The following is a 250,200-nucleotide window of genomic DNA, read 5'->3' on the forward strand; positions in this document are numbered from 1 at the left end:
CACACAGAGGTACAGACAGTGAAGGTAATGTTGCTATAGACTAAATGAAAAATGGTACAGATATTTATAATAGTGTTAATGGTAACCATCGTAATGTTAATGATTATAATAACAATAATAACAATAGGACTAGTAACAATAGTCGTTGCAGCAGAGGGTGTCGAGCAGGAACACGGGGGCAGCAGGTGACCCGCAACCACAGATCCAGACTCCACAGCTCCAGAGCCAGAAAACCTGCAGGAAGTGATAGGAGGAGAGAGGAGAGAGACGAGAAAGCACAAGACTACCAGAAAGGGGAGAAGTTGTGTTAGTAACATGCAATAATGGGATGAGGTTGCATACAGAGGGAGAGAAAGTAGAGGAGAGAGGAGCTCAGTGCATCATGGGAAATCCCCCGGCAGTCTAGGCCTATAGCAGCATAACTAAGGGATGGTTCAGGACTACCTGAGCCAGCCCTAACTATAAGCTTTATCAAAGAGGAAAGTCTTAAGCCTACTCTTAAATGTGGAGATGGTGTCTGCCTCCTGAACCCAAACTGGAACCTGGTTCCACAGGAGAGGAGCTTGATAGCTGAACGCTCTGGCTCCTAGTCTACTTTTGGAGACTCTAGGAACCACAAGTAACCCTGCATTCTGGGAGCGCAGTGCTCTGGTGGGGTAGTAAGGTGCTATGAGCTCTTTAAGATAAGATGGTGCCTGACCATTAAGAGCTTTGTAGGTAAGAAGAATGATTTTAAATTCTATTCTGGATTTTACTGGAAGCCAATGCAAAGAAGCTAAAACAGGAGAAATGTGATCTCTTTTCCTGGTTCCTGTCAGAACACGTGCTGTTATACACCTGTGCAAAACGAAACGAACTGAAAATACTTCACCACAAATCCTCACACGTTAACTTCAGCAGCTCTGTGCAGCTCACATTCCCAACAGAGCAGGCTGTGCTTCAGATTATACATTTTTATTTGGCAAACCCGTAACAGCGACGTTACCCGATCACAATCTGTCCGCCACTCACTGCGCGAGAGCGGGTTCGCTTGATTCCTGTCACAGCGTCCGCCGGTGTCGCATCAGCTGGGTGGAGTGTAATTGTGCCGAGTCGACGCTATCAGTTGGGCTACATCAGTTTTTCCAGTGCGTGAGAAAATTAATGTATGTGAAGGCGTGTCAAAAGTGTCAATTGAATGCGTGAGAGTTGGCAGCTCTGTAATTAGTCTGTAATTTTGGTGATTTGAGTTATTAGCTTTGATTTGAGAGGTTGGACATGAGGATATGTTGTGATTAGAGACAACTGGATGCTTATAACTGCAGCCATGTACAGAGCGATTTATGTTGTGATATAAGCTCATTTAGATGCTTGGTGTTTCATGTGTGTTTGGTGTGGATAAAAATGGTTGGTTTGAAGTTCTAGCTGAGTTTCCATGCTTCACAAAGGTGTGTAGCATGGATAGGGTGATGCAATGCTAGTTTCCTTTTGCATTTAGCATCATTTTACATCATTTTATATTTTATGTAATTATTAGCCAACCCCGGTGTTTAGGCATGAGCAGTGAAATTGAGGATTAGTTATTTTGACAGCAATATAGAGTTTTTATTTCATTTTAAGTATTTTGTAAGTCTTTCTACAATAAGCATGTTTTCACTGTGGAATTTAGGAGGTTTACCTGGCTAGTTAAATCATAATAATAATAATAATAATAATAATAATAATAATCTTTATTTGTACAGCACTTTTCAAAAACAAGTTACAAACAAGTGTAAAACCAAGAAAACAATTAAGAGACTAAAATACAATAATTAAAATAAATATGAAATATATAAAATAGAATAAAATAGGATAAAATAAAGTCAAATAAAATGGGGAAAGGCTCTCCTATAAAAGTATGTTTTAAGAGTTCACTGACTCAGCCGCTCTGATTTCCTCGGTCAGGCTGTTCCAGAGCCTCGGGGCCCCGACTGCAAACTGTCCCCTTTAGTTTTCAGTCGAGACTCTGGAGCAGTCAAAAGACCTCTGCCCGAGGATCTCAAGGTACATGGTGGTGCATATGGGACTAAAAGTTCAGAGATATAACGGGGCGAGAGGCCATGAAGTGATCGATAAAATCAATCAATCAAATTAATTCTAAAACATACTGGGAGCCAGTGTAATGAAGCTAAAATAGGAGTAATGTGGTCATATTTCTTTGTTCTGGTTAAAAGCCTGGCAGCTGAGTTCTGGACAGTCTGAAGTCGATCAATAGATTTTTGGGTTAAACAAGTACAAAGGCTGTTGCGATAATCCAGGCGTGATGAAATAAAGGCGTGTAAAATTTTCTCATTGTCCTTAAAAGTTAACATAGATCGAATTTTTGATATATTTTTAAGCTGATAAAAACATGATTGAACAAGCTTTGTGGTGTGCTGCTCAAACCTTAAATTACTATCAAACCAAACACCAAGATTGTTTGCAACAGGCTTAATGTGATTCACTAGGGAACCAGCAGATGGCAGTATTTGTTTTGCCATCTGCTGAGACCCGATGACCAGGATTTCTCATTTGTCTGAGTTCAGCTGGAAATTATTTGACATCCATTTTTTAACTTCACAGAGGCAGGTGAAAAGTGAACTCAGCATTCCAGGGTCTGTGGATCTGACGGGCAAGTATATTTGTGTGTCATCAGCGTAAAGAAATAAATGTTAAAATCTAGGTTTGTTATTTCAAATGATTCAGTTTTATTTATATAGCTCCAATTCATCTCATTGCACTTTTTATATAGAGCAGGTCAAGATAGTACTCTGTTTGATATTATTTACAGAGACCCAAAAAATCCCAATTCCGAAACAGTGGATGACAACTGTTTTATTGAACACTGATTACATTTCATTCACGGTCAACATGAGCAAGAGGAAAGGAGATATTTGCTAAAAAATGTTAAAACTTGAAATGATAAGAATTAGGATTTACCCTGTGTACACCTGCTCTATACTAAAAGTGCAATGACATATCTTCTGCTAAGAGTCGGCGCAATATAAATAACATTGAAGTGAACGTTGTTCCTGAAGTGTTTTGGCACTACAGTATGTAAAAAACAGCACTAATGAAGCTGGTGGAGCAGGTCAGTAAGCTGCTCCCTCTGATCTTAATAAAGTGAAAGGTTGTAAAACAGGGAAGGACGACTGCTCTCCAATAAACCGACAACACTGTTGTCTGCTCGGCTACGTTTCTGAGGAAATGTGTCTGGTGCATGAGCTATTTTAAATGTCACCAGTTCAGCTTAGGAAAGAACAGAATAACGGTTGTAAACAGTGTTTGGTTTGGTGTTGGGGAGGGGGGCTGGGCTGGTTTACGGCTACAGACGCTGGTTAACTGCTCCCAGATGGTCTGGTGTCCTGGCCTGAGGAGACTTCCAGTGGGAGTCAGGACAGTGTTAAAGGGATTTTCCACTGCACACATACTGTATATACTTACACTTAAATCTCTCACACTAGCAGCGCTGCCCGCTTCATTTCTGCCGCAGTGTTCATCGAAGGCACAATCACAGTAAATCCGCATGTTGAGCACATTGTAACAGGACACGGTGTGGTTAAAAACAGATCTGTGTTTATTACTGGCTGCAGATTTTATTTACATCTACTAGTTCATCTTGTAGTAACTTCTAAATATTTCACGAGCTGAGATGTCCACTATATTGTGTAAAAATGGCTGAAATTATGCTGTTACTTAAAACTTCTGAGAACACTGATGTGATTCAAAATAGTGATTAAAATACGTTTAGACTACTTTTTTCAGTCCGTCCTCACCAGAAAACCAGCCGTGAAGGTGGGGGTGACGATGGCGCAGTGGATAAAACAGGTGTATTTGGTGTGAGAGACTTAGGTTCAGTTCCCACAGCGACACACTTAACCCCTAGTTGCTCCAGAGACGTGCGACCTCTGACACACACTTGTAAGTCGTTGAGATTTAGGAAGTTAAAAACTGTTTTGTAGATGTAACGTTATTTAAGCCCCAACCAAGTCATTTTGCTGCCTAAACCTAAACAAATTACCAGCTTTTTACAACATGTTAAAAGTCATGTGACCCGCATAAATTACTGAAGGTCCTGTCTGCCTTTTTGTCATTTAGGACACATGACAATCCACCTATTTTGTCATTTACGTACGAGGATGTGTTGACAAAAATACCCTATAATTTTCCAACAAAAAAACCTTGAATCACCTCGTTAAAATGTTTAAACTTTCTGGACTCAAGACGTCTCCTGCTTCACTGTAAAGCTTATTCTCAGTGTTTGTGACCTGGAGGCTTCAAGTTTCCATGTTACACTTGAAGTGAAGTTTTATGCTGGGCCCTGATTGGCTCCAAACTCTTAGACTTTAGTGTCCCTGGAGGGAAATTAGTTTTTTATTTATTTATTTAAAAGGGACAGAGCATATTAATGAACATAACAACTTTTCAGCAATGTAAATATGCCAGAATTAGCCCCAAGGCTATTTTCCATCTGTAGTCCCCGACAGGTCGTCTCAAGGTACAAAAATAACAACACGATTGAACAGTAAATGAAATATACAAAACAACATTATATAAAAGACAGTGTTTTTAGTGCAGTAAAGTGCTGCGTCTAGTGTGGGACCACACAACAGGGTGAGACTCTGTATAATCCCATAAGAAGGGGCCAGACAATTTGTTTTTTACTATCTGTACACACACACACACACACGTATGAGTACATGCACACACACTCACAAAATTACATAAAGATTTTCCTCACATGTCACTGACAACAAACGTTCGCCGTAAACACCAGACAGGACAGTTGTAAAAAAGGCTCCTGGTGTCCTCATCGAGACACCTTGTTCAGCCTTGTTCTATGGCTGCTTCTGCACCTCAGGGACCTGGACCTGCTCCCAGATGGAAGTAGTGTAGTAGTGTGATGTACTGTGGGATTGTACTTGCAATGCATGTGATGGCCGTACAGTTAAATTCTAAGAGGTTGGGAGTGGGCAGGTCTTTTATCCAGGCGCCAGTGTCGGTTTGTTACAGAAAGCATGTTGAAGAAACAGGTAGAGCAATAGAGCAGGATACCTGGAACAAGTTTTGTTCTACAAATGGTGAAAATGTCTGCAAGTACTTCCATCCATGCTCATCGCTGACCGGATGTGCCATTTAATTCTGTCTAATGTCACATTTTATAGGTTTTGTTTGTGAGTTAATGGTCGCAGCCTTTTCAAGACACCGAACCTTGATACCAGCTGTATCAAACTTTCAAACTGAGCTTCATCTGAATGTGAAGCAGGTTAAAGCTGGAAAAGAGCACACTGGTAATGAGAAGGTCACCGAGCTCCAACTAAATATCATTTTATTGATTAAACGCTTGGCCTTTAAAATGATCATATTACTTTCCTTAAGCCCAAGGTAAAAATGACTCGTCTGGCCCGACAGCCCTAAATCCAAAGATATTCAATTCAAATTCATATTATTTGCTTCAAAAATCTCTTAATTACATAGTTATATCCGATACATCATATATCAAAATGTTATTAAGTCAAAATGTGTCACTTTATCAGCAAATCTCTTCCTAGTTTTAACCCATTAAACTAATAATGATATTATATTTTTGCAGCTCATATATTGACTGAATGATTAATGCATATGTTAAATTATACAGAATATATGTTGTGAATGAGACATGACAGCATGTGAAGCCATGTTGTTGTGTCTCTGCAGAACATCCAGCACATGTTCGACCTCTGTGTTTAATCAGATTCTGATAATAGGAACCAAATGAGCTGCGGGATGAAGCTCGTCTCATTTAACTCTTTTCTCTCCTTTTAAGAGCAGTCATTAATCTTCTCGCTGCCTTCGTCTCTGCTCTAATTACACAGAAGACGCCACAAAGACATGTATTTACTGCCACCTAGTGAGGGAGACAGCACGAGGCTCATATGTTGAGGTCTACTAAATGCAAATAGATATTCAGTAGGTTTGAAATGATCTGTGCTCTCTGAAGTGGGCTGCACAAAAGTAATATGAGAACTCTATTTATCACTCTCACAGATGCTGCAGGTGGTTCGGTCTGAGTCTTAGACAACATCCAATGTTCCTCTCCAAACACGACTTCACCAGATTCAATAAGGGAAATAAGAAGTGACTCCAAATATCAGGATACGATAGAAGTTTTATTCATAGTCAGTAAACCAGAAGCTTTTTGTTGCATTTAAATAAGCATACACCACAAAAACACCTCCAACATTTTAAAATCTACAGACAAACACTGACGGCTGCAGGACACAAGGCGCTACAGCATGCTGCAACTGTTGGAAAGATAACACACTGCAAGATGTCTTTTCTATGCTTAAAACCTTTAGTTCTAAAAGATCACTTTATGAATACCAATAGGAGATATGTTTTTACAGTCACATAACTCAAAACAGGACTAGTAACTATTTGCTCGTTGGCAGTAAATACAAAGTACAGCAGGGACTGTGGGTATGTCAGGAAAGAAGGGTGACCGGATGATGATGATCACGAGAAATTATTACAGTTCATCCTGAAGGGAACATGAACCACATCACAATCCATCCTGAAGAGATGTTTCAGTCTGGACAAAGGTGGTAAAATACAATAAAGCATTAAGACGTTAGCATCTTCACATACTAATGTTCAGACATGAAGTTAGTTTACCACAGTGGTTCTCAAACTGGGAGCTACTTCAGTGGGAGGGGGGGCGTGGATGATGAGCAGATCTAAATTTGCATGAATATGATTCATGTGGTGAAACAGAAAAGCAAAGCGAAATTATTTATAAAGCACAATTCGTACATGGAAGCAATTCACTGTGCTTTACATCAGGTCTGACCCCGAATGGTCAAAGATTCGATGCTTCGATGGGCGGAGCCTGATTCGACTGTCAATCTCACAGCTGAAGCTTCGCAGTGAAACAAGGATCACGCCATTTTGGCGATATGGGGGTGCTCAACGTCTGATTTTACACAGAACTGCCAGTTTTCTCCCAATAAGTTAATATACAGCCTGTTACAACACACATTTAAATGTTTAATGCTGTAAATAAACATGTAAAAAGAATAAAACTTTCTATAAATGTTTTTTTATAAAAGTGCGTAAATAAATCCATAATTGTAACCTAACCCTGGGTCGGGCGTAGCGTGTATGTGTGCTGTGGCAGAAGAGGAACACTTGCTGAAGAGACGGAGCTCCAGCTTCACCAGTGTTGTGCCGAGTTGTTCGCAACTCGCAGGACTTTTTGGATCATTTATCACCATTGATGAACTACACAAAGAATATTTTATCGTTTTGAAACAGCCGGCTACTTGAAATGAACCCGTGGGGAACCGCGACGTGCACGCATTTGTGCAGTACGGCAAAAACTCTGCACAAGACCGGAGAATGGTAGGCGAGAGAGAGAGAAAAAATGGTCAACAATATGCCTCAGTTTAGCTTCGGCTCACAATCTCCGTGTACAAAAACACACGATTCGACGACTACAGGCAGGACTTGACTATTCTGATTCGAGTGTAAATCCTTAGCCCCCGTGTCCACCAAAGCCAGCATCTTTTTTTCAATTCATTGCAATGGGAGCGCCGCGTTTTTCCAAGTTGGTCAGGACACTGAGCGTCTTTTCCGCTCTGGACGATGTGCCTACTCGCCGGCAAAATCTCATGAACCCACGTACGGACAGTCTGCGCTCTCATGTGTTCAGCCTCCTCTTCATGCAGAGCAAAGGCCAGAGCCAGCAGGCGTACATACTTTGTGGTGTCATTTTTACTTTCAGTAAAATTAAGTAGGCTACCCTAGTTGCAGCACATCGTCTCCACGGAAATTAGGTTCATAGGGTTCATAGGTAGCTTTATTGTCACACATGCACAAGTACACAGTGAAATGTATCATAGCAACCACAGGGTCTCGAAAAAAAAACACTGCTCCTCCAAAACGCACCCTAGCGCTCCCTGCTGGCCGTTTTCAGAACAGCAGGTGGCCTTTTCAGCTGGCAAAAAACGCTTTGGAGGACACGGGCCCTTAGTCGGGGACAGCACTACTTTACACACATAAAGCTACATACAAGCAAGAATAAGAAAAAAATATCAAATAAAAAGTAGGTACATACAATAGAATAAAAACAAATGCTTAAAAGAAAGTGGTATAATTAAAATTATATCATTTAAAGAATAATAAATAATTTTTAAGAATAAAAAAAAACCTAGTTGAAGTTATTAGCATAAAACAAAAGTGTCCTGATGCTAGCAATGCTATTTAGCCAAAATGAATCTTATTTATTTCAATCGCCTGTATTGTTGTTGATTGCTAAAAAACACTTTGGTGGGGGGGCATGAACTTATTTTGGCTTCTGAAGGAGGGTGGGGGCGTGACAGAAAATGTTTGAGAACCACTAGTGTGCAACATTGAACCATGTCAGCATTTTAACATGTGTACAGTTTCAATGCTGACATGTGCTAACTGATGCTCTACTTCAGAGATGGCCGACCACATGTCGCGGGGAGCCGGCAGACTACAGGTTCACCCTCTGACCCTCAAACCTTTGGCTCTCCATGGTCCAATCTGCATAGATATGAGCCGTATTCAGGGTCATTTTTTATTAAAGCTGTTAGCTGAGGAAAGTTTGTCTAATTTGCTGTGCTTGTTTGTGTCAGTCCCGTCTGTGTCGGCCGGTCCCGTCTGTGTCGACTGGTCGCCGTCCTCCACGGCTGCAAACTTCACCTTCTTGTGCGACTTCTGCAAACACACAACACTGATGACAACACATCCTCTGCTTCGGGGTTCAACCAGCTCCATGTGCATTATTACTGACACACAACAGCCCGGCCGGACAAGCGGTGCTGTGGTTGTTGAAGATCGATCCACAGGCTCTTTATGAGTCTGTGAGAGCCACTTTCATTCAGTCCACCCGGCATCTTGTATCTCGCTTTAATCCTCTAAGTGGTTCTCGCTGCTGTCTGACTCACTCTGTGGTGTGTGTGAAGAAAACTGAATAGGAGGTTAATCAATTCTCAAAGCTGAACTCTTAATGTAAAAATGTTGTTCAGTGGATTATCTCCAGAGTGTTTTGGTGGATCTTCCTAAAGATTCTGTAAAAGTTTTACCCATAATGCACCTCTACACTTGTTGCACGATGTCAGTCTGATATTATGAATTTTACCACCTTACAGATTCAAAGCTGGAAGGAAATCATAATGTCGTCACATATATAAACACTCACCTGTTTATCTGCGAGCCCGCGGGAGTATCGGGAAATGTCGTCCCGCCGACGCTCCGCCCTCTCCCAGTCATCCAGCCACAGCTGGCGGCGGTACTCTGACTGCCGAGACGTGATTCGCTGGTAGATAGCCTGATTCTGACGGCTGACCAGCAGAAGCTCCTCCCTCCTCTTGTCAGCGTTCAGACTGAGGAGGAAACACAGCAGAAGAGGAGTGAAAGGCGGAAGATCAACGGACGGGCAGAGGCGTATGGACACAGCATACATTTATGTGAAATACACTTTGATGGCAAACCGCTTCCATTTGTCGTCTGTTGGAAAAGTCAACACCAAAGATAAAGAGATGAGAAACCTGAGGACTAAAGAACATAAAGCTCCATTTCTTTTATAATGAGAAAAAGGAAAAGCGAGGTGGAGCTTCTTCAGTTCTGACTGACAGGCAGGGAGTCCCAGCTGTTTCATCTCTGTGGGGTCGTTAGCAAGGTGATGGATATCGTTGACGGACTGGGAGTAAAAAATGGTCCTGGACTTTGATCTGGACCGGCACCACCAGAACGGTCCACCGTAGACTCCACCACGGCCGCCCTGCTAATGAACGCACATACTAACATGACACACTATGAACTTCTAAAAGGACTAATAAATATATCTATTGGTCAGTGACCAGTTTTGCTGCTGTCCGGCAATCTTACGGGACATAATGACTTATCTTGTTTCAGTTTGTTTTTCTTACTGACCATGAAAAATACAACGCAATGGAACAAAACGTTCATATGCTCTCCACAAAGGAGCGAGAGAAGAGGACCATTATACCTCTGGTCTCTCCAATTGGGTGTAAATGGCCTCCTTGACTCCTCTTTCAAACCATCTGTTGTCCCTGTCTTAAATAAGTACATTGTTGTCCTCAAAAGAGAGTCCCTTATCCTTCAGGTGTAAGGAAACTGCTGAGTCTTGACCTGAGGCGACCACAACGACTGTCATCCCAACAGCCAGAAGCACTAACGAACTAAACGATATCGATCATCTTGATAACGACCCACAGAGGTTAAACAGTTTGGACTCACAGTCAGAACTGGAGAAGCCTCCTGGATGAGAGGCGAAACGTCTTCTAGTATCTTCAGCCGAGTTTTTGTTTCTCCTGAAAACAAGCGACCAAAAAGTTGCAGCAGGTTTAAGTTTGATGATAGTAATGTTGATAGGTCAGCTGACTCAGCACAAGAGAGTATATTTGTAATAACAAATAACACTTAACACTACAATAACTAATACTAACAATAACACTTTCTTTTCCCAATCATTTTATAGGTGTCACTGTTTCTGGTTGTCAAAGTGGATTTATTGCTGCTTTCAGGTAGCCTGAGTCACAGAATAACAGATTTCAGAGACACTTCACAGCTGCTGTCAAGATGAAAGATTTTACAGCCCCGAATGAGGGCAGAGAAATACCAGAGACTGTCACCACCATCACACATCACACGTCCAGATCAATAATTCAGCACCGTAACAGAGCAGGGCTTCTCACATCAATTATTTAAAGGTCCAACAAGGCGCACTGGCTTCATCATTGCAATGTTAAAAACCTCGGGGGGGGGTGTCATGGAAGAAAATGCAGCTTTGATAAATATATATACATATATATATATATATACATACACACACACTGAACAAAATTAGAAAGGCAACACTTTTGCTTTTGCCTTCATTCATCATGAGCTGAACTCAAAGATCTAAGACTTTCTCTATGTACACAAAAGGCCTATTTCTCTCATATTATTCACAAATCTGTCAAAATCTGTGTTTGTGAGCACTTCTCCTTTGCCGAGATAATCCATCCACCTCACAGGTGTGGCATATCAAGATGCTGATCAGACAGCATGGGGATTGCACAGGTGTGCCTTAGGCTGGCCACAGTAAAAGGCCTTAGGCTGGCCACAATAAAAGGCCACTCCAAAATGTGCAGTTCCATCACACAGCACAACACCACAGATGTCGCAAGTTTTGAGGGAGCGTGCAGTCGGCATGTTGACTGCAGGAATGTCCACCAGAGCTGTTGCCCGTGAATTGAATGTTCATTTCTCCACCATAAGCCGTCTCCAAAGGTGTTTCAGAGAATTTGGCAGTACATCCAACCGGCCTCACAACCGCAGACCACGTGTAACCACACCAGCCCAGGACCTCCACATCCAGCATCTTCACCTCCAAGATGGTCTGAGACCAGCCACCCGGACAGCTGCTGCAACAATCGGTTTGCATAACCAAAGAATTTGTGCACAAACTGTCAGGAACCGTCTCAGGGAAGCTCATCTGCATGCTCGTCGTCCTCATCAGGGTCTCGACCTGACCGCAACTTCGCACAGCCATTGAAGAGGAGTGGACCAACACTCCACAGGCCACAATCAACAACCTGATCAACTCTATGTGAAGGAGATGTGTTGCACTGCGTGAGGCAAATGGTGGTCGCACCACCCAATACAGTGAAACCGCAAATTTTGGAGTGGCCTTTTATTGTGGCCACCCTTAGGCCTTTTATTGTGGCCAGCCTAAGGCCCACCTGTGCAATCCCCATGCTGTCTGATCAGCATCTTGATATGCCACACCTGTGAGGTGGATGGATTATCTCGGCAAAGGAGAAGTGCTCACTAACACAGATTTTGACAGATTTGTGAATAATATTTGAGAGAAATAGTCCTTTTGTGTACATAGAGAAAGTCTTAGATCTTTGAGTTCAGCTCAGGATGAATGGGGGCAAAAACTTTTTTCAGTCACAGAGTACTTTTTTTTTGTACTTTGAGTACTTTTAGTTTTATACTAAATGCAAATTTTCCTGATTATACTTTTTACTTAAGTAACATTTTCATTGCAGTACTTTTACTTGTAACATAGTATTTTTACAAAGAGGTAGTAGTACTTTACAACCACAGGTTGAGGGTAGTGGCCACTAACAGACTCAACAAACTGATCTGCAAGGCCAGTGTTGTTATGAGGGTGGAGCTGGACTCTGTTGGTGGTTCTGTCCAAGCTACACGTCATCTTGGACTTCCACCCGCTCCATAAAGCGCTGGTCAAACACAGGAGTGCTTTCGGTGCAAGACTCATCCCTCCAAAATGCACCAGAGCACCACAACTATTTAACTCCTCCCTCGGAGTGTCGGACATTCAGACTCAGTCATAAAACTGGTTGTGCACTACTTCACATAGTGTGCAATATTATCTGTTTTAATACTTTGGTTACCCTGTCCGAATACTGATGTTTTTATGGATCTGTAATCCATTCCACGTCAACTCTAGTAGTACTATTCCTATTTATTCACTACTACTTTTTATTATTACACTTCTGTTAATATTTTAAAATACTGTCTCCACACTCCTTTTGTATTTTTAGATTTGGATATTTCTTTATATTTTGTACTTGCCAACTTCCATTATTACATCCATTCCTTTACTACCTTGATGTGCAAAGTTAGCAAATGTAACTATTTCCCCTCGGGGATCAATAAAGTCGGATTATGATAGTGTGACAGGACATGTTAAACCCTAACAGGGCACCAGGTTTTTACCTCCTCAGGTGGTACTGGTTCTGATGGTCCACCAGGCCTTGAGAGCAAACGATGTCGGCCAGTTTGGAGGCCAAGAGGCGGTTGTCTCTGTTGATGACGGACAGCCGCTCATCCTGCAGCTGAATCATAGACGGCCACGAGTTAAAACAGAGGACATGTTGGACTCCACAAAGATCGGGGCTGAACCCTCCTCTGTCTGTCACATCTGCAGGGTCAGCTTTGAAAGGCTTCAACTTCCAAACCATCAGGGCGGATTTAACTCACTGATCAGTTTAATGAAGTCACCGTAAACATATGTATATATCGTGTATTATTTTAGAGGAGATGATGAATGTGATGATGGTACTGTGCTCTCGCATGTAAAAACATCAGCTAAAATGTGTGTGTGTCCACTGACCTGTAGTTTTTTCAGTTTGAGCTGCACGTGAGCTGGTGTCCTCATGCCCTTGTTGTCCACTACCGGCAGGGCCAAGCTCACCTGGACAGGTAAACACAGGTAAGTGTGGATGTGGATGCAGCCAAATCTACAGATAAGCTATCCTCTGTTCCACTGCCCTCTGCTATTGAATGTAAAATATGTTGAAAATTTGCGAGGTATTCAAATAGTATCCTTTTATTTTACTTTCAATACGCACTAAAGCTGCTCTTAAAAAATACACACTGTTGTGTGCAGTATTCATACAATTGGGACTACTCTGTCATCACATTGCCTTGATCATACTCATGCTGCGCAGAGGATTGTGGGTCAACCAGAAAAGCATACTGGCTTCCAGACTGCAAAATGCGACGGACGCAGTGTGAACCCCTGGTATTTTTTTGTCAAACTGTATTTGACCTTCCCATGACGTTTAAAACATGGTAAACAATGTGAAATGGTGGTATCTTGGTTCGGTTTAGGCAACAAATGTACTTGGTTAGGTTTAGGAAAATGGGTTTGAGTAAAATAAGTACATTATGTAAGTCACGTGACACGAGTCATCTGCAAAACGTCAACTTAAAACATGTCACCTTTGACTTTCTTTCCAACGGCACTCAAACCTCGGTCTCCTGAGTGAAAGTACTGAGTTAGTTGACTCGTCCATCCACCCCACAAACTCCTTATGTGGACTTTGTCGGACTTTATCCTACGTCACCTGACTTCTTCTGCCACTAGAGGTTGCAGCCTAACAAAAAACATAGATATGGGTCGTAGTAAACTGCTGCATCATCGACCTGTACGGCTGTTTTTTCTGGTGAGGACAGGCGGGGCATATTAAATGGTATGCTAGTTTTGTATTGGGATGCACCCAGACACTTTTCTCAGGAGTTGGTGGAGACCAAAAACTGAGCTTTAAGGAGAATGAATATTGGACACAATAGCGCCTTTTCCACCTCACGGTAGCAGCTCCTGCTACCTGGTACAATCTCTGGGCACTATCTGCAATGAAAAACAGAGGATGGCGGGCCAAAACCAAGTCGAGGAGGGTCGAGTTGAGGCAAGTTGAGCTGGTACCAGCGACGAAAAAAAGGCTAAACACAGCTCCGTAACAGCCGGATGTGTAAACAAACACCTGTTTGCAACAAGTTCACCGCAACAACCTTCTAAAGTAAGAGTTTATCAAATATTGTGTTTAGTTTTTTTGTTTTGATGTAGCTTTAAGCAACTGAGAAGGGGTTTCTGTTCTTTTATTCTGTGCTTAGTGTGAATTATTCTAATTACACAGATGTAGCGCAGCGAGGATTAGACATGGGATCATCCCGTACATGATGTGGATATGTTTAATCCTTCAAACCTTTAATTCTCCATCAGCTCTCCTTCTCCAATTTAATATAACATCGAATCTATTTCGACCCACCATCACGATATCCACTCCAGCTCACACCACCAAAAATCTAACACCATAACAAATCCAACACTCTGCTCCTCCATCAGCCCTCCAAACCCAGACTCCTTCTCTAATGGAAGCCAATCGTTCAGCAACCCTCCATCAGGAGGACTGCTGGTCCTACCTGATGGAGGGTTGCTGAATGAACGTTTGCTGTGCTACATCCTCCTACCTTCCTGCGGTGGTTTTCGTAGTTGTTCTGGTCCCATCGCTGCTGCAGGTAGCGGTTGGTGACGGGCTTTAACGGCTGGTAGGACCTGTGCATGCTGCACCTCTGATACTAACCTCACTCATTCACACACTCTCAGCCTAACCCAGCAGGAGGTCTGTGTTTTGTGTGTTTTCCGGCCTTTGTCGCCATGGAGATGCATCCCTCTTTATCTCATTGCAGCCAGATAAGGTTCCTATTAATTATTACTGACCTGACGAGGCATGCACACACACTGATACACACCTGAGATTCATTTCAGCTCGTCCTCAGACCTGAACCCGCAAAATAGGTCGATTGTTAAAGTGTCCCAAAACGACATGTAAGACCATTTTCCAAAACATCGTACGTCCAGTTTGTGTCTGTTGGAAAGCCCCAACAGCACATATGAGTGTTCCCCATAACGACACATATGAGTGTTCCCCATAACGACACATATGAGTGTTCCCCATAACGACACAAATGAGTGTTCCCCATAACGACACATATGACTGTTCCCCATAACGACACATATGAGTGTTCCCCATAACGACACATATGAGTGTTCCCCATAACGACACATATGAGTGTTCCCCATAACGACACATATGACTGTTCCCCATAACGAGACATATGACTGTTCCCCATAATGAGACATATGACTGTTCCCCATAATGACACAAATGAGTGTTCCCCATAACGACACATATGACTGTTCCCCATAACGACACAAATGAGTGTTCCCCATAACGACACATATGACTGTTCCCCATAATGAGACATATGACTGTTCCCCATAATGACACAAATGAGTGTTCCCCATAACGACACATATGACTGTTCCCCATAATGACACATATGAGTGTTCCCCATAACGACACATATGAGTGTTCCCCATAATGACACAAATGAGTGTTCCCCATAACGACACAAATGAGTGTTCCCCATAACGACACATATGACTGTTCCCCATAACGACACATATGAGTGTTCCCCATAATGACACAAATGAGTGTTCCCCATAACGACACAAATGACTGTTCCCCATAACGACACATATGACTGTTCCCCATAATGACACAAATGACTGTTCCCCATAACGACACAAATGACTGTTCCCCATAACGACACAAATGACTGTTCCCCATAACGACACATATGAGTGTTCCCCATAATGACACAAATGACTGTTCCCCATAACGACACAAATGACTGTTCCCCATAACGACACAAATGACTGTTCCCCATAACGACACATATGACTGTTCCCCATAACGACACATATGACTGTTCCCCATAACGACACATATGAGTGTTCCCCATAACGACACAAATGAGTGTTCCCCATAACGACACAAATGAGTGTTCCCCATAACGGCACATATGACTGTTCCCCATAACGACACATATGACTGTTCCCCATAACGACACATATGAGTGTTCCCCATAACGACACAAATGAGTGTTCCCCATAACGACACATATGACTGTTCCCCATAACGACACATATGACTGTTCCCCATAACGACACAAATGAGTGTTCCCCATAACGACACAAATGAGTGTTCCCCATAACGGCACATATGAGTGTTCCCCATAACGACACAAATGAGTGTTCCCCATAACGACACAAATGAGTGTTCCCCATAACGGCACATATGACTGTTCCCCATAACGACACATATGACTGTTCCCCATAACGACACACATGAGTGTTCCCCATAACGACACATATGACTGTTCCCCATAACGACACATATGACTGTTCCCCGTATCAGTCCAGGCGTACCGACGTTTACTAAGTCCCGTGTCAAAAGTCACATGAGGTTTAACTCGTAGAAAATGTTGTAAAAAAGATGCTAGTTTGTTTAGGCAACAAAACAGTTGGTTATGTTTAGGAAACGATGGTGGTTTTTGTACAGTAAGTACATTAACTTAAAACATGTCAAATTTAACTTACTTTCACACGGGTCTTGAACCTCAAGTCTTGAGTTTATTTGACTGATTCATTCACCCCTCCTCCTTACACAGACTCTGTTGTTCTTTACGTCACCTGACTTCTTCTGACGGCAGGTCATAATGAGCTGCTGCATCATCGACCTATAAGGACGTTTCTCCGGTGACGACAGGATGATTAAAACATTCATCTTTATCGTTTCCATCATCTTATTTTTTAAACATCTGGATATTTGGATAAGAATATTATTAAACCTTTTTTTAGTTTAATTAAAAATTTTAACTAAATGCGCTCAACGTTTTGATAATACTGGACACTGATTGGTGGACAGCAGCAGTTCCTCTGATTAAAAATTACCTGCTAAATGAAGACCTTCCTGGTAAAAGTCTGCAGACTGAGCTGTCCAATCAGTGACCAACTGTTAAGGATTCCTGAAGTTAGTGACAAACTGAAATGAAAGTACTATCCTGAAATGTAAGGATATAAAGTAGTTCATGAACTCTAATAAACTCCTAACGTGAGCCTGTTCAGCGGAGGGCAAAATAAAGCCAAATCTGGATGGGAGTGCGTTTTGATTGTGAGTGCTTGTATCACTGCCTGTATGTCTGGGGAAAGGTCGGAGCCAGATCTGGGCCGTCTCCATCCATGATGATGAATCTTTTATTGACGTGTGTCACTCCTTGTTTTTGTTTTGCACAGGGACTTTGTTAGCACTTCTGGCCTGGAAATAAATGGCAAACAGAACAGCCAAAAAGAAGTGGAACAACCTGAAGGACAAATACAAGGTTAGCTGTTTCTCTGCTTCACTTTGTTAGGCCATATATGAAACCCAACTCAGACAACAACACAGATGTAGAAGTCCTTGAAATAACGTGTACTTTGAGACTGAATACATTTAAACAATCAGATTTACACAGTGGCGGTCTGGCCAACAGGAGTACTGGGACAAATCCCGGTAGGGCCGGCCAACCTCAGGGCCCGTGGGCCTCCGGACATTGTCTCTGTATGACCCTGGACTGTGTGTGAGATCGATCTTATTTAACATTGGATCCGGATGATCCTGTCGGCCTGTCGGGAGATTTAAATATGAGGTTATGCTGCTGTGGCTCGTGCGTAAATGCGCACAGCGTCTCTTTTGACGGGGAAGTGCTTCACCCTATTTCACCCATCGGCCAAAACTATTCTCTGTCGATGAACAGTTTTTCAGTCGGTGTAATCAGCTACGACCACATGGTCCTAAAGCCTTTATTTAAGTTGAGCTTGTTACCAGTGGCTTTTAAAGTCTACCTGTAAATACGGAGGTCCGGCCGTCGGTGACCCCATAGCTGGTTACGGATTGTGTGTGTGTTCTGCAGACCTTTTGGAAAGTAGCAGGCCTCCTGCCATAGTGATGGCAATGGCTGTGATGCTGCTAAGTGGTTGTGTTAGAGGCTGGCCATGCTGGAGTATGCGGTGGATCGTTCTGGTGGGCCGGTTTTACTCGCAGTCCGTCCCTGGTTTGACCGTGTAGTAAAATACCCTATTTTCAGGAGCTTAGGGACCCGCCCACAGGTAAAGGGGAGTGCTGCCTCCTGGCAGTGGAACTGTGCAATGGATCCTGACACACCGGCCTCCGCCCCTTCTGTTGCAGTTCAAGTTCAAACAACTTTCTTAATCCCTGGAGGGGCAGATAGTTAAGAGCAGCATGTTTGACACACACAACATCCACAACATGCAACCAGGCAGTGCACCCAGAACCTGAATTAATAATAAAAATGTAATGTGCAATACAATAAATAGTATGTGTACATTTAAAATCCCATAAAGGGCCCTACAGGGAGTTTGAGTCTGATTGCTGAAGGTATAAAAGATTTTGTCTCTGTTCTAGAAACGTGCTGATAAATTCTAAATTGTATTGTCTTTATTGTCAACATGGGTGGAAATTTGTCGTCAGCTTCACAGGCTGATTAAAAACCACATCTTTAAAAATCCCAGTACAGAACAATAATTAACACAACATACAAAGTACAGACAATAACGGATTCCAATAAATAGCAGTAAGTTTGAAATTCAACCCAGGCAATTTACAGTGTATTTAAAAGTTCTGTATTACATAACAAGAAAAGGAAGGAGTGCAACAAATGAACATATTAATGTTAAATATTTTAAATTCTTTTTTGCCTCTGGACCAGCATGTTGAGGATGTTTCTGGAGAGACTGAAGTCAGCTCCAGAAAAGTAGACAGTGAGGCACACTGTCATTCATTTGCTCATTCCTTTGTAAGGTGCTTTGGTCCTGTTTTTAAAAAATAAACTTTAAGGAGAATGAATATTGGACACACAAACCCCAGTGTAAATGTCTCCCAGCCAGAAAACTGTTCACGAAACTGACATTAGGTGCGTTTGAGATGACTGCGGCCGACTTTATAGTCTAACATGAGCTGCAGACGACTGCAGAGGGGGGCTATAAAAACGGCGCCATCAAGTCGGACACATTCTACCCATGTGAGCTTAAGCTTGATTTATACTTCTGCGTCGGGTTTACGTGTGTAGCTACGCCGTAGGCAGCGCACGTAGCCGTGCATTTATACTTGTGCATCGCTGCAATTACACCTCCAAACGCTAGTCGCCGGTAGCGCTACAGCGTCCACTGTGTTGACTTTTGCCGGGTGAGCAGGCTAACTTCCGGTTTAGCGCTCCGCTAACGTGAATGGGGGTAAAATTGTATCCGTGCTGCTGGTGGCCTTTTCAAATGGATCATATTCTGATAGCGAAACAAGTCATTTCGCTTGGGTTGTCGTGGTCAAATATATTGATCCACCGTATTACAGCCACTGGTTTGGCCGCTAGTAAAAGTTACTACAAAGCACGGGTCACTTCCTGTCAGCGGGGAGGCATTGCGAGACGTCGGACTCGGCGCCTGCAGCCGCCTTGCTCCCGTGAGGTTTTAATGTCATGTGACATGGTGACGTTTTGCTGCGCCGGCGAAAGTCGGACACAATTTCTAACCAGCATGCATCACCATAAGTCAAACGCACCTAATGACGAGCTACATTCAGCACACGGCTGCTTGAAAGGCACCTGAGCTTCTCTTCTCCCTCGTCTGTCTCCGCCGACAGAGTTCAGCAGGCTGGCGAGAACGGGAACAGGTGAGCGTAATGTAGCGCCCAGAGAACCTGATATGGAGAGGGCAGAGGTGGATCTAGGTGAACTGTAAACATACAAAGACAGAACAAAAAACCGTCTTGATTAGACAAACAGTTAGAGGGATGCTGTAATATGGCACATCTCCCCTCCATCCTCCACCACATCCTGGGCCTCGTTTGACAGATTACCCTCCTCAGGTGGGCTCTACTGGAGTGGAGTAGAAGTATTAAGTAGCATAAAATGAAAATCTTCAAGTATTTGAGTACAGTACTTGAGTAAATGTAATCTTACACTTTCATATTACATAGTTTATACTTTATGTACTGTTGTTGTTGCTACTTAGCTTCTGTGTAGAGTTTCTGATCCTAAATACGATGCAAATTCAAACTAAACTTCATCCTATCTTTAATTTATCATAATATAATAAACAGCCATGTTATGTCGTCTATATTAAAATATCTGGATGAGAGATTAAATGTAACCAGAGTTAAACTTCCCAGCTCTGCTGAGAGAAAGAGTATGGAGGGATTCCCCATGAAGACTGCAGCCCAGAGACGGAAATAATGACGAAAGACAAACTGCTTTGTCCTTTTATTAAGCCGTCAGCTCCGGTTAAACTGAGGGAGAAAACTGAGCTGCGAGCCAAGCCTCTCGCTCTGAAGAGGACTGTGTTTCTTGGCAGGTGTGGCTGGTGTGAAACCAAAAACTCAGTTAGTTGTAGCCTCAGTGAAGCCTCTTCAGTCCAATCTCACATCCAGGAGATCCAAACTTAAAGTTCCACCGTGTTCCCAGGTGTTTGTTTGTTAAGAGTCCTTTACTGATTTATCATCAGACTCACGATGGACAGTTAAAAAAAAATCACAATCAATGCAGCAGAACCAGAGATCTTTTTTATTCCACACATTCTTCTTCCAGGCCGAAACCTGGTGCCTGCCAGGTCCGGATTTAGAAGTCAGAGACCCCTGAGTACAATGTCTTGTAGGGCCCCCACCCGCCGACCCCCCAACACACGTGTGCACGATCAACATTTTGTATTATTTGTTGGAAACACCTCCAGTTTATACAGGACAGACTTACTGATATATTTAAATTGGTACCTGCGTTTCTAACAGCTGGTTGATGACTATTACAAAAGTAATGGAGAGACAGATCTGTGTTGCATAGTTTCACCAGAGGGCGCTCTGTAACTCCCCTGCTGATAACAGGTGCTCATTGCTGAATTAGCCACAAAGCTAATGCAATGTTTATCAGTGAAAGAGCACTAATGTCAATGACAGCGTTTAACTTATTCTAAAAATAAATGCAAGCTGCGCGTCTGCAGTTTCAGTCCAAACCAGACGGGACATGTAAATAAACGTGGGGTGAACCTAACACAGCTTCCAGCCAAGTTATCTAGCTGACATCGGGCGAAAGGCGGGGTCCACCCTGGACAGGTCGCCAGTCCATCGCAGGGCCACACAGAGACAAACAACTCTCACGCTCACACCTAAGGACAATTCTGGGTCACCAATCAACCTAGCCTGCATGTCTTTAGATGGCGGGAGGAAGCCGGAGCACCTGGAGAGAACAGCCACGCAGACACGGGGAGAACATGCAAACTCCACACAGAAAGGCCGGGGAGCTCTGCATAGATACAATTTTTAATAGGCCTAGTAAAAAAAAAGGCTGCACTATCTGTGGCTTTGTTGTGTCTCTAATCTTTCACCGTGAACAGGGCTGTGGCATCTTCCTCTTCCCAGTCTTAGCGTCTATGGCCCTGGTACTAGTGCTACTGCAGAACAAGTCGGTTACTTTTTTACATTTACTTGCATTTCAGTTGAACTCTGCTTTTTCATTTTCTGTTGTAGCTCGTTTTGTAGCTGTCAGTGTCACTGTGGTGTGTGAGTGAGACCGAAGGGGCGGGGCTAAGGGCGGCATAGACGTTCATATGGAATAGACCACCAGGCCGGGGGAGAAGGGGGGGTTGGCCCGTGATCGCTCAACCTTCTGCAAACCGGATTTGTCCCGTATCTCCAGTTGGCCAGACCGCCACTGCTCCTTATGGTCGTCACACCAGTTTAGGTTCACAGTCCCAGTGACAGATGTGCGCCGACGCAATGCTAACATAATAACCGTGCTCTGTGCTTTTCTCATGCACGATCGCAGAAAAAAATACCAACAAATACATTTTCTTAGTTGAATAAAGCATAAAGGCAAAGCTAAAAATATATTACCTGTGGGTGGTGAATAGGGAATACACTCTAAACTTTTTCCTCTGGTCTCTGGTTAGCTTGCTCGTCAACTTCCACAACTTCTTCCCCTGGATTCTCTTCCTGGCTCCGTTTGAATAGATGGCACGTCTCAGTAAAGAGCCTCCCTCTCCTCTTCCTCTGTCTCATTTGTGCTTACTACAACCACTTCTCTCACTTAGTTTGAACTACGACAAATATTCCCACAGTCCACTTGATTCCTGGCATGGACCCCAAGTACGCATGAGCGCATGGGCCCCTGTGGACCCGTGACCAGAATGCCAATTGGATAATCCGGGCCTGGTGCCTGCATTACCCACAATCAGAGCAAAAACACATAAAAATTAAGTTTAAAGTGTATCAAAATAAACTTCTCCATCCATCCATCTTCAGCCGCTTAACCAGGGTCGGGTTGCGGGTTCAGCAGCAGACCCCAAACCTCCCTTCCCCAAGCCCCATTGACCAGCTCTCACTGGGGGACCCCGAGTCGTTCTCAGGCCAGTGTGGAGGTATAGTCTCTCGTCCTAGTCCTGGGTCTTCCCCGAGGCCTCTTACCAGCTGGACGTGCCTGCAACGCCTCCCTAGGGAGGAGCCCAGAAGGCATCCTTACCAGATGCCCAAACCGCCTCAACTGGTTCCTTTTGACACAAAGGAGCGGCGTCTCGCGGATGACTGAGCTTCTCACCCTGTCTCTAATAAAGCCACCCTCCTGAGAAAACCCATTTCGGCGGCTTGTACTTGCAATCTCGTTCTTTGTGGTCATGACCCAGCATTCATGACCAGAGGCGAGGGCAGGAGCGAATGCAATAGTCCGATTCTCCGGTCAATCTCCCGATCTCACAAACAAGACCCTCAGGTACTTGAACTCCGTCATATGGGGAAAGAACTCCTTTCCATCCCGGAGAACACCTGTATTTCCAAAATACTTTACCAGAGTACCATGAAATCACTTCTCAAACCTTCTGTCTACCGGCCTGTTTGAGCTCTCCCTTCACCAGAACACCGACTCAGAAGGAGGTTAGTTTTAAGGTTTACAACTGTTTCATGTTTAAATAACGGTTCGCTCTGTTCTCAAGAATTGTTTTCATGCACGGGTGATGAACAGGCTGGAAGTAGAATGCCAACATTAACTATGCGGGCTGCTACTCGGGTCAGAAAGTTTGCAGCGACAATGAAGTCTTGCGGTGTAGGATGTAAATAACCACAAAATTCCTACTTTGGTGGTGGTGGGTAGGGTGGATGGCTAGATAATTAAGACCCCTTACTTCTACCCTACCCATCACAGACGTGTCTAAACCATTGATTGTATGCATGTCGACAAGTTAACCTTGAAGCTGCGCACATCGGCCTCAAGGCCTGTGTTATTGCTGTCCACGGGGAACTGAAAACACTCACATTGTTGTGAGCATTGTTGTTTTGGAGACATCAACCATCGACCTATTCTGTCTTTTATATTTGCGGACGTGTTGCACCAGCAGATGTCCCTCTACAGACTGTGGTCCGCTTGGAATCATGACAGTTACGCTGGTTTCGCACCAAACGTGCAAGCATGCATACTTAGCATTACCAATGCATTACTAATCCTCCAAACGTCTACAGGACGCCATGGAATAGCCTAAAGCTCTAATCTATTAGTACAAAAGCTCAGGGGAGCAGCTGAGTCCCGCTCTGTATTGGGAATGAGGAAGTGAACCACACCAACCAGTCTCATAAAGCATCCGCCTTTATGTTGTTAAGTGTGTTTTCGAGATGAACAGGCTCTTTGTTTCCACTTGCAGCAGCTGCGCTTTTCTACTGGAAATATTTGGGACTGTCGCTCATAAATCAGGAAAAAATAATCAACATGAAGTTCTGGCAACAGCCTGTTTGTCGGCTGGCTTAATCGAGGTAAACACGGTGGACCATCCCACATATTGACTTTGCCCTTTGGCACGGTACTTTTTAAATTAAAGTCGGCAGATGACTCACACAGATCTGTCATGCTGCCCTCAGATGGCTGTAGGGATTTAATAAACTAAAGAGGAAGGCTTTTATACAGCTGAGGAAGAAGCTGCTTAACAAATCAACCTTTAGTTCTGACTGCTTGAACGTCATGCGGTTAGCACTGAACTTGTATTTTGATGCTGATTTAGCTGCAGTACTATTGAGTATATTTAGTCATCAATATTCTGTTAAACAGGTCATATTATGTTCATTCATTCATTCATTCATGTTTTATCTAGGGGTTGTACCAGAACAGGTTTACATGGTTTCATTTGTCAAAAACACCATATTTTTGTCAGACTGTAAATTGCTGCAGCTCCTCTTTTCACCCTGTGTGTTGAAGCCTCTCATGTCTGTTCAATCTTTGTTGGGAGTTGCACATGTGCGGTACTTAGGTAAGGACTACTAGCCAATCAGCAGAGTAGGGCGGGTCCTGACAAGCAAGGTAGTGTGATCCAAAACAAAACTGCTTTATCCAGTAAGTGCGGATTCGGTTCAGCCGTACATGTTCGAGTCCAAATCTGAGCCTGACATTCGGGCAGAACAACCAGAACCAGCTTCACAACCAAGACTGGAGCGAGACGTGGTAAGTTATTAATTTGTGTAACTAGCTTAAACACCGGTTATATCATTACAGCTTTAGCTGGGATAGCTATAACGAACAACTCCACACTTAAAGTTACATTGCCTTGTTTATTTTAAATATAATCCACAACTAATAAAGCATACTTATAGGTTGAGGGTGTACCGCACTAGCCGCTAGGCGAGCATAATGCCACGTGTTACATAGCGACACAGAAAAGTTAGGGAAGAAAAGTCCAGCTATTTTCAAGCACTTCAGGAGCAGTGTTTTCTGTAAGGTAACTCCCTTTGGTAAGGGTGCTCCAATCGATCGCTCACCGATTGTAATCGGCCGATAATGGCTTTAACTAGTTTTATCGGTGGTCGGTAAAAAGGCAGATAAGAAAAGCCAAAAGAGATGATGCGATACGCCCCAGCAGTTTTCAAAGCTAGCTAGCACCAAAGTGCTTTTCAGACAGGATTGTTCCATCCAGTTAATCATTTACAATGAGAGTTGAGCAGCAATCAGACAAGAGGAGCAACATGCAGTAGCGATCATGTGAAACTCATCTGACACACGCCACCCATAATCGGAGTTTAATAGACACTCGTTTTCGTTTATAAAACGGAAACCTTTTGCTACATTTGCTTTATCTCCTAAATATTTTGGCTACAGCCTTTTTTGTTGCAGTTTTAATGGTTATAGTAAATTTATAATGATTCTGTTTGTTCTGTTTTTGTAGTTTATTCCACAGGAAAGCTTTGTTTGTAAAGCTATAAGATGTTCGCAGTAACCAGGCAAAGGCTGCTGTGGTTTAAGTCTCTAAGACAGATTGAGCGGAATTTGTTGCCCATGTTTCCTGGCAATAAAATAAACAGTTGTCATTTCATGATACTTTATCATTTGTTAATTTTAACACTTAATACATTGTTAGGACTGATTAATTAATTAGTATATTTATTTAATTAGGACTGTACTGTTTACTGTATAATGCTACATGATAAATAAAAGGCTTCAGATAGACCCGGTGATCGGTATCGGCCGACACTGCTTTCAGCGATCGGCCCTCTGCCCTCTGGGGTGGACAAAAAAGATACACAATAAAGATAAGAGAAAATGCCAAAAAGCAGAATATGGCCTCTTTAGGTGTCCATCTCTCAGAAACAGTTTGTTGCCTTACACCATCTCATCTTCACTGAAATCCAACTTTTGTGCACCATGTGCTCTGAAGATAGGCAAGAAAATAAAGGGACAACCAAACCACATTTCAGAGTTGGAAAGTACCCACATGTTGCACTGCCACACAAACAAAGCCCTCCGATTGTATGGAAGAGAGAAGGAAACCCCCCCGGCTTCCCTTTTTAAATATAACGTCGCCCACAAGGAGCTAAAGTTAGCGCCACACAGGCTCCGGCGGTTTTGCCCACATTACTTTTTCAGCTAATGAAGATGGCGGGAAAGTGACGAGTCCATGAGGGCAACAGTCATCGCATCAAGTTTCCGAAAAAACCTACAGTGGCATAATAAGTGAAAACTGCAAAGGTAGGTGTGATTTTTTTTAACTTTAGACTTGTAGTTAATTATTATTATTGTTAGTTATCATTAAACATTCTTCCTGTTGCTGACCGGGATGCAGCAGCCTGAGTCTCAGTGATTTGTCTGAATTAACAGGGATTTCTTGAATTTGTGTAAATAGTTGATTGCCTCTAGCCTGATTGATAGGTCGCCATGGTAGCGACTTGTCAATCAGCTTGTAGCCCCGCCCCAAAGCCTCCCCTGCTTCCTGGTCTCTGTTCCTCTAAACGGGACCATAATTTACTAAATGAACATCATGCTGTGTTGAAGAAGACTTGAAACTAGCGACTGAGACCAGAAACTCATCAGGAAAGTGTTTACTGAGGGAATAAATCAGCTGACAAGTAGAAACATTTTCTCACAGACTTCTATACAATCACACTTCTTTCTGCAGCCGCTGGAGTCGCCTCCTGCTGGCGGCTAGAGAGGACGCAGGTTTAACGGACTTGCCACCACGTGAAAGGTTTTTCCCACCGGTTTAAACTTGTCATGAACATGACATTGACAAATGAACCTTTGACCCTGCAGACTCTCAAGCTCCTCCCACTCCTCAACTGTTTTTCAGTGTAATTATAAAATAAATGTTCCTGTGACGCTCATCTAATAAACAATGCTGGAGCGGACTTCCCACCTCAAATGTTCAGACTGACTTCTCTTCCACTTGTTTAACTGTAACTGTGATTTAGAAATTGTAATGTTGGTGAGTCTGAGTGGAAGCCTCTCTGAATAAAGAACAGGTTATAAATGACTAGAATATAAAATCCACTCATTTTCATTCTCCAGCGTCTCCTCTGAATACAGATGCAACTGGACACCAGAGGCAGGTTTCAAAGAATAGTTCAGTATGCTGCTCAACACTGCATGTGCTTTGATTTCAGCTGTGTGTGTGTGTGTGTGTGTGTGTGTGTGTGTGTGTGTGTGTGTGTGTAGGATTAATTGACTATGTTTTGCTGCTGAGTGGGTGTGTGTTCTCTTGCTGTGATGAAACGCCGTGGGGAATTCCATTTATTTTGAAGTCTTGCTTGTTATGCTCTACAGTCGAGAGAGAGAGAGGATGACAGACATTGTGGGGGAGTGGAGGAGAGAGAGAGAGAGAGAGAGGAGATCTGTGTTGTCTCAATGCTCAGTGACTAGAAATGAAGACGCTAATTTTTCATTTATTTTGTGTCCGACATCTTTCCATCAATGGAGTCTGATGGTTTCTAGCAAAAGAGTTCTTGATATTAGAGTCATTTGGTCGAGTGTGTGTTTGTGCATCTCTAATCTGATCTTTCAGTGTTTATTGAGCTCCTGCAGCTAAGTCCTTGACGTCATCCTGACAAACTGCCACTCCAAATTACCACGCAAACATAATCCTGATTGATCCACTCTCTAATTTCAGGTGGCAAGTGATTCACTTCAGTCAGTCAGTTCTCTTCCCACACACTTTCCAAGCAACACCTCCTCAGGCAAAATGAAAAGTTTTGAGGGGAAAGCAGTTCATTTTCTTGCACTTTGTTTACATCAGCAGTGTGTCAGTCGAAAGAGAGCTGGGGCCTCATTTATAAACGGCGTGTACGTACAAAACTGGTCTTGAAAAGTGCGTACGCCACTTCCCACGCATAGGTAGAATGTGCATTCCTCCCCGCAAACTCTGAACCATGCGTACGCACATAAAGAGGAGAAATGAGAAGGATGAAATTGTTTGAAATGGATACTATTGTGTAAAACAAGAGTATTATAGGACAATAAAACTTAATATAATTTAATACTATATGAATTCATTTGCAAAACAGATGAAAGCCTTTCTGAGTAAAGAAACACCCGTTTGATTGATTTTCCCTAAAGTGCGCAATAAAAAACATAATTTAAGACAATTTGCACAAAAAGAACCATGATTTAAGATAATAAACACAAACGGAGAAATCTGTTTCTGCAAAAGAACGCCTCAAAAACAGTTTAATCAGGAATCACATTAATTAAAAATTCCATGCAGTGCTATTTATTCTCATAAATAAGGTGAACAGGAGGACAAATTACTTTTAAATTGATGCCATTTTCGATGCCTCAGTTGAGTAAATATAAGATCATAGGTGTGGCATATCAAGATGCTGATCAGACAGCATGGGGATTGCACAGGTGGGCCTTAGGCTGGCCACAATAAAAGGCCTCAGGCTGGCCACAATAAAAGGCCACTCCAAAATGTGCAATTTCACAGTACTGGTGGGGTCCGGAAACCAGTCAGTATCTGGTGCGACCACCATTTGCCTCACGCAGTGCAACACATCTCCTTCACATAGAGTTGATCAGGTTGCTGATTGTGGCCTGTGGAGTGTTGGTCCACTCCTCTTCAATGGCTGTGCGAAGTTGCGGTCAGGTCGAGACCCCGATGAGGACAACGAGCATGCAGATGAGCTTCCCTGAGACGGTTCCTGACAGTTTGTGCAGAAATTCTTTGGTTATGCAAACCGATTGTTGCAGCAGCTGTCCGAGTGGCTGGTCTCAGACCATCTTGGAGGTGAAGATGCTGGATGTGGAGGTCCTGGGCTGGTGTGTTTACAAATGTTCTGCGATTGTGAGGCCGGTTGGATGTATTGCCAAATTCTCTGATACGCCTTTGGAGACGGCTTATGGTGGAGAAATGAACATTCAATTCACGGGCAACAGCTCTGGTGGACATTCCTGCAGTCGGCATGCCAACTGCACGCTCCCTCAAAACCTGCAACATCTGTGGCGTTGTGCTGTGTGGTGGAACTGCACATTTTGGAGTGGCCTTTTATTATGGCCAGCCTAAGGCCTTTTATTGTGGCCAGCCTATGTCCTTTTATTGTGGCCAGCCTAAGGCCTTTTATTGTGGCCAGCCTAAGGCACACATGTGCAGTCCCCATGCTGTCTGATCAGCATCTTGATATGCCACACCTGTGAGGTGGATGGATTATCTCGGCAAAGGAGAAGTGCTCACTAACACAGATTTTGACAGATTTGTGAACAATATTTGAGAGAAATAGGCCTTTTGTGTACATAGAGAAAGTTTTAGATCTTTGAGTTCAGCTCATGATGAATGGGGGCAAAAACAAAGTGTTGCATCTATAATTTTGTTCAGTGTATATTGTCATCACATGTTTGTCACCTTAATGTGTGGATGTGATAGGGTGTTGTAAACGCAATATAAAAATACAACACTATTTATTAAGTAACTCTTTCAGTGTATCGCTTATGTCACATAAAACAAGTCCTATTTCTTTGAACTCATTGGCAGCCTCGTTAAGTGAGTTGCCTATTTGTGTAGCCTAAATAAATGTTTAAACACAAGTGGAATGCATTTGTTTTACTCTCTTTTTAAACGAGGACATTTTAATTATGTACCTGGGTCATCCTGTCTTGCATATCTGTGTCCCCCTAAACCAACGTCACTGCTCAGGAGGGAGGCAACTGATTACGTCTGGACCAACTTTGTGTTGTGATGCAAGAAAAGACAGCTGTGTCTCTTGGTCACATTTGGAGGGACCTAAAAAATGGGACAGAATCTGATCGACCAGTGAGACACTGACGCTACTGATTAGTGTTCTAATGTACAAAAGTGTACATGTGCACATGTGTCTCCATGTGACTCGAACATTTTAGCGTTAAGACCAAAGAATTGGTTCAAACCATAGAGTTTGAATGATGTGACTGCAGCATCCCTCCCCCATTACTCCCCCATCATACCTCTATTATTTCTGTCATCACTCCTCTGGCGCTCTGTGCAGCCCGTCCTTAATGAACAAAAGCAGAGAAGATTCAAATAAAAATGCAATTGCCGCTCTCTCTCCCTCTGCAGAGGATATTGATTAAAAGTGTAATCAGATGGAAAGCACACACACACACACACACACACACACACACACAATCACCTTTCTGTGTGTGTGTGTGTGTGAAGGAGGTAGGAAGGACAGAGGTAGTGATGTCATGTCAAAGCCAACATTATCCTCTCCTTGTTGCCGGGGTAACTACTCTGGGATCCCTATATTAAACTTGTGTGTGTGTGTGTTTGTTTTTATATCCCAGCGGGGACCGGGCGCCTAAATACAGACTTCTTTATGAGATTTAAAAGGTCCAGTGTGTAATATTTCTGAGGATCTATTGACAGAAATGCAATATAAGATCCATAACTTGGCCGTTAATCGGAAGGTTGGCGGTTCAATCCCTGGCTCCCCCTGGTTGCGTGTCGAAGTGTCCTTGGGCAAGATACTGAACCCCGAATTGCCCCTGGCGGCTGTTCCGCCAGTGTATGAATGTGTGTTAATGTTAGTTTCCGTTTGAGCACTTAGGCTGAGTGTATGAATGGTGAATGCAGATGTAGTGTAAAAGCGCTTTGAGTGGTCGAAAAGACTAGAAAGGCGCTATACAAGTACGGAGCATTTACATTTAACTATGTTTTCAGTGGTGTATCAAGACCTTACATAATGAACCGTTATGTTTTTATTACACTAAATGGAGACATTTCTATCTCTCACATGGACATCACCATGTTGCACCGCCATGTTTCTACAGTATCTGAAAACGTAGCAGTAGCAGTAGTCATCTGGTTTATTAGAAGCAAAAGAAGTGAAATTTGGACAAATGGAGGACCACACGTATTATTTATCACAACAGCCAACAGAGCAAGGCAGCACCGTAGCTTCTCCTGCTCGCTTGCAAAGGGAGGGGGGAGCAGTGACTGAGCTGTTGGTTGCAATTCACAAGCCTCACCACTAGATGCCACTAAAACCTACACACTGAACCTTTAAGATGTGAGTTTAGGGTCCAGATTACACTTAGGTTTAGGTCTAGGGAATGCATTATGTCAATGTGATAGAGGAACAGTGTGTGTGAGGAGAGGAAGCTCGTTGGAGAGAGGAAAGACAAACTCCAGCAGAACGTGTCGTTCCTTCCGTCTTCAACTGAGCAAAAAAAACTGTTTAGATTCTGGACCATCACTGATTAGACTCACCAGCTGAACATAAATCCAGTGACTCCAGTCAGATGAGGACGAGTTACAGCCGAGACAACGGCCCCGGGAGGGAGTGCAGGTCTCATTGGTTGCAAACTACAGAGGAGCTCATCTCCTCTTATTTCCCCCCTGTTATCCCACCCCCCTCCCCCTGTGTCCCTGGCCAAGACACTTAACCCCTTGTTGCTCCAGAGGCGTGCGACCTCTGACATGAATAGCAATTGTAAGTCGCTTTGGATAAAAGTGTTGAATAAATGTAAATGTAATCAGACTGTTCAAACACCCACCGATCCTCAGATATAACTGCGATCTGCACATCACTAGAACCCAGCTATGCAGGCACATCTTAAAAACAAAGCAAAAATAAAATGGTGGTAAAAAAAAAAAACCAATTGAACAACAAAACTTAAACTCCATAATTTCCAATAGTTAAACACCTCTATTTACATAGATACATACATTTACAGAAGTAAAACCCCTACCCCTTTATACCCTAAATGCCATAATTACACAATACTGCAACCACAGAATAATACATCTACAAAAATAATAAATCTATAATCAAAGAAAATACGTATTCAAATAAAGTTATTTTCACATATATTTATTCACACAATCAATTTTTGAAGTTATTTGTTAAAAGCCATTCTGACCTAAGTTGATCAAATTTTTTGGTCATTTAAAATAAGCTGTAATTTTTTTTTTATTGTGTTCAGTTTTTATATATCTGTATATTTACATTAAGGGGAGCCTTAACATAACTTTGTTCAGAGATAAAGCTTTTAATAGTTTTTGGTTAAAGTAGTAAAATGCTAGATTATTATTTTGGGGGTAAGACGCCCCCCCCCGGTCGCTGCTCCCCTTCATGGTTGATCTATATAAGTTAGATGTTATTTAGACTTTGGACAGCCCCGTCAGCCAACCAGCAGCTTCACTATCAGAAAGTCTGAGGTCAAATTCTGAGGTTATAAACTCACATATGCTCACATTTCTAGCTAACTAGCTGCCAAGCGAGAAATAAATTACAGGAAAGCTAATAACATCAGGCAGGTTTACTTCTACAACATAGGTCTCTAATCCCCTTGGTTTTAACCAGCTAGCTGTAGATTATTTTATCTGTAATTTGCACCACACCATTGATTAAAAACAAATTAATTTGTCAACTGTAGATATTTATTTTACTTTATATTATGTTACCCTAAGCATGGTCATCTCCAAGATACAAAGAGAATCTATAAAATATTATTTTATTTGTCAGCAAATAGACATTGATTGGGGGGGGTGGAGATATATACCCTATATCTCCACACTGGCGTGGGAATGCCTCGGGATCCCCCAGTAAGAGCTGGTAATTGGGGCTCGGGAAAGGGAGTGTTTGGGGCCCACGCAACCCGACCCCGGATAAACGTTAGAGGATGGATGGATGGAACTAATTACTCTCAAATGACAGTAACTAGTTATCTATAATGTATTACATTTTGAAAGCAACTTGCCCAAACATTTTACATATCTACATTTATTCATTTAGCTGACGCTTTAATCCAGAGCGACTTGCAATTGCTATACATGTCAGAGGTCGCACGCCTCTGGAGCAGCTGGGGGGTTAAGTGTCTTGCTCAGGGACACGTTGGTAGGCATTTATCCACTGCGCCATCGCCACCCCAATGTAGCCGAGCTTTATCCCTGATGTAATCATGAACAAGTACCTGTAATTTAATTACACATCTCCCCCCCAGTGAGTGTAAAGGGTTTCAGTAACATTTATTTTGTAATTAAATTACATGTAAGTCGTTTCTCCCAACCTCTGGTTATTGGTCAGTGAAACAAGGTGTAATGAATCCAGTCCGTAATCCGCGCGGGTCCCTGCCGTGCCCTGAACTGAGTCCGGGTCCAGTGTCTCCCCTGATCCAGGCTCCGGGGTTTGTTGCATTGTACCCAACAGCCATTTAGCCCCACGGTGCCGTTCGTCTGTCTGTGGCTGTCTGTGCGTCTGTTAACGGGGGATAACGTCGGTCTGGAAACTGGGAATATCACATCCAGTCATGGAATACCCGGGATCGGTTTTATTGTCTTCCAGGCCCGAGAACTGAGTCCAAGATGTCGGTGTTTCCCGCTGTTTTCCAGTTTTCTCCCCGGGATGTGACCGTGTGATGGCTGCGGTCCAGTGAGCTGGGAGCACGTTGACTGGTCCGCCTGCTCGATCCGCCAGTTTGGGGAGCTGGTTTTTAACTGTTTTCACTGGGATTATCGGAACCTATGGAGTGTACATGAACACTGGTCGGATAGGGATTTCTAACGGGGTAAGTGGACCCGCTGAAGCCGGCTCTCTTGGTGGTAATTTGTGATCCAGTTTATTTGAAACGCGGGATCGCCTGCTGCTAGCTATCCCGGGGGTTAGCTCGGCAGGCTAGCTGCTGTCTTTGTCTGGAGAGACCGGGGAAGCTAAGGGGCATGCGTCCATCATCGGACACGTCCCCGTCTGACCCGTTTGTTTCTTTTTTTGACACCTGAACATTTTTAACCACTACACTCGCACTCATTTTAAATATATCAAGAAATACGTGCTCTGTTTTGTGTAACTGTTAGTCACACGTTTTAATAGCTAAAGTTAACGTTAACTTACAATGCTCGTGTCATGTGTTTGTGTTTAACCAGCACTCGGATGTTTAACGTTAGCGTGTTTTCAAGCTGCTATTGTATTTTAGAAACTCCTTATCAGTCTTATTTAACTTTGTGTGGGTCCTCCCTTTATGTTGCATGACAGCAGTGGTGCTGGAAACGGGAATTAATGATATAAAGGAGGCAAAACATCGTATACTGTTAAGGGGGAAATGTTAGCCCTTGTCCGATAATGGATGTATACGTTTGACAGGGGAGGCTGAGAGCGCCGCATCGATAATTGTCCATCACACGACAAAATAGGACGTCAGGTTACCAGTTATATAATCGATCTGTACGACGTTTGTACGCAGTGGTTCAGACCTGGTTTGGCGTGTATAATGTCACACTTAAATGCTGTAACGGTTACTGTAAAAATGGTTGTTTCACTGCAAAGCGAACACCCGGGAACATTGAAATGTCACCATCGCGTCCGATAATGGATCTCGTTAGCGTCGTAGCGGGCCACGGCGGGCCTCTGACAAGCTGCACAAGTTGCGCTAAGATATCTTCATATTATTCGATGTTGGGCTCTTAAATAAATGTTGTTGCGTGACTTTGAGGCTAATTATATTAGGATAAAGCCGTTGTAAGGTGTTATTTGTGTGCATGTTAGCTGTGCGCTAAAGGGCAGTGAGATGCAGGGCCGACGAGCCAGCCGCTAGCTAGCTAGCCCTCCGATGAGCTCAGCTAACGGTAGCTTGGTCAGCTATCTTCGTGGGACTACTGACACTTTTCTGTTTCTTTACGTATGCAAATAGCTATCGTACCCCCCACAGATAATTAGCACTTAAGTATTGCTTTTGTTTGTTGTCCTCTAAACCCCCTAAACGGACACTAATCGGTAAGATAATGTAAATGCAGGCTAACTACACGTCCCCTGAACTGGGTTGCCAGGTTCAGCTTAACTTGTAACTTGCAGCACAATTAATACAAATTATCTTTCTCTCATTGAAACATGGTACTAGAATTATGGCCTATAGGCTTGTGTTTAAAGCGTGGTTAAAGTCACATAACATAAGCTGCTGATGAAAGGCATGTACCATCAGTTATAGGGCTAAACTACTAGAAGAAAGTTTAGTTTAAATGCCTTTAAAGTTACTCTATCAAAGTGTGTGATGGTCATTTAATCTAAACTAAGCTCCATTGTTGTTTTAATTCCATAAACAGGACACTTCTGAAGCAACATAAAAGATTATAGTTGTGAATGAACACAAAGGGACGTAACAGGCATTAAACAACGCATGTTTATCTTTCTGCTAAATCTACTGACACATACAGGATATCGGCTGATCGAATAGGAGGTGGATTCTGCAAGACAGACGTCTGACTTGCACTGTTGGACTACATGACTCAATCTGCTTATGCAGGATGGTACTTACTAAATGATTTGTTGCTGCCTTCTTTCAGTATTGTGCATCAGGGAACTTGTGGCCTTGAGAGATAAACCTGAACTTGGAAGTCTGATGCAGTCAGATATAGAGCCGTTAGTCTTTGTTTCATAGATATGTACTCTTCTTTATGTCAGTGGGAGGAAACATAGCTGGTAATGGGGGGAATAACAGCAGCACTGGTTGCAGACGATGAAAGGAGATTTGTTTTTTAAAGCAACTTTTTCCTGCACCAAGTACTGAAAGATGTAAACAAAAGTGGTGAGCCACAAACGAGGAAGAAAGGCTCGTCTGAGGTCTTTTCATGTGACTGTTTTCAAACCAATCACAGAGGGGTTGCCTGTGTGAGTTAGGGATGTCACGACACCAGAAACTTACTAATGCCAGCAAAAATCCACGATTCTTGATACCAACCACGGTAAAACTATAAATCCCATGTATTTCATTGTACACTCCTTTTTAAATAAAAACATCTGAACATAACAGAAAATGACTAACAGCTGTGAAAGTTGTGAGAGGATGATTTACAAACTCTCAGGCGTGAAATGTTTAAGGGTGCTCACTATGTTGGCAGTTGTCTTGAGATTTCTATGTTGGAAAAACATAAAAGATTTTGATGATTGAAATGGATCATATTGCACTTTTCAGACGGTCCCTAACTCCTCCTACAGTAACAGCTGCTTTTGTCAGACATTCAGTTCTTAGTGCTGCAAACTATATCGTCATTTTTGGTGATTTTCAGGTGACCCAAACTAGGGCTGAACGAATTAGGAAAATAATCTAATTGCGTTTTTTTTTGTCAATATTGCAATTTCAATATGCAATAATTTTTTAAGCTCTTTATCTTCTGTATTATTCAAAACAGACAAGCAAATCAGCCATGATAAGAAGGAATGAGGTTAGAAAGGGACTGAGTATAAGGAGTTGCTTTATGAGCAAAATCAAGTGACGCCTCTTGCATGTAATACATGTGAATCATTTGTAGACGTCACATAAGGGACACTTGTATGGACTGTAAAATGCTCACTGCAGCAGTGTTTCCCACAGGATTTTGTGGGACTATGGTGGGTGGACATTGACCCTCTGAGGGGTCCGGGGTGAGGCTCCACCATAAGAAAAATATGTACATTTTAAAGTGCATTAATTTGTTGCACTTTAAAAGCAAAATAAAGAGGATGGATCTATGAAAAACTGTGTAAATGGTGATGAAACGGCAAGAAAGTCAACTAATGTAAAGATTTAAAACCCTGTTCACACACACAGACACGCAAGAGGTCTAGGCTACACTTCAGGTAAACACAACGGCTTCCTCCGCCTCTCTCTGTCTCCCCCCTGCCTGTCTACTCCACTTTCTTCATCAGCAGTATGTTTTATAAAGCCGCCTAAAAGACACAGTACTCGTCTTTTTTTCCATATTTTATTCTACCTGTGATCTGTTATCACGGCAGCAGATGAGCTGCTTGATGGTTTGTTAATGTTAAAACAAATTAGACTGTGGCTGGTCGCCATAGTCTCGTTAATTAATGCGAAACACTGCTGCAGTCCAATCAGGAGCTGAAACATGCAGACGGTTACGAACCAAGAAGCAGAAACGCACAGGTTTTATCCAATCCTTGTAAATTTGGTACAACTTGGAACTTGTACAACACTGTTTAGAACCATGGCTACAATCTTTCCTGAACTTCAACCAAGTTGTTTTAGTTTCTTAAAGAGCTGGTATTCTGCTCACTTTCAGGTTCCTCATCTTATTTAGAGGTTGTACCAGAGCAGGTTTCCATGGTTATATTTTTGTCCTACTGCACATTGCTGCAGCTCCTCTTTTCAGCCTGTGTTGAAGGCTTCGTTTTAGCTGTGGAGTGATACATCTAGTCTCTAAATGATCTTTGTTGGGAGTTGCACATGTTCAGTTCCTAGTTAAGGACTACTAGCCAATCAGAAGCAGAGAAGGGCGGGTCGGCGAGAAGCCGACAAACGGCTCGGGTTCAGCCGTACGTGTTGCCGACCGGCTCGGCAACACGGACTGGAGCGAGAGTTTCAGAGCGGTGAGTTATTAATCTGTATCCATAAAGTTTTAACTGAGCTCTGTCTCTACATCACAGGAACAACTTTCTGTCCACTGACTGCCTGGAGGGTAGCTAGTGTTTGGAAGGGAGAGGAGAGCTGTGTGCTGCAGCTCGCTGTTTCTGAGGAGCCGCTTGGCGAGCGTTAAATGAGGCGCGTTTAGCTTTCATCCCTGTGACGTCACAGGGATGAAAAGGGAAGCGGCTGGACTACAAACCAGCTGTTTTCAGTTCAGAGTTTTCTGTGGGAGATGGGAACTCCCTTTGGGCTTTTTCACTTTGCAAACCTGTTACATGCACAAAAAAAGAATGTAACTCAATAAAGGAGAGGGGAAAAGCCAAAAAGCAGAATATCACCTCTTTAAACTTGTTTCTGTTCACATTCCTCACTAAAACTCACTGTGTGAATCCTCGAGTGTTCCAACTTGGAACCAGTTCTTGATACCAAACCCTGCTAACGTATTTAAACTTGCCACCGTAGGAACATTGGTTATATAACCTTCGAAATGAGCCAAAACTTAACAGTGCACACATGCCTGTAGCTGCGCTCCGATACTCAAACAAGTTATAGTTCTGGTCCTGTGTGTGAGAGAGAGAATGTCAGAATTTTCCTTGCAAGTTTAAATATTTACCGTATGAAGTTAAATAGCCTATTGCTTTAATATTGTAGATCTTGTTTTATTATTCTTCACATGCAGTTACACACTGCCGGTTCAAAGAAGGAAGTAGCTTTTGGACTTTAAAACCCAGCAGCCACAGTGGCAGGTCCAGCCCTGTGCATAGTAAAATCACATGTGTTGTGATACTATTATTATTGCAGGGAAAACATTGTGAAAGCACATCAGGGTTTCCACCACACACAAATTCCATTCCAGCAGACGTCTCAGATTTTGACGCTTTCAGTTATTTCCGTGCACCTCCTTTCAAAAGCATACAAAACACTTGTGGATGAGTTGAAATCACTTTTCACTGCACGTTAGCCTCTTTAACATATTTCCACTTTAAACAGCAGTTGCAGTCATGTGAGTCCACTTCATCGCCCTGTGCAAGACGTTTTAATACCAGTGAAGTGTGTATTAATAGCTGTGGACACACAGATCCCGGTTATTATCTGCTGCACAGTGCAGGCTTCTGTAGTGTTACGTGACGGTCGGGTTGCAAGCAGGATCTGCCCTGGAGGAGGACACCAACAGGAAGCTGACATGAGCCGATCTGTCTGCACCTCCTGGGAGGCCGGAGAGACGGGCAGAAAACTCTGCTGAGCTTCAAGAAGAGCTGAGAGCTGCGTGACCCGCCATCACCCCGACCAGCCTGCCCAGCGCTGCCACGCGGCTCTAGGGGTCCTTCAGTGACGGCTGCAGTGCTGAAGAGCTGCCTGAGCTGTGACCGCCAGCCGCTCTGCCGCCGCCTCCGGAGAACCGAAGCGGCAAGCTGACATCCAGGCAGGAGGGATTAGACTGGTCTGTACCGCCACATAGAAATAGATAAACATCAGAATCACCAGAAGACATCTCCTGAGTATTTATCGTTCGTTACGCGTTACTCTGAACGGAAGATGTCCTTTTGAAGAATGAGGAGAGGAAGCGAGCCGAGCGACTGTGTGAGGGGGAAATTAGTAGCGCATTGATATAAAAATGATTGTGGGAAATTTTAGTGTCCTGAACGCATATACTGTTATTAAAGTAGATGGAATTTGCGCAACCAAACTCTGTCAGGGGGGTCTTAAAGTCTTAAAAGGTAATAAATCAATTTTGTGAAGATTAAGGCCATTAAAAAGTCTTAATCGACATTTAACAAGGTATTCAGTTTTGTAGATATATTTGTAAATGTGAAAAACCTGTTTGCTTAAAGACTGTATGCTGAAAGTACGGGTGAATGTATTAATTTGTACTGCATAGCATAAAATCCTAGATGGGCAGTGCTTAGCGAGTGTGTGGGATTATTCTGTGTAACGTTAGGTGCAGGGATCTACCGTGCGCTCTTACACGCTCCTAAAAATAGATCCGTGCGAACCGGTAAAATGATTTACGAGTAGGCTACAACTGACGGTAATCTGCCACCACGCCGGACCCCCAGTGCTACTCGTTCAAAACATAGTTGAACTGGCGATCAGAGGGCTGTTTCACAAAACCAAGATAGCTGATTAAGCCGGGATTTTCCAGATATCCTGGCTGAATTAAGCCGTGACTCGGTTTCATGAAAGCAGTAGCGCATAAGTTACCATGGCGATTTATTCTGTGCAGCTAGCCTGGTCCGGAGCAGGCTAACAGCCAGGCTTAGTTAATCCTGGTCCCTTATCTGTTCAGTCAGCGGTCACGCTGATCAGAGTGGGGTTTATTTCCAGTTATTCCATGTTCTGATGTATTTGTTTTGCATATTTTTCATTAGCCTGTATTAAAATAGCAGTTTGTAGTTCTAATGTTTCATAATTGGAGAAGACACGTGCGACATACTTTGCACACAACGAGCATCAGCGAGTAGATTTACGTGGAATGAAAGCACATGTAAAGAAAAGTGATAAAATAAACTCAGGCACAGTAATAAGAAAGTGTGGCAGCTTATAGTGGACCGACTGAATGTGTGAGAAGCTAAAAATATTTATAAGTCATAATTGTAATGTTGTGCCTTTAAAAATGAGAACCGGACGTTATGTCACTCAAGAAATTTATGGTGCACACACAATATAGAGGATAGATAGATAGGGTTTTTTAGGTTTCATAATTGAATAAAACTCCCAAATTACAGGCCCACTTCAGTAAAGAGACTATATTTTGCCCTGTTTCTTTATGAAACAACAGGGAGGAGACACACAATGTTGTTAAACCTTTTTTTTCTCTCCCTGGGATCACTGGTCTGCTGGGAGCTCGGGAGAGAAAACAATGATTAATACATCGTGCTACAGTCATGCTACAGCGTGCTTTGCAAGGATCACCTTTGGCTTCTTTTTATCTCCATATCTAGGTCCAAGTCCTGTTTTTTTATTTTGTTAATTTTTTCAAGTGTGTGCAGTTCAGACATCTGACAGTTTGTAAAACACACATCATGTCCTTATACTTAAACTACATTGGCAGACTGGCTGTCAGACTGTAGGACTAAAGCCTCAGGGTCAAGTTAAAAATATCATACAGTATTTTCTATGAGCACCACATCACTGACTTATTATCTATTATCCATACTGACTTAACAAGTACACCATTTTCACACAAAATTGGCAGACCTCCAGCTTCTCTGCCAAGCCTACTATATATATATTTATACACAATACTATGAGGAAAAGAAATACTTCATGGTAACATTTTAATTGACAGTTTCAGTTTAGTGATACTTTAAGCTACTTATTAAGTCGGTCCTTTATTCTCTGCCACGCTTTTTCTCGCTGTTTTAATACTGCGGCTGTGTTTCTTTCTTTTTTTATTATGTGCATTTTTTTAATCGTAAACCTTTACACATGTGAGAAACAGCGAATAAAGTACGCTGCGCACGTCTTTAATGGGTTTCAACATCAATGAATCTGTGATCAACCGTGTGGTCTCTTGAAGAAAGTAGTTGACGCTCATTTATCTGAATTACTTCCACCTGGCTTGACATAGTCGCACCTTCTGAGCCTGGTTTGGCCTTTTTGAAACTGATTAAACCCAGGATGCACTGACCACACTAGGTCAAGCCTAGCTTTATCGCTTATCCTGGATTTCTAAATTCTGCTTTTGTGAAACAGCCCTCTGGAACAGCGGGATTTTCCCATTGGACCGGTTGCAGAGAGATGCACTGCCAGCAGTGGAAGCGGTAAGACAGAAGACGACAGGGAAAATATAAGCAGCGTTTGGGTTTGCTGGCTGTTAAGCTCAATCGCTGCCTTTTATTGAAACGCGTTGAACTTTTCATAAAGCCGATGCGCTCGTCAGTGTTACTTTTCGTGAGCAGATCAATCACAGCCTGGATGGAGCGGGACGTAAAAAAAAGGTTGATGTGATACAGAAAACTTTCCAAATGTTGAACTCGTCGATCTGTATAAATAGTTAGTCTCTACCTTTAATTTTAAGTAGGCTACTAACTCGTCAGTAATCCTAACTACCATGTAGAGCATTTTTCTTGCACAAAGTTCATGAATACGAAACAACCCCGAACTGAAACAGCTGTAACTGGAATTAATATAATTAATAATTAATATAAGCTGTATATTCTGTACTTTTAACTATAATTCATATATTGATATCAAACTAACAGTTTACTATTATATTAACAATATACTCTTAATTTAATGTTATAACAAAATACTAATAGTCATGTGTACTAGTTCCTCCTCCAGGTTGTGGAAGGAGCCTCTGCAGTGGACAGATGTAGGTTTAGCCAGAGCCAGGATGCAAATGTCTGTACTACACTGCACTGTTTTCCATCACTCAGTTTATTCTCTTGAGCTTTGTTCCCTTTTGGCCTCTTTAATTCTGTTGTATTGGTCAAGTGGTCGATGAAAGTTACCACAAAAAAAAGATTTAGTTTCACAGTCTCCAAATGAATTTATAGTAAATGTAAGTTAAAGCTGTGTTGTGTAGTTTTTAGTGGCTTCTAGCAGGAAGGTTTCAGATTGCAACCAAGAGTTATACCATTTCCATATTTATGCCTGACAGTAAATAACAGCTATGTCAGGTAGTTATCAACTGGTCTGTGTTTGCAGGCAAGCGAACAGTATCTAGTTTAAGCAACTAAAACACAAAATCACACTGTGTTTTACATGATTTGCAGTAATGTTGTGCACATAAACATCACAGCCTGTGTAAGACGATGGATCTTTGCAGGAAATCCAACCAGTCCTTGGCATAAAAACATTAGGCCTTTACAGGCAACTTAAGACAGTTGGTGAATGCCTCAGTTTGTAGGTGAGGTTACAACATGTTCACACACAGGCAATAAAAAGGTTATAAATATATTTAAATTTATTGAAAAAACTCCACACTGCCCCTTTTAAAGGTGTGTGGCTGACTTAACCTGTTACAGCTCAAAGTGGCGCGGCAGTCTTGAAATATATTGCAAAGGTATTGAATTTTACTTCAGGATTCCTGTGTCTGCATTGTGATTAGCTATGTTAAGAAAGCCTGCTCCCAGACCTCTTGACTCGTTGCCCATATGCAAAGTTTGCGGGCTGTGTTCCAGGTTTACCTGTGCCAGAGGCAGAAAATAACAACAGGAAAATTGACACACAAATGGCGTTGGGGAGATCAGTGCAGCTGCAGGAATAACAACCCTTACATCGCCATATTTCCTCAGTTGTCATTGTCACTACTGCAGCCTCCACGCCAACTAAACATGATGTCGATGTGTCACTTACTACTGATGGGTTAGGTCAAGATATTGCCCCCATCTCCCAAACAGAAAATGGTAATAAGAACACGATGTCAGGCTGAATGATTAAATGACAAAAATGGCAGTCTGAATATGAAGGAAAGAAAGTCTCACGCTAAAATAAATGCTGTCTGTTTCTGTGATTATGATAAATAGTAACGTTAGTGAGGACAGCGACGTAAAGCCAGACGTTCCCTCCTGAATTTGGACCTGGTACCTCCATCAGATGTGACAGCTGTGTTGCAGACACACTGCAGGAGTTCAGGAGAAGCTCCACCGCAGCGCTCAGCCAATTAAACCTGTAGTGTTGCACATTAACAACCCGAGTGTCTCAGTTCGGATACTTTCCTTACTACACTAACATGCAGTGCACTGTGAACACTATGCCAGGACTGCAGAGTGGACCCAAAAATCTTTTCTTTTTGTCGGCAGCATCTGTGTGTTTTTGGAAGAAGGTGGGAGCCAATCAAAAGCAGAGATGGGACGCTGGATTTATACAGGGGAGATGTTTGCTAAAACTTACTGCTAATATTTTTCTCCACTAACTTTCACCGTCATGTTCTGGGTGTTTGGGTGTCGCCATGCTCGCACAGTGTGTGAGTTAAAATCATCACTTGCGCATCGATATAAGGGATCGTGACATTTTAGTACGGCGGTCATTCATTCCGCAGCGGTACCCAATACCGGATGACACTGGTCTCTGTTATGTGCACGCCACAGACGGTCCGGGTGCTGCACTTTCGCCAGTTCCACCATTACGTTATCAGTTAACATTTAAATAATACATTTATGACATTTGTTAATCGATTACGAATCTTCCACGTCTGCATCGCGATGCATCTAAGAATCTATTTAGCCTCCGCTAACTTGAACGGGAGTAAAATAATTGCGCGGCTCTTCTAGACTTTCAAAATGTTCTTGATCGAATGGATGTGATAGTGAAACGTGGGGGTTGTGATGCTCAAAGTATCTACCGCTGCTTGTTTGGCCTCTAGAAAAACTGACTTCAAAACACGGAGCACTTCCTGGGAGCTCTGAGGAAATGGGATGCTAAGCCGACCAACCATAGTTCTTGTGGTCTGCGTTGCCGCCTTGTTACATTTTTCTCCAGGTGCAGTAAATTAACTGCAGGTGTTCCTGTTTACAGTAATATGCAACTATCAGTGTGTATGGGAAATGGCAGAAGGTTGAGTATACTGTGCTGTGAAAAATGTGGCTGCACCAGTGCAACCAATGCAGAAAGTTAGTCTGGAGCCTTGTATGCACCTGCGTGGTGAGTAATTTTTAAAATCAAACGCACCTTTGAGCACTAACTGGGATTGATGATGATTATTGCAAACCGCTGCAGCTTCTTCGGCCGCCATTTTCACAAGTTTAAACAGCGGTTGGTGGTCCCTCCCCCTTCCCTACAGGACTGCCTGCCAGACGTCCATGTTATTGGACATATCACAAAACATATGGTGCGTTTCTATTGCTCACCTGTCTCAAGATATCCAGCTTGTGGTAAGAAATCTTTGAAAGCAGCTTGTTTTGAGCAACATATCGCTGAGCTTGTCCATAATCTATAATCACAGTGAATCACAGCTACAGCCGCCATACTAACTAGCCTACACTACTTATCTGAACCTGGGCCTTACGTTAAGAGTGTGGTTTCTGTTTAGACGGCGGTGTTTGAGCAGTCACATTGTACATTCACATCATTAATTGAATGAAGTAATCGATTACCACTTCTGCTAAATAACGACCTGGGGGAAACCCAGAAATGATCAAAACTGCTCAGCTGTTGCTTGTGACTTAATGCTGATGTAAGGACCACATTTCTGTGCATTTTCTTGTACAAGTTGGCTGAAAGCCTCACTTGACATTTGTTTTATTTTAGCCCAGATACTGATCCGTAAGATCTCCTCGTGACATCTTTTGTTTTACAGTAAAATATCTTAAGTTTTACCTGAAAAGATGTGTAAACACTGGTCTCAGAAAGCAAATATAGCATGAAGAACCACGCTGCAGTAAGTTCACACATCTCTTTATCTTTATCTGTATCTCAACACGCTGCTATTTTGGTCCTCTGAGGCCTCTGTTTCACCCACAGCTAAACAACCAGGTGGAGAGACAGCAGTTAAACAGAAAGCACAGGGTCTGCGGGGCCGCCGCCTATAGATGCTTTGATCATTTAGGTTTCACTTAGAGACACATGTGTGAGAGAGGGAGAAGAGAAGGAGGTAAAGGTCAGGGCGGTGCAGATCTCAGGGTGGAGCTGGAGTTTAGCGGTTGCATCTCCTGGTCGCAGAGAGAGAGAGAGCTGGGTGGAGAGGTGGGTGATCACATGATCTTGCAATCAACTGACGACCATCAGTAGCATCTCTTCCTCTAATGCAGTGGCTCTCAAAGTGGGGTCCTTGAAGAGGTTCCAGGGGGTCCCCGGCAAAAAGGGGAATCATTTCTTTCACTATAATTCCATCCTTAAGGAACATAGTGACCGAATGCACGACTGTTTTGGTCATAGAGTTCACACGCTTTCTGGAATAAAATATCTAAAAGCCAAAATCCAATCAGATGGACGATCATCATGGGCCAAAATCTTATCAAACGAGCGTCCGTGGTCTAATTTGTGTCAGTTAAGGGGTCCTCGACGTGAAAGTTTGAGAACCACTGCTCTAATGAATTCACACAGCAAATCATACACAGCATGACATCCAGGAATAAAATAATCAGCAGATTCAACAGTGAAGACAATTATTGGTCGCAGCCTCGGTAGATCTGCAGTTTTCCTGATTCGAGGTTTGAATGTAAAGCGTTTAAAAACACTAGGGCTGAAACGATTCATCGTTTATGCTAAAAAAGCATCAACGCAATCCATGTCACTCTATAGCGCACTGTTTCGCACACACATTTATTACTGCCGCACTTTGCGCTTCCGCTGTGTGAACACGACAGGATTATGATGCAAAGTGGAGGAAGAGAGAGAAAATGGCGTGGGACGAAGAAGTCCAGACTGAGGGAGCAAGCATTCAGCACCAGAGTTAACAACAGTTGATACTGACTAGCGGCTGTTAACGGTGTGTGTGAACCTTGACAGCTCGGAGAGGAGGGGCCATTAGCTGTTTCTCAGTCTGCGTTCTTGTCTGAATTTGTGAAACGTCATCAGTCGCAGCCCGAGTACTGTTCCTGTCAAAAGTCTGCATCTAGCCAAGTACAGTCAAATACCGGACGTGTTCTCGCTCAGTCCGTTTTACCGAGCCTGCGTCGGGTGGTGACTTTTATGGGCTTGGGATAGCCATGCGTCCCAGAATGCATTTTGCACCAGCGGCAGCGGCACAACTGTAAGTCATATTACTGTGTCACGGCATGTAGTCTTTTATGTGGAAATACTAGTTGTTGAACTTCCAATTTGTGGTTGATTTCTCACGAATTTGCTACGACGTTTTTGGAGATGTGAGGTCCCGGCCGCTAACGGGTCCGGCCGTCATCAAGTCTGCTGCTCCTGAGCCGAACTGGGTATTCAGAAACACCCATCGTGTTTGGAAAACAGACAAAACGAGTGTGAATCAACTCACTGCACGCCGCTCTAAACCGAAATACGATTTTACCCCTTTTAAATAGTAAAATATAAATCTGAGACTGATGGTCATGGCTGGTCTGTTAGTTTCTATTAGTCGTTTTTTTCAGTTCCAGTTTTTTAAAGTCTGAAATGTAAATGAACAGACTGAAACACTGACGCTGCTCATTGAAAATGTCTTGCTGGTGTTTTCAGCTATCTAATCTACATGTTCTCTCAGCAGTAATTTGGTGTTTTATTAATGAATGAAAAAGAAACAAACTTTGGGTTCTGCTGTAGATTTCAGAGGGTGGCAGCGGGGTTCAGTTTGTCAGACGCCCTTCAGCCGCATTATTCTCTACAGTATAACTATAGATTTTTAACCCTAGCCTGTAATGCTGTTAGATTAGATCTGCTGTCATTCAGGATGACGTATATCGGCTGGTATCTGCTGATTAATCGCTAGTTTACTACTCAACATTGTTCATTATTAAAAAAAGACTAAAATAACTTGGACATGGCTAAAATTTCAGCCCATTCATTGTAAAAACAACGACTTTCTTAAGGAGGAAGTAGGGATGAAACGATTACCGTTTTAACGGTAAATCGTGGTAAAATTCCCGAAGGTTATTATTACCGTACACATTTAATTACCATGGTAACCAGGTATTATAATCTCACGGCAAACGCTGTCCAGCGTCTCCCAGAAGCAGGCGTGCATGCACAGAATGCAGCGTGGGTTTGTTTGGGTCCATGACAACACGCCGGAAGACGCTGCGGAGATTTTTACAGTCTCTCTGAAGTCCGGCCCTATTTTAGTTGTTATGAGAGTGCTGAGGGAAACTTGATTGAAGAAAATGACCTGATAGTGAACGCAGGGTGAGTTAACTTTCAGCTTTGGTTTGTCTGTCTGACCTGCTAACAGCGTGTAAACTGAAGCGCTCAGTGCTGCTGCTCTTGTAAAAACCATAGACTGTATATAAAAACGCTACACGTTGTTCTGCTGCTGTGTGCGTCGTGTGTCGGCAGTCTATTCGTCCGCTGCACATGATGTAACACGTTACGCCGTTTAGTCAACCAACCGGCACATCTAGAAACGCTACAGACTGTTGGGCTCATTGTCTAAAGACTTGTTTTCATGTAATTATCCACGGGGTCGTTGTATTACCTATATAATATAAAATCTTGATAATGCACATTTAGAAGATTTTCACATGTTCACAAAAGGTGTTTGCTGTTTTATTTTTTTATGCAAACAAAATGGCAGTTGCTTTGGCTTCAGCTCTTTCATTTATTTCACGTCCGTTTGACTCAGTCTGACTCTGACAGCCTAAATACAACCTTCAAATTTATAATGCAACTGCAAAACTGTCTGCTGCTTTCTGAGATCGCTTTTTCCAACAAATTTGACAAATTTATTTCTCCGCTGAGGCCAGTGATAAACAGCATGTGTTGCGGAGAAGAAATTTGTATTCAAAATAAATAAACGTGGAGGAGAGTGAAGTTTACTTAAAACTGGAGGACACTGAACAGGAATCAGCCCATGGAAGCAAAAATGAGGAGCTCATACCCAAGAGAGAAGTCTGTTGACCACGCAGCACTGTTCCTGCAGTTTCAGCCATGATGTGTGTGTCAGGTGACGTTTAATGACTCGCAGCTCAACCCAGTACATTGGCCAGACAGATCCTGGGCGATACACATGCCCACGGACATTCAGTTTACCTTCTAGTTCACCAGGACATGCTGCTGCTGTGATGTTCACTGTAGCAGCAGGAGAGTTGTGACTCACTGTTGGAAAACAGGAACTCACTACATTTTAAATTAAAATTAGTAGTTTTGTAAATAAAATGGATAAATCTTGGTGACTAGTCATCAGGCAACACTTAATCGTTTATATATATATATGAGAGAGAGAGAGAGAGAGATGCATCAGTGCTTACAGGTCGATTAAAAACACAAAGCAGAAATGTAACACCCGTTCACGTTTTAACCCCGCCAGCGTATTTTCAGGTTTCAGGGGTGGGACACAGACAACCGCGAAGACATTTAAATGAGGTGTTTCGGACCCTGCAGCTGTTTGCCCGAGCAGGTCGACAGTAGATCCAGACGGAGAGGACGAGACTGCACAGTTTGGTGGTTTCTTTTCCCTCGGGGCCTCTCTGTATTCGAGATCTCATTGTGTTGCTGCTGCAGTTTGTGGGTTGTTGAGTTACCTCTGTGCTTCCAGGGTGGAGGATCAATGTGAAGAGAACCTGGTAAGCATGTGAAACCGCTCGGCCTGAGACTTAAAAGTGTGTTTATTTTTAAACCCGTACAGCAGTGTGCATCCGGTGTCTGTCTGCTAATGTCTAAAGAAAGAAAAGAACGAAACTTTTGTGTTTTCCAGTCAAGGTTAACCTTTCGTTTATTTCTGATTTCACATGATTTGGTACGTATTCCACTTCATGTGCTGAAACCGGACAGGGTGTTTCCACTTGCTGCCGGAGACAGCTGCGTGACGAAGCCTGCAGGTGAAGGTTTTCTTATGCACAAGATGGAGGATGTCCCCTTTTATGTAGAGCGTGAGAGACCTGATTCAGAGGCTCAGGTGTTGGTGGTTTAACTTTCATTTCCTCCGCCCTCCTGGTCTCTTTAGCGAACAAATGCAGTATCGTGCGGCTGCTGGTTAGTGCGATGGTGACTGAAGGAGGCCTTTGCTGTGCCGCTGCTGCTGCTCTATACAGACTGGTGCACGAGTTTGGGATTAAGGTATTTTTAACCTGAAAGTTGCAGCACTGAGTTTGATTTACAAGCCCAGCAAAATGTGAAAAGGGAGACGCGTCCGTGCAGCCGGTGGTTTGAGCCTGCTTTCAGGGTGCTTCTCTTTATACACGGGATGTGGCAGTATTTTTCAAATTTCTATACCCAAGGAATCAGTCATGCAAAGCAGAAACACGATGCTTCTGACAGAGTTTTGGTGTTTTTATTCAAATATTTTGTACTGTGTAAATAACACTTAAACACTTACTTACTTGCTGTAATTGCTTTTCGACGGCTCCCAGTCTGTTTTCTGAGCCCACAGTGGTGGGCTGTAACGACATTTTGTAGTTTGTCCGCCACACTTTACAAGCTGTGGCCTATAAAGCATGGGAGTGCTTTTGGTCTGTTTTTATCAATATTTCAATGTTTTGGAAACTTTTTGTTATTTGGAACGTGATTGTGTGGAGAGAAATAATGTTTTGAAGATAACTCCCAATAAAAGTGAACATAAACAGTAAATATGGCCAAAACATCCGCCTGCTATATTTATGAAAGATTGTGTAATAACTGTTGTATATCAGTTTCTTTTCATCAAATTTACAGTTACAGCTGTTTTCCAGGTGGATTAGAAGATATTCAGGTGCATTATAATCTACTTTATGATGGTTTTGATGGTTTACTGCATTAAAATAGAGCTTTTTTTTCCCCAGGCGAGGATGAAAATATATTTTCTGTATTGCATCTCCATGTAGTCTGTAATGGTAAAATAAATATGTTAATGTACAATGGATTTATATTCCTTAGCTCCTGGCCTTTCAAAGGAGACCAGAATTATGCATCTAGATCAAATAATAATAACCGTTGGGAATTTTACCATGGTTTACCGTTAAACCGGTAATCGTTTCAACCATGAGTTCCTGCCTTAAAGGGAAACTATGCGATTCTGCAGAGAGTTTGTTTATCAACAGACTCATGAAGGCGCATTGCCATGGTAACCAGTCGTCTGTTTTAGCAGCACTGTAGAAGGTGTGACAACAAGCCTGACAATATTTAAATATGTACTGAAGCAAAATACTTTTCTCAATCTAAGGCGCGGAGTCTAGTTTATTTATCGAGAGGAACTTCAATAGTTACAATTAGTGAACAAACATCAACGAACAACATGTGTAAGCTCACAAACGCAGCATCAAAACACAACGGAGGAAAAAACTAGAGTTATTTGAAATAGTTTGTACAAAAACACAGACTGAAAAGAGCTGGAAGCACAGGAGCGACTGTTTATCTGCAGGGCCGAAGTCAGTGCTAACTTTGGGGCCAAACTCCTTCTCTCTTTATTCAACAGCTGGCAGCAGCACACAGGAGCTCCTCTTTAGTCCGGAGGAGCTGCAGTCTTTCTTCACCGGCCTCTGGAGCTTCTACTGTACATTTACTGCTGAACATGGAGCTGACCCGTTTCTCTCTGTTCACCGGGGCTAAGCTAACAACGCTAACCAGCCGGGATCATCACGACCACGACAACAGACGGTAACGCTGAAGCTGGCGTTTACGTGGAACAGCGAAGCTAACGTTACTCGCCTGTCCGGCAGAAACGGAGCGACCTCAGCGTCGCTTTCATTCCTTTCTAATCTCGTAGATTTATCCTGCACCGAAACCCCTCACAGATGTTAACGCAGGTCTTCCCCTCGCCCGGTCATATAACGTGTTTCACAGTTCCTCAGACTTCCCCTCTGAGGCTGTTTCTCTGTCATCGTTACAGCTAAAGTCCTGTAATGAGTCCCTTACGATCACTACTTGACGGGTTATGACTGTGACTTGACTGTTAGAGAAGGTGAAGGGTGACCTCCATGACGCTTCACATTAGAGCTGAACAATTTGGAGAAAAAGTCACTTTGCGAGCCGATTTATAATGGAACAAATGGTCCTATGAGTATACTTGCTTAATTTTCAAGGAATGTGCAAAATACTGACATTTTGAAATGTGTATTTCTCAACTTGAACAAAGTGAAACAATATTTATAACAATAACACGTGCAGTCGATATTGACTACCAGCCGCTCTGCAATCAAATACGATTTTACCAAAAACTCCATCATTATGTGGCGATGAGTGTTGATATTGTGGCGGGCAGCCAAAAATAAATTAACGTATGAGATTATAATGTTTATTTAATAGTTTACTGTTAGTATAACAATAATCATTAGAATTTCATTTTTACCACTTGTTGAGTATGAAACCCAGTTACAGCTGTTTTATTTCTGTGGGTTGTTTCTTTAAAAATGTTTGTGCAAGGCTCTACATCGGTCTCTAAACTGGTCAGTAATCATAGTGTTCAACAGTTAATAATTTGCTGTAGCACGTGATTGGTCGGTTGACGAAAAGTGATTGACAAGCACGTCGGCTCTGTGAAAAGTTGAACACTTTGAACATTAAATGGCAGCGAGCCAAACTAAAACCTTCCTTATCTGCTTCCTGTCTTCTTCCGTCTGACCGCTTCAGCTGCTGCCGTCTCTCTGTCTCTGCCACAGAGCATTTCTCTCGGTGCTCCGGTGGCGCCTTCGACTATGTTTTGAACGATTGGCGGCGGGGCGGGGGTTACGGTAGGTTGTTGTGTCTTACTTAGTTACTCGCACACTGCTCATGAAACATTTTTCTCATTGCACTGTAGGCCTGTCTGTTTTTAGGGTTACACGCGAGAGCCCAGTGTGGGCGGAGAAAATGAGAGAGGAGACGCACGCTATTATTGTTTTATTAAATCGCACACTTTTAGCGGTTATGTAATCACGTTTTTTTATTTTTAATGCCAAGCTGTGTTTCCTGGTGTTTGCATTTTTTGACTGAAGCGTTAAAATGACGGCTCTCAATAACATTCCTGGCAGGTTTTGAAGTTGCTGAGAATACTTCAGGGTTGTTTTTTATTTTAATTGCGGTTACTGAGGGCCTCGACGTCGGCGCTCTTCTCACCTCGGTTGCACTTGGAGGCGTCGCAAAGCAAATACGGCCACATGCGCAGCAGGTGTGTTATTTACACACTACTAAATATTTCAATAAACTAAAACTGTCAGTAGCACCGTGTTTCTGCTTTGCGTGACTGATGAGACCCAATCAGGAAGCCAAAATGTGAGCGTCTGCATCATCATTTTTAAAGTCCTCCGTTTTCACTTGTCTGCACTAAAACACTAATCCGGAGTGTAAAACCAAAACGGGGTCAGCAGCTTTGTGAAACTTCTCCGTTTTAGGTCTTTGGATTCGCTGTTTTAGACTGGACGAGAGGCGGAGACGTAGCAGAAGGTCTCCGTTTTAAAACGAAAACGCAGGAGCGTGGATGGAGCCTCAGACTCCCGTCTGGAAGCTGAGCAGGAAATCTAATAGTACTTATTTTGGCAGCTTTGTAGGAAGTAACGTTAACTAGTAGCCACATGTCGTCACTACCAGCTTGGTTGGACCATTACAAATACTTTGCTTTAATATTACCAAGAAGAAATCCTGTATAGGAAATAAAGATGCATCCAGAATCGTTTTATTATCCCATCGCAGCTTTCTAAATTGTAATCGAATCGTGAGGTGCCCGCCCTGCAATACTTTTGGAAGGGACTGTATCTGCATCAGCTATTGAAAAACACATATTGGCCACTAGTTTTAATGATATTTAAAATTTGAAATTGAGAATTTAACTTTGGTTTATCATTAAACCTTTTAACAGTGGTACGTGATGTAAAAGTTTGTCACCTGTTGTGTAACCTAATAATTACGACCATGCGGATCATATGTACTGACTGCACATGTGTGAACGTGTCTGCACGGTATGAACAGAACTGCATCCATTTTTGCTTTAAATCAGTGCCTCTAATTAGCTGAAGGCTGAGCGTGATATTACAAGCAACAGATTACTACGGCTTTTATTCTGAAGGCGCTGATAACTGAAGATTTCCTTACGCGTTCTGACTCCTGCTGGTAACAACGGCTAACCCTGGTGTTAGATGTGATGGCTGCTCAGAGAAAGCAAACCGTCCTGAAGGCTGTGACCGATCAGCAGTTTGATCTCAGTTCCAACCCGACACCAGTTTTTATGAATTACGCTGTTTGTTCGTTTTGCATAGTCGTACATTCAGAGGTGATTCCTTGCAGTCGCTGTGTGGCTCGTATTTTCTTTCATTTCCTGCAAATTGATGAGGGTGCTGATAGCTCATGATCTGGTCTACACGCTGATAAAATGCTTCTGTTCGTACATTCAGATAGTGAGAACAGCTTTCTGAGGTTGTTTTGTTTGTCTGTTCACGATGTGGCCTTTTATCAGACAAGAGCAGATCTGTGTAACCACAAGAGCAGCAACAGCCGGTCTGAGGCCGGATGGATGTACAGACGGAAGGACAGATCTGAGGTGGCCTCTCTCCTCCGCAGACGATCACTGATTAAATCAGAAGACTCACTTCAGCAGGCAGCTTGTTATCTAAACATCAAATTCCTTAAAAGGTGAATTTTGCAGATGAAGAATGTAAATACATATTTTATATCTGCTGTGAGTTTTAAAGCATGTTGCTGTGACGGAGCTGCCTGAACAGCTTTGGAGGCTTTTTTAACTTAAGCTTCGGCAGGGCTCCAGACTAACTTCTTGCATTGGTTGCAGTGGTGTGCCAACAATTTTTCATTTAGGTGCACCCAAATGTTTTACAGCACCTTTAGCTCTATAACATTATATTCTAACCTTCAGTCATTTCCCCAAAAACATTGATAGTTATGTAAATAATTGTAAACAGGAGCCTAAAGTTCACCTGCAGGTCAATTGGTTGGTTCACATTTTCTTCTGAGCTCCCAGGAAGTGCTCCGTGCTTTGAAGCCAGTTTTACTAGCAGCGAAACAAGCGGCTGTAAAACAGTGGATACTTTCTTTTGAGCATCACGACACGATTTGTTTCACAATCAGTTTGATCCGTTCGGTCGATAACATTTTGAAAGTCTAAAAGAGCCACACGATTATTATTTTGCCCCCATTCAAGTTAGCGGAGGGCTGACAGGAAGTTTGCCAGCTCACCTCAGCAGATGGACAGAATCCAGGCTTCTTTCCGTGTCTATTTATTTGACATTTCTGTTTAAAAGGGCGGCGCTCTGCGGTGACTCAGGCCTGCTGTGTTGCTGGCCGGACAGCAGCGGGTTCAGGGGTGAAACCAGGGCTGTGTCACCATCACCAGAGCCAGACCGATATTTCTGCCGATATGCTGTTTAATAACAACAGATATATGATCAAGAAACATTGAGACCGATCCATCATTCATGTCATGAGTGTTGCATAGTTTGCCCACCAGAGGGCGCTCTGCAGCTCCTCTGTAAACAACACTGCTGCACCAGAAAAGACAGTCAGCTGACCGGAGTCGACCGCAGCGTGTAGAAACACCGGGAGGGCTGTGTTAGCGGTGAGTCGGCCCTTTGTCACATTAATTACATGACTTAAATAATTATAATATGGAAAACGGACCCAATCACTTCTCTTCTCCTGAGAACATTCATGACTTGCTAACCCTCCCGTTTTTCCTCTCCCGGCTTCCTCCCGCCTCACCGCAGTGTGTTCAATGTTCACTTACAGTAGTTGGTTGTCAAAAGCTTCGCTGCTGACAGAAGTGATTGTGGATTTCTTTCTGAAACAGTGTGGGAGTTCTAGTGAACGGCCCTCGCAATTTAGCCCTAGTTCATTACTGCTAAATATTCTCTAAAATCAAATAACGTTACAGCAGCTCACGCTGCCCGTTGCTAAATTAGCCACAGAGCTAATGCCGTGTTATTCAGTGGAGGAGCGCTAACGTTAATGAGCCGTTAGTTTCTGATGTATTCTAAATTGATCTGCGAGCCGCCTGTCTGCAGTTATGATTAAACCAGAGCAGACATGTAAATAAACGTGAGCTGAACAAGAATCTAACACGGCTTCCTGTAAGCTCCTCTTTGTGTGACGTTGTAGATGTGAAACTGCTGTGGTTATAGTTAAATGAAATCTCAAAAGTTGCAGGTTGTAGACAGTCACGTAGTATTAGATGCATTAAACAGCAGCTCACTTTATCGCAGACGGCCTGATTTAGAGTGCCGGTACAGGATAAACTAGATGTGAATATGCTACATTGAATGTAGTTATTAGGGCAGATTTTGTGTAAGGTAAAATACACTTTCAGCCTTACTGCAGCAGTATCCAAGTCATTTTCAAAATCAAGATATTGGCTCATAAATCGGCTCCTTTTCACTTTAACATCGGCCCCAAAAACCCATGCCGGTCGGGCCATCACTCTGACTTCCTGTGTGTTTTGTTTTCGCTCAGTGTTGGTGCAGCTTTTCCTACAGGGTTGAAAGTTACTTGTCCCTCGAGTGAGTAATTATTTATACAGCGCACAGAAACGACAGGTGGTGGTTTGCTATGTTGCAGCGTTTAATGAATGTAGATGTTGACGGTATTTGTCAAGTGTTTCTGCATTTCTGATGAAAATGTTTATTTCAGTAGTAAATCTGAGAAGTGCCTCCTGCTGTGTGGGTGTGCGTCACACCAGCCTCACTTCTTTCAGCTGTTAGATTTGAGATAAAGCTACGGATAGGTCGATATTTTGGTGAAACACGTTTATTCATGGGAAGCCGTTTTACAAGAGGCCTCAGTGACCACAACCGACAGACACTTAATATAACCCGAGATGATAAAATGGCCTCAAACTAAGCAGATACTAGCTGCCTGGAGCCACTTGGCCGTGGTCTTCCTGGAATATCTTGAGTTTTCACAGGTGTATTCAACTCGAGGGGAAAAAAATCTTACTTCCTCTCTGGGAAGTCTTGAAATAACATGATTAGCTGCAGCCGATTGATTAGCTTAGCACTAAGACTGGAATCTGGGGGATGAGGTTGGGCGAGATGGCCCTGAAATAACATCATGATATCACAGGGTATTTCTGCAGTAATGATAATATAAATATGAAATATAAAAATGGTTTTGCTTTAGAGCTCACAGCAGCTGTCGAGCTCTCCCCGTGGGACTTTCGGTTCTGCTCCTACTCACCCGGGTTTGTTGTCACAGTCTTCTTGCTTGTGGTTTGTTGTACATCTTTTTGAAACCAAACCACTTCCACACTGCTGTAGACTTTGTGAAACCAGAAAGGGAATAAACTTATTTCCTGTAATGTTGAACTATAACTAGATAAATTCTGTGTAAATTGGGTCCAGATGTTTCCCCTGATACTGTTCGCCTTTAATAAAATCTCCACAGAAGTTTGAAGCCACTGTTGAATCCTCTTCTTTTCACCTCCCCAGTCCCTTTCCTTTAAACCCGTGGCTGACATTTATTACTGACTATAAACCTGTGAAGGTGGTATTTAGTGTTTATAGAGTCTTCAGCGGTTTATTATCTGTGATATCTGCACACTGTAAACCTAAAGAAGCCTCTGGCAGCCTCAGGACATTTCAAAGTTTGTTGTCCCTGCAGAACTCACTCGCTGAAAACACCTGACCGGCTGCTGAGGTGGTGAAAGGGGTTTAGTGGATTATGGGATTTACAGCCCACTGCAAACAAAAAGGTAAACGTAGTTCACCGGTTCAATATTAGGTTAAACTGAAGCCTGCGGCCCTTTTTGCTCTCAGTATCAGACGCTTACAATATGGCACCCCTCATTCTGGTCTAGACTTGATACAGCGTTTGTTAAACCCCGACCTTTGATCTCTGCTAAAACAGAGCACATCTGACCCTTAATGTGTGACCTTTGACCTCCAGGGAGAGGGCAGGGAGTGAGAGAAGCATGTGTTTTTAGGAAATTTGCGTACTCACTTTCTGGCAGAGAATTGGATGAGATTCCGCTCTGATGTCTGTGTGGTGAATATAACTACAGCCAGCAGCTGCTTAGCTTAGCATAAAGACTGGAAACGGGGGGAAACAGCTAGCCAGGCTCTAAATCCACTTACGGGCAGCTCTAAAGCTCCCTGACTAACATGTCAAATCTTGTTTAACCAGTACAAAAACCGAAGAGTAACAACAGCCGACTGTTTTGCTGGGGGTTACGGGCCGGACTATTTCCACGGTAAAAACAAAACAACAAATCCCATGTACTTCAACATACACTCTTTTAATAAACACATCTGAACATTACAAAGAACAACTAACAGCTGTGAAAGTTGTGAGAGGATGTCCAGGACAGATGACGTGGTTTGATGTCAGTATATTCAGAAAAGAGCAAACTACTGAAATTACAACCTGCACTGTGCATCAGTAATTATCTTTCTTAACTTTTCTTTACAAACAAAGGAGTGAGATGTTTAAGAGTGACTGACTATGTCTTTATGGTAGAAAGTTTCTTTAAACTGCACTACGTCATGTTGTCTTGGTGTGCGGTCTCATGTAAGTACACATAAAACATGTTAGGCATAATCTTTGTTTTGTTTCTGAAAAGAATTGTTGTAAAATTCTTACATATCATAATCAGTATTGGTCTTAAGGACACAGTACAGTAGGGAGATATCATCGCAGTTTGATAAAATTAGATTTTCTAATCGCAAAGGCTGCGATTACACTCTGGTCACATGACACGTGAGATTAAAGCAGTCTGCAGAGGATGCATAAGTTTGCACGTCACGCTGCACCTTGACTTGTTGTACAACGGCCTTCAGCTTGACAGAAGCTGACGTGACAGAAACTTTAATGGCCCACAGGGAATGAAAGTGGCACCCGCAACCCGCGGGTAACTTGGTGGGTGAAGTCGTCGGGCCATCCGTGGCTTTGACGGACAGGAAACATGCACAACAGAAAGACACGTGTACTAAGCTAAGCGTATTGTGGCGCCTGCGTCACACACACGGCCACCAGTCAGCTCAGGAAATATCTGTGAAACGGCGTTTCAGACCAAACTGAAAGACGCGCAGTCTGTCCCGAGTTACAGCCTGGTTACCGCCAGTGCGCTACTCACCAGCATTAGCGTCAGAGAATTACTGAACTTGTCTATTAAACACGAGAGGCGTCACTTGGTTTTATTATCGTTGGCCAACTTTTGAATTGAACCTGAAACTGAGTATTTTTTGAGGTTTTTGTTGAGAGACGGACTCCTGGGAGATGTGAACTGAGATGAAGACGCATTAATTGGAGGTTGAACTGTGGGTTTGTATTGAGCACTTACTGTATAACACACTGTGGTGAACTGGCTTTTTCTTGTGGTCTGTAGGCCGACCTGATGATATTATATCATATTATTTAATGCCATGACTTGACTTTCAAATTATCTTTCTCATATTTTTATAATTTTATACTTCTTCTCCTCCATTGCTCATAATAATAATTTATGCATCACCTAATTTCATCATAACACAGACCTGACCTACAAGAAACGACAGTGTTTGTTTAATCTATCTGATATTGTGATGGTCAGACTGCACACTGATTTACTGCTTGTCTGTTTTGAATAATACAGAAGGTAAAGAGCTTAAAATTTAATCGCATATTAAATCGCAGTATTGTTAAAAAAAAAAAAAATCGCAGTTAGATTATTTTCCAAAATAATTCAGCCCTACACTACAGAGTCCTTGATATACCTGCAGTAGAAAAGCCCTACAGGATTTAATATTTTTCTGTAATTAATAGGGGTGTGACGAGAGATCTCGTCAGGTAAGAAGCTGTCTGGCGAGACTCTCACGCTGTCAGTCAAGCCACACAGTAATTTTCTCACACAGTGAGATACAAATGTCTAACTGATAGACTGGCGGAGCTAATCAACTCCGCCCAGCTGACGCCGGTGTACGCCCTGATGGTAGTCAGCCGCACGCTCGCGCTGAGAGTCCACACAGCTGTGATGAGCGGTGACGTAGCTGGTGGAGTTTTGTAACACAAACATCTAAACTAAAGCACAGCCTGCTCTGTTTGGGACTGTGAGCTGCACTTTATCGGAGCTGCGGAAGTTATCGTGTGTGGATTTGTGTTTGTTCACACGCAACAGGCAGACCCAAACTGCATCGGTGAAACCGTCTGAAGGGGATAACGTTACTACCAGCAGATTAATAACGTAATGCACAGCAGAGTAAAGGGCAGGTAGACTTCTCATCAAATGATGCCGTTAGTCTGGTAACATTCTGCCTTTTCTCTGGACCTGAACACACACATGTGGGAGAAATTCTGAAAAGCTGCTGAAACACAGGAGCTATTAAAGTCCAGGAGTTAATTTATCATTGAGGTGAAAAGGAGCCACATTTAAAGAAGTTACTTCCCCAAACAAAGACACAGAAGAGGAGGGAAGACTTGACTCAGGAGGGATATGATTACATGAGAAAAGTTGAGCTACAGAAGAAACAGACCTGAAGGCAACACACGATGACCGAGAGCGGCACAGATATATAGTTTGCCACCTGAATTTTGTGTTTCTCTTTACATAAATAAAAATAAAAAAAAACATCAGAATGCAGGAGATAAACAGTTTAATGCTCAAAACTTTGATATAATTCAGCATTAAAGATTTCTTAAATAGCTTTGAAATCTCCTCTCGATCTTGTGAACTCGTCCCGTAGATCAAGTGTCTCGTCACACGCCTAGTAATTAATGACCATATTCATGATTGATGACTCTCTCCATATTTCTCTGCTGCTTTCTTCAAGGTGCTTATTTTGACCGACGGTCCAAAATGATTTAGTTTACAGTGATGTGGATTTGAGAGGCTGGGACCGGTGGATGTTTTCCTTTTCACATGATGATTGACTAAAATGGCTCATTGATTTATTGACCACTCGCTTTCAGCTGTTAATCTGCTGACTAAGAGTATCTCTAAAAGTCTGATGTGGACCCCTAAACTCAAACCACACTGGTAAATACTTCTGTATCACAATTAATTGAACATTAGACCTCGATTGCGATTAATGAACGATTATTTGTTGTTGTTTTGTTTTTTTGCTCTCAAAAGTTCACTGACCAGGTTTGTTCTGTAAACGTGCTCAGCCAGTAGAGGTGGGGTGTTTGTTTCGATTCACTAATGTCTAATATTGATCATCTAAATGTTAATTGATTGCTTAATGTTGACAGAATGCAAAAGGCTGAAGTTGGAATTGCAGCGCCAGACTGTTTGCGGCGTGGACATAACGTAACAGTGTTTCTTGGATGAATGAGCGGCGCTACATAATTTTAACGGGATCATTAATATAAAGGTGCAACTAACAATTTGGGCTCGCTCACTGTGCGAGCACAGCAACACTCGGCGCTTTGCCAGCTTCCTCTCATTCTTCAAAGGACATCTACGTGACAGGTGCTGTTATAAAAGCAGGAAGTTCGGTCTTTATGGGCAGAGCAACGTGTAGGTGAGCGAATGTGAGAGGGTGAGCGGTAGAAAGTGGCGTTGAAAGCGAGTAAGTTGTCGGTGTGACAGTAAATTCACAGTGTGGGTCACGGTTTGTCCATTAATTTACTGTAAGTCTGTTTGTTGTTTCCCCAACCGCTGGCAAGTGAAGGCGGTTAGCGGTGGATGAAATCTACCTGTTCTTCACACTCTCTGCTGGGGGTCAACCAATAATTGGTGTGGCTGATTATCGGCCCCAATATTCAGCATTTTTCCAATCAGCATCGGTCATTTTAAAAAACAGATAGCCGATATAATTCATTAATAAAAAATGCGTTCCTTTGGCTCTGATGCAGCCGCCTCTCTCTGTCTGAGCCCACAGAGTGGTGAGTACAACGTCCCGCCCACGGTACTAGCTGATTGGTTACAAGTCAGGAGTAATAGCCTATCAACACTGACTACAGTGAGGAAGTAGCCAATAGAACGAGCAAGCCACCACGCTGCAGCCCCTCCCCTCCTCTCTCAGCAGAGCTTCGCACCGAGCGGAACTGATCAGTGTAGCTGACGCAAGCTGACCGTAACTACGCCCGTTACTGGAAGTAAGTGCAGTAAAACCAGCAGCACCAGTAAAAGGCTGCTACTGCATCAGTACAACGAGCAGGAACGTGCGCAGAGCGAAGTTTTAATCTGCTCTGTCGTCCACCGCAGCTGTGTTTTGGTTTTACATGAGCATGTGTGCTAGCTCGGCTAATTGCTAGTTTGTTCTAAACAAGCTAAACTCTCTGTCTGTAGCTTGTTTAGCTGAGATGCTACAAACCTTAAAATTTAGGAACTCCTGAGTGAACTCAGCTGCTTGTTGAGAGAAAGCAGCTCCTCAGGAGGAGGAGGAGGAGGAGGAGGAGGAGGAGGAGGGCTGCTGTCTTTAATCTAAACTACACTCAGTATTTTGATGTCAGGAATATAGTTTATGTTCCATTTGTTTCCAGGCAGATACTGATTTTAGATTTTTACTTTGCTGCTGTGTAAACTTTACTTTTGTTGCTGCTCTGAAAACAGTTATAATAAAATATTAAATTTGATTACTGTTCTGAATTGATTCTTTTTTTTAAATAACATTTTTAAAAAGCAATTATTTAGTAATGAAAAACCAATAAGAGGGCAGATAAAGAACAGAACTTGTTAATAAAATCCTAACACTATAAAATAAATGGCAGCAGCTAAAGACAAAGTTTATGATAATTTATCACTCAGACTTAACAAGTCCATCTCTGGGATGGATCTACAATTCATTTAATTTACTTTTCATAAAGATTAAACATGACAATTAACTTTAATCTTGTTATTTTCAACAAAGTTTTGTGTTAAAAATGTATATCTGTTCCACATATCGGTCATCGGCTTAATTGGTTACCAATAATCGGGATCAGCCTGGGGAAAAAAACGGTCGATCCCTACTGCGTACATGAACACGCACAGTGTGGGAAATATTAATAGGATACAAAAAAAATAACGATACTGGAAGAGTTTTATTACTTTTTTAGATTATTCGTCCAGCCCTGCTTCTGAACCAGTTTGTATAGGACCAGTTTTGTCCAGAGCCAGTTCACCAGCAGTCCACACAGAGCCAGAGCCGAAGCTGGCGTTTTCCCAGCCCCGTCCTCCTCCTCCTGCGGCCTGGTGTAAATCACCAGCAGCACTGACAGCGTGTTAGTACGCGGGTGAGGATTCGCCCTGCCTGGGACATGGACTTTATAGCCCAGCAGAGTCCGAAGATGCTCGCTGGCTCGTCTGTGTTGAGTTGTGTAGACGTCCCGGCCAAGTTTCCATCAGAGCGGCCTGGATGATTTGTCCTGCTGTTGGGGAGAAACCTGCCTGTCCGGGCTCCGCGGGGCCCCAGCGTCTCAGGCTCATTTCCATATAAAGAGGCTCCTCTCCGGCTGCCAGCAGGGCAGGGTGCTCAGAGGAGCTAGACTGTGGAGGTCCTGCCACGACGCCGCCTTTAATTAAGTGTGGCATTAGGGGCAGTCGAGCAGAAAGCCTGATCTGAGAGCAGCTCTGCGGTCTGGATGCCACCAGCTAATCCACTCAGTCGTTTTAACACAAGCAGCTTAGGTGGGACTTAGTGCGCGAGTCCCAACACCAGAGGCTCAGCGTGGGACCTCTGCAGACACCACAGCTGCCAAGCACAGAGACGGCACGTTCAGCTGTGATCACTTCATGCCGCTTTACTCCGACAACATTTACGCCCTGTTAATGTTGAAATGATGATCCGTCATAGAGCTGCATGTAAATAAATCTTTGAGCAGAGAATAAGCAAACATTACAGATCTGAGGAGACATTAATCCCAATTGTCTGTAGTTTTCAGTACTGTGTGTTAGTCTGTTGTTATTATCAGAGAATTTGCTACTTATCTTTTTTTTTTTTATCCCAGTAAATTATAGATCTTCGGTTCAGACTGTTGGCCTACAAAATAGGGCTGCAACAATCCGATTAACAGGTTTCAGGTTGTTTTTTTAAGACAAATTCTCTGATTCCAGCATCTTAAGTGTGAATATTTTCTGGTTTCTTTCCTCCTCTATGACAGTAAACTCAATATCTTTGGGGTTGTGGACTTACAATATGCTGCTACCTTAACCTGCGTGACCTTTTCCAGAAAAAAGGTCTGGGAATAATATAAAACAAGTGGGCGTAGCCGCCGTGACGTCACCTGTTAGTTTGTGGACTGCAGTTTTGAAACCTCAAGTTTGACAGTTTGGCTGCTGCCATGTTTAATTTTTGTGACCATATTTGGGCAAGAATGTGGCGCTAGATAGCTTGGTTAGCAAGGTGCATCTGTAATTCACATAACTGCGATATTACAACTTGTCAATCAGCTTGTAGCCCCGCCCTAAAGCCTCCCCTGCTTCCTGGTCTCTGTTCCTCTAAACGGGACCATAATTTACTAAATGAACATCATGCTGTGTTGAAGAAGACTTGAAACTAGAGACTGAGACCATAAACTCATCAGGAAAGTGTTTACTGAGGGAATAAATCAGCTGACAAGTAGAAACATTTTCTCAGAGACTTCTATACAATCACACTTCTTTCTGCAGCCGCTGGAGTCGCCCCCTGCTGGCTGCTGGAGAGGACGCAGGTTTAAGTTACTTCCTGCATGGCTTCATTCGTGGTTGCCGCTTGGTTAACGCAGTTAAAAGGACGTAGCTTGTGGTCCGGGCCGCTCTGCTGGTGGCGTTCACGCTGTAAACAGGAACTTTATTTCCTCTGCAGCAGGGAACACTAAACACGACCTGGACGCTATAAAACTTCCACCTGAGCATCCAGTCGGTCTCACAGCCGAACTGAACGGGTCACACGTGTTTTAACAATGCGCTGCTACCAGGTGCCAGTAAAAACAAAGAAAATATATATTTTTAAGCCAAGACGATAGTCACAAACTATTCGAACCGTTCGAAAAGTCGGTACCAAAACGTGGTGCGGTTCAATACCCAGCCCTAATCCATCCTCAGAACATGAATCCACGATGTCGTTAATCAATAATCAGTAAAAGATGTTGTCAAAATTCGAGCTCTTCAAATGTAAGACTTTCCTGCTTGTTCTGTTTTAAACAATGAGCTGATTAACCAGTTAATTAATCCACAGAACGTTTTGATAATTGATGAAACGCAGTTGGAATACGTCAGACATTTTATAGACTAAATTAACAGATGATGGAAATGATCGTCATGATGCAATTAATGCTCCACGTTGTTGGTGCGTTCGCTTTGTTTTGTTGGAGCATTTGAGGTTTTCTGATTAGCAGCAGGATTAGCGCCTCTGCCCCCCCCCACCTCGTTTGACCATCTGGCATCTCGGCCACTCAGACGCAGGCGGAGCAGGCTGCGATGTCTTGATTGGCAGGGCTGAGCAGTGAGGGGTGTTGGGTAACGCTCCCGCCACACAGGGTCAAAGGTGAACCTGAGAGTCAGTAAAATCCCATCAGGTGATTGTTTTTTTAGTTTTAATATTCCAACAAGTAATCGATGTTGAAATGAACTTCTGACTTTCCGTACTGTGTTTTTATGTTGGTGGTTCAGTGTGAATGCCTTTGTGTACCTTTTTTTATTTTTACCTTTTATTATGGGAGGTATAATATGGTAATTCAGTTATAAAGCAAAGTCCTGACTAAAATCAGCTGATTAACGGCCTCTTTTTTTCACTCACATTGACTGTCAACACATCAGTAGCATCACTAAGAGTTTCAGAAATAGATTTCTTCACATTCAGAATCAGATCTTTGTCTATTTAGGCTAAAAAAATTTGCCCAACAGTGGAAATCCCAGTCAGGCCTTAATTTAATCAGCTGTTCCCTCGGATCAAAGCCTCCCTGTCAAGTGAGTTTCATGGTCATCCGGTAATATTTTCAAATGACCCTGCAGACGCGCAAACAAGCTCGGTGGTGGTTGTAAACATGCCCTCCTCAGGCAGAGTAATCATTTTGATGGAGGCTAAAACAGATAAAATAAAATGTTATTTATGCAGCCGGACCAGAATCCATCAAACACAACACGTACAAGCCCTGAAGGGAGCAGTAAAAGATTTTTCTGCAGCACGTGGAGTAAATTAAATCTCAGCCACCGGTAATTGCATCGAGTGTTGCCATCTTCAATTTCACGAGGAATCCCGACGGAAGAAGCTCTCGCATTCAGCTGCTCTGTCTCTCTCAATAGCTCTGTTTCATAAACACACCTCTTATTCTTGGTTTCAGAAAGGTTGCAAAGAAGACTGATTTGATGCTTAAACCAAAACCCCCCTGTAATATCTCCCACAAACCCAGAGTAATGCACATGCAAACATCTGCCACATAGTTCTGTTATTCTTTTATAACTTGCATCTGTTTATTCCATATTTATATATATTTTACTTTTATTTATGTCAACTGTATGTTTGTCTTCGTGTAGAACCTCGTCACGAAAGCAAATTCCTCATACGTGTAAAATACTACTTGGCAATAAATCTTTCTGGTTTTGAAAACCGGTGTTGTGTATCCAAGTCCAACACAGTTTAATAAATGGTGTTGTATGTGGAGCCCGTATCGCGTACAGGCTCTCAGACCGCAGCACTTGGCTTTGTACAAAGAGAAAATGACCCGTCCACACAGCTGCGTTTCAGAATTAAAACAGAGACCGTTTGCTACGTTTGCTCCTCCCGTCCAGACTAAAACGACGAAAACGAACCCCTAAAACGGAGAAGTTTGGAAACGCTGCCGACCCCGTTTTGCGTTTTGAAACTCCGGACGAAGTTTAGTGAAGACGGGCAAAAACAGAGGACTTTAGAAACGATGACGCAGACGCTCACGTTTAGCTCTCTGATTAAGTCCTGTAAATCATAATAAAGAGTTTCCCCTCGGGGATTAATAAAGTATATCTTAATCTTTAATAGGCTCGAGTACGTGTGCACTGGCGGGGCGAACTTGACAGTGGGGAAAAACTCAAAGCTGTTCAAACCCTTAAGGCTCCTGCAGACTACACAACTTTCAGCGTCGGCCGATGGCCGTGCCGTTCACACTACACAACTTGCCGTCTTGTGACGGGAGTCTTGAAGTCGTCGTGGCGTTCACACTACGTGACTGATCGGTGACAGCGGGTCACGCACTACCTGAGCTGACAGCGGCTGTGTCACCCGACGCTGGTCTCAAACCACGTTTTGTCAAACGTTTGTGAAACGGGAAAAGACGCAAACTTGAAACAGCTGTTTATTATAAAGACAGAGAATCTGGTTGAAAGGATTGATCAGCACATAGAGGTAGCAGGGATCATCTGAGCTACAGAGAGGTGGAGGGGAGTTAAGTGTTAAATTAGCTGCCTGCTCTCATTGGCTGGATGTGGATGTCGAGTCAGCCGACTTCTCCAGATATTTGGCGTGCCGGATATCTGGCTGGCGTCTGCGATGTGTCAAAAATGTGTCGGGGAGCCGTTTTGATGAGTCATTGAGTAGTTAAGACATAACGACTGGCGTCCGCTGATCGTCCGCTGGTCACAGCCTGATGGTCACCGAGCTCACCGACCGGCAAATAGGCTTTAAAATTGTGTAGTGTGAACTAGGCTACAGCTAACGTTACTGTAATGACCTCAAACCATGTTCTGAGTCCTCGCTGTCCAACGTTTGAGGTCTTACATGTTATGAACAATCTAAAAATATATTTGGTCCGTTTTGAAACAATTGCGGAACAAATAAAAGCCTGTGGCGAGCCGCCGTAGTCCATAATGGAACACGCCCCGGCATTAGGGAACCTTGCTTCAGATGAGAAATCTCACCGTGGACGTTGAGCGGACACAAACGGTTTGCTTCATGTTAATCACAACCTTAATTAGCATCAGCGTTGAGTTAGTCAGGTTGTGTGGCGTTAACACTACACCCCCCCGCACCCCCCATCCGATCCCACGGCTCTGCCAACAGAGGAGGTCAAGGGTCACGCCTCTGCATTCATATGATAAGTGGCCTAAAGGAGGCTTTAGAGGGCGGCTGCGTCTGCTCTCTCATGCTGCTTGTTGCAGAGCGTTGCTGGGGGAAAAAAGCCACAGTGAATGGTTGTGATCCCTCGTCAATACAGCCTTTATGTCGGGTGCAATAAACCTCCTCCACCCACTTTACCAGCCTGCCCCGAGGGAACGCACAACAGGAAGTAACAGACCTGCTCTCTGATCACAACAAACACTTTCACTCCGCTTATCTGCAGCGCCGTCAGTCTGAAGGGCTTCAAATGCACCACTGATCACTTATCCGGTATCAATAATCGCTGACAACACCATGTAACTGACGAGTAAAATAACCTTTTTTTTATATGAATACATGTGTTTTTCATCTCAAATATCAATTTACACATCTGACTTTTGAAGAACAGGACGGCAACTAAAGATTATTTTCTCAATTAGTTGTTTGGTCTATAAAATGTCAGAAAATTATCAGAAATGGAGGAAAGAGAAAATATTTAATGGAATTAGATCATTTTTCTTAAAAAAAAAAAAAAAAATCAATTATCAAAATTGTTGGCGATTAAATTTAATAATTGACAACTAATCAGTTATATGTCGCAGACCTTTTCCTTATTGGATTTAAATCTGGACTCTGGGATTGTCTCATCCTCTATGCTTCACAGCAGCAACATTAGCCACAGTTTGCTAACCCCCACCTCGGGCTACATCCACACTGCTACGTTTTCAGACTAAAACGGCGAATCCGAACACCTAAAATGGAGAAGTTAGAAAACGCTGCTGATCCTGTATTGGTTTTAAACGACAGCGTAGCCTACGCTTAGCCCCAGACCCTGCGCCGTAGCCTGACGTGCACCTCCTTAAACAATGTAACGACGCGTCAGGGCGACGTGTACCGTAAGAACTATGATTGGTCGGCTGCAGGAAGTCTCCGGTGCTTTGAAATAAATTTCGCTAGCGGGCAAACCAGCGGCTGTAACGTGGCGGAGCGTCGCAACCCGGTCAGAATGTGGTCCATTCGGTCGATAACATTTAAAAAGTTTAAAACGGCTGCACATTTATGATTTTACCCCCACGCTCAAGTTAGCGGAGCGCTAAACTGGAAGTTAGCCTGCTCTGTATCGCCACCAACTAACGTTTGGGGGGTGTAACTGCAGAACGACGGCGACACCGACGCACAAGTATAAATGCATCGCTACGTGCGCAGCTACGCAGCCTCTTTGTCCTCCACTTCCACCCCGCTGTCGCTCCGTGCAGAGAAATCTCCGCTGTGGTTCTTCACCATCGCTGCTCTTCGTTCGTGTCTAGCTGAACTTTCTTCTGCAGCTGCAGAGTAGACTATCTACTTCCTGTTTACACCGGCACGCGCATGCTCAGTGTACGTGAACGGCCGCATGATGTGCGTTTTCAAACGTGTTAATACAGACGGAGATCAGTTCTGGGCAGAAACGTAGTAATGTGGATGCAGCCTTAGCTAAAATAAGTTAATTACGTGTACTTGTACTCGCTTTATATCGTGGTGTTTGTCCTGGTTCTCCAGAAGCACGTACCCCAGTTTTTAAATCGAGCTAAAGATGCATACAATATAAAAACATTGTTTTAGCCAAATAGGACTGTAGACCTGAAGGACATGAATGAATTTGCTGTGAACAGCATGGATAGAAATTGTGATTATACTTGTAAAATTCAGTTCATCTGAAACGACTGCGAGATGGATCCATACTGAAAATGATCATCAGCCTGTTGCTGCTGCTTTCTCTTTGTCTAACCAGTTGTTGGTCCTGTGTGCAGGAGACGATGTGGGGAGCAGGGAGGAGGCGCGGGGTCCAGCCCTAAGGAGGCGTCCTGCGGCTGGGAGGAGCCCTCCTGCGGCCCTCCTGCGGCCCTCCTGCGGCGCTCCGGGACGCTCCTACTAAGATGTCCCTCAGCAGCGGCCCTGCAGGCGGGAAAGGTGTGGACTCCAACGCGGTGGACACGTACGACAGTGGTGATGAGTGGGATATCGGTGTTGGCAATCTGATCATTGACCTGGACGCCGACTTGGAGAAGGACAAACTAGAGATGTCGAGCGGTAAGGAGGGAGGGGGCATGGCGGCCCCCCCCAGCGCCGTGGCTGCTTTACCTGATAATATAAAGTTTGTTAGTCCTGTAGCCGCCGCTCCGGGCAAAGAGAGCAAATCCAAATCCAAACGTAGTAAAAACTCTAAGGAGAGCGTGAAGGCCCCGCCCTCAGACGGAGCGAAGAAGGAGGTTCATGGTCGGGCCCCTGGGGACCCACCGCTCCAGAACCCTAACTCTACCCCTAGTAAAGGAACTGACAAGTCTAGTAAACCCTCCCGTGCTGCCCCCGCTGTGAAAAAGGACAAGGACGGGGTGTCGGGAAAAAGTAAGAAGGAAAAAATGGAGGTTGTAGCTACTGGAGTGGTTAACGCTGAGAAAGAGCCCGTGGCCCCCATGCTGCCGATAGGGGCCCCTCGCGGTGGCCCATACGAGGGCCAACAAAACCCTGAGTTAGCTGCGGCCGAGCAGCTGGGGAATATGGCACTGGACTCTGCGGGGATTGGCCAGCCTGTCGCCATGGCAGCAGAGCAAGAGGAGGTGGACGGCGGCGAGTGCCGAAATCTGAAGAAAGTCGTCTGTGTGAAGGTAAGAGGACGCGCCGTTTGACTCGCTGCGCTGCGGCCGGCGCGGTGCGCTCCGCTGCTTAATGGTGGTTTTAATGTCTTGATTTTATACGCGCCCCGTTTTGTGTTTTGTCGAGAATAACTCTGCTGCCATTTTAACCAGAGCTCTCAAAAGAAGAGGGAACCAATCAGGAAAGTTGGTTAAATAAAGGCCAAATACAATGTGTAATGCTGGATTGGGGGATTTAAATCATCAAGCAGGGCGGGATCTCTCCTCATCCAACAGATATCTGATCAGTCTTCTGCTCTGTCTGATTTATGCAGTATTAATGTGACAGATTTAAAGACATCAGGTCAAACAGAGAGCTGCACAATTAACCGCGATTATGATTTTAGCTTCCCGCAATTAAATGAACATGATTGTCGGCGATATTGAAAATGCGTTTAAAGTGCTTCGCTTATGGAAAACTGCACGTGCACCGTCCTGCTGCTACAGTCCAGAGCAGACAGCAAAGTCCGCATGTTTCTGCCGGAGCTGGTCGCGGCCCTTCTGGTCAGTGCTTGGGAGTCGGTCAGACGGAGCGCGTCCCAGAAGAAGAAGCCAGATGCAGCTCTCGGCTCCGCGAAGAATACACTAGTCTTTTTTTTTTTTTTTTTTTTGACGGAAGCTGCGTCAAGCTGCACAGAGCAGATTGAACTGGGCAGGAAGTCTGGAACATGTATCTTAAGGATTCTGTTCTTTCAGTCTCTTCAGCAGTAAAGAGTCGGCATTTTCAAAATAAAACCCAAAAAACACAGTTAATGAATCCGATATGGGATTTTTTTAAGTCTGATACCGATTTCAATATTTGAGGATTTTAAAATCCGATAGCAGATATATATCGGCCGATATTCTTTTTTCCCCTTATTTTAAGAAACAAATAACATAAACAAAGATTATCCCTAACATTTGTTATTTTGAGACCTGGGACATAATGCTGTTTATAAATAAACTTTGTTAGTAGCAGTTAGTTGTTAGAAGTAGTACTTTGAACAAAAGTATAACAAAATATATTAAAGTTTTGATAAATAAGAGTCAAATGTATAAAACTACAGAAAACATTGTTTAAAATATCTGATTTGTTATAAAATACTACTTCTAATGAACATTAAATTGAATTGTGTATGTATTGTGGGGCCAGCGAAACAGAAACCAAAAAAAATTCCGATATAGTCCCTAAAAATCAAAGAATAATTGTCTATATAGATCAAAATAATTGATGATCATGTGGGCCGTAATCGTGCAGCCCTAATCAAACACGGAGAACACTGGAACCTACATTTCCCATAATGCAACCGTTGGCCTCTTTTTATTAAACCCTTTTTTTTGAGTTCGCTCCACCAGAGAGACCGAAGACACCTGAGTGGTTCTTCTGGTGACCAGTAAACTGACCTTCATGTGTAAAACCGGTGGAGTTTCCCTTTTAACCCTTTAAGACCAGACGCAACGTCTGCATGCAATTTTATTTTCTGGCCATATCGTCTTCACCTCCCGCTGAATCCCAGTCCACACCTGATACATGCAAAATGTTTCTCTCATGTTCAGTTCTGCAGAGATGGACAAGGTGAACACAAACGCACTGAGCACTTTCATATTTTACCCTCCAGCGAACAGTCCCACAAAAACAGAGGGTCAGTGAAGTTAGATTTTACATCATCGTCAGCATTTAGACTCCATTTTGCTCCACAGATGTCAGAATATTTCCTTTTATTGAAGAAAGAAAATAACAAGTGTGTCCGAACAATGGAAGCGCAAGGGAGAAGGAAATGATCCTTTCATGCAGATCTGCTGTTTTTCCTCTCTGGACTCTAAACTGTTCAGCTTGTGTCTCCCCACAGCTGCTCTTCAGCCTTCATCACCATTTTACCAAATTTAGCTTAGCGCAGAGGTTTCCAGCTCTGCCAAAGCGTCCTGCAGCTCAGAGCTGTCTGTTATCCGGCACCGTGGAGCTCTGCTGCCAAGCTTTCTTTTCCTTCATCCAGCTGGCCGACCTCCTCTGTGCGGCACGCTGATTTACTGCCGTCACCTCTGGCCTCTCAGATACAAGCAGGACTGCAGCTGGCTGTGGGTGTCGCTTCTTCTTGACCTCGTAGTGTTCTGCCGCTAAAACCTTTAAACTCTCATCTGTCTTGGTATCTGCAAGGCTGTAATAGAAAACTTCGGATAAGAAATACCTTTGCTCTGCGCCCCTGCTACAGGGACCAGCTGTGTTACTAAGAAATGCTAATAAAATTGACTTCATAAACAGTCATTTATTTTAAATTTTAAGGGAGATCCCAAAAGATTTATTTAAAACTTTTTTAAGGAAGCTTTTGTGTCGATTTAACCTGGTCAGCCTCCACACACTGCACAAATGTGTTTCTACCTAATACATCATCTGAGAACGAGCTGTTTACAAAGTAATGTAATCAAGCCCAGTTTCTGTTTTTAGATAATGCTGCCATTGATCCTTCGGCTGATCCTGGAAACAGTTTGTCATTTCAGCAGCACTGAGTCACTATTGAACCTGCTCTGATGTTTGACTGATTTAGATTCAGACAAGCTGGTGATTTATGGGTAACATGGGCTGTTGATTCAGTAACAAACAGGCTGCCAATTCACTGAAAGGTTATGCAGGTTGTTGAGTCGAGGCGTAGCAAGGCTTCCATTTTACACTTAAAATGCTTTTGATTCAAGGTTAGAAAGGCCGTGGATTCAAGGTTAGAAAGGCCGTGGATTCAAGGTTAGAAAGGCTGTGGATTCAAGGTTAGAAAGGCTGTGGATTCAAGGTTAGAAAGGCTGTGGATTCAAGGTTAGAAAGGCTGTGGATTCAAGGTTAGAAAGGCCGTGGATTCAAGGTTAGAAAGGCCGTGGATTCAAGGTTAGAAAGGCCGTGGATTCAAGGTTAGAAAGGCCGTGGATTCAAGGTTAGAAAGGCGGTGGATTCAAGGTTAGAAAGGCGGTGGATTGAAGGTTAGAAAGGCGGTGGATTGAAGGTTAGAAAGGCGGTGGATTGAAGGTTAGAAAGGCGGTGGATTGAAGGTTAGAAAGGCGGTGGATTGAAGGTTAGAAAGGCGGTGGATTCAAGGTTAGAAAGGCTGTGGATTCAAGGTTAGAAAGGCGGTGGATTCAAGGTTAGAAAGGCTGTGGATTCAAGGTTAGAAAGGCTGTGGATTCAAGGTTAGAAAGGCTGTGGATTGAAGGTTAGAAAGGCTGTGGATTCAAGGTTAGAAAGGCTGTGGATTGAAGGTTAGAAAGGCGGTGGATTGAAGGTTAGAAAGGCGGTGGATTGAAGGTTAGAAAGGCGGTGGATTGAAGGTTAGAAAGGCGGTGGATTGAAGGTTAGAAAGGCGGTGGATTGAAGGTTAGAAAGGCGGTGGATTGAAGGTTAGAAAGGCGGTGGATTGAAGGTTAGAAAGGCGGTGGATTGAAGGTTAGAAAGGCGGTGGATTGAAGGTTAGAAAGGCGGTGGATTGAAGGTTAGAAAGGCGGTGGATTGAAGGTTAGAAAGGCGGTGGATTGAAGGTTAGAAAGGCGGTGGATTGAAGGTTAGAAAGGCGGTGGATTGAAGGTTAGAAAGGCGGTGGATTGAAGGTTAGAAAGGCGGTGGATTGAAGGTTAGAAAGGCGGTGGATTGAAGGTTAGAAAGGCGGTGGATTGAAGGTTAGAAAGGCGGTGGATTGAAGGTTAGAAAGGCGGTGGATTCAAGGTTAGAAAGGCGGTGGATTCAAGGTTAGAAAGGCGGTGGATTCAAGGTTAGAAAGGCGGTGGATTCAAGGTTAGAAAGGCGGTGGATTCAAGGTTAGAAAGGCGGTGGATTGAAGGTTAGAAAGGCGGTGGATTGAAGGTTAGAAAGGCGGTGGATTGAAGGTTAGAAAGGCGGTGGATTGAAGGTTAGAAAGGCGGTGGATTCAAGGTTAGAAAGGCTGTGGATTCAAGGTTAGAAAGGCTGTGGATTCAAGGTTAGAAAGGCGGTGGATTGAAGGTTAGAAAGGCGGTGGATTGAAGGTTAGAAAGGCGGTGGATTGAAGGTTAGAAAGGCGGTGGATTGAAGGTTAGAAAGGCGGTGGATTGAAGGTTAGAAAGGCGGTGGATTGAAGGTTAGAAAGGCGGTGGATTGAAGGTTAGAAAGGCGGTGGATTGAAGGTTAGAAAGGCGGTGGATTGAAGGTTAGAAAGGCGGTGGATTGAAGGTTAGAAAGGCGGTGGATTGAAGGTTAGAAAGGCGGTGGATTGAAGGTTAGAAAGGCGGTGGATTGAAGGTTAGAAAGGCGGTGGATTGAAGGTTAGAAAGGCGGTGGATTGAAGGTTAGAAAGGCGGTGGATTGAAGGTTAGAAAGGCGGTGGATTGAAGGTTAGAAAGGCGGTGGATTGAAGGTTAGAAAGGCGGTGGATTGAAGGTTAGAAAGGCGGTGGATTGAAGGTTAGAAAGGCGGTGGATTGAAGGTTAGAAAGGCGGTGGATTGAAGGTTAGAAAGGCGGTGGATTGAAGGTTAGAAAGGCGGTGGATTGAAGGTTAGAAAGGCGGTGGATTCAAGGTTAGAAAGGCGGTGGATTCAAGGTTAGAAAGGCGGTGGATTCAAGGTTAGAAAGGCGGTGGATTCAAGGTTAGAAAGGCGGTGGATTCAAGGTTAGAAAGGCGGTGGATTCAAGGTTAGAAAGGCGGTGGATTGAAGGTTAGAAAGGCCGTGGATTGAAGGTTAGAAAGGCGGTGGATTGAAGGTTAGAAAGGCGGTGGATTGAAGGTTAGAAAGGCGGTGGATTCAAGGTTAGAAAGGCGGTGGATTCAAGGTTAGAAAGGCGGTGGATTCAAGGTTAGAAAGGCCGTGGATTCAAGGTTAAACTGTCCGTGGATTAAAAGATAAAATCGGCTGTTCATGATTAAAGCTGCAGTCGGTAACAATTGGACATCAGGTTTTCCTGTAAAACCTCATTCCATTTAGGGCTCGCTCTCAAAGTTAAACAAGTGGTTAAGCAAAGGGGCCGGGGTCCTCGCGAGAGCCTCACCAGGACCCCGGCCCCTTTGCTTCGGCGCGTTTTCTTCATGTACTGCTGTCAGGATACAGTGACCGTTTCAGCAAATATGAGAGAAATATTCCCGCTGCAGCTTTTAACAGGCTGCGAGTTCCAGGTTACTGCTTGACGTTTCCAAGAGCCACTTTCTGTTTGAAGCTCTGCGGCCAGGAGACACCTCGAGTCTATTTCAACACCACAGACAGAAACAGATGACACCGCGTGGACGAAACTCAGACTAAACACAAAGGAAAGACGGTGGAGAAGGAGGGAGCCGGTCTCTTCCTATTGGACGGTTTACAGCGAGGACAGACAGTAAAGATTACAGAGACACATGTGGAGGGGGTCTTCTTCCTGTGAATAGAAAATCTTGACGTCACTCCTGGATATTTCCAGCTGCTCAGTCATCTCTGATTGGAAAAATCTGCCGGTTATCTAAAACAGCAGTTACCGTCCAAGTCTTGGTGTTAGTTTCTCAGAATCTGACTTTTAAACTGAAGTTTAGCCGGGAGCGTCAGGAGGTCTCAGTTTGTTGTTGCTGATCCCTCCCATGTGTTTGAGGGTGGATGTGGTTATCAAATGAAACTGCTGTGTTTTAGATGATGGGGTATTGTTCATCAGTAGGAGCAGTAAACACTGAGAGATCAAATCAGATGAAAAACCAGTTGGAGCTTGGCATAAAATAACAATATCATGAGACTAGATATCATCTAAAGTTTTGTTTTTATCTTAAAGCTGCTGTTACTGCTGAGTGAAATTAACATTATTACTTAAGGATTATTTAAAATTTTCTTGCTATGCTCATGTAAATATTTCTTAAAAGCAACAATCATTTGGACTGAAATCCCCAAGTCTTTGATTAGAGCAGACGAGTCCAGCATCATATTAAAGTTTGAGTCTAAAGTAGCTGACACCCACTACCTGAGAAATGCCTCCACGTTTGTAGTTCTTCTGTAAACCTAAGTAGTTCAAGTCCAGTAAAAAAACTTAAATGGTGCAAAAGTTAAAAACAACGTTTACGTCACCAAAACAGAGTTTTGTTCATTATTTCACTGTAGGATCAACCGATGACCAGCTGCTCTGTCGTCCTTCATTAATATTATACATAATATATTGTATACATATAGTCCAAATAAAGCTTCTGAGGGTGTATTAACAGGCTATTCCAAGGTGTTTACTTTAAAACTTTGAAGGCTTGATTTCCTTCCACTGCAGAATAACCAAAGAAGGTAAAGGCAAAGTTCATGGCTGGTATTTATCAAGCTTCTCAAGTGCTGAGAATTCATGAAATTTACTCCTACTTTTAAACTTAAGAATAAAAGCAAGTTATCAAATTTCTCAAAGCTAAGAATCACTCTCACTCTCCCAGTTATTTATTTAAGACAGAGGTCTCTCAAGTGGTCAGGAGCTGCCAGCAGGGCCGAAGATGGACTGTGGAGACGTGCACAAATCTTTCAGAAGAAGAAGAATGCTTCTGAATTATCCGACGACGCGCAGTTAATAAGACGGGGTCGGGCAGCGCAGGCATAAACTTTGTCAGCGAGTTGGTGAGGGACGCCATCTCGCCACTGACTTGACACAGTGATGCGTTTTCAACTAAGCTGAAGGTGGAGATGACGCTTTGTTCCTTTGCCACAGGACAAACGCATCAATAAGCTATAGTTATAGTAGTATAGTTATAATAGTTGTGGAAATAATTTTGGCACTTGGGCGCTCATATAAAGATAAACTTTTTAATCTTTCATTTATTAACGTGTAGGCCTATATCATAATGTATTATCTTGAAAATTCTTCACTGTTGAATATAAACTCCTGAGTGATTTCACCTTTCAACGTGAATTTATCGGAGTCATTCTGAGAAGCTTGATAAATGCGGTCCCCGGTCAGTAAAACTGAGAAATAATGTAAATTTTCTGAGAGACATCATTTTCAGGGATCAATAATAAGTTAACAACTTGAAGTTATTCTGCAGCAGTGGAAGGAAATGAAACACATTTCTACAGGAAACACTTTGGAACAGCCTGTAAATTCACCCTCAGAAGCTTTATAATAGAGTTATAAAAAGCAAGTAGCGCTACTGTAAACTCCAGTCTGTCATCCACAGCAGGTCCCTCACTAGCTTAGTTTTTACAGGAAACGCATAAATCTGCAGACTACAGGAGTTCTTGGCTAATTTGTCCCTGATTCACCCCTGCTGACAGTCCCAGGAGAGACCTGGTCTGGGACCTTGGTCGGTACAGATGTTTGGCCCAGATTATCTGCTGATGTGAGGGGGTTTATAATGTGTTTTTTTGTGTGTTTGGGTCCTGAGGAGACGCCAAATTTCTCTTTTTTTTTTGAGAGTAGAGCTGAAAAGGTTTGGGAACCCTTGCTTTAAGGTAATGGATCCAGCTTCTTGAACCAAAACTCTGTGGACTTATTTTTAGACACACAGTTTCCAGTATACAAGGTCCACCTAACTAAAGCTAATGTAGTCCAATACACCAGTCCTGCAATCAGTCCTCCTTTCATGAAGGTATTATTGTTCAAACTCTAGAGACGTGTCTGTTTTTACCAAACTGAACGTTATAAGCTTCACAAAGGAGGATTCACCACAGTTGTCCTGACGTTTGATTTAGTTCAGCCTTGTTTTTACAGCTCAGCATATATTTTTGTAATGCTGACAATATCCTGAATTATTTCTTTCCACTGCAGTTTCACTTTTCTTCTGCTAAAGCGACCGTTAAATACGGGCCAAATACTGTAAACTCCAGTCTGTAAGGTACAACGGTATGAAGAAGAGGCTCCACCTGCACATAAAACCTGCAGCAAAGAGCACCACGCTCTGCTCTCTGGGGGTTCTCCAAATGTTTTCTGGGAAACAGAAGTAGAGGAAGATGGGTTGAGAGGAAATTGCCTTCACTGAAAAAGTAAATGACAGCGTCTCGAGAAGCTAACGGGGCCCCTGACAACCTCCTGGAGTTCCTGGAAGTGTGCTGAACAGAGCGGGTCACATGTCTGAACCCTGCTGCTCCTCTGAGGTGGTCACCCTGCTCAGAAAAGCTGAAACGCGTCAGAATGAGCAGATGTAAACTCAAAGCCACGATTGTATTGTTGATATTTGGGGAATGTATCCCAATACAGATCCTATTTTAATAAACGCATACATAGGAGAAATGTTTGCGGTGTTCTCTAAACGTGCACACTAGGCAGCAACACGTTCTCCTGCCGTTCACGTCGCCATGAACTAGGGCTGCAGCTAACAATTATTTTGATATAATCGTTTATTATTTGGATTACGAATTGCGAGATTACGCAGTGCCTCTCATCAGTTTTTAAATTAAATTTGAGGTTGTTTAAGGCATGTGCTAATTAACAGTAAAGACAATAAAATGAATACTGTTTTCAAAGATACATATTTTAATAAACATTTCTGCTGCAGCAGAAGAAAGTTCCGCTGAAATCAAGTCCTTTCATGGACTAAACAGGTCTATACAGTACGGAATAAGTGTCTGTGCAGCGCTGTATGCAGCACTCACATCAGTACTGCAACACACCGGGACAAACTGACACTATTTATACAAAGAAAGGAATAACATCATGCATTACATTTGCCGAATTTACAAGAGGGGACCAATAATAACGATTTTGTTGTAGACAGCGTTTCACAATGTTTATACAGTGGGGAGAACAAGTATTTGATACACTGCTGATTTTGCAGGTTTTCCTACTTACAAAGCTTGTAGAGGTCTGTAATTTATTTATCGTAGGTACACTTCAACTGTGAGAGACGGAATCTAAATCAAAAATCCAGAAAATCACATTGTATGATTTTTAAATAATTAATTTGCATAAAAATGACAGACCTCTACATGTTTTGTTAGTCGGAAAACCTGCAAAATCAGCAGTGTATCAAATACTTGTTCTCCCCACTGTATATTTCCCCCTAACTGAACAATACACAACGTTAAGGTGACGGTGACGTTACGGCCCGACGACGCCATGAAAAGGGGTGAGACAATATATCGTACATTTTTCCATGATGCTGTATCGATATTCCAGCCCATCATATCTGTACATAATATTAATGAAAAATAGCGCTTCGACAGTTAGCTCAATGCTAACATATAATGGGAATCTCCATGAACGTGCTAACAGACATTAGCATCGCGCTCGCAAAAATACAATCTTAACAAACTACACATTATGCTTCACATCCCGAGTGACATACTGTGCAAATACTTAGAGTACACATGTTTCCTGAGCTCTGTGTGAAATAAAAAAGAGCTGCTAACTTCACCGTCTTGATCTGCTGCTTCTACACTCCACCCAGACCAGCTACAGCAGCCCCAAAGGGTCAAAACTACAACCCAATAATTCCCAGTGGCCTAAAAATACAGCTACCAGTAGGAAGAGAAAGGGCAGCACGACGCTGCGTCACTGAACAGTTATTAATATAATGTAACTCAGGTGGTACACAGCCATTTGTATTGGCAGTAAAATATTCAGTGAATTTGCGTTTTATGTGCCTTTTCCTTCATTTTACGGGCATTTTGTATTAATAGACAGATCGTGAGCCGGAGCCGTGTATCGTATCGGGAGGTAGCCTGCGATTCCCACCCCTAGTCATTGATTGATTTATTGTCGATTTACATCTGTTAGTTGTTGCACCCCTTCCATCGACGATGCAGCGTTTGATTATACGGTGAAGGCACATCTGGAATGTGAACAGGACCGTTGGGTATAACTATTATTTGCTACGTCATCGATTAAGAGAAAATGTATTAAACGTCACAGCCAAAGTAACATGAAGTAACATAGCTTTGTGTTTCAAAACCGATCAGGACCACGTCGTCTACCTTATTCGTTCATGTTGGTTTTTGAATTGGTCTTAAATTCCATCCCGTCCTTTTCAAAAAGCTTTTCATAGTGAAAATGTAGCAGAGTGATTTCTTCTTTCACTGTCAGACCACGGCGTCGGTGTAGAAGTTACGGTCCTTTGCCCCCGTCCAAAGAGAGAAATGACTTTGTTCGGTGTGGGTCTCTCCCTCCCTCCAGCCCAGATGTTATTCCAGCGTCTCGACATCCCGTGGAAAAGAAACTGCTAACCTGTTGTTCATTTCTAACATTCCTCTGAGTTTGTGTGAGAGCAGCGAGAGGAGGAGGAACGTGAAGGAAAAAAGTCCTTGAGGGGTTTAAGGGTCACTGAGGGTGGGATTGTGAATGTGTTATGGAGGGAGGTCCTTGAGGAAAGTTCTGATGGGTTTTTAACGTGTGCTTTAGGGAATTTTAAAGGCCTTGAGGGGTTTTTAAGGGGATGTTGAGAGGTCTCCAGGTGTCCTCTTCATCTTCCCTCTGAAGGCCTCCTCAACACGGCCTTCAACACATTCCTGACGTGTTTCTCTGAACATGTGTCCACGATGAGTCCTGATAGGAGAAGAATGTGTTGATGGGGGGGGGGGGAGGGGGGGGGGGGGGGGGCGGCCATGTGTGGTCGCTAATCTTCAAGGTCTCTCTCTGCTGAGTCAGTTTACAGGAACACAAATAACTTGCTTACTCCAAATATCCAGATTAGATCAATAGTTCAAGGCTATCGCACGGTTTCCAGAAACCCAGCGTCCCCTGTAGTCCCCTGATGTTTGATACTCGTGTGATGCCTAGAAGGTGGGATTTAGGTACAGGGTGATGGAACGAAAGGAAGATTGAGGTTCTTTATTCGTTTAGTTCAGCTGGTGCTCATTGGACTACAGCTGATTCCAGGTTTTTCTGTGACTCTAATTGAGATGACTACAGCAACACAGCGTCTCTGCGGTACTGCTCTTAACATCGCTGTAAAATTCATGCAAAACGCCTCTTCAAGGCAGATCCAAAGTAAGTTGAATGTAGTTCTTGAACCATTTGGAGTATCTGCCTGGTTTTGGGCTTCTTTGAAAGATAACACTCTGCAGTGTCTAACCCAATAGAATCACTTTAAGTGCTACTGGAATTGATTAATATAAGTTTAAACGCATTGAAAATTCTGCTTGAAAATGCTTGTTAACAAATGCATGCAGACAACTACAGATGGGACTTATTAGCTGGGAAACACTGTAGGGCCGCAGCATAAAGCCTTACCTAGTCCAAGTTTGAATTTCAAACCAATACCATGAAAAATGGTAAATTATTTTACACAGGTTTTTCTAAGTGGATGTATTTTTTTCTAAAACAGCCCGCCCCCTGGCGGCAGGCGGCTGCGTCGCTCCGTGTCAGCCGGTAGCTTGATGCAGATGTGTTTTGTTTGCTGGTAGATCATGAACTTCCTACTTAAAGCTGGATATCGTTATTTTCAGAATGTTATTGGCTACACGAACTTCCCGTCATCGGCACAGTTGGTTGCAGTTGGCTCTGCCTGCCCAGGAAATAACTGGGGCCGGCCCTTCCTTACAGCGCGGCTCTCGTTGGCTGTTCATCTTTCTTTTTCTTACGTTGAGAGGTGATCCAAGTAAAATTTGACTGCTTTTGTGGCGTCTCTACAGGGGAGTCACGGTGTGAGCCGCTATGTTGGTCTGCTGTTTTGCCCTCCAGGTCCCCGCGCATGTCACGTGACTGAAAACTGTGAATTGAAGGCTGTGAACGGGACGCGTGAGCTCCGATTGGGTCGGATTTGGTGTCACTCGAAAGGTCAGAGTTCAGCGGTTAATTTGAATACAAGATATCATCGGAGTTATTACGGTTCTAATGACATACGAGCCGAGACCATTTTTGTTGGAATATAATCGTGTCGCGTCAGTTTTGCTTGTCCTGGCTGGTCTGACAGAGGCGCTGATTGGACCCGCTGTGGTGACTGTATCTTGAAATGGTTTGCATCGGTCGAATCACGAGGATTTCAGCTTTCATACGGTGCATCGTACGGGTATGAAGTTAACAGAGCACCTGTGCACAGACCTGACGGCAGGCTGTGGGAATGTTAAGAGGTTAAAAGTTACATCATCACAGGTGGGTTGAGGGGAAACTTGCAAGACCTTCCTCTAAATTCAGAACTTGTTGTTAATAATTGATAGTGATAAAAATGTGTATGTAGATGAAATAATTTATAAGTAGGGGTGTGACATTTCTCAAAATCCATGATTTGGTTTATACCTTTTTTTTTTTTTTCTTTTTTTTTGCTGATGTGTATGTTCCCAGGGTTTTGGGGGGGGGGTTCACAATGTCAGGGTTACTATCCATCTTGGGCTAATTAAACAAGCCTAACAGACTTTACTTGGCTGAGCTGCCAAGACACTAGGGGTGTGAGTCTGACTACCTCACGATTTGACTATGATTCAGAGGGCTGCGATGCAAAAAATGATTGCCTCATGGCGTATTTGCAGTTTTCATCTGTATAGTTAACTTATTATGTTACTCTTCTTAGTATTATACCATTTTGCACAGATGCGCTCTACAGTTTTTCTTGCGTACCAGCTGACCTCCCTCTCTGAACAGACGTCACTTGCACAAACTGGAGACTCTCTGCTGCCTTTTGTAAGTTTACAGACTCTTCATAGCATTTTGTCTTTTTGTTTGTTTGTGTGTTGGACTGCACGGCGATGCTTTATCTTGACCGGGCGCAATTGCATATGAGAATCTGTTCTCAATCGTCCTACCCGGTTAAATCAAGGTGTAATTAAATTTATTTTTAATAAATCTCAGTAATGAGAGAGAAAACTCTACAGTGATTGCGGCTTGTGGAATGTGGGACTTGTAGCTTTTGAAGGAGACACAATACACCAGCAGCACCCACGCCACCCTTTATGTAAACAAAGAGTACTGAACAATATTTGCAACAATAACTTCAGTGAAACAGAACAAGGGGAGCGTGTTGCTCTCAGGAGGCGGCGGCTAGAAGGAGCACATATTGGCACAATGGCGTCCGGGACCAATCTGTCCACTGCAGAGGCTCTCCTCACAACCTGGAGGAGGAACTAGTATAAATCACTCTACTTGTATAATATTAGAACATTAAATTATGGTAGGTTGTTTTCTTTGTGCTCGTAAATCATTTTTCTGGTTTGCACTTTTACGGGCGTATGCGAGTGAATACTCTGTAGAGCCATGAAACCATAAGTATTTCACAACAGCGTCTCATTGTTTGTCCTGGTGACTCAACAGGACTAAGTGTCAGAAATGCTTCAACAATTTCCTAAAACCTAAATAAAAACAGGACTCTTATCTCTTGAGGTCTGGCGGCCTCGTACAACCTCGCCCACTCTTCACGTCTCCACTGAGTGACACATTGAACAAGCGTCAGCTCTCCGCCCGCATGTGAGACAGAGAGGCTTTCTGAAGTGCTGATCACTATCTCTAATCTCTCTCTCTCTCTCTCTCTCTGGCTCACAGCGAGCGAGTGACCTTGAAAGGAATGTGGCTTGTTCTTGTAATGAATACCTCTCTGGCTGAATGGAGAGGAGGAGCGGGGGTGTTTCCCGGCCCGGGCAGCGTCACATCGCTGCTGCGACTGTTTGTTGGGTTGAAACTCTGCAGCCAGTAGCAGGGCTATAAAACAGACCCCCCCACCCCGAGTGAGGAGGTTAGAGGGGTGAGCGAGAGGCAGTTGATTGGTGGGTTTTCAGCTCTTCGGGGGGTTTTCCCAGCATTCCAGGCGGCCATGTTTGTTATTCTCAAAGAGGAGGAAGGATAGGGGCTGGAAGGCTGATTTTCTCTTGCAACACCCTCTTAACCAGTCGGTTAAACCAGTAAGCGTCACTCCCAGCGCCCGGCAGAGCTCATCATGCTCGCCAGAAGCTCTGCAGGGAGGAAGAAGGTGTCTCAGCCTGTAAAAACAAGGTAAAACACGCACTTACCTGAAAAAGGAAAGGAGCCGTATCACCTTTTTATTTCACCGACAGCAACTTCTTTCAGAAAGCGACAAGTGCAGATCCTTGTTCTTGGATTTTTACTAGAGAGGCACAGATTGCATTTTTCCTGTCCGATTCCGATGTTCTTTCTTTCTAAAATCGGCATACTCAAACATTTTTGTGACTTTTCTTTATTGGAAAATTCTCTTTATTAGGATCCCCATTAACTTTGTTTTTTCTGACCGGGATCCATTCATTATTTATTTAATAATCTACATTATAAAACACTGATTAATAAATAACTTCAAACTGCAGCAGGTTACAGGACCTTCGCTCACTCAAACACACCTCCAAATAAAAAGTGCTCCAGGTCTCAGGCCGCTGCGGAAAATAAACTGCTCAGTCTTTCCTACAGAAGGACTGTGTAACGGTGGTGGCCTGATTCCGGTCTCAAGCCGATCGATCGGTGCATCACAAACCGGTGCCACTAAACGCGCTGCTGTATGTTGGCAGAAAATCAAACCCCCGAGGACAGAGGATGCACAAAAAGCTACAGGCTTCACATGTGCAATCAATATATGTTGGTGTTTATTAGGGCCGGGCAATTAATCAAAAATGCAATATATCCTAATGTGTCACGAAACCAGTTAAATTAAATATTGCCATGCTGCAGTCAGCTGGCCTAGACATCAATTAAACACTGCAAAATATTACACCATAATTCATTTTAATATGTTTATATTAGTGCTGGGCAACAACTAAAATATTTAATCGCAATTGATCTCATTGTCATGTGCAAAATTGATTAATGAATACTTAAGTAGTGCATTGCGCACTTTTAGTGTAAATGTACTGCTATATACACAAGTGTAATAACACTTTAAACAAATAAGGTGCTTTTCCCCAGCAGTATTCTCTTCACACAGCAGCTTTAAATATTTGTTGTAAATCTCAACTTAAACATTAATGTAATCAAATGAAATATTAAACCAAAGCTGTTTGCCGCTGCCAGGTCTGAGCCACAGGTGAACAAATGTGTTTTCAGCTATCAGCAGAAACGGTCTGTGTTCAGCAGCAAGTGTCCCTGTTGGAGTGAGCTGAAGTGCTCGCCTCACGCCTTTCTTGAACTTTTTGAAAGTGATGCGCAGCACGAATCATTGGAAGAGAGACTGATCCTCGCTGTTTGTAGCACTGTGGTCTCACAGCAAGAAGGTGGCGAGTTCAAACCCCGGTTGTCCCGGCCTTAGGTTCTCCAGTCAGTGCCAATGACCAGACACTGATATAGATCTGGAGCTGGTCCCCGGGTGCTGCACAGGGATCTACTGTGCGCCTATTTTACTCTTAAACACCCCCAAAAAATAGATCCGGTGATGAACTGGAAAACGATAACGAGTACAACCGACCGTAATCTCCGACCCCGTCGAACCCTCAATGCTAACTGTCCAAAACGTAGTCGGAGTGGCGATCAGGAGTAACGGGCTTAACCCGGTTGGCCGGACGCTCTGCGGCCACTTGAAAAGTGACCTGAAAAACAAGAGCGAGATGACAGAAGACAACAGGGAAAATTCAAGGAGCGTGTGGTTTTGGCTAACGTTTGGCTATTTAGCTAAATCGATGCTTTTTATTGAAACACGTTGAACTTCTCATAAAGCCGACGCTCTCGTCAGCGTCACTGTTTGTGAACAGATCAATCACAGCCTGGATGGAGCGGGATTTAAAAAAAGCTTGATGTGCTGCAACAAACTTTATAAATGTTGAACTCAGTCTTCTGCATAAACTGTTCTGATTATGGACGAGTTAGCAGCCTGATCAAATTCAAGGCTGGAGACTTTCATGTAGTCTGCAGCACAAAGTTAATGACTAAAAAACAACTCCAAACTGAAGCAGCTGTAATGTGAATAAATATTATACTAGTGGTAAGTTATATTCTATTATATGAGTATAGTAACACAATGAATATATTAGTATCAAACTTAGTTATTAAATTAACAATATACTTTTAATTTAATGTTATACTATTATTCTAATCCAGTCATTTAGACCAGTTCCTCCTCCAGGTTGTGCCTGTGCTGCACCACCTACACGACTTATTTATTCATCACTCAGTTTATTCTCTTCATCTTTGTTCCCTCCTGCCCTGTTTCAATTTTGTTGTGTTGATCAGGTGGTCGATGAAAGTTATCACACACATCACTGCAGGCGAGCTCACATCATCTTGTTTAAACCAACTAAAACATAAAATGACTTCACATGATTTGCTGTAATGTTGCGTGCAGAAACATCATAGTTTATGTAAGACAGCTGCTTTTCAGTAGGCCCGTACAGGTTGTTACAGGCAACTGAGAAAGTTGGTGAATGCCTCAATTTGTAGGTGGCATGATGACATATAGGCAATAAATATTTTATAAATATATTTCAATTCCTTATAAAAACTCAAATATGTCCCTTTTTAAAGGTGTGTGGCTGATTTAAATTTGGTTATAGCTCAAAGTGGTGCGGCAGTCTTAAAATATGCTGACAAAGTCTTGAAAGGTCTTAAAAATGTATAGAAATATACTTCAGGATTCCAGGATACAGCCTGTAGATGCATTTCGCAACATGTATGTGACAGTGAAGTATCTTCTTCGTGCAGTTATCCACCTCGCTGGCGTTCGATCGCTCGTCTTGCTTTTGTTTATCTCCTTCCCCCACACATCCAGCGTGGTCTGCCGAAGCCTCCGCTGCGTGTTTGGGTGGCAGATTTGCAGGCTGATCATTGAGGGATCATTGGCTAATGTCGATTTCTGACAGTGTGATTGGTTTACATGCGTTGCGTGGCGTGATTTGCTTCCTGGTTCAGCTTTCCGCGGGTGGCTCTGACTGTGTGACTGCTCAGACATGCTGTTACTCAGATATCAGTTTGATGTGGTGTGATTTGATTAGATATTGGCGCTCTCACTCTTCAGCAGTTGCTACAGACACCAAACTTTTCCATATTGTGAAGGTTTCTACAGAAGGGTTTGTTAATATCTCCTTCACAGCCTGAATTATACAACATTTTATTCCCAAAAACATGGCGAAAATTCATTTTGTTTTGCCTGTTGACAGTGTTTTCTGATTTCTGAAATGATAAAATGAGACATTTAAAATCCCCTCTGTAAAAACGTCAGTCTAATGTGTCAACAAAATAAAACAATAATTTTGAACCTGACTTAATCCAGCGTTCAGATTTCAGTTCTTGAAATAGATGCAAATTATATACTCATTATATACTGCCTCATTTGCACGTGTAAACATACGATCTCAGAAAACCTGTAATACCAAAAAATATTGTCTTAATGTGAGTAATCAACTAGGAAAGATAGCTGTTAAAGTCTTTGCCCTGTTCACCTGCAGTGTCTCCACTTAAATCTGAATATTTTCAGGTTTCTTGACTGTAAACTGAATCTTCTTTTGTGTTGTGGACAAAACGAGATGTTTGGGGACGTCTTGGACTTTGTGTAAAGACACTTTTTATATTCCTTAGTGGTCCTAAGCTCGACAGAAACCATCAGGTGTTCATCTTGGATTTTATGCTTTTCTCTTTTAAATCAAAGAAAATTTGACCCTGTTTTGCTTTTGAGCTGAGTTTCCTGGGAATAAACATTTTCACTACTTTCTGATATTTTGTAGACTAAACTTTAAGTGGACGGTTTGGTTCACCTGAAGTGACCCTTGGCTAAGCCACGCCCCGAATATACAGCTGGCCAATCACAGCGCTGTGTAGGACTCGTTCTAATGCCGTTTTTCCAGTACAAGTACCAGCTCAACTCGCCTCGACCCGGTTTGGCCCTGCTCCGTTTTCAATGCTCCCTCAATGTAGCTGGTCGTCATAGCAACGCCACACACAACTGTGGCGACGTAATGTTCAATGCGACACACACCAGCGATCCACACGGCTTTCTCTTTTTTTTAAGTTAAAGCGTTGTAAAGTAAAGACAGATGAGCGGTATGAAAAGCTTCCAGCTGTGTTTTCCTCTGCCGTTGCTGCAGTGGTCTGTGTGACGGCGGGAGCAGAGGGCTCTGTGAGCGGGCGGCTGGCCGGCCTCACGCGCTCCCCCCCGCGGGTCACAGCAGGCTTCTCGTGGAGCTCCTCAACTCCGAAAATATTCAAACACATTTTTGTTCCGCTTCTCGTTAAACTGTCAATATTGTAAACTGTAAAATATAAAACTTTGTGTTGCTGGACTGTCTGGTGCAGCAATGATGATGCAGTGAATAGTGAATATTCTCGCCGACCAATCAGCAGTTTGTCGTGTTTTCACGTCACATTTTAGTTTCCCTCAGCTCGCTTGGAACCTCGACGGAGGTGACACGAAAAAAAGTACCTGGAAGCAGGAACAGGTGCAACTTTTCTACAATGGAAAACCAAACGAAGGCGAGTCGAGCCAAAGGGCCTCCGCTCAGACTAGCTTGGTTTGAGGGCCTGAGCCCGCCAGCCGCTTGGCGAGCTTTATGACACGTATTTACTTGTGACATCACAAGAAAGGGAAGTTAAGGCTGGACTACAAACGAGCTGTTTTCAGTTCAGAGCAGAGTTTTCTGTGGGAGATGGGAACTCCCTTTGGGCTTTTTCACTTTACAAACCTGTCACATGCACAAAAAAGATATAAACTCAATAAAGGAGAGGGGACAAGCCAAAAAGCAGAATATGACCTCTTTAACAATCACGTTCCTCTGACGCTCAGGCCGACACAGACGTGAGTGCTGCTGGCTGAATAATAATGATGCAATAATGATGCAATAATGAACATACATCAGTCAGCTGGTCAGTTTGGCTAACCTTTGCAGGTCTTTAGGCTGCAGTGGAAACACACAACAATGGGCTGAAGGAACATTTACATTTACGCATTTGGCAGACGCTTTTATCCAAAGCGACTTACATCTGAGGAACCTTTTAGTTCTTTGTTCGTGGCTGTTGTTGGCCACCGCCTGCTGACCGTGCTGAGTGGGTGAGGTTGAGCGTTACCAACTGAGCGCCCTGCATCATTATAGATAAAATATCTGTTGGTCAGAAATAAACAAAGATTTTGTCAATAAAAAAGGCTGGTTGGCTGGTAAATATGTGGTTAACAGCCATGTTTCCTTCCTGTGTGTTGCTGCAAACACAGACTCCTTTAAACTCCCAGGACGCCACAGTCACTGCCTCAGGTGTTTCTATTGGCTGTCAGCCGCTGCTCAGGTGTTGGCCAGGTAACCGCTCCTCCCGGGATCTCTTTGTCTCCCCTGCCCCGCCCTCTCGGTCATTCAGGAGGAAATGTTTGGATGTTGACACATCTGTCCAGGTGTCTCGCTTCCTGCTGGTCTGCTTGGTCAGACAGGTAAGAGATGTAGGACTGTGAAGTGAGGAGATGAGTCTTAACTGGAGTTTCATTCTAACTTCCTGGTTGGCGTTGTTAAGGTATTTCCCCACAGAATCAGGTGACGGGAGGTAGGGGTAGCTAAGCTTCTGTGGAGGGAAGGTCATCCCATGCTGCGTTCAGGGCTAATGGTTTCTGTCATTACAGTTTTTTCATGATTAGTCTAGAAAACCTTACAGAAAAAGGCTTAACGGCTTCTTTAACTTGCCTGTAGTTAGACGAGGGTTTTATGGCTGTCTTATTTATCTTTTTCCCATGATTTTATGTATTGTATTGCACTTTATTGTGAAGCACTTTGAGATTTATATCTATGAAAGATGCTATATAAATAAACTTTACTCATTTTGTTTAAACTGTTCAGCAAAAACCTACACGTTTGGCATTAAATAAACCACTTGAAAATGATAAATCACTTATGATGGAACTAATGGAACCTTGTATTAAATATTTAATTAATTTACCAATACTTTATGGATCTTTGGCCTAAGAGGTGGTAAAATCTTATTTAGAGTTTGCACCAGAGCAGGTTTCCATGGTTATATTTTTGTCCTACTGCACATTGCTGCAGCTCCTCTTTTCAGCCTGTGTTGAAGGCTTCGTTTTAGCTATGGAGTGATACATCTAGTCTCTAAATGATCTTTGTTGGGAGTTGCACATGCTCAGTTCCTAGTTAAGGACTACTAGCCAATCAGAAGCAGAGAAGGGCGGGTCGGCGAGAAGCCGGTAAACAGCTCGGGTTCAGCCGTGTTGTCGTGTTTGGAAGGGAGAGGAGAGCTGTGTGCTGCAGCTCGCTGTTTCTGAGGGCGTGTCGGAGTAGCCGCTCGGCGAGCGCTATATGAGGCGCGTTTCGCTTTCATCCCTGTGACGTCACAGGGATGAAAGCTTTATAAGAGAACTTTATAAAATAAAAGCAAATTAAAAGCAAGTACTGTAACCACAACTGTACACTAACAATGTCTATTTAGAACAATAAAGCAACAGGCACCTTTCATACTGCAGTAGTTTATTAAAAGTGCTTATAGGATTTAGGCAATAACTCAGTGGAGAATGTTCTGTAGGCGACATCACGAGCCAGATGTTCCTCGATGTACTTTAAACCTTTACTCGTTACTAATAACTTTTTTAAAGCTGGGTCTCCGACATTGGCAGCGTTGTGTTGGACAGATTTGTACTGCGGTGTTCATGAGAGAGAGAGAGACAGAGAGAGAGAGAGAAAGGGACGAGCGAGAGGATGTGCTGCGCAAATGCGCTACGGTGCTGATCTGCAATCAGAGGGCCGCCACAAATAAATGAACGTATAGGAAACGCTGCCTTTCCCCTGTTGTTGCTGCTGCAGTGGTCTGAGTAACTGGGACCAGGGCGCTCTGTGGGCGGGACTGGCCAGCCGGCCGCCACCGCTGACCTTGCGGGAGCTCATGGAGCTTCTCAACCCCGGCAAATGTTTGAGCACATTTTTGATTCACAATTAACTTTGGTAAAACTGCCAATATTCAAATTCTACACCGTTAATTTCTCCATTAGTTGTCAACTACTAAATTAATCACAAACTATTTTGATAATTAATTGGTTTGAGTCAATTTTTAATAATATATGAATATAAAATCTCTTAAAGTTTTCTCAATCTATTCGCTGCAAAGCAAAACCGTTAGAAAACAGCACACGTTTTCCAGTCTGTAAATTAAAACTACAGAGCAGCTGTGAAAGATTCTTATAAAAACATTTCTTTATAAAGGGCACGTAAAAATGCGAATATACAGAATTTGAGCGGAGCATTTTAAACGGCGAAATCGCTGCAATCATGTTCATTTAATTGTGGGAAGCTAAAATCGTAATCGCGATCAATATTCGAAGAATTGTGCAGCCCTAATATTTAGCTCCACTATGTCCAGCAGCTGTTCTCTGACTGTCTGCTGGACGGCGGCTTTATTGGAGCTCGTTTGATGAAAACAGCTGCTGCTGGAGATGATGATGAGGGCGAACCAAAGAGCCGCTACGGGTGAAAGATGCTCTGTAGAGCTGAAGGGATTCATCGCCACGAGTGACACCTTCCTCATTGCAGGCTTATTATTGATAAAAGTATTGATTATAGCAGCTTTAACATTCTTCCTGAATGTCCTCATATGAGGTGATATATCAGGGGGGAAACTCTTCTGATGTTTGACCTTTTAGTCTTGTGACTCAGGCGCCGCTCGCCCAGCTTTATTAGTCGATTCAACATCACGTAATGAAGTGTCTGTCTGTGTGGCGGGTGACCTGTGGGGTAAATGCTTTCTGAGCTTCGGGGGAGAGTCCACCGCACTTTATCTGTTTATTGATATAGTAGTGATGTAGGTGAGAGCAGAGCACCTGTGCTGGAGCCGCTTTGCATTGTGGTCTATCTGTGGGTGGACATGTTGACCTCTGACCCAGTTTATGTAACCGTGTCTCCTCTCATGTCCCCCCCCCCCTTCCAGATGGAGTCCCCCGTTTCCACCCCTGCTCCTCCTCCTCTCCACCTCCTCGCTCCTATCGCCAGCAGCGACATCTCGTCTCCCTGCGAGCAGATCATGGTCCGCACGCGCTCAGTAGCGGTGAACACAGCGGACGCCGCGCTGGCAACCGAGCCGGAGTGCCTGGGACCCTGTGAGCCGGGCACCAGCGTCAACCTGGAGGGCATCGTGTGGCAGGAGACCGAGGACGGTGAGGTTAAAACACGCACAGGTGTTGACGAGACGGCGTGGAGGTGACGGGAAGCTGTTCACACATCAGCTGCTGCCGGACACTTTGATCTGCCGCTGTTAGTGGAACGTTCTGCTAAAATACTCAGTTCCTCTCTGTGATTAGTCACTAAGCTGTTTCTGAATCACTGATGTGAGTCGCCCTCAGAAACCTGGTGGGTGCGATGTCGGTATGAAACTACTCGACGTCTGAGACTCTGCAGGGGAAAGACGTCTCATCCGAACATGTCTGACATGTTTCCTGCTGCAGAAACACGTGCGCCGGGTTTCAGTCACTGAATGTGTTTGTTCAGTAAATGCACGTGTTTAACTGCGTGTTTGTTTCCAGGCATGCTGGTCGTCAACGTCACGTGGAGGAACAAGACGTACGTTGGAACCCTGCTGGACTGCACAAGACACGACTGGGCCCCTCCAAGGTAAACACAACACATAGACTGTATGAAGGAGTGGTTATACTGCCACCTGGCCGCCTTGAAGAAGACTTGAAACTAGCGACTGAGGCCATAAACTCATCAGGAAAGTGTTTACTGAGGGAATAAGTGGGCGGTCCGATACTTTTAGTGCAGGTGACTCAGCCTTCCTGCTTCTCCTCGCTAACGCCGTCACTTTGTGTGTTTTCAGGTTCTGTGAGTCTCCCACCAGTGACGTGGAGATGCGGAGCGGTCGGGGTCGGGGAAAGAGGATGCGTCCCAGCAGCAACACGCCGTTGAATGACAACAGCAACTCCTCGGACAACAAAGGCAGCGGCAGCAGCAAGACGCGTGGCGCCGCTGCAAACAGCAAAGGCCGGAGAGGCAGCCAGACGGGCGGCGGCGCAGAGGACGCCAAGGCCAGCCCGTGCTCCGCCAAGAGGAAGCCCAAACCCGCCTCAGATATGGAGCCCACCTCCAGCTCGGAGGACACCAAGGCTTCAAAGAGAATGAGGACCAACTCCACGGGCGCCGCGCTCCCCCTCCCTGGAGGCAAATCTGACCCGCTGCCCCCTCCGCTGGTGGACCGGACCTGCCCCTCCCCTGTGCTCATCGACTGCCCTCACCCCAACTGCAACAAAAAGTACAAACACATCAACGGGCTGAAGTACCACCAGGCTCGAGCCCATAACGACCACGACGTCCGGTTGGACCAGGATGGAGACAGTGAATATGGGGATGACCCCGCCCTCCACCCTGACCCCGCCCTCCACCCTGACCCCGCCTCTTGCAATGGTGCCGCCATCTCTCCCGCCCGCTCCACGACACCCAAAGGACGGGGCTTTGACGCCCCTTCCCCCTCGCCGGGGAAGCCGACATCAAAGGGAAAGAAGAAGGCGGCTGAGGCTGAGCCTGAGGTGACGGACGGCGGCGAGGAGGCGGCGTGTTTGACGGACGAGGCCAGCAACGACGGGATGGACGACAGGAAGGCCAAGAAGGTCGCAGCCGGAGGCAAGCCTGATAAACTGACCCAGAAAGGCTTGAAGCCGGCACGCCCTGTGGCCCCCGCTGCCCCCAGCGCCCCGTCACCCTACGCCCTGCAGGCGTCCTCCCCAGCTCTGGGCTCGGTGGTACAGTCCGTCCCCAAGAGTCCCCAGCTGAAGAGCATCCAACCCAAACCGCCTCCTCTGGCTGACCCCACATCCAGCCCCACCCTCGCCAAGGACAAGAAGAAGAAGGACAAGAAGAAGAGGGAGGGAGGGAAGGAGGGGGACAGTCCGAAGGGTAAGGCGGGGAGGCCGGAGGAGGGGAAGAGCCCGTACTCGGAGGCGAATGACGCTTTGCTCAACGGCTCCTCCGAAGCTCACCAGAGCCGGCTGGCCAGCATCAAGGCGGAGGCCGACAAGGTGTACAGCTTCTCGGACAACGCGCCCAGCCCGTCCATCGGCGTGGCCAGCAGGATCGAGGCCGGCCTCGCGCCCCCCCAACACCCCAGCCAAAACGGAGCCGACAGTGCCTCCGTCAAAACCAGCAGCCCCGCCTACTCCGATATCTCTGACGCTGGGGAGGACGGCGAGGGGAGGGCGGAGGGGGTGAAGGTCAAAACTGAGCCTGACCAGGGGCCTCGTGAAGGGGCCAAGAAGGCTCTGTTCCCCCCTCAGGCTCCCAGTAAGGAATCGCCATACTACCCCAACTACGACTCCTACTACTCTCCCAGCTACGCCAACCCCAGCCCGGGAGCGCCGCCCGCAGCGCCGCCTCACGTGGAAGGAGCTCAGGTGAAGGTGAAGAAGGAGGAGGAGCAGCCGGAGGTGGCGGAGGAGGGCAAAGTGAAGGTGGAGCCTCCGGAGGAGAGGAAGGCGGAGCCGGGGCCCCAGCAGCCGTCGGTCATCCAGCAGCGCTCCAACATGTACACCCAGCCTCTGTACTACAACCAGTACTACGTCCCGCCCTACTCCTACTCACCTGACCAGGCCTACCACGCCCACCTGCTGGCCTCTAACCCCGCCTACCGCCAGCAGTACGAGGAGCGCCAGCGGCAGGTGGACAAGAAGGCTGAGGGCAAAGAGCGGGAGGCTTGTGGGAAAGAGGAGTGGAAACAGAAAGCCTCGGTGCCCCCCACCCTGTCCCGGGCCCCCAGCCTCACCGACCTGGGCGCTAAGGGGGGACAGAACCTGACCAAGCCCAAAGAGCCCCCGCCGGCTTCAGAACAAGCCAAGTCGGTCATAATGGCGAAGGGAGAGGACCAAAAGGCCCCCGCCGCCCAGCCTGAGGGTCTGAAAATGAAGCTGAGTGAAGCGGGGCATCATGGGAAAGAGGAGGCCAAGCCAGGGGTGGAGCCTGGGAGGCCGGCAGGTGTAGAGCCTGCCATGTGGTACAGACAGGTAACTGCATTTTTACCCAGAACGCCCCTGCATCCGGCGGTGTGTTGCTTTAACCTTTCAGCAGCACCTTTTATACTATAGAGACAGTAGATCAGCTGGGACTCGCTGTGCAGGTGGACCGAGGGTCCTGTAGCTCAACAGTTATGGTCCAATCCCCTCAGGCCGCTTTAACAGTTCAACTTTATGCCACAGCGCGTCATAGCTTCAGTATCGTTCAGAAAGCCGCAGCTGTTTCGAATACTCTGCTACTCGGGTATCTAAAGGTGAGACGCTTTAGCCTGTAGTTGTCATGGTGACTGGTAAACCTAACGAGGGATTTAAAAGGATTTGAAAACAAAACGGCTGCATTAAAAACCCCTGACAGTGACACAGAGAGCAAATGTAATGCTGAAATATTGATTCTGAATATTTTATAATATTATATTACAAAGGCGGGTGGATTTTCTGTTCGTCGGCCAAATGTTGGAAGTCTACCTGCCACATTGGCGGTTAAATATATTTGGCAAATAATTTTTATTTGACGGCGTTCTTGTTGTTTGTGTGTCGCGCAGCACTGAAAGAAGATCCACCTTTTATGTCGCATTTGCTTCTTCATACTGAACAAAAGTTTGCAGCTTTATCCCGTGTGAAAGGGCCTTCATCCCGCAACCATGTGCGCTTTCACATAGCGGTCCGGCTAAGCATCATGTTAGTTTCTAAAACAATTGACTTAAAATGTTAAAATTTTTGCTTCAGATTTCACTCTGGCCTCTTCTTTAAGTTTGTATTTGACTCAACACCTTATTTTCTCAGTTAAAAGGACGGAAACAAATGTTTATGTGACACAAAAGGCAATTTATTATTTTGGCCAGTAGAAAATATGTTTGGCCGGTGAGGCAAAAAGTTTATTTCCAGCCCTGGTGCAAAACCAATAAAGCAAAGCTCCTGCAGGACCTGAGGAATCTCAGACAGCAGTTTCATTTGGCAGGAAAACACGTAAATGTGAATTAACCGATGCTGTTCTGTTTAACACAAAGTTATGTGTTACGACGCTTGAGAATGCGCTTGGAAGTTGCATGTTTACTTGTGACCCGCGGCTGAGCACGCCGAGGACTGTGGGTCTCACAAACGTGTCTTTAATGCGTGATTTGTGATGCGAGACACTGGCTCCATCTGCGGCCTGTGTAAAAACCAAATCGCTCCAGTGAAAGGAGATGAAGTTCACGGATGAGTCTCTCACGGAGGCGGCGGGCCTTATTATAATAATAATAATAATAATAATAATCTTTATTTGTAGAGCACTTTTCAAAAACAAGTTACAAAGTGCTTTAACAAGTGTAAAGACAATAATACCCAAGAGACAATAATACAAAAACAATACAAGATAAAAGCATGAAAACATTGAAAAGACTAAAATACAGATAAATATAAAATTAGTAAAATACAATTAAATAAAAGGGATAAAATACAGTCAAATAAGATCGGGAAAGGCTCTCCTATAAAAGTATGTTTTAAGAAGGGACTTAAAAGAGTTCACTGACTCAGCCTCGGGGCCCTGACAGCAAACGCTCTGTCCCCTTTAGTTTTCAGTCGAGACTCTGGAACAGACAACAGACCTCTGCCCGAGGATCTCAAGGTACGTGCTGGTGCGTATGGGACTAAAAGGTCAGAAATATAACAAGGCGAGAGGCCATGAAGAGCTTTAAAAGTGATCAATAGAATTTTAAAGTCAATTCTAAAACATACTGGGAGCCAGTGTAATGAAGCTAAAATAGGAGTAATGTGGTCATATTTCTTTGTTCTGGTTAAAAGCCTGGCAGCTGAGTTCTGGACAGTCTGGAGTCCATCAATAGATTTTTGGGTTAAACAGGTGAAAAGGCTGTTGCAATAATCCAGGCGTGATGAGATGAAGGCGTGTAAAATGGTCTCGGTGTCCTTAAAAGTTAACATAGATCGAATTTTTGCTATATTTCTAAGTTAATAAAAACATGATTGAACAAGCTTTTGTGGTGTGCTGCTCGAAATTTAAATTACTATCAAACCAAACACCAAGGTTCTTTGCCACAGGCTTAATGTGATTTACTAGGGAACCAGCAGATGGCAGTATTTGATTTGCCATCTGCTGGGACCCGATGTCCAGGATTTCTGTTTTGTCTGAGTTCAGCTGGAGGAAATTATTTGACATCCATCAGCCTTACCTCAGCTGATCCAGTGGGCGCTGGCTGTTACTGTCTCACCGCTGTCAACCGTTGTTGCTAACGTTTCTTCTTCTCTGCAGGAGCCGGACTCGCGCTTGTGGCCGTACGTCTACCCCAACAAATACTCGGAAGCTCCTAAACCGCCGGAGGAGGACAGGTGGAAGGACGACCGGGAGAGAGAGCGGGACAGGAAAGGGAAGGAGGAGAGGCCGCGGCAGAAGGAGAGCCTCCAGAAGGAGGAGGTGAAAGAAGGGGCGGAGGGCAGGACTCAGCTGCCTCCTGAGGAGCACCGGGGGGGGAGTGAAGGAGACGCGCCCCCCCCACATGCATTTCTCCTCCCCCCTGGCCCAGCACCAGGGCTACATGCCCTACATGCACGGACCTTACTACAGCCATGGCTACGAGCCCAGCCACCCCGGCTACAGAGGCATGCCCTCCGTCATGTTGCAGAACTACCCTGGTAAGAAGAAGATTCAAATCAACTTCATTTCATACATCTAAAGATCTGTGTTTCAGTTCAATCCGCACATAAGCAGAGAGGATAAAAGGAGTGTTTTTAAGGGGAGTTATTTCTCTCTCGATAAACAGTATGTGTCGTCCTTCGGTGTGTCCAGATACGGTAGGTGAGCCCAGGTTTTGGTTTCTATACGGGAACGACGGGACAGAATTTGACAACCTCACTGATGACGAGGTTTCGGACACAGTGAAGAAATACTTCCTTCCTTTGCTGTAAAAATGTTTATCTTAGTGTCAAAATTTTTAATGCAAAACTTTGTTGAGAATAACAAGATTAAAGTTAATTGTCATGTTTAATCTTTATGAAAAGTAAATTAAATGAATTGGAGATCCATCCCAGAGATGGACTTGTTAACTTAATGAGTCATAAATTATCATAAACTTTGTCTTTAGCTGCTGCCATTTCTACTCTATTTATTTTATAGTGTTAGGATTTTATCTGTCCTCTTATTGCTTTTTCATTACTAAATAATTGCCTTTTAAAAATGTTAATTAAAAAAGAATAAATTCAGAACAATAATCAAATTTAATATTTTAATATAACAAACTGTTTTCAGAGCAGCAACAAAAGTAAAGTTTACAGCAGCAAAGTAAAAATATAAAATCAGTATCTGCCTGGAAACAAATGGAACATGTGAAGTTAACTAATTAATTATATCAGCTATCTGTTTTTGACCAGATTATTGGTCTCGTACAGATACTGGTAGGTGTGTTTTTTACTTTGGAAGCCGGGGGGGGGTCTGTGGAGACTTTATGCTAAGCTAGGCTAACCGCATCCTGACTCCAGCTGTGTCTTTATTTTAAAGAGACTCATTTAGCCTTCAAAACCTCTCTGAATGATCAGACCCAATTCTAAATGCATCCCAGCGAGCTTTTAGAAGAGGACGCTCAGACGGCAGTGATGTTACACGAACAAAATGTTTGTCACAGTCAGCGTGTTGCTTACAGACGCTTGGTCGGCTCTGGTTCACACGTGTCTCTGTCCTCAGGCTCGTACCTGCCGGCTGCGTACTCTTTCCCCTCGTATGGGGGGAAGATGGTGTCGGGGGAGGAGGGGGAGAAGCCCTCCAGGTCCAGTCCCACGGTGAAGCCGTCCGGCGAGGCCAAAGCTCTGGACCTGCTGCAGCAGCACGCCAGTCAGTACAAGAGCAAGTCCCCGTCCGTCCAAGACAACAAGTCCCAGCACGACCGGGAGAGGGAGCGAGACCGGGAGAGAGACAGGGAGCGAGAGGGCGACCGGCCGCGGTCCTCGCCGGCCCAGCGCATGCTGCCTTCCCATCATCACCTGGGATACCCGCTACTGTCGGGACAGTACGACCTGTCCTACGCCTCAGGTGAGACTCCTGCTGCAGCTCTATCTGTTCCTCCTGCTGGGGCCAGAGAACCAAACGCAGGTCCAGATGTTTAAAGAAGCTGCAGTTTGACTGTCTAAAACATCACAATGAAGTGTCAGTCCATCAGAATCGAAGAGCAGAAGCCTTTTTTTCATCTTCAACAGTCCTCATCGCGGAGACCAAAAAATATGTTTCTTTATTTTAAAAGGTTCCTCCAGCGATTTAAATTACTTCCATAAAGTCTGGTTGGATTTAAAAATAACAATCGAAGCAGCCGAAGACGACAGATTCTTACTTTTTAGTCCCTAATGTGGGTCAAACTCCCTCCCTCCACACACTTTACACACCTACTGGTGCATCTCAGCAAACGAGAATACCGTGGATTCATTCCACACAAAGGGAAATATTTCAAAATTTCAAAAAACTTTCGACTTTTATAATGGAGAAATGTCGACCTGGGAAGACCTTTAATCCCCCAGTCTGGTTCTGAAGCTCACTGGAACATTTCCACCATATTGTCAATTTGTTTTAGATGCACTTGATTTGCTCCATTTGGCCGTGCTGCTTGTTGTGTTGCGGTAAATGCCAGGAAACCCGGTCAAGTTGAGTGCCGGCGGCGTGTTCGGTGGCCTTTATTAAGCTGTTATCAGCTGATGATCAAACAGCAGCAGTTTCCACACGCCGCCTCCCCCGTGACGAGTAAACTGAGCTTCATGTATACAGACTTTTTTTCCCCTTAATGCGAGACACTAAAAGTGAATAGGGTAAAAACATCACTAATAGATGGATATCACCATTTAAACTTTCAAGTAAAACACAAAACGTTTTTATTACAGGTTTTCTAAAATTGTATGTTTAAATAAGCAAATGAAGCAGTGTCTAATTAAATATGCGCTAATTTGCATCTTTTTCTAGAACTGAAATGTGAAGACTGCATTAAGTCAAAATTATTAGTGATGCATCGAATGTTCGGCCACCGAAATTGATCGGCTGAAAATGAAAAAAATAAGCACTTTCTGTGTTCGGCCTAATGCTCCAAAAGGCCGATTAAATTTTACTGAACAATCATGTTGACACATCGGCAGTGTGGAAGCATTTTAAATTGTTCTGCTGAACTGTCTCCCAGCACATCTGTGGCTGACTTCTTAGAAAAGAACCTCTTTCAGTATTTCTGTCTCTCGTCTGTGAGAAGGAGATTAAACTAGCCGCACCTAAATGTGGAGTGCACAGGTATTCCAGCCTTTACGGTAAGTGAAGCGGCCCAGAGCGAGCTGACAGGCAGGTTAGAGACTTTATCCTGTCAGTTTGTCTCTTTAGTATGAAGAGAGGCTGTGAAGTCTTCATGTTACGCCAGACGAGAACCACATACAACATTATTTATCAAAGGAGGAGGAAACACATGTGACAACGTCCGGTTTTCAAAATAAGGCGTCTACACAGGATGGAAATAAGATTAATTGGATTATATTCACAGAAAGTATAAAACATATTACATGTGTCCATTAAAGTAAATGGACTCATGTCACCACATGGTGACATAAATGGAAAAAATCCTGTAAAAAAAATAAAAGTAAAAAAACAGTAAAAAATGTCGACCTGTTTTTTGGAAATAAAATCTTCTGTAATTCAGGCTATGAATGATTTATTAACAAACCCCTTTGAATAAACCTTCACAATGTAGCCAGGAAAACAACTGGAAACTTTGGCCTCTGTAAGAGCTGCTGAGGTGGAGATTTTAGGCTCAGAGGATGAGGAAAAACGGCCTTAATCACGTGCATTAAAACAATACATGTTTTGTTTTACAAGTTTTCTGAAGTGTTATGTGTAAATATGCAAATGAGGCAGTATCTCATGCTAACGTTTGGTGACTTTTGGTGAAATTTGCACACACAAACAGACAAACTGCAGTAAAATAAATACACCTAAATGTATATATTCAGGTATTTTCTTTCCACTAGTGGAAGTAAATTATCCCAAAACTGACGTGTGCCTGAAAATGTCTTCCCTTAAAATCATTTCCAGACCATTTTAAAGGGTCTGAAATCTTGTTCTCTCCACAGGTACCGTGCTCCTCCGCGGTCTCACCTTTCACATTCAGCACTTTTACACATTAACCTGACACACCTGATCAGAGTGATGCATGCTGGATCTGTCTGATGATTGGCTCTCTCTCTCTCTCTCACAGGCCTCTCCTCCTCAGCCATCGTCGCCAGTCAGCAAGCGTCCGCCCCGTCCATGTACCCGCCCGCACGGAGGTGAGAACGGTAAGACGCACTCACCTTTTTATCTTGACATGATATATTCCTCCATATGTAATAACTCAGGACCTTCTCATCGCACTAAAACAGCTCTGTGAAACGACACTTAAACATCTGGAGTCATAAAAGAGTGACTTTGTTCCACTGTGTTGGTCTGTAGCACCACCTGGTGGTCAGACACCAGCATTCTCCTCTGAAGGAGCACAAAAAATCTTTGAAAAGAAATGAGGTGCACTTTAGTCCGCACTAATGTTGAATCCTGAACCCTCGGAGGTCAAAGGTCAGTGCAACATTTGTTCTTATCGCTGCAGAGAAGCTTTTAGTGTTTAATTTGTATGTAAGGTGGCTCCGTTAATGTTTCACTGATGCATCAGCTTTCTGTTTTCCAACAACAAAATAATCCCAAGTAAAAGTTGCATGTCTTAAAGCCGGGACAGGTAACCAGCAACAGATCGTCCGTCTGCAGCCACTCCCCTAAAACACAAGTTCATGTGCAGTGAGCGCTCCAGAGAAACGCCGTCACACCCCTCGAGCTGCAAGTCCAGCCAATCAGACGGCTCAGTTCTTCCCCTCTGGAAGTTTTGTCAGCGTTGTTCCCGGCGCTCTGTGCTGACTCTGCCCCGGCGTCACAACGTCAGCATAAACAAATGACAAGTGCAACGCTTGTTAGAAAACCGTTTTCACCATGAAGACACAGTCAGAGCTGGAGGCGGGACCAAATCTCCAGGCAGGAGCCAAACGACCTGTAAGAACCTGTACGGTCTGGGTTCTACCTTCTGCCCTGCGCAGTGGAAACAGAAGCAGGTCATGTGACATCGTGTTAACTTCCTGTAGAGGAAAAAGGCCGAATCCAGCAGTTTGTTCGTGTAAAGTAGGGATGGGAATCGCATGGTACCTCACGATACGAAACACGGCTTACGATAACGATGATATCACGATACAGCAATTCTGGGATAATCCATGTATCGCTAGAAAATCCTAAAATGATCCATCACGACGTCTAACTATGAAAACAAAATGCCCGTGAAAGAGTTCACTATTTAATTGCTTTAAACTGTTAGAAACAGCACAATTCTGCAGCAAACGTTGTTCAGTCTGTAAATAAAACTGCAGAGCAGCTGTGAAAAATTATTATTAAAACCTTTTTCTTTTATAAAAACCACGTAATTCACCGATTTTACTGAATATGTGCATCAGATCATATTAATAACTGTTCAGTGACACAGCGTCGTGCTGCCCTTTCTCCACCTACTTACAGCTCTGTTTTTATTTTGGGTTTGAGTTTTGACCCTTTGGGGCTGCTGTAGCTGGTCTGTCTGCAGTGCAGAAGCAGCAGATCGAGACGGTGAAGTTAGCAGCTGATTTATTTTTTATTTCGCACAGACAGGAAACAAATGTTACGGCTGTACATAACGCTTATTTTTCAATTAGACTAATTTTGTGTATTCTAAAGAAAAAAACATGTTCTCTATTACTGATTAACACGCCAATTCATCCAAAATATAAAACACATGTCTGATCAATAAATCAGTATTTTATTCAGTCATCCGGATGAAGCACGTTAGAATAATGACAATAGCAACAGATCTTAAAATGAATCAAATTTCCACGTCAATGATGTGATGATGATAATAGGACATTAATTAGGCTACTTTACTTAAAACTGGGTTTATTTCATTATTGAGTAACGCAGTATGATAATCAAATGTGTTTCTGCATCAGCGTGGAGCAAAGAAAACAGCTGGAGCGACTCAGACTGAGCAGAACGTCACAGATCGTCTGTAATGTTAGAATCAGCTGTTTTCTCGCTCATATGTGGCCGTTAAATAAACAAAATATGAAACTGCCAAACGTCAGATGCCTCGCGGTGTAACGTTACCATGACAGCAGCGGGGCAGAAATGTGATGAAGAAATACTCAGAACATAAATTTTAACGGACTACGCGTCCTCGTGCTTTAAGTATTTGCACAGTATGTCACTCAGGATGTCCTGCTTGTGAACAAAATGTGTAGTTTATGTTGAGCTAACTGTCAGAGCGCCGTCCTGTTATTTTTTTTATGTATCAATATGACGGGCTGGAAAAATGGATACCGATATTTTGCTGTATCGATTTATTGGCACAGCCCTGTTTTAAACGTTTGATTTTCAGGCTGCTCTGTGACCAATCATGTCCTCTCACCTGTCTGCAGGTACACCTGATTGGCTGACCTCCACCCCCGCCCGGAGTCATGTGACTGGATCACATGAGGGAGCATTTTTGTTTCAACATCAGTTCAATGGTGTTTTGTACGTTTTGATTTCTCTGCCTGGACATCCAGCCAGCTGCGCCGCCCCTCGCTGCACTGATGAAACTTCAGGAGGAATCGGGGGCCCGATTCCGCCGGTTCCAGACGGTACCGTGGTGCTCGGGCGGGCGGGTGGACAGCAGAGGCTTTGGCTCACAGACTGAGGACGGAAGGGGACCTGGCGGGTGGAGACGCGTTGAGATGCTGCTGGTCGTTGCGATTTTGGAGGCGGGCGGGTCGGACAGTTCTGGGTGGCGGCAGAGGGGCGTTCAGAGTCACGTCGGCGTTCTGCTGCGATTGAGGAAGGACGGGTCAGTCACTTCCTGTCTCGCCGAGCCTTCAGTTCTGTGTCGTTTGACGGCAGTTTTTTTTTTTTTTTCCTCCTCACGTATTTCTGCGGCGTCCTCTGACCCCAGACTGTATCTGCAGCGACCTCCGACCCCTCTGAGACCCGGCGACTCAGCCCGGGACTCCACCGCACAACGTCACACTTTCGCCTGGAAGTATCTCAGCGTCACAGGACATAAAAAAAATACTGTGGACGGAGGAGGATGGACCAATGAGAGGGCAGCATTCGGACTGATGCTGCGGCCTCAGACTCCTCCTCCTCCTCGGTGTGTAGCTGTACTGTACTCTGTGTGTGTGCGTGTGTGTGTGCGTGTGTGTAAATACTGTACAGAGGAATTATTTTAAAGAGCCTGTTGGATGCTGTTAAATTTCCTACTCTTCTTTTTGTCTGGTAGCCTCTGCCTCTGTTTTTCTACTGTTGTTGATCTGATATTAAACCTGTAGCTGGTGGAACGGCGCCCGAGCTCAGTCGTCTTTTACCCCCCCCCCCCCCCCCCCCCCCCCCCCCACACACACACACAGAGAAAAGAGGTAGTATAATATCACAGCTTCACTGTCTGTCAGGGGTTCTAAGTATTCTGGCAGTCCGACGCCTTTTAAAGGTAGAAAATATTTCGCATTCGAGTGCATTCTCGCGTTTTGGCCGCCTGCTGCGCATTCCTTTTTTTAAGGAACTCTCAGAGAAGCGCCCGACATCATTTGCGTTTTTTTTCCATTGTCCAATCGAATGAATGGAGAGACGGGCCCTCAGTTGTGCTGACGGACATTTACAGTTGCTTGGATTGTCCGGAGACTGCAACTCATCCTAAAATAAGCCTTGAACCGGCCGTCATTGAGACGAAGCTCCTGGACCAGCTGGTGGTGCAACCAGCGGTGTCTCAAGTAGCCTACCCACACAGAACTGTTTCCCCGTCTCCTGTGAGTTGTGATCACGTTTCTGCTAATATGACTGTTATTAATTAGCAGCAAACCAAAGATTACAGAGTGCTGGCGCTATAATCTTTGATTAGACTGACAGGACAGCTGATTCGGTGGTTACCTAGCAACATGATAAAAACGCAGCGCTTTCTTTCTGTTAGGGGCCTTATTCTTCTTTGGCGTTAGCGGATTAGACAAAATATTCAGTGTTCACCCAAAGTGATTCTATTCACAACTGTAGTTCGTCTGGTTGTTTTTAATTTTTGTGTCTGTAGCAGCATTCTCGCGACCCCCATGGGACCAGGTTCCGACTCCCAGGTTGAGAACCATTACAACGAGAAACAACAGTCGTTATCTTGAGATCACGAGATGATTGTGCCGTTAGAACGAGAAACAACAGTCGTTATCTTGAGATCACGAGATGATTGTGTCGTTAGAACGAGAAACAACAGTCGTTATCTTGAGATCACGAGATGATTGTGCCGTAAGAACGAGAAACAACAGTCGTTATCTTGAGATCACGAGATGATTGTGCCGTAAGAACGAGAAACAACAGTCGTTATCTTGACATCACGAGATGATTGTGCCGTAAGAACGAGAAACAACAGTCGTTATCTTGACATCACGAGATGATTGTGCCGTAAGAACGAGAAACAACAGTCGTTATCTTGACATCACGAGATGATTGTGCCGTTAGAACGAGAAACAACAGTCGTTATCTTGAGATCACGAGATGATTGTGCCGTAAGAACGAGAAACAGTCGTTATCTTGAGATCACGAGATGATTGTGCCGTTAGAACGAGAAACAACAGTCGTTATCTTGAGATCACGAGATGATTGTGCCGTAAGAACGAGAAACAACAGTCGTTATCTTGAGATCACGAGATTGTGCCGTTAGAACGAGAAACAACAGTCGTTATCTTGAGATCACAAGATGATTGTGTCGTTAGAACGAGAAACGACGGTCGGTATCTTGAGATCACGAGATAATTGTGTCGTTAGAACGAGAAACGACGGTCGGTATCTTGAGATCACGAGATAATTGTGTCTTAAGAACGAGAAACGACGGTCGGTATCTTGAGATCACGAGATAATTGTGTCGTTAGAACGAGAAACGACGGTCGGTATCTTGAGATCACGAGATGATTGTGTCGTTAGAACGAGAAACGACGGTCGGTATCTTGAGATCACGAGATAATTGTGTCTTAAGAACGAGAAACGACGGTCGGTATCTTGAGATCACGAGATAATTGTGTCGTTAGAACGAGAAACGACGGTCGGTATCTTGAGATCACGAGATGATTGTGTCGTTAGAACGAGAAACGACGGTCGTTATCTTGAGATCACGAGATAATTGTGTCGTTAGAACGAGAAACGACAGTCGTTATCTTGAGATCACGAGATAATTGTGTCTTAAGAACGAGAAACGACAGTCGGTATCTTGAGATCACGAGATAATTGTGTCTTAAGAACGAGAAACGACAGTCGGTATCTTGAGATCACGAGATAATTGTGTCGTTAGAACGAGAAATGACAGTCGTTATCTTGAGATCACGAGATAATTGTGTCTTAAGAACGAGAAACGACAGTCGTTATCTTGAGATCACGAGATAATTGTGTCTTAAGAACGAGAAACGACAGTCGTTATCTTGAGATCACGAGATAATTGTGTCTTAAGAACGAGAAACGACAGTCGGTATCTTGAGATCACGAGATAATTGTGTCGTTAGAACGAGAAATGACAGTCGTTATCTTGAGATCACGAGATAATTGTGCCGTTAGAACGGCTACTCAGGGCTTCCATACCAAACAACTAGTCGAGAGATGAATTAATTGTTAGTTTCAGCACCAGTTCCGTCATACGTTGTGCTTCTGTGCAATCTTATTAGTGCTCAATTTGGGAAAAGACCGATAACAGCTGTTCCCTGTTGGAGACCGACTTCCTTCCTGCGATCTGAAGTGTTCGATAAAACAGCTTTACTTTCGTGTTCATTCGGCTCTTCTGTCGCATCAGACGTCTCCGTCAGGTGGAAGTAAAGAAGTTGTAGGAACGTTACTCCACGCAGGAGGCGACCAAAGTCTGTTGGTTTCCGTATCACCTCACAGTATTTTAACTCTTATAGACCACGTGGCCAAAATGATGTGGACACCTGAACATTACCTCAGCAAGTTCACCAAAAACATTTCATTCCATTTGATATTTATTTTTAATTTATTAGAGGCTGATTTCTGCCACTGAAACCAGGTGGTTAACAGTGTGGTTAAACTTTTCTGTATGGTCAGAACAAACAGTTCACAAATCTAAGGTAGAACATTAAAATCTTTTAAAAAACATATAGGATTAGTAACTCTTCAGTCACTTTCCCTCAACAAAATAAATCTTGATAGAAAAATTAAGTGCTAATTCGTTCTTGATTTAAATGAATGAAATCAAACATTCAATGACGATATATAGAACGCTTGGCATATTGATATTGAGGAAAGTGATATTGTGATCATGATCATTATTGTTTTATTGCCCAGGTCTACTGGTAACTGAAATCAGATTCATTAGTTACTAGTAACCATATTTAATCCCTGCGAGTGTATTAAAATGTTACTATCAACAAATTTATACACACACACTAGTAAAATGGAAATAGTTACTACTAGTAACTTTTCAAATAGTTAATAGTAACTAATGAAAGTGACATCTGAACTTCAAAGCCACATTGATTTATAACGGACAAAATGTGCAATTGGTGACTAGTAACTAAAAAATAGTTACTAGTAAGTAATGGAATAATTACTAGTAACTAAAACTTAAGTACTAGTATCGACTCAATTGTTACTAGTAAAATGTAAATACTTATTAGTAACTAATAAGTTCTAGTAGCTTTTAAATAGTGACTAGTAAGTTTTAAGCGATAAATGTTAAAAGGAGATTTTTCCCATTTTAAATCTCTGGAGCTCTGCAGAGATCACAGCCTCTTCTCTCCGGGCTTCAGACCAAATGTAAACAGAAGCTTGTGGAATATTTATGGCATTTAAGCCATTCGTCAAACAGTTAAATCAAACACTGGACCTCATGTGACCGCTCGTTCCGACGGGTTTGTTCTTAATTGTCATGAATGGACAGTGTGACTCTCCCCGGGGAGAAACACGCATTAAAGTGCCTCTTTAATATGATACAGAAACTGATTAAAATCAAATCTGTAACCAAGACAAACTTAATGCAGAATTAATATTCTTTTCGCCATATTATCGTCATCACGGCTGCTGATTTCATGTTTCTTCCCAGCAGCTTTGGCAGTTCAGAGGTGAAACACTGGTCTCTGTCGGGGATCCTCCTGCTGCGTCACCTGACCAGCTCTGCTTTAAATCACATGAACTGTTTTATAGTTTGTAGTTTGATTCAGTTTTGAAGCTGAAGCCTTGCTGCCATAATTAACTGCAGTTTAATAGACCCTCATGTGAAGCTGGTTAAACTTGTGACCTGATTTTTGTCTGAGAAATCCTGTTACATCATTTTATCAGACCAGCCAATCAGAAACAAGTCTTCTCCGTCGCTGTGGCGCCTTTTATGTCCCATAAAGTCCACGATTACCTGTTTTTATCAGAAGCACTTATGGAGCAGCAACATTTACACCTTTTCTGCTGCAGGTCTTTAAAAGGAAAAACATTTTGCAGTATCAAATATGTGAATCTTTGTCTTCAGAGTCAGCCGGTTTAAACGGAAATAAAATCACTAAAATGTTTAAAACCTGCTAAAACAGCAGGTGGTTCAGCAGCTGCAGGAGAGTTTGAATGCAGAGATCTAAAACATCAACAATTGATCGCAAGCAGGAGGGAAACGCAGGAAAATACCCAGAATGCAGCTACAAGGCAAACTTTTTTTTTTATTTTATTTTTTTTTTTTACATTCACACGAAATACCGAACACTTTCTGCAGTGTGAGGATTTACTGCGTTTCATGAACAGTAAACTGAACATCATTTACGTTAGGAGCGCTGACATTTCATAGACTAATCAATTAATTAGTTAATTTTAGAAAATATTTAGCAGGTTAAATCAGTCGTTAGTTGCAGCCCCAAACTATCGTATTCGTTCATGCAATTAACAAGTTCTTGAATTGACATTTAGGATTCCAGTTTTCCTGAACCTGCCAGATTTCTCAGTCTGTCTTCTCGCAGGGATCCAGTTAAAACTTCGTTACCTGATGGTGAGCAGGTGAAAAGGAAACGTTGACATTTCTCTCTGGAATCCGAGCAGAATTCACGTGTCGCTCCTGTCGGCTGCGTGTTTGTGTGTTCACCAACACAACTCAATCTGAACACACACACATTAAACACACACTTTCAGATTCGGTCTGACTAACACTTCCCTAGGATTTCATTAATCTGTCCATCCTGAATAAATGTCCATAAATTCACACAGAAATCCTGAAAAAGACTTTGTATTGTCTGCAGAACCTGAGAAGCTTCACATTTTTAAGTTTGAGAGCCGTCTGCACAGCCACATGTTCAGCTGCTAATTCAGCTGCTTTACTAAAGACAGACTCAGGCTCACATTGGAAATGACTCTTAATTTTTATTTATTTACGAAGAGCACAGAGGCAGATAGAGGGATATAAAGACAACATGGAGAGGACTGTGCAGGAAAGGTAAGAAACTTCAAAGGGTTTATAGTATCTATAGCATCCAGGATGCGCAGTGTACCCTACATAACAAAATAATTACTGAGTACATCCCCCAAAGCATCCTGTTATGTCGGGTTGATTTTTGTCTGAGGATGTCCCCTGCTCTAAATGATCCTCATGCAGTGTGGTTGTTTAGCCACAGAGAGGCGCTGCAGCCTGTTAAATGTCTCAGCAGCAGAATAATTAAAGGGTCAGTTTACCCAAAATCACAAACGCACAAAACAACAAATCTGTATTTTCTCCCGCCGACTTCATGCAGCCGTGCAGGTAGTTGTGGTTTATTTACAGTTTTGTTCTCTGAGACTTCGGCCTCCTCCCTAAAACTCTGAACCTCAAAACCTCAGCGCATAAAAGAGAAAGTGTTTCTTCTGTGGGGGTTTTTTGGTGGGTTGTAGCTGTTGAAAGTATTTTCAGAGCAGATCCAAGACCAGGAGTTAAAGTCTTTAAATGTGTTGTGACTTGTTCTGTTTGATCAGATAAACCAGTGATTCCCAACCAGCGGTGCTTCTGCAGTTATTAGGGGATGCATGGGGGGCAAAAAATCACTTTCCGATAAATAGAAATTATGATTTGATCAAATATATCATTTGCATATTTGTGTTTGAAAGGAAAATCATCACACAAGTTACACATTTGTGTGATGCTGATCTTTTATCGTTAGAATAATCTTGGAACCCATCAGCTGTCGCTTGACGATCGTTTAAATGCAGATGCATTTCTAAAAAGACTAGTTAGAAAGAAGACAATAAAAAGATCCTGTGAGTGATTGAAAAAAACAGTTTCTGTCTAAATGGTAGTCGTATAAATGCAAACTTGGCTGAGAAAAAAGTGCTTTACATAAAACATTACTGCTTAATAGGGAAATATAAAAAGAGACATTTGAATACAATAAATAAAACAGTGCTGTGTAAGGTATCAATCAAACACTTAGGAAATTCTAGTACTACAGGTAAAACAACACCTTTATCTGCTGTAACAGCAAACATCAGAATGATCTGTCTCTGCACAAAGACTCCTTTTGATTATTTGACATTTTGAGGTTTGGACCGACAGAACAAACATTGTGAAGGTGTTTGGAACAACAATTCTCTCTCTTTTCAGAATGTTTACGATCAATTAATGAAGAAAATAATCAGCAGATTAATCCACAATTAAAATAATCATTAATTTCAGTCTGATACAAAATAGTTCAACCTCAACAAACTCCAGTAAAATCCTGTTTTTACATTAATGCATGAGTTTTATTTATTTATGAGGGAAGGTGAAGAGTAATGGAACATATTTGCTTTTCAGCAATTTAAATATGCCAGAATTACCCCGAAGGTTGTTTTCCATCTGTGGTCACAAGGTACAAAACAACAACAACACAACAAAACACAAGACAAAGTTATGCATTCATGATGCGCCACTCTATGATGTTAAATACAAATGAATGTATTAAAGTGCCACACAACAGGCTGAGACTCACCTGATTATGTTTTTACACTAAAGTGCAAAAACATAATCAATAATCTATAAAATATAATAGTACAACACTCACACGAGACACTTTTTAATAATTTAAGAACATTTTACTGATTATACTTAAATCATTTTACCTAAGTAACATTTTGAATGCAGATCTTTACTAATGTAACAGTAGTTTTAGTATTTGGACAATAATTTAAATCCGGAGTTTTGTTTTAATCAGTCACAGGGGACGAGTACTTTTAATACTTTAGGTACATCTTATTGATTATACTCGCATTCCTATACTCAAAAAAATATTTTCAATGCAGGACTTTTACTTGTAACAGAGATTTTGTTTTGTCTTTTAGTTGCACAAAAGACAAATATATTTTTTAAAAAACACTGAATTATACAGGAGAGGTAAGAAACCCCTAAGGGCTTATAGTGAGACGTCGCCTCTGGATATTCAGTGGATATTATACAAAATGATTCTAGAAAAAAGTAATGATTAACGATTACCGTAAAACTTCAATAAACGCAGGTCTCCATTAGACGCCTGGTCTGGTTTTTATAGAAGCTCTCTCGATGTATAAAACCTCTTAAACCCCGCGGGGTCGTCGCTTTAGCTGCTTCTAAGCTGCTCAGATCGTTAATACAAATATTAATGTTTAAACGTGTGATCAGTATGTCAGTGTGGACACGCTGCACATCCTTAGATGGGTTTGATTCTCCACAATTCAATAGTTCACTTCATTTAAGGGAAACAACGAGACCCAAAGTCTGATTCTTATGGATTTATCGATCTAACCTGCCTGGTACAAGAGAGGAAGGGAAAAAAATGATGACTGCTCATAAAAATGAATCCACGTTGTGAATCCTGTCATGTGAAGTCCATCGCTCTCTGTCTGCTAACTTCAAAATAAAAGCGCATAAGCCGTCTGTCAGAGCTAGATCAAATGAACGACGTGTATTTGATATTATTTGATGATTTTTTTTTTTATTATTCTGTTTGAAATAAACTGTTTCATAGTAGTTTCAGTTCTGTGCAAAAGGAATTAAAGGCCTGTCCCAAATATAGGCGGGGTCTATTCAGTGATTTTAACAAATAAAAGCCCGGGCTATTAATCCAAGTTTTACGGTAAATAAAACATACACAACACATATACTTTATTTTTTACTTAAGGATCTGAATACTTTTTCCACTGCTGTGAAAGGTAAGTAAAGGAAAAACAATCTGCATGTTGCTGCATTATAATCACTTGTTTGAAGAAAATAAGACTAACATAACACGAGGCACAAGAAGTGAAAGGTTTTTGCACATCAGTTTGGCCCCCGAGGCCCCCCCATGTTAATCCGGCCCTGCATTAGTTTGATCTGACAGTTCACTGTTCCACTTTTTCCCCACGCTTCCGTGCGGCGTGCTTTTATTGTGAAGACCCCGCTTCCTGTCACTTCCTGTATCGTGTCTGTTAAATGGGGAGAGCTTGACTGAGCTGGTGCGGCGCAGCTCCGGTCGGTGCTGGCGGACGGACGGACTCACGGACGGACGGAGGGTCACCGGACGGACCGGGCTCCTGCTGAACGCCGGCGGACCTGATTGAAGACGGGACCGTTCACGCAGGTAAGACGCTGTCTCCACCTGCGCGCGTGTGAGGACCCGCCGCTGATGTCATCACTGAGGATGGCAGATGGCTGCTGTAGTACTGCTGGCACCTGCATGTGGTATTATTACTGTGAGAAGATGCAGTACTCGGCCTGCTCGGTAGTACTGGTCGCAGTACTGGGAGTACTCGATATTAGGCTTTTACAGTAACTGGATCAATAAACAGCAGCTCAGCGGTGACCAGTAGATGCTACTGGTGGGAAAGTAACACTGAGGTATTACTGCTAATACTTCTACTTCACCTAGTCTCAGAGAAATATTATATTTATTATTGTGTTCTTACTGCAGTACTTGTTTTAAAGCTTCATGTGATTACTACATCCTGTAATCACTGGATAAATAATTGTTATCATTGAAGAAGAGAAGTAAAGAGTACACAGTGATACTTATTAAATTGGATAAGTACATTTCTCTGATAATACGTCTGTATTTTTACTTCGTTTTGATTCCGGATGTTTACTCTACTCTGGTCCTGCTACTGAGTACTTCTTTCACCTCTGTTAAGGGAGGTATTAGTTATTAGTATATGATTGATTTATTGACTTAATTCAACTTTTACTCAAGTAGAATCTTGAATGCAGGATTTGTATTGTGTATTTCTACCTTGTGGTAAGCATGTAGCAGTATTTAAGCGTCTGAGTACTTCATGGTACTTTGCAGAGATGGAAGAAGTACTCACAGCTTTTACAACCTTTAGTAATTTTATAAACAGTTTACAAATACTTTCTTTCGATTAAAGGTCCTGCGTTCAAAACAGTTTCTCAAGTAGGAATACCTAAAAATAAGTCAAAATACACTTAAAATATCCAAAGTAAAAGTACTCATAATGCAGAACAACATATAATGATAGATAATAATCATGTGTTCAAGCTGCAGCTGGTCCTTTTAGTCACTTTATATTCTGCTGGTTAGTCTCAACTTATCCTCCAACAATAATAACGTTAAATCAGACTTTATTTGTTGATTATATTTCGTATCATTAATCTGAATCAGGCTACTTTCTTTGTTCCCGTAGGTGGATTTGTTTTGCAGTAGATGAGTCATCCTCACAGTTTAGAAACAACACAGGCAGCAGATAATAAAATTACTGAGGGCTCCAATCATCACTAAAATAAATAAACGGCGCTTCTGGATCATCTGTGCACTTTCTGAGTGACGGCCACAGGAACACGCTTTGTTCTGCACTTAAGGACTTAAAACCTTCATCTAGAAGGAAGAAGTCATCCGCTGTAGCTGTGTGGTGTTTAGGGACGCCGCGATAATCTGGGACTCGCCAAGTTTCTGTTCTTTAAGGAAACGTTTCCAAACGTGACACCAGAGACTAAAGGCTCAGGAAACCTTTGCTGGTGTTTTGAGTTAATCAGCTGATCAGAGCTCTGCTCAGGTCGACGTTTCTGTTTTATAAACTCTTTACTCTAAGACATTTTGAGATGCTGGAGTTTTGATTTCCAGAAGCTGAAATCTTCAAGATTAAAACAAAAAAAATGTTTCAGTTTAGGTGTAATGAATCTAGAAAATATTGACTTAAATTACGGGACAAAAAAATGAACCTAGTAGACGTAGAAACTCACAGAACATCTAAGTACTCGAGTAAAGTACAGCACTTGCAGCAGCAGAGTTTGTGCAGCTGATGTTCCTCTCAGAGGCGACTCTCCGGTACAGCTGCAACCATTAACCGGTTAGCTGTCAACAATTAAATGATTGGGCAACTCTTTTGATAATTAATTAATCGTTTTGAGTCATTTTATAAAAAGAAACGACGTCCAAATTCTCTGATTCCAGCTTCTTACATGTGAATATTTTCTGGTGTAATTTGTCCAGTATGAAAGTTCTTTGAGTTGTGGACGAAACAAGACGTCCTCTCTGACATTTTCTGAACCAAACTGATGGATTAATCATGAAAATGATCCAGCTACTGAATAACTTTTAAAGTTATTTTTAAGGAGATCTCGTTCCGACAGGAAGTCGGAGTCGCACTGATGGTTTGAGATGAGATTTGTTGAGAAGAAAAATAAGGAATAGCGACAGACTTGTGCAATAAAAAGTTCCATCCTTTGCTTTCTTGATGCGCAGCAGCGGTGGAAGATGCTTTTACTGAAATAAAAGTACTAATACCACACTGTACAAGTAAAAGTCCTGCACTTAAAAACCTTACTCAAGTAACAGTAAATGTGTTTTTAGCTAAATGTACTTCACAAGACTGAATTCACGACACTGTATGAAGTGTGTGGGCTCCTGGGAAAATACAGTCTCATACTGTTGGCATGTAGTGTGTTAGTAAACAAACACACAGTCAGTAATTTAGTTGGCAACAAGGATGGTAGACAAAGGATGTAATTTATTTGTAACTGCAATGAGAAAATGTGTTTTTGAAGAAAGGAAGGAAGAAATATTTCAGGATTTCAGACAGTATGTGGATGAAGTGTGTGAAACCTCAGGCCAGGCAAATCGACTAAATGGGAAAGGTGTGACGACATACCCCGCTCTCCCCTACTCAAGTTGCAGTAAATGTTCTTCTGTTACATCTGATGTTTCTGGATTGATATTCCTGCTGCATTAATGTGTGTGTTGCATTTTACTGCTGTAGATGTTTTTACTCCTTTATATCCTGCTGGGTAGTTTAATCTGCAGCAGTGCATCATGGCCTTTAAGTTTGTGGCGTAAGATCAGTGCATCTGTGAAGCTGTGACAGACGTCCTGTTGACCTGCGTCTGAGATGTCGTGACGAAGTGAGACTGAATTGTGGTTTCAGAGGGAAATTATTTCCTATGTTTTGCATATGTTTCATTGACGAGGACGCCGCTGCGGCGGACAAGGTCTCGCCCTCAGCAGCCAGACCGGCACACATGGTCAGATATCAGGTCATGTTCAGGTTTACACTGGCAAACATCTCCTCTGTTGTCATATGACTCGAGTATTTTGTAGTATTTTAAGAACATATCTTTACATGTGAATAGAGCAGCAGTGGCGTGTGGAGGCCGACATGTTAAAATAATACAGAAAGTTTGGATAGTTAGACATAAAAGGATCGCAGTTTGACAAAATCCTAACTCAAGGTCCACTTTGCTTTCAACCGCATCACATCGTCTTCGGTTGACATGCGAGTTCAGCAGCTGTACTGATCTGGTTTCATCTTTACATTAAACAGTCTGACATTTGGGAAACAGAGTCCATCTTGACTGAGTTTGAGCACCGATCATCATCATCGATGGAAACACAGTCCACTTCCTCTCATCTTGGCGGAGTCTTTGCGCTGACAGCTCAGAACATGGACCATCTTCCGAGGGCTTGCTTCCGGGATGTTGATGAGGCAGGTCTCTGCAAAGATGTGGGCACAACAGTCTCTAATTTTTGTTGCTTGACCAACATGAGTCCCATTTTGTCCAGAACGGACCTTTAGGATCAGGATTAAGTCAAATATGGCTCATATCCCGGCTCGCTTTCCTCTCCTCTGAGCGACTGCTGCACCCGCGGTGGCGCCTGGTCCTCTTGTTTGGGCCGGGCGGATCGTGGTCAGTTGTTCTTTAATCCAAAAACCCCGTCTTTTTTTCCCTCTGACACCAGTTTCTGGAATAAAGCTGCGGAAACCAGTCAGTATCTGGTGTCGCTGTCTGCCATCTGCCCTGTACAGTGAAAACCGGGATTCATCCGTGAAGAGAACGCCTCTCCAAACTGCCAGACGCCATCGGATGTGAGCATTTGCCCACTCAAGTCGATTATGACGACGAACTGCAGTCAGGATGAGACCCCGATGAGGACGACGAGCATGCAGATGAGCTTCCCTGAGATTGGATGTAGCGCCAAATTCTCTGAAACACCTTTGGAGCTTATGGTGAAGAAATGAACATTCAAGGGCAACAGCTCTGGTGGACATTCCTGCAGTCAGCATCCCTCAAAACTTGCAACTTGCAACAACAGCTTAAGGCCTTTTATTGTGGCCAGCCTACGGCCTTTTATTGTGGCCAGCCTACGGCCTTTTAATTGTGGCCAGCCTACGGCCTTTTATTGTGGCCAGCCTAAGGCCTTTTATTGTGGCCAGCCTACGGCCTTTTATTGTGGCCAGCCTACGGCCTTTTATTGTGGCCAGCCTACGGCCTTTTAATTGTGGCCAGCCTAAGGCCTTTTATTGTGGCCAGCCTAAGGCCTTTTATTGTGGCCAGCCTAAAGCACACCTGTGCAGTTCCCATGCTGTCTGATCAGCATCTTGATATGCCACACCTGTGAGGTGGATGGATTATTCTACAGAGGAGAAGTGCTCACTGACACAGATTTTGACAGATTTGTGAACAGTAATTGAGAGAAAGAGGCCTTTTGTGAACATAAAGGACGTCTTAGATCTTTGAGTTCAGCTCATGATGAATGGGGGCGAAAACAAAAGTGTTGCCTTTTGTAATTTTGTTCAGTGTAGTAAAAATACACCTTGCCCGGTGTAGAACCTGGGCTGTCATGATGAAGAAGAAGGTGACCGAAAGCACGAGAGCAGACACGATCAGACTAAATGGATGGATCATTTTTAGCCATGCTAGCACCGTTAACCTGTGGTTGGCAATCAGGTGTTCCATCACTTTGATCAAGACCGACTTCTGCAGACTTCAGGATCAGAATTTTCTCTGTGCGTCTTCACCTTCTCTCTGTTTGACGGCTTGAAAATGGATGCAGCTCCGTAACGATTCGCTTTCTCTTTGATTTAAAAGGACTGGAAACCCTAAAAAGTTGTGTTTTCATTAGCGCTGAAGCCGGCGTGTTCTCTGCTGGCTCTCTGAAGAGCTTATGGGCCGTCCATGAAGTTTAACAAGGAGTGGAATCAAAAGTGTTCCCGTTACAGCAAGCAGCCTGCGTCTCCCTGAGGCGCCGCCTGATTTAATCAGCCAGGTGGGGCTCCTTTGAGAGGGAACCAACGGCCCTCTCCACGGACACCAGGAGGAGGAGGAGTACCTGCTGTCAGATGGAGGGAGGGAGACCGGGCCTACATATGTTTTACTTTGGCAGCTGTGGTTAATTTTCCACTTTCGGTCCCTCTGTGTGTCACAGACATGTCTGCACAGGTGGAGTCGGCTACCTGCCGACATCCTCCCGATGAGGATCTGTGTGTCGCTTTGCCTCCTAAACACCGCTACGACTAAATACTTCTATAAAATGTATTTATGTGATTTGTGGTGCCCTCTGGTCTCTTCAGTCTTTGTTATGATGGGACAAACCATGAGATTTGCATGAGCTCCTGACGCTGAGCCTGCGGTGTCATAATGTGCCCGAGGTAATATTTAAATCAGTTTCGTTAGTCCCCGGCTTGCATCTCCTGAATGCAAAGGGTAAAAGAAATTGTCATGATGATGATCCTTTGCAGATTAGTTACTTGTGGTTGCTACTTTGTCTGTGCTGGACTACGGTGATTTTGTTTTTATAAGCTTACCTCTGCACAGCTTAATCTCTGACTCACCACCGTGAGTTATCCTCTCAGGTAGGATGGCCTGCTCCGTCTTTGGTACACCTTTATTTATTTATTTATATATAAAAGCAGGTCTTGGTCTACTGCCACCCTACCTATGTGTTGTTATCACGCAGAAAAGTACTGCTGAAGGACATAAAGGACTTCTTTATGCTCTCTGTGCCAAAGACCCGCACAGAAGCTGGAAAAAGGGTGTTGGTGTAATCTGCACCCTCAGCTTGGAAAACGTTGCAAAAGGACTTGAAAGCCAATGAATTAATCTTGTTAAATGCTTTTAAATCCTAAATGAAAGAATTAGAGGCAGACTCCTTAATATGTAAATGTTTTTAAATTGTTGATCCTTGTGTGTTTATCTGTCTGTGTGTTTTATTTTACATGCTGCTGCCAGCTCACCCTTGCACACGAGCTTATTAGTCTCAATGGGACTCTTCCAGCTAAATAAAGGTTATAATAATTATAAGTAATCTAAAGCGACCGTCCCCTCGTCACAGCCAGCTGCTGCTTCTCTCTCTGTGTAAATACAGCTGTAAATAAAATACCTTGCTGACCGCTGTATGTACAGATGTTGTGTATACTGTGTTTCCTGAACAGCTGTTAAACCAGTAGGAGCTGCAATAACACATAAATAAATAAATAAATAAATAAAGTAATAAACTAAAAATGCTGCTAATACAAGTAAAAACATTTACAAAATGTAAGTAATAAAGTACTGACATGTAAAAGTATGTAAGCATAATGAACATGAAGTAGTAAAAGTACTTAATGCAACACAATTCAATTTCAGTTCATCTTTATTGGCATGAATGTAAAACAACATCATTGCCAGAGCTACAAATAAACTGGCTGGCGTCGGCGGGGGGGAAACCTACGAAACCTACATTCCTAAAGTTTAAAGAGAGAGAGCTCTTTCCTCTGGACACGGATCCATTTCATAACAAAACCAGGTTTTCGGGGGGTTTTGACCTCTGACTTTGAGGAAAAACCGCCCTGAATTCAGCCGCCGAGGAGACGAGGAGCACAAACACTTGATGCGAGCAGCCTCTTTTCATGCCGTCGTCATGGCAACAGAGGAGAGAAGATCTTCGCCGCTGCCATGTGTGGCGTTCAGCACGTGTTCGATCCAAGTGTGTGGGGGGGTCTCTGCAGCTCATCGAGTCCCTTCAACCAATCAGAGCCGTCCCTCAAGTGACATCTGACTGATAGACTGTGGTACCAGTGCAGTACAAGTACTCGTCTCTGTAATGAGAGGGTTCACTGTAGTCACCGAGCGCAGGACTGATCTTAGTACTCAATCTAGTATCAACCCCACATCTAGACCTGTAGCAGCTCCACTACTACTACCAGTACAATCATAGTATTACCTGTAGAATATACTGCAGTACATCCTGGTACTAACCTTAGTGCTAAATCTATAACTCAACCCCAGTATTTACTCTGATAATGTTAACTCCACCTGTAGCACCAGTTCCAGTGTCAACTCTAATAATATTATAATAATAATAATGTAGAGATTTAAAAGCACCTTTTAATACACAAAATACAGATTAAACTGATAAAAAAAGTTTTTTATATGAGACTTTTAAAAGGAAGAAGGAGGAAAATAATAAAAGGTTAAAAAAGGTAAAATAAATACAGTAAAACAGAATATTAAGAATATAATAATAAGAATAATAATAATAATTAAATTAAATGTGAATCCAAATCTCTTTGTTTGCCAAATGGATTTTGTATCTTGGAGATACAGCACAATAAAAATAAAGTGACAGGGTAAAGTTAAAGTAAAAGAAGCCTTAACATGAAAATAATCATAAATAAGAAAATGTATACAAGTGAAGTACCTGAATAAATACGCAAGTTAAATAATAATATATACCACACTGCTGCATATTGCACAGACTCGGAGAGACGGTGGGTTCATAGTAAAGAATACTGTGTGGATGTGTGTGTTTGTTTAACTGTTTATTTTCATCCGTTAATGTCCAAAAAAAATGTGTAAAATGCTGAAGTTAACTAATCCAAACCGCTCCTTATGCCCGACCAACAATCCAAAACCTGAAGTTTTACAGGTGCAAACATTTTCCAAAAACTACGGTTTCACTAATTCGCCTGTAGTGTACGCAAATACTGTGGAAAACTAAATTTTCTTCTGTAATTTAATTCCAAAAATGAAGTCTTCATATTCATCGGTTATAATGACATACGAGCCACGTCTGCCACAAATATGAAGCCATGCGGCAGCCGTCCCTGTGGATTTACTGATGGAATAATGTGTTTTGGACTAAATATTTTCGTCTGGACCTTTGACAACATAACAGTTTTTGTTGGAACATATTTGATCGGTCGTTTAAGTTACTGTCGCGTCAGTTTTGCTTGTACTGGCTGGTCTATCTTGAAATGGTTTGCATTGGTGGAATCACAAGGATTTTAGCTTTCAAACGGTGGATCACATGAGTATGAAGTTAACAGAGCAGCTGTGCGCACAGACCGAAAGCTGCCGCCAGGACCTGACGGCCTGTGGGCGGGACACTGGAATGTTAAGAGGTTAATAAACAACAGCCACATGAAGAAATGAAGAGCTACATGATGTCTCATACTCCTGTAATACAGTATTTATATCTAGTGCATCAAGTGTGACCACTGACAGATACAACGACAATCTAAGTCTCTCTGTTTCTGCACCACAGTCCATCATAAACCACCTTAAACATGAAGTTTACAAAGGCATTGGCTGGTGAGGATCAGGGCTCCTCTCGCTTTGCTTAATTATATAAGCAATCTGCAAATATTACCAAAATGTCTTTTTGAATTTTTTGTAATACAACAGAAACACAAAGTAGAACTGACTGACTGACTGCCATAATTTCAGCTTGTGGTAAAACGGTGCAACGTTTTAATGGGCATTTAGCATGTGAAAGTATAAATTACATATTTGTGTGCACAGTGGGAAGCAATATCCAGTAAGTTTTTTTTAATGCAAATTCTTAAAGTATTCATTATTGGTCACTTAATAGACACACGGTCTTGTTATCACCATTAGCAGTAAAAAGAAATACATGTTTTCCACCAGGGCAGTAAAATGTGAAGTTTAGCTGCTGAACTGAGCTTCCCTGCTGGTTCATTACCAATAATATTCATCAGCTGTTTGTCTCAGGAAGGTAAAGGCGCATTTCTGTCCACGTAACAAAGCCATAACAGAGGCTGGAGAAGAACTACATGAAATTACAATCCAACTACATATTTTTTCTACCAGTGCAGTAAAAGTTTAGCTGCTGATCTGAGCTCCGATGCCGGAAGCTGCCTTTTATTCCCAATTAGTGATCAGCTGATTGTCTCAGGAATGTAACAAAACCAAAACAGAGCGCTGGAGAGAGAGTCACTACATGAAATTAATCCAACTTACATATTTTACACCACAAGCCAAAGCACAGCGCTGGAGAATAAACCAATCCAACCAACCTACATAATTTTTCTACCAGGGCAGTAAAAGTTTAGCTGGCTGATGCTTCCATGCTCTAAGCTAACGTTACGTCTTTATTGCCAATTAACGTTACTGATCAGCTGAATGTCTCGCTAACGTAACCGCCGAAGCCAACCGAAAGGCTGGAGAATAAGTAGGCGACATGAAATTAATGCAACTACATACTGACAGGGGAAAGACCTCACAGAGATTATAGCCAGCTTCTAGCTGAAGCTATCAGACAAGTTTTCATTTGCATCGTTAAAGTCCGACAAACTTAAGTTAATTACCTGTCAGCAGCGCTTTGAAAACATCTGTCCCACATTATAGTCTTCCATCTGGGAAAATCCACAACATACGTGATTTCTGCCGTCAGCTGTCTGCATCTGTCCCGACTCCGTCTGGCTTCATGGTAGAAAGATCCACAGACTGTCGTGCTAAATAACACGTGTTCTCCCTCATTTGTCCAAATGTCACTTCTCTTCTTACCTCTAATAAACCAGAAGACTACTCAGAGACCGTTTATAATTAATATTATTAATTCCTCTTCTTCTTTTAAGGACACATTTAATGTAGTGACGGGCGTCTACACTGCCGGAATTATACAAGTAGAAGAAGAAGCCGTGATGACGTAACGCGCCGTTTGTCCGTTGTCGGCTATTGTAAAGAAAAATGACAACAGCGACCTCCATGGAAGGGGGCGCCTGCGGTTATGTAGATATAAATGTCTCATTCTGAGGTAATAAGAACATAACGGTTCATTATGTGAGGTCTTTACACACCACTGAGAACGTAGTTATGGATCATATATTGCATTTCTGTCAATATATATCCAAATATTACACACTGGACCTTTAATGTACGCACTCTGGAAACGTTGAAGACCTAATTAAATCTCTAAATTTAAATTAATCTCTGTCTGGTTCAGTGAAGTTCAAATGAACTTTTCTAGGATATTCAAATTTTTTGAGATGCACGTGCGTCTCTGTGTTTATATGTGTGAATATACTAGGGCTGACTGTCAATCTTACAGTCGAAGCTTCGCAGCGAAACAAAGATCACGCCATTTTGGCGATATGGGGGTGCTCAACGTCTGATTTTACATAGAACTACCAGTTTTCTCTCAATAAGTTAATAAACAGCCTGTTACAATATACATTTCAACATTTAATGCTGTAAATAAACATGTAAAAAGAAAAAATCTTTCAATAAATATTTTTAAAGTGCATGAATAAATCCCAAATTGTTACCCTAACCCTGGGTCATCAGTGCTCATGTGTAGGCGGAGCCTGTGTGAGAGACGGAGCTCCAGTTTCACTGGTGTTGTGCCGAGTTGTTCGCAGCTCACAGGACGTTCAGATAATTTATCACTGTTGATGAACCACACAAAGAATATTGTATCGTGTTTTTAAACAGCCGGCTACTTGAAGTAGACCCACGAGGAACCGCGACGTGCAGGCAGCTGTCGGCAGCACAGCATGCACGCAAAACTCACAAAAAATTAAACTTTTCACTTCAATTAAATACAAGACGTCCTGAGATTTTGTTAAATAAACCAACTAAACACCTCAGAGCTGTTTGAGGAGGCACATTAACACCTTTTTAAATAAATAATTAAACAAATGAATTGTATAACAGCAACTCTAGTTTCATCTCTAACTGTAATACCAACACCAGTTTTAGTACTAATCGGTTAAGAGCCTTAGCACTAACTCTAAAGTACATTTACTCAAGTTTACACAAATTTGAGGTACTTGTACTTTACTTGAGTGTTTTCTTTTCATGCCACTTTATACTTCTACTCCACTTTTTACAGCTGGAGTTACTCATTTTATTTATATTTATATGTATGTATGAATGATTCTTCTTTGTTATAAGTTAAATATCCCAACACTTTATAAAAGTGCAGCTGAAACGATTGGTCCATTAATCAACTAATGGACTGACAGAAACATTTGATGGTTTCAGCTTCTCTCGTGTGAGGATTTGCTGCTTTTCCTCTGAATGATTGTAAAATACTGTAATGTTTGTTAATACCGTTGAGGTTTGAACTTGTTGTGATCTGTGAAAGTTTCACTTTGGTCTCCCGTCTCATCACCACGTGTTTACTTTGTTATCTCCCTGGATGTTGGTCACACCTCCTACATTTAGAGCTCGTTGTCTGATGCTGCGTCCCTCCTCCTCCCTCTCAATCCTTCGGTTCAGCCTTTCAGGACGGTGTAAATGTAACTTACCTCTGTGGACCCGGGGTGAAGAATAAATCTGTTCGGGTGATTTCAAACAGAAATATTCCAGTTGTCTTTTTAACGTTGTTGTTCTGACCTTCCAGGTCAGTCACGATGATGTCGGAGACTTTGGAGCAGAGTGACGACGTCCTGCCCCTCCACGAGGTGGAGCCCCACAAGGAGGACGACGGACACTGCCCCCTGCCTTTCAGGTCAGTAACGGCAGTTTAGCTACAAACAGAGCAACGTGACCTGAACTTTTATTTGCAGGATTATGAACATTTTCTGTCTGTGAGAAAAAGTAAAATGGCCGCCCGACAATCCTTTTCAGTTTAAAAATGTTTGATTTTTTTGTCTGTATATATCCACAGGACAGAGATCAGTAGATGAACAAGAGTGTCAGTGTTTCAGGAATATAAAAACCATTCACATTTAACCCTTACGGTATTAATGGGATAAATTCCTTGGGGAAGAAGTAAGAGGTAACGAATAGTGCAATCAGCTGTAAGGAGACAGAAGAAGAAGAGCACAGGAAGTGATGTCAGAGGTCAGAGGTGTTATCAGAGGAAGCGTTCTCTGCAGAGTTTTCAGGAGCTTCTTGAAGTCAGAGAGAGACGCCCCTGCTCTGATGGCATGTGGTAGCTCGTTCCACCATCGTGGTGTCACAGATGAGAACAGGGACTGAGGTCGCTTTGTGTGAAGGGATGGCAGAGCCAGGCGGCGTTCGTTGGAGGAGCGCTGTGGCCCAGAAGGAACTTATGGAGTTTAGATAGATGGTGCAGAGCCAGTGGTCACTCTGTATGCAGCATCAGGGACTTGGATTGGATTCTGGAGGCCCCGGGGAGCCAGTGGAGGTCACAGAGTAATGGAGGGACATGAGTCATTTTGGGCTGATCAGAAACCAGACGTGATGCTGCGTTCTGAACCATTTGTAGGGGTTTCACCGCACAAGCTGGAAGAGCTGCTAGGAAGCAGAGAGGTAACCACAGCCTGTACCAGGAGCTGGGTGGCGTACTGAGTGAGGTAGGGCCTGATTCTCCTTATGATGTATGGAGCAAAGCGGCACGACCGAGAGACAGTAGCAACGTGGTCTGAAAAGGACAGCTGGTCATCAGTCATTAAGTTTCTCACCACCCTGGTTGGAGTGATGGTTGAGGAGTCAGTGTTCAGTTTGATGTTATGGTGGATAGATTGCTTGGCTGGAATGACCAAGAGTTCAGTCTTAGAGAGGTTTAGTTGAAGGTGGCGAGACTTCATCCATGCAGATTTGTCCAATAGACAGTCCGTGATCAGGGGTCATCTGGCGGGAAGGATAGGTAGAGTTGCGTATCGTCTGCGTAGCAGTGGTAAGAGAAGCTCTGCGAGCGAATGAGTGTAAACTGAGAAGAGAAGTGGCCTGAGAACCGAGCATAGAACAAGTTTTAGTAAAATATATTGCTAAAGCAGCATGAAAAAATGAACATTAATGTTCTTGCTTCTGTTTGCGTTTTGGAGCTGCAGTTCCCATGCTGCTTTGGGGGATTTAAACAGGAATTGTAATGTTGCCATGCATCCAGTGAGGTAAGCTGTGGGCTACAAGTGAAGCCATGTTTTGTTTAGCCTATATTTGTTCACATTTAGTAAGGCTGCAACTAACGATTAATTTCATTTTCATTGACTAATCTGCCGATTATTTTCATGATTTGTCGACTAATCGTTTAGTCTATAAAATGTCAAGAAATTGTGAAAAATGCTTATTCTAATTGTCCATGGTACAAAGCTGCTTCTTTTGTCCAACCAACAGTTCACAATGCAAAGACTCTTCCTTCACTGTCATAAATGACTAAAATAGCAGCAATTTCTTACATGTAACCAGCAAATGTTTAGAGACCTATTGTGCTTTACCACATTTTATGACTTATCTTCACTGTTACTATGTTGGATGTTCATGTAAAACATGGCCAAAGCTTCAAAAAATGAGGTTAAAGTATTTAAAAGAAATCCCTGTCAGCAAAAACCTCAGATTTCCTCCTGTTCTGAACGCTCTGTTTTCAACTGCTTTTTCTACCAACGGCTCCTTAATACGTAATAAGGAGCCATTGTTCCATATATGGTCATGTGCTCAGTCTGCCTGTTCTGCCCAGCAACATAACAACAGCCTGGTAACATGCTTCAGTTCTTGGCCAATCAGAAGACAGTGGGCTTTGCCTTAAAGAGACAGGAGCATCTACAGCTTGTTTCAGACAGAGGCTGAAATGAAGGCCTACAGGAAGAATCAGTATGAGAAAATATTTTATTATTTTTTTAACTTTCAATCATGCAAAGCTGCCATACAGGAGTCACAGAACTACAAAATAGGACAGGAAAACAGTATAATAGGTCTCCTTTAACATTTTTGCTTAAAGAAATGACTGTAACGATTAATTGATTATCAAAATAGCCATCGATTCCTTTTCTTTCGATCAACTAATCGATTAATTGTTGCAGCTCTAACATTTAGTCAAACTGTCTTCATTTAAAGTAGCTGAATTAGCTATTAGCTGCTCCTGCTAGCTGTTCCTGTTAGCAGTTAGCATGAATGTACAGACAGCTATCACAAGATAACTGTGACACTGAAGAAACATTGAAGAGTCTCAGGCGTGTTCTGCAGCGTCTGTTGTCTCTTAAGTGGATTTATGAGACATTTCTTCAAAAATGAAAGTCAGCGAGGAGTCGCAGTGAATCTAAAAATATGTGTGCATCAGGTGTTATGACTCAAAGAAGTAGGAGTATGATTTCTGATCCAAAAAACTTTCAAAGCAGCTTAATCAGCTCCATGATCTGTGTGTCGCAGCCACGGCAGTCAAATCAGCTAAACTACAATAACACCTGAAAGCACCTGTCCCCGTCACCACACACAGTGTCTTTTTATTATCTGTTTGTTGTTGTTGTTGTTGGCAGCTACACTTCACTTATGTTTATGCACATGAGGACTATTCATGGCAGGAGCAAACACAGCTAAAAAACAAGCTAGACGCCGTCTGGTGTACGGCTCGCCCACAGATGTTGTGTCTAAAAGCAGACTTTGGGTTATTAAATACTTCCTGGCGCGTGTGCATGTTGTTAACATCACCGCAGAGGAGAAGCAGCGCTCAGTTCTGATCTGAGGAAGCGGGAGCGGTCAGCCGGCAGGTGGAAACCTCTTGGCAGCTGCTGGATGTGGACGCGGCGCACAGCTGGAGTACAAATGAATCCAGATGTTGTGGACAGACCACACTAAAGAAGCCGCCGGAGACGCGATTATACACGATAACAAGTGTGAACGAGCGTCGTGATTCCAGATCCCTCCTCCTCATAATCAGCCAGCTCCCTCATTAGTGCTGTGTGTATGTGTGCGTTTGGCAGGCGATGAAAGCTGAGGAGACGTGCAGGACGGACAATACACAGAGAGGGAAAGCCTCACTGTCTCTCTCGCTGCTCTGTTATTCCTGTCACGTACAAAACAAGCTGCAGAATCAGAGGCTGTGGTCATGTGTTTGCCTGCAGCACGTGCAGTCGGCTCACGTTTCCAGGCAGCAGAGCTCGGAGAGAGAGACAGAGGGGCTGATGGGAAGAAAACCCAAACAACAGCCACTAAAGGACGAAGCAAACTCCTGATAGATGACGAAAGAAGAAAATATAAACATTATGGTGCAGACATTTTAAAGTCAGTATGTACCTAAGGCTGGGCGATAAATCAATAATGATTGTCAGAGCCATTAAGAAAACGTGGTCAATCTTTTGGATTATTTCATATTCGAATTAATTTTCTTTTATGTTAATATAACATAAAATATTACCAAGTGAAACACTTGGTAATATTTTATGTTTGTGTCAGACAGATGTCATTAGTAGCTGTGCATCAGGTGTTACGACTAAATAAAACGTCGGATATTTTTCTGCCTCCTTGCCTCACTGGATTATACAGTTTTGCCCTCTTTGGAAAGCACGAGTCAGAAACTTTATGTCCTGCGATAGTGGCAAAAGAAGTTTTAAAAGTTGCCACTACAATGCTAATTATCGCAATATAATTTTCCTCTATAACAACATAACAAATCTTCAATATATTGTCACTAAAAGTTTTCAGATTTAATTCAACAGCATATTTATATTAGGATATTAGGAAGATATTAGGAAAAGGGAACGGTTGGCTGGGAACAACTTTCCCGCTTGAAACACATTTCTGAGGACCACTCTCTGTTTTTCAAAGATCATCAGGTTCATGCGACTGGTTTTGTTTCTGTTTTGAACCCAGACGTCTTGTTTATTACAGCCATGTGTAACATCAATTACTGACGTAACGACGCTCGCCGTCGCCTGGTTTATTCGCTCCAAACCAGCTGATGGAAACGTACAGATTTCACAGTTTCTTTTTTTTTCTTTTTTGCGACATTTTAGTACACTTAAAATTCGCATGATAATTAGATGGAAACATGGCTTATGTAAATCCTTAGTCGGGGACAGCCCTAGTGACTTCACGCCATCTTGAGTCCAAAACAGATGAAGCGCCGCTGCGTTGCACCGTTCACTTGAATTGAACCTGCTCCGTCAGAGTGAATGTTTGGTTTGCACACAGACGAGAGTGGTTCACATATGACTTTAGGATAAACCGTGTGAACTTATTGTCCCAGGCGCACAGCTGGAGTACAGGTGAATCCAGATGTTGTGTAGCGTCCACATGCTGAGTCGGCGTGCTTGTTGATGCAGGACGGCTGCCGGAGACTCTGTTAAACACGGAAACAAATTTGGTGAACAAGCAAAGCTAATGAGCTAAGTGGCTGTTGGAAAACGCCGGCTAACCCCCTCCCTCTAGAAAGCCAGTCATCTGCTTTTTAACAGCCAAGCCTGGAAACATATTAAGCCAATTGTGTGGCACAGCTGAGGTTAGTGACAGTTTCAGATGTTGTGGTGGCGGCGAGGAGCAGGTGTGTGAGCGGACCAGACGCTCTACATGTCCGCCAGAATACTGCGTGAAAAGGCGCCAGATGTGATCCGCAGTATGTGTTAGAAAATACTGTATACAGTAAATAAATGTGTACAGGACATGCTGACTGTGTCCATAATGTTGTTCGAAGTGGGATGAGCTCACGGCGTCACGTCACTTGCGCTCTGGATAGAGCCGTACAGGAAGACGGGGTGATGAAAGCTTGTGCATGTGTAGTAGAAGTATAACCTGCGGGGGAAAAACACATTTTACACCTTAATTTGGAGCAAAGTCATCAAACTTTTTCAGATTTTCCTGCTGATTCTATACGTGCAGGTTTTACGTCCCGGTGACCAGACGAAGTGAAGTTATGGATCTCAAAATAACTGAGTGGCGGGACTTGCCTAAATAAGGACTTTCCCGCCACTTAACATACACGCAGACCAAAACCCACAATTCAGTTTAGCAAAAGTTCAGAAACATGATTTACACCCTCACCGGTAAAGAGGTCGATGGCGTCGGACGATGCGCCTCGTTTCCTGTGAATCCCTCGTGCATTTGGACACAATTTGAATCCGTGAGAGACCAATAACAATGAAAACTACTCTAGTACAGTTTGCAAAAATATTAAGCAGCTACAGCTAAATAATTACTCAACATAAAAAACATCAGATACGGGGTTTGATAAAGTTCATCACTGTTTGACATGCAAACAACAGTTTCAGCGTGAACACGGCCTCTTTCTCTGCTCCAGTTTCCCCATTCAGGCCGGAGCTGCTTGCATAATTAGTCCTTTTTGTGTGTGTGTGTGTGTGTGTGTGTGTGTGTGTGTGTGTGTGTGTGTGTGTGTGTGTGTGTGTGTGTGTGTGTGTGTGTGTGTGTGTGTGTGTGTGTGTGTGTGTGCAAGTAAACCATGTCTGCCTCCCAGTAGACAATCACTCCTTTCACACTCTCACACTCTGAACCCTGTGCAGTGGAGCAAACTAAAACCAGCAGTGGCTGATGGGAAATTAACTTTAACATTTCCAGTTCACTTTTTTTTTTTTTTTTTCTCACATTTACACTATTAATACTAACACACATGCTGATCGCTGGTGATTGGCCGGCTGCTGTAATGTGCCGGGTGTTTGTCAGGTGTTTTTTTATCTTTGCATACTTACTTCACGTGGATTTGCTTTCATTTACATGACCATCCTCCATGAACCCTGACGCAAATAAGTGTGTGTGTGCTTCAGTGAAAAACAAGGCGTCTTAGAATTTGTTCAATCAGCCGACCTGAAAGCTGTTAGAGGAGAAGGAGGATTAACACCTTGTGTCTGCGTCACTGCATCAAAGAGGAAGCAGCCTCCAGTTTTCACAAATAAATAAATGTCAAATAAATATATAGTGGAGACAACAGTACAATATTTCTCCCTGGGTTGTAGTGAAGTAGAGCTATAAAGTAGCATAAAATGGAAATACTCAAGTAAAGTCCATCAAAACTGAACTACAAGCTGTAATGATTATGGTTTATTATTTATTTCACGAAGCTCTCGCCGACGTCCGGTGGCCTCTTTTTCCCTCCTTAGCTTCCTTCATCAGCGTCCTCTTCAGACTCCGATGAGGCTGCTGAGCCCGGTGATGTTGCCCGACTCCGGCTCAACACCAGCAGCAGCATGATGTCGTGAGGAAAACTAATAGGAAAAATTATATATATAATGACAGACAGGTGACTTCATGATCAAAAATAATAAATTTTAGCGTTGTGTTTTGATTTTCATGTGCGTTAATGTCCGTTGAATGTACCGGCAGCCACGCCCCCTCCATTCTCTTCTGGTCACCCTACCCACCATGCATATTTTTTATAAGGTGGTCCACTGGGAGGGGAGGTACTTAGGCTCTCTATTCAGATGTTACTAAATCCTTAGTGGTGCACAGAAATACACATCATCACCTTTGTCCAATGGAGCCCGTCCATTTCAAACCTGTGTGTTGGAGGACTGTTGTCTGTCTTTGTCAGACTGAAACATCTGGGTGGATTGTGATGAAACACGTTCTCCTCAGGATGACCTGTGTAATAACTCTAATAACGCCATCATCAGGTCAACATGTTAACGGGTCCAACACTTTGCCATATGACCCAAAACCTGCAGAACTGATGGCATTCCCATCAGCCTCAGCTGCACGCTGTGTTTACTGCTAATTAGCTAATGTTAGCATGCTAACACACTAAACCAAGATGGGGAACATTAAACCTGCTAAACATCAGCATGTCAGCTAACATGCTCTCAGCTCTCAGAGCTGCTGCCACAGCTGCAGACTCTTGGTCTGGTTAACCAAGTTACAGAACGAAGCTCACTGAACCGCAACGTCCTCCTGCTTCACTTTAAACCACCGAGTTAGAATGTTTTCTCACAACACACAGCAGGAAATGCTTCATGCTGACTTCCTGTCTGTATTCACATATTCTGCTGCTTCACTTCTGTCTCTCTGTGTTCTTCCATCAACACTCTTCAGGCTCCGCTGGGCCAAACTTCTCTGAGGAAGTGATGTGCAGAATTGAGAAACGTGTTTCTTAACATGTTCATGGCTCATGCTCATTAATTTTGTGTTGTTCTTACACAGACACATTTACTCTATTTTTGTAATCCACTATGTTATTTTCTCTATTAGGCAACTAAATTTACTAAAATGTTTCTGCAGAGCCACTTTAATTAAATAATGAAATTATTTTAATCTGGGTTCTTAAAAAGTGAGAACTCTCGATACTCTGATCTTCTCTGCTCTCCAGTGGTGGACAGTAACTAAGTACATTTACTCAAATACTTGACTTGTACTTTAGTACAAATTAGAGGTACTTGTACTTGAGTATTTTCTTTTCATGCTTCTGCTCCGTCTCAGAGGGAGATGTTGTACTTTTTACTTCACTACATTTATCTGACAGCTTCAGTTACTTTATTTTTACCCACAGAACACATGAAGAGTTTATAAAATGTAGAAAATGTCAGGACTAGAAAATACTCAAGTAAAGTACAAGTTCCTGAAATTTGTATTTATGTACAGTACCTGAGTAAATGTACTTAGTTACTGTGCATGAGTAATAATTATCTCTTGATATAATAAATACTAGAACAGTCACAGGGGACATTTTTCTGCATTGAGTACTTTTACTTTTAATACTTTTTCATAATTATATATACGACTTTTACTTAAGTAACATTTTTAATGCAGGACTTTTAAAGTGAGGTATTACTACGTGTACTTAAGTAAAGGATGTGAATACTTCATGCACCACTGCTGGTCTCTGCAGAAACTGCAGTTTTTGTTTGCTGTGACAGAATGTGATGTGATGTGTGTCCTGCAGGCTGCAGCTGATCGACGACCTGTCCTACGAAGACGTGAAGAAGTGTTACAGAGGATCAGTGAGTCCTTCACTCTGCAACACAAACACTGTGAACTGATCTAAAAACAACGGCGACACGTCAACACCGCTGAGCCCCCGCACGCCACACCTACAGATGCATGCGGCCGATATAAACCTCACACACAAACACACACAAACACACACAAACCGCTCTGTGCTGGTTTTCAGATGACAACAGGCCAGCAGGAGTCCTTTCAAATCTTTTTTTAAGTCTCTGCAGAAGTTTCCGGAGTCTGTCTCGTCTCCTTGGGAACGCTGGCAGGGTGTGTGTGTGTGGGATGTGTTTCAGCAGTCTACCGTCAGATAATAACATCAACCAGGCGGGAATCGCAGTTTGTGTGTCATTTATTCACAGGGAGCGTCTCTCCTCCTTATTGTGTTCGTGTGCATGTATATACATATTCAGAGGAGCTTCACTGAGAGGAAGCCTCTCTTTTGCAGGAAGACCCTGATCACATTCACACCTGGAAGATGCCCAGTACCTGCTGGCCACTAAGCAGCTTGCTTTCCACACCCAGATTTTTACCCTGCCGGTCCGGGGATTGAACTGGATTGAACCAAGCTCGCTTTTCTAACCTTTGGGCCACCACTGCCTTCTCTACCGTTCAAAAGCTATAAATTAAATTGAATGGTACCAAAGTAAGCAGCAAACTGTTAAAAACAACGTTTACGTCACCAAACAGACATTTTTCAGATATAAAATTAACAGTTAAATGAAGGAGTTTTGTTCATTATTTCACTGTATGATCAACCGATGACCAGCTGCTCTGTCTGCCTTCTTTAATACATATGATCCTTGTTGTTGATTGTAGAGAATATTTATGCAAATTTTATGACCTTTGAGCTGATTATTTGTAAATTGTTATGTCTGTGTTTTGTCTGCAACCTTGTTAATTGTGCTGCTGCCTGGCCAGGACGCTCTTAAGGCTATAAATAAATATTATATATAGATAATATTGTACAAATAAAGCTTCTGAGGGTGCATTAACAGGCTGTTCAACGGTGTTTACACTAGAAATGTGTTTCATTTCCTTCCACTGCTGCAGAATAACCAAAGAAGGGAAAGTTTAGGTCAGCAAAACTTAGTTAACAACAACATCAAGTTATTCTGCAGCAGTGGAAGGAAATGAAACAAAACCCATTTCTACAGTAAACACAGTCCAGGATCAACCAGACCATATCGGGTCCAGTTCACGTGGCAGTGAATGTACAATCTTTTAGATACTGTATCAAGCTTCTAGCCTCAGACAGTACAAGATGAGAGACTCCAGTATCAAGAGAGACAGAACGTCTTTGTGACAAAACGTCTCTACTGTCAAAGTTTCGAGTTTGACCCAAATGTTCAAACTGACCTCGGGAGCTTCAGACGGAGGCGTCGAGCTGCTGCTGCTGTTTTCTGTTGTTTCAGTCTTTGTTGTTTCAGACAGGAACAGGAAGGCAGGAAGTCGCTGGCTGACAGGTGTTGGGGGGGGTAAAAAAAAACAATACGTACACACAATATTCCAGAAAGTAGTGGTTTACTTTGTAGTCATGTATTCAGATCCTTTGCTTAAGTAAAAGTAGCAATACAACAATTTAAGTAAAAGTCAAGTACAACAAATTAAAATTTTCAGTAATCATTCCTTCTGAAATGCAGCACGTCAGACTACTCAAGCGCCGTAGTCAGCCTTATTGTGATGCACTGTATAGTGATTATAAGACAAATATTACTAATACTCAATACTCAACTTCAATTGATAGGCCAGGATTTTATTTTCTTCTATTACTGAAGTCACCCTGTCTGTATTTGGGACAGGCCTTCAATTCTTTTCTCATAAAACTCTCACTCAGCAAAGATGAATGAATAAAGAATAACACTTTGGTGCTTATTGTTTCCATAAAATGAAAAGAACAATTAAATTGTGGGTAATTCAACTGATCTAACGATGTGTCTGTTGACAAAACATTTATATTCGTATGTGTGATCTAAGCAGCTCAGAAGACACTGAAGCAGGCGACCTGGTGGACTTGAAGAGGTTTTATTCATCCTATAGAACTATAAAAACCAGACCAGACTTCTAATCTAGACCTGTGTGTATTTGTCAAAATGTGTAGTCACACCAGGCCAGGAAAAGGGACAGGCGGCCAACTGAGACTACGCTTTTAATTAAAGTTTTAGGGTATATTAACACTTATTTAATTTATTTAATCAGGTTGTGAGACCGAGATGTCTTTCTTTTCATCAGGAGAACTAGTCTGGCAACAGGAAATATTTTATCGTCAGATTTAAGTTCTTCGATACGCAGCCAGGAAAGTGCTTTTTTTGGTTGTGAAGGAAAATTAAGCTTGTTTAGTCTTCCTGAAGAAGAAAGCGCCAAACAAGACTAGATACAGTTTCTTTTTTTAGGCCAACAACTGCCTGGTAAACACGCTTTAGGGTCTTGGCCAATCAGAAGATAGTGGGCTTTTGGGTGGGGGAGAAAGAGAAGAGCAACAACAGCTTGTTTCAGACTGAGGCTGAAATGACGGCCTGCATGAATACAGAAAATTATTATTTTAATAATAATAATTTTTATTTATTTTATAACTTTGAATCAAGCAAAGCTGCCATACAGGAGTCACAGAACTACAATATAGGACTGGAAATGCAGTATAATACTTTTTTAATAAAAAAAACAATTGAGGAGTTGTGAAAGTGAATGAACGTGAAATAATAGTCTTAAAATCGCGGGAGGAAAGATTGTAATTTGAGAGTTTGCATCTCCTTCAGTTTAAAAGGTGAATGGTACCAGAAACCAGTTCTGCCAGCTCTGGTATATGCAAGGCAGAGTATTATTAGATTGTGTGGTTATGAGATTTTAATGAGAGATGTGTGGTAGTTTGGAAGCTGTGGAGAGTTGTACAGATACAAATATCATGAGTTTGATGTTTTATTTGCAAGTCGAAACTTAAATATGAACCTCGAATTAGTTTCCTCTGTCAGCGTCCTCTTCGTCTCTTTGCCTCTGCCATGTTATGTCCATATGTTTGGTTATGTTGCCCACTCGGCCGGCTCCGGCTCACACAAGCACTTACAGTAATGTTACAGATGTCCGAGTGTGTTAGCTAATAAGTTTGCTAATATGAACTCCAGATTTACTGTATAGCTAGCAGCTAAACCTGATTTCTTCGAGTCGACAACTTTGCTAACAGCCAAACAAACAAGCAAGCACAACAACACAAGACACAGTGAGCAGCTAATAAGTTATTACTCACTAGTCTAACAGAAAGAAGGCCAGCTCGCCGTCACTAAAAGCCAGTCTGATATTTACTCTTGTCCTCTCTCCTGCTCGGTCACTCTTTTTTTTTTTCTCTTCCTCAGCCTGTGCCATGATATCCATACTGAGAATACCGAGCTAGCTTCTCCCAAAGAACTTACATTGTACATATACTTTTTGCTGCTTCTTATAGCTTGCTTACTTTGTTGAAGTGTTAAAGTGCCGTAAAGCATTGCACTTCAGGTCTACACAGTGCAATAGAAGGCTTCCACACCCAGAGATGCACTGATGGTGACGTCACTCAAAGTAGCATCAAAATTATTCCAAAGCTGTTATTTTAAGATAAAATTACAACATAATGTTCCTCTTAGGAGATGAGTCAGGGTCCTCTTTGGGCCATACAAAACTGTGTCATCTGCATAAAAACGGACATTAATGGGCAGATTAGCAACAGTAATGTTATTTATACTGTAACTAATAATGAGCCAACAATAGACCCCTTTAGCACCCCATCAGTGATGGTAACAGGGCTCAACTCGTCATCATAAGCAAGTTCACCCTGTAAATATGATCATTAAATCAATTATTATATTGATTTTAAAACATATCTGCTGACTGTCTGGGATTGATTCTGTTCCTCCTGCTGCCTCCACAGACCGTCAGCAAGTACAACTCTCAGTACCACAAACTCTTCCAGACCGTCCCCACAGAGGAGATCCTGATGAAAGGTATGGACTGTCTCTTATCTGTCCTAACCTAATTTATACCGACCTGGTGCTAGCTCATATGTGCTGCATGTTGTTTCCATGGAAAGAAACTGATCTTTGTTTCCAGCTCTTGGTGGAAAAGTCTGATCAGTTAACTGTCTCTCCTCCTCTTCTTCTTCTTCTTTAGTGTATTCGTGTGCGTTGTTGAGAGACATCCTGCTGCAGGGTCGACTCTACATCTCCAGGAACTGGCTGTGTTTCTACGCAAACCTGTTTGGTAAAGACATCAAGGTGAGCGAATAAGGAACCACCTAAACCCGTGTCCACAGAAGTCTGGTGAATTTGAAAACACATTTCCTATGAGCTGTGACGGTCTTTTAAAAACTCTTTCTAAACTGGATAAAGCCAGAAACGCTGGTCCAGTTGAAGACCACTTCCTTCTACCTTCTAGCTTCCTCTATAACAACCATAAACTTAGGATAATCAGTAAAGATGTTTAATAAATAATCCAGATTAACGTTACATTAACTAGAGTAGATATGTCAAAGAAGCCACCAGTATTTGAGGAAATTAGAGAGTCATCATCACTTTTTAAGTGTGAAGTGTTTTCAGTGTAGTGAGTCCCCAAGGCCAACAGGTGGCCATTTAAAATGTGTTTTTTGTTATCATTAGCATTTTATTGATACTGCTACAGAAATTATGTTAAAAAAAGAATAAACTCAAAACAGAATCAGAATTAAATATTTTAAATAAAACTTAAAGTATAAGTTAATGTTGTTTCTGGGGCAGCAACAGTAATGTTTACAACTGCAAAGTCACTATATACTGTATACTCTTTCTACACGTTTACGTGTTTATCCTTGTTCTACACAGAGGAAGTTCTACCAGTGATTTTATCTATCTGCCTACTGAAATAGCAGTCAGAAGATGTGAGATTTGATTCCCCTGAATGAGAAGCTCAGGACTTTCCTCTACATGGAGATACTGGTGAAATGAAAATAAGCGTCCATAGTAAAAAAATATCAACAATGACACATTAATCAGTCTCTTGGTGGGTTTTACAGATAAGCAATTTTGCAAGATTAGATTTCCGCCCTTATTCTCAGAACACATATTTTCAATGCAATATGACTCTATAAAATGAAGTAATGGTTGACTGTACTTGACAGTATACAGTGACGGAAAGTGACACTTTCTTAGAAGCCTTGTTTTCTACGTCACTTCCAGTTAAAGAGGTTTAAAAAAATGCCAGGTGGAGATAAAAAGTCAGTTTTCTTATAGACAGAATTGTAAAGTTTTGTAAAAGGTCAGGACTCATCTGCACTATGGGAACATGAAGATGTGAGGAGAAATGGTAAATGACTTTATTATAAAAAATACACAAATACATCATCCCCATATTTCTCTATTGAGGCAACGTGTGTGTCTTTGTTTGACATTTGTTATCAACTTTATTTATATAGCAGACTTAAAACAACCAAGGTGCTTTACAAAGTAAAATACAGCAATAAAACAGTAATAACTAAGTAAAATACAGCAATAAAACAGTAATAACTAAGTAAAATACATCAATAAAACATACAGTAGTATACAGTATATCATAGACTGTATGATATATTGTATACTGATAATAGGATAATAACTTTCTTTACTCGAAGGAAATGCCAAAGAAAAGAGATTTATTCTGTAATTCTGTAAATCTGTCCAAAGTCCAGGTGGAAGCTCATGCACCTCACTTCTTGTCATTTAGGAGAATTACATGAAGCTCATGGAATTTGTGATTTAGTTAATGTAAAATAGCTGTTCTCCTGCTACAACCAGAATCTGAGCGCTGGGCGGTAGGTGCTCCAGCAGCAGAGGCAACATAAAGTGTTTGCTCTGACTTTCAAACCAAAATGTTGAATTTTTATTATCTCTCTTTTCTGAATCTGCATCAGGTCTGTATACCAGTGGTGTCAGTTCGGCTGGTGAAGAAACACAAGACGGCCGGCCTGGTGCCAAACGGGCTGGCCATCACAATGGACACCGGACAGAAGGTGACTCACAGGACCAGTACACACCAGAGATTCCACATTGTTATCAGTAACTGTCCAACAAGCAGTTTTATAGGGAGTATACTGACAGCCTAACAGGCCGGTTAAAGCAGAGGGGGAAAGAGTACAAAAATATTCTACTTAAGTAAAAGTACAATTACTTTGATGAACTTTTACTTAAGTACAAGTTACCGGTATAAAATATCTACATATTAATATAAAATATGTAAAATATAAATATCTATCTAGCTATAAAGTAGCTCATTTAAAATTTACTCAGAGTAAACGTTACTTTTTTAACCTAAAATAATTACCAAATTACTGTTTAATAATTTCAACTTTTGCAAAATGAACATTTATTAGCTTATATAAGTGTGAACAGACTCACATGGTAAAATCCATAATGTTAAATCTATACAGGCCATCTTAACTAGAAAATGCTCTCAGACAGTTTACTGAGTGATGGTTAAAATATGTAATTGTAACTGTACATCTGATTGGCATGATATGTTAATCACCCGGTTTCTACGCTGTTTTGCGGCCGTGCCGTTATTATGCATGCGACACGTATCGTTACTGGTGGTAACAGCAGATGCCTTTTAATTCCACAGGGCCCAGAAGTCTTTGGCAGCTAAACAAACCATTGTCGGACAGTTATTGGTGTTTTCCATAATTCTGTGAGCAGTCATGATCTGACTTTATGCTGCACACAGCATGAGTCTGCGAACAGTGAAGGTTACCTGGCTGAAGGTGGAGGCGTGCAGCTCTTTATCTAACAGCTCACTGTGTCTGCTGCTGCTGACTGTTGCATTACTCACCGCGATATTTCAAACTGGTCCGCTGTCAGAAAACTCTTGAAAATGACAGTTGTCATGTTGTTTAGCCGAATTTTTGATGAATGAGAGCGATCAGCGCTGATCTCCCTTACAGATTGCACTTCCTGTGCCTACTTCAAAAGAAGTCATCTCGTGTTTCGCCAGTTAAATGCTTTTAATGTGAAGCTGCAGCAGCAGGAAATGTTCAGTTTGCATTAGCAGTAACTTAAAACAGCATTTTTTCACTGCTTACACCACATCATGATGAAGCTGTTCTTCTCTTGCACCAAAGTTTTTTCTCCTCAGTAATGGACGTGATTGAAAATGTAGCGAAGTACAATACTTTAAACAAAACATACTTAAGTAAAAGTAAAATTACAGATTTAAAAAAGCTACTTCAAAAAGTACAAGTACACAAATAAACTACTCAATTACAGTAACGTGAGTAATTTCCACCTCTGGGTTAAAGCTCTGTGCTTTTCTGTTTATACTGTTTATAACCTGCTGTCTGTCTCTCTGCAGTACGTGTTTGTGTCCCTGCTGTCCAGAGACAGTGTCTACGACGTCCTCAGGAGGATCTGCACTCACCTGCAGGTTTGTGGATCATCTACATTTATTCTCTCGATAAACAGAGACGTCACGGTCAAACTATCATGTTTCTATTACAGAATATATCCCAGGGTCTTCATGTGTGACTGCTTCTCTGTGTTCAGGTGAACGGGAAGAGTCTGAGTCTGAAGCAGTACCTGGAGGAGCCCAGCTCTCTGTCTATGGTAACGTTACATTCAAATGAACCTGCATTTAGAGAGCGTTTCTGTCAACCAGCCCCATCAGATTACCTTTATATAACCTAAAGAGTGTAGCCGGTGGCGTCTAGCATTGCGTGCATTGTGTTATGATACAGAGGCCCAATCCCAGGATGTCTTTGGAGGGGATCTCTATTTATTCTGACAAAACAGGTAAATAATAAAATCCTCCGGTCGATTGTTTTGATGTAGCTTGAGCCCCCTCTCTCCTGGAGAAGGAACTTTTGTAACCATTGTTCAAGAAACTCTAGTTATGGAAGGTACTCTTTTAATCACTACTCCAGTGCCAGAACCAGATGGTACTGCTCTCTGTCCCCGGAGGTACTGCTTTAACTACTGTTCGAGAAAGTACTACTCTAATTGCAGAAATAACTACTCTAACCACCGCCCTAGTAAGTATTACTCTTACTCCAGGAGGTAGCACTGTAACCACTGTTCCAGAGGGTACTACCCTCACTCCAGGAAGTTCTACTACAACTTTTCCAGAAGGTACGACTCAAATGCCAGAAGAGACCACTCTTACCACTGTCCCCAGAGGTACTGCTCTAAATTTAGGAGTTAATCATCCAACAGCTTTTTGATGTAACTTGAGCTCCTCTCTCCTGGAGTACAACAGCAAAAGAACCTACGAGCAACCAATACAATAAACCACAGAAAACATACCTGTTAAAAGAGCTAAATAACAGAGTACAAGGTTGTTTATTTGTCATTATACAGCACAAGGCTGATCATTGAAACGAAATTTGTAGTTCCTTCGGGCTACACACAAAACATATAATTAAGTGTAGGCCTATATTAAAATATATATAAAATAAAATACAACAATACAGTTATTTATATGCATTCATACAGGCACCCCGAACATTACACAGTGCATTTTTTGAATTTGCATGCGGTGAATGTAAACAGCAGTATGAAAGTTTCGTCTTCACAATAAACAGTGTGACATTTGAGTCCATCTTGACTGCGTTTGTGCACCAAGCATCATCGATGAAAACCCACTGAAGGAGTCCAAATAACAAAAATAAAAAGTAAAGTCAATTTAAACACAAATAAAATGACATAGGAATATATTAGTACACTACACAAGCTTAAGCTAGCAAGATAACTTATAAATGTATTTTAACAGGATGGCACGTAAGTTTGTATGACCACGATGTTGTTTACTTCTCCCATTACAGCAGCTAAAGAGAAGAGGTAAGAGAGGGAGACCCCGTTTACAGGGAGGAGCCCCATCAAAGTGAACGTAGCCGCGCAGAACATACGTCTCAAACGTTTTTCATATTGACTCTGGAGGTTTAACATGTCAGGTTAATACTGTTTACACAGAATACTGTGTAATTATAATACTACATGTTTGACTTACATGTAGTGGGAAAAGAAACTGTGAATTATGTTTCTGCGGAGATAAACGTGTCTGTGGACGACGCTCTCACCGCGACTAACTCAACGTGAAGCAAACTACATGGCTGATCCCAGTGTCTGAGGAGGTATTCAGGTCCTGTACTTAAAAGTACTATTACTACAAAACTAAAATACTTGCCGTTTTTCAAATACCAGAACCGGCTCAACTCCACTCGGTTTAGCCGTCCTCCGTTTCCATTGCAGATAGTACCAAGGGATAGAGAGCCTAAGTCCCTCCCCTTCCGGTGGACCACCATGGGACCTTATTCTGGAAAAATATTGTACGGTAGTCAATGGCAGGAGACGACAAATATTTTGATCCCATTTGAATTGTGCCCTGTCAAGAAAGTCAAGAAAGTTGCAGTTTGATGTAAAACTGTTCAGGTATAAGACTTTGAAAATACATAATTACAAAGACCACAAACCAAAAAGTCTCGTATGTGACGTCGTAACTTTCTCTGTCAATGACTGAAGCTAACGTCAAAAAACTTCAAAAGGAAAACGTCAAAAAACAAAAGGGCCGAGAGTCGTTGGATTAAACACATCAGGTGAGATAAATTTCTGCGGGAAACACGGCTAAGTAATCCAGCTAGTAGCCACCAAGCAACGAACGTTAGCTTAGCATTACCGCGCTAACATGTTGGTGACGTATATTGTGCGAGATGAGAGATGTAGTTCGTTGAAGAGTTTTCACACAAAACAACATGTAACTTTACTGTTTTACGACAAACTGCGACTTTCTTGACGGACAAAAATATATTTTAAATTGACAAACGTCATTATGTGTAATTCAGAGCTCAGTTCAAACAGGAGCATAAAAATAAGTTGTCTCTTGCCGTTGACTACCGTACATGTTTTTTCCGAAATAATGTCCCATGAGACGTAAGTGGTAGTGAGTGACTTCGGCTCTCTATAGTACCTCTCAATATAGCACACAACTGCCACGACGTAATGTTCAGTGCGATCCACACAGCTGTCTCTTGATTTAAGTTAAAACATTTGAACATTCCTCAGAATGTAAAGACAGATAAGCGGTATGAAAACCTTCCTGCTGTGTTTTCCTCTGCTGTTGTTGCTGCAGCGGTCTGTGTGACGGCGGGAGCAGAGGGCTCTGTGAGCGGGCGGCTGGCCGGCCTCACACGCTCCTCCCACACAGGCTTCTCGCGGAGCTCCTCAACTCCGAAAATATTCAATAACACATTTTTGTTCCGCCATCACTTCTCGTAAAACTGTCAATATTCAAAATCTACACAGTTGATTTCTCACCTCAAAACTTCTCAGAAGTGAATTTAGTGATGAAATAACACACGAAAACTGTAAAATATAAAACTTTCTGGTGCTGGCCACTGTCTGGTGACGATTCTCTCTGACCAATCAGCAGTCTGTCCTGTTTTCTCGTTACATTTTAGTATCCCTCAGCTCGCTTGGAACCTCGAGGGAGGTGATACGAAAAAAGTACCTGGAAGCAGGTACAGGTGCAACATTTCCACAGTGGAAAACCAAAAAAAGCCGTGTTGAGCTGCAGTGGAAAAGGGGCTTTAAAGTATTGAAGCAGTAAAATGTCCCTGTGCCTGTTTTACTAATATATCTCCTCATTAGATTACTATTCCTCATGCATTAATGGCAATCATCAAATTGATTCTGGATCAATCTGCTGATTATTTCCTCCGTGAATCGATCGGTTGTTTGGTTTGTAAAGATTCTGCCGTCACAGTTACCCAGAGTCCAAAGTGACACGTTCACAACTCTTAACTCTTAACTTAAAATAATAAAAATGACTAAATAATCAAAATAGTTGTAATTATTAGTAAGTAATTTTCTGACTACTGGCCTAATGGTTTCAGCTGTATTTGGGTGTTTCTGTGTGTTTTGTTAATATTAACAGTAGTAGACGTAGAAAGTGGCGTGTTGAGTTTATGTGCAGTACAACAGTTTCTAGTGTTGATACAATACTTAAGTCTGAAAAAAGTATACTCTTTTTCACTTCAAAGTTTTAAAAAAAGTTAAATGTTGTCTAAACACATGCAGCAGTACAAGAATTTTACCTAAATAAGTCTAAAATGGATTTGATTTAACTGAGAAACTATCTGATGAAAGTACAGAGGAGGACCGACCTGAGCTGCTTAATCCAAAAGCGGACATCGATTTAAAAAAATCAAACAAGTTTACTCCATTTTCCTGTGATAACAGGATAATTTTCTTGAACGATCTAACAAACGGTCTTATGCAGAGGTCAGCATGTAGGTTTTTTTTTTTTTCATTGTGCCTGCCTACTGAAATAGCTGTCAGGAGGTGTGAGATTGGATTCCCCTTAATGAGAAGCTCAGGACTTTCCTCTGCATGGAGATACTGGGGAAATGAAAATAAGCGTCCAGCGCCTGCTTTATTATGAGCATATGAAACAGTCTCTTCATAAGAACTTTGTTTAAGAGCATAATTAGGCATCAAACACACAACCCAGTCCTGCGCTCTGCCGACTGAGCTAACCAGGGACACTGACGATAAACAAACCTACCTGTCAATCCCTTTACTACACCGTTACATCATCTCAAGATAATTATCCCATTGTCACGGGAAAACGGAGGAAGACATTTTTGAATCAATGTCCGCTTACTGGTCAGTGTGGTGGGAATTGCGTGTTTAAATAAACAGCTCAGGCAAACAGTTGTCTTTCTGTGAGTTTTATTCAAGTCTTCTGCAGAAGGACTCACAGCAAAACACATACACCGTGTACATGTATGCTCGAATAAGTGAGGAGAGCTCCGTGAGCCTGTGATTTATCCAGCTTTAGGGTCAATCTTATCGTCCCACAGAGACACATTGTCCCTGAAGTCTGGATACCACAGAGAACAGAGATATTTTGACTGTTACGTTTACACAGATTCAGAGCCACATCACAGATGAGTCTCCCTGAGTCCAGGGTTACATGCAATATGTTTGGAACTCCCATTACAACAGTAAAGCTGAAGGTTGATGTTTTAAAAACACCAGCAGAAGCAGGACTTCCTCCTCGGTGTGATGATGAGTCACCAGTCAGTGAAACGGGCTTAGTGGAATACCAGAAGCTGTTGTTTTGGTCCTGTGGTGACCCTCTGTGACCCCTTCATTCTCCCTGGATAAAAGGCTTTCCTCGCGCTGCCTTCAGGTTCTGTCTGAAATACTGTAAATATGAGGACCAAGCTGCTGGGTACCAACATGTGACTTTATTTCAGAACAACAACAAGAGACGACTAATATTTACATCCCGTTTGCATTTGTGTCCTGAATTACGCACATGTCGTTTGTCATTCAAGAAAGTCGCAGTTTGTCGTAAAACTGAAAAATACGTAATTACAAAGACCCCAAACCCAGAAGTCTGGTATGTGACGTCTCAATGATTAAAACCAACTCCAAAGAGGTTCCAAGATTCAAGATGTGTAGATGATGTGATGAAAGGACCAGCAGCTAAGGTACCTAGCCAGAAGCAACCAAGCAATGAACGTTAGCTTAGCATTACAGCGCTAACATCTTGGTGATGTATATAGTAAATATTTGAAGTATCTTTTCATGTGATGACAATGAAGAAATTACACTTTGTAAAGTATTACAGTGTAAAGTAGTGAGTGTGCAGCTTGTATAACAGTGTAAAGTAGTGAGTGTACAGTTTGTATAACAGTGTAAAGTAGTGAGCGTACAGCTTGTATAACAGTGTAAAGTAGTGAGCGTACAGCTTGTAAAGTAGTGAGCGTACAGCTTGTAAAGTAGTGAGCGTACAGCTTGTAAAGTAGTGAGCGTACAGCTTGTAAAGTAGTGAGCGTACAGTTTGTATAACAGTGTAAAGTAGTGAGCGTACAGCTTGTATAACAGTGTAAAGTAGTGAGCGTACAGCTTGTATAACAGTGTAAAGTAGTGAGCGTACAGCTTGTAAAGTAGCGAGCGTACAGCTTGTAAAGTAGCGTGCGTACAGCTTGTAAAGTAGCGAGCGTACAGCTTGTATATCAGTGTAAAGTAGCGAGCGTACAGCTTTTATAACAGTGTAAAGTAGTGAGCGTACAGCTTGTATAACAGTGTAAAGTAGTGAGCGTACAGCTTGTAAAGTAGCGAGCATACAGCTTGTAAAGTAGTGAGCGTACAGCTTGTATAACAGTGTAAAGTAGTGAGCGTACAGATTGTATAACAGTGTAAAGTAGTGAGCGTACAGCTTTTATAACAGTGTAAAGTAGTGAGCGTACAGCTTGTAAAGTAGCGAGCATACAGCTTGTAAAGTAGTGAGCGTACAGCTTGTATATCAGTGTAAAGTAGCGAGCGTACAGCTTGTATAACAGTGTAAAGTAGCGAGCGTGCAGCTCGTATATTAGTGTAAAGTAGCGAGCGTACAGCTTATAAAGCAGTGAGTGTACAGCTTGTATAACAGTGTAAAGTAGCGAGCGTACAGCTTGTAAAGTAGCGAGCGTACAGCTTGTAAAGTAGTGAGCGTACAGCTTGTATATCAGTGTAAAGTAGTGAGCGTACAGCTTGTAAAGTAGCGAGCGTACAGCTTGTAAAGTAGTGAGCGTACAGCTTGTATAACAGTGTAAAGTAGCGAGCGTACAGCTTGTATAACAGTGTAAAGTAGCGAGCGTACAGCTTGTAAAGTAGTGAGCGTACAGCTTGTATAACAGTGTAAAGTAGTGAGCGTACAGCTCTTAAAGCAGTGAGCGTACAGCTTGTATAACAGTGTAAAGTAGTGAGCGTACAGCTTGTATAACAGTGTAAAGTAGCGAGCGTACAGCTTGTAAAGTAGCGAGCGTACAGCTTGTAAAGTAGTGAGCGTACAGCTTGTATATCAGTGTAAAGTAGCGAGCGTACAGCTTGTATAACAGTGTAAAGTAGCGAGCGTACAGCTTATATAACAGTGTAAAGTAGTGAGCGTAAAGCTTGTAAAGTAAGTGAGCGTACAGCTCGTATATCAGTGTAAAGTAGCGAGCGTGCAGCTCGTATAACAGTGTAAAGTAGCGAGCGTGCAGCTCGTATAACAGTGTAAAGTAGCGAGCGTGTAGCTCGTGTAACAGTGTAAACTAGTGAGCGTGCAGCTCGTATAACAGTGTAAAGTAGCGAGCGTGTAGCTCGTGTAACAGTGTAAACTAGTGAGCGTACAGCTTGTGTAACAGTGTAAAGTAGTGAGCGTGCAGCTTGTGTAACAGTGTAAAGTAGTGAGCGTGCAGCTTGTATAACAGTGTAAATCTGCTGTCCCCTCAAAATAACACATCACACTGCATTAATGTCTAACACGCTGGCAACAAAAGTGAGGACTCCAACTTTCATGACTTAAATTATTTTTTTAATGGACAAAAATCAAATGTGTAATTCAGGACACAATATTTCTTCAGAAATAAGGTCCGATGGAGCCTTAAGTGAGGTACTTTGGCTGTCTGTGTGTCGATGTTTGGCCTCTGGCGTTGGTGTATTTCTATTTTCCCTCAGTTTGAAACAGAAGTCTGGTGCACATCACAATCATTTTTTTTTTTGTCCTTTGTTTTTGTCTCTCTTGCAGGACGAGTTTCCAGAGGTGTTGAAGTGGAGGAGGAAGCCCTCGCTCCCCGCCGTCTCCTCGTCCCTCCCAGACTTGCTGGGAAACTCCACCCCCGGCCTCACCGCCGACACGACCTTCAGCACGCACACGCTCACCGGTAGGCCCGTCCATCTGTCAATCAGCATTCACAGGAAATGGCCATTTATACTTCGATCCTGCATGTCGTCGCAAGCATTTATACAAAGACAATGTAAACTGATAAACATTTGAAACAAATGTAAATGTACCCGAGTAAGCCGCAGTCCGTTCTCCCCGATGTTAATATCGTCCTAAAATAATCTTGGATGACACCAGCATTGCTCTGACAGCAGTAATAGGATGGCGATTGTCTAATTGATGGTGGTAGGTGGAGGAGTCCCACTGATGTGAGGATGTGAATGAAAAGACGGCCTGCATGAATGTAGTTTTTCTGAGTGGGATTTTTCAGTCCCTCCTAGCTACACCTCTCTGTTTGCGGTTGATTTGAAGTTGATGAGCCCAGTCAAATGAGGAGGAGGAGCTAAACTGTGCGTGATATAAACTAAGCAGATATTTTTTTATTTGATTGTTATGGTGGAGTATGTATTGTTGTGTCAGTTAATTTTTCATTAGGTTACTTTACATCAGTGGGTACTCCCTAATCCCATACTGGGATGTAACATTGAGGTTTTCCCCGCTAAGCAGATTATACTTCTTTAGAATATAGCAGTGATGGTAACTAAATGGCCTTTTGTCTAGTGGACCAACAAGGTGTGCAGTGGACCAACTTATCAGACAGCAGGTGATGTGGGAGCGAACCAGTGAGTGGAAGTATAACTTAGCTGCCTCAGCTGGTTTCTGGTATACCTGAAATTACAGACCCTTATGTGGTTTTTGAAGCCAAGATTTGGGTTATGTCTACTTATAAATACTTGCATTCTGAGAAAACTTTTAGTCTCTCTCCTGAAATGAAAATGTCTTGCTCTACATCTACGCTCGAGCCTTTTGAGTTGCAAACAACACTGATGTGACCAGGATGTGACTTCACTAAATGATTAAATGTCAGCTTGATTGTTACCTCTTCAGCAGGTAAAAATAACTTCATCATCGTCGGTGTACGGCGGCTGAAACTGAGCAGATCATGTTGGAGCGGATCGATGTTGAAGATCAGTAATTTTTAGTGAAAGTACTAAACGACCCTCGAGGCAGAAGAAGCTACCGAGCTGACGGATCACGGTTCTTGCGGTCTGCGTAGCCGAAACGTGTTGTTGCATTTTTAGTGAGGTGCGTGTCAGGGAACGGAGTAGATTCAACGCGGAAGTATAAATCCTTTAGAGACAGAGAGATGGCTTTACTGGTTATTTATTTTATTTTATTTATTTGATGAACTATATGAATTGAATTCACAACACAAACACGTTTTTTAATTAAATTGTTTATTTGTATTTTTTTATTTAAACTCTTACTGTTTTAAACAGTATTTAAATACACACATTTAATGTTTTATCTATTTATTTTTTTTATTATTTGCACACACATTTACGGTTTCATCTTTTATTTATTTTCATTTAAAGGACACACGTTTACTGTTTTACTGTATTTTATTTTATTTATTTAATAAATAAATTACAAAAGAACAATTCATTTCATTAAATAAGTGAATAAAACAGTAAAAGTGTGTGTTAAAAAATATATATATAATATAGAATATAAAAATAAAGTACAAATAATAAAAATAAAAATAAATTAAAAAAAACAGTAAGCATGTGTTGTGAATTCAATTCATATGGTAACAATAATAGTAAAAACGTGTATATGTATTAATAAACAAAAAATAAAATAAATATCTAAAAAATCAGTATCAAATGCGAAATAAAAATAATAATAAAGGAACAATTATTAAAATAAACAATGAGAGTAATAATAAATTCAAAATTTTAAAGTAGAATTATTTAATATATTATTTCATTTAAACAAACACGTTTACTGTTTTATCTATTTTATTTTATTTGTTTGTTTTTATTTAAACACACACACTCTTACTGTTTTTTTTATAAATGTATCTTTACTTAAACACACACACACAATTACTGTTTCATCTATTTGATTTTATTTATTTAACTGAATGAAACTGTGTTTCCTTGTGTGTGTAGACAGCAGTTTGGAAACAGAGAAGATCCTGCTGACAGAACCAGTACCTGAACTGAGTCACATGGAGTACCAGCTGCTGAAACTCTTCATCCTGCTGTGAGTCCCACAAAACCCAAAACCTCCAGAAAACAAACCAAAGGTTGATAAAACTACGAAGCCACTCTGTTGATTTTCCCCTTAAAACATCCCCTAAAGTTATTTTTGGTAGATAATATCTTCTTTCAGAACTTGAGCAGACCGTTAAAAACATCCAGGATGCAACAAAAAAGAGACAAAAAAGTTTTTTATTGTTGGTCTGTGCTGCCACCTGCTGGTGGATGTTCTGTATGAGCAGCCTGTTCATCCAGCACTGCAGCCTTTAAAAACATTAATATATAATATATATTTTATCTCTCTACCTTGAAACAATTGTTTGTGTTGCTCACAGATTTTTATTTTAATTTACTAGGAAGTTTCCTGCAAAACAAAATCACAAATCTTTTCTTGTTGTTTTCATTTCACACTTGCTTTTGCAACGCAGCCATTTTGACCTGGAAATCATAATTTCTTTCAGGTTTCAAGTCTGATTTTTGCTCCTGAGTGAAAGTTAATTGTGGTTTTCTTTATGGCCAGAACAAACACTTGATGCCAAACACTGGATGACTTCACTAATTTAGGGTATCTTTTCTCAACAAACTGAATATCTTGAGAGAAAAATGAAGTGCTGAACATACACACAGGAAAATACTACTTTTAAGGCCAGACATGGGCTGGCAACTACAGATTGTAACCTCAATAAATCAGTTAGTTGTGTGGTCTATAAAATGGTGAAAACTATTGATCAGTGTTTCCTAAAGCTCAAGATGAGGTCCTCAAACGTTTTGTTTTGTCCACAACACAAAGATTTTCAGTTTACTGTCACAGAGGAGGAAAAGAAACAGAAAATATTCACATTTAAGAAGCTGGAATCAGAGAATTTCTCACCAAAGAATGACTCAAACCTGTTAATTAATGATCAAACTAGTTGGCGATTAATTTAATCGCTGCAGCTCTAGCTGACACCGTCATATCTCTCTGAGCTTTTATCCTCCTGTGAGCCGGGACGCAGAGTCAATTCAATTCAATCTAGCTTTATTGGCATGAATGTAAAACAACAATATCTCCAAAGCTACAAATAAATTACAAAAGAACAATTCATTTCATTAAAGTAAATAAAACAGTAAAAGTGTGTGTTAAAAAAAAGAAATTTATATATATGAATATATATATATATATATAATATATAAAATTAAAGTACAAATAAATTAAAAAAAACAGTAAGCATGTGTTGTGAATTCAATTCATATGATAATAACAGTAAAAACGTGTGTGTTTATTAACAAAAATAAAATAAATATCTAAAAAAATCAGTATCAAATATGAAATAAAAATAATAATAAAGGAACAATTATTAAAATAACAAACAATGAAAGTAATAATAAATTTTAAAAAATCTAATTTTCAGTCCAGTCTGAGTTCCCACTGGTTGTCCTCATTTCGTGGCACGAGGAGACATATTTTGCTGCAATGATTTGGCATTCTGGCATTTCTCCCAGTAAACAGGGGAGTTTCTGTCTGATAGTCTGTTCCTGGTTTCACTTTTTTTTATACAAAAAAAAGCTTCTACTGTGTGATGCCCATTTTATTTTTCATTCATTTGCATATTGACATGTTTAATTTAATTTACACACATTGATTATCGTAAATCTCTTTGAAACCTTTTTATTGAACTCTGCTCCCGTGCCTGTAAAACCCCTTTAAATGAGTATTTCAGTCAGTGCTGAGGAACATGCAAAACTGGCCAGTTTGTCTACAGGCAAACAGACAATTCAACACACAGTATGTGAAGAATAAATGAATAACCATCAATAAAGAATAAATAAAATTCAAGGAGAAGTCTGGAAATCCAGAAAAAGGGTCAGAAGTTCATTTAAACTAGTCCGTATGGAAACTGCGGACAGCTTCAGGACCAGACGTGGAAACACTTTGACACATGAAACTAAAATGTCTTAAAAACTATGAGCACTTTTACATGCTGACGCGTTCCAGGCTGCTATTTTGAGGTGCATCATGTGCCAGAAATGTAATAAAAATGTTTATTTATCCATGTGACAGAACACCTTTTTTGGTTCTAGTCTTTTCTACATGTTACAATGTACAATGCTGTTTACTGATATGATATTATTGGTCTGTGTGTCCCTCAGCGTCTTCCTGTTGGTCCTGTCTTCCTGCTATCTGGCCTTCAGAGTTTGTCGTCTGGAGCAGCAGCTGAGCTTCCTGAGCAGCCAGCCGACACTCAGAGAGAGGTACGCACACGTTAGTGAGGGCGCTCATTTACATAAAACATGTCCCGGCTTCGAAACCTAATCCAAGTCAAACTTTCTCTCCGAGAGTCAGATGTTCTGATGGATCTCCGTCTGAAGTCTGTGCGTTCAGTAGGGGGTTAGCTTAGCTTAGCATAAAGACTGGGAGCAGGGGGAAACAGCTAGCCTGGCTCAATCTTAAGTCAAAAAATAAATTTACCAACACATCTAAAGCTCTCCGATTATCATGACTAACTTTATTTATAAACCGCTAACAGAGTTACAACGTGCTTAACATGGTTGAACAAAAATTAATAAAAACATTAAGTAAAGCAATTTAAAATTACATAAAGTTAAAAGAAATAAGATTCAGTTAAACGGACACATAGGACGAGATTAGTGGTGTGACGAGATCTCGCGCCACGAGATTGTGAAGATATTTCTCGTCAGGAAAAAAGCTGTCAAGCCACGTATTGATTGAACACAATGAAACATAAATGTGTAACTGATTAGATCAACTCCACCCAGCTGATTGACGCCGGCGTACGCTGTGACAGTTAGTGTTTCAGTTACTTTCGGTTTCACATGTGACATGGAGTCCCAAACTGCGCCGGTCAAACGACCGCAGAAAGTTTTCAACACGAGCAGAAACGCTGCTGAAACGCAGGAGCTAACAAATCTTAACGCAAAGAGTAGCTCCTAGTGACAAAATTCTAAGAAAATTCTTAGAAATGTGGGCGTTTACTCTTAAAATTAAAGAAAAAATCCTAGTAAAGAAAAAAGTATTTCAGAAAGTCTTTTAACCCTTAAAAGAGGTCTTAAGGTCAAATTTGTTAGGAGCACGGCCGAGGACTTTTAAGAGGCTTAAGAGTTTCTTTAGTAGAGGAGAATATGGCAGAAAGATGAAGAGGGAGAAGAAACGTGTTGCAGACAATGGATGACAGTGAGTTAATCAGACGCTATAGATTAGATCGTGCAGGGATCATGTTTGTGACTGATCCGACACAGCGCAGGAATGCCATAGCGCCAGAAGTGAAAGTAATCACTACATTACGATATTTGGCAAATGGGAAAATGCAATGCCACCTTGCAGGCTCAAAAAACAAGCAGGGGGAATGAACCGTTAATAGTTTGTGCTATACGCTCCCACGTCTGCTTCTCGCCCCGCGCTGTGACAACCGGCCCGAATTTTGCTTTTAGAATGGCCTTGTGTTCATCCACTAACTGGGCTAACAGTAAACACTGTTCCTCTGTCCAGTCGGGCTTTCTCGCCCTTCTTGGTTTTGATTCCATGTTTGATACATTCATACCACCACTTAAATAGACATGCCAGCAATCAGTGTAACTGGAAAGAGTGGAACAATTTTTATCATTCTAAGCCAATCAAATACCTTATAGGAAATTAACAGCGTGGTAAATAAAAACAGGATTTATATACACATATACAATGTGTGCGAGTGTGTGTGAGAACGGTCAAACAGGAAATATTACGCATGTAATTTCCAAGCTTAGAATAGAAGCTTTACTTAAAATCACTCTTTTTTTTCTCTTCTTGGTTAAACCAACCAATCACAGTCTTCAAAAGATTGTGTCATACATAGCAACGGGGTCAACCCCGCCTCCTCCTACTCCATTAAGAGTTTTCTGAGCGGATTCTTAGAATCTTAATGAATACGGGCCCAGGAGTTTATAACTAAATTAAAATTAAATCATTTATTATTGAGGTAAAAAGGAGCCACAGTCACATTTAAAGAGGTTACTTCCCCAAACAAAGAAAGACACAAGAGGAGGGAAGACTGAACCATTAACACATAAATAAAATGAATCACTATAAATTGGTGCAGAAAAAATCATCAGAATGCAGGAAATAAAGTGTTTAATGCTCAAAACTTTTTTCGACCTGAACCTTGTTTCTTTGTTCCTCTCTCCAGGTGTGGGGAGGTGCCCTGCTGGCTGGCCAATCAGAGGACAAGAACCTGACGCTGAAGCAAATCAGGGAGTGAAGTGAGGACATATGCAGTCACATAGACTTCCCTTTAGCGGGGCGGCGGGGAGAGGAGACAGACGGACGACTGCGGCAGCTGATCCCGCCCGCGACCTGGTTACAATAGAGACTTCCCAGTAGTCAACAGAAGCAGTAGACTGACCTCTGACCTCTGAGGACAAAGTGTTTGAGTGTAAGAGGTCCGGAGGCTGGAGAGACGACAACATGCTGTAACATAACTGAGATGTAGGTGGTGTGTGTGCTTCCATGTAAAACACACACTGGCCGTTAGGTGTGTGTGAGTAGTTCAGGTTAACGTGTTTTTTTATGCAGACACTGCTGGATGTGATGAGCTGGGAGGAGCTGCTGCTTCCTGAGTGAACACGGAAACTCAGGACTCTCCAGGATAAAGTGAAGTCGACGTTCTGCCCACCAGCTAGATTATTATTATTATTATTATTATTTTTTCAGAGATAGCAGCGTTGTTTTCTGTCAGTTTGGCGGTTAAGTCTAACCAACTACAATACCCATGAGCCTCAGCTGCTGTTGCTTTGGAGAAGAAGCCCCGCCCCTTCCGGTGGACCACCATGGGACCTTATTTTGAAAAAAATACGTTCAGTAGTCAACGGCGTCCCGTTTGAATTGTGTCCTGAATTCCTGAACATGATGTTTGTCGGTTTAAAAGATCGTTTAAGTCAAGAAAGTCGCAGTTTGTTTAAGTATAAGTCTGTGAAAATACGTAATTACAAAGAGCACAAACCCAAAAGCGATCTGTTTCGTTACACGTCGTGGACATGGTGAATATTTTACAAGCACGGGCCTGATAAAGCTGAACACACCAGTGCGGCTGTCATTTTACAAGCCTGCGTGCAGCGTACCTGCGGCTGAAAATGGAATCGCAGTTGGAAATTGCAAGTTCGGTGTCTTTTTGGCGACTTTACAGAACGATCTGCTGATGGAGAGAGAGAGCAGAGCAAGACACATACAGGGAGAGAGAGAGAGAGAGAGACAGAAAGAGGCGGGGCCACAGCAGGTGTGTTTGCAGCAGAGGTGAAGGCAAATGGAGTTAAGCTAGGGAGTAAACACTTAAATACAGGTGGAGAATAAAGCAGAATTAAAATGATTAAATAAGAAATAACCCGAAGCTACTACAAATAGAAATAAACGCCGATAACCCCAAGTAAATGTTACTAAACGGTTTTACATCAAACTGTGACTTTCTTAACTTTAACTTTACATTTCAAACGGGATCTAAACATTAGTCGTCTCTCGCCGTTGACTTCCGTACGTATTTTTAACGAAATAAGTTCCAGTGGGGCGGAAGCGAGGGAGCTCAGGCTGTCAACCAGAGCAGTCGCAAATTTAAAACACTATTGGCTTTGAAACGGAAGGCAGCTGTCTCGATACCGTAACAGACAGCTGCCTCAGAAGGCATCATTTGCAAGTGAAGGCAGCTCTGTTTACATTAGTTTCCAACAGCCTTCTAGGGCAGCACATACGGCAACGTGTGACGTCAGTACGCCGACTTAGCATAAGCTAACTAGCTATTGAAAAGCCAAACAGCCAACAGACGCCTCAGAAATCATACTGAACAAACTTGGTTGGTCACAGTCACGGCTGATATTATAGTTCAACGTTTAGTTGTCGCTAGATTTTCAAAAATCGACACAAGAAAACTACAAAACACTTAAAAACGTCTATTTGTGTACAAATTCAGCTTGTTTGTCCGCCATCTTGACCAGTTTTCGAAAGCTCCGGCAGCAGCAGCTGCACTGCTTTATGGGTAATAGTCAGCATCAATGCTGCCTTCAAAACTGGCCGTTAGTGGGGCAGCTTGAAGGCATCTCAGGAGACAGGAAGAGATCGTTCGAGCCGTTTCGAACAGCACTTGATGCCTCGCTGTCCTGTTAGACACCTTCTGAGACAGCAGTTTAGTCTGTTTCCAACACAGCCATTGTCTTTTAATTTGTGTTCAAAACACCTGTTGGACCATCGTTACTGATGTGAAGCTCTGTGATTGGGCATTTCCTGGGAGTCGGAGTCCACTTCTCTCCTTCAGTTCTTGTGTCCTCGGGCATCGCGTACCTTTTATCAAAGAAAGCAGATATTTTCTAACACAGTGGTTCATCTTGATGAGTTTCATGTCCGTCAGAGACGTGAAGAGAGAGAACGGTCAGTCACGTGAAAGGAGTCGGCGCTCGTGCCAGTGTCTTCACCTCATGCTGAACGCTACGACTTGTTCAGGCTAAAGTTACACCTGGCAGTTAGTGGGTGTAAGTATTTAAAGGAGACCTATTATTGCTTTTCCACATTTTATGACTTATCTTCACTGTTACAATGTTGGATGTTCATGTTAAAAATGGCTAAAGCTTCAAAAAATGAGGTTAAAGCATTTAAAAGAAATCCCTGTGAGCAGAAACCTCAGATTTCCTCCTGTTCTGAACGCTCGGTTTTAAACTGCTTTTTCTACCAACGGCTCCGTAATACGAAACCAGGAACCAGACGGAGCCGCTGTTCTATATATGCGCTCAGTCTGCCTGTTCTGCCCAGCGACAACAACAGCCTGGTAACATGCTTCAGGTCTTGGCCAATCAGAAGACAGTGGGCTTTGAGGGGGGGGGCTTAAAGAGACAGGAGCATCTACAGCTTGTTTCACACAGAGGCTGAAATGAAGGCCTACATGACGTACAAAATATATTTTTTTTTTTTTAACTTTCAATCATGCAAAGCTGCCATACAGGAGTCACCGAACTACAATATAGGACTGGCAGTATAATAGGTCTCATTTAACAACTAATCTACATAACTAGTTTGTGAGGCGCAACCTGTTTAATGATAATATAACTGCACTTGGCCTTCTTCTAAAGAGATCTGGGTTTTTTTTATTGACTGTAACAGACTGAAGTGTGAACTGTCTACTGCCTGAAAGTGACCCGCATGGGCAAAAGGATAATACAACATCAAACGCAGCACAATGTAAGTAAGCCCTACAGCCCGACCGATTTATAGTTTTGCAGATGTTATCGGCCGATATAAGCTACTTGCAGATATAGCTGCATCAGCATTTATAAAAGCCGATATTTGACTATTAAAAAAGAGAAACAGAGAGTCAGATCTTTCCCTCATGTCATGAGTGTTGCATAATTTGCCAACAACAACACTGCAGCACCACAGAACAAAACGTCAGGGGCTCCGCCGGGGAGCTACGGTGAGGAGCTCCTGTTAGCGCTCACACTTAGTGTTCCCGGTGAACAAGTCAATTACCTGACTTAAGGGCTATTTTTTATTATTATTTATCACTTTTCCTTTTCGGAGACCAGACTTGCTAACCCTCCCGTTTTTCACTGCCATCTGTAGGCTCAGCAGGGCGTTTAATGTTACGATAGTGTTGGAGGCTACGCTGCTGACAGACGTGATTGTAGATTTATTTCTGAAACAATTTGGCGGTTCTAGCGACCGGTCCTCTCATTTCTCTCTAATTTATTACTTCTAAATATTTTCTAACATCGCCAACAGCAGATAACGCTTTGTTGTACTTTTGTTCAAAGTACTATTTCTAACAATAACAAAGTTTATTTTTAAACTGCATTATGTCTTGGTATCTTGGTGAGGTCTCAACATAACAAATGTTTAGGTTAGAATGAGGCTCCATTTCCTTTTAAAACTCAGACCTTCTACTAAAGTTTCTTCCTCCCGATCTGAACACCTAAAACAGAAAATTCTGAAAACGCTGCTGACCCCGTTTTGGTTTTAACTGCGAAGTAGCGTTAGTGCGGACTTCGTTCGTCTCTAGTAGGACTTTCCTTCTTTAGCCGAATCTTCTGCAGCTGCGGAGTAGACTATCTGCTTCCTGTTTACACCGGCACGCACATGCTCAGTGTACGTGAACGGCCGCATGATGTGCGTTTTCAAACGTTTTAATACAGACGGCGATCAATTCGGCTACGCAGCTAAAACGCTGGTGTGGACGCAGATCGTTCTTTACTTTAAAACAAAATCGAGTAGTCTGGATGTAGCCTTAGGGCCAATCAGAGGCAGAGTACGCCAGGACTCAAAGCCGGTGTCCGTCAAATGAGAGTTGTCGTCTACGGTTTTATTTTTAAGTTGATTTCAGGTGGAAGAAAGGGAATCTGTGAGCAGACGATAGCGAAGACGAGGAGAAAGAAAGCCACATGTTGCCTATCTCTCTCCCGGCTGAGTAGAAAAGATTAACAACTGTGTTAGAAAATGTCCGGTTCTTTAGTAGAAAGGTGCAAACCTCAGGAGGACAGTTTAACTCCCAGACACGTCGCTGTTAGAAACGTCCAATGAAAAGATTAAATGTCTGTAGCTGCACCCACTGATGGAGCGGCTTTTTCTTTAGAGTTCTCAGGTTCTGGGTGGTGAAAGGAACAATTTCACATTATTTCTTATAAACTACATTAAAATATTAACAAAACTCAGTAAGTGTCATTAAATCATCCTGGAGGGTTGCTACTTATAGAAATATTAAGTTATTAAAGAAAACTCAAATGTTGTTGTTCTGGAAGCTGCAGCTCTGCCCACATCAATGTTATATTTGTTGTGCTTCCGCCATTTCCATTCATATCTATCTAAAACTTTTTAAGATTTACAAAGTGCCAGAGTTTAGAATATCATCTGTAAACACACAGAAATAATCTAAATCAGCAAAAGTTTGACTTTTTGACAGATCAGGTCTAACTGCTGCCTTAAACGCACGATGTAGTCTCTGATATCGTTTTTAAAAACTATTTATGTGAAGAATTTTTGACTAAAAAGGTTGTGACTGTTGGAGAGTAAATCTGTCACCTCCCCTAAATGTGAATATCTTGGCACTTTTTGAGATTATTTTGGTTTTCGGTGCCAAAATCTGTGACATGATGTGTTTGTATGACGATAAGAAAAGAGAAATGCACAGCAGGTGATAACTTACCAGAGCTGGACTCCCACGTAGAAACCACCTTCAACTCTGCCGCCTGTTGGAGAAAGTACACAGTGAAACGCTCGTGTACACGGCGGGTCGATACCTGCCGAAGAAGAGATGGAAGCAGAGCTCAGGATGAGGACAGACATGGTGAAGACACACGCTGGAGTTTCTCTTCTAACTCATTATTGTGTTCACTAATAAACACATTTCCATCTTCTTATTGTCTTTAATTACTGCTGTCTCTGCACACCTGTTGTTAAGGGCTAGGACGAGAAGGAAGGGAGGGAAGGAGACAAGAAGGACAGGAAGGAAATGAGAAGGGGACGAGGGAGACGAGAAGGGGAGGAGACAAGAAGGGAAAGAAGTATGTGAGAATGGCGAGAAGGAAAGGATAAAAGAAAGGGAGGAAGGAGACAAGAAGGGCAGGAGAGAAGCAGGGGAGGAGACAAGAAAGGGAGCAAGGAGACATGTAGGGAAGGAAGGAGATCAGAATGGCAAGAAAGAAATCAGCAGGGGAGGAAGGAGACATGCAGGGAAGGAAGGGGAGGAGCAGGGGAGGGCACAAGAAAGGGAGGAAGGAGACAAGAAGGACAGGAAGGAAATGAGAAGGGGGACGAGGAAGATAAGAAGGGAAGGATAAAAGAAGGGGAGGAGACAAGAAAGGGAGGAGACGAGAAGGGAAGGAAGTATGTGAGAATGGCAAAAAGGAAATGCGAAGGATAAAAGAAAGGGAGGAAGGAGACATGCAGGGAAGGAAGGAGATGAGAAGGGAAAGAAGGAGACAAGAAGGGCAGGAGAGAAGAAGGAAAGGAAGTAGGCTACAAATTCAGGATACTTGTACTCCACCAGACCTCAGAAGGAAATATTGCACCCTTTACTTGCCCACATTTATGTGACAGCTTTAGTTACTCGTTACTTTACAAACTAGATAAATGCATAAAATCTTTTTGGTTATCAATTAAAGTCAGTAAGTAAACAACAACTGAAACAATTAGTTGATTAATCAATTAGTCAAGATGTCAGAAATGTACAATTTTGTTAATGGTTGAAGGTCTTTTTCATGAGTGTATACATATGATTTCTGTCATTAACGTTGAGCTTTGGACTGTCGGTTGGACACAACAAGCGTTGTGAAGGTGTCACTTTGGGCTCTGGGTTATTAATCAATCGACCAATACAGCAGAAACATCCTGCTTTACATTAATACATGAGGAATAATAATCTCTAAGAGAATATTTAACTGTACAACAGGGCCATTTTACTGCTTTAATACTTTAAGAACGTGATTATACTCATTAGTACTATTACTTAAGGATCTGAGTACTTCCTGCACACATTTTCAGAGGAATAATCAAAGACTGGACAGAATAATAAAAGGCATGAAAAGTGACTCGAGTCTAAAATGTGTGAAACACTCACCGACTGAAGTCTTCAGAGATGAGCGGGATCAGAGGATGGAGGCTGTCAGGACTTAATCCACATCTGTGTGCGCTTTTCTGTATTATAAATTCTTTATTCAAAATTTCCACTAAGTTTGAGATACTGGAGTTTTGATTTCCACAAGCAAAAAAAGGCTTGATATATTTCACTTTATGCACAAGTTTCACTTTTTTTAAATAAACTACGAGAAAAATGTTTCACTTATCCATGATATTATTTATTGACGATGACATCCTGACTATTTACCTTCTTACTGCGTCTTGGTGATTAAGAAACCAACCATGGTGGTTAGAAGATTTGGTGACCTTCACACAGGAGACCAGAGTTCGGGTCCCGTGTGAAACAATTAGCCAACTGCAGTTTTTTTTTTTTTTTGTAGTACTGTTAGTATTAGCTAGCTAGTGTTAGAAATAATTTAGGTGTTTTGTAGTGTTTATTGTAAGCGTTTTAGGTAGCGTTTTGTAGCCTTAGCTAACTAGCTTTAATGTTAGCGTTTTTTGTAGTATTAGCTACTGTTAGTGCTAGCCAAATATGTTACTGCTTTTATAGCCCCCTGAAGCCCCTTACCCTAACCATAACCATCACAGGGGTGTATGCCTAAACCATGATTTTATGAATGTCTACCGATAAACCCTAGGGGTTTTGAGAAAACGCTCACATGTTTTTTTGAGAAAACGCTTACATATGTTGTTTTGGAGAAAACGCTCACATATGTTTTGGAGAAAACGCTTACATATGTTGTTTTGGAGAAAATGCTCACATGTTTTGGAGAAAACACTCACATATGTTTTGGAGAAAACACTCACATATGTTTTGGAGAAAACGCTTACATATGATGTTTTGGAGAAAACGCTCACATATGTTTTGGAGAAAACGCTTACATATGTTGTTTTGGAGAAAACGCTCACATATGTTGTTTTGGAGAAAACCCTCAAATATGTTTTTTTGAGACAACACTCACATATGTGAGAAAACAATCATATGTTGATTTGGAGAAAATGCTCACGTTTGTTCTGAGAAAACGCTCAGATGTCGTTTTGGAGAAAATTCTTACAAATGTTCTTGAAAACGCTCACGTTCATGTATGTCTTTTGGAGAAAACACTCATGTATGTCATTTTGAGAAAATGCTCATGTCCATATATATTGATTTGGTCATTAAAAACGCTCATATATGTCGTTTTGGAGACATCAACTATTGACCTATTCTTTAATTTCTTTGTGAGGACGTGTTGCCCGGTCACTTGTCTGAAACACCACACTGGGGCTCTACAGCAGCTAGTTTAAATTTCACTTTCCCTTCAGTAATGTAACTCAAAAGTATATTAAAATATTTCCATACTCCAGATAAATCTAATGCCGGGTTAATGGATATCCAACTCCCCCACAGATCATTTGTTTCTCATCATTTCGGAGATCTACTCTGGAGTAATCTATACACAATTTTGCATAATATACATATGATACTGCATAATTACTGAACAGAAATATTTATTTATTGCAGTATCCTTTGCGCTATTTCACTACACCACTGTCTTGCAAAGCTTTAGTTGCGTTTACTTTTTTGTACACTGTAGGTTGCGTCTATTTTTGTTGAGCTTGTCGTCCTGTTTGTTTAGGCTTTTTTGTGCATGTACACAGAGTAGTGTAAAACCGGATTCAAATTCCTCGTATGTGTTCACATACCTGGTCATTAAAGGGGATTGTGATCTCGTTAACACAGATGGTTACGTCTCTCTTATCTGGTTTGCGTCTTCGTGAGTTTGGAAAACGTAGAGTGACTTTAGGATTCAGTGGATCTACTAGGAGGAGGGAAGCAGAGGGATTTGACGTAATTTAAGGATTAAGTGACCTCATTACTACTTCCTGAACAGTCTGGGTCAGAGGTCGAGCTGTAAAGAGAGCAGTTAGGCTGTTAAATCCTCTTATTCAGGAAACCAGCGCAGGTTAAAGACTCAGTGAACATGTTAGCATTTACCTCCTAAAGCTTACCTTGTTAAACAATGTTCTGAAAAACAGCTTGCAACAAGAAATGTTAACACATGAAAATGCTTTGGGAAAGGTTTGTTAGCACAATAAGAAAAGATGCAATGCAAATAAAATATAGAAGAAACAAATGTGCATTGTAACTTAAGCTGCTCATTATATTCAATTATATTTCTATATTTTGAATTGTCACCTGAATTCCGTGTTTTCCTTTTTATAAGAAAGGGTATAAGGAAGGAGACGAGAGAGAAGGAAAGAAAGGAGTCAAGAAGGGGAGGAAGGAGACGAGAAGGAAAAGAAGGAGAAGGGAAGAAAGGAGACGAGAGAGAAGGAAAGAAAGGAGACAAGAAGGGGAGGAAGGAGAAGGGAAGAAAGGAGACAAAAAGGGGAGGAAGGAGACGAGAGAGAAGGAAAGAAAGGAGATGAGAAGGGGAGGAAGGAGATGATAGAGAGAAGGAAAGGAAGGAGACGAGAAGGAAAAGAAGGTGAAGGGAAGAAAGGAGACAAGAAGGAAAAGAAGGGGAAGGGAAGAAAGGAGACAGGAAGGGAAGAAAGGAGACGAGAAGGGAAGAAAGGAGACGAGAAGGAAAAGAAGGGGAAGGGAAGAAAGGAGACAAGAAGGAAAAGAAGGGGAAGGGAAGAAAGGAGACAGGAAGGGAAGAAAGGAGACGAGAAGGGGAGGAAGGAGACGAGAGAGAGAAGAGAAGGAAAGAAAGGAGACGAGAAGGAAAAGAAGGGGAAGGGAAGAAAGGAGACAAGAAGGAAAAGAAGGGGAAGGGAAGAAAGGAGACAAGAAGGAAAAGAAGGAGAAGGGAAGAAAGGAGACAAGAAGGAAAAGAAGGTGAAGGGAAGAAAGGAGACAAGAAGGAAAAGAAGGAGAAGGGAAGAAAGGAGACAAGAAGGAAAAGAAGGTGAAGGGAAGAAAGGAGACAAGAAGGAAAAGAAGGAGAAGGGAAGAAAGGAGACAAGAAGGAAAAGAAGGAGAAGGGAAGAAAGGAGACAAGAAGGAAAAGAAGGAGAAGGGAAGAAAGGAGACAAGAAGGAAAAGAAGGTGAAGGGAAGAAAGGAGACAAGAAGGAAAAGAAGGAGAAGGGAAGAAAGGAGACAAGAAGGAAAAGAAGGAGAAGGGAAGAAAGGAGACAGGAAGGGAAGAAAGGAGACGAGAAGGAAAAGAACGGGAAGGGAAGAAAGGAGACAAGAAGGAAAAGAAGGGGAAGGGAAGAAAGGAGACAAGAAGGAAAAGAAGGAGAAGGGAAGAAAGGAGACAAGAAGGAAAAGAAGGTGAAGGGAAGAAAGGAGACAAGAAGGAAAAGAAGGAGAAGGGAAGAAAGGAGACAAGAAGGAAAAGAAGGGGAAGGGAAGAAAGGAGACAAGAAGGAAAAGAAGGGGAAGGGAAGAAAGGAGACAAGAAGGAAAAGAAGGGGAAGGGAAGAAAGGAGACAAGAAGGAAAAGAAGGAGAAGGGAAGAAAGGAGACAAGAAGGAAAAGAAGGAGAAGGGAAGAAAGGAGACAAGAAGGAAAAGAAGGTGAAGGGAAGAAAGGAGACAAGAAGGAAAAGAAGGTGAAGGGAAGAAAGGAGACAAGAAGGAAAAGAAGGAGAAGGGAAGAAAGGAGACAAGAAGGAAAAGAAGGGGAAGGGAAGAAAGGAGACAAGAAGGAAAAGAAGGAGAAGGGAAGAAAGGAGACAAGAAGGAAAAGAAGGTGAAGGGAAGAAAGGAGACAAGAAGGAAAAGAAGGTGAAGGGAAGAAAGGAGACAAGAAGGAAAAGAAGGGGAAGGGAAGAAAGGAGACAGGAAGGGAAGAAAGGAGACGAGAAGGGGAGGAAGGAGACGAGAGAGAGAAGAGAAGGGAAGAAAGGAGACAAGAAGGAAAAGAAGGGGAAGGGAAGAAAGGAGACAGGAAGGGAAGAAAGGAGACGAGAAGGGGAGGAAGGAGACGAGAGAGAGAAGAGAAGGAAAGAAAGGAGACGAGAAGGAAAAGAAGGGGAAGGGAAGGAAGGAGACAAGAAGGAAAAGAAGGGGAAGGGAAGAAAGGAGACAAGAAGGAAAAGAAGGGGAAGGGAAGAAAGGAGAAAGGAAGGGAAGAAAGGAGACGAGAAGGGGAGGAAGGAGACGAGAGAGAGAAGAGAAGGAAAGAAAGGAGACGAGAAGGAAAAGAAGGGGAAGGGAAGGAAGGAGACAAGAAGGAAAAGAAGGGGAAGGGAAGAAAGGAGACAGGAAGGGAAGAAAGGAGACGAGAAGGGGAGGAAGGAGACGAGAGAGAGAAGAGAAGGAAAGAAAGGAGACGAGAAGGAAAAGAAGGGGAAGGGAAGGAAGGAGACAAGAAGGAAAAGAAGGGGAAGGGAAGAAAGGAGACAGGAAGGGAAGAAAGGAGACGAGAAGGGGAGGAAGGAGACGAGAGAGAGAAGAGAAGGAAAGAAAGGAGACGAGAAGGAAAAGAAGGGGAAGGGAAGAAAGGAGACAAGAAGGGGAGGAAGGAGACGAGAGAGAGAAGAGAAGGAAAGAAAGGAGACGAGAAGGAAAAGAAGGGGAAGGGAAGAAAGGAGACAAGAAGGGGAGGAAGGAGACGAGAGAGAGAAGAGAAGGAAAGAAAGGAGACGAGAAGGAAAAGAAGGGGAAGGGAAGAAAGGAGACAAGAAGGGGAGGAAGGAGACGAGAGAGAGAAGAGAAGGAAAGAAAGGAGACGAGAAGGAAAAGAAGGGGAAGGGAAGAAAGGAGACAGGAAGGGAAGAAAGGAGACGAGAGAGAAGAGATGGAGTGTCAATGGAGTCTGGTTGCTTTGACAGCAATATAGTGACGGTTTCTGGTTAAACAAAAAGGATCTTACTCTTCTAAACAAAAAAGGGCTCTATGTAGGGAGACTTTCCATAATGTTGTCAGACAACTGAACCTTTCTGCTGCAAAACCATTTATTTATGCATTTCTACATTTATTTAGTTATACAAAACGGATTCATTGGTTGATCAAACCTCCTGTTGGTATATGTAAAAATAAATTCATGTTGCTTACAGGTGTTACTACATGTGAGTATTACAGGTTCACACGTTCAGTCACAACATAAAATAACTGTCAGGGTATTTTATTGTTGTATTCTTAGATATTTTTGAAATGTTTGTGATAGTTAACTCTTTATTTTTATCCATCTTTTTAGTACTATTATTATGGAGCAGTGGGCAGCAAAAAACGGCCCGCCAGTAATAAGACTGCTTTGATAGTACAAAAATAAATAATAAATAAACTGATAGCGGCTGGTGCTGAAATAGATCTGTCGTGACAGTTGCTGACATAATCACTTACTCTGAAGTGATTGCGCCTCCAAAATGAAAGAGCGAGAACATTTTTTGCAGCAATTCTTTATGTTGAGTTTATTGAGAGCTTTTACTTTGAAAAGTTCTGATGGTTTTTACTCAGGGAAATGAAAATAAGCGTCCGTAGGTTTATGAATGCGGATCAAACGCACACTGCGGCTCATGCTTTATATATGAACATGTGCAAAAGGTTTCCTTAAAGTCAATTTGTTTAACGAGGGAGAAAAAAAATCCGCAGAATGTGAATCATACAACGTTACTAACGGGAGTCCCGCACAGTACCGACTAAACGGGCACATGAACTGAACTGCTGTCAAGCGACTGAAGAAAACACAGCTTAAAGGTTGTGTCTGAATTAGTTTCAACCATTTTTATTATTCATTAACAATCCTAAAAACAGAACATATTTACATGACCTGAAGAGAGGTCTGAGGCAGAACCAGGACCCGTAGTCCGGTTCTGTCCACAGGATTAGAGCAAACGTGAAGACGCAGAGTCTGATCCTGGATCAGCACTGCTGCACTTCAGTAAGCACCAGAGTCTCTGCTGGTTCAGATCAGTCTTCCCAGTTCGGAGCCGGAGCTCCTCCTCCTGCTGCTGGGAGCTCTGTGGGAACACTTCCTGTTTCCCATCCTTTCATTTATTGTTGGTTTATTGTGTTTCCTGTCTTCTTCTGTGATTTTACTTCTGGTGTCTCGTCCTGTTTTCTTTGGGTCTCTCGTGTCCTATCTGGCTGGTTTTTGTCCGGTTCTGTTCTCTCTCCGCTGCTTGTTTTTTTATTTCCTGTCAGGTTCTGGCTGAGCCTGTTGCTGTAATGTTTCCTCGTCTTGTTTTTAATTCTCCCGTTAGACCGCGTCCACACCTCGTCCTGTACCGTCTCATTAGCCGCTCCCGGCTAGCGGATAACGCCGCTCCTCGGAGACTCCACCATGTCCGGTTGGCTGGAGAACGGCCTGGGACTCATGCGCTCGCCCCCCACCAAAAACCCCACGTCCTCCTCGCCCTCTCCCACCCCCACCCCGTTGTCCTTCTTTGTCCCGGCATGCATCCTGCCCGACGCCGACAACAACCGGACGTCAGAGTGCGCGTTGGCCACCGTGTGGCGCCGCACGCCGCCCGACTTCTCCAGGTAGGCCTCGCCCTCCTGCTCCACCAGCGGAGCCAGCGACGAGGAGTCGGAGGAGTTGTGATGCTGAGTGACGGTGATCTCTGGCTGGGGCCTGTCGCCGTGGAACGACCCCGACGGCCGCAGGTGGCGGGACTCTGGATGAGGAGACAGGAAGCTGTTGTGAGTGGAATTCTAGTGGAAATCTGAACATTTCCACAGATACCAAATATGTCAAGAACAATAAATACAGAACAAAGAGTGAAATGATCACACGGGGAGGGGCTTTAAAGGGGCACTTCACGATTCTTATCCAAACCACTTCGTTAAATTCGGCCAATATTTCCTCATGGCTCGGTAGCTCTGGGTCTGTAAACTGAGCCCAAACAAAGCTGCTGGAGCGAGCAGCAGGTGGCGGTGTTAGCTTAGCCCCGGTGAACAGAGAGAAACGGGTCAGCTCCACGTTCAGCAGTAAATGTACAGTAGAAGCTCCAGAGGCCGGTGAAGAAAGACTGCAGCTCCTCCGGACTAAAGAGGAGCTCCTGTGTGCTGCTGCCAGCTGTTGAATAAAGAGTGAAGGAGTTTGGCCCCAAAGTTAGCACTGACTTCGGCCCTGCAGATAAACAGTCTCTGTGTTTTTGTACAAACTATTTCAAATAACTCTAGTTTTTTCCTCCGTTGTGTTTTGATGCTGCGTTTGTGAGCTTACACATGTTGTTCGTTGACGTTTGTTCACTAATTGTAACTATTGAAGTTCCTCTCGATAAATAAACTAGACTCCGCGCCTTAGATTGAGAAAAGTATTTTGCTTCAGTACATATTTAAATATTGTCAGGCTTGTTGTCACACCTTCTACAGTGCTGCTAAAACAGACGACTGGTTACCATGGCAATGCGCCTTCATGAGTCTGTTGATCAACAAACTCTCTGCAGAATCGCATAGTTTCCCTTTAAGAGGGAAAGTTTTTCCTCTCCTTCTCTTCCTCTGAGGCTCCATCCTCACTCCTCCGCCTTCGTTTTAAAAGTCAGACGGTCTGCCCGTCCAGACTACAGCGGTGAACCTGAACACCCAAAACAGAGTACTTGACCCCGTTTTGGGGTCGCTGTTCTTCGTTCGTCTCTACTTTATTCTTTAGCCGAACCTTCTGCACCTGGAAATCTGTATAGGAATCGGATGAATCGTCTCCCCATTAAGAAAGACGTGTGCGCATTTACGCATGAGGTCCAGCAGCATTACGTCACTGATTATTTGAACCTCCCGAGACTCCGTCAGGATGACCTGACAGCAGCCTCTCTGATCAGGAAAGTAACTCCTTTAAGCACAAACACACAGCCTATAGAAATCTATTTACCATCATCCATCAGGGGAACTACTGAGATTGTAACAGGTGTAATATTACAGATTTTTTTTTTTTTTAGTAAGGCGTTTTATTACTACGTTACAGCAAAAAGCAACACATTACTGTAACTGCGTTACTTTTGTGACGCGTTACTTCCAGCTGTTGTATGTGACGGTCATGTTTTCGGTGATTTTAACAGACGGAAATTGATTCTGATACGCAGCTAAAGCGCTGGCGTGGACGGAGATCGTAGTGTGGATGGTAAGTGAGAGTCATGTGATCAGATTGACACCACTCTGTAAATATGAAGCTACAGCCAACAGCTGGTTAGCTTAGCTTAGCATAAAGACTGGAAACAGAGGGAAACGGCTAGCCTGGCTCCGTCCAAGGGGAACAGAATCCTCCTCCCAGCATCCTGATGAACATCCTGACGATTTCTAGTGTTTATATTGACAAATAATAACTTTACAAATGTACATTTCTTTGTTTTACACCACAGGACGTGTCGGGGGCTAGCTGGTTAGCAACACAATACACAGACGTCTTTGACACGAGGTCAGAACTGTTATTCTTCAACTTCTGTAGATCATGTTTTAATTAATGTTTCAAACCAACACACTTTCAAGCTTTCACCTTTACCTCTGATTCTTTCATTTTCTAAATCTTCTAATTAAGGTATTAAAATGTGCTTGTGTTCCTGCTGGTTTGTCTCGGGCACACAGGATTAGCTCAGTGTGACATTTTCATATATCAGTATTACATAACAAAACGGTATTGTTGGGTTCCTGACGTGACCTCCTGCAGGCTCACGGCTGGACAGTTTCAAGTCACGGCAGGGATTAGGACTATAATCTAATCAGGGTTCTGCCAGACGTGGTGACGAAAGCTTCGTGGAGTTGCACGTTCCCTGCTGGAAGGAAAGCTGCTGCGGTTCACTGACTGAGCACAGACACACAAAGGTTTTAGTTTGTAAAACAGCAGCAGCAGGTTTCTGCTAGCTGAGCTGCTAAAAGGCAACAATACTGGAGCTTTTAGTCAATTTAATTTAATTCTTTAGCTTTATGTTTAGCTTTTATTTGAACAATTTCTTACACAATACATACTTTATTCCCTAAATTACACTCAAATTACTACCTTTCAAAAGACTAAAGCCAGTAAAACAGATCTATTATAAAGAATTTATTCATTTTACTTTTTTATAAATATATTATAACATTATTATAGTGTTCAAATGTTAAAGTTACTGCATTTTCAAAACTAAAAACACGACAGGCTCAGACAAAATTCTGTAAACTCCTCACAGCTGGACTTTAATAGTCTGTAAAATAAATCAGCAGCTAATTAATTAATCAATTAAATCTTTGACAGTAAATTTACAAACAACAAAAGTTCCAGCTTCTCAATCACGAGCATTTCCTGCTTTAACTTCATCTAATATGACAGTAGTCTGAATATTTTGGGGGGTTTCGGAGAATACAAGTACTTTATTTAAAAATCTAAATGATTAATTGATAAAGATATAATAATGTCCAAATAAAGCTTCAGAGGATGAATTAACAGGCTGTTCTAAGGTGTTTACTGCAGAAATGTGTTTCATTTCCTGCCTCTGCTTAACTTGAAGTTGTCAACTTATTATTGATTCTGACATTTACATTATTTCTCAGTTTTGCTGACCTGAACTTTGTCTTCACCTTCTTCGGTTATTCTGCAGCAGTGGAAGGATTAGTCGTGCGTCTGAGTTCACACTTGCTTTATGAAATGTGCTAGATAAATAAAACTGACTTGACTCTTTCCAAAACAAAGTTACAAAGTGCTCTACATGACCTTAGTTATGTCTGACTTACTATTTTCTGTTGTTGCCCTTCAATTGTTCTTGAACCATTTGTGTGTTCTATCATTTATTTATTATATTTAATTTTTTTATTACTAAACTCAAATTTATGTATGTATATGCAACGTGAAAGAATATTATTTATTATTTATATTATAGTAGTTATCCATTAAAGCCGCTTCGACTTCGACTGACGCATCGCGCCCCAGGCTCCAGAGGCGGCTGTGACAGCATCTGACAGCGGGATGAGAGGCAGGTACACTGGGCAGCGTGTGCACGAGCAGTGATTGGCGCTGCGTTAAGAGACTGCTCCTGGCTGTGATTGATTGTTTTGATTCTTGCAGATGGTTTCAGGAGCAGTAGGAGGAGGAGCCAGAGGAACCGGTTTATCTGTCTCATGTTCTACCGTCAGGATACAGTGACAGTTTCAGCAAATATGTTATTTTTGTAAAAGAATTCCCTGCTGCTGCTTTAACATAATAATGAAATGCTAAAAGGGCATCGACTATTTTTACTTTTAATACTTTCAAGTACATTTTCCTGATCATACTTAAATACTTTTACTCTCTCCAGCACTGGTGAACATAGGTGTCATTTACGCTGGGGACGCTGGGGACATGTCCCCACCACTTTTTGAAAGCTTTTGCTAAAAGGTTTTCTGAAAATTAGCTTGCAACACAAAATGTTAAATAGCAAATACAAATTCTATGAGAAAGGTTTACTTGCACAATAGGAAAACATCCCATAAATTGGTGCAGAAAATGTCTCTAGAACGCAGGAAATCGAGAGTTTAATGCTCACAATCTTGGGAGTATCTACCTCAATATTGTGCTTTCTTACGTTTGTGTTTAATCACACCCCTCATATGAGCCCTTAAATGTCCCCAACACCTTTCCACACAAAGTGACGCCCTTGCTCGTGAGTAGTACTGACCAAACCTTGGCTGGTTTCTGTTTTCCAGAACGTTGCTGAGGTACGGAGACACGACGATCTCCACCAGACGCTCCAACTGGTAATACTCCAAACTGGGACCGCCGGGCTCATGGATGCCCTGAGGGAGAGACAGAGAGAGTACATGTACACAGAGTACAACATATTTTTGGTCCTTTATTAGTGAAGACACCTTGTGTCGCTTTGTCTTCGCTTCTTCAATGGGATTCTTTAGGGTCAAAACTTGGGTCCAGGGTTAAAGCTAGACTTGGATTGTACGGTTAGAGTCAGGACTGTAGATTAAAATGTATGAATATGTGTTGTGTGGCATGAGAGTATGTGTTAAGAGATTTTATTGTTATTTTGTGTTTAAGCTGCAGAACGGACAGGTTGCAAATAAATAATAAAATTATATCTTATTTAATGTATATTATCTTATTAAAAATCCTGTGTCTGGGTTTTTTCTCATATTTTTGTTCATAATTCAGTAATAGTCAGAAAGACACGAGCAGTACGACCGTCAGACAGGTCGGAAACAAACCCGCAGGTTACACAAACGTATTTGGAAGAAAAATAAAGGTGAGGTGGTAAAATGAACACCAAACCCGTCAGTTTCAAACATCCATCACAGTTTACAGACTCACTTCCTGCTTTGACCGACTGCACTCACTTTATTGCGTGCACACCTTTTTTTTCCTGTGTAATGAGGGATTATTGACAACATTTCAGCTGCACCCTCTTTCAGTTTAACTCCAAACAAAATGGTTTTATCATCTGGATACACTGGACGTGTCCAATCGTCTGATCGCTTCCGTTTGTTGACCGTTTGCTCCCACATCACATTAATTAACTTGATAAGTATATAAATGGACAAACGATGGTCGAAACTACAGAAGTAAGCTGTAATAAATGATGCTTGTGTTTGTGTGTTTACCTGCAGCACCAGCAGCATCTGTGTGACAGGTGGAGGGACGGACGCTGCAGTTCCCAGAGTTTCCTCCAGGTGGAGCTTCAGCAGCACCAGGTCTCTGAAGGCCACCAGAGCCATCTGCCTCACCGTCAGCTCCTGACCCTGAACACACAGGTGCATTTACATCACTTCTGGGGACATTACACTGACACGCATTCATTTCCTGGATACCTAAACCTACGCCTGACCCAAGTCTTCACTCTGAAATGTAATGTTTTCTATTTTATGTTTGCATTTTGGCCCCATGACGGTGGTTGTGCGGCGGTGTTGGGGGGCGTGTTTAAGACCTTAACCGCTGTGAAACACTCAGAAAATAAAGTTTTATTTCTCACCGGCTTTCTCGCTCTTTCACTCTCTAGGTGGCTCGACCATCGCTGCTCTCTCTCTCTCGCTGCGTTCAGACTGCAGGTCAAAGTGACCCGAGTCTGATTTCTCTGCTCACACGTGACTCAGATCTGATTTGTTTATAACCGTGTGAACAGGTCACATGGACTCCAGGTCTGGTTTTCTGAACTGCTTCCACAATCCGGTCTGTCAGATCGTCGAGTTCACGCAACTCTGACAACTCTGTCGCAATTCTGCGTCACGTGCCCGGACGAAAACACAGTAAACAGAGTGGGGGGCTTCTACGCCCTGAACAGCGCCGGGAACTGTAATGAAGGCGATGGAAAGGACACAGATATGTAAACATTTGTCATAAATTGGGAGAATTGTGACCACAGGAGGAAACCGGGACACTTCACACTTCAGTCTGATATGGGCCATGTAAAAAATAATAAAAACATTTAAAAAAATCTGATCTGGGCAATACATCCAAATTGAGCATTAAAGGAGACCTATCACATTTCATTTCCTGCTCTGTATTTTAGTTCTGTGACTCCTCTATGGCAGCTCTGGATGATCAAAGTCTCATAAAGGCCTTCATTTCAGCCTTTGTCTGATGCAAGCAGTAGTCTCTTTAAGGCCCTCCTCTCAAAAGCCCACTGGCTGCACGCTCCTTTTGTGGGCGTGGCCAGCATTCTGTGTGTGGAGTAAATGACCTTATATGGAAAACCTGCTCCGTACGACGTCATACTGAGCCTGTTTAAACCAGAGCGTTCAGAACAGGGGGAAATCTGAGGTTCTTTGCTCACAGGGATTTCTTTTAAATACTTTTATCTCGTTATTTGAAACGTTGGCCATGTTTAACATGAACATACGGAAAGCATAACAAGCCTGCAGCGTAAACAGAGCTTCAGTTTGGTCCATGAGCGCCGCCTGGACAGTGAAATTTCAGGCTGACTTTGGAGCGTGACAGTCGTTCCTATGACCTCAACCGCCGCAGCTCAAACCAACTGGCTACCCATATTCAAATTTAATGGTGGGGGGTTTGGGGCGTTTCATCGCAGCCTCTTTAAGAATTCTCAATACAGCTCTATGGGGAACGCCTGCAACGCCAAAGATGGCAGTTGTCCCGCCCCTGCTGCTAGGAAGCCAATCTGCTTTTAGCAGGAAAGCAGGAAACATTTCAGCCAATCGTGTGGTTTCACTGATGTAAGGGTTTGTTTTCCTTCGACTGCGTGGTAGAAGTAAAACCGGTCGGGAAAAACGCTTTTTTAAACCTTATTTTGGGGAAAAGTCGTCAAACCTTTTCAGCGATTTTTATCAGATTTTCCTGCAGATTCTTTTCATGTAGGTTTTGTGTCCCGGTGAAAGTGCAGTTCTGGTTCTCTGCCCATTCAGTCAGACAGGATCCCGGTCTAGTTAGTCCAAAATAGCTGCCCGGAGGCCAAGATGGCTGCCGAGTGGCATGACTGTGGTAATATTCCCCCAAACACACACACACACACACACAGTGTAAGATGCACCTCAGCAGCAGTTTCCTTCAGTCCAAAGCTCAGCAAGTTAATCCACTGACCTCTGATGATTTAAGGATTTGGATCAGTGAATCGGTTCTTCTAGGAAACAACCACAGACTGATCTACTGTTACACTGTTGTTTTATCTTGAGGTTCGTGATGTTGTTGCTGCAAAAATAGCAGCCATGCTAGAAGCTCTGAGGCTGTGTTTTACAACGCTAACATGCTGTTGTTTAATGTCACTTCACCCTACAAATAAATTTAATGAAATGTATAAATGAACTGCTTTAAATAAATCCATCTCAAAATCAAACAAAAATGCAATTTTTAGGAACAGACTTTTAAAAAAAAGCTTTTTCTTCTAAAAGCAACAGAGTCCGATTCAAACCTACAGGAAAAGATTAATCAGTCACATTAATTCACATTGCTATGGAAACAAAACTCTCAAGATTATCTAAATTATGTGAAGTGGCCTTGATTAATGCAGGCTGAGAGTATTTGGACTTATCGTTCATTATCAGTGTTTCTGGCCTGAAGCCCTCAAGAGGTTGTTTACAATTAGCGTTCAGAGCACTTCAAAATGATTAAATAATGGGCTATCAATGCGCATGAGGTTGCCACCTTCAATACAGAAAAATAAGGGACGCCTGCCGCAGCGGGGGCCCGGCAACCACAGGCCTGATGGTGTTCCAGAAGTACAGGACTCGTACAGCACTGAGTAGCTGTTTGTCTTTCAGCATAAAAACTAGAAACAGGGGGAAACAGCTAGTCTAGCTTAGCATAAAAACTAGAAACAGGGGAAAACAGCTAGTCTAGCTTAGCATAAAAACTAGAAACAGGTTGAATCAGTTAGCTTAGTATAACAACTAGATACAGGGATAAACAGCTACCTTAGCTTAGCATAAAAACTAGAAACAGGGGAAACAGTTAGTTTAGCTTAGCATAAAAACTAGAAACAGGGGAAACAGTTTAGCTTAGCATAAAAACTAGAAACAGGGGGAAACAGCTAGCTAGCTTAGCCTATAGACTAAAAACATGGGGAAACAGCTAGTCTAGCTTAGCATACAAACTAGAAACAGGGGGAAACCGCTAGCTAGCTTAGTCTAAAGACTAAAAACATGGGAAAACAGCTAGTCTAGCTTAGCATAAAAACTAGAAGCAGGGGAAACAGTTAGTTTAGCTTAGCATAAAAACTAGAAACAGGGGGAAACAGCTAGCTAGCTTAGCCTAAAGACTAAAAACAGGGGGAAAACAGCTAGCTTAGCTTAGCCTAAAGACTATTAACAGGGGGAAACAGCTAGTGTAGCTTAGCATAAAAACTAGACACAGGGTAAACAGCTATATTAGCTTAGCATAAAAACTAGGAACAGTGGAAACAGCTAGCTTAGCTTAGTATAAAGACTAGAAACAGGGGGAGGAGCTAGTCTAGCTTAGCACAAAAACTAGAAACAAGGGAAAACAGCTAGCTTAGCAAAAAAAAATAGAAACAAGCGGAAACAGCTAGCTTAGTTTAATAAAAAGACTAGAAACGGGGGGAACAGATAGCTTAGCTTAGCATAAAAACTAGAAACAAGGGGAAACAACTAGCTTAGCTTAGTAAAAAGACTAGAAACAGGGGAAACCGCTAGCTTATCTTAGCATAAAGACTAGAAACAGGGGAAAAGCTAGTCTAGCTTAGCATAACAACTTAACAACAAGGGGAAACAGCTAGCTTAGCTTAGCATAAAAACTAGATACAGGGGAAAACAGCTATCTTAGCTTAGCATAAAGACTAAAAACCTGGGGAAACAGCTAGTCTATCTTAGCCGGTGTGCTAGCTTAGCTTAGCATAAAGACTAGAAAAAGGGAGACAGAAAATGACTTGATTTGGAGAACTTGAGGTCAGTTTTGCTGTGGGTCTGATTTTTCAGAAACAAAGTGTAAATGATTCAAACTGGTGGTCAGAACATAAACATGTGTGATGGTTACATCATCCAGGGGAGACTTGAGTTCCTGTGTTCAGACACACTGACGATTAAGTTTATAACTGAAATGAGAACAAAGGATGAGGAAAAACAATTTAACGCTATTAAATGCGACTGAACCCTAAACTGCAGTCAAAACCAGGTGGTGGTGTGTGTGTGTGTGTGTGTGTGTGTGTGTGTGTGTGTGTGTGTGTGTGTGTGTGTGTGTGTGTGTGTGTGTTTGCGTACCTGGACGGGGTAGAAGATGGCCTGCAGGGTGGGGAGGATCTCTGTGAAGAATCTGCTCCACATATCGGCGAGGGCGACGAGCTGGTCATCGCCTACGAGAGACACGCACAGACCGTTACCATGGAAACACTGCAGCAACAGCAGCAGCAACAGCAACAACAACGTGCCCCATTTCCCGGACGCACCGCGGGAAGACAATTAATGTGTTAAGCGTCAACTTAATGTTTTTGTTGTTCTGCTGTCGGTAAAGAGAAACAGACATGATGTGACGCTGTGTTGGCGAATCCTAGGCTTTAAACATAAACAACAACAACAACACACAAACACGGGTAATACGTGCTGTGATTACATCATTATTTAAAAGGACACGAGCTGACCAACGACAGAGTCAACATAAATTCATGGCGTGTGCTAATGATAGAGCCTGAAGTAAACAAAAGCATATTAAAAAACCCTATGATATAATGTGAGATAATTTAGTATCCTTCCTTTTCAACTCCACCAATATTAATCAATAAATACTCCACACCTCACCAGCCCTGTGGTGCAATTTACATTCCAAATCTTTACAAAGAGACGTTCAGGGAAACAGATTTAAAAAAAGCATTATTAATTATTAAATTAATGAAAGGTTTAGTCGCTTTAAATTAATCTACCTGAATGTGTCTTATGCTGCAAAACAGTGGTGGAGACAGAGGGGCTCAGGATTAGGGGTGTGACGGTACACTTGGCTCACGAGACGTGAGGAAACACGATATTGGGTTCACGAGAACAAGACACTCGTTTGAAAGAATCTTCAGTGTGGAAAAATGTCTTCCTTTCCACTTAATTTCCTGCATTCTGGTGAAATTCTGCATCAATTTCTGCATTTTATGGTGGAAATGTTTTGATTTATGTAGAGCAGAGGTCACTAATTGGCGGACCGCGATCCGGATCTGGACCCAGCTGCCGTCCTCTCCGGACCCCCGACCTACAGACGACCTATTATTGAGAATTATTACCTCGTGACGGAGCGTTTCTATTTTAACCTGCGCAGCTTCTCTTGCGTTTACTGTAGTGGTTTATTGGCCCGGGAAACTCACAGACCAATGGCACTTGTTCCAATCGTCTCATGCTCAGCCAATCAAATCTGTGCATTCCGAGATGCATTGCGAGTCGAGTCTGCGATTGAGAAACACCAGAGGAAGAGAGGAGACGACAGAAAAGAGACTTCACATGGCTTTTAATCAAGAATGTGCAGATTCTTACCTGAACATTCTTCCCACAGGAAGTTCAAACCCAGAATCTGTCACGATTATTAAAGCAGCAAAGTAAAGTACGGCTACGAGACGAAGCACAAATCTTTTGAGCAAACGTACCCGAACTGAGGGAACAGAAAATACAATCCCAGCCGGCAGGACGAACCACAGCTCATGTTTCTCACTGAACAAGAGAGAGTAGGGAAGAGGTAGCTTCATAAGAGAGAATGAAAGAGAAGAGGAGGCGCTACAGCTGTTCAATTGTTATTGAGTGTTTATTATAAAATTGGTTGAGACTGCACTTCAAGCTTTATTAGATTTCTTCTGGGATTAAGCACATTATTTTAAGATGCACATTTAAAAAATGTATTGTAGATATTTTTTAAAATGCAGCCTTTAGTTTACTTAACTTTGGAATTTATTAATAGAATAGTTAGTATTCATTATCCCTCCAGTCTGATGTGAAATATTATTTGATTTGACAGTCAATTTTCTCTAACTGGACCCCTGCAGTAGAGGGCAACGTAAAATTCAGGCAGCAGACTCGGAATATAGTGTAATATAATGCAGTCAGGGTCTCATATATTTCTCCTGTAGATCAACGTTTTCATTTAATATCATCCCTGCTGAGTCATTTTTTATTGACAAGAGACTCTCGTAGGGGAAGAAAAAACAAGGTACAATATAATTATTGTCTGTGTAAATGAAAGAAAGAGTCCTATAAACAATACAGACCAACAAAAAACAAACAAAAACCAACAATAACAAAGTTACTAGTAAGCAAAAAGGCTCGAGAAAACAAGAAGACCTCATTTAGCTGCAGCATTCAGGGGGAGATTTCCTGGATACTTTCAGATGTTTCTCCTGTAGATCAACTTTTCTTATTTAATATCATCCCTGCTGAGTCAGCACACATGCAGCCATGATTTTAGTCTTCCCTCCTCTTTTGTTCACAGGGAGAGAAACAAACTGTGCCAAGAGGTTGTTAAAGTTACTGATCGGTGCACGTTTGGGGTCATTTTTTTAAATCAGTAGCTCGTTTTTGTTACATTTTTTTGGACAATGCACATTTGTTTCCTCTATATTTTAATTTCATTGCATGTTTTCTCATTTTGCAAATAAACCCTCCTCAGAGCATTTCCAGAACATTTTTAAAAAGTGATGGGGACGTGTCTGCAGTGGTTACATTTCTACTAGGGCTGTGCGATTTGGACAAAAAGACACTTTGCGATTTGCGATCCGATTATAATAGAACAAATGAGTCTACTTGCTTAATTATCAAAGAAAATGCACAAAATACTGACATTTTAAAATGTGCATTTCTCAACTTGAACAAAGTGAAACAATATTTATAACAATAACAAGTAAAAGAGATGTAAAAGAGAACAAAGGGAGTGTGTTGCTCTACAGAGGAGGCGGCTAGAAGCAGCAAATATCGGCACACCGGCTCAGCGTACATCTGTCTAAAGCAGAGTCTCTATCCACAACCTGGAGGAGGAACTGTACACCAGTGTAATAAATAAAGAGTATAATGTTTAGTTAGTTTTACTATTAGAATAACAATAATATATTAAATACTACTTTCATTATAATTTCATATAATAATATACTTTTTACCACTAGTTGAATATTAAATCCAGTTACAGCTGTTTCATGCATCGGTCTCTAAGCTTGTCAATAATCATACTGTTCAACAGTCTGTCTCACAGCCACAGAGCGACGTCGCCACATCGCTTTCGCAATTAGATTAATCGTGCAGCCCTAATTTCTACAGGGAAAGAAACGTTTCCATGCAAACTAGTATCCTGGTTTTTATGTCTTGTATCATCTTGAAAATGTTCACATGCATCCTGTTTATTAATGTCTGTGTTTACGCGATCGTTATCAGAGATCCGTATCCAGGTTTCTGATCATCTTGATTTCTCACCATCTCAGCCTCACAATGTTCTGCTCCATACCAAAATATGTTGAGACGCCTGGATCAGGTCTTGACACGCCACATTATCCTGGTTTCTATCGTGAGTACTCCAGGCAGCATATCCAGCTTTCTGAACTCAGGGTTTGCTGCTCACATGCACAAAACATTATTGTGATTCTCCAAAAACCCAGGATACTCGTGCGCATAACGTAAACGTGTCCTTAATCAACTGCAGTCACATTAACGAGCTGAAGCAAGATGCTAAATAAAGCGCTGCTAAATGCTAAAAACTAATTTGCCCACAGGGACATTAAAGTTTTACTTAATGGGCAACTTTTAAACTTTCAAGACCACATGTGCTCTTCCAGTTTTTCAGAGGAGACAGGGTGGAACCGGAACAAATTTCCAAGACCGGTGGACTTGTTAAGACCCGTGCGTTTGGATCCTGCTCCTCGGTTCCTAACTTTCTGTATCTTTTAGCTCCTGACTGAACTGCAGTGAGCGTTTTACAGTCCATAAAAGTGTCTCTAAACTGCCAGGAGCTGCTACGCCGACCTAACGTCACCTCATGTGTTACGTCAAGAAACCATGAAGAAGAGAGTCCTTCTGGTTCCGGTCCTGGACCGTGGCGGACCGCAGCAAACGCTCCAAAGTTTGGCTTAGCTTCATTAAAAAGCTGCAGTAAGGAGGTTTGGTGCGAGGGAGGAAGCAGCTCCAGCGTTTCCTTCAACACGGCGTGAATCTGAAGGAACGCTTCACCGTGTTCAACGTGTCGCGCTCTCCCAGCTACACCGACACCCCAGATCCAGCTAACGCTAACAGTAGCAACGTGTCAGGTCCAAAACACAGGTGAGCTGAGGTTCACCTTTTATACTGAAGGGAAACCGATGATGGTTACAGATGAGACGAGTCCCAGAGACGCCGCTCTAGGACAGAGACTCCTTTCACTTTAGCCGTGAAGGGGAAGAGGAGCGAGGAGGAAGTGGATTTGTGGCGAAGGAATCAGAACCCAGAGTCCCATAAGAATCAGATTTGATAAGTAGAATTAAAATCGATCAGATTGAAACAATACCTAAGTTGAGTTCATACTCAGAGAGTACTAACCCATCTCACCAGAGTGGAGAAGGACCTGGTCCAGGACTTCAGACAACCCTCGAGTCAGCAGCTGGTTCTGAAACACAAAAAAAGAGTAAATACATCAAGTCTTATTTTCAGCCTGCCAGTCGTCTGTAAATCACCTTAAACTGCACTGACCTGTATGAAAGCTGTTGGCTAAACAGAATAATCATAGACTCGAACAGGAGTTACAGTAACTCCACCTTCAGTCAACTTTCCTGTCGTTTTGCTCCATTTAGAGTCAGCAAAAGACGTAACACGTGACATCGAGGGAAAACCAAGGTCAACATCAGTGACATCAGTTCAGATCAGAGGAGGACGTTGACAGGAAGTACATGTCAGCTCTGAAGCAGACGGACGACAGCGTTGAGAAAAGGTGGAACAGGAAGAGGATGTCCACCATCTGTTGATCCACAGCTCCCTACCCGAACAACTAAAAGGATAAGGAGCCAAGTGGCTTGGCCGTTCACTGACTGCAGCTCGGGGGCACAGGAGGCAGAAATCAGCTTAGGTTAATTCCACAGAGCTGTTGCTTCATTCAGACTACCAGGGTTTCACCCGACTGCTACCTTAAGCTCGGTCTCATTTCGCACCCTTTCACACTTTTTACGTTATGAGTGTTTAAAATAAACAAGTACGCTAAAATGCAGTGCACTATGGGAACTAGAGCTGAAACGTTTCAGCGATTAAATCGATTCATAAAATGATTCGACAAATTCTTTGCATCAATGCTTCGTTTAATCCATGTAACTATACAGCACAGTGTTTCGCACAGACATTTATTAGTGTCGCACATCGCGCTTACGCTGTGACCACGACGTGATTATGATGGCGCTGTTAGCAAAGTGGAGGAAGAGAGAGAAAACAGCGAGGGACAAAACAGAAAGTGTCCAAAGTCTGGGATTATTTCAAGCTAAAGAAAACAACAACTCTGATCAGAAAGCCGCCAGCGGTTTATAAAACCAAACAGCTGTTTCACGTACTTCATTTAAGTACTTCTTAAACGACGCATCGATGAATCGTTGAAATAATCTATCAAAGCTTCGAATACTAAAATCATCATTAGCTGCAGCGCTAATGAGAACCCTAATGATGAAAACTATGGCTGAACTAGTAACTGCATTTGGAATAGGGCCACACCAAAATGAAAATTCTTGGCTGAAACCGAATATAATGAAAAACTTTCCCGAATACCAAACAAGGTTTTTCACATTTTTTCTTCCATTTTTTTTACCATTGCATAAAATATTCAAAATGAGCTTTTCCCTCAGTGTTTCCCACAGGATGGGGAGAGACTATGGTGGGTCCTGTACAGACGCCTTATTTTGAAAACCGGACGTTGTCACATGTGTTTCCTCCTCCTTTGATAAATAATGTTGTATGTGGTTCTCGTCCGGCGTAACACGAAGACTTCACAGCCTCTCTTCACACTAAAGAGACAAACTGACAGGATAAAGTCTCTAACCTGCCTGTCAGCTCGCTCTGGGCCGCTTCACTTACCGTAAAGGCTGGAATACGTGCGCACTCCACATTTAGGTGCGGCTAGTTTAACCTCCTTCTCACAGACGAGTGACAGAAACACTCAAAGCGGTTCTTTTCTAAGAAGTCAGCCGCAGATAGAGTGGATGTGCTGGGAGACAGTTCAGCAGAACGGCGTCTGCAAACGGCTCTGACAGCGTGTCAGCAAAATTGTTCGGTCTTTTGATGTATTAACACCGAAAGTGCTTTTTTTTTTAGCCATTTTCAGTCGATTAATTTCTGTGGCAAAACATTCGGTGCATTTCTAATTTGCGATAATATCACAAAATGATAGAACAACATTTTCTAATCGCAAAGGCTACGATTACACTCTGGTCACGTGACACTTGGCACGCTACGCTGGACCTCGCCTTGTTGTACAACGGCCTCGACACGTGTCAAACAGGAACATCATGTCTTTTAATTTGTGAGATGCTATTTTGGCTTTAAAGAAGAAGATGCTGCACAGCGTCAGGTACTGTTTTGCTATTATTGCAACCTCACAGGGGAAAACTACTAAACTGGATCAGAACTCAAAACATAAAGCTATGTCCGATCGCTGTTCCCAACAAGGACAACTGACCAAAATGTTTCTACCTAATTTAATTATAACAAACCTCTGGCCAAGAACAGTTTAATCAATCTAATATTGTGTTAGTCATACTATACAATTATTTATTGCTCGTCTTTTTTGAAGCATACCAAAGATAAAAACCTAAAAAAATAAATAAATAAATAAATCAGTGATTAAATTGCAATCGCAATATTGGTAAAAAAAAAAAAAAAAAAAGAAGAAAGAAATCACAATACAATTATTTTCCAAACTCCTATCGGTAAAAAAAGGTGGAGAGTGGAACACTGGACACTTTTCACCCTCATCAGTCGCCATCCTGGCTACATAGCAGAAGGGAACGATGGCGATAATGATCCGCCCGGTAACAATTCACCAAGAAGAAGAAAACGGAAGGAAGAAGGAAATAAAGGAGAAGTAAGGAGAGAACGAGAAGGGAAATGAAAAGGAGACGGCGAAGGAGGAGAACAAGGAGAAGAAGAAGGAAAAGACCAACAAGAACATTTTCAGTAGGTGCACAACGGCCGTGTTTGAGACAACACAACGCTCTCAAAACTCCCGCAATTTGCACTGTGTACACTATATGTAGAAGCCCTGTTGCTTCTAACCGCCTTTTTATCCCATCCATGCGACATGTAACGTGCCAGGACCGCCACAGAAAGGGCATAAAATGATGATGACGGTCTAACCTGCCAAAGGACCGCTTCTTCAGATATTTACATATTAGATATCCCAAATATCCTGCTTTGCAATTTCATCGTACCTGAAATGTGCCTCAGCTGCAGGGATGAACATGTGCTCGTCACTCATTATTTCAAATTTAGAAAACTCACATTTCTAACCACTTGCACTGGCCGCGTCCCACTCTGGACAGATTCAACACCTAGATTCTAAACTGTGACGCTTAACCCAAAAATCTTTGCAGCTGTATTCGGTGATGCTGGTGAGGAAGCACTTCTGAATGCAAGTTATTATGAAAAACAACAAAATTTGTTACCATAATTATGCAGATGACACACACATTTACATAAACGTATCACCGGTGGACTATAATCCCATACAGGTGCTGAGTAACTGAACAAATCAATGACTGGATGTGCCAAAATGTTGTTTAGTTAGATAAAACTGAAGTTATGTTTTTGGAGCCAGGGAGGAACGATTGAAAGTCAAGCCAGAAATCTTGGTGTAGTCATGGACTCAGACCTGAATTTGAGGAGCCACATTAAGACAATTACAAAGTCAGCCTACTATCACCTGAAGAATATATGAAGGATTAAAGGACTTACGTCTCAGCAAGACCTGGAAAAACTTATCCATGCATTTATCTTCAGTCGACTCGACTACTGTAACGGTGTCCTTACAGGCTCCCTAAGAAATCCATCAGACAGCTGCAGCTGATTCAGAACGCTGCTGCTCGAGTCCTCACTAAGACCAAAAAGGTGGATCACATCAGTCCAGTTCTGAGGTCTTTACATTGGCTTCCTGTATGTCAAAGAATTGATTTCAAAATCCTGCTGTTAGTTTATAAAGCACTAAATGGTTTAGGGCCAAAATACATTTCTGATCTTCTGCTTCATGTGTTTTTTTCCTCTTTCCCTATGTTGCGTTTAGGGTTTAGGCAAAGCACTTCTGAATTGAATTGAATTTTAGTGTCTTCTACCACTCCAGCTGCCCTTGATGTTCACCTTCCTTGGAAAACTATGACCTGGGTGAGTGAGAACCTTCGCAGATTTCGTGGCACACATCACACCTGTGTTACATCTGTAGTCTTTGGTTTGTTGACCAGCTGGGGCGAGTGGGAGTTCCTGTTTTAAGCACGTGACCAACCACGGTAAGAACGTCTACACTGTGTGCTATGCCTTTTGGTCAATAAGAGAGAGTTTCAGACCAACAAATGTAGATTTTAAGTGGTGAGTTTATCTTTTTGGTTGCTTTGGTTCTCAGAAAGGAGAACTGCATTAATGTGGTTTAAACTAATTTCATAACATCAAGGCTGGCGCTGGGTCAAACGGCCAAAAATGTTACCGCAATAAAAAATGTCACATCATTGGATAAAAATAATTATCCGGATAAATGTCAAATCGTTATTTCTTTCAGGTTTAAAGGTTTCTGCTTTCTGCTCCTGACTGAAAGTTAATGTGGTTTTAAACTTTTCTTTCTGGTCAGAACAAACTCTTGATACCAAACAGTGGATCACTTCACAAATCTGCAAACATTCAGAACTATTCTGATAAAACCTGTTTTCAACAAATATGCACAAATAAAAATCTGTGTATGGTTCGTTCTTTCATTATTATTTAAAGATAGTTTTTTAGTTTTTTCTGTTTTAAAAACAAACGTAAAAACAAAGCAGCTGCTTCTTGTTCTATCTGTGACCGGTGTTTCATCCCTACTGGTTTTCAAATGAACTGGCTGCTGTACACGGCGCCTGTTGTTTGCATCAGCTGTGCTCTGCGTCGGGCTTCATCCAACCAGAGGGAATCATCACCGACTGTCCGCAGACCTCCTCTCCCTCGCCCTGTACGCTCCAGCGCCCAGTTTCCTCTCTGGTAGACCTACTATGAGTGTCGTGTTGCCAGTGGAACCGGCGCTCTGGACGCTCAGTGGTCGTTTCTCCTGGCAGGATGAAGTCTGATGCTCCTGTTTTACACACAGCTTAATCCATGTGTTCCTGCAGCTAAATTCTTCCATCTCAAGAAGGTAATAAGAAGGTAGTAAGGAATAAATTACACAAACCTTTTAACCCGTGTATGATTCGTTAACATACAGCTCGCCAATTTAACAGTTCATGTTTGCTGCGTACCACTGGATGTACTGACAACTATCACTGAATTAATTTTAAACTGAAGAAATCTTAAAAACCGGAGGATTCTCAGGCAACTTCTGAGGCGTTTCTGTTCCTGTTACAAACTGAACGGTGAGCCTCCTGTTTTTCTACCTAAAAAACAACTTATGTTGATGTTCAAGCTCGTCTGAAATTACATTCAATCAGACACCGCAGGTTTATCAAGGGTAACATACAAAGCTACACCAATCGGACACATTAAATATCCGAATATTTAAAACGGAAAAACCAAAAAAACTACCTTTAAATAATAATGAAAGAACGAACCATACACGGATTAATAAAACTAAGCAAAACCTTTTTTACAGACTCTTTTCCTCAACAAAATAAATATCGTAATAGAGAAACAGAGTGCTGATTTGTTTTTTTGATCTGTGAGTTAGTTATTGAGAAAAATTACATCCAGATAATTATCTATAGTGTTATTGCACAGCACTAATCCAGGCTGCAGGGAAGTCGTCTGTTGTATTTCCGGACCGGCAGGATAAATGGGGCCCCAACCTCATTATCGCCACTGAGGACATATTAAGAAAGGCCCTTAACCCCAAACTGCTCCAGTGGAGCTGCTCAGAGGCCAGCAGGTCGGAGGGCCTTCTTCCTCTCGGTGAAACTGAAAGCCGCATTAAGGAAAGCGCCGGTCACCAGTTTCCTGTTGTGTCACATGACCCCCCAGACTGACTGAACATCGACAGCGTGACGTGTTAAAAATCCATCTCTAATCCAGCAGAGCTGAACAAGTCGACGCTTGTGCAAAAACTCCTTCAGCGGCTGAAGAGAAGCAACTCGTCGTGACGGACAGATAAACATCTTCACAGTCTGCAGCTGACAGCGAGCTCCACGTCACGCCATCACTCCAGACTCTGAGCTGCAGACACTTCAGGTTTTACTCTCTGATGTCTGGATTTAGTGTTAGACCGGCGCCGGCCGTGGTCACGTGACCAGGCTGCCGATCACATGACTTGTTTTGGCAGATTTATTAACAGCTGGAGCATCAACAGAGATGCTCTAGGGAACCTGGAGTTCCTGCCAGTAGAATAATCATTAAAGTATTATTAGTATTATTGATGAATAATCAAAAAAATTTAACTGTAAATTAAAATCAATAAAAAAATGGACCAGTTTGAAAAAGCTATTACAAATTAATTAATCAAATTTCACTTAAATGATAAGAGTCATACTGAAAAAGACAACTACAATTTGCCAAATAAATATTGGATTAGCTTCCTCTGTCTTTCTATGACGAAGGAATTAAAATTATTGAAAGTGTTTTTCCCTGTGGTGGACGAAGTACACAAATCCTAAACGTGAGTAAAAGTACAGATACCCTTGCTAAAATTGCTCCACTAAAATATAAACTTTTAATTTAAATGTCAACTAGAATCCAAGTCCAAAGGTAACTGCTTTTGTCAGGGGTTGCAAACAAAGACAACAGAATTTTAAAAAGAGAGTAGAGTAGAAGTAATGGCATGAAAAGAAAAATACTAAAAAGTAAAGTACATATACCTCTAGTTTGTACTTAAGTGCAGTAATTGAGTAAATGTTCTTAGTTACTGGTTTTTCCACTCACTCATGTGCCTTCCTGTCACTGGATTATTCTCCTGCTTTAAAGGAAGACTTCGAGTTAAATGTGTTTTTATTTATTCTTTTAAAAATGTCTTTACAGTTATGTTTACTGTCCATAATTTGTAATCGTCAGATGTAAAATATCAGCCTACGTCTCGTTATCAGATCATCGTTTTACTCTAGAATATCGATATCTGCATCAGCCTATAAAAAAACCCCCGGAGTCACCAGACTCTGCGGATTAATGTTTACTGTAATAAACACAGATACAGGAAGTGGGGCGACCACATGCACGTCAGCTACCGTTTCCGCTGATAACAAACAAACAGTCTATATGAAGCTGTCAGGTTTCATTAACCTGAAACAGGAAATAGAAGAGTGAACGTACCTGGAAGTAGTCGGTGATAAAGGAGCCCATCTCTGTTTTAAGAAGCCACCTGCAAAAGACACAGAGATGTTTGCTGAGTGGTCAAATCTGAGTGACAACACCAGCAAATAAACAATATGCACGCACTAAAACATGCAGACAACATTTCCCCCATATATAATATTTATCTGTATTTTTTTTTTAAAAACGACTTCCTCAACTGTCGGTTTGAACTTCAGCACCTGCCTAAATGCACTGAGTTGCTGGCGTGTGATTGGCTGTTTTAGTTTAAGTTGTCCAGAATGAGAGACTAATTGCAGAAGCTTCCTGTCAGCTTGACTGAGCCGGTTTCTGTTCACCGCTGCTCCCGTCTCGTGCTGCGTGTGAACGGTGCATTGAAGAAAAAGAAGTGTTTTCATCACCTGATGCTCTCGTTCAGCGTGAACAGCTCGTTAGTCTGCAGCGCTCCACCCTGGAACACCTTGATCACAGCTGATTGGACGCTGAGGACACATAAGCAAACACACAGGTAAGGTCAGAGGTCACCAAGCCGGTCAACGCATCACATAAGCTGCATGTCTTTAGTATGGGCACGCTGCAGGGTTCAGCGTTTTCTTTGTCCAGAAATCTACTCTATACACATTGCTTTATTTAATACCAGTTATCAAAAAACAATGAACATGACGATTAAGTTTAGTTTTAATCTTAACAAATAATAAAGTAAAAAAATCTTAACAAGGATGCTGTGTGTCTTTTACCTGCTGCCATTATCTCAGGAGAAGCGATGGGTTTCCTTGACTTTGATTCATTTTTAGGATGAGAGTCAAATAATTTAAATATACCTAAATGTTGCTTGTAGAGCAACAGCAATGTTCACAAAGTCACTCTAACCCCCTCGAAGGTTTCAGTTTGTTTTTCTATTTAATTGTTCACATTATAGGTCACATTAAAGGTGGAAAAAGTTCTGACATGATTTATCTTTGTCTCATTATTTTACATCTTAAGAACCTGTCATTTTAACAGGGGTGTGGAGACTTTTTCTATCCACTGTAGATCCTTTAGGCCGTTCAGTGTTGCTTTTTCACACTTTTAACAGCGTGCAAACACTTTACTGGCTGTATGAATTAATCTTAGTTGAATTGAAGTTTATGTACTACGACAGCGTTTCCCAACCCTCTCCTGGAGAAAGTTTCCCCTGTCCTGCATGATTTAATCTCTCCCTGCTTCTACACAGCTGATTGAAGCAGCTTCAGGATTCAGAACGAGTTGATAGTTTGAATCAGCTGTTTTGGAGCAGGGAGAGATTTAACACACACGGTTATTTAAACAGTTGTCCACATAAAGAAACTCCTCCTCACCACAGCCTCTGTTGGCAGATCCTAATTTGCGTGATTTAGATGTTCAAATATTGATAGTGGCAGATATTTTGATAGAACATGCAGATGTTAAAATGTTTTGCATAATGCAAATCAGCCACTGCTGCCAACTGTTCTAACTGCTTTATCTGTGTGTGTACAGTGAGTAAAGGAAGTATTATTACAGTAGGCTATTGTCTGCATTCGTTTTTAAAAAGTGGATATTTAAAAAATGATCGATACAAGTGTACATGTTGTTTTGCATGTGTACTCATTTTTACAGATTGTACAGTTTGATAGTCCAGCAGGGTTCTAGTTACGGTCTGAGCTCTTAATCCTGCATCTGTGGGGGTCAGTAATTCATTTACCAACAACAACCATTATTTTTAATCACAAATGTGCATTACATTAATAAGATAAACACACTAAAATAAACATGTATTCCAAAAGAACTATGCTGCGTACGGCATGAATGTCATTACAACATGATTAATAATAATTAATGATAACATAAAGTGCAGATTTGAGTCTTTGTTGGTTTGTTTCAGGCTTTTAAAACTTGAACTTTGTTGCAGTATCACACACATCTGGGGCCAGTAGTGTTCTGCTGTGTGTGAGAGAAAGTGTTGACCACGTAATGAGCAATGAAGTCTGTCCAGGCTTCAATTATTTATTTATTTATTGATCTCCGCAGGTAACGTTTGTTATTGGCCACTACAGACCTCAACGAAGCTCAAATAGCCGCAGTTGTCCGTTTTTCCCAAAAAACTAAAGTAAAAAACTAATTTAATAAAAGCAGTTAACTCCGAGCTCCTCCCGCGAGTAAACAGCGTAGTTGTCAGCCCAGAATCCAACAGCCGCCCAACAGGAAACCGCAGCTTTACACGTCTTTGCATTGACTTTGTATGTAAACTCACCGCCCCGAACGCTCGCTTCGCTTTTGGTCTGAAAGCACCGTTAGGATGTTAACAAATAAATCAGACAATGCAAAAGCGATTTATTGATATTCCCAAAAGTTATGGTCTTTGGTCTTGAAATAAAATCCCGAGTCCTCAATGTCCGAGACCAAGACCATCAAAACGTGGTCTTAAGACCCCTTTCAAGTACTACAACATAGCGGCAGATTAAAATATGCTTGTTAAACAAGTGTATGGATGAAGTGTTGGCTTTTTATTCGCAAAGGTTTTACTGCATGTACGTACAGTAACGAGTTGTCATCAACTCTATGAATTATCTTCACTTCACCTGGTTCACTGTACGTGGACGAGCTCAGTGCACCGTGAGAATAAATTACACCAAGTTAGATGCTAGATTTACTTTCCCGACGTGGCATATTACTGTCCTTACTGTTGAGGCCTGACTTTTGATCTCATCTTGTTTCCTTGCAATAGAAACATTCTAGCATCCTAACCCAACAGATCAGCTGTACATAACTACAAATCTGTGAGCAAACTAAGCAGTTTGCATCGAGGCGTCTTCAGGCTCCTCCCTCCCTCGTACTCTGGTTGTGGGTTGACACAACCTATAACCTATTAGAGGTTAACGTTTCACTCTTTATCCCACCTGAACTCCTGACTTGACCTTTGGTGTATAAAACGTAAATAAACATTAGGGTTAGGATTTCTAAATGACCTGCTTGGTAAGAAAGCAAAACTTCTCAATAAGAATAAGTGAGCCTGCTTTTTCTCTGGCAGTTGTAGTTAAGTTTGTCGGGTCCGTGTTTGACGGTCTCGTATGTGACTCAGCTGGATGACAGGACGTGGCCTGGCTGCCACCTCCACTTCCTACTAAACATCCTGCTGTTTCCTGCATCCAGCGCTGCGGAGAGCCGGAAACAGGCCAGAGACTCAGAGAGTTCCTACCGCCAGATCTGAAATAACCTCACCACACAGAGAAACAGAGCTGCACAAGCACGCACAAGGGCCGGGGAATATCCGAACCCTGATGGGACACCGTAGGGGGGCTTTCACACCTGTAGTTCGATTCATTTGGTCCGGACCAAGTGAGAAATAATGATACACTGTTTTTAAGTTTTGGTCCGGTTCATGTTCACACTGCAGTTTTATAAACGAACCGAGAGAAGTAACCCCGGCGTTACACAGACTTACAGGTTATATGGCCAAAAATGTTATCACAATAAAAACATTTCATACCATTCGATATCGATAATTCATCATGACATACGTCAAATCATTATTTCTTAAGTTTAAAGGCTGATTTTTGCCCCTGAATGAAAATTGAATGGCCAGGTGGTTTAACTTTTCTTTACGGTCAGAACGTGACAAACACTTGATGCCAAACAGCGGATCACCGAACAAATCTGAGGTAGAACATTCAAAATAATTATGATAAAATCTTTTAATATGATTAGTTAATCTTTTTGCATCCTCAACAAAATAAACATCTTAATATAAGAATTAAGTGCTAATTCGTTTGTGATTCTAATGAATTAAATCAAATATTTATTGACGATATATTTGTAATATATATATTACATTTGTAATATTGTTATTGAGGAAAATTGTATTGTGATAATTATCATTATTGTTTTATTGCCCAGCCCTAATTACAGGTAGCTTGTTGACTGGACAGCTTTGGCGACTGTCATCCTGCATCATCAGGACCCACGCGGGGAAATCAAACTCCGGTGACTGACAGACGTTTATGCAGCACTTTAACGCTTCTGGTCTGTCTCACAAAGAGCTCACAAAGTGATAATTTATTAAAAGCATGATTAGTTATGTTAGATCGCAGATCGACCGCATAGCCTGTTATGAATACTAACGTTAAAACAGGACATGTACAGTAATAATTCGGGGCTTATTCGCCTGTAGTGAACTGTGGTATCGCTGTCACACATGTTTTATTGACATAATGAACTAACAGTTAACTGAGTAGTACTACTGGCCCTCCTTTTTAAGCAGATTTTAACATATTAATCAGGGGAAATACCCGCGCTGACAAGTTGGGTAGGCTATACGTTATGATTTTCATAAACACAGCATGGCTTATACAGATCAATTATAAAATCGCTGAACACATTTCGCTGTCAGACGATGGATTTATTAGTGGTTTAGCTTTGGAAAAATGCTCAGATCACATCTCTGCTATCATAAAATCCTCTGGTTGGTTCGTTTGCTTTCACAAGCGAACCGCACCAGAGTTCTTTTGTTTGGTGCTCACCCGAGTGCGATTGCTGCGTTCACACCTGCCCAAACGAACCGCACCAAGGGGGGAAACAAACTCTAGCGCGATTCAACCGAACTGAATGAGGCAGGTGTGAAAGCCCCCTTACTGTCACATACATAACATGGTGCAGGCCTGAAGCTCCTCAAGTCATCTCAGGGTGCAAATAGGGCTGGGCGATATGGCCAATAATGTAATCACGATAAAAACATTTCATACGGTATCGATAATTATCACGATAAATGCCAAATCGTTATTTCTTTCAAGTTTAAAGGCTGATTTTTGCTCCTGAGTGAAAATTGAGGAAACCAGATGGTTAAAAGTAGTTTTACACTTTTATTTACGGTCAGAACGTAACAAACATATTCATTCATTTAGCTTTTATCCAAAGTAACTTACAATTGCTCTACATGTCAGAGGTCGCTCTGGAGCAACGAGGGGTTAAGTGTCTTGCTCTGGGACAGTAGGGGATTGAACCTGGGTCTCTCACACCAAAGGCAATATAAGAATTAAGTGAAAATCCGTTCATAATTCTAATAAATTAAATCATTTTTGACGATCTGTTGAGCCTTTATTATATTGTTATTGAGGAAAATTATACCGCAATATAATTAATTGTTGTACTGAGGTCTGGAAAACAGGAGCCAGCACTTGTTCCACTTTTATAAGCCGTTGTTTGGACCCATAACAACACACACACACACACACACACACACACACACACACACACACACACACACACACACACACAGTGCAGGTTGTGTCCTAAACACATGAAGATAAAATCTTTCCTTTGTGTTGTGAGATTATCAGACTACATGAAGCCAGCTGATAACATCTGGTGTGCATTCTGCCAGCTGATGTGGACGACAGAACCTCTGACTGAAGCATCACACACACTTTTAACACTACAAAAGCTGATCCAGGTTCAGATCTTTAAGTTCACCTCCAGACACATCTTAAACCTACAGTAAGAGTTTTCAACGAGCGGCTGACCTGTTCCACACGCTGGTGTTGGAGAGCTGTAGCGAAGGTGAGCTGGCGTGGAACCGGGCGAGGTCCGACAGAACCGGAGAACTCATAAACCGGGGCCTGGGACGCCGGAAAGATCCCATCATGCACCCTGGCTGCTGGGGAGAAAGGAAGCAAATGGTTAGTTAATAAATACAATATTCTTTCTCTGATCAGAAAACTGTTTTAACCGTGTTTGTCAACCGCGGTCCAAATCCAGCCCGCAGAAGCTTCCCATCCGCCCACAGAGTGGCTACTGATGAAGTATTGCAATATTTATATTAGGGTTGGGCACGTGTTAACGTATTATTATCGCATTAATGGAGTTTTTATTATCATTATTTTGAAAGCCCATTGCTCGCTGGCTCTGAATCCACATCCAGTCCTGAGTTTAAGTTGAAGAAACCTGATGGTTAATTGTGGTTTAAACTCTTTTATGGGCAACACTTGAAGCCAAACAGTGGATCCCTTCACAAATCTGAGGGAGAACATTCAAAACGATTATGATAAAATCTTTGCCAACAAATATGCACGAGTGAAATTAAGTAAAAGCTTTTTTCAGTCCTTTTTCCTCAACAAAATAAACATCTTAATAAAATAATAAGTCCTAATTCCAGTATAATTCAAGTGGATAAAGTCAAAAACTTAATAAATGTTTTTTATTTTTTTTATTTAACCAGGAAGTCCCTTGAGATTGAAATCTCTTTTCCGAGGGAGACCTGGCCAAGACGGCGCACCAGTTACAATTTAAACAGAAATACAGCATAGTCAAAACAAACAAACAAGCATCACACATAAAGGAAAGCAACAGGTCACATGTTATATTGTTTTTGAAAAACATTGTATTGCGATAATGATTGTTATTGTTTTATTGTCCAGCTCTGGACTCTAACTTGTTTTAACGAGCTAGATACAATTAACAGCTTTGGATTAATATTCTATTTGATTACATTAATGTTTAAGTTGAGATTTACAAGAAATATTTTACTGCCGCTGTGTAAAGGGAATACTGCAGGGAAAAAGCTCCTTATCTGTTTAAAGTGTTTGCAAACCACATGTTATTACACCTTTGTGTATACAGCAGTACATTTAAATTAAAATTGGCAATACATTACTTTAGAATTCATTATTCAATTTTGCGCACAACTATGAGATTAATTTGAAAATTAATTTTAATCGTTGCCCAGCACCAATTCATATATTTACAGTATAACTGTGCATCTGTGGCGAAATTCCTGCAAATAATGCTGTATTAAGTTACTGCTGACTCAAACTGAACATTTCCTGCCGCTGAAGCTTCACAATAAAAGCATTTAACTGGCAACACGTTCACTCACTTTGTTTTTAATGTTTCTGTAATGTGTCATAATCTCTTTGTTCGACTCTATGTAGAATCACCAGGCCTGTTTCGCTGCGTGTACTGTGGTGAGTTTGAATGAACTGAATGTCGAGTATTTGATTCTAATTTATTCAACATTATTCCGAGACAGAACAAGATCTTCACCTTTTCATATATTTATAATTAATAGTGTGTTCCCTTTTTGTTTAGATAAAACTGTGCATTTTTGGGTTGGTCCTGTCTGCGATGATTCGTACAGTTGCTTTCACAAGGGTTGGGTATCAAGAACTGGTTGCAACTTACAATTGGTACCAAATTTCCCAGAACAGTGGATTTGTTTTGACCTTATTTCATAAAAAACATGTAAAGTAGTCCACGTTTCATTCCTGATGTGTCTTGATTTACACATGTGATGTTTTTCCAAAGGTTTGCAAGTCAAGAAAGTCGCGGTTTGTCGTTTGTAAAGTGACATTCACACTTCATCCTGAGGTAAACCACATTTCATCACAATCCTGAGATGTTTACAGCTAAAACCTGGACAGAAAAAGCTTGTGAACAAGATGCTGAGCTGCTGTCTGAGACGGTGTCTGACGTGTCAGCAGGCTGAAAGGCCGGCGAGCAGCTCCCAACTGCAGTTCTGTGCAGGTTTTACTTCCTGTTGTCACAGCAGCTTCACGAGCGTCTGATTCATTTAGAAACACAGAAACACCAGCTTCCTCCAAGCCGCAGCTTCCTGTGGAGCGGCACTGACCCGAGATCAGTTTGTTTACAGCGCTGAGGTCTCGCTCAGCCTCGCTTTCCAGAAACCACAAACAACAGCCGGGCCCTGCTCTGAGCTCTGACTCTGAGGGGGTACGCCTTTCACACTTGTGTATTTGTGTTCATGTAAAGCGCCGAGTTTCTCTGAACTGCAGTCAGTTTGCCTGTAATATTTTTAGTCTGTTTTTTTCAGACACAACCACATATTTAATTTTGTCAGTATGGGAAGCTTCCAGTCACCGTTTCTCACGTGTTCTGTTTTGCACATAAGAAAATAAGTGAAACCCTTTAAACAGCAGTTTGTTTCAGTAAAAGTCACGATTATAGAGCTGACAGCTGTGGTTTAGTTGGCATGAAAACAAATGACTCAACATGTTGACATTAAACTATCTTTTATACAAGTTTGGCCTGTCACACTTGCTGTTGCTACTTTGCACTGACTACTTGAGACGGGGAAACCCGTGCGCACATGCAAAGGAGGAGGAAGCACAGTTTTTATTTTAAAGGGGAATTTTATCTGGACAAAAAAACACTTTCACTATCACCCTCTCCACCCACAGAATAATGTAACAAGTTCACACGTTCACAGGAGGTTTCGGCTTTAAAACTGTTGATCAAGGTTTAGCTTAGAGAAACAAACAGCTTTACAGCTGCAGAAAAGGAAAAGGAGACGCCTCCCGTCTCTGTACTGAACAGAGTCTCACTAGAGACTTCAAATGTAGTGAAAGTTTGACAAAACAAAAGGTTGACCTCACTTTTTTAACCACGAGGTACGAGCTTTTTCTGGAACGGTTGAGTTTCTTCAGTTATCGTGGAGGAAAGGCTGAAAGCTTCAGAAAAAGTAACTTTCTTTTATGAAACTGCCGTTTCTGGGGTCACGGATGAACTCAGGCGCTGAAAGGCAAAGATTTTCTGGTGGCTGATGAAAAGAGTCTTAGTCGGCCAACTTTTCATCAGTCGGTACATCGCAGGAAGAAATACAGGTGCTGGTCATATAATGAATTCCATTCAAAAAGTGAAACTTGTATAATGTATACATTCATTCCACACAGACTGATATAGTTCAAGTGTTCATTCCTTTTAATTTTGATGATTATAACTGACAACTAATGAAAACCCCAAAATCAGTATCTCAGAAAATTACAATATAGTGAAAAGGTTCAATATTGAAGACACCTGGTGCCACTCTAATCAGCTAATTAACACAAAACACCTGCAAAGGCCTTTAAATGGTCTCTCAGTCTAGTTCTGTAGGCTACACAATCATGGGGAAGAACGCTGACTTGACAGCTGTCCAAAAGACGACCACTGACACCTTGCACAAGGAGGGCAAGACACAAAAGGTCATTGCTAAAGAGGCTGGCTGTTCACAGAGCTCTGTGTCCAAGCACATTAATAGAGAGGCGAAGGGAAGGAAAAGATGTGGTAGAAAAAAGTGTACAAGCAATAGTGATAACCGCTCCCTGGAGAGGATTGTGAAACAAATCCCATTCAAAAATGTGGGGGAGATTCACAAAGAGTGGACTGCAGCTGGAGTCAGTGCTTCAAGAACCACCACGCACAGACGTATGCAAGACATGGGTTTCAGCTGTCGCATTCCTTGTGTCAAGCCAGTCTTGGACAAGCCACATCGTCAGAAGCATCTCGCCTCATCTGCTGGTGTTGGTCCACTGTGTTTTCTGAGGTCCAAGGTCAACGCAGCCGTCTACCAGGAAGTTTTAGAGCACTTCATGCTTCCTGCTGCTGACCAACTTTATGGAGATGCAGATTTCATTTTCCAATAGGACTTGGCACCTGCACACAGTGCCAAAGCTACCAGGACCTGGTTTAAGGACCATGGTATCCCTGTTCTTAACTGGCCAGCAAACTGGCCTGACCTTAACCCTATAGAAAATCTATGGGGTATTGTGAAGAGGAAGATGCGATACGGCAGACCCAACAATGCAGAAGAGCTGAAGGCCACTATCAGAGCAACCTGGGCTCTCATAACACCTGAGCAGTGCCACAGACTGATGGACTCCATGCCACGCCGCATTGCTGCAGTAATTCAGGCTAAAGGAGCCCCAACTAAGTATTGAGTGCTGTACATGCTCATACTTTTCATGCTCATACTTTTCAGTTGGCCAACATTTCTAAAAATCCTTTTTTTTATATTGGTCTTAAGTAATATTCAAATTTTCGGAGATACTGAATTTGGGATTTTCATTAGTTGTCAGTTTTAATCATCACAATTAAATGAAATAAACATATTGAAATATATCAGTCTGTGTGTAATGAATTAATATAATATCCAAGTTTCACTTTTTGAATGGAATTACTGAAATAAATCAACTTTTTGATGATATTCTAATTATATGACCAGCACCTGTAAGGCCTCAAAGTCCATCAGGGAGCTGCACCTCGTCACGTATAGGGGTTGTTGCAGCTAATGATGGACAGATTTGGCCGATATCTGCCCTCCGTCCACACCTGCATTTTGTCTGCGTATCAGAACGGATCTCCGTCTTCTGTGTCTACTCTGCAGCTGCAGGAGATTCAGCTGAAGAAGAAAGTTCTCCAAGAGACGAACGAACCACAGCAGAGATTTCTCTGCACGGAGCGACAGCGAGCTGGAACTGTTACTGAGAGGAACACGGGAGGACAGAGAGGCTGTGGCGGCAGGAAACAGGCTGGGAGTCGCCGCAAAATAAATACAGAGACATGCAGAGGACGTGTAGAAGTGTAGAAGTGTTATTTACACAGTACAGAGTATTTTAATAAAAACACCAAAACTAAAACTCTGTCAGCAGCATCGTGTTTCTGCTTCTTGCAACTGATACGAGCCAATCAGGAAGCCAAATGTGAGCGCCTGCGTCATCTCTAACACGCTACCCAGGAGTTTAAAACCAAAGCGGGGTCAGCAGCGTTTTCAGACTTTAACGTTTTAGGTGTTCAGATTTGCCGTTTTAGTCTGGACGGGAGGCGTAGCAGAAGGTCTGTGGGCGGAGCTGAATGTCCTCAGCCACCTTTGTCTTTTCTAAACGTTAACATCTTTCTCCTAAATGACAGCAGCTCTGATCTAACTGTAGAGAATAAAGCAGCTGAATGACGCCTGACGCACTGAATCCCTTAAACAGCAGCCACGCTCTGAAATCTACAGCAGGACCCAAAAAATGTTTATCAATAAAGCTTCATCTGAAACATCACGTTACTGCTGAAAGAACGTGCAGATTGCATTGCACTCTGCAGGAATAATGAATTATACACGACTTCTCTTTGTTAGTTCTTCTTTCTTCGACCAACAGAAGCGTTTTGTCTTACCGGCGCACTTTCTCCCCCTTTTTATCAAATACAGCAGTTTTCCTTGAAGTGGATTCATAAAGTCATGAAGGAAAAGCAGATTCTTTCCCCCTGAAGTTGAAACCATTTCGAGTTTTCGTCTGTGCCTCTGTGTAAGACAGTAAATAGTCTAGATGTTGTCCTGCTGCTGACAGCAGGTGAAAGGTCAGAGGGTCACACGATCGTTGGGATTTGTCCTCCAGGGATCGTGTACAGTCGTAGTAAATGAAAGATGCTGAAATTAGTGCTTGAACACCAGAAACTGTGGTATTTCTTTAAATTCTTTCAAAAATCTGCTACTTTATCAGACTAAAAAAACAGCAGGAGTGAAAGATTTTTTCCCCTCCGTGTGCTCAATATTATCAGTGCTTTAATAAAATAATCTGCTTCTCAGTTGCAGCCATTTCTTCCAATTGCTAATTTAGAATAAAATGTGACCAAAGGTGGAGTTAAACATCTGCAGCGAGCGGCGTCAACAGACCTGCAGACCTCCGCTCCCAAATCAGAGAGCAGTGCAGCGTTCAGCAGGCGGAGCGTCGAGTCCGAACCGTGTGCGCCTCGACCCTCTGCAACACGGCTGTGATGCTGCAGAGTCAGTAACCTCAGGTCAGCCACGACTCTGATCTGTGGATAAAAACTGAATCTTGACGTCTCCTCACTGCGAGCTGCCCTCAGGGCCGTCTCCGTTCAGGATGCCCAGGTGGCTGATGGGATCTCACAGCACAGTGTGTGTTCAACGGCTCTCGCTGCGCTGTCTCCTCTGATCACAGCCAATGGGAGGCCCCGTGCTGACCGTCAACACAAACAGGCTATTGTTTATTGGGCTGCGCCCCGGCCAAACCCAGGAGGTCAATAAATACTGATTTCTCTCTCACTTGGCAAGAGAAGGAGGAACAACGAGGAGGAACTAATTCTGCTCTTCCCTGTCAGTAGTAGAAGCAGGGTAGTAAAAGAACTCTGCTGATGTCTCCATGTGGAGGAAATTCTCTCTGTTGGGACCTGAAGCCAGTCTGACGAACATACTCGAGTGCATTTGAACAGTGTTGCGTTCACTTACTAACGTCCATACTTTAGTGCATTAAAACAGTGTTGCATTCACTTACTAACGTCCATACTTTAGTGCATTTGAACAGTGTTAAGTTCACTTACTAACGTCCATACTTTAGTGCATTAAAACGGTGTTGCGTTCACTTACTAACGTCCATACTTTAGTGCATTAAAACGGTGTTGCGTTCACTTACTAACGTCCATACTTTAGTGCATTTGAACAGTGTTAAGTTCACTTACTAACGTCCATACTTTAGTGCATTTGAACAGTGTTAAGTTCACTTACTAACGTCCATACTTTAGTGCATTTGAACAGTGTTAAGTTCACTTACTAACGTCCATACTTTAGTGCATTTGAACAGTGTTAAGTTCACTTACTAACGTCCATACTTTAGTGCATTTGAACAGTGTTAAGTTCACTTACTAACGTCCATACTTTAGTGCATTTGAACAGTGTTAAGTTCACTTACTAACGTCCATACTTTAGTGCATTTGAACAGTGTTAAGTTCACTTACTAACGTCCATACTTTAGTGCATTTGACAGTGTTAAGTTCACTTACTAACGTCCATACTTTAGTGCATTAAAACGGTGTTGCGTTCACTTACTAACGTCCATACTTTAGTGCATTAAAACAGTGTTAAGTTCACTTACTAACGTCCATACTTTAGTGCATTAAAACGGTGTTAAGTTCACTTACTAACGTCCATACTTTAGTGCATTAAAACAGTGTTAAGTTCACTTACTAACGTCCATACTTTAGTGCATTAAAACGGTGTTGCGTTCACTTACTTACGTCCATACTTTAGTGCATTAAAACGGTGTTGCGTTCACTTACTTACGTCCATACTTTAGTGCATTAAAACGGTGTTGCGTTCACTTACTAACGTCCATACTTTAGTGCATTAAAACGGTGTTGCGTTCACTTACTAACGTCCATACTTTAGTGCATTAAAACGGTGTTGCGTTCACTTACTAACGTCCATACTTTAGTGCATTAAAACGGTGTTGCGTTCACTTACTTACGTCCATACTTTAGTGCATTAAAACGGTGTTGTGTTCACTTACTAAGTATACTTTGGTGCATTTGAACAGATTCACACAGACTCCACAGAGTCCAACACAAAACAGGTGTTATGAGCTTTAAATCACATCAACAGTTAAACTATGATCTGCGTGGGAACCAGCCCCTGTGCACCTCCGTGTGCTGTTAACTTCTGTTAGGGATTTGCTGAGCCAGCTGTGAACATCTGCCAGCAGATTGGCATAGTAAAATGTTTTATTACCTTTCAGGAAACGCACAGTAACTTGCAGTTCCTGTAAGATCTTCACAATAAAAGCCCCTCACTGGATCTCACACTGGTCCAACACCTCTGCCAGCAAACAGTGAAATTTGGCTGACATCTAACAGAACAAACAGGAAAGCACGAGTGAAACTAAACCACAGAGATTCAGTTAGAAGATACTGAGAGCTGAACACAGCCAGACTTTGACTCTGGTGTGGCTGAAGCGGACCGACCCGGGTCAAAAACACATTTAACATATATTTAGTGTTTGACAGCTTATTGGGTCTGAAGAGCTGATACCCGAGTGTGTTTTTAATGCCAGCTGCTGTGAGACGTAATCCACAGGTGATCCGCCACCAACTGTTGTTACTGGACATCGCCTGATGTGACATCGCCTGTCATGATTGGCTAAACCCGTCATTTGGCAGGCGAAAGACAGAGTGCCTGTTTCTGTGCGTGTGTTCAGACCACAGGTTGTGTGTGGGAACAGGACCATGTGTGCACAGTTCACCACATGTAGTGTTCACAGGATTTGGTGATATTAACACACACGTCACCCATTGAAGAATTACAAAGCCGCCTGCTCGCCGTATCTTTGGCAAACGTCTCTCATCCAAAAGAGCGTCTACGTTTGAGCAGATGATTCACTCAGTGCTGCTCTGCTCTCAGACGTGGGCGTTAGGCGCCGCCATGACTGTAACCGTCACCTTGACAACCCATCTGGTGCACGCCAAAACCAGTCATCAAAAAAAAGGTCACCTCACCCCCGTCACATCCTCCTCCTCCGCCGTTACATCCCATCAGTCTGTGATGTCGAGTTCAGTCCAGCAGATATTCTGTGATGAGTTCAGGCTCCTTCTTTTGCCTCAGTTCACGCAAGCGTCTGCTCTTAACCATCAGCACAACCCAAAGTATGTTTCGGTTTCATTCATTAATAAAGCTTCCATCTGAAACAACATGTTACTGCTGAGAGAACGTGCAGATTCGACTGGAATCTGCAGGAATTATACCTTTTATTTGGTTTCATATTGGCCACTCTGCTCTCTAAATATCAGTCATTGAAAAACGCCGTTTCTGTCGACCACCAGTCATGACGGCAAAGTTGCACGTTTTAGGTAAATCCTCTTCTGCTTTTTCTCCCCGACAGTCAGATGTTCAGATTGATGCCACTCGTGTCTAAATTTGAAGCTGCAGCTGGTTAGCTTAGCTTAGCACAAAGACTGGAAACAGAGGGAAACAGCTAGCCTGGCTCTGTCCACCTCCCAGCTGCTCTAAAGCTCACAGATGAGCACGTCATCTCTCGGTTGTTTTAATCTGTAAGTGTAAAAATGAAAAATCTATGTTTTGCAGCAGTAGCTCAGTCCGAGAGGGACTTTGCTTGGGAACCGGAGAGTCGTTGGTTCGAGTCCAGCACGCACCACTGAAGCGCTAACCGCTCCTAATTGGTGGATTAAAGCTAGAGGACACATTTTGCATGCGCTGTACTGTGTATAATTGAAAAAGGTTGACTGATTGATTCACAGTGGGTAACGTGCATGTGTGCCGGTGTTGCAGTGACATCTGTATCCTTGTAAATATGTGTTTCCTCTCACCTTAACCTAGGGCTAGGCGATATGGCCAAAAATGTTGTCACAATAAAAAAATGAAACATCATACAATATCGATAATTCCCACGGTAAATATCAAGTTATTATGCCTTCTTAAAGTTTAAGTCTTTGCTCCTGGTTTTTGAAGAAACCAGATGGTTAATTGTGGTTTGAAACTTTTCTTTCAGGTCTGAACAAACACTTGATGCCAAACAGTGGATCACTTCACAAATCTGAGACAGAACATTCAAAACTATTTTGATAAAACAACAAATAAGTAAAATTAAGTAAAATATTTTTTTCCCCTCAACAAAATCTAAAATATCTTAATAGAAAAATTAAGTCCTAATTCGTTCATGATTCAACTGAATTAAATCAAACATTTATTGAGCATTTGTTATCTTGCATTTATTGCTTCACTGCTCAGCTCCTACTTTGATCTGACCCCAAACCACAGCCTTGAAGCTGCTCGGTAACCCGTGGGAACTCCACCAAGTCACTGGTAAGAAATAATCCAGCACATGATGGAAGGGGCAGCTGTGGCGCAGGAGGTAGAGCGGGTCGTCCACTAAGTTTGGTGGTTCGACCTCCGGCTGCTGCAGTCTGCACGTCGAAGTGTACTTGGGCAGATGCTGAACCCCAAATGGTGAAAGTACAGTCCATTTACCATGACCCCCCAACACTCGGTCTGTCAGAAAGCAAGAATGTATCTCAAAAAGTCAAACAGCAGCTCAGACAGATTAAATGCTTCAGATATCTTCACCTCTGGCATAAAACAAAGACGACGACGACCATCACTTCAGAAAACAGACTGCCAGCTCACCTGACAGACCAGACCAAGACTTTTCCACCTGCTCTCCTCAGTCAAATCCGACTGGAAAGCGAAGCAAGACTTCAAACAGGTACGACTTTAAACTCTCGTCACGTTCACAGCGTTTGTCGTAACAGAACAAATGCTAGAAATTAGTTGTCTTACGCGTTGTTTGTGGCATTGTGGGAAAGTACAGCAGGAAAATAATAAGATTCTGTCTATTAATATAAATAATAACCCTTTATACCTGCTGCTTGGCATATCTGATGTCCATCACTCACAAATATAAAACTTTACCAGATGCTTGCTTTCTGTGCCAGGTAGAGTATTCTGTTGAACTGGATCACAAATATCTGACATGTAAACTTCAGAGCAACGATGATGCCTTTCGTAAGACGTGGGACCCCTTTTTGTCATATTTTGGCTTAAATATTTCCACCATTTGTATCATAGCTCTGAATGCTCTGCCTCAAAAGGGACACTCTGCTTTGCCATTTAATTGATCTATTTTTGTTTCTGTACACCTTTCCTTAATCGTGCAAATATATCATGCGTATTAATACACCCTCAATTTATTTTGTTTTTATTTATCTTATGTTACTTTTACTTGTATGAGATGTGACAATTTTGTTTGTTTTGTTTTAGGTGTTCCTGTCTGTCTTAGTAAAAATATATTAAAATAATAAAAAGGAACAACGCTAATATCTCCTGAAAGGATCAAAGCAGGGAAAACGCTGATGGGAATCAGACAGGGCAGGCCGAGTGTTTGTGCTACAGTTTCCCGTGGTGAAGTTTGTGTGTGTTAGCATGTGGGCTAATCCTGAAACAGAAGCCCCCTGTCATGAGAAAGGACTCAGAGAGACTAATGCAATTACAGACCCAGACAGAGAGCGTGAGGTATGTATATTCTGGACTGGGATCATTTCTGTGAATGCGAGTCAAAACAAAATCTTAGAAATTAACTTGAAGTCATACATTTAAAGAGAGCGATACGTACATATAGTTATTTCACAGATTAAAAACTGCATTCACGGTTAAAAACACTGCAAACATCAGACAGTCAGGTATGATTCTCATAAGTCGCTTGATTGGATATCGATGATTGAAGGGATGGTCAGCGATTGGTTTTTCATGCGCCGATGACTAAGATGACATAAAAGCAGTCTCTAGAATCTGCACCACACTGCAGAGTTTCCCATTCATCGATTTATTTCTGGCGACACACACGCCACAACATCAACGCTGACCGCCGCATACTATAAACTATTTAATATGACATTGACAGCGGCTCCGTTGTTTAGCCCCTCCTCTTCTCGCACAATCTGAATCAAAACATGATCATACGCTGGAGGAAGGACTGTTGCTTTGGGTTTTTTTGCTGTTTACTTAAATCAATCGTGGTTGAATGGTCAGTATGGTGAACACTGCTCCACAACTGTGTCCTAAACGGATGCATTCAAGTGAACTCTGAGAAGTTAGTCTTTGTCCATGTCGCAGAACCAACTTCAAATAAGTTATAAACAAATAAAGTTGTCAAAAAGACAGAACTCGTCTTCTGAAAGAGGCTTGTTAACGATGTAACCTTTGAAAACGAAACTAACATGGCAGCCAACGAGTGTCATCTGCACTGGTGTGTTCACTGGCGCTTTACCTTGTCCGTGCTTGCAAAATATCCACAGTGTCCCCGTCTTGTGGTGTTTCTCGGCTAAATGCTTAAATTTGTGGTTCGTTAGGGCTCCAGGCTGCTTAACGGCTGCTGCTTAAACAATTGTCGTCACCTGAGGTCTCCTGGGAAGAGATGAAAGGACAGCATTGTAGGTGGAGGAAAAAGTGGCTTCTCAGCCCTCCTCCCCAGTTGAGAGGTGGTCTCTCTACTCTGGTGTAAATGACTCCTTTCACTCCTCTTTCAAATCACCTGACCTCCCCATCCCAACTCCAGTTGCCCTTTATTTAACTTTCCTTGGTTAACTACGACCTGGATGACTGAGAATCTTCACAGACATCTTGTGCTAATGTCATAATTTCTCTATATAAGATAAGATAGACCAAGATTTCCATTTTAAGGCTTGGAACACGTTTGAGGTACGTGTACTTTACTTTTCAGGCTCCTTTATACTATATACACATGTATATAAATAATATATAATTAAAGAAAATATTCAGGGAAATACTGTACTTTTTAAAATTACTCACAATATGATTCTGTGTTGTTCAAACTACCCAACGGTTTTACAAATGGAGCTGAAACGATTAAATTAAAAGTACATTTTCTTGAATATACTTTTAAGTAACATTTTCAGCGCATACTGCGCATATTGCATGGAGTACTTTCAGTGCAGTATAAGTACTTTTTTATTAAGTCACAAACCAGATTACTTCCTCCACCGTAGTTTTACACTAAAAAACACAATGTGTAAGCAGTAACAGTAGCTTATTTTCTATTATGCATTTGATGTTTCTGAGTTAAGCATCTGGTTCACTCAAACCTCCCGGACATCCTGTCTTTATCTCTCAAGATCATCAGCCGTCAGTGTCATTGTATTTTTAGGCGAACCCACAATCCTGCAAACTCCCTCATCTACTATTTCCTACGTTTCCCATAATGCCATTCAACAATGTCCACATAATTAGAGGAAATGGTTACATCGAAAATTACAGTGATATTAAGATCAAAGACGTTTTTCTAGTCTACAAAAAATGAGTCACTCCTCATTCAGACTCCAAGTTGTCCTGTCGCTGCAATGCATTCTGGTCTTTTTCTTCAATGTGGTCAATGTGAAAAACTGGTCTCTGTAATTCTTCTTCTTCTCTGGTGGATTTCTGACAACGTGGCAGCTCTGGAAACAAGCCTTCGCTCTTTGATTCTGACAAATCCTGATGTTTAAAGGGATAGTTCAGGACTTCTGAAGTGGGGCTGTATGAGGTCCACATGTGTTTAAACCACCTGTAAGTCTATCCACAGACCTTAAACTACCAGTCAGTCCATCTACAACATCTAAACCACATGCAAGTCTCGGTCTATCTCCAAGTTTTAAACCACATGTCAGTCTATTTACAAAAACTACTAGTAGGTCTAACTACGAGTTCTTACAAGAGCCGAACTACCTGCAGGTCTTCTTACAAGAGCCGAACTACCTGCAGGTCTTCTTACAAGAGCCGAACTACCTGCAGGTCTTCTTACAAGAGCCAAACTACCTGCAGGTCTTCTTACAAGAGCCAAACTACCTGCAGGTCTTCTTACAAGAGCTGAACTACGTCTTCTTACAAGAGCTGAACTACCTGCAGGTCTTCTTACAAGAGCTGAACTACCTGCAGGTCTTCTTACAAGAGCTGAACTACCTGCAGGTCTTCTTACAAGAGCTGAACTACGTCTTCTTACAAGAGCTGAACTACGTCTTCTTACAAGAGCTGAACTACCTGCAGGTCTTCTTACAAGAGCTGAACTACCTGCAGGTCTTCTTACAAGAGCTGAACTACCTGCAGGTCTTCTTACAAGAGCTGAACTACCTGCAGGTCTTCTTACAAGAGCTGAACTACCTGCAGGTCTTCTTACAAGAGCTGAACTACGTCTTCTTACAAGAGCTGAACTACCTGCAGGTCTTCTTACAAGAGCTAAACTACGTCTTCTTACAAGAGCCAAACTACGTCTTGTAGAGCTGAACTACGTCTTCTTACAAGAGCTGAACTACCTGCAGGTCTTCTTACAAGAGCTAAACTACGTCTTCTTACAAGAGCCAAACTACGTCTTGTAGAGCTAAACTACGTCTTCTTACAAGAGCCGAACTACCTGCAGGTCTTCTTACAAGAGCTAAACTACGTCTTCTTACAAGAGCTGAACTATGTCTTCTTACAAGAGCTGAACAACCTGCAGGTCTTCTTACAAGAGCTGAACTACGTCTTCTTACAAGAGCTGAACTACGTCTTGTAGAGCTAAACTACGTCTTCTTACAAGAGCCGAACTACCTGCAGGTCTTCTTACAAGAGCTGAACTATGTCTTCTTACAAGAGCTGAACTACCTGCAGGTCTTCTTACAAGAGCTAAACTACGTCTTCTTACAAGAGCTAAACTACGTCTTGTAGAGCTGAACTACGTCTTCTTACAAGAGCCGAACTACCTGCAGGTCTTCTTACAAGAGCTGAACTATGTCTTCTTACAAGAGCTGAACAACCTGCAGGTCTTCTTACAAGAGCTGAACAACCTGCAGGTCTTCTTACAAGAGCTGAACTACGTCTTCTTACAAGAGCTGAACTACGTCTTCTTACAAGAGCCGAACTACCTGCATGTCTTCTTACAAGAGCTGAACTACGTCTTCTTACAAGAGCTGAACTACCTGCAGGTCTTCTTACAAGAGCTAAACTACGTCTTCTTACAAGAGCTAAACTACGTCTTGTAGAGCTAAACTACGTCTTCTTACAAGAGCCGAACTACCTGCAGGTCTTCTTACAAGAGCTAAACTACGTCTTCTTACAAGAGCCAAACTACGTCTTGTAGAGCTAAACTACGTCTTCTTACAAGAGCTGAACTACCTGCAGGTCTTCTTACAAGAGCTAAACTACGTCTTGTAGAGCTAAACTACGTCTTCTTACAAGAGCTAAACTACGTCTTGTAGAGCTAAACTACGTCTTCTTACAAGAGCCGAACTACCTGCAGGTCTTCTTACAAGAGCTAAACTACGTCTTCTTACAAGAGCTAAACTACGTCTTCTTACAAGAGCTAAACTACGTCTTGTAGAGCTAAACTACGTCTTCTTACAAGAGCTGAACTACCTGCAGGTCTTCTTACAAGAGCTAAACTACGTCTTGTAGAGCTAAACTACGTCTTCTTACAAGAGCCGAACTACCTGCAGGTCTTCTTACAAGAGCTGAACTACGTCTTCTTACAAGAGCTAAACTACGTCTTGTAGAGCTAAACTACGTCTTCTTACAAGAGCCGAACTACCTGCAGGTCTTCTTACAAGAGCTGAACTATGTCTTCTTACAAGAGCTGAACTACCTGCAGGTCTTCTTACAAGAGCTGAACTACCTGCAGGTCTTCTTACAAGAGCTGAACTATGTCTTCTTACAAGAGCTGAACTACCTGCAGGTCTTCTTACAAGAGCTGAACTACGTCTTCTTACAAGAGCTGAACTACGTCTTCTTACAAGAGCTGAACTACGTCTTCTTACAAGAGCTGAACAACCTGCAGGTCTTCTTACAAGAGCTGAACTACGTCTTCTTACAAGAGCTGAACTACGTCTTCTTACAAGAGCTGAACTACGTCTTCTTACAAGAGCTGAACTACGTCTTCTTACAAGAGCTGAACTACCTGCAGGTCTTCTTACAAGAGCTGAACTATGTCTTCTTACAAGAGCTGAACAACCTGCAGGTCTTCTTACAAGAGCTGAACTACGTCTTCTTACAAGAGCTGAACTACGTCTTCTTACAAGAGCTGAACTACGTCTTCTTACAAGAGCTGAACTACGTCTTCTTACAAGAGCCGAACTACGTCTTCTTACAAGAGCCGAACTACCTGCAGGTCTTCTTACAAGAGCTGAACTACGTCTTCTTACAAGAGCTGAACTACCTGCAGGTCTTCTTACAAGAGCTGAACTACGTCTTGTAGAGCTAAACTACGTCTTCTTACAAGAGCCGAACTACCTGCAGGTCTTCTTACAAGAGCCGAACTACCTGCAGGTCTTCTTACAAGAGCCGAACTACCTGCAGGTCTTCTTACAAGAGCCGAACTACCTGCAGGTCTTCTTACAAGAGCCGAACTACCTGCAGGTCTTCTTACAAGAGCCGAACTACCTGCAGGTCTTCTTACAAGAGCCGAACTACCTGCAGGTCTTCTTACAAGAGCCGAACTACCTGCAGGTCTTCTTACAAGAGCTGAACTACGTCTTCTTACAAGAGCTAAACTACGTCTTGTAGAGCTAAACTACGTCTTCTTACAAGAGCCGAACTACCTGCAGGTCTTCTTACAAGAGCCGAACTACCTGCAGGTCTTCTTACAAGAGCCGAACTACCTGCAGGTCTTCTTACAAGAGCCGAACTACCTGCAGGTCTTCTTACAAGAGCTAAACTACGTCTTCTTACAAGAGCTAAACTACGTCTTGTAGAGCTAAACTACGTCTTCTTACAAGAGCTAATCTACCTGCAGGTCTTCTTACAAGAGCTAAACTACGTCTTGTAGAGCTAAACTACGTCTTCTTACAAGAGCCGAACTACCTGCATGTCTTCTTACAAGATCTAAACTACGTCTTCTTACAAGAGCTAAACTACGTCTACTTACAAGAGCCAAACTACCTGCAGGTCTTCTTATAAGAGCTAAACTACGTCTTCTTACAAGAGCTAAACTACCTGCAGGTCTTCTTACAAGAGCTGAACTACTTACTTTAATCTGTATCTAAAAGAAGTAAATTACCTGTTGGTCTACTTACAAAAACAGACTACCTGCCAGCCTGGCTCCCTGTAGATCTAAACCATTAGTAGGTCTATCCACAGACTCTAAACTACCTGTAGATCTATCTAAGGACCACCTGCAAGCTCTAAACGATCTGTACAACCACTATACTACTGAACCTTGACTCCCTGTAGGTCTTTTTACAGGAGCTAAAATATGTAAATGTTACATTTACTCATTTGGCAGACTTACATTTGAAGCTATCTACAAAAACATAAACTACCTTAGTCTATCTTCAAGGATTAAACTACTTGTCCACACGATCTAGACCACATGTATATCTAAACTACCTGTAGATCTACCAAACTACTAACCTTAACTCCCTGTAGGTCTCTTTACAAGAGCATTACACTAAATAATCTAAAGCTAAGCCTTTTTTATCCTTTCACTTCCAGCTGTTCTTGTTTAAGTTGTTTTGACTTGCTGTTTTTATTTCTTTCTGTTGTTTTATTAATTAACTGAACAAGCTTTTCATTATTTAAATTTTTAGGGCCATGTTTATCCCAGTTCCTTCGGTGTGTGTTTCTTGGTGCCTTTTGCAAACGAGCTCTCAGTGTATTTCCGAGTTTAACTAAAGTGTGACTGAATGAATATATGAAATAATCTATTTACAGACTACCTGTACAGCCTTCTCTACCTGTTGGGTCTATTTACAAGGACTTTACAAATAGTCTATTTACAAGGACTCAAACAGGTTGTATGATATTTAGACTTTTCATCTTCTTCATTTGGTACTTTTGAGTGACTCTAAGGATCCAAACGCGTTCAGTTTCTGTGATTCCACAAAACAAATTGCACATTTGCGCTCGGCTTCCAAGCGCCTGCAGGTTTCGTGAGTTCGTGCAGGTAAACAACAACCAGGTGAAGCCAAGCCGCCACCAACACACGCTGTGCGTGTACTGGAGTGATCCCTGCAGGATGCACGCCTCGTGGCCGCCCCGGGTGGACTCACCTCTGCAGACTCGCTTCACTCCTGCTGCCCTGCGGGGGAATAAAGCGCGTCCTCAGTCCTCAAGTCAGCACGCCGGCCGCAGCTCCTCATGTTCGGCTCTCTCCTCTGAGCGCGTCGCCTCGGGGTCCGGAGCTCCGAAACACAAAGCGAAGAAGACGGAGAGTGCAGCCAAACTCTCCGCTGCTCACCTCCTGCCTCGGTTCAACAGGCTGGAGGCTGCGGCCATCAAGCTACACGAGCTAACTGGCGCCACTTCCGGCTGTCGCCTTCAACGTAAAGGTCGAGCGTCATGTAAACGCAACATTAAGCAGTTTATTCTCACTTTATTGAATACAAACGTATTATAAATAAATAAATAATTGCAAAAGTAAATAATTAAATACATTAAAAATAAATAGATTTTGGTGAAGATTTTTTTAAATGTTTGCATTTCTACATGCATTTATTTATTTATATATATATTTATTGATTTCTACATTTATTTATGGATGTTTACATGTATTTATTTATTTATCTATTTATGCATGTCTACATATATTTATTTATTTATATATTATTTATATATTTATAAATGTCTACATTTATTTATTTATGCATGTTTACATGTATTTATTTATGCATGTCTACATGTATTTATTTATTTATATATATTTATAAATTTCTACATTTATTTATTTATGCATGTTTACTTGTATTTATTTATACATGTATTTATTTATGTATTTATTTATTTGTGCATGTCGTGTTTCTGTGGTCTGTCACAGAGGAGCTAACGAACATATTCTTTTGTTCTGATTTGCTGCAGAACTGTTGCTGCTGCTTTAATCTCAAACAGAAGCACTGAACTTGTCTTCTGGTGGCAGTTCTGTGTTTGCAGCGTCCTTTATACAGTAAACAACAATTACAGATGAGCTCAGCGGCTCATTCTGACTGCTCTGGGAACAAACTGACTGTTTCAGATATTCACGTTCACCTTAACTTTGTAAAGTCATTATGATTTCATTACTCTGTGTCTTTCTTATTCATTGCTTCTCTGCAGTTTGTCTGTAGCCCTTTACTTTAAAATCTTCTCTATAATGAGGCTGTATTACCTGCTGATTATTTTCCCAATTACAATTGTCCAGCCAGTGAAATGTTATAAAGTAGTTAGGAAAACCACTCATCACAGTTTCCCAAAATCCTCGGTTTAGTCTTGAAATAACATGAAAGATGTTTTAATTTAAATAAAAGATTCTCACACTTGAAGAACTGGAGAAAGAACATTTTTGCCTGAAACTTGACTGAAATTATTAACAGTTACAGATTAATTCTCTTTTTAACGACTATTCGATTAACCGCAGCAGCTTTAATCTATAATGCATTTATATTTCGTATATCCATCTCTAAATTACTTATTCATATGGAAACAATATTCTTATTTGATTGTGATTTCACACCAACTGATTTTATGTGTTGTGCTTCTATTTTGAAGGAAAATGACACTTTTCCGGCATAGCTTTGAGTTCAGCTTGACGCGCCTTCCTGCCTCTTACATGATGATTGGCTTAAAGTACTTCATCTTATGAATATTCATGACGCGGTCACAGCGCAACGAGAGAAGAAAACAAAACAAAGTTTCATGTGTTTAATGATGAAATGACTCTTTTATGGTAGAAAGCAGCAAATCTTCTCATTAGTGAAGCTGAAATGTTTTTGTGGTTTTTACATGAAAAAAGGACTTCAAAAATTCAAAATAGTTGCCAATTAAATTAACCAACTAATCGTTCCAGCTGTACTTGTAGCCTATAAACTGTTGGAGTTTTATTTAAAACAAAACATCATATTTTCTAAACTCTTCATGTGTTTTGTGTTTAAAAAGCTTAATTTGCAAAGTAACTAGTAACTGTATCTAATAAAACTTTATTATTTATTGTTCTGCATAATTCAAGATAAAGATACAGAGAATTAAAAAAAACAAAGTTATATTGTGTTTTAAATAATTTTTTTAAAATGTATTTTTAGTTTGACAAAGTGAAGAAACATTTCTAGAGAAGACTTTATATGCAACCAAGTCGTGGATGAAGTATTCAGATCCTTTACTTAAGTAAAAGTACTAATACCTCCCTGCAAAAACGCCCTATTACAAGTAAAAGTAAAAGTACTGCATTAAAAATGTTACTTGTGTAAGTATAATCAGGAAAGTGTACTGTATTGTATCGTATTAAACTGTAATTAATGATTATTTTCTCCATTAATCGATTGTAAATAGTGAGAAATGTTGTCCCAGTTCTCCAGAGTCCAAAGTGACGCCTTCACAATGTTTGTTCTGTCAGTTTAACCTCGAAATGATTACAAATGCATTAAAATAATCAGAAGGAAAAGCAGCAAATCTTCACAGGAAAAGTTTTTACATGATTTAAAAGAACATCAAAATATCTGCCTGTAGTCGTATAAACTGTTTAAGTTACAACAAAACATATTTTATAAACTCTCCATGTGTTTTGTGTGTAAAAATCTGACTTGGCAAAGTAAATGAAGCTGTCAGATAAATGTTGTGAAGTACAGATGCAGTTGAGACGTGCTGGAGTAGAAGTAGAAAGCGGCAGGAAAAGAAAATACAAATACTGTGCGCCACTGTATGCAAGTCAGCATCACGTACAGTTTACCCGTGTTTTACATCTAAATTAATTGGTTTTCTGTGTCTTTGTCAGCCTGTTTTTAGAGAAATAAATCATTAATTTTGTTCATGTGTTCAAAAAAAGGTGTTTTTAAACCCGCAGACACGTTAACCTTTATTAGAGGTACAGTCGGTCCAAATTAATGATCAACAGCTTGATGAATTTCAGTTAAAACGGTCAAAGGAGAGATAAATTTTGCTGTGTGTGAGTCTACAGAAGGAAACTCTTCAGAAACAACAAGCTGATTTATTTAAAACAAAACAAAAGCACTGCAGCAGATCCCAGTGCAGCGTTTTCCCCTCCGTAGAAAAGAAGCTGACGTGAACAGAATATTAATTATTACTGGACTAAATGTGGCTTTCAGTCCCGGAGACAAAGCAAAGACTCACTGAACCTCCAGTCTGAGTCTTTGCAGCAGTAAAGTGATCTCATTTACTTTTCCAGATGACTCAGGCGTCTGTTTAAAGAAGGTTTATTGGTTTCTGTGTCTTTGCGGAATAAAAAAAGCTGCTTTTATTTCCCCCACATGTTCCAGACTTGAAGACGTCTCAGGTTTTATTCATCAGAGTAATCCAGATAACTTTATCTCACAGGTCAAAGGTCAAAGGTTATGTGTGTTTATGGGGTCAGACGGCCCTGCAGCAGTTGGACTGCAGCTTCCTTGTTGTGCGTCCTGGCCTCCTGCAGAGGAGAGCTCCCCCACCTGGCGGAAAGACAAAACTACATCACACACGGTCCCCAAGATTGTATTTATATACTACATGTAAATACTAAAAAATACACAGTACTGTGTATATTTTAGTATTTATATACTACATATAAATACTAAAATATACACAGTACTGTGCAAAAGTTTTAGGCAGGTGTGGAAAAATAGAAATTATATAAATTATAGTTTTTTACAACTACTGACACACAAAATTTTTACATGTCCCACGATTTTTTAAACCTCTCACTCATAAAGCAAAACCTCACCTCAAATCTCCAAAATTGAAGCTATTTCTCAGCTTTTCACTCAGTTTTCAATCGCATGAAACACTTTGTTCAAAACACAGCAAACAATCCTCAGACCTCAGACACAAAAATCTAACAGGAAGTGACCTGCTTTCCTTTTCCAAACACAACCAATGAAAATGCTTTACTTATTCACCGGGTCACACAGTGCAAACACCAACCAGTCACTGCTTCAGTATACAGTAGACCTATGCATAGGTCAAAGGTCAGATTACCTGTTTTGAACCATGGATGCCAACAATGGACAGAGAGCAAGAGGAGGACGAGGAGGACAAGTTCAAGGAGGAAGAGTTGGAAGAGGAGGAGGACGATGATGATGACGAGGAGGAAGGCGCGCCATCACTGATGAGATCAGGGCCGCACTTACAGTTTTTCATAATTGCTTAGACACATTTCTTGAGACCTTCACCCATATTCTCCAAACTTTGTCTTTAAACCACTTTCTCAAAACCCGCCGACTCTTCAGGCAAAATCAAACAATGCTTTCAAAACATCACACATCAAACAACACTACAGAGCGTTTCTTTACGTAGAGGAAACATTTTCCAATTTAAAAAGTATAGTAATCACAACTTAGTACAGTAAATATATAGTATACTGTAAGTACTGAAAGTAATACAGTACTGAATATCTGTATATTCAAACTATAAATGAAAAGCACATTACACTATAAAATGTTGTGCAACTGCAGAATCAAAGTCAATACAGTAAGAGAGTTCATCCTCATCACATGCAGCCTTGTCCCTCGCCAAGCAAAGCAGGAAACCCCTCGGATGTGCTGGACGCAGCCTGACTAACACTCCACACCTCTCTCACCACAGGCCGATTCCACTGCCTGTAAGAGATTTTCCCTAGCAAATGAGTTTCAGTCATAGACTTTCCACCGTCAGGCAGAAATTGTTCTGTTGGACTGAAGTAAGCGCCGGAGGTTGAAGGTAATCATGTTTGAATCACTGGTTGCTGGTTTACGTTGAACCACTTATTTAGCGGGACACCACAGTGAAAGCTGACATCGTCCCGTGGACAGGAAGTACTGCCGGCTGATGATCCTGCCGCTCACGCTCAAACACGCAATTCCAACGACCAGCCAGAAAAGCAAGAAGATGTTCGGGGTTATTTGTCCCCGAGGTTGAATGACAGTGGAGAACATGTCCCTCACTTACAGCTTGGTCAAAGTGTGACATGGGGACATGACCACATATTGGTTTGATCACACCTTTAGAAACAAGCGTGCAGGATTATGAGTTGCTTTGTGTAAAAGATGACAGCTGCAACACAAGTGCATCACAGAGCAAAATGTGTTTTAGCAAGTGAGAAAAAGAGCGGATGAGATTTGCAAACAGTGTCTCAACTCGCTGAACTTGTTTTATAAGAGTGACACTGAAGGCCACTGAGCACTGGGTTCAGAGAATGGGGGTTTAGTGTTTTAGCTATTATGAAAAACTAAAAAAGAGGGGACCATAATTCAAACCTGCAGAAATTAGAACAGGTTGCAACAATCCAGTGGTTATTTCAGCAGGATAGTATTATACAATAAGCATTATTGTTTGGCAATAAAAGTAAAAATCATACTTTTGGTTTATTTATGTTTATGGTTTCCTTTTGTTGTATTCTAATGTATACGACACTGTGCTACTGTTACAACAGTAATGTTGCGCCTAATAAATATTTTCAGTTTCATCATTGCATTGGTGTTTACAGTTTACTTTTCAGCCCCTCTCAGCAGATTACTTTCACTCTAGAACATTATATGGAAATAAGAAGACACAAAAGCCTGTGAAAGACAAAAGAGCTTTAGATTTAGAACAACAGTGTGTGAATGGTTTGTGATGTGTTTATGGCATTTTGAAGGAAATATGTGGAATTTTTCATTTTGTGTGAGCAGCTTTGAAAAAAGGAGACAAAATGCAGAGAGTGAACAGAGGTAATAAAATAATAATACATTTTATTTATACAGCGATTTGAAAGGTCCTCAAAGGCACTTTAGGAAGGTAAAAAGAATAGATGACTATTAAAAGAAAAGGTTTAGGCTAAATCGATTAAAGGTTAAAAGACAGATGGGTTTTGACGGGGACTGTCTGAGGTGACGAGGGAGAGAGATCCAATAAACTGCACCTGCGTGTCTGTCCAGGTCCTAACGTGTTCTACATTTCACTTCCTCTGTTAAACGTATAATGAATAATAAAAATAAAACTCCCCCTCCCTCCGGCAGCGTCATATAGAGTGAAAAAGAAGAACAAGGACTGATATTTGCTGTCTAACTGTTCAGCAGGTGAGCTCTCACCTGTCCTTGAGGGCGGGGTTTGCTCCCGTGTTCTCCAGCAGGAAGCGGATGACCTCCGTGTGACCTTCGGCGGCCGCCACGTGCAGCGCCGACCTGCCGTCGTAGTCCACAGCGGTTACGTCCACTCCCGACAGGAAGTATCTGCAGACAACCACAGAAGGAGAGAACCCGGCAGCTCGTTCATCCCCAGAAAGTGGTTATGTGATGTTTTAAAAATCAAAATGTTGGGTTACCTCCTCAGCGCCTGGACGTCTCCTTTAAAAGCTGCCAGCAGGACGTTCATGATCTGGTATCCCTGCAGAGGAGAGGACGCTTCTTAAACAATAAAGTCCATCTGATCATGCAGAGAGACGACAAGAGAAACTGGTCTGGGATCAGAATCGAGGAGCAGAACCCACCTCAGATTCAGCCTTCCACTGTCTGTAGGCCAGAATCTGCCTGAACGGAGTCCTGATGTCAAAACTGTGCAGCTGAAATGTAGAAATCAGCTCCTACAAACACAAGCAGACATCTAAATATCACTGCCGGCCCATAAAGCAGCATCTATCTTCCTTTCTAGAGCTAAACTTAAAACATACAATCCAACATCCCATTTGTTTTTTTCTTTCTCCCAAACTTTCAATTTCAAAGCGAAAATATTTATCTTTTGTTCAAGATCCAAATGTTCATTCTCTCCTTGTCTTTATTTAATGTTGTAAAATGCGTTTATTCTACTCTCCCATGTGTCGGTCCCATGGGTTTCCACTGAGGACGATGTTCCCATTTTGAAGTTCTCACTTCTTGAAAGCATTTGTTAAAAAGGTTCTGAAAAATAGCTTCCACCAAGAAATGCTAACTAACAAATGAAAATGCTTTGAGAAAAGGTGTATTTGCATGAAAACGTGCAATGATTTAAATAAAGGTTCCTTTCATATAATAAAAGACAATTCCACCATGAATGGGGGCAGAAAATGTCTCTTTGGACTCCGGCCTCAGCATGAAATTAAAATCATTTAAAACTAAAATCGTTTCGTTCTGCTCTCGTGCATCGTCACCTCTCGTCACCCAATGTATCATCACGACCCTAATCTGAGCCCTTATGTCCACTTTTGAACACAAAGCGACGTCCTTATTCTTCATAAGTTTTACCTCATCTTCTATCATTGGCCACTCTGCGGACATGTTCCCATCACTTTTGCAGTGGCTGATTTTGTCCTCATCTCTTTTTAAAAGCTTAATTTCTGAAAAACAGCTTGCAACAAGAAATGTTAACTAACAAATGAAAATGCTTTGAGAAAGATTTGCACACTAAGAAAACATGCAATGCAATTAAAATATGAAAGGAACAAATGTGCATTGTCCAAGAAAGTAACTTAAGCTAAAACGTCCTACTTATTACTGCGTTATATTTTATTATATGATTTCAGAAGGCCGGAAATTCAGTGTTAAATGCCTAAAACTTTCAGACCCCCCACTCATTTATTTCAGCATTGAATATGTCTTTAAAATAGTGTTTAAATATCTTCATCTCGTTCTCGTTACCTCAGTATTGTGCATCGTAGCTCTCATGAGCCAAGTTTATCGTCACACCCCTAATCTGAGCCCATCACCGCTTCTCAACACAAATAAAAGTGACGCCCTTGCATACAGAACAGGCTTTGTCCTACTACATCATTTCCATCCTACATCCTAACCCTCACGGTCTTCAGTGTTTACCTTCTATCATCACATATATCCTGTGTTTAAGATACGAATCTGTTTCTCCTTCAGGCTTCATTCTTTATTTTAACTGACATTATTCTACTTCTTTTATTTTGTATCCTACATCTTCCTTTAATAACTTCTATAGTCTTACAAACTAGCCTCTCTCCTGCATCATAGCTACCTTTACACATTTTTTAATGTTACTATTGTTATTTTAAACTTTACTTGGTCACAGATGTTTATTCTTTGTTTCGTATCAACGCTCCGTCTCCACCTTTACATTAAATGAAAAATCTATTTTTCCATTAGTTGATGATGAGATGAGAGATTGAGAGAGGTGAGACCTGGCAGAAGTGGACGGCCCTCCAGGGGTTTCCACAGGCGTCTAACTCGGGAGAGAACGCCATCAGACCCAAAACACCGGGAACCACCGCCAGCAGGCAGCCGTGGCTGCTGGACACGGCCGGTACCGACGTCTGCAACAGAAAACCACTTCAGACACAATCGCACGACTCTGCCACACAGGAGTGCTCTCAGAAAGTGAAGATCCAGTATGGATTTAGAGTACATGGTCTATACCTGCAGTGCCACAAACTGAGACCAAATCAATCAACAACGTTAGCAAAATATTAACTAAGGCAAATCATTCAGCAAAGGAAGACGAGGAACTGAAGTACTTTATCAAATTAAATAGAACTTTTCTAGGACGTCATGAGTTTCGTAAGGTTTGAATCAAGACCTGAAGTTCTAGTTTGATCAACAGCATCACATGAGACTTAGTGTGAGACTTAGTGTGTACGCTTTAGTGGCATCTAGTGGTGAGGGTAGCAAATTGCAACCAGCTGCTCATGGTGCATTCAGGTGCTCCTCTGATGGTTCCATTTTGCCAATTGTGGAGTTATTCTCCCGACTTCAGAGGTCAGAATGTGGAATCAGAATGTGTTGGATTAACATTATCAGAGCGTATAAACATGCAGACATCTAGTTCACGCTACATGGACAGAAAACTAACCGTTAGAACCATAGTACAAATTACATGTTTGCAATATATGTATATGCAGTACGTTATTTTGCACGAATCAAAGTTCTGTGTACTTCTTTACTTTTCTTTTTGCAATAAAGATTTAAAGGAGGAAAAAAAGATTCTGATTATTCCGACACCACATGAATGCACCATCAGTCACAGCGAGCCGGAGAAGCTAAGGCCAATACACTCTGTCAAAAACACGTGTGTTCCTCCATTTGTCCAAATTTCACTTCTTTTCTTACTTCTAATAAACCAGACGACTACTAGTACTACTTCTTCATGGTAGTGATGAAACGCACTCGTTAGAGCAGTTTGTCCGTTTGGGCTGCTGTAGAAACATGGCGGCCAACATGGTGTAGTTTATGTGTATGTAGATATAAATGTCTCATTCTACAGGTAATAAAAACGGTTCATTATGTAAGTTCTTTATACACCACGGAAAACATAGTTATGGATCTTATGTTGCATTTCTATCATTAGATCCTCAGAAATATTACACACTGACCCTTTAAACAAAGAAAAGAAAAGAAAATAAATACAGCTGAAATCATTAAAATCCAAACTTATTATTATTATTACATAAAAATAATCTTTTAATAATAATTTATGTGTCTTCCTCCTAAAAATTCAGAATCACTGAATATGTAAATAATGTTGAATTCAGACAAAATGTCTCCTGCTTTAAAGTGAGATTAAAGGTGAGCTCAGAGAAACGTTCCTCCTCTAGCAGACTCCTGCACAAACATCATTCTGCAGAGTGAAGCTCAAGAAGGAAAGTGGTTAGACTGACGGTGGCCTTAAACGACTAAAATGTTTCAGGTATTTATTGACATTCAAGTGCTTCCTCTTCCAGCTCTAACTACAGCAGAACGAAGACAGGACCTTGTAGTGGAAGGTCGTGGAGTAGTCCTTCATTCCCGCCACCTGCATCATGGACAGCATGCTCCGCGTGGCCGCCGGCGACAGCACCTGGTCACCTGACAGTGGACAGAGGCCCCCGTTGGCTAACGAAGCGGCCATGGCGGCTCCTGATTCGCAGGTGATCTCTGTTGAAGCGCACTGTCAGACGGCAGAGACACAGGCCAGTGGACTCACTTTGAACACATTACAGGTCTTATAATAAAGACATGTAATATTTTATTCTGCTTTAATTTTAAATCTTGTTTTGCATGCTTTGTATCATTAAATGCAAGTTGTCTCAAAGAAAACTCTCAGCAGACAAGACTTCGGTTACAACGCCTTGAATACCTCTTTTTAGTTATTTCATTAATGAGTTATGACCCTGATTCATAGTTTAAGTGTGAGTATGACTGTGTGCATTTTCTCTGCTGTTCATCCTCACGTACACTGGGGATGAGGGGGACATATTTAGTTAAAAGAAGAAGAAATGTTAACTAACAAATGAAAATGCTTTGAGAAAAGGTTTATTTGCACAATAAAAAACATGCTATTAAATGCTTCTTAAATTCTTGGGGAAGACTTTGTTTCTTCAAAATAATGTTAAAATATTGTCACACCCTAATCTGAGCCCCTCTGTCACCACCACTTTGCTGCTTTGTCTGGTTCTAGTCTGCTGAGTTGCAGGTGGTAGACGGCTAATTGGACTGATGGTACCTGGGGCACGTTCAATCTCAAAACATTTTGCACCGGTTTGCAACGTTTTCTGATAGAACGACATGTTTCCTTGCAACGTTGCGCATCGTTCTGCAACGGGCTTCGAGGTGTGTTTTCTCCTGTTTGTTGGGCGTGTCTCAGGTGTTACCCAATCAGCTGCGACAACTTTGTAAACACAACGGTGTTAAAAAGGCAGGGAAATGCAGCGCGCTTGCGTTCACAGCAGGGTGTTCAAGGCACCAATGTTTCTATTGGAGAAAACGTTCGGCTTTACAGTTATCCTCAATTGCTTAATCACTATAAGCAGGCTGTTGAAGTAAAATTTCAAAACCACACCTCGGATTTTCAAAAGGCACACCCATTTCTCTAAACTCCGCACACAAATCCCCTCGTTTCTCATCACCTACACCTTGTTCACTCAAGTCAACAAAGGGGGAGCTCAATTAGCACACAGCTACTCAGGTGGAAACACAAACAGTCAAAATAGATAACAGACCAATCCGAACCTTCAACAGAAAAATAAAAGGGCCGGAGTCAGTTCATTCAGCTTTGGAACAATGGATCCAGAGAAATCTGAAGGAAGACACGGAGGACACCAGAGAGAAGGAGGAGGAGAAGGAGGAAGAGGTGAAGGAAGAGGAACAGTGGGAGTTGGAGGAGAAGATGGGATAGAAGGAGGGCGGAGGAGGTAGAGGGAGGAGGAGGAGGTGGAGAAGACGGGACGCTGGGGCAGAATAATTTGTTGTTTGGTGTGTTGAACTGTGCGGCACACTGAGGAATAAAACACGTGCAAATGTTAACATTTGTTATGTCTTTTGTTGCGTTCATCATGTGAAAAGGTTTCTGAGGGGGAGAACCACAAGCAACGTTACCGATAGTATTGTTCTGAACACCAGTGTGTCAGACTGTGTTGTAGTGTGTGGTTTTGAGGGCTTATGTGTCATATCAGAGGACAAAGTTTGGTTTTTCAGCCAGATTGAATGGTTTTGAGTGGAGAGCTTCATTTTGACCTGAAAATAGGATGTTCGGGGAACTGGGTGAGAAGATGTGGATTTGTGTTCAGAGTTTCGAGAAAAAGAGGCATAATTTCAAGAACGTGTTTAAGCAATCGAGAAAAACTGTAAAAGGACACCTGCCGACGTCGTGAGGTCACTTCCTTTTTCCTGCCTCCCAAACAGATTAATACGTCCTGCTAGTTTTGAACCAAGATTTGTACAGAATATAAGACAAGAGTTGTGCAGGATATGAGACAAACTTTAAAGTTTGGTCGTGGAAACCTTTAGGGTGGAGAAGCTGTTCTCCTGTTAACGGCTCAGGAGTGAGTTAAGCGGCCTCATTTTTCTTTTGTTGTTAGTGCTGTTAGGTAAGTTAGTAGGTAACAATATGAGTTGCGTTTGTTGTTTTGGACGTGCTCTTAATTGGGTGAAAAGATTTATCAAAAAATTTGAAAGGGGCGAGACATTTTTATGTTGTGCTCAGGTTTCCCCTTTAGGCCGGGTGTAACAAATGTACCCCTTTGTTTTAGTTGTTTTGTATTTGTGTGAACCAATAAAGTTTGGGAAAAAGGAGTCCAGCGGAGTCAGCGTGGTCATGGAATTGAAATCCTGAATCTAACTACCCTCAGGCTGGCTGATGGAGGAGATAATCTGCACCATTGGGGCCCTAAAAGCAACAGTTTCACATGTAGATTAATTTAGCAACATCTGTCTAATCTCAGTTTGTGCAGAACCAGATCCACAAACACACAGGTGCTGTAACACAACCTGCAGAGGAGCTCATTCAGAGCTGTGAACAAATAAACTCACAAGGAGACCTTAGGGGTTTTACCTGCAGCATCAGATCCAGCGCAGCATTAATGTCGGCCTTCTCTGGAAAACACTGACAGACGGGAGGTTAGTTAGAGACAGCAGGAAGAAGAGGAGACACCGCTGATCTTTACTGTTTGAAAGCGCTTTACCTTTTTCTCCTGCAGGTAAAAGGACAGAGCGTGGAGTCTGACGCTGGCCTTCCTGCTGCTCTGACAGCTAAAGATCACAACAACAAAACTGATATTACTCCCTCCACATGAACAAACACCCCCCAGTGGAGTAGCTTGATATGAAATTATATTTTGGAGGAGCAATGAACCAGGCAACTGAACAGAAATGTGCTTTGCTTTTTCAGAATATTACTACTTTTGTTTTAAGGAAAATTATCTTAAGGGCTCAATATGAGATGCTCATTGTCACCTAATCCAATCAAATAAAATATAGCCGCGAGCGGCGATGATTGGGATCCAAGAAAGTCGTGAAAAACGCAATATTTGACATTTTCAGAGGAGAAGAACAGACGCAGATGATTTAAGAGATTAAATTGATCAAAGAATTTGGACCTGGAGATAACTGCGGAAACGCAAACTTGATTTTTATATGTACCTGACTACTGGGTGAAACATTTTGTGTTTCCAAGATTTAAAGTTTAAGCTGCACAAACACTTTTAGGCAGAGAAAAATAAAAACAAAGTGTCACGGGATCCAAATAAAATAGAGAACTTAGACTCACTATGAGCTGAACAACCTCGTTGTCTGCAAGCCTGACACCTGGGGATTTAAACCCAGGACCTGCAGATCTCCAGAGCAGGTGACTTACTGACTGAGCTACTGGTGAGAGGAGGTTTCCACACAGCTTCTCACAAGTTGAGGTAGTGACGTCACATGTGCCAGAACTGGAGAGTTTTGTCAGTTTAAACTTAAAACGCTTACAACTGTCAAGATGTTGCTGAGAAAATTCTGAAAAAAACATGCATCATTCTGCTGGTTTTGGGTGTGTTGTGAATTATTTTGGTGGCATTTGATCCAAAACTGAGCAATAAATGTTGTAAATACTGTACAAGTTACAGCAAGATAATGAAGATCACTGCAGACTCACCGTTTGACTGATATGAAAACCATTAGAAACACTTGATATCGGCCATCTGGAGAATGACTTTGTCGAGTTTGGTAGCGTTTGAAAGACTTTTGGAGATATAGATGTTAATTGAATTAGCATATTCTGAAAAATATAGAGTGACAGACTTCTGAGTTGACCATAGGCTGCAGTGAAGCAAACGTTTGTCACGTATCAGTGGATGTGCTGAAATAAGTTCAGCTCTCGAGGATGTACGGAGGATTTTCTAAAATTTTTTGAAGTTAGGAATGAGAAATGTCTAGAAATTGACATTTATTGTGATAAGCCACGCCCACTTTGAGCAATCATTACCAAATTTTATGCATCAACAGAGTAGTGACCCGAGATCGTACAAATCCATGCAGCGAATTACGAGGTATAAACTTTTTGCAAGCGTAGCGCCCCCTAGTGAAAGAATATCCCAGGACTGCTCAGCAAAGCTCTGGCCGAGCATCTGAACAGACGCGTCAAGTTTGGCAACAATAGCTTAAGCCAATTTTGATTACGGGCATTTATGTAAAATTGTACATTCAATTGTACAAGTAAAAAATTATGGAAAAAAACAAAACAGATTGACGTTTCAAAATTCTTTTAATAACTTTTGATCAGCGACGTCCGTAGATGATCCTGCCAAAGTTTCAGGTCGATTGGCAAAACCGTCTGTGACAAGTTTGCAAAAATAGGTTTTAGAGAAAAGAGATAAAAAGTCGTATAATTTGACATTTTTAGAGCAGACCAGAGATTAAAATAATGAAAGAAGTTTTTGAGATAATTGCAAAAATGTAGAGTTGATTGTTATAGCGCCACCATGAGGTTTATGAGGGACATTTTTTTTGCCTGAGTAGTGGGTGGAATTTGCAACCTACATGACAGTTTTGGTGAGTTTTCCTCCAGCAGTTTTTGCTGCCCAAAGAATCAGAACAAAAACATTCGCTTCCCTGCTTGGATCCCTAATGAGTCTTTCCGTCTGACTTCCAGTCTGTAGCTCTCAGAGCCAACTGGTTCCTCCTGAAGATGTAAATCTTTAAAAACACCTGACAGATTTATAGGTTCATGTTGAAAAAGGCTCAGTAATTTCCTCAAACAGCTGCTCGCTGTAGTTTCTATCAGACAAACTGGAGGAAATAGTGCATCTGTTGGGAACTACTTTCAGCGGCGGATGAATCCACATGTGGTGCTGTAGTGAGAATTTGGGGCAGCAGGATGGTGTACGTGGGAGTCAGAATAAAGCACAGTGTTCATGGTGATGAAGGAACATGAGGGAAGAGGAGGCATCAGGCTGAGATACACAGGACTCATTAGGAGACACGTTCACGGCTGGTTTGGGTCTGAAGAGAAATATAGAATTTCACCAGAACTATCTTTTTATATCAGTCCTACAGTATCACTGTAGTTCAGTCAGCAGCAGTATCGGTACCTGGTGCAGTTTAAGTTGGCGTGCTCCTTGTTGCAGAGCCTCCGGATGACGTTCAGCACCTACAAACAAACAAACAAACAAACAAACAAACAAACAGTCACCTTGTTTCTGAGTGGATGTTTACAGTTCCTACTTTCTGTAGGTGTGACTTACCGAGTCATACTTCTCCTCTTCCTCAGCACACAGCCTCCCAGCAAGCTGGAGAAAACACACAATATACAGACTTACTGCTGATGGTTGGATGGATGGATGGATGGACGGACGGGTGAATGAGTGATTTACCTGTAGCAAAGATGTAGTGACGATGGCTCCTGTCTCAGTGAGCGGGCTGTGAGGGATTCCTGCACACAGACATTTTAATCAAAGTGTTACTGCCCTCTGGTGTCAGGGGTCAGAGGTGGGAAAGGTCATGGCAGACACATGCAGCAGCCCTGTAGGATGTTTTCTGCCTGTTATGTAATGGTTTTCTATAATAGAAATGCTGCAGGTAGTCCGTCAGTTTCTGACGTGAGCATCTGAGTCATCGTTTTTAAAGTCCTCCATTTTCAACTGTCTGCACTTAAAACGCTACCTCGGAGTTTAAAACCAAAACACGGTTGGCAGCGTTTTTAAATTTCTCCATTTTTTCAATCGTTTGGATTCGCTATTTTATTCTGGATGAGAGGAAGAAGCGCAGCGGAAGGTCTGAGTTTTGAAACAAAGTGTGTATGTGGCCCGAGCTGTCATGGAAATGTAGATGTTTAAGTGTCTAGTTCCTCAGCTATTCAAGGACCTCTCATCCACAATAAGACCTTTCTTAACTCTCTTTTTCACTTACTTTTTAAGGTTAAAAATGAAAACAATACTGTGTTTCTGAATTCTTTCCATCATAGTAATACGGTTACAATTAAAAGTCCTACATCCAAAATTGTATTTTATTTAAATTAAATTAAAAAGTACTAGCATCAAAATATACCTAAAAAATTAAAAGCACTCATTCAGCAGAATGCCCGATTGCAGTAGAAGTGGCAGAAAATACTCTGACCCAGAAAAAAATGGTGACAGGTGAACGGAGATGCACCCTTTTCTCTGTACACCTGATTTTATTTTGTTTGTTCTAATTAAGTCTCACATGCAAAGACGATGATTACATGAGAGGCACAAAGTGAATCCATGCAGGTCAGGCTGAATGGGAGATAAGTTTTAGAAAATAAAACAAACATAAAATATTATCAGGAACACAAATCTGTGACGACGGCTGGAAAAAACAGATCGATCCTGAGAGTCTAGGGAAAGGAGGGGCGATTGTTCCTGGACCTGTTTTAGTGAGGGTGAATGGAGAGTCGTATCTGGAGTACCCCTCCACGCCGACGTATTTGTGGACGAGGTCAGAGCCCAGCAGGTCCACCGCCACGCCGTACACCAGCGGCCATGACACCTCACCCAGAACCAGAGAGCCGGCCCAGTCGCCCAGAGACAACCTGACAGACAGACAGACAAAACCAGCCATTTATTCACTTTTCTCACACTGCTTGCAACTAGCAAAAGGCTTCTATTGTGAGGTTGACTAAATAAAAGTCGGTCTAAATTGAGATGCAGGCTTGTTGCTGAAAAGTCACACTGATGTAAGATACACTAACCCAGACAGTGGTGGAGGAAATATTCTGATCCTAGTAAAAACACTAATACCACGATGTAGAATTAATAATTATTAAAGTAAAATATAATATCATGTAATGAGGAGTATTATGTATGAGTCTGTCTATGAAGAAGCTAATGTAGTTTTACTTTCAATGATGACATACTGTACCTCTGTCCATCCACAGTGCAGATTGAGACGCCCCACTTAGTGCTGTCCATACTTTCCTTTTCTTTCTCCTGAGTCAACAAATATAAAACAGGACAATTTCATTTGTGTTCCTTCACTAATTCTGACCCATTTTTATTCCCTGGCATCCCCAAAAATATGCTCCAGGAACTAAGCTGACAGTGATTAAGGGGGTTAGAGAGTCGTACCACTTCTTTGTCCAGATTTTGTATCAAAAAACTTCTGAACAAACATTAACCAGTCTACATTTTGGGCTGTTACATTCAGTTTGGAGTTTAGCATTTAAGGGCATCGCTGAACTCGCTCTGAACTTCAGGTGTCAGTGCAGAACTCACCTGGACAGACGACAGCTGACGACACCTCGAAAACAGCTTCTGAGTTTCTTCAGTGAAGGTGGAAAAATCTGGGATAACAAATCGTCCCTGCAGAGCTTTCAGGACCAGAGAGACGAATCCCGTGACGCACCTACAGTGAGAAAACACAAATAACAACCACTAACAAACACATGATTATGGCACTAACCACAACCAAAGCCACATCGCCACGTGTAACAGCATCCTGAAATTGCATCAGAGGTATGTGATCCACAATGAGCCCAATAAATAGATCCAGAAACGTGACCACAGCTGGTCTGACTGTCAGAGTTTAGCTGGAGATAAAATAGCATGTCATCTGCAAAACATCGAAAGTAAATTCAGAATTTCTGAATGGTTTGGTTCAAATATTGAAAACAGAATTGGACCCAATGGACATAAGTGTGGAGGGAACAGACAGGGTCTTGGGAAGGTTTTGCTGAAGATGTAAGAAAGAAGCCAGTACAAGGTTTACCTGTGGAAGGTGTTTCTGTCCACCGATCCCTCAGCGTCCTGCAGCTTCCTCAGGTGGAAGAAACACTCTCTGAGCCGAGGGTCGGACCTGTGCAGACCGGAGCTCCAGATGGCCTGACAGAGAAAACAAATGTACAGACTGGGATCCATGAACCTCCCAACAATCAAAAAACAAACTCTAAAACACTAAAAACATGTACCAACGCTTCAGGTAATCATCCACAAGAGCCGCTTTTATTCATTTTGGAAATAAGAGATTGATTCAGTAGTTGTATAAAATGATTATTGACTGCAGCCTCTCATAAGTCTTTAACCTAGTTACATTGCTTTTATTGCAAAGAAACCATTGTTGTTGTTTCCTGTAAAATAAAATAATTAATTAATGTGCAACTTTCATAAACTGGTTATACTGTACGATTAATAGCAATCTATCATTGACATTAATCTGTTTCAAACTGTTGAAGATTATTACTTTAACCTCTTAAACACTTCATTTTCCCCTTATACTTTACATTTTATTTATTACCCCAAAATTCAGCTGGATGTATGTGATGTTTGGAAGAGTTGAATATACCGTAATAGATGAATGAAATGGTGATTTATGTTTTCCACTGCAGCCATTTAGTTATGCATTTACAAAGAGTTGCTGGACATGTGAGAGAACTAAGTCAAAGCAGCAAAGGCCGAGATATCCAGACTTATTATATATTATATATGTTATATAAGATATGCATTTTATTACAGGCATTTCATAGTTGACAGGAAACCAGAGAACAAAGCAGTAAAATCCCCGCTTTAACTCGAATCAGGGACTTCATGGTTGATGGTTGGCACTTTAACCTTTTAGTCATTCGTATGAGCCACTTCCCATAATGCAACTTGATAGCATCTTCCGTAAAAAATCTCTGCATAGCAAATCTCCACGTCTTTCAAACTCCACACCTGTTTGAAGGGTACAAAATTAACTATTTTGTCCACCAGCCAGTGGCTAGGGAATGCTCAAAGTGTACCAGCCATTCAATAGATTACCATTGTCTTTTGGCTGGTGACTGAAATAAATCCACCAGCCATTTGATATTTTAGCAGCATTTGGCTGGTGCTAATTTTGCACTCTGCCTGTCTGTTAAAAGTTTCTAGATAAGCCTGATGTCAGCGTGAGGATTTAGAAAGCTCCCTCCAAAGAACAACAGCCTGTCTTCACCAGAGAAACGGCCATATTGAGCGATCATGCAGCAGCGGCCATGCAACAACCATGTTTAGGTTTTTAGTTAGGCAGTGACCTCTAGTGGCAGAAGCAGTCAGGTGACGTCATATAAAGAGCTACAAAGTCTGTGTAAAGAGGTGGTTGGGGTGGATGGATGAGTCAAGTAAACTCAAGTAGACCTTCACTCAGGAGACCGAGGTTTGAGTCCCATAAGAAAGAAAGTCAAAGTTGACATGTTTGAAGGTAACTAACATGACTTACTTAATGTCCTTATTTTAACCCAAACCACCATCTTTTTCTAAACCTGACCAAGTGGCTTTGTTTACTAAACATAACCAAACTAAGTTTACTACGTGTTAAACATTGTTTGACTTAGGTCCCGTCCACACTACTGCATTTTCGTTTTAAAACTGAGACCTTTTGCTATGTTTGCTCCTCCCGTCCAGACTAAAACGGAAAACAAAGACCTAAATGGTGACGTTTGAAAACGCTGCCGACCCCGTTTTTTGTTTTAAAACTCCAGGTAGAGTTTTAGTGAAGACAGGCAAAATCGGAGGACTTCAGAAACAGTGATGATGACTTTTAGGGGCTAAGACCAAGTCAAGACCAAGACCAGTTCCCCACATTACATGACACACAATAAAATGTGGAACGAGATCATAATTACTTCTCAGATTGATCTGAAAGATCAACATTCCCATTTACACACCCACATAAGAGCTGAAATCAACATAAGCATCTTTTTTCAACACTCCATGCTCACAATCGCGGGGAGGGGGGGCAGTCATAAATAACACAAGTTTTACATCCAATCAGAGTTTTGATCTTAACAAATAAATCAGACAATGTGCAAGCAATTTATTGATAGTCCTCAATGTCCGAGACCGAGACAAGACAGAGTACAAATGCGATCGAGTCTGAGAGGAGACCAAGACCATCAAAAAGTGGTCTTAAGACTGGTCTACAACACCACTGATTGGGTCTTTTAAGTCATGCAAAGTAGAAACATTCTGTACCAACAAATATTCTGTACCGTAACACTTACAGCCGACACTTGTACTGTAAATGTCGCTGTTTATTTTGCAACCACTCCCTGTCTGTTTCCCGACGCCACCGCCACTTTGAATTCCGTGTTACATTCAGTAATAGTACCAGCTCGTTATTGGTCCATGCAAAATAAAATCTGGTTCTTCATCTGCAGTACTTTATTCTTTCACCAAATCTTCTGTAACTACAGAATAGACCATCTGCTTCATGTTTACACCGGCAAGCGCATGCCCAGTGTACGTGAACGGTCACTAGATGTACGTTTTCAGTCGTTTTAATTTAGATGGAGATCATCTCTGATAAGCAGCTAAAACCTGGTGTGGACGGAGATCGTATTTGTTTTAAAACTCTGTTTTTAAACTGAAACATAATAGTGTGGATGGGGCCTTAGGTCATGTGACTTACATAACATACTTAAGGTCCGGTACGCCTGTTGCTCGATTGGTACTTGCCAACTGTCATTTATGTTGTTTTGGGACAGTTGAAAATCAACCTGTTTTGTGGTTTAGGTATGAAGATGTGTTATAGATGAACAGAGTAGATAGACATATTGCCTCTTTATCACTTTTGATTAACGTCATATTATAAACAGTCCTGGTCTTGTAATAAAATCCAGAATCATCAATGTCCGAAACCGAGAGAAGACCGAGTACAAATGTGGTCGAGTCCAAGACGAGACCAAGACCATCAAAAAGTGGTTTTAAGACTGGTCTTAAGACCAAGATCGGTCTTGAGTAGTACAACACTAATTATAAAGACTTGATGATGTGCAAAGTGTGTGTGCGGGTATTTTGTGAAAATACCTCAAAGAACTGGTTGATGTTAATTCTTCCATCTGAAGCGAAGCTGTCAAAGAGCACGTCAGCAGCCCTGAAACCACAGAGCAGCTGCATCAGTGGCTTCATCTGACAGCCGAAGCTGTTAGAGTAACGAGTGAAGACTTACGCCCTGCGTTTGGACGGACTCTGCTGTGGAGGGAACCAGTGCTGGGCGGGGGGGAAGACTCTGTCCTCCGGCTGGACCACCGCCTGAGGGAGAGGAGGCTTCAAACAGCCGTTACTGGCCGACACCGAGGCCACTGCACATGAAATCAAAAACGTTTCTTTATATATTATAAGCAAAATGCGTCCATTCATATCTTGTCCGCAATCTGATTAGTTTAACTCAAACACACATAATACAAAGAACACACAGGTGGAGATGCTTTTTACAATCATACTTTGTTTTTAAATTATATTCATTTATATTCTAAACATTGTTCTGAATGAATTAGTCAATCACAATTATTTGTTCTTTCATTTATTGAAATATTGTAAAACTTCAATTAATAGACCAGGATTTTATTTGGTTCAGTCACTGAACTATATTTGGGACAGGCCTTTAATTAATTTCGCACAAGACTCTCGCTCAGCAAAGATGGGAAATAGGCATGTTGTTTATTTTGACCAGTGTGAATATTACTTATATAAAAATTTGTTTTTTTGTTTCATCACTCATTTTTACCATACCTGTAAATCTGAATTGTTTCCATAAAACGTGTATGCACGATCTGAGCAGCTCAGAAACAGCTCAAGCAGGTGACCGGGTGGACTTTAAGAGGTTTTATACATCCAGAAAACAAGACCAGGCTTCCATTTGTATCCGCACAAGACCAGTATAAGGGACAGGTGCCTAACTGGGATATTTAACACTAATCATGAAACATAAACAGTAACATTAAATACAAATAAATAAACAAAAGTAAAAATTTGGAAAAGGGAAAACGTTCTGTCACTGTTTGTTATTTTGGTGACCGTCTTTCAACAAATCTGTTGTAATCTTGCTGTGATTTGGGTGATGGGGTGTTAAAGGAGACCTATTAAACTGCTTTTCCAGTCCTATATTGTAGGTCTCTGACTCCTGTATGGCAGCTTTGCATGATTCAGTTGAGTTCAAAAAAATAATTTTCTATCTTATACTGATTTTTCATGTAGGCCTTCATTTCAGCGTCTGTCTGAAACAAGCTGTAGATGCTCCTGTCTCTTTAAGGCCCCCCCTCTCAAAGCCCACTGTCTTCTGATTGGCCAAGAACTGAAGCATGTTACCAGGCTGTTGTTGTTGCTGGGCAGAACAGGCAGACTGAGCGTTGCTATGGGAGCACATGACCATATATGGATCAATGGCTCCCTGTGTTGTATTACGGAGCCGTTGGTAGAAACAGCAGTTTAAAACAGAGCGTTCAGAACAGGAGGAAATCTGAGGTTCCTGCTCACAGGGATTTCTTATAAATGCTTTAACCTCATTATTTGAAGCTTTGGCCATGTTTAACACGAACATCCAACATTATAACATTGTAGATAAGTCATAAAATGTGGAAAAGCATAATAAGTCTCCTTTATAGTACCTAAACTCCAAACAATGACAGTACCTGCGGGTCCAGGACTGACGAGGCTGACAGGCTTCTGGACGGGACTCTGGACTGCAGTCTGGACCTGGGTCTGGATCAGGGTCCTGGGAGCTGGGCGAGGTGCTGTATCCTTGAAAACAACATAAAACCAACACAGATGGACAGGAAGCAGCATGTTAAGCTGGGAAAACATGTCTCTGACTCCAGGACCAGGTGGGAGATCGACCATCTGGTGACCTGGTGCAGCCTTGAACAGTCTGGAGCTCAACGCTCTGAAGACAGTGGAGATGGTCGTGGACTTCTGGAAGAGCACAGTCCCACCCTCCCCCATCATCCTGTGTGACTCCCCAGCCACCACCGTGGACTCCTTCTGCTTCCTGGGCACTATCATCTCCCAGGACCTCAAGTGGGAGCTGAACATCACCTCCCTCACCAAGAAGGCCCAGCAGAGGATGGACTTCCTGCGGCAGCTGAAGAAGTTCAGCCTGCCAAAGACAATGATAGTGCACTTCTACTCCGTCATCATTGAGTCCATCCTCACCTCCTCCATCAACATCTGGTACGCTGCTGCCAGGGACAAGGGCAGACTGCAGCGCATCATTCGCTCTGCAGAGAAGGTGATTGGCTGCAATCTTCCTTCTCTTCTGGACCTGTACGCCTCCAGGACTCTGAGGCGAGCAGGAAAGATTGCAGCTGACCCCTCCCACCCTGGACACAACCATCAGCACCAAAACCTCTCGCCACAAAAACAGCTTCTTCCTATTGTTTATCTTTGTGTTGTATATTTTTATATTGTCAATTTATATATGTATGTACACAATACTCTCTTGTAGTACATCTGCACAACACAAACCCAGAATAATGCACATATCTGCGACGTTGTTCTTTCTCTGCATATAGTTGTATTATTCTTCTTTATTATTTTTATTATTCTTATATAACTTGCATTGTCTATTCCATATTTATATATTTCTGCATTTATTTATGCCAACTGTATGTTTGTCTGCGAGTAGCATCTTATCACTAAAGCAAATTCCTTGTATGTGTAAAACACTACTTGGCAATAAAGCTCCTTCTGATTCTGATTCTGAAATGGAAGAAATTACACTGTTTTTGCTTTAATTTGTTGAAGCATAATACATATAATAAGTATTGCGGTGGTGGAGTAAGTATTCGAATCCTTTACTTAAAGAGGTCATATTCTGCTTGTTGCCTTTTTGCCTCTCCTTTATTGTGTTGTATATCTTTTTGTGCATGTAGGTTGTTCAGCCTCAGGTTGTTCTGCCTGTGTTTTGGGATCAGAACCGGCCTCTTTGTTTTGGATCACACTACCTTTCTTGTCAGGACCCGCCCTACTCTGCCTCTGATTGGCTAGTAGTCCTTACCTAGGTACTGCACATGTAATAGAGCGTTCTGACAAAAAAATAAAATAAATAAAAGTATGAAGTATTGGAAATTAGCATAAAATGACCTCTTTAAGTACTAATACCACAAGTATACTAAACAAGTCCTGCATTGCAAATATTACTTAAGCAGGAACTATACATGATAAAAAAAAATGATGTAAAAAGTTGCTCATTAATCTAAAAGCAGTGCAAACATCTTATCTTATCACATAAATGTAGTGAAGTAATGAGTTGATGTAGTGGAGTAGAAAGCAGCATGAAAACATAGTAGCTCAAAATTGTGCTTAAGTGTGTTTGCCTCTCCTGTCTGATTCTATCAGGGAGGAGGAGACCAACTCTTTGATGAAAACAGAGTTTGGCTTCAACATAACGTGTGAAGTTCGACATGTTGCAGCAGGTCTACCTGGTTCTCAGAGCTCCTCTGATGGCTCCCCTCTGGCATCCCTCCATCCTCTGCCGGAGAACAGAAGAGAAACTCACTTCAGTCTGCTGTCATTTAACACTGGATGTTTTGTGTCTGTGAGCTGACGACGGATCAGCAGGTGTGCGGTTTGTCTCGTGTTAAAGTGAAATCCAGTCATTCTAACCCTGTGTCTGATGCAGAGTCTGAGAGGAGTCTGTTAAACACCAGGCTGGCACATAAAACCAGCCAAAACCTGAAATAGAAAGCCACAATCAGACCAAAGAGCAACACATGTCCCCGTTTTATTTTGGTGAAGAAGAGAACAGTGTACTGCACGCCATCTCCACCACAGGAGAGCAAACTCTGCACACTGACAAAGGCCGAGAGATGCAGGAAAAAGCTAGACAGTTGATTAAGATGTAGATTCTGTAAGTATATTTCCTGTATTTTTTCCTCTTGTCAGTTCCCACAGAAACCTTTTAATGACCTAAAGTTAAAACACCAAAATGCAGAATATAAATATCACACAATAGGATTACACACTAAAACCACACAAAAACTTTAACTAGTTTATTGGGTCCACCGAGCTAAAACTGATGCAGTCCTGCAATAAATTCTCCCTCGTGAAGGTTATAATGTTCAGTTGAAACAGTTTTAGAGACGTGTTGTAGTCGCTGGTGTTGTTGATGTGTATTGTGTTTCTATTATTTTGTCCACCCCCATATTTATATCATGTGAGGGTTAGCACGACAATGAAATAGAAAACACAAAATCGTTCAGGACAGTGTTTTATGGTTGAGGTGACACAAAGACACTAACTAATTAAAACTTTTACCTTTCAGAAAAAACCCCAGGAAATTAAATATTTAATCTCGATTAATTGATCACGAGGTGAGATGCGTCAACATGTAGGTGGAGTCAAATCTTGGCTGACGCATTTCCTGTTCATCTGTTTTTGTAAATGGACCAAGGCGACCTCCATTTTTATTGTTGGTGCATATAAACGGCGCTCTGACGACTTAAAGCAGAGAAAAAGTGAACCCATTGAAAAAAGGACCTCATGAGCTCCATTTAAAGTAAACAACATATTTAAAAGGTCGCCTCGAAAATGTCCAACGTCCAACTAGAAAAAGCACAGCTGAAAACCCCTCAGTCGGAGTTCCTTCTTAAATCTCCCGACTTCACGAAGAAGCAGCCGCCTGCTCACACAACAATGGCAGCACCCGTGGAAGCATGTATCCAATAAGAATAATACACACAATCATAAAGTAAAACCTGCTCTGCATGTAAACTGTATGTCAACATGTCGCCAGTGTTATCAGGTAGCCGGTTACAGAAAATACTCTCTGTAAGTCGTCTTCTCTGCAAAAGTTAAGTTTAAGTTAAAAGTTAAGTTAAAGTTAAGTTTAAGTTAAGTTTAAGTTAAAAGTTAAGTTCCCCCAATATTGTTCAGAACCGTTTAAAACAGCTGAAGTTGGTCTTAAATGCAGAAAAGTCCAAAGTAATTCAGAAACTTCCAGTCACTACTTAAAGCATCTGAAGGAAATGAAATTGAGTTAGTTAACAGTTATAAATATTTAGGTATAATCATTGATTGTAAACTGTGTTTCTAAGCTCAAGGTAAAGCTTGGCTTTCTCTACAGATCAAAATCACGCTCATCCACTCAAGCTAGAAAAAGCCTGGTGACGGCCGCTTTTCTTCCCATATTAGATTATGGTGATCTGATGCCCAGTGCCTGCAGAAATTGGATGTATCACTGTCTTTTGCGTTTTTCCCTGGCTGTAGTTATAGGACACATCATTTTACCCTTTACTATAAAGCTCAATGGCCCTCTCTCTGTGCAAGAAGGTACACTCACTGGCTGTGTTTTGTCTATAAGGCACTTCTTGGACTAGTTCCTACCTATCTGAGAATCTTTTTAACAAGTACTCGAGGCCGTTATGGATTACTTCCGTGTCCTACACTTGTTGGTCCCCCGTGTCTGAACAGACTTAGGAAAAAAAGCCTTCTTCAGGACCTTTTATTTCTTATAGACAGTTTGTTTTATGGAGCCTGAATTGACCCTGGCGGCTGTTCCACCGCCACGTGTGTGACTGGTGAATGCAGATGTAGCGTAAAAGCGCTTTGAGTGGTCAAAAAGACTAGAAAGGTGCTATACAAATACGGAGCAAGTACTTATTTTTTGGTCCTGTTTGAACTGAGCCCTGAATCACACACATGATGTTTGTCAATTTAAAACATCATTTTGTCCGTCAAGAAAGTCGCAGTTTGTCGTTTTGTGTGAAAACCTTTCAATGAGCTACATCTCTCGTCTCGCACAATATACGCCACCAACATGTTAGCGCGGTAATGCTAAGCTAATGTTCATTGCTTGGTTGCTGCTAGCTAGATAACTTAGCTATGTTCCACGCAGAAGTATATCTCGCCTCATGTGTTTAATCCAACTCCGTCATTTTATGACATCATCTACACGTCCCTTGACGTTAGCTTCGGTCATTGAGAGAAAAAGTTACAACGTCACGTATGCGACTTTTACGTTTATGGTCTTTCTAATTATGTATTTTCTTACCTCAACAATTTCACATCAAACTGCAAATTTCTTGACTTTCAAATGTAAATTTGAATTTGACCATCATCATGTGTGTACTTCAGCGCACAATTAAAACGGGATCAAAATATTTTTACATATTCTTTCCGCAAGGTCCCATGGTGGTCCACCGGAAGGGGAGGGACTTAACCCCTGGATATACTTGCATTTAACTTTAACGTAAGATGGCTGCCATGCACGTTCTGTGTTCCTTTGGAGCGTAGGTTGTGCACGTCTACAGGAATTAACGCTACGCATCAGCGAGATGCAGTTCGGCACATGAACGTCAGCGGCAATCTACTGTTCCACACACCAGCCCAGGTGGTGGCGGTATGCAGTTGCTTTGCCAACCGTCATTAAACGCAGAAGAAGAAGAAGAATGTTATGAGCAGACTTTTAAAAATGAGATTTATGGCAGGATGTTTAAAATAAAACTCCCGGAGACAGTCCGCAATTACCGAGATCGTTATGATGTCTCATTAAAATCACAACCAGCTCGAGTGTCACCATGTTTGGTTTGTTTACGTTGTGCAAATTCAGAGTTTGTCGGAGGAAGAAATACGTGTCGGTGAGGGACGATCCGGTCCTGGTCTGCCCCCTAGTGGATTAAAGTTTAATCCTCCAGGTACACGCAAAGTACGCAGGCAAGGATGTAAAGAAAGCCGTTTGCGTCGCCGACGCCTGTCTACTAAGGATGTCGGGGGCTTTAAGTTCTCTATACTTCATGAGCACGTGTCCATAGTGTTGTGTAGTTCCTCTCACTGCCAGAAGGTAGAGACAAAAGTCCACGAACGCTCCATAGGCTACAACATTATAGTGTTTTACCTTTTGTCTTTTTCAGACACTAAAAATCTAACTCTTAATATGTTCTCTGTTACATAAACTAATAATGAGAAGAAAATGTATTCATTTTACAATCTGCTTATCTAATTACAGATAACCAAAGTTATGAGCATAATGGATTCCAAGTGAAAACATTATATAGTGAATATACAGAGAAATGAAAATAGAAATAGTTGAAATAGCCAGTTTGTGTTTTGGGGTTTGTTTGCTAAAGTTAGTTTGGATCACAGCCTCAGTCTGTCAGTGGGAAAATTAAGGTAGAAAAATAGATCGAGAGGTGGAGTCACGGCTCTGATGACTGGGCAGTAACTTAATTTAGATACCAGCAGACTCCGCCCACTAAGGGATACTTCTCACACCACTAATCACAGGGTGTTTCACGCACACACACACGCACACACACACACACACACACAGACCTTTCATGTCTGGGTCTTTATTGGGCTCCAGCAGTTTGTTGCCGTCCAGACCGCCGTAACGTTTCCTCCATTTGCGTCTGAGAGAAGGCGTTCTCTGGAAACTGCACGCACAACAAGAACAAGTCAAACATTTTCATTTCACTTCACATAACAAATCTCTGTCAGTGTATATAAGATAGTAAGAATACTAACAAACTATTCCACTTTTAACCACTGAAAAGTAAACCCTCGGGTTCCCCCATGTTAGAAAAAAACTGTGCCCTCTGTGCTGCCCCAGTGCTCTACCAGGTGCCCTGCCAATGGAAAAAATTGCGATGCAGTGCCCTCGAAAGACAGTGGTTCTCAAAGTTCTTCAGTACAAGGACCCCTAAATGGACACAAATGAGACCACAGATTTCCCCCCGATCTGATAGGATTTATGTATTTAGATTATTTATTTATTACAGAAAGTGCATGAAACCCATGACCAAAAAAAGCCATACTTTCTGTCATTGCGTTACTTGGGTTGAATTATGCTGGAATTAAATGATTCCCCTATTTGCTGACGACCCCCTGGAACGAGGACAAGGACCCCTGGGGGTCACCGGACCCCAATTTAGAACCACTGCTCTAGAGAGCCCCTTGGTGTGAGGAAACATGGGAAAGTGCCCTCCAAAGTGCTGCTTTGTGCAAAAAACATGATGAAGGGCCCCCTGCAGGGACGGATTACTGCACCGGCCTACTGGGCACGTGCCCGGGGCCCAAAATCCCAAAGGGGCCCATTCACTACGCTGCGCGGAAGTTTCATTTCCAGACTAACGATCGCTTTTGTCGACATTCAAAAGGCATGAACTCCCAAAAAATAGGCGTCAGCGTGCATCGTTCACTTTCTGTTTTTTCTCCCCTGCCCCTCAGATCCCGCTGGTGACAACGGTAACGTGCTGAATGTTCACCATTTTAGCTCAGCAGGTTAGTGTGCTTTGCTTAGACGCACAGCATGTCGTAAACAAAGTGCTGGACACATTAACATGTTGACCCAGAGTTCATCCTGAGGGGAACATGAAGGCCTGAACCACATGTCATCACAGCCAATCCAACAGCTGCTGAGATGTTTCAGTCTGGACTGAGGCCTTAGAGCCTTGGAGCCACGCTCGCATCTAAAAAACACTATTCCATAAAGAATTCTCACCACTTCTGCTGCTCACAGCTAAAATAACTTAGACTGTGTATTTGCAGAGCCCCTTTCACCCAAGATGCTCCACATGAAACCAGCAGCAAATACAAACTGAAAATAATGTTTTATAGTAAAACCACAAAACAAGAATTAAATATACTGCTACAGCTTCTACTAATGCTATAAGTACTTCTGCAGTTTTTGGTACATAGTGATATGGTATGTGCATTTACCAGCATCATATTTAAGTACAATTTTGAGGAACTTGTACATGAGTGTCGGGTTGCAACTGTCGATTAATTTGCCTCATGAATTTATCTGCCCACTTATTATACACTATATACTGTATATGTTCACTATATGATGGCGACTCTGTCCCTGCAACAGCCAGTAACCTGAACTGGGACCAGCACCCTTGAGCTCAGGTCAGGCCTGTACTGAGGGCGACTGCCACGTCTCAGCCTGTCCCTCAACAGCAGAGCAGGAATGTAAACCTGGAGTGTTTCCAGCTTTATGGCAGCTTCACTACAAGGAAAAAATCTGAGCATTGTTCAGGAACCGACAGGCAGTAAAACAGCAAACACAGAATAAAAGCCAGCCTTTGGTAACGCTTCCTCACCACAGGTAAGAGCCGTCCTCTGCCTCCTGGATCTGGCTGTTCTCCATCGAAGGTTTCAGGTGTGTGAGTCCAGTTATTCTCTGAGAAGACGAGGCAGTGCGTGAAGCGGCTGGTTCCCCTCAGTGAGGTATGTCTGCAGGCCGTAAACTTGGAGTAATGAATGAGATGGTTCAGAGAGAGGAGGGGAAACCAGTCAGCGCCTGCAGACACTCCCAGCGTTGCCCCTGTGGTCCACACAGCCGAAACATGGAAGGAATGTAGAGTTTTCTTATCCTATGATGCCAAAAAGACACCAAACATGTGGAACCACACTATAACACAGGAAAAACATCCTAAACACAAAGAAAAGGCGTCAGATTTAATGCACTGACATGACACAACTAAGATTAAACTAAACAAACAGATGTTCCTCTGGTTATTTATAGTCATGCTAAAAAAAAATTGATTTGAGGTTTGACTGTCTGCCTCTTAGATTTCTGTTACATTTAAAGGTTTCGAACCACTGTGAAGTTGATTATTTATTTCCATTTATTTCCAAATACCTTTTTTTAAAGGCATTTTCATTTGTTATTTAACTGCAGGCTATATTTCAGAACCGTTTTTCTAACAAATTATGCTTCAGAAAAGTGGTGGGGACATGTCCCCAGCGTCCCCAGTGTACCAGACACCTATGCATTTCATACAGTGTAAGCTCAATGTGTTTCAAAATGAAAAAAACAAAAGTATACCACCATATACCAGACTAATCCTAAATAGAAAATTTGAGCTAATACCAGTAAAAGGTTTGGACTCTTTAATGGTTCCTCTCCATTTTCACTATTTTCTACTTTGTAGATTAATACCAAAGGCATCAAAACTATGAAAGAACACATATGGGACCATGCAGCAAACAAAAAAGTGCCTAACTGCCTGTTGCCAGAGTTGGTAGTATTTGTTGGGCTCGCTCTTAACAAACAGGGGTTTGCTTAGGGACCATCAATAAATTACTAATGTGATAATAATGTCATGGAAAAATCTGATTTTTTAAAAATTATTATTAAGTTTTATTTTCAATAGATTCATAGATTCCATGTTATGTGACCCAGAGACTCCAAACCTGTAACGAACTGTAGTATCACACAGGGCAAACGAGTCACACCCCTTTGCACTAAATTTGAGTGCATGTTCCATTTTATGTTAATTAACATAATTATTATTAATTATTATTAATATTTATATTTTAAAAAGCTTTTATTTCAATAGCTTTCAAATCATATGACCCAGGTACTCCAACCCTCTGCTGAATTGTAGTACTACGCTGGGAAAACGAGAAACACACCTTTGTACTAAATTTGAGTGCATATTCTATTTTATAATAATTTGTGTTTTGAAAAAACAGCTTTGACTGCATACGAAAGAAAGAATAAGAAAATTACAAGATAATAGTTGTGAAAAATTGCTTTAGGTTTTAAAGTGATTTCTATATAATTGTATTAATGTTCAGATGTTTTTCTGTTTAACTGTGCATATGTTTGGCTTTTATTGTGAAGACAATCTGAAGCTATTATTTTGAAAAGCGGAACTCGCGATATTTACATGTTAGCATTTCCGCTCCCTGCCGAAGCTAACAGCTGGCAGCTAACAGAGGACAGCTAGATGCCCTCCCGGTCAGGTTTTACCGTAACCGGTAGTTTTATCAGGTTAATACCGAAATATTTTGTGACGTTAAACCGCTTATGTGACGTCGTCCCGGTAAACGTGCCTCCTCTGTCCGGTGTTCACGGGTTAACGTTGAGAAGTTACTGCAGACAAATGCCTAAAAAAGAGAAAGCGGTGAGTTGTTAGATTCGTGAACCAGGTCGCACTGGTCTTTTTTTATTTTCCTATCTTCACACCAGTGTTACAAACGACTTTCACTATGTTTTAATTCCTGTACGTCAATATCAGCCAAACACCACTTCCATTAGGGAGAAAAACAAAACACTTCTGCTAAATACACTTTAAGCAAAACTTTTCAGCTTTCATTAAAGCCTTTCAAGGTAAATGTAAATTACAGTGTGTGTGTTGGTTTTAAGTAACGCTACTTGAGTGTGAAGGCTTATGAACAGGGTCTCTGCAGCCTGTTGGAAGAAGTATTAATTACTAAAATACTTATTTATATCCATTCAAGGTACAGATCATGCATTCATAGTGCACCTCATTACACTAACAAGAGAACACAATCTGACAAATTGCCCCTTTACTCATATGTAATATGTAAATATCATATGTGGTCCAGGTGCAGCCAGTTCTGAAATATAGTGTTAATATGTACAGCTACAAACCTGCGCTGAGGTATAGTGCTTGAGTAAACTTGTTTTATATTCCTTAAGGCCAAGTTATACTTCTTCGCCAAATACACGCCGTACCCTGACGTGCAGCTCACCACAAATGTAGCTGCACGCCGCTGCGATGCAGAAGTCAAGAGCTGTGATTGGTCAGCTTGGCATCATCCATAGACAGGATATTACTGGACGAAGCCACCCCGCTGATTTGAACAGAGACCAGTAAAGCCAGTTTTGGACCAATAAAATACTACTACAGGGCTACTTCCTGTTGTGTAACCGTGGTTTAATGACGTAGAACAACGGCAGAAACACCGTAATTCTGGTAGATCCACCAACAAAAAGTTTCATGGCTCAGTGTGTTGGTCTGACTCGGATCGTCACTGATTAATCAGCACACCTACGAGGTTCACCTGTGAAACACCAACGCAGCGTCACTGATGGCCGAATAGTTTTTTTAGATTGCAGAGAGCTGATCTAAGCAACACGGTTACATCTCTCATGTGCGACGGGGTGTCACAGGGTTTTGATGTCATTTTTGGGCCTACGTGGATCCCTCCATGCAGGCTTTGGTCGGCTTGGTAGCATCACATTTCCGGTGTGGCACCAAAATGTGTGACAGATCAGATCAGATTCTGTGACCCAAATGGGAAGTTAAGCGGCAGAGACTTTGTTGACGAAGTGAACGGTTGTAGCTTGGTTGGGTTTAGGCACCAAAACTACTTGGTTATGGTTTATAGGCAATGAAAGTACTCGGTTATGGTTAGGAAAACATCGTCGTTTGGGTGTAGTCACAGAATCTGATAGGTCACAGATTTTGGTGTCACACCGGCTTGTCCTCCTTCTTCTGCCTCAGCCGGTTCAACAGTCGTACACGCCGTCTCCTCCGACGCCTTCTCTCGTTTCTGCGTGTTTGTAATTTAACTAAAAGTAACTGCTGTTCAACATCAATCAGCTTCGACTCCAACATGATCCGAAGAAGGACAAATTCAACATAGTGGGACATAGAAACCATAACGCCAACTAGAGTTTTGGCGGTGTAACTGAAGAGCGACGCAGACACCAAGGCACAAGTATAGATGCTCACAACTCGACGCAGAAGTATAACTTGGCCTTAATTGATTACTTGGTGCAGCTCTAGCAAATACAAGATGTTGTGGTGCTGATCACTTCAGACTCCCTCGTATAGCGATGTCTGAAAGTTGGGAACCCATTTGACGTAACACCACCACAGATATTAGATTTTTAAAAATCAGCTATGGCGTAGACTCGGTGCAGAAGACTATAACTAACGCTTCATGCTGTTACAGCAGGTGAAAAGACAGCCGGCTGGCGGTGGAGCGGCAGAGGCAGGGGCGTCTTGTCCGGTGGCCCGAGACAAAAGCGGTGCTGTTACCATAACGGTGCACGCGAAGCCCGGGTCCAAACACAGCAGCATCACAGGTCACCCTCGCACTGCTTATTTGTTGTTGTCTCCACCTGAAAGACAAGTTTGATCAACTCAAACCGGTTCTGTGCTTCTACTCTTGCAGAGGTGTCTGCAGAGGCGGTGGGAGTCGCCATCGCAGCACCTCCGACGGACGGAGAAGCAAACACTGAGCTCATTCGGTACCTGGCTGAAGTCCTGGACCTGAAGAAAAGTCACATCTCTCTCGACAAGGTTTCCGAAACTTATTAACATTCACCTCCACTTCAAGAGACGGTGTTTAGTCAGGTATGGTGTGAAGGCGTGTTCAGACTGAATGAAGGACATGTTAAGGAAGCACGGGTGTACGGGCAGACGCAAAAGTCCCAGCTCAACTCGACTCTACTCGCCTTTCCATCGGGCAAATCTGGTATCTGGTAGGTTTTTTGGTATCGCCTCCTTTGTGGTTCCAAGCAAGGCGAGGCGATGCCAAAAGGTGACGTGAACCCACTGCTACCAACTACTGATTGGTCAGAGAGAATCTTCACTATTCACTGTCATCATTGTGGGCGCCAGACGGGGTGTTTTATTGTATTGTTATTTTGGCAACACATAAAACCACAGCGGTGGTCGAGTGAGGAGGTGCAGATGCGTCACGTTGAAGATTGCGTCACGGCAGTTTCGTGCAGCGTGGCTACGATGACCAGCTATATTGACAGGGTAGTTTATCTGTAATGGAAAACAGAGGACGGGGCACCAAAAGCGAGTCCAGGAGAGGTGCGGCGGGTTTAGCCTTGAAAACAAGGATCTGCATCTAGATTTCCTGGTTGTTTGGAAATCCGTCTGAGCTTTCACACACTGTGTCAGTGCCTGTTAGCTCGCTGCTATAACTAGCGACAGACATCTAAAGTCTGTACCGTCACACCCACCGGCTGGTGTTATGGCTTGTATAAAGACAAACCCGAAAACAGCCAAGCAGTAAAGTTTGAAGTAGAAATAAATCTGCTTTGTATTCAGTCTTAACACACCTTGAACCCTGCGTCCTTCTCCTTCTTTATCCTCCCTTTTCTAAACTCTCTTATCTTCACAACTTTACCTGCTTCAACTCATTCGTGGCTTCTTCTTTTTTGGCCTCCTCACATTTCCCCTGCCTCGTTGAAAGACTTTGTCCTCCCTAAATGTACCTCTTGCAGGGCTCCAGGTCCAGAGACAAACTCGTCAAAGTGGACTCCTCTCTGAGTCCGGAGGAGGTGCTGAGGAGGCTCAGGGAGGCTGCCGGCTGACAGGAGGGACGGAGGAGGTGGACGGAGGCTGAAACAGGCTGCAGGCCCTCAAGAGGACGGAGGAGGTTCTTATTCTATTGCATTTGCAAAACACAGTGAAGAGTGTGAAGTGTTCCCTGCAGCCAAAGGAGACTGAAAACATGGACAACAAGTAATTAATTATATAATAAATTATTGTGCTGTCCTCATGTACGTTTCACAGCTGGACCAGGATGGGTACTGGGACACCAACATCACCATGGAAACCAACCATTCCCCTAACCAACCACCAGAGAGCAGGGAGGCGTCTCCATCCCTGGACCTGCAGGAGCTTCAGGAGAGACGCTGCAGACGTGACGTTCACATGTTGGGAAGTTTAAAGTGACTCGTGTTAAAAAGTTTTTTGTTTTTTTTCTGCTTGTCATTTGGTTGAACGACCTGTTGACCTTTTTAAATAAACACATTATGGATCTGTATCATAAAATCCTAACAGTCTTAAATTTTGTGTTTTCTCCAAGATGAGATTTGATTAAAGGCAAACTTAAAGTCAGAAGGGAAACAGTTTCTCACAGTATGTTTAAGGAAAAACATTATTCCCACTCGAGGTTTTACAAGGACATATTAAATGAATATTGATATAGACTGGATGTAAACAAGGCTGTAACGTAGCAGCAGGTGGCGCTGTGTTGCTGTTAATGTGGCTGTGAGATCTGCAAGGGAGTGAAGAACAAGGAGGAGGAGCTGATGATGGAAACACTAAACATACTTTATTATTGACTGTCTGAGAAGATTTAAATCATTTTGTACTGAGTTTGTCAAGCTCAGCTCCAACGGTGTCATATCACTTAGTACATTTACTTAAGTACAACTTGTATTTTCTTTACTCAAGTATTCCCTTCTTTGGTACTTTATACGTGTTCTCCACGAAATCTCAGAGGAAATATTTGTACTTTTTAACACCACCACAGTTATTTGACAGCTGCTGCAGTTACTTTGCGGATTAAAATGTAATACACTCTCATAGTTTTTATTATGATTCATTATTATAGATTAAATTACCCAATACTTCAGCCATGCATTGCTCCATGATCCAGGTCTGTCGTGCCCTTTGTAGGTGATTTCAGCAGTGGACAGGGGTCAGCGTGGGCACCCTGACAGGTCTGCAGCTAAGGAACAAACAGGGATGCACTTTGTGTTCTGACACCTTTCTATCAGAACCAGCATCAACCTTTTCAGCAGTTTGACCTACAGCAGCTCGTCACGGGCCAGCCTTTGCTCCCCACGTTCATCAGTGAACCTTGGCCGCCCATGACCCCGTCGCCGGGGTTCACAGCTTTTCCTTCCTTGGGTGATTCTGGTTCTGACCCAGTCGTCTAGCCATCACAGTTTGGTTCCTTGTCAAAGTTGCTCAAATCCTCACACTGCCCATTTTTGCTGCTTCCTCCTACAGCGTTAAGATAAATGTATTGATTACTATTGGCAACAGCCATTCTGCTGCATGAGTACTTTTACTTTTGATACTTAAAGGGCTTTTTGCTGGGTTTTAATACAGGACTTTGTACATGTCCTACATGGACATAACATCCGAACACTTTTAGAGTAGGCCTAAATCTTAATATTATGGGTCCCATCCCACAGGAAACCCCCCATAATGTCGTCTTCTAGTTAGGAGGCAACGTTAACAGTGAATTCTTTACTCATGGACTTTCCTAATGTGTCTTGTTGTGGTATTCTCCCACCCCCCGTGGATAGAAAAGGGGCCCCTTGTGATCCACAGAGTCGTGATCGTCAAAGCACGTTATAGGGCTTCTGGAGAAAAAAGAAACAAGCTCATTAGGATCCGTCATCTGCACCAGAATCAGAGGTTTGCCGTGAATTAGTGGAGCGGTAATGAGCGCAGCTTCTTTGCTTCAAAACTAAAAAGCTTCAAAGAGATCGAGAGCGCCGCTGGATCATCAGCGTCAAAGCCCGGACAGATAATGACTTCCCATCAAACATCACAGCTTTCATGAAGCTTCGTCCTCAAACAGAGTTTTATTTTCTGTTCCAGCTCTCTGAAAACAAAGTTTCTGCTTGTCAGGGACTGCTGAGAGTTTGTTCTTACTGTCACTGAGAAAATTACATAAGAAGGTTAAAGGGAGTTTGTTTTCAAGTTTGACCAAATCACACTTCCTCACGCTGGTTCCCGCTGCTAACTGAAGCTGCTTTTCATGTCTCCTCTGGTGAGCCTGGATCAGCAGCTTTACATCTGCTGCCGAGTCCCGCTGAGGCTCCTGTCAGACTGAAGGACGCTCAGACGACGTGTTAAGCCTCTGCCGGCTGGACAGACATTTTCCCTCCTAAATTTAAGGGGTTCAGAAACATAAATCCTCTTAGCCCTCCATGTTGGGCGCTGGAAGATCTCTTTCTGGTCATTTTGAGAAGATTTCAGACTACCAAAAAAAATGCTGTAAGCATGGAGGTATTATGAGCAACTGGGGCCCCTGAGCGCCAACAAGTAAAAAACAGTGAGTACTAAAAAGCATTATTATTATCCCTCATCTGGCTTCACATCTGCAGCACAAAAACCTCAGGCTGATGGACTGAGATGGTCCAAGCTCCAATTAAAAGATAGTGTGATGTCATTTAACACAGATGTGATAAGAGGAAGTCATTTGGTTTATTTTGAGTTTAATTGAGCTGGAGTGCTCTTTCCTTTGAGAGGATTACAGGAAAACGATGAAGGTGCAAATCTTCCAGAAATGAAATGTCCCTGCTCGTTTGTCACTCTTCATTTTCTGCTGAAATACAGCACCATGGCTTTACAGACGAAGACGGTAATAGAGAGGAACACCTGCAGTACGAGTCCCAGCCCAAGTAACAACCTCCTGCAGCTGAACGTGGACACCACATGTGACCCAGCTCTGGTCCAGATCTGGCTACGTATGGATTAGGTCAGCATATCATTCATCTGGCAACCAGGTGAGCCAGAAACAGGCTACTGCCAGGCCAAGAAATTTTGGGTACAATCTATTTGGTGCATCCTGGTGACCTTAGAGGTTCCCTAAAACTGTCACTGGTTCATGTCCAGATAAGGAAGCTTTTCTGCATGTCATCCCTTCTTCTTCCTGTCGTCTCCCGTCTCCTCTCTAGAATCCTCCAATAAAATAAAGCTGAAATTGCCCAAACAAAACTTAAGACACGGCTTTAATGAACTGGTTCTTACCTTCTACCTTATCTGCTGGCACGGGGCTGTTTCTGCTAAACAGAAAATGACCTCCATGACCTTCACAAGGTCAGGTCCTTAAAGAAAGCCAAAATATTCTTGCAGAACACATAGGCTAAAAGGTCATTTATCACTTCTGTTACCAGCTTTTAAATATAATTTGTGTTGCATTTGTTTATGTTTTTATTTATTGCTGTGTGATATCTGCTTGTTACTGCTGGCATTAAACCAAATTGCCTGTTAGGGATAATAAAGTTACCTTGAACCTTAAACCAGGGCCAGACGTGGGCCCCTGCCTGCTTTATAACATGTTTAAGTGTATTTAAGTGCTGCACATTCCTAGCACCTGGGGCTCTGGGGCCATTTAGGGCCCTGGGTCAGTTACCTGCTTTACTTGATGGATAATCCAGCTCGTGCTACTCGGGATGACTGAATCTCCCCTATTCTCTTTAATCAAACTGCCAAACAATAATCTTTACATGAGAAATAAAATACGTCAAACGCGGCTGCTTATTTAAGCAGCTCCTTGTTGAAAAGAAATTCAAGTTGGTGGCCTGACAGAAGAAGACTCGGAGGAAGAATGGCCCGGAGCCTGACAGAGGATCAAACCCCCACAGAAGAAGAAGAAGAAATGATCAAAAGAGGCAGAGCTGCATCCAGCTGCAGATTCTCTTCTCTCCAAGCTTTCATCCTCACTTTCACAACAAGTCAGCAGTACGTTTTGGGTGGCTGGGATGCAGATGGTTTAGTGTGGGGGGGCATTTATTTATGCTGAGCCCATAAAGAGACAATCACAGACCAAATCAAGCCCTGGAGCCGGGCAGGCCAAGGCGATGGGTTTTAAACCTCTTACCTCACTTCTCTCTGCATGTTTATTTATAGTCGATCTCCTCAAACAGCCCGTTCGCCCTCTGGGAGCTGACATAACACACTGCTTTAATGCTGAGACCATCTTCCTCGTTTATTCTCTTCTCTTTGCCCAGCTCTGGCTTCACATCAGCACAATGCTTTAACTCTCACACTAATGCCTCGCTGACAACAGGAGGATTTGGCTGCTGCAGCTCGGATTCTGCAGGCCGGATGTTTGCCGACAACAATCCGCTCAGTTTGTGGTCGTAAATAAAAAGTCCAAGATCATCACAAAGTAAAAAAACAACAATTTAAAAAACAAACAAACCCCGATATCAACAGAAATCAATTATCAGCAAAGCAGCCAGTTTAAGTTTAGAGTGTCAGAATCTCTAAAGCGAAGGATGCGAAGGAAAGGAAAAAGAAAACGGGGTAATACTCTTATATAAATACACAACGGAAACAAGGCTGTGGCTGTACATCAGTACAGTGTTACTCTGAGCTAAATGCTAACATTAGCATGCTCAGAATGACGATGCAGATGTGTAGTAGCTATAACATCACATGTTCATCATCTTAGTTTATCACATTGGTATGCTATTTATTTGCTAACTAGCACTAAACATTTGGATGGGTGAACTCACACTGGTGTACGACGGAGTGTTAGGGCCACATTAAGCGGGGGAAAAACGGATGAAGATTTTTTATTTATTTAGCATTTAGAGGATAAAGTGGAAATGGTACTTGTTAGCTGTGTGGCTGTAGTGGTCGACAAAGCTGTCTCAGACATTTCATGTTCCCCTCAGGATGAACTGTAATAACATGACTTTTCCTCTAGCGCCAAAGTACTAATTAGCAAATGTTAGCACGCTAACACAGTAAACTAATACGATGAACATGGTTTACTTAATACTTGCTAAAAATCAACTAAAATCAGCATGTTAGCATTAAACATTAAATCCAACACCATGACAAACACCAGGATACAGAGCGAACAACAACACAGCAAGTGCTGCAAAGCTAACATGAAGCTAACATGAAGCTAACATGTAGAGAGCACGAGACGGTGTTCTGATGGTATATGCTGCCTTGTCAAAAAATGCTACCGCAATAGATAGCTGAGACTACCGAGCCACTCTGACCTATCGAAAAATGCTACCATATGTGTTCCCTTTCCTACGGAAGCCCTAAGCGGCCATTGATTCATATCTTTATTTTAAAATAAAATTATCCCGTTAACACGAGAAAACAACAGTCGTTATCTCGAGATCACGAGATAATTATCCCGTTATCAAGAGAAAACGGAGTAAAATAAAAATATGAATCAATGGCCGCTTAGGGCTTCCGTACTATTCCAATCCCATAAAGTTATAACTCTCACATTATTATGACATCTTCTGTTCTTTCATTATATTATAAATAATGCTCCCACTACAGAATAATTTTATATTCACTCCATGTGCACTGTAAGGAGATGGGGAGCATGTTGAAATACTATATTATGCCATCTTTATGTAAGATATCAGGGCTAGCGTATTCTGTTAGACTAATACATTTTTTTTTGATATGGTTGATCAGCCACTGTCGGCATGCCCAACAGCAAGGTTGCACAGATTTATGGGCATGGAAACAGACCACACTTGTGGATCATATGCATGCGCAGAACTGCTAAGTAGCACATATACACTTTTAAAAAATTTGCACAATAAGAATACATGCAATGCGGTATATATAGAAAAGATAAATGTGCAACTTAAGTTTTAAAAAATGACCCAAAACTGTGTGCCGATCAGTAACAAATTCTTAAACCAAGTTTTCCGTTCTCTCCCTGTGAACACGTAATGAGGAGATTATATCACTGTGACATCTCGTTTCTCTGACGTTAAAAATGTTTGCAGCATTTTAATATTATATATAATATTTGACCCTATTATCTTTTATTGTACATTGAGGGGAGTTATAATCAAATCTTGTTGATCAAAGTTTAATGACAATAAAGCGTTCTGATTCATTCTGTCACTTTCATGGCTCCGGATTACTGGTTGCGGGCTTCCTGCTGCCCTCTTTGTTCCTGCTCAACACCCCTGCTACAATTATAATTATTAGTCCTATTGTTATTATTATTGCTATCATTATTATCATGTGTATTGATATTTGTATTACTATTATTTTACATCTCTATGTGGAACTTGTGCTGCTGTGTGTTCTCTTTCCTCCTATGAATTGACGCTACATCAATAAAATTTTAATAAACTGAACTTTAAAGTTGCTGAAAACTTTACTTTGAAGACTAAATGATGGGCCTAACAATCTGTGTGGTTCTGCTGCGGAGCGTCCTGAAACAAAACATGTTTGACCTCCTGCGTGGAAACAATGAAAGTGATGTTATCGTGCAGTCTGTCCTCAACAGCGCGTCCACTAATAACCGCCGTGTTTGTTTACCGTTGCAGGGACGCAGGGTTTTAAGATGCGGCTCCTCTGTGTGTGTCACAAGGGTTTAAGTTGAGTTTGCATGAACGCTGAGGACATTAATACCTTCATCCCTCCACACTAATATGAAATATAAATAGAAGCACTGCAGCGGGAGGATATATATTCAAGTGTGTTACGTCGCCTGCAGTTCTTTAAAGTTAAATATGAAAAGGAAATTGGAAAAGGCCTCGTCTCTCCTCCGCCAGCCGCGGCTTTACACAGATTCATCCTGGCAATTTGTCTCAGAAGTACTCGGGTTGTTTTCAGGCAGGAGGACATTTCTCAAAGCAGATCACTTCATCCATAAGCAATCTGCTTGTTTCCCTTCGGATCAATGTCACCATAAACAAGAAGATGTAGAATCTGTCATTGTTATTTTAAGCCATGTCTAAACAGTTTTCAACAGATGTGACGTGTTTCCTGCTTCATTTTAATTACAAATTACAACAAAGGTGTGTTTTACAGTTTTTCTCAATTGCTAAAACACAATTTCTGATACCTTACTCCAATTTCTGAAAACATTAAACACAAAACCTCAGCTGCAAGTACTGTTTACAAAACCTCTGACTCCTCGTGCAAAATGAAACTTTAGCCTCAAAACAGTTTTACCTGTGCTCGAAACCAAACACTGCTCTCAAATCATAAACAAAACCATCAAAATGATGAACACTATCAAGCAGTCATTAAACAATCCACCAAAAAATAGAAAACATATAGTTCTCGGGGAGAAGTACATTTTTAATCTCAAAACAAATTTCATATTTTTCCGTCATTGCCTTTTGATGAATGAAAACATGTTCATGTTCATCATAGTAGCTCAAAATTGATCAGAAATTATACTCTGCTTTGTTCTTCCTCCTCCTTGTACCTCTGTTTTTACAGTACTGTACCCTGCATCTCAAAAACGTGTCCTTTGTTTCTGTGATACTATAATTCTTGTTCTTTGTTGATGTGAACCTGCAATCAGTCAAAATCAACTGAGCAGTCGGTACTGTAAACAAACGGAAAGCACAATGTTCAGGGCCACTCGTCCGTTGTTTCTTCCATACATTCTTAGACTTTCTCCATCCCACCTTCAACAACCTGTTTGCTCTCTGAACTGGCTTCTACTGGTTGTGTCACATGATTTGAAACAAGTGAAATCAGTTTTGAGTGGTTGTGTTTAATCAATGACACGTGTTCTCTATTTGTAATTGATTGTTGCCACTTGTGTTTACCAGTATGGATGACATGTGCATTAGAGTGCAGAATGTGTTTAGAGTTCTGCTG

The 250,200-nt window shown here is 42.1% G+C and overlaps 6 protein-coding genes across 12 annotated transcripts; 3 read left to right on the plus strand and 3 right to left on the minus strand.

Moving 5' to 3' along the window:
• Positions 1–8,571: 8,571 nt before the first annotated feature.
• si:ch211-284k5.2 lies at positions 8,572–14,886 on the minus strand. The gene is made up of 5 exons (XM_038706025.1): positions 14,794–14,886; positions 13,154–13,234; positions 12,757–12,875; positions 9,203–9,386; positions 8,572–8,718 (listed from the first exon to the last, which is right to left on the minus strand). Exons 1-5 carry the CDS (start codon positions 14,884–14,886, stop codon positions 8,572–8,574), a joined length of 624 nt encoding a protein of 207 aa, XP_038561953.1.
• Positions 14,887–33,105: 18,219 nt separating this feature from the next.
• znf609a (zinc finger protein 609a) lies at positions 33,106–103,352 on the plus strand. The gene is given in 10 exon segments (XM_038705322.1): positions 33,106–33,489; positions 68,432–69,286; positions 90,919–91,144; positions 91,511–91,598; positions 91,804–93,976; positions 96,234–96,455; positions 96,457–96,613; positions 97,659–98,003; positions 100,189–100,267; positions 102,452–103,352. Coding segments are annotated over 8 exon segments (4,014 nt in total). The 5' UTR covers positions 33,106–33,489; positions 68,432–68,557; the 3' UTR covers positions 100,263–100,267; positions 102,452–103,352.
• An 8,072-nt stretch (positions 103,353–111,424) lies between these two features.
• Positions 111,425–153,556, plus strand: LOC119894283 (GRAM domain-containing protein 2A-like). Of its 2 annotated transcripts, none has more exons than XM_038706952.1 (12): positions 111,425–111,562; positions 122,837–122,944; positions 130,997–131,054; positions 134,948–135,020; positions 135,187–135,290; positions 136,937–137,035; positions 138,370–138,441; positions 138,561–138,620; positions 145,570–145,705; positions 147,720–147,813; positions 149,940–150,041; positions 151,970–153,556. In XM_038706952.1, exons 2-12 carry the CDS (start codon positions 122,847–122,849, stop codon positions 152,016–152,018), a joined length of 945 nt encoding a protein of 314 aa, XP_038562880.1. In that variant the 5' UTR covers positions 111,425–111,562; positions 122,837–122,846; the 3' UTR covers positions 152,019–153,556. The 2 variants fall into 2 exon arrangements, with proteins under 2 accessions (XP_038562880.1, XP_038562882.1); XM_038706954.1 differs by lacking the exon at positions 111,425–111,562 and adding an exon at positions 111,654–111,819.
• A 10,469-nt stretch (positions 153,557–164,025) lies between these two features.
• Positions 164,026–208,313, minus strand: prr5l (proline rich 5 like). Of its 5 annotated transcripts, none has more exons than XM_038706671.1 (10): positions 208,113–208,313; positions 202,370–202,506; positions 190,559–190,689; positions 185,444–185,524; positions 185,043–185,091; positions 178,146–178,212; positions 173,886–173,977; positions 169,821–169,958; positions 168,890–169,007; positions 164,026–164,944 (listed from the first exon to the last, which is right to left on the minus strand). In XM_038706671.1, exons 3-10 carry the CDS (start codon positions 190,678–190,680, stop codon positions 164,577–164,579), a joined length of 1,035 nt encoding a protein of 344 aa, XP_038562599.1. In that variant the 5' UTR covers positions 190,681–190,689; positions 202,370–202,506; positions 208,113–208,313; the 3' UTR covers positions 164,026–164,576. The 5 variants fall into 5 exon arrangements, with proteins under 5 accessions (XP_038562599.1, XP_038562600.1, XP_038562603.1 ...); XM_038706672.1 differs by having other exon boundaries at positions 190,559–190,692; XM_038706675.1 differs by having other exon boundaries at positions 178,155–178,212; positions 208,113–208,312.
• Positions 208,314–211,306: 2,993 nt separating this feature from the next.
• Positions 211,307–237,730, minus strand: glsl (glutaminase like). Of its 2 annotated transcripts, XM_038706775.1 has the most exons (22): positions 237,436–237,730; positions 235,664–235,764; positions 231,998–232,066; positions 231,814–231,863; positions 230,026–230,134; positions 228,564–228,696; positions 228,422–228,488; positions 225,369–225,481; positions 224,876–225,005; positions 224,523–224,590; positions 224,030–224,193; positions 223,016–223,074; positions 222,887–222,931; positions 222,734–222,792; positions 220,349–220,415; positions 220,219–220,269; positions 217,660–217,836; positions 216,095–216,226; positions 214,466–214,558; positions 214,301–214,362; positions 214,068–214,208; positions 211,307–211,472 (listed from the first exon to the last, which is right to left on the minus strand). In XM_038706775.1, exons 1-22 carry the CDS (start codon positions 237,480–237,482, stop codon positions 211,388–211,390), a joined length of 2,022 nt encoding a protein of 673 aa, XP_038562703.1. In that variant the 5' UTR covers positions 237,483–237,730; the 3' UTR covers positions 211,307–211,387. The 2 variants fall into 2 exon arrangements, with proteins under 2 accessions (XP_038562703.1, XP_038562704.1); XM_038706776.1 differs by lacking the exon at positions 231,998–232,066.
• A 1,287-nt stretch (positions 237,731–239,017) lies between these two features.
• On the plus strand, positions 239,018–242,895 carry cunh15orf40 (chromosome unknown C15orf40 homolog). The gene is made up of 5 exons (XM_038706777.1): positions 239,018–239,247; positions 241,049–241,181; positions 241,271–241,398; positions 242,337–242,491; positions 242,629–242,895. Exons 1-4 carry the CDS (start codon positions 239,071–239,073, stop codon positions 242,424–242,426), a joined length of 528 nt encoding a protein of 175 aa, XP_038562705.1. The 5' UTR covers positions 239,018–239,070; the 3' UTR covers positions 242,427–242,491; positions 242,629–242,895.
• The last annotated feature ends 7,305 nt before the right edge of the window (positions 242,896–250,200 follow it).

This window comes from Micropterus salmoides, unplaced genomic scaffold (assembly GCF_014851395.1).
Source record: "Micropterus salmoides isolate LMB-PRFRI ecotype aquatic unplaced genomic scaffold, ASM1485139v1 Ms_hic_scaffold_8, whole genome shotgun sequence".
Taxonomy (NCBI): Eukaryota; Metazoa; Chordata; class Actinopteri; order Centrarchiformes; family Centrarchidae; genus Micropterus; species Micropterus salmoides.

What these genes read in the sequence shown, in the direction of transcription:
- prr5l (XM_038706674.1), bottom strand. Translation starts at nt 190,680, where the DNA reads ATGATGGGATCTTTCCGGCGTCCCAGGCCCCGGTTTATGAGTTCTCCG. An exon ending in AACACCAGCGTGTGGAACAG is followed by an intron (nt 185,525 to 190,558) that starts GTCAGCCGCTCG and finishes ATGTGTCCTCAG; the next exon opens with CGTCCAATCAGCTGTGATCA. An exon ending in TCTCCACTCTGGTGAGATGG is followed by an intron (nt 173,978 to 178,145) that starts GTTAGTACTCTC and finishes TGTCTCTCGTAG; the next exon opens with GCGATGACCAGCTCGTCGCC.
- glsl (XM_038706775.1), bottom strand. Translation starts at nt 237,482, where the DNA reads ATGGAGAACAGCCAGATCCAGGAGGCAGAGGACGGCTCTTACCTGTG. An exon ending in TAAAGACCCAGACATGAAAG is followed by an intron (nt 232,067 to 235,663) that starts GTCTGTGTGTGT and finishes TTTCTATTTCAG; the next exon opens with GTTTTGGCTGGTTTTATGTG. An exon ending in AGAGGAGCTCTGAGAACCAG is followed by an intron (nt 230,135 to 231,813) that starts GTAGACCTGCTG and finishes GTTGTTTTCAAG; the next exon opens with GATACAGCACCTCGCCCAGC.
- si:ch211-284k5.2 (XM_038706025.1), bottom strand. Translation starts at nt 14,886, where the DNA reads ATGCACAGGTCCTACCAGCCGTTAAAGCCCGTCACCAACCGCTACCTG. An exon ending in ACGAAAACCACCGCAGGAAG is followed by an intron (nt 13,235 to 14,793) that starts GTAGGAGGATGT and finishes TTACCTGTCCAG; the next exon opens with GTGAGCTTGGCCCTGCCGGT. An exon ending in TCAAACTGAAAAAACTACAG is followed by an intron (nt 12,876 to 13,153) that starts GTCAGTGGACAC and finishes TCTATGATTCAG; the next exon opens with CTGCAGGATGAGCGGCTGTC.
- cunh15orf40 (XM_038706777.1), top strand. Translation starts at nt 239,071, where the DNA reads ATGCCCTCCCGGTCAGGTTTTACCGTAACCGGTAGTTTTATCAGGTTA. An exon ending in TGCCTAAAAAAGAGAAAGCG is followed by an intron (nt 239,248 to 241,048) that starts GTGAGTTGTTAG and finishes ATGCTGTTACAG; the next exon opens with CAGGTGAAAAGACAGCCGGC. An exon ending in GTCACATCTCTCTCGACAAG is followed by an intron (nt 241,399 to 242,336) that starts GTTTCCGAAACT and finishes TACCTCTTGCAG; the next exon opens with GGCTCCAGGTCCAGAGACAA.
- LOC119894283 (XM_038706952.1), top strand. Translation starts at nt 122,847, where the DNA reads ATGATGTCGGAGACTTTGGAGCAGAGTGACGACGTCCTGCCCCTCCAC. An exon ending in CAATGGACACCGGACAGAAG is followed by an intron (nt 137,036 to 138,369) that starts GTGACTCACAGG and finishes GTCTCTCTGCAG; the next exon opens with TACGTGTTTGTGTCCCTGCT. An exon ending in CAGCACGCACACGCTCACCG is followed by an intron (nt 145,706 to 147,719) that starts GTAGGCCCGTCC and finishes TTGTGTGTGTAG; the next exon opens with ACAGCAGTTTGGAAACAGAG.